Consider the following 258,001-nt stretch of genomic DNA (forward strand, 5'->3'; position numbering starts at 1 on the left):
ATGACTCCCGGGGACAATAAAGGAGCAGATGCTCTGGTTAGATGAGAGCATATCACCTTCAGGGATGTGAACATTGCAAGGTTCTGCTCAGTGGACTTAAAGGAAACCTCTCATTCATTTTTTGTCCGGCAGCAGTCCAGATAACTAAACGAGACTTCTTTTAAGGATGCATTTTGGTTAACAGAAAAAAAGGAAACATTTTTAGTTTGAGACTAATGCACAGCCATCAGGGACTATAAGAATGCAGATTTGGAGAGGACCATCTGGGGCATGGAGATCCATTTTTTGGCTTACCAGGACCCCTACCAGCCCATGGGCATGCTTCTCCAAGCTTGTTTTTGTCATTACAGCCTCACAACAAAAACTGTAAAAGCTTAACTGAAGGGAATGGAGAATCAAGGAGGAATACAAAGAGTGATCAGGAGTTTTAGCAATACTTCAGGCCCTTTGCAAGGGCATAAGCTATTGGTTAAAGCTCTTTGGTACTCCCAGCTGATAGTTGGCATAAGGGCCCACTCCTTGTCCACTGCTTTGCTGGCAGGTCTTTCCACCCTGAACTCTTTTATAAAAATTGGTTTAACAGTGAGTGTTTGAGCAAGTGCAGCAGCCTAGCCCTAGAACATCCTAGCACACCTTGGAGCCCAAAAACTCAAGAGCTGTGTTTCCATTTCCACAACTGTAACTGAGGCAAAGTGATAACAATTAGACACAAAATCATTGTTCTGGTGCTTGAATGGATGGCTGGTGCTGTTACTAAGATAGAAATTTGTTGAAGCTAAGGATTGGTTAAATAAATCAAATATTGTTGGTACAGCATCTCTCTTAGCTGTTCAAAAATGACATTTTTTTTTTCCTTTTATCAAGTGAAACGACTCATTCTTTTGTCTTCCCACGCAGTCAGGCACACACTAAGTCCTCTGGGCTTATCATGCTTCACAATGGAGTGGAGGACATCTACTGTGTCATCCTCCTTAATTTCTGCAGTGTCTGCCCCTTTTCAGCTCAGTAAAAGGTCAGTTTCTGTAGGCAACAACCGTAACAGTGTTTACATCACTTAAATTCCATCTCTTATCTGAAGTTCAGGAGAACAGCAACACAGGTTTACAGAATTTCCTTCCAGAAATCTTAGAGGACTCTGCAAATTAAAAAACCTCAACACTTTCCCCTCCCCCTCAAACCCCACTCCAACCCAGCCATTGGACCCCCCCTAAAAATGTGACCGTTCTGCAGGTGGCAAGGACTTGTCACAAGTGAGAAGTGACTCATGAGTTATACACAGGAGAGCTGGGGCACAGCAAAGAGCAGAAGAACTTGACTGTTGCCTGCCTGTGCTAACAGCTAATCTTAAAAAATGCATGAATGCATAAAACAAAAGTCAGTTTCTGCTTCTGCTGCCCTTTGAATTTCAATTTAAGTCATGTACAAATGACTCTGCATCCTTCCCTCTAGTGTAATTTCAGCTCTAACTTGGCCTAGCCTTTTGGAAAGAGGTTTGACTCAGTCAGAGAAGGAAGATCTATCCACGCTAAAATCTGCTGAAACCATTTTAGAGATTGGTTTAAGTTCAGCTGATGGGGTTGACTTGTAAATCCTCCTTATATGGTTGTGCTTATAATTTATGTGGAATAATCTTAATCTTCATAATTTATATAATTACAGTGTATTAACAGGATTCCTTTAGACACATTCTTCTGCAGAAAAGCATCTAGTATACAGAATCACATCTGGACTGGAGTAGCATCCCCTAACCTGTCACACACTTCTACCAGCTCAAACATAGCCTTGAAAGTGACAATTCCAGCTTGCCTTCATGAGATTCCTGCTTATAGTTTCCCCTCATAGAACACATTTTGAATTCTCCTTGGGCTTTTTTTTTGATTTTGAAAGCCTCCTTGCTGTCTGCTGTCTTGGTCTGTTAGTTCTGGGCTTGAAATAATGAGATTGCATAGAGGAATGAAGGGGATTTCATGGGGTAGAGAAGTGTTTTCAAGACACCAGTTGAATGGAGAACTCTCTGGGACAGGACCATCTTCCTGATTTGTCTGCTGAGTTCCTAGAGGGGTCTGACCTGGGGCAAAATCTTCTAAAAATACAACTGGGTGCATTGCAAGGGAGCTTCACAGGAAAAGACCTCAAGTGTTTGTTTTTCCCTTTTCTTGTTGGAAGGGAAAATGTTATCAAATGGAAATGAACGTTTTATTTGTGAGGAAAGGATTGCTTGGATTTACTTGTTTATTTTGAGAATAGTGACATCACGACCCCTTCTATGTTCATGTGTCATTACTTCTGTGAAAATTCAAATTCTCTTCTAAGCGTTCAGGTTTGCAACATCAAAGGACCATAGAGCAGTCTTCTTTGATGTTAAACTTTTCTGCTGATGCTGTCTGTGGTCAGGTAATACCACATGATTAATGTGAAAAGAATTGACCTTTACTGATTTTCTCATGTTCACTAGAGAGACAAAGATGTAATGCATCAGTGGGATACAAGATACAGTCATCAAGAAATTCCTCAGTATTAGAGAACAGATCTTTCTCTTCCCAAAATCAACTACGATGCGTTTCCTTTGCATTTAATTTCTTCTGTGTGTTTGTGTAATTATTTAATATTAAAGAAAGAGGAGTGTGGTTTGGTCATTTAGTTAGTAAAATCACGCCCTGGGACTACCAGGCCTGGGAAGAACCAGCTCCTCTCACTCAGCTATTGGCCAGCCTAAGCAAGTCGCTTTGCCTCTTTATAAAATAAGGGTAATGGTTCCTCCATTGTGAAGATGTGAGATCTACTGTTGAAAAGTAGTACATGAGAGTTAGGTAATATTATTTCTGGCTCTCCTACAGATGTGCTTAGTGTTCAGTTTTCCCATCTGTAATGTGGGGATGTTAGAACTAATCTACCTCCCAGGGTTGTTTTGCTTAATTCCATAAAGTACTTGAAAACCTCACATGGAAAGAGTTATAGGAGCACAAGGTTTCTTAATAAAGCTCATTCATGAGTAATGTATTTTTGAAGTAAGTGACTTGAACCTTCACCCATAGTTGGAAACCAACATGAGCCAAGTTGTCTTTGTTGTTCAGCAAAGGTTGGTTGATATTTTGTTCCTTACGTATTTAATTCTCATAAGTCTTCACATTTCTGGTTTCTGGCTATGATTGAAAGCAGAAATGCCAAAATACCACAAGAGAAGACTTAGTTGTTGGCTTTTTTTGCTGTTGTTGTTTTGGTTTTATTTATTTATTTATTTATTTCCCTGACCCTCCCAGAAGATGGAAGTTCTGAAACACACAAGAATCTTCCCCTGCATCCCCAGTTCTCAGTTTCCCCCTACAAAGATAGATGTCTGAGTGTGGAGATTTACCCAAGTGCAGCCAGCGCCAGGAATCTTTTGAGATCTGCCCTACTATGCTCAACATGATGTGCAGGCAACTCTTGGGTGCATTGGTGCTGCTCCGCTGAGATAACCACTAGGTGCTTTATCAGTATTTATCTACCATGCCTTGAGCTATACAAGACCACATTCAGCCTCACCACTGTGCAAGTATTGTTGCTGATTATTGCACATAGCATGGTAAGCAGTTTCTGAGATGCCGCTCAAATACAGGGACTGACACAGTCTTTACATCAAAGGGCTGTAAGAGAAAATTAGCCAAAACTCATTTATCTTGATGTCAAAATCCCTGCTAGCTGAGGAGGAAGAGAAGTTGGAGCAACGTAGAAGGCTTTTAGGAATCCTGGCCTTAACACTGCGGGATGCATTACAAACCCGGATTTGTGGGAACTCCGCCGGCAAATAATCCATAGTCGAAGCGTTCTGCGCCTATCTCTGATGCGTGTAAAAGAGGGATGGTGCCAGGAGCACAGTAGCGAACCTGGAGCTGGGGAAGTTTGCAGCAGGGGTTTCCTCGAGCGGGGAGGCAAGGACGGCTTGCTCCTGCCCCCTCCTGGTGCGGCCCTAAAAGGCAAGAGACTGCGAACATGGCACCTTCCGTCCTCGGGGCTTTGCTCCTGGGCGGAATGGCAAACACAGTCCGTTCCCATGGTGCAAAGAGGTGCTGCCATTGCTTTTTTGTTTCTTGTCACTCTGAGTCCAGCTAAGCTCTGTACAGATAAATCGAAGCGGGCTTTCTTCCACTTCTTCATGGGAGTGTGTTGTTCTAGGAAATGTGGTTCTTAGTTCTTTGTAAGTTGGCCTGATGCTTTGCCAGCTGTGAAACAGACTATGCAAATCATTTAAAGAAGAGCTAAAGACATGCAACCCTCTAGGAAATGTAGGGACTCCACTATAGCAGGTAGCTGGGAAACCCAAGTTGAATTTTCATAGTAAATCTTGGCAGTTTGTAATATGTCACTATCATGTCTTTGAAGAAAGGACAGCCCATAGGGACTGCATCACATGGAGAGCTGTGGTCCCTGGAGGGTATTTCAGACAGCTGGGTGGGCAGGCAGCTGCAGTGCACACTGTGTGATGTTTGTCCACAGAAACAGTCCAAGCCTGGTAAGTCAGGGCAACTACTGTGTGTGGATCTGTGATTCCAGACTTGAATCCTTCCACCTTTCAGGTTTATCACAGGTTGATCACCACTGAGCACAAACTAAACTTCAGGTAACACCCTAAGTCTGGACTGTCTGTCTCTCTTGACTCATCATTAAGCTATTCCACTTTTTAAAATGACCATCATTCAATAGAGCAGAAGAGGACCGCACAATAACTCTCTGGCCTTTTGGCTGTTGTATTGGCTTAGAATAAGGCTGAAACTTCATGCCATTGGCACAGCTATAACATCTGTTGTGGTTGTGATGCAAGTTCCCTTGACACCAAAATATTTCTTCAAAAAAAAAAAAACAAACAAATAAAACCCACCAAAATAACTGGCTGTCACCAATTTTGTGTTTCCAAACACGGTAAGAAGAGCTGATGAGGTACTGTTAAATATCTATTGCCATTGTTAAATATCCATTCCCATAAGCATAAGATGCTTTTAGTGCCAAGATTGAGTCTTTTCCATTTTTGAACGGTTTTGTGATATTCTGTCTTCTTCCAGATTTTGTAGTAAGTTTCAACCAGCATTTTCAGAGGCCGTTTGCATTTCAGGAGATGTTGAACTTTGCCTGAACTGGTGGGTGCACTCTTCCTACGCAGCTTTATCTCAGCCTGAGCCGAAGCGGTAGGTGCTCACTAAGGTCTTACTTTTCTTCAACATGTTTGAAAGACACACCTTGCAGCACTATATGGGCAAGCTTGATGATGTAGATTCCTCTCTGTGCAAAATAACTTCTTTTTTTCTTCATGTGTTTTGGCTGATAAATTTCTGTACAGAGGTTTGCAACACAACTATGTTTGGGTACCAGGTTTTCTGACCGGTGGATAGCAAACTTCATGGTCCTGATTGGTGTAGGAAGAGGAGACTGAATACCAAGTAATTCCTGCTAAACAGACAATATCAAAGAGAGGAGAAAAGGAAAGGAAAGCCTTTGCTTTCTTGTAGTTGTGTCCTGCAGTTTCAGGGCAGTCTGGCTGCGCTGCCTTTTCTCCACCTGAGTAACATTTTTTTTTCCCAGGGAAATTTCCAGTGATTAATTCTTTTCATTGAACTCCTCTGGGCTTTTCCTTTGCAGGGTGTGGCAGGATGATTTGATGGTCTGTGACTCTCTGATGCATCTTGAGAATATTTGCACCCAACAGCATGGGGGGAAATGCTGAAATGCACTGAAAACTCTGAACAGAGCCACAAAAATTTGAGGGGATGAATCATTTGTTCACCACTCAAAAAATCAGTTCTGGGTTTGACATTTCAAGAAAAGTTTGTGTAAACTTATGTTTATATGCAACAGACCACAAAGACAAAACAATTTCAAATCAAAGAAACAGTTTAGTTAGCCTGATATAAATATCTTGGTGGTGTTTCTGTTGGTTTCTTTTTTTTTCCATCATTCTTTCCATCAAGAAACACACATGAACTTCACTTCGGGGCAGTGTTTTTCTTCCTTCAAGTTCACCTAGCAAGCTGAAAAATTAGTTATTTGTACAGGCCTGGTTGTGAATCATCCTGACTCTGCTGTGTCTCTGCTGAGAAGGACATGTTAGCCCCTGCCACCTTTGCGTGGTGCTTTTGACTATTCTGCTTTCAAGTTCACCATGATCCAGTTTGGCCTCAGATAGTCTGAAAAACACCATTTCTCAAAAAGCACTTGAAATGCTCCAGGGCAGGTAAGTACTGAGATAGGTATTAGATAACGGGAACCTCAATTTCTGATCTTTCCCAGACTTTAGAAGATCCAAACAAACAAAACAATACAGAAGAATAATAACTAAAAACAAGAGAAATAGAAAAATAGGCAGATCTACCTCACTTTCTGAATACAGGAATTGTGATGCTAAAGTTTTCTGTCATTACATAATGTTATGTTCAAATTATCATTCATTCATGACATTGCGGAGGACATATCCCTCCCCAAGAGTTTTCGCATCACACCCCTGACTTATACAGAAAGTGTAAACCAGCAGTGATAGAAGTAGATGGGGCCTTGAGGAGGATGGCCAGCCCTATTGTTGCCTTAAGCAGAATCTTTTAGGGAAAACTAGCCTGGATGTAAAGTAAAAAGTGTTTTAGTATCTTCAGTATTTAATTAGAGTTACTGAAATGTTATTATCTCATTTCTAGGCAGATTGTTTTCAAGCTTAGTTGTATCATCTTTTTTCCCTAATGAGCTGCATTGCTGTATCACACTGGAGGTCTCTCTCTCATGGACATACAGAGCGTCTGCCCTCAGAGGGGACCGTGCAATATCACATTTTTTTTCCTCTAAGTCACAGACTTTATATTTCATGCTGTTACTCAGTACTTTACGTTTGAATTAAACATAGCTTGTTTTTTTATTTCCTTTTTTCCTTTTGGAATAAAACATATATTCTGGAAAAGTATCTAATTTTGATATGAATACATCAGGAAATGGATAATCAATCATTTCCTTTAGAAGTTTGTTCCAGTGGTTAATCGCCGTCACTGCTTGAAAAATTGTGACCGTTTTGAATTTCTGATTTCAACTTCCAGTCACCGGTTCTCATTATGCCTTTCTCTGCCAGATGTAAGAACCCTTTAGTATCCAGTATGTTCTCGTCTGGAAGTAACTACGCTGTGTAATTAAGACATCACTCATTTTTTTCTTCCCCACAAACTCAGTAGATGGGTCTCTAAATCTCTCAAGGTCAGGTGTCTGTTTGTCAGTTCAGTCTAATGTTCTATGTTGCCTTTTGGATTCTAATAGTGGTTGGTAAAAACTGAGCTCCAGGCTTCTGTGGGGTGTTCTGCTGTGTGGGAGCATGCAAACAATTTCTTCGTTTGTCATTTGTTTGGCTTTGATTCTTGCAGAATTTGGAATTTCATTGTGTTTTATGTGCCCACCATGCTCCCTAAATCTTTTTCTAGAATCACAGCTTTCCAGGGTCCCATTAGGTTCAGTTTTCTTCTCAGCCTTATATATTATCTTTGCACTGGTTGCATTGATGTCGTCTTCAGTTCAAATGGGATCCCTTTAACAAGTGACCCGAGATAGACCCCATATGAGTATTTTCATTTCATCATTATTTACCAGGCTGCTAATATTTGTGTCAGCCACCTGTCTGTCAGTGCTGACTTTATATTCCCTTGCAGAACATCAGTGAAAATGCTGAGCAGCATGGAGTACACTTCAAAGCCCTGCAGAAAGCCACTATAGCATCCTCATTTGATGATGGTCTGATTGACGCAGCTGGGTTTTGAGTTATGTTAAATAGCCATGTCTTAGCCATTTAACATAAGTTTCCTTGATGTTATACGGTGTTTATCTAGTAAGTATGTCAAGCACTAAGTCTAAAGCCTTGAGAAAGTCTGCTACATCTGTGCAGTTAGCTTTTGTGCAGGCAGAACATGAAACCAGTTTTATTTGAGGAGAGCTATTTTCCATAAACCCACATTGACTGGCAGTAATTAAAATCTTGTTCTTTCATGTTTCAGCAGTTCAGTCCTGTCTCAGCTTTTCAGCTGTTTTACCTGGAATTGATGCAAGGTTAACTGCTCTATAGTTCCTCCATAATTGCACTTGATTTCCTCTTCCTCCCTCCCTCCTTCTTTATCTCTCTCCCTCTTGCTTTCCAGGCTACTACGCTGCTTTCAGTCACTTGGGATCCCTCTGATATTAGAATTTATTAAAAATTAACATTAGCAAGCCAGAGTTCTCCTCTGTCAAATATTTAAGGACCCCTGAGTGTGATTTATCCAGTCCTGCTGATTTAAAAATGTTTATCTCTATGAGATGATGTTTAACATCCTGCTTATTTCCTAATGGGTTGGAAAGGACGTGTTCAACTTTAGTCTCATAAATAACATCTCGTTATTACTTCCCAAATACCAAACAAATAGTTACTGAATGACTCTGGCTTTTTTGTATTATTATTATTTGAAATTTTACACTGGCAATATGTCTATCTAACACTACTGAAGAAATCCTGCTCAGAATTGCCATGGGTCAGTGTTTCATAGAACCAATAACTGTTTGAGCTGGAAGGGACCTTTAAAAGTCATCTAGTCCAACCCTTCTGCAATGAAAAAGACAGGTCCCACCTGACCTTGAATGTCTTCAGGGATGGTGCATAGAGCACCTCTCTGGGCAACCTGTGCCAGCACCTCACAACCCTTTCCATAAACCATTCCTTCCTTACATACCTTCCTGTATGAGTTTCTTCTTCATTCTGTACTTCAGAGCATTCCTATCTTTTTGCCATTCATTAAGTCTTCAAACTACTTTTGATTTGCCAATGAAGTAGTTGGGCCTTAGCCAGTCTGTCCTCGATGATGCTGATGGACTGACTCTGTTCTGAAAGAACTTCTGATTTTCATTCATCTTTTCCTCTCTGAATGTTTCCTCCCACTCGCTCTTCTTGTAATTTTCCTCAGCTGGAGGATATTAGCCTTTGGGAAGCACCGGCTACAATTGTCTTCATTTTGTCCACTTTTAATTACAAGCTCTTAGGATGATGTCGCTTTCCAGCTGTATGACTGATATGTTCTTTGTTAATCAGGATGAGCTACAAAATGAGTTAATTCAACTTGGATGCAGTACTTTTTCCTTATGCGAATGAGTAAGCACATCTTGTCATCAGATCGCTTTCTCACTCTCATTTGGGTGAACTGCATTGTACCCAGCAATGATGAGATTAAGCTTTCTTCAGAAACACAGGTGAGACCTGGGAATCTCTGCTTCATGCAGGCCTGAAGTTCAGCTTCTCCAGGGGATAACAGGCATCAGACTTTGCTGTTCATATTAGCCTCATCTCACATTTGGTTTATTACTCTGCCTAAGTTGCTCCATATTCTAATGACTTCCTCAGAACTCACTGCTGCAGATGGTGTATTTATATTAACTTAAAGATTGCATTCCATCTTTCAAATGAGATTAATAAATTTTCAGGCCATTGTGGTTACCCGAGCTGACCTCCTATAAACACAGCCTATAATTCTTCACCTAGATTCCAGCATCTGGTCCCATAACTCATACTTGAAACACAATGTATCTTTTTTAGAAATATCTTTTTTTAAAAAAATACATCTCATAAATGTGTAAGGTCTCTGTCACTTGAAAATATTTCCATATTTAGAATGAAATCTTAATGCCTTGGTGATTGCATGGATATCACAGTACCTATGTCTGTTTCTAACTATGTGTGACAGTGGTACAGCCCTACCTGGTACTGAAGTACCTGTCTTCTTTCAACCTAAAATGCTTTTCTTAGTCTCTTTCAAGTCGACATTGTTCTAGAAATGAACATGAAACTACAGTTACAGATGGTGAATGAAAAATGCATGATAAAAACCAAAATAATCAGATTACCTACAATGACATCCCATGCTGACACATATGCACGCATATGTTGACTTTCCGTACCTTTTATTGCTACGATTTACTTTTCTGTAGTTTCTCTCAAATGAGGATGGAGCAATAGCTGCTGGAATAGGGACCGTGTTGTTATTTGCTGTATGAAGCTTTCAGTACCTCAGATTAGCAACAGAAAGCAAGGACTAGAACCAAGTCTTCAACCTCTTACTAGTACTCCTGGGTTTTACCCTAATTTTTTTATTTAATTTCATTTCTTTTTCTATGGCGAGCTTTTACACTGAAGCCTAATATACTCTTGCAGAATGGCATTCTCCTGGGCCTATTTGAAATTCTTGATCTTTTCTGCATCTGTTTAAATCCTGCATTCATGCACGTACAGTACAAGGTCAACCTTTTTGTTTGTTACTTTTATGGAGTTTAAATAAAGTCCAAATACCTGACCGAGATACCTGTCTGGTGCAGCCTTGTGACGGTTGCAAAATCTTTAGACTCAGAGTGTCACATGATTAACTGTTTCATGAGGAATACAAGAAACCATACCATCATGGACTTTGCCATAGGAAGGGTATGCTTTGGAACTGAGAGCTATCTAAAGTCTTGTTCACCACTAATCGGAATATGGAATGTGGTGAACCATGCTCAAAGGAAAAAAAAAAAAGCAAGCAGAATGTTGCTGACTTGTCCTCCAAACAGAGCCCTGTGGACAAGGGAGGCTGATAGCTCACAAACAAACCACAAAGCTCAGACTTTTCATAGACTTGCTATCTTGAAATTTGTTCTTAACCCACAGCATGGCTAATCAACTTCAGAGATCTATGAGTATACAAGTAGAGATGATCTGCCGCCAGGGATGTCTTTGATTATCTCTATGCAAGTTAACATACTTGAGTCCATTACCGACACTTTCTAAACCAGTATTGAACCAAGGCACTGGTTTGGCATTTAGAGACATTGCACTCTATGAGGTGTTCTTGTTCATCTCAAATATAGACCTGGACTGCTTCTTGTGAAACTTATTGCCCTGCTAAAATCTCAAGAAATTGCCCGTGAAAGGTGTTGTTTTGGAATGTCTACACTTAGCCCTGAAATACTTTCATTTTCTATCTTCCCCCCCTTCTCCCCCCATAGATAAACTCCCTCTAGGCTTTTGAAAGGATTATTTTATATTTCTGCTGCGTTTTATTGGTGTGAATCTTTAGGGAGAGGCTGATGTGTAAAGGAAATTTATTATTAAGAACTAGTTATGCTTTTTCCCAGCAGTGAGCTTGTTACTGCCACATCTTTGTCAAAACTCTATAATTCGTAATTATGTTTGTCTGACCTAAATTCTTTTGTGTAATTGTAGCAAGATACGGTATTTTTCAATTCCAAAGTAGAAATGTCCACGACTGTGGAGTGTTGCTGGGCAGAGCCTTTCACTCACAAAAGGTGATAGCATTTTTGTGGTGGAGGATGCATTATTTATTTATTTTTAATGTTTATAGCACTAGGATCCTATGGGGGCAAAATGCAATGTAGAAATAAGTTAGATATAATGACATGATTTTTCAGAACCTAGGAAACTAATGGTCAATTAAATCCCATTGGAGAGTGCATATTAGCTTCCTGGTTTGTTTTGGACCCATGACTGGAATGTGTATGCACATGCTATTCAGTCTGGAGCATTCATGTGAAAGATCCTTTGGGTAACTTAACAGCTACAAATGGCACTTCCATCTAAAGTTGTTACTGTGCTGCTTTTCTCCACCAGTTCTGTCTTCAGTAATAGATCTGATGATCAGGTTAGAAAATCCTCTCTCTTTATACCTTTCAGAAAGGAAAGAAGAATCAGATTCCTTCTGAGATTCTTCAGAGGTTAGAATGTTTTCCTTTCTACTTAACAAACCATATTTTTCTTTCCCATAAATAACACAAGGAATATCTTCCCTAATGCTTCACCTCAGTTGTTTTCAAAGTTTTGCACCCCACGAAGCTTGGGGGATCTTTACTATTTCCGAGTACATGGACTAGATAATACAACCACAAACCTGGGTTTCTGAGCCTTTCACTCTCTGGCTTATTGACCCAAAAGTTTTTCATCTGTTCCTTTGAGGCTACTGAGAATTCTGATATTTTCTCCATCTGTTTCTTGAAATTTCCCCTGTGAGCACTCGGCATGTTTCCCCGTTCCTTCCAGATGACCCTCTCTTGCTGTTCCCACTGGGTGTCATAAACTCCATGACTACTTCCAAGAAACGTTAAGGTGAGTCGCATTTTATTTATTGTGCTGAGTAATGCCATTAACACATTCCAAATTGATCCATCAAAGAAGTCAGTGTGGAGAGGCTGCTCAGTGGCAGCTTCAGGTCAAATATTTAGGTGGGGCACTGCCGTTCACCTGAGCGCTATGTGAAGCTGTTATTGGAGAATATTGCCTAAAATACCCCTCTGGGCTCTGCTGGAGTTGCTGGCCTATTCCACAAAGTCAACCAGCTGCTCCTTTTAGAGCCCCCCTCTGAAATGTGAACACAGGACAGTGAAATTGCTGTCCTGCCAGATCATTCATCTGGAAGAGACATTATTAATAAGGAGCGATAGACTTCCCGTTGAATTGGGATGAAGGTATGTTTATTTTATCAGCGTTTTATATTCTGAGTGCAGTGCTGAGCCTCTGAGCGCAGCTTGGCTGAGAGTGAATCTTGCTTTAGGGGAAGCTCACAATATTGACACTTCCAACGGCTGCAGTGAATGTTGGCAAAAGAAACCCCTTCGTCTGAGGGAGACCAAAGTAGGCAAAAATAACAGAATCAGAAATCTCTAATGCAGAACAGGAAATTAAGAGGGGTGCTGTCAGGAATTTGTTGGAAATTGCTTTGGGGTCCTCCTGAAGTTGTTTGTGGGAGATAAGGGGCAGTTGTTTGTTTCTTAAGAAAAATCCAAATTATATATGTATATTTTAATTAACTTGTACTGAAACTATTTTTCTATTCATGTGTTTTGCCTCATGCTTCTCTGTAACTGCGCTCTGAGTTCCTCTAGATCCTGTTCTCTCCCAGCTGTGCTTCCTCTTTGGGCTGCATGTACTGTGATGTTTCATGGCCCACAATCTGGGAGAAGGGAGAACAGCCCCTAATGGGAGTCCTAGCTCCATCGGGGCTGGGCATGCTGGAAGCCTGAATCATGGGGGAGAATGGGAAGAACAGGACCACAGAATGACAGTGTCCCTGGTTTCCAGGGCAACACTCTTAAATCAGAGAGGTTTGGTTTTTTCTTATTTCAATCAGAATATTTGTTTTCATTTGAAATATTTTAATACAGGTTTTGTTGTTTTCTGGGTCTTTCTCATAAGAAAAATAGATTTTTAGGTGGGGAAATCAGGTGCTTTTTCTTTTAGTGAACCTGTTTTTTGGTGGTTTTTTTTGTTTGTTTTTTTTTTTTTTTCCTTTTTTAATCAGTCTTCATAACACACCCCTTTGATTTGGAAAAAAAATTACACTGACTATCACCATCTTTTCATTAACCTCTAACCTTGTGCTTGACTTTGCAGAAATACAAACATCACTGATAGAGGCCAGAGGGACTTAAAGAGGTCCTCTTGTACAGAACAGGGTCAGCTACACCTGAGTTTCACCCAGTAAGTATTTGTGTAATATTCTTGGAGACATGTTCCATTTGTGGGGATTCTTCTGTCATTTTAAGTGACCTTATAGTTTCCTTTCCTATCCCTACAGTTACTAAGCATTCTTTTATATCATTCTAATCTTTGCCACAATTTTAAAGTGACTAAATAGAAATTTTGTCTTCACTCTGTACAATGACCTTCCATGTGTTTGCAGGCAGTTTTATCTCCCCATCTTCTTTCAAATCCTGTAATGTCAACTTAACTTTCTTGGTCAGAGGTCTATAAACCATGACCTTCATGCTTATTCTCTTTGGATTATCTCTTTCTTAAGTGCCATGTTCATAGTTTCCATGAGTAGTCTTATCCCAGCATGCATGTGTGACTACAGAAAGGATCCTACTTTTTAAGCAATAGCTGCATCTTGTACTTTGAGCTGAACAGATATCTCACTATATCCCAAACTGTGTGTTTAAACATATTTTACCCTTCATGCCTATATACCAACAATATTTTGACAATGTAATTCGTCAGTAGCGTCCTCCTGTTAAAAGCTATCATCTTTAATCTGAACAAGTGATACAAATCTTAAGTACTCATAACCTTCTTGACTTCTTCATCGAAGATGATCTTACGTAGCCTTCACACCTGCCATTTCTCTGGCATTTTCCTCCACAGTATCCATTTGATGCTCATTAGGTTTTCAAGTTATTTTCCCAGCTTTTTAACTGTGTGTGCAATCTTGTATTCTAAATAAGGTTGTTTATCCCCCATGTGTTTCAGTGAGTATTTTGGTAACAGTACACATGCAGGCGATATATTTGTCCTACACATCTTTGTCCCAGCATTCTGCAGTTCCTTCCCACTCGTGCCTGAAAATTGGAGTACACAGTTTTTTTTCCCCCTTCATCTCATCATTGTTGTTGTATTTTTTTTACCCTCTAGCATTTTTAGAACATAACATATTTTCAAGTAAGTAGTGTTAATTATGTAACAGCAATTTATCTCAGATAAGATCTTTTATTTTTGTTGCAATTTTGCAATTAGAATCCAGAAAATTTCAGGCTTTGAACCCTGCCTTTTATGTCAAGTTGTCTGCCCACAGCTGATGAGTCTAAGTATCTTATTTGCCTCAGAAAAGGAAGTGAAAAAAGTGCCATCTGCAAATTTATTGGGAATTTAAATATCTTGGAAGGATGACTGAAAGAGTAGATCATGGAGAATTTGAAATATTAGAGACCAAGAGTTGCTCTGTAATGGTAACTGCCAAGTATTTCAACTCAACATCTTAAGAAACATTAACAAAGGACATTAAAACTGAAAGCAGGTCTTTTTTTAGGTACATCACGATAAGGCAACTGTCCAGTGTCAGATGAGCAGAGAGCTGTATGGATATATATATATATATATATAGGAAACTATATAAACTTTTTTCTACTCAAGCATCAAAATCTGTTGAGGTTTTTTGAAGGGTCAGCAAGCATGTGGATAAGGGAAAGCCAATTTATATATAGTACTTGGAGATCTTAAAAAGCCTTTGCAATGTTTTTTTGTTTTTTGTTTTTTGGTTTTTTTTTTCCTGAGAGCTGAGCAACAGTGGGAGAAGAGGGAAGGTTAATGCATGAATTAAAATAGTATAGGAGGCATAAAACTTAAGAGGAAATGGCAAGTCTTGCCATGAACCACTACAGTGGGCTGTTCTGGGACTTGTGCTGCTCAAAATGCCAGTGACATACCTGGAAGAAGAGAACTGTGAGGTGATGAATATTGCTGATAAAATGGAAGTGGAATAGTTTTCAAAAAGGACAATGAGAATCACCAGATAAATAGAATGGCTTCTGTACAAAGTGGTTCTTCATATAGTGTGTAATTAATTCACAGAAATCCTTGCTGCAGGATGTTGTGGATGAGTTCAAGGACAGGCTAGGCAAGTTCAAGGAACTGAAATTAATTGAAGCTTATTAACAGAAACAACCTCTAGTTGAGCTTCTGTAAACTAGAAATGACTGGAGTTTACTCTTCCCTCAATGTCTTCATTTTGTCTGTGAATGGCACATGGCACTTTATTAAATGCAACCTCGATCTTACAACCATTTTTACGCTCTGATCTATTTAAAGCACTTGATCCAGGTCTCTAATTGAATAGTAGGAATTCACATCTCCTAATTGTGTTCCTTGCACTCCAGTTCCTTCCTTAAAAGGAACTTTTCCTTGATTACTCTTTTTTGGGTGACATGGAAATAATGAGGACTGTGTGCTCCATTGTTTCAATAGAAGAGCTCAATTTCTAACCTCTGTTCCAATTACTATTGGTGCTTTTGTGTTGGACACATGGGAAAATTTAAGTCTGCACCTCCTATGTCTTCCTACCAACATGGATGTATGGATGTATATTGTTTGGTGATAGTATGGCAGAGGTACAGAGCAAGAATGCTGGGCTTCTCAGTACTGCTACTATATCCATAAGAAGCTCCGCAGCCCTCTGCTTTATACTTTCAGTCTTATGGAAATTACCTCATTACATGTTCCTCTACGTCTCACTATAACCTAGGATGCCTTCGTGAAACAGTTACCACAACTGCAGATCCTGATTTAGGTTTTTGTTCACCTTGGTAGGACACCATAACCATGCTTTGCTTTATGAACTGCCACAGCACTGATGGACTATGGAGGATATTCTTTACTCCTCTGGGTGTATCACTGTCAGAGTAGGCCAGTTTTCTAGCTAGGTCTAACTACTGAGCATATGCAGGAGCCAGAATAGAAGTTGCCTGCCTTTATTTAATCCTCCTCCACTGACAAAGCTAAACTAGTTGATTGTTCCCTGCCCAAGAGGATCTTTCAGACCTTTTAGCATCCTCTGTTCAAACAGCTTCTAACTCTCTGAAAAAAAGGAATTGTAGTCCCCACAAGCCTGCTGGGATGATAGTGGAGAGAATGTACCCCCAGGTGGGTAGATGACTTGCTCAAAGGACACCATATATTCATAAGATATGTATCTTCTAGACATGTTCAGATATGCACTCTCCTAACACCAGGCATTCATAGATCAGTGTTTTGGTGGCACTGTATGTCTAAAAACAAGTGTAACTTTGTCAAATGAACTAATTAAGATTCTATTCTCTGTTGATCTGCAACAGAGCTTCCAAGAGAAGAGAAAGCCCAAAAGGCAATAGGTCCTGCTGGTCATTACTTGCAGGCTGGCAGTGGCAGATCCTGCTCAGCATGACAAGAACGAATAGGTTTTGTTTCAGGATCTGCATTACTCAGGGAGGGGGAGATTTCTCAGGGATACACAGTGTCAAAGGATGTGAATGCACATTCGGCAGGTACTGTAGTGCTATGGAGAAAATGGGTGCCTACCTGGGAAGTGTTCCTCATGCCATCACCTTTAAATCTGTCACCAGATCTGGGCTGAGGGGAGAGAATTTTGACAGAAGGTAGCAGGGTTTCTCTCTGCTTCCTATGGTTTTGCTGTCTTCTGCTGCATGGCACACAGTCCATTGCCCAAGGACTGCATGTCCCAAAGCTAGTGTACTGTATCCACCTATTTTAACTGGCCTAATAACAGTTATCAGCATTACTTATCTCAGATCACCCACACAGTTTCACCCACAAATCTCCATGAGTCACAGCTCCCCACCACCACTGGCAATATTAATTAATGACCTGTTGCGTGGTCAGGTTGCTGAGGCTTTTGATCTTTGATGTTGAAAGTTTCAGAGGGGTGGTGAGAGCTGTTTTGTGATGAGAGACGTCCAGGCCTGTTGGGAGGAGGTGGGAAAGCAGAAGGAGAATATGTATTTCTTTCCTTATTAAATGGTCATAGATGGTGGTAGGGACTGCAGAGACCTGGTCCTGATGACCCAGCTAGACTGCTCCAATTCTGTTTTTCCTCCCTCTTGAAGGACTATGGTTCTTCAACAAAAGGTAAATAACCCTGTTTTCTCTGACCCAGAAATACTTTTACATGAGTCATAATGTTCTAAATGCGCCTGTCGGTGTAAAACTACATGCTGATGTGAAATCCTTCCTCGAGTTTCAAGGTTGTTTCAGAACAAAGTGGATTTTAATTCTTTGCAAATGTTTTACTTTATTGTTCTTAGAAGTGGGGGTGAAGGAATCTATGTGTGATTTTATTAACACAAAGCAAATATATGACTGTTTACTTATGATCTCATAATTGTGCCCTAGCAAGGAAAGAACAGAAAAAGGGAGTGCAGAGATTTAAGCAATTCTGACAAGGGCAAAAAAAGAAATCTAATTCTAGTGAGTCTCTGTCTCCTAAACTTCTCTGTAGTGTCTACTGGTCCATCCACAGTCCCTGTAGAGTTGGATTTTCAGAACCATTGGAGAGATCACAGAGACTCAAGGCCTTTTATAATTTGTTTTCCCGAGTCAGAGAGATTCCCCTCTATTACTGTAAGGTTATTCAGCATAAGGTTATTCTGACTCAGTTAAGCAAACGGAGCTCACCTCGTAATGAACACAAGTGGACAGAAGTAAAACGATAACTAAGGCTTGTTCTTAAAATGTAACGTTCCTTGAAACAAACTCCTTCAGGAGTAGAAGAAGTGTAGGAGAGAAGGGGGCAGAACAAACTGAAAAACTGCTGGGAAAATGAGAATTATACAGGGCCAATAATGAGTTTATCAAAAAGAAGAGCTGGCTAAAAGCTGTAGGAGGACAGTGACAGCTTTGCCAGTTTTTCTTGTTTTTTTAATCACTATTTTGATGTTTCACAAAAGTGATCTGTTCTATAGAAATAATGCTTTGAGATGCTTTGAAGTATATGGTAACCAGAAAAAATACTTGTAATTCTAGAGGAGGAGTTCTTTCTGCCTATAGAGAAACTGTGCTGGTCTCAAGAGAAATCCTGTGTAAGTTTGTTTGATCGGCAGTACAAATTGTCGGTCTGACATGGGCGTTACAGAGCTGGGATATGCTTAGACAGTCATGGTAGTCTGCATATGAACCTTGGGCAACTGTGGAAGAAGGGGAGTAAGGTCAGTGAATGGAACTGCTGTAGCCAGAAAGTATTTAAAATAATTTATTGGAATGGGATTCTGTTGCCTTACACTCACTGTTGTATACAGGGCCTTGAAGACCTCATCCTATTGCAGATCCAAAGTAAAATTTTGAGTACGGGGCTGAAAAGCACAAGGCAGTTTCTGATGCACTAAGGGATCAGGACTGAATGACCAATAGGATCATGATAGACCACAGAAATCTTGGGCAACATTGTAAGATATGTCAGGCTTAGACATCCACATTATGAGACAAAAAGCACTGTAGAAAATATAAGGCCAGGAATAAACGGTGAGGAACTGAAACTATAATATATAGGAGGATAAGAGGAAGTAAGGGAGACAGCTCTGCTGATGTCCAAAGTCCCTGTGATAGTGATGGCTTCCAGGAAGAGATTATAGTCCAAGGTACAGAGAAGGGGAAAAAACAACCCACTGAACCACGAGGTTCCCACTAAATCCAAACCTTGTTGTCAGCTTGAAATTGGGTGTACACATGGATACCCTGACTAAGCGTTAGATTGAGCAGGTAAGGAAATGGATACAGGACATCAGCAGTATGCTTCAGGCATGAAGCAGAGTGGTGAGGAGAGCACAATTCCTATCCTTTGTGCTAATTTTTTACACTGGTAAACACAAAAAAGAAACAACAAAAAAAGGCATTGTTCACAGAGGGCTGTGATTGGGGTTACATCTGAAGGTATTGGGATCTGGGTTTTACTATGAGGAAGCAATCATTACAAATATGCTTTTGAGCTCAGTTAAGGTCAAACAGAAGGGCTGGAAGCAGTGACGGCAACGTGAAGTATTTTTTTGCCTCGTGCTCACTTTAATTGCTGTACATTGGTGCCATCTACTGCCTGGCTTGTGTCTCTCCCTGCATAGGTCTCCAATGCTGACATTGAGCAGAACTGCATCACGAGTTGGAAAAACTACAATTTTCTGTTGATGCCTTGACGTAACAATAACACTCATAATGCTGTATCATGGTGAGAGCATTGATCTAAAGAGAAAAGGCCTGTTGATCAGCAGTGCAACTTAATGGCTTTGAAGGTAGAACAGAAATGAAAAGTGAGTATATCTTTGGCTTGGAGGCTATGAGAAGGAATCAGTTGGACTCCTTAACTATGTCCAAGTGCCATGGCACAATAAGTCCCCTATTCTGGCTGTTCCATAAAACTTTGTATGCAGGGAAGGAGAAGGGTGTTGAAGATGTGAAAGAGCTTCTGGCTGTATACAGGGTTACGTTATCAGGGGTCTGAATAGCGAATAGGCAGCTCATCACAAGTGTCAGATGCTGGCCCATAGAATAACAATAGAAATTGTGTAAGCTCTTTTTAATCTAGCGCAGTTATTTAGATTAAAATGCATGGATGTTGAGATAACCCACAGGATTCCCTGTTAAGAACTTGTATACTACCACCAATTCAGCAGTAGTGGTGTTCTGGAATAGCAGGAGAATCTGACAGAAGTCCAAATATATAGATATATATGATGAGGATAGGGAGAAGTAGAAAGAAAAGTTAAAACTCCTCAGGAGAAGAAGCACCTGACCTATGCAGGTAAAAATTCATTGGGATATAATTTGTGTTTTGAATCTTTAGAAAATCATGAAATTAAAGGACAGTGCATTTAAAAAGCAAAGAGAGATGTCTGCATCGTGTGTTTTTGGTGTAATTCCCTGTTCAAAGAAACAGCCGAGAGGGAGAGGATATGACTGAGGGCCAAATGACTGTCACTTGGGATTGCACTGCAGCATCCAGCTCCTGAGGAATTTGCTTGGACTGCCAATGGTGCTCCCTTGAGTGGGACAGCTGCAGGGATCAGGAGAGCGACCTGCTGGCCATCCTCTGTGCTGCAAGTTTTGCTCAAAATGTTCTTCTCAGTCTGTGGCATTTGTTCTTCTTCAGAGCTGTCAAAATAGACATTTTAAGGTCTTTATTACCACTGCAGTCAAAGATTTCATCACATTCAATAACTGTACTGTCTTTATAAGTGTACTATCCTTATTTTACAGGTAATAGAAGCCAATATCCTGACCAGCCACAAAACCAGTACCCAAAGGACAGGAGTGGTCCAAGAAGCAGCAGCAGCAAATGGCATCTCCCAGTAAGACTGGCATGAAGAGAAAGGAGAACTATACTCAAAGACAGTGTTTGCCCAACTCACACTGCAAAGCAAAGTCTCAGTGATACAACACCACTTTTTTATTTTGCACTTGAGATTGTCTCAAATATTTCCAGTTGAAGGTAAATGCTGCCTTTTGGAACAAGTTGATCATGATTACAAGGTAAATCTCATAATCAGAGACTCATAAATGCTGAGGGATTGCTGGGGTTCAGAAGGATCTATCTCAACTTGTAGGTAACTCAATTTCAAATGAAGATCAATGTTCTTCATAAATATCCTAAAACTTATTCCTGTCAATGGACAAAACTTTTCTAAAGAAGAAAGTATACTTTGGTTCTTGTTATTGAATTTAAGGAAGAACATGAATTTACAAGGGTTTCAGTCTCCTTTAGAGAGAGAAGTTCTTTAGAAATTATGGAAAATAGACTTCCTTGAAGATACATTTCTATACAAAAGGAACTTCAAGTATCTCTGAAAATGTGGGAATAAAGAAAGAGAACATTTTCCCAGAGCTGCAAACCACTGGAGGCTCCCTTCCAGGAGACAAAACTTGATGTTCCCACTGGAAGCTGACCCCACATGTGACTCTCGGCAGGACCAAGCATGGCCACCAACAGATACGCTGTCAGAGCCAAACACAAGCCTGCAAGGGAGCGTGATGCGATGAGCAGCTGCCACTGCTGAAAACTTTCTTTGTAGACCCTGACACCTGGCTTCCTTCACTGCAAAGCCTGACCTCCTCCTCCAGGGCACCACAGGAGACGCATTAGTGTGGCAGGTAGGAAAGCATGAGGACAGAGATCACAATCTGACATGACTGGGAGGAAGGGGAAGGGCTGCCTGGCTATAAGGCACTGATTTGTAAGTTCTTTGTGAGTCCTTTTGTTTTTTACTGCTTTGCTCTTGGCTTTGCATCTCTAGATGCGTAAATTACGGTAGTGGAAGAAGGGAAAAGTGAAGGAAAGCAATGAGAAGTTTTGCACTAAAGCTTTTAATCTGGGTTTATTTATTCAAAAGCCTGAGATAATTTGATGTGGCTTCAAAGCTCCAAACCCCAATTCCTCACTACATCTGAAAAGAATGTGCACATCAGTATTGAGGGCAGCAGCAGAAAGAAGTGAGGTGGAGCAAGTAGTTGTGCATGAATGAGCGCTGGACAGCAGGGATGGAAATGAAGGCTGACAGAGTGGTGGGCTGTTGAACAACCCTTGTATTGTGGATCTCGTAACTGGAGACTCACCTGGGAGGAGGGCAGGGTGAAGGGAAGTTCACGCTGTTATGCACGGTGTGTCTGCATCGTCACAGTGAAATCAAGGTGTTTGTTTTCTGTGCCTTGCCAACTACTGGCTCTGCAAGGAGGGAGGAAAAGACTGAGGCAACTCTTTGAAAACAGAGTTTCTTGCTTCTTCCTCTGAAATATCTGGTCCCAGAGTGGGCGGCAGGCTAGGTCACTCATTTCAGTGAGGACAACAGTTTGTGTTGCTTCTTGGCACACTGCAAGTATCTGTTGTCCAAAAAGTTTAAATGGTTCTTTGCTTTATAATAATTTTTGCATATAATTGACTGAACCGCTTTGTTTAAAACTTGGCTCCTGCGTAGACCTCAGTGAGGAGGAAAAGAAATTGCTTGAGTTTAAATGCTCCCCTGTTTATAATCCAGGCGCTGCAGCATGGAGCCATTGCGTGAGAAACGGGAAGAGAACCTGACTGCAAGCCAGCTCCTCGCAAATGTGAAACAAATGTCAGCCTTTCAATAGCTGAGGAAAAATATAAAGCAAACAGCTACCGAGAAAATCCCCCCTTTATTCTATCTAATTGAAAGATGGAAATATTCCTATAAATGTAGATGGGTGCCTTTCCTATAAATATTTTAGCTAATGGAACTGTAGCAGAAGTCTTCCTGTACTGCATATACAGTTAATCCCACTTATTACGTTAAATAGTACCTCTTTAAAGTCACCACGAGATGGCAGAGTTGGACTTGCAGCAATTACCTTTGCGTTTAAACTTAGGCCTGAAACTTTGTATTGTAGATAAGTCATCCCATAGCAAGCAAACAAGATCCAATCGTTGCATACATCTTTGCATGGCGTGGAATTGCCCATCTGAGTAAAACCAACAGCAGCAAACAGGCCAACCAGCTCTGCCTAGACCAGAATTTAGATACTGAATAGGATCTGGATCCTACCTATGTTCCCTTTTGAATGCCTAGGCCATGGTGGAGAGATTGAGACGTGTAGGACAATTCAGCAGTGATTTGGTAGTACTTCTACTTTTGCAGGTCAGGCAAAGCAAGGATCCAGGCAGCAGAAGCAAGCTGGTTTCAAATCAAGATGGCCCTGTGATAATAGGTACTGTACTCATTAAACCCCTATGAATGTATTTACTGTAAAAAGAAAGCAGCATACTTTTTGGGAAGCGCTGACCCTTAGTGATAGTCTATGCTAAGCAGGTCTCTGCAAAAATAACATCTTCCCACAGCTGCTGTGGTGTCTTCCACCCAGTGGAGTTGCTGTCTTGAGGGCTTTCCTGGCAGTCAGTGTTCCTGGACTTTAGAATGGTTACAGGATGCTAATCACCAACACGATGTACACCAGGTCGCTTTAGCTCCAGGGTCTTCTGGTTTATTATATTTTAAACATTCATGAACACACACATATGTAATGTTATGAGCATATGTGAATGTGTTGTAAATTTCTGCGCAGATACGCTGCCCTCAAGGGTTAAAATGCCAGCCTGAACTTGTGGAGATCCTTGTACGTGCAATTCCCACCACTCCAAAGTAGCTTTTTCAACTCCTAGCAGATTTGAGAACAGTTTTTTTAGCACCTCTAGTGTCTGGCTGAGATGTGATCTCCACTTTTCCACTAGATGGCAGCTCGTCATAGTTTTAATACCCTTTCCGGTCCATTAATGAGCATCATCTCACTGCCAGATTTGCAGTTGAACCTTCACGTACAAACAAAACATTAAAAGCAGAATGAATATGGTGATGCACCGTTCACCAATTTGTTTGCAATTCAGCGAGCTAATTTTCTTATTTATAGCACTTACTTTGCATCAAGCTGGCATTTCACTATGTACACAAGTATGGCACGTGGTTCCTAAGAGCATGAGATGTAGAGCAGTTTGCATCTTCACAGCACTGTACAAGTACTTTGTGACTCTCCAAGGAGTGTATTGGCCAAGTCTAGGACATCCACGTGGCTCTCTGGGATTTCTGAACGTGTGGCATCTCAAAAAGACCAACACTACTGCACAAAATGTTTTCTTTTCTCCTGCTGTACTTTGGTGTAAAGAGAGATCAGAGTCAGTAGTGTGGACTTCTCTCATCCCAGTCACTAAGTTTCCTACAGTGCTCTCCTGCCTAGGCGGTCTGTGCTAAGAAAGTAAATCAGCTGTTTAAAAGTCAAGGTCTCTCCACCTAACACCACAGTGCAACTGATTTCAAATGCCCACATCAAACAGTGATGGGGATTTGAGCTCTGTCAGGCACGTAGCAGCCCCTGGTACCTGAGATTCCACTTCTAGAGGGTGAGCTCCACATAGAAAGACAAATCACCAATTACTCTTCTGGAAGTGTCAGCTTTGCCATGTGCTGTTCCCAAAGCAATGCGGGCCTTTTAACAGCCGAAGTGAGGTGTGATGTATTCACACCTCTCCCTATCTGTTTTCCTAAGTCTGATGCCAGTCTTTCCAACTTTCACTTAGGAAGATCAATGCTTCCTTAATAGGCTTTCAAAGGCGCAGAACGATCTCCCACTTTTCTGTGACCTTGGTGAGGATCTGGGTATCTTGCAGTGCTAATTGGAGGCGGTTACAGCTGGGCTGACCCCTCAGACAGCAGCAGGCAGGCACACAAAGGTTACCCAGCCGCTGGTGTTGTGAATGGTGCCCAGAGCTGGCTGCATCCTGGATTTTGCTTCTCCACACATCTGATGTCAGTGACTCCTGTCGCCGTGGATTAGTACTGGCTGGACACGCTAATCAGGAAAATCCCACTGCCCCATGCTGCCAGGAACTCCCTCACCTCAGTGACAGGCGGATCTTTGCTGCAGGCTGTGGAAGATGTCAGGCTTCCAAAGCAGTTCTTCTGGTTTCTTTATTTGCTCTTTCTCCCCCCAGGATCTCTCTGGTTTGCTAATGTAAAGTATGCTTTTGCAGATTCATCTCTCAGGGAGGGTTTAGCTCTTCAGGGATTCGTACAAGTCCAGCCAATGCAGCCGGGTGGAAATACCTCATTTTCCCCAGACGTAGCCTTTCCTCCAGGCTCACAGCCTGCTTCAAGCCTGTTCCCATTTGTGTCCATCTGTAATTTGCTGCACGAATCTTTCATTGCCAAATATTGTTTTGACTACGCACAAACAGAAGGTCCCTAGAAACTGAACTAATCTAATGGAAATCTGAAGACTTGTGACAATGAAAAGGCCAGTCCTAAGGCAGTGACAGGTTTTCTGAGCATAAAAAGCTTATGACTTAAAGTCCGATCCTTTATAGACTGCTGAAGTGGGAGCTTTATATCATTTCCAGCTCACTAATAGTGTTGCCAACTCTCATGATTTTATCATGAGTCTCATGATATTCTTCTTAAAAGCTCAGTTTCTGGAGTCAAGCAATTACACGAGATTCATTTTCTCTCTCTCTCTTTCTTTTTTTTCCCTTCTTTTTTTCTTTTCTTAGCAGCAAGATCCTAGACCTGCTCCTGCCAAGCAGGGAAAAAGTAAACCATACAGAAACCTTTAAAACGTGACCAGAGTTTGTCCTGAACACTCAAAAAATAAACACCAAAAAAAAAACCCCACACCCAAAAAACCCTAACAGATGCAAACCAAAAAAGGTCCATTGACATTATTGCTCACAGATATATATATATATATATATATATATATATATATATATATATATATAACCTATATATATATATATTGACCTTGTGGGTTTTTCAAAGCCAATCTCATGTCCAACTCATGATTTTTGAATGCTTGGGATTGGCAACGCTATTTCAACAGACCTTATACGTATGTGTAGCACTGAAAGTCTTGTTGTGACTTTTTTTTTAGAAAAGCTATTTAAACTCATTTGGTGTATTCTTTATAGCTCCATCTACCTTGTTGGACTCATGGGGCCGGATCCTTTGCTGGTGCAAATTAGAGCAAGGCTGATGATTTAAACCATCTGGAGATCTAGCCCATGGTGCAGTCATCTGGCTTTACTGGCAAAGGGATACAAAATATAGTCCCAATAACATTTTTTAAAACTCCATAAAATGTGCCTAAAATAGACCTTCGTCTTTCTGAAGCAGATGTGGTATGTGCAGAGAACACAGCATGGAAAGCTTCAGAGGGATCCCCATAGCTCACTCAATCAGACCTGCCTCTTGTGGGTTTTGCTCTCTTTCCATGCACTGCACCACAACTGTGTCTGTGCTGCATGCTGTAAAATAGTCTTCATGTATGTGATTTCCAACCCAGGGAGTTACCTGCTGCTTCCTTTCTTCATAACCTTCACGCAGTGAAACCATGCATCTTAGTGTGCGTAAAAGAGCAGAGATAGCAGCCTACACTTAGCTCCTGTTGTAATGGACTCTCAAAAGTCTCCCAAGTGACAGTGATAGGACAAGAGGTGATGGCCTCAAGTTGTGCTAGGGGAGGTTCAGGTTGGATATTAGGAAAAAATTCTTCCCCAAAAGAGTGTTCGGACACTGGAATGGGTTATCCTGGGAGGTGGTTGAGTCTCTGCCCCTGGAGGTGTTCAAGAACTGTGGATATTCTATGCTGGGAAAGATCATGGAGCAGATCCTCCTGGAAGTTATGCTAAGGCACATGGAAGACAGGGAGGTGATACAGAAGAACCAACATAGCTTCACCAAGGGTAAATCCTGTTTGACCAATCTGGTGGGCTTTTATGGTGATGATCACTGCATCAATGGACAAAAGAGCCACTAGTGTTATTTGTTTAGACTTCAGTCTGGCTTTTGACGCAGTACCCCACAACATCCTTCTCTCCAAATCGGAAAGATATGGGTAATATATAATATAATGGGTAAGCTATTAAATGGACAAAGAACTGGCTGCAGGATTGAAGCCAGAAAGTGGTGATCAAAAGCTCAATGTCTGGATGGAGATTAGTGACAAGTAGCATCCCAGACTCTCTGCAGTCAATACTCTTTAAGACCTTCATCAGTGACACTGACAGTGGGATTGAGTGCACCCTCAGCAAGTTTGCTGATGACACCAAGCTGTGGGGTGCCATCAACATACCAGAGGGATGAGATGCTGTACGGAGGGACCTAGACAGGCTTGAGCAGTAGGACCACAGGAGCCACAGACAGTGCCCACAGTGGCTCAGGAGATGGCTGTCCTCCTTCTGAGTCAGCATTGAGTGATGCCTCAGTGAGATGGGAGAAGATGATGTTTGCTTGGACATCTTTCTGATGGAGCACAAGGTGGGGACTTTGACCACTCTGTATTTGTTTTGGGTTTTCTCTGAACTCATCAGCAACCTGGATTTGAATCTATGTTTTAAGCATTTAGCTCTTCAGATAAGCTGGAGAAAGTGGATGCTTGCCAGAGAATATTCGGAACGAAACACGGAGATTGGGCCGTATATATCACCTGGGAGGGGAAAAGTACTATTGCAACATAAGTAAACATTTGCTAGGTTAAATATATTGATATCAGAATATTGCACATTTTTCAGCTATGTTGTAGGAGGTCTGCTGGGAGAAGCCCCAGGATGGAATAAGCTGCTGGGTTGTACCAGGATGCTATGACTTACCAGCTGTGCTTTGTGGGGGCCCTGCTGCTGCTTGGGGCACAGGGACAGAATAATGGAAGGACTTTAATGGCTATTATTTCTGATATTTAAGATTTATTAGTAAGTCAGGACTAGTAGGCCATATTTAGTGTTTGTCAGCACCTTGAGATAATCTTTGCAGAAGGGAATGTTGCTCTTTGTATTGATTGTAATCTGCAGTCAGTATAGGGGTGTTCATGCCATATATGTCCCAATAATCTCCTTGGGGCTGGGGGAAAACACAGCTTCTCCCAGGAGGGATTCACAGTAAGAGCTGAATGCGTATGACACAGCCTGTGCACAACTCTCTCTCTGCATAGCTATGTAGGAAAAGGAGAGCAACAGCTCCTTAACGAGATGCTCAATGCAGTGCCCAAGTTCTCTGTCATTCTCACCATGCTGCAGTTCGTATGTAGGTTATGTCGTACTGGCTCTGCCAGCTGGAATTGAGGATTGTTCAGTGATACTAGAAGATTAATTAGACTATTAATAGGTCATATGACTACTGAACCAGTTCTATCCTACATTTTATATCAATGCTTTTTTTTTTTTTTTTTTTGTTAAGGCTAATGTTGAGGCAATCAAGGATTAACAAGCTGAATATTAGTAATATCATCGCTCTTCTGCTTCATGTAAGGTTGTTACTACTGTGTGTTTTCTAGATTTGCCCACTCTGAATTTGGAAGTCCTGGCTTGGAATTTCTTTGGTTTCAGTTTGTTTATTGGTAGAAATGGGATTTTTATGCTGCTAGAACTGTGTTTCAGTCTTTCAGTGAAAGTTTATGTGGTTCTTGCTGGTCACCTTCTACTGCCTTCTTTGTTCTGTAAGTACATTAACAGATTCTCTTGGGTTATTAAATAGGTACTGCACTTATGCCGAAGACACACTGTGGTTGTGCTCAGTGTGATTCTAATTTATAGAAGCTGCACATTTATCTTGCATAAAGGTACATAATCTAGCATGTTATCTGCCACTGAGAACTGTATCCCATCTGCTTAGCCCACGAGACATACACAGATCCTCTCCTGTGTGCAAAGGAAACAGTATTTAGGCTCTGCTTTGTAAATGTTTGGGATTTCTCAGGAGGAGTCTCTGCTTACTATCCTTAAAAGCAATACTGAAGAGAAGAGAGAGAGAAATGGTTGAGTTCTGTGGAAAGGTTTGATGCTATGAATTTCAATGGAAATAACTTTTGTCTCTGTGGATGTGTAACTTTATAGCATCCATTCCCCAAGTATGCATAAAACGTATTCTGCCAGTGTACTGTTGCTTGGGTAGTCAATATGCATATTTATTTGTAAAACACATGCACACTTATCTGTCAGATGTTTTACGTGTCACCAAGTTTCAAATGAGTACAATAACTCTGCACTGGGTTGCAGTATGTTGGTAAAAGTATCTGTTCTCTCATTGTAATTAGTTCTAAACCCAAATAGTGACTGTGTTTCCTAACACCAAACCCTATAAAGGAGAGTATAAGGTCTTGCTGTGGTGGTAGTTTTGGTTGTGCTCCCTTCACAAGGAGCACTGAGAAGCACCTTGAGTTCAGTAGAACTCAGGAAGGGGTATCCAAGCATTAATCATTCACTGCAATGCTTCATAAAAGAAAATCTCTGTGAAAACAAGAGCAGGAAACCCAACTATTCTAAGAAGTACTTTAAAGTAGCACTAGTTTCAGCTACCAGGTATTTGCACTATCAATCAAAATATATTTATTTATCAGTTGCATCATATATTAAAGCTCCAGGCTATGCAGAATAAGAGGCAGAAGAGAAATATTGGAGGTATACATATGAAAATACTAAAGCCTACACTTCCTGGAAATAATACATAAATGTCATTTGCTGACAGAAAAACAGATTGGTGTAAAAGGAACTCCAGAAATGACCTGACATCAGAATCACAATTTCCTGTGTCACAGGTTAGTGAGAAATTGCTTCTTTACAGCCTAACAGTTCAAGGAATAATGACCTAACATTGTTCCACTGTGAATTGGGGCCAAGAGATATATTTTTGCAGGTAGCAACAAATAAGAACAAACCTTGCAAAGAAGTAGAGTGCATAAATCCTAAAGCACACTGGAGAATTCACAGGTTTTGACATAAGCAATCTATAAACAATATAACTGATTTGAAATATATTAGGCATGATTGCAAACATTACTTGTCTCTTCAGCAAAAATAGTCTGGACCTCTGTGGGCAGTAGCATATGAGGGATATTATTTAGGGATTCAAGGCCCTTCTGATTTTTATTTTTTTTTTTTGCTCATCATCATCAACATTAGTTAAGATTTACAGAGAAGGATGGGTGTGATGGTTGCCTGAGTTGAGATAACTCACAGACATCTGATTTTCAAAGAATGCAGACTATCTGTCTGAAGAATCGAGTATGGAGTAATAGGAGCTCTGTCCAAAAATCCTACCATGTATACAACTTTACCTTTTGCTCTGCAACCCTTAGAGGAGTCTGGAGAGAGGAGCCCTCAGTACACAAGAGCTCTGAGGTATGGATAATATGGTCACATTCTTGTTTCTAAACTTTTTATTCCTTTACAGCCTCCATGTTTTTGCTGAAACATCTTCTAGAAGATCTGTAATGCCTCTGAAAGACTTAGAAAAAGTAAAAAAGTGACATACAAAAGCATATAAGGTGAGGTATTTTCAAACACTTTATATCCTCTGAAAGTGAAGGTGAAGATACAACTCTGAGCTCTGACAAAACAGTTTTCTTAAGACAGTAATATCTAGTAGCCTGAATTTTGGTCTAAGAATTGGGATTTGTTTTCCAGCTTTATCAGAGACTCTTTATCTGGCCTCGCCTGAGATAAGCGTGAGGCACTCTAATTAAATTTATGGAACTGCAAAGGTTAAGTGGATAAAGATTTTTGGTGATGGGAAGGCCCAAACTAAGTTTTCCCCTTTTTCTATAATCACTGGCCACCATCGATAATGTTTTAATAGCCCTAAAATCACGGCAGCTTAATGAAAATTATCAGTGTATATACACTGATGAAGTATGTACACTACAATATAGGATAATGTATAACTGACAGAATATCCCTAGTTGGAAGGAACCCATAAGGATCACTGAGTTCAAATCCTTTTTCCACACAGGACCAGACTCTTTCCATTTTCTATTGATAAAGATTTCTGTTTTTCTGCAAAATTTAATATGTATTTATGTTTTCTCTTCCATCTCTGAAGTGAATTAATGCAAGTACAGACTTCAACAAGCTTAGCTCTTACGAACTTCTTATGAAGTTTTGCTTTCTGTACCTTGCCTAACTCCAGCTCTTCACAGCTCTTCATGCAATGCTACACACAGGGACCAGTTACAATTTTGTACATCCCACTCCCAGCCCTCATTCCCTCCTAAGGGCACAACACCCCCTGACTAGGCCTGGGGAAGAAACTTGTCTATCACAGTGTGCCACTCCTTGTCTATAGCTGGAAGCTCTGTGAGAGGCATAGACCCAGACCTAAACTTTCCATCTTCAACTTTCTATAGTTTGGTAGCTGGATCATTGAGCTCCTTCTCATAGTAAAAATCTGATTTTGTTTCAGATCTGAACTAGAGAAAGGACTCCTTGCCGTCTGTGAGCAAACCAGGTCTGACTTTTCTTGAAAGCTGCGGGGAACACTCTGCATTTTGAAGAAACGTTTGTCCTTCAGCCAAGACAGGTAGGGGATGGCATCTATGTTTCTCATTTGTGGACAATGCACGTTCAGATGGCTTGCTTTTACCATTTTACAAGCAGTACTTTCCATGTCTGTAGTCACGTGAATCACGTGAGACCTGTTTTAGTAGGACTCTGCAGTTTGGTTAAGATTTAATAAGCTCTTGCACGCTCTCTGTAATGAAAGGCAGGCTTCCAGGCTGGTTTTGTAGCAAATAAAAGTACTGCCTCATTTGCTGATGTAGCATGGAAGTAACCTTTCATAACCACAGAAAAACTTGACAAAAGCTTATGGTATCAGCTCTGTATTCCAGATGCAGCAAAGATTAAACATGGCAAGAACTGACCCTTCCATTGGAAGGAAGAAGAGAGAAAAAAGCTATCAGAAAATTAGCATTAATTACTCTCTTGGATACATTTTGGAGAGGGGGAGAGAGAGAGAGAGAGAGAAAGAAGTATAGGGCTTAATCAAAATGTACAATGCAGGAAAATGGCATCTGCCTCAAGGAACTTCCCACTGTAGCTTTAAACAAGAGACAACACATACACTGAGGCAGATAGGAATCAAAGCTGCATATCATCCTGATGAGTATTGTCTCACTGCACACAGTTACGATTTCCCCCAGGTAAGAGGCTACTTTGAAAAAAAAAAAAAAAAAAAAGAAGGCAATGTATTGTGCCAAAAAAATATTCCCCATTCTCCCAGCAAATTCTGAGCCAGCATTGTACACAAAGTTCTTAATTTATTGAATAGCATTGAAATTAGTTATATTCTAGAGTCATGAAGATGCATTCAGACTCTGTGCAATGTCACTGACCCCAGAGCTGATACAGCTGTTTAAATCAGGGCAGAACTGATCAAGTGCTACTTTCCATTTGGACTTAAACCAGATGCCATAAAGATATGAATTGCATGAAATTTTAGGCCTCTAGCTCTTAGTGATCATCCTATATGTAATTATTGTCTTCTTTCAAAAAAAGATGTGTGTTTAAAGCTGGTTGCTTTTGTCGTTGTTGTTGATGTTGTTTTCTGGTAGCTTCTATCTATGAATATCCTTTGAAATACTCATTTGGGCTTTGTAATTTACTATGAGGATCTATGAAGATTTATAGAAATAAATCTCATAGATATCAGCAGAACAGAGCAGATCACCCCCCATTTGGTTTTTTTGGGCTGTTTTATTTAAATATCTTCTTTAATTAAATATATATATATATATATATATATATATATATATATATAAAATAACCAAACGTTTTAAAAGCCCCATGTGTTCCCCACTTTGAGCTGGTCTTGCTTCCCCCGTGGTTAATCATATTCATTCCACTTACCTAACGGAAGTGGGACAAACCCCAGATTAACAATGGCAGAGCTGGCAGTATGTCAATCTTTTATTATTGAGAGCTTTTTCTCTCTTCTCTTCTCTTCTCTTCTCTTCTCTTCTCTTCTCTTCTCTTCTCTTCTCTTCTCTTCTCTTCTCTTCTCTTCTCTTCTCTTCTCTTCTCTTCTCTTCTCTTCTCTTCTCTTCTCTTCTCTTCTCTTCTCTCTCTTCTCCTCTTCTCTTTTTTTTCTTCTTTTCTTTTTTATTATGATTAAAAACCCATCTCCCTAGTCCAGAACTTTTCTGAATGTTTCCTCTATACCCACACACTCGTGCTACAGCAAGGTATAGTAACTGTGCATTGTCACATATCTTCAAATCCATACCTGGTTTCACCCCCATCAAGCTGTACAAGAGCAGAGAGAAGAGCAGAGGGAAGAGCTGCACTTTGACCCCTTGTTCATATTTTGATTCTTTTATGTATACCAAATGTCAGTCATTCTGTCATCTATTTAATCTCAGACACCTATGGAAGATTAAGAGAGGGCAGTTCAATGAGCAGAGCAGGAGAGAGAAGGACGGATGAGCTACAGTGGTCAGATAATGTAAAAGCCAACTGGAGGTGCTCAAAGAGCCCCAGCCGTCACCCTCCATCATCCTGCTACAAAAAGGAGGAGCTTCCCCCAGGCTTAAAAATCATCTTTTTCTAAAGGATTTTCACGTATGAATTCTAGAAAGAAAAACAGTCCTTGACTATTGAACTGCTCTGAATTAATCCATTATTTCCTTCTTTTGATTTTAAAAAAGTTCTTGACTACAGTCTAGGTGCATATATACTCTAATACTGCAGCAAGAATTTAAGCCATATCTCACATACCGTTATTCTCCAGCAGTTTCTGATTGATCCAAAAACCTCTTATTCTATCCCACCCCCCCGGGTTTGTAGGTCATCCACCCCCAGTGAAGTACCTGGGTGCACAAGTGTGCTTTGTTTGCTGAGATCAAAGGCTTGGTTTGTTCCTACTCCTGGTAACCAAAACCCCTCTCTCTCTCTGTAATGGAGTGCTCTCTTCAGCAGTGAAACCCCTTGCATCACAAAATTCACATGGCGAAAGGTTGTATTTCTGGCTCAGAATAGGATGCATGTGTGCCATGGTGGGAAGAGGGAACTTCCAATGAGATAGTGGGTGCATGCTGGTGCTAGTCTCAGACAAAGATAAAGTCATAATGCTGGTGATTAGTGCAGTTACCTGTTGCCTTGTCTCCCTGGAGTATCTGCATGGAATAAATGGCGTTTTGGGGTGCATGGGGAGCCAGTTGTCACTCTCAAGCGTTAGCCTTTTAATGTCATACAATAACATGGTGTTCAGACGAGATGATGTGGTCTTTTCCAACCTTAATGATTCTATGAGAAAAGAGGTGTACAAGCATTCAGAACGAAGGCACTTAGTTAGCAGCAGGTTTTTAGAATTTAAATTGAGATACCGAGCGTGGGGTCCGGTCAGATTGTATTTTGTACAGAAAGGTTTCCAAGGGGCATAAAGCTCATTCTCTTCTTGCCCAGACCTGGGCTGTGTGTTGGGCAAATCCGCTGGCAAATGTTAACAGTGCCCAAGGGACTGAAAGTGAAGCTGGGGGCTGATGTGGCATGCGGTTGCCATGGAACTGGACATAACCCTGCTGGAGTCAGATACCCCAATGGTCCGGTGAGTTTCAGCTTGCTGTAGGGTACAGCACAGCGACCCTCCCTAGCAGCATCTGGTTGTGTTTTAAACTTTTGATAAATTCCATAGCCAAAGAAATCAAAACAAATCAAGTAACGAGCCCCGTCTGGCCAAGGTCCAAGTTAAAACTGCTGCATTCCTCATTGGTATTAACGTTAATGCATCAGATCAGTGCAAAAGTGAAGATATTTTTGGGATGCAGAGGGGTATGTTTGGGGATATTTTCTTCTCCTTGCAGCTCTGTTCCCAAAAGACAAGGATTAAACAGAGCAGTGTGCTCTGGCCAGGTCAGTCACTGCACTTAGGGAGCAGTCTTTAACGAACACTTCTCCCAGGGAGGACGTTCCAATGGCCCAGGCCCAGGTTACAGCTGTGGAAGATGTTCAGAACACAAAAGCGGAGGAGGAAAAAAGAGCTGGAGAAAGGCACCTCGAGCTCCATCCCGCCCCTGCGTGGATGCGTCCACATGAGGCCAAAGTTTTGTTGTTTGGGGTTCTGCTTGTGTTTTGTTTTTTTTGTGTGTGTTGGTCAGCTTTCCCCGAAGAAGAGGGTTTGGGGGTTTTGCTGTAGATGTCCTCCAGCCGAGCGGAGGTGGGATAATCCCGCACCAAACCGCCACGGTTTGCCCGGGGAAGGGGGCATGGAAAGGGGAGGGGGGGGCAAAGAGAGGAGATCCGGAGAGGTCCGCTGCTCCCACACCGAAAGTGTGCGAAGCTTTTCATTCCCCTTCGTTATTTTTAAAGGGAGGAGGGAGAAAACACAAACCCTGCAGCCAGTCCTCCTTTGAAAGCTCTCCAGCCTCTTCCCCGCAAGCCGCCGAACTTCAGCCTGCGTGTGTGTATATATTTATTTATATACGTGCGAGTGTGCGCGCCGCGTCCCGCGATGGGCTGATGGGCAGCGGGAGCTCCGCGGGCCCACCCCGGCCTCCCCGCACGGCTCCGCGGGGCCGCTCCGCATCGGCAACGCGCTGCGCTCCGCCGCAGCTTTTGGCGAGGAGCAAAGAGAGGGGAGAGGCACAAAAGGGAAGGACGGAGGGAAAGTCCCTCCCACGCCCCCCTCCCCCAAGTTTATGATGGGGGTCCGGAGGAGTAGCTCTGCTCCGCAGCAACCGCTCGCCTGCTGAAAACTTGCTGCTCCGCTTTTTGGGTAAAGTTGATGCTTATTGTGTCTTTTCATTGTGCTTTTTTTTAGGTTTTGTTGTTGGGTTGGTGTGGGGTTTTTGGTTTTGTTGGTTTTTTCTTTTTTCTTTTTTCTTTTTTTTTTTTTTTTCTTTTCTCCTTTTCCGCCTCTCCTCCCGCTTTTGGCGGAGATGCTCCGTGCCGGAGCGGGCCGGGGATGGGGGAGGGGGTGACAATTTGGTGGGGGGCTCCTTTTTGTGTGGGGGGTCGCACCCGTGCATGTTCTTCCCCCCCTTCTCCCCCCGTCTGTGGTGAGCGGAGCGCTGCAGCGCGGTGTGTGTCCGTCTGTCCGCTGTGCCCCCCCCCCGGTGGGGACCGCTCTCTCCTCCGCTCTCTCCGGGACCATTGTTTTTCCCGGGGGCTGCGGGGACCGTCCCCGCACCGGAGAACGCCCGGCCCGGTCCCGGAGCTCCCCATGGCCACCCCTGAGTTCGCCTTTTCGTTATTTTAATTTTATTAACTTAAACCCCCCCGCCCCCCCCCCTTCCTTGTCAACCTCCCGCCCCCCCCCCCCCCCGGGAGGGGCAATCTTTCGACAAGTATATTTGCCGAGGAATTTAAAAAATTCCCTGCTGCAACTTGATCCCTGTGTGATGAGGAGCGGCTCGGAGAGACCCGGACTCCAATCCTATTAAGGACTTAGGGAGTTGAGAGTTTTTTCCCCGGGACTCGGTGGCTTTAAAACAATCGGAGAAGAAGGGAGGGAGATGGGCTCATTTAGATGCCTTTTCTGCCTCAAGTGATTGCCATCATTTCCTGGGCAACCTGACTTGTGGAGGGTAGGGGCTCGGGATGGTTTAGCAGCGATCCTGCCGCTTCTTTTGCGATGGCTAAGGGATTTTATTTTATTTTTCACTCATTGCAGCCGGGCCTGAGAAACTTAATGGGATGGCTCTGCGCTGCGCTCTGCCCGCCCCGGGATGAGTGCGCAGCCCAACCCAGCCCGGGTAGGCCTTTGGTACCCGGTTGTGAGCCAGCCAATGTCCCGGAGTGGCAGAACAGTGGATCTGCCCCCAAACTTGCCCCTTCCTGTAAATACTCCACGTGTTCCATACGGTTCCATCACTGCAAACTTTTACGCCCACTTCTGTGCTCGGATAAATCAGTGTCTCACCCGCGTGTGTTGATTTCGTTGCTTTTATAGATAAAGAGAGTGGTTGTAAAACTTTGTCTGCCCCCCTTGCCGTATCCATTATTATTACTCGTTATTTATTGCAGCTGAGGTGCTCGGGATGCACAAGGCTGTGGAAGTAGATGTGTGACCAGCATGCTCCATAAAGGAGCATTTCAACAGATATCACATTGGCACGCGCTGTGGAGTTGGTGCCAAAAAATAAAAGTAGAGTAAATAAGCCATGAAATTCAAAATACACAGAAGTGGGGTGGAGTGATTTGTTGTAAGATTGATTTGATCTGTTTGTTGTAGCTACCCACCTTTCAAAGAGAAAAATAATAATAAAAATAATAATAAAGTTTTGAGGTCTAAACCTAACTCACCTCACTAAAATAGGAGCCCTAAGTGCAATCTGTGCTGCACATTCACCTGAAGAGGATGATGTGCTGAGTAGCTGCTTGTCGTGCTGGGATGTTTGCATTGCGCGCTGCTCACAGCGTACAGCAGCTGCCGCTGGTGAACTGGTTTGGGTCAGTGTTCGTGAGGGGTGGGGAGGGTGATTTGTGTTTTGGCTGGGACTGCAGGAAATGTTGACACCTGTCAACCTTTGAATTGCAGTAAAAACGCCATGCTGAAGGTTATGGCAAAACCCACAACTTTTAAGAAGTGAATGAGATTCATTGTGGTTTTTCCACTCTAAATGGACTTGACTGAAAAAGTGACTTATCTGTAGAACTAAACGTACCCAATCCACTGAAGATGAACTGATCTCTGTGGGTTTGCGTATGTCCTGGCCTCTGTGTATGTTTGTGGAAGAGCTAATCTGTAAAGTAAGGTGAGGTAAGATTCACTTGAGCTTAAATGTTGTTATTGCTTCAAGTCTGTGGCTTTGAAGTGCCCAGAAATGCAACTGCTGTTCTTCAGAGAAAAACAGAATCTCGAGGACTGTTTCCAACTTCCTTTCAATGTCTTTTTTTTTTTCTTTCAGTGTGTCAAAGGGGATGTATACAGATGGACAAATACTGTTTGTGTTAGGTCATTCATTTAGAGAAAAATTTGAGCCGTAGAGGAATTTGAGCTGGAGGCATATGCCAGTATAAATCTGGCATCATTTCAATGAAGCTACTCCAGTTTATACTTGTGTAAAAGAAAACAGAACTTGACCTCAGATATCCAATACACAGCAGCCTGCATTCCCCAGCGTCACACTGAGTGCTGCAATCCCATTTGGATAAGATCTCTGTTTTTGGCAGCGCAGTGGTATATAGCGATCAGGATTTGGTGTTGTTTTAAAAGCAGTTGGAACTTTTATGGCAAAAGATCATTTTTTACTCTGGCTTTTATGGTTTTAATGCAATTAAAGGCTCACACCATAATGTACCTTACAGTGATGTACTTGCAGAGGAGCCATGGGAGCTCTGGGGCAATAGGACCAGCTGTGCAGGGGAAGGGTTATATGATCACTTTGTTACATGAGTTCAAAATGTTTGGGTTTGTTGGTTTTTTTTAAACTCCTGTTTAGATCAAGTTTGACTTTTTAAGGGTATTTTCCTGTCTTCTGTCCCCATCCTTCTTTGTTTAAGGACATGGTAGAGCATCTGCCCAGATCTCATGAGATTAGGACACCCAGTCAGCTGCCTCCCTTGGGGCTGGTGGCCTACTGTACGGCAGTTGTTTGCCCTGTAGTCTGAAAGGTACACAAATACTTCATGCTTTTGAAGAGCAGAAGTGCTCTGTTCAGAGGGAAGTTTCCAGTGCAGATTAGCGGAGGCAGTGGATTCACTAAGCAATCACCAAAATCTGTATGTATTTGTGCAGCAAACACCTATCTATTGCTTCGCCACAAAGCCTCCACTTAATAATCTGGCCAAGGATTTCAAGGCAGCCAGATTTTTTCAAAGCAGCTACTTAGGGACATTAGATGTGACTATAGCATCAAACTAATTAGTTGCCACTCCATTCCTATGAAGCTTCCAGGGCTTTATAGAAATGCAATATTTGCACTTCTCACTTGCTGCTGAGACATTGAGGTTAAGCAGCCTCTGCTTTTTGTCTGCTCTCATACTGATGGGAAAGATTCCAGCGCATTGTTCGAGTGCTGCGTAACCCCCTTGTATACCTGGGTAAATATTTTAAACAGTTGCGCATTTGGACAACTTACCACAAAGCATGAAGTGGTATTTAGGGTTTGCTGCTGTTTGCTCCAGCGCTGTTCCCAAGGCCTTTTCAAAGAAAAGGGAAACAACAGGAGGTATTCAGGAATTAATGAAAACAACGCTAAATGAAATGATAGCAATGAACAACAAATACTGGTGTGAGCAACTTGGAGAAGGCGTTGTGTTAGAGGCAAGCACTGCACATGTGCATGTGTGTGCTTAAGTATGACTCTGTCAGTGCATGCAGAGTGCATGATGCTTGACCCATGTGTACAGCCAATCCTATACAAGGAATCTTAGATAAATTCACTGATAATTTGGTGCCTGAGTGGTGAGGATCGGATCTTGCGTGGCAGCCTTGAGAGCTGGAGCTCTGTAGCTTTTCCTACTGGGATGACTGCAAACAAATGACTGCACCACTAGGTCCAATTTTCTGCAGGCCAGCTCCAGTTGGAAGCTAATACTTATGAGATAATGCATAGTGTGGGAGAGGCCACTGAACTTTCCTTCATTCATGCCTTAGTACTACTAAAAGCACACTCTGTTCCCTTTAAGTTCTAAAAAAGCCCCAAATTCTCAAATGCTAAAATGTGCCATAGGAAAGCTGTTATCCTGTCATTCAGAAATTCAGAGTATTAAAAGTTATGCTGGATTTCTGAATTTTCTGTGCCACTGAAAAGAGGTCCCTGTGCCTGGAAGTGGGTGCCCAAATTAGAAAACATACTTGGAAATGGGTTCTTTTGGGTCCCCGTTGTGTTCAGGGGAAGCATTTGCAGCACTGTCACTGGGCACGGCTGCCCGAACACACCTGCACGTCCTTCTCCATCCTTTTGCAGTTATTTGAGTTTGGCTGTCACCTCACTGCAATTATAAATATTCCAAGAGAAAACAATACAAATTAGAACTGTAGGTACCAGGATCTTTGTACTGGATGTATTTCTTTTCACTTTCTAAGTGTTCTTTTTCATATGAAAGGAGTTTAGCAGCTTTATCCTTATTCAAGGCTTTTCTTTTTGTATCTGCTGGGGAGAAAACCATTAATTTCGCAGAATGGTGAGAGTAAGCCTTAAGCTGTCTTTGACATTTTAGTTTAACTTGAATAGGTTAATTTTTTTTTATTCTTTTTTTTTTTTTTTTTTTTAAGAAAACAAGTTGGTGGGAAGTGTGTTTTAACTGTGAGCGCCCATTTCGACCATTAGCATGAGAAAAAAAGTTTTAGTGCATTTACTATTGTATTGAATGAAGAGTTCCAACAGTCAGGAAAAAGAAAGTAAAAGGCTGTAAAGAAATGATGGTCTATTCAGATTATTCAGCAGCCCAGAGCTCTGGTCATCTGCCTCTGAAATCTGGGATCGGGATATCACTTTTATCTTCCTGTGCCTTTCTCTCGCCTTTTTCACATGTTCACTTTTGTCAAGGTTTATTGATCACGTTTTCTTCTCCGCAAATCTGTGGAAAATTTAATGAACCAAAAACAACAGAGAAATAAAAGGAACTTTTTATTCACTAGCACTAGATTGAATGTAGTTCTATAGCCGCCACCCTCCCGCCTCCCATGTGCATCATTGTGCTGCTCCTGCGGCGCTTACAGTACGTTACAGTGGGGATGGCCGTGCTATTAATTCTGTTCCGGGGAGAAGTTTGTTTAATGTGTTTGAGATGTTGCAGCAAATCCATCCCCACTGTTTGTCTCTTCTCTGCCCTCCTGGCTTTCAGATTCTTGACTGCGTTGCTCCTACCGCTAAATGCCTCAGAGCGTGTATTCCGCAGAGTTTCCCTCTGCAAGAATGAAATGTATTTGCTGCCTAGCAATTAGACGCAAATTTAAATGATTGCAGATTAGTAGCAGTTATTTACAATCCCGATTGTTTTGGTGCTATGATCCTTGTTCATTACACATCTGCTTTGCCATGGTGCTGCCCCAGAGCGCTTTGTGATGCAAATGCTTTTGTTAACTTACAAATAGTTTCAGTATCTAGATCATCTCAGGTGACATACTTCAGTCTCTTCTGTTTCTCCCCAGATGGACTTAAAAAGATGTAATTAAATGTAGCTTCCAGTATGATTAAGCATTGCTAACATTTTCCTTGGCATGGTTTACTCGAACTCTGCCACTTTCTGATCCTGTCACTGGAAGGTTTTTAAATAAAGACCTTTCTAACATGAATAAGTGTAGGGAAATGAGTTAAAACTGAGCATGTTATTTCTCTCAGTGATTTCTTGGGTGTTTGGACTCCGAAGAACTTCACTACTACTCTAAGTTAAAGTTGCAGGGGAATGATAACCTCAGAGTTCTGCCCAATAGTCATGAACACTCCAATATTAAGTAGTGTCATCAATGCTGATGCTTCTAAGGGATGATCTAAAAGCTGCAGAAGGGCGTCTGTATCAGAGCTTGCAGTTTCGGATGCAGGGATGGCACACCTGTGACTGCATCTGCTTTTTCTATGCACAAAGTGTCAATCCCTCCTGTAGGAATGCGCACCTGCAATCTCAGAGTGCCTCTAAATCCACCAAAAGGACTTTGTGCCCAGCAGGATGCATCCTACTGGGAAAATCTGGGCTCCTGTTTGTAAAAAAGAGCAATAAAAAAGACTTTTATGCACTGTGAAATGTGGGATTTTGCTGTAGATAATTCATTCAGATGAAACTAATGAAATCTCCTTGGAGGAACAGGCCTTCTTTGGGATGTAGTGCTGCAAAGTGGAACCTGGTGTGGGTTCAGTCTTTGGGTAACAGGCACTGTATGGTTACCGTCCCTCACCCATTTCACATAGTGACAAACATCCCCAGTGTGGGGCTGCAGAGCCCCCCATGCTCTGGAAGGGATGATCAGCTGCACAGCTGAATGCCTGCAAGAGCAGTGAAGAAAAACATCCGGTGTTACAAATGCCATTCAGATGCGTAGGAGATGCCGTAATATCACAGCTTGGTGGCTTGTATTCATTACTGGGAACTTTAAATAATGTGCCTTTGGAAATTAAATCCTTTTTTTCCTTTAAACATCTGAAATATTTAATGAGCGTGTTTTTTTGTAGCAAGGGGATCACCTAGAATTTGAGTTCTATGTGAAGCGCATTGATTCACTTATTAAAATTAATCAAAAAAGCCTTGAAAACATCTCACCAAATTTATTTACAGTTTGAGAAGCTGCATCCCTATCTAAACTCAGTCTATTGCTTTTTACTGACCTGTGGTGTCCTCCTATTAGAGCCCCTTGTATCAAAATTTCCATGAAAGCAAGGTCTGTTGGTTGCTCTGGTGTTAAAAGAGCATCAGCTCCCAGCGCTAAGATAGCGCCTTTCAGAGCAGTCCTTAGCAGCGCCTCTTTGTGCAGCGGACAATGCAATAAGTCAGACAGGACTTTCTGAGCCACCTCTGTAAGGAACTGTAAGGGCTACTGAAGTACACTTGTGTTAAGTTGAATTGATTGAAATTTAATGGCTGTTAGTAGCTATGAATGGTAATGATTTCCTAGAGTATCTTCACCATGCTTGACATTAATAACGGGAGAGTGTGTTCGTGTGATGCCAGCGTGTTACTCATTTTTAAAGATGCTTTCTCCCGGCCTTCTTTCACATAATTTAGTTGTTTTGATGCTTCAAGAAAAAAAAAAAAAAAAAAAAAAAGGGGGGGGGAGGGAGGATGGAAAGGAGCCACCTTGGGCTTCAAGGAGCACAGAGGAGCGCCTACATCTTGTCAACATAATTTTGTGCCCATGATTTTTATTTTTTCCAATTCCGACATAAATCAGACCACAATACAGTGAGAGTGATGAATTTGTTTTACACGCCATCATGAATTAATGCTATGCAAATTGAAGCTTTGCAGGTGCCATGATTTACTTAATAATTTCAAGTTGTAATGTTTAAACTCATTCATTATGTTGGAGCAAAAAAAAACACGGCACGTTCATATTTTTGAACGTGAAATGTGAGATTTGTGTGCATTTGCTATGTGTAGTTGCTGTGTAAGCACATTTGATGGCTAAGAAAGAATCAATCAGTGTTTGCATTCGGCGTCTTATGCCTGTAGATGTTACCAAGACATTTCAAAGAGAATAATCAAATATTTGTGTGTAAGGGAGAGGAAGATGCTGGTAAAACATCTTTCAAGGCTTATAGAAAAGAAGGAAACTGCCAAGGTTTGTTTTTTTCTGCCTAATATATATATATATGTAAAATCAGATTGGTATGGTCTTCCTATGCAAAGTGGCCTTTATTTGATCCCGTGGGGCTTGCTGCGAGCTGTTCCCCTATCTGCATTCTGTGCCATACGTTTGGGATGAGCTGGGGAACTGGTGGGAGCTACGGGCATCCGGGGTCAGAGGTGAACGCAAATGGGATCGCAGGGTTTTCAGGCTTTGATATCATTCTTAGTGCGCTTCCCGAAGGCGAAGGACAAGGGGGAGAAAAGTTTGACACATAAATACATCTTGAATCTCTGAAGATAAGAATAGATTTTGACTTTATTTCTCAAAAAATTGAGGTCACTGTGGTCTGATGACAGGCTGAAAAGCTCATCACTCAATTTTTTTCCCATTCCCCCCCCCCACCCCCCTTTTTTTTTTCCAGATGAACAGAGGGAGCTGATTTTTGATACATTGTGTGTGTTAAGTTATTGACAACATATTCAGGTTTGGAAATCTGTGGCCCTGGGGTCAAGGCTCAACATTCAACATCAGGGCCCCCCAGCCCAGGTAGTAAAAATATTATCAGTTCTGCCATAAAAGAATGAAATCTCTGAAATTTCGCAATGAACTGAAAGTGACGCATTTGGAAAAGTGTTTGCTCTACACGACTGGACTGTGAGTTTCCATGACTTCTACAGCTATTAGTGATGCAAGCTGATTCACAGCAAGATTGCCCCCAGCGCCGTTGGCCAGGAGCAGAGTGCTACTTTTGGCTCCCAGTAATCATGAAAAGTTTTCCTTTTGCTGGGTGTGTTCTTGAAGAACTTAGAGGAGAAATAAATCCTGATGTGCCGTTCCAGAAGTTGCCATTAGTTGGGTGTTAAAGGGCCTTCTGGGAAGCAGTGCGCAGTGTATGTACCGTGATCAAGTTAATTATGTTGCTTTGGCAACCATAGCTTTGGTATTTCCTGACTCAAGCTTGCTGATGGAGTCATATTCCAGTACCTGGCATCATCAGCTCTAAAATCTCTTGCAAAATCAGGTCGTATTTGTAAAAAAACAAGCAAACAAACAAACAAAAAGGGCAGAAAAAAAGAGAGATGGGTCTTTTTTTGATAGTGTTAAAGGTCACTGTATTGCAATTAAATGCAGGTTTTCTGTTGAAATAAGACTGCAGGGAATGCTGTAGCAGTGCAGCTGTTTTTCCAGTAGACTCCGAGTGATTGTTTAGAATTCCTTGTGTAGAGAATTTCAGTGTTTTGAGGTTTTGCTCCAACTCACAACAGGTCAGGTCTGGAAATTTAAAATTCCGTTGTAGACTGTAGTAACTGTACTCCTAACTTTGCTCTTCCTTTCTCAGAACTGTAATGGGTTATAGGGCTGAGTGCATTAGGTGTGTTCCTAAACCATGAATAATTGTTTGGCCTTTGTTTTATTGTGTTTGTTTGTTGGGGTCTTTTCCCCACTTAAAGAAAAGAGAATTAAGGGGAAACCATTGCACATATTGTGGTTGCACTGTCTCGGTAAACCTAAGGAACTTCCTTGCTGCAGCACTCTTAGTCTCTGTTCTCTGTTCAAGAAAAAAGTTCTTTCTTCTGCATTTCACTCCCAGGCCTCTGGCAGGGTTTGCTAAAATTTAAACTATGCATTGAGCTTACTCTGAGAACTTTGCTGGTGCTGGAGCTGAGTTCATCTGTCTGGGACAAAGAACACTAGGTGGTGGGCGGTGAATGGCAGGCCTGGATCCGCACCAAGGGGACGGATGGGGATGGAGCGTGCAAGGTGAGAGATCCTTTACTTTCCTCCTTTACTTTCCAGAGGGCATTTCCAGTGGTGCAGGTGGCAGGGGGATCTCTGCCAAAGCATTCACTTCCTTTAATCTCTTCCCAGGGTAGAGATACCCAAAAGCAAGATGCCATCCAACCTGCTGGGAGGGGAGATTGTAGAATCACAGAATGGTTTAGGCTGGAGAGGACCTTAAAGATCATCCGGTTCCAACCTCCCTGCTGTCAGTAGAGTTGCCAGATACTAGATCAGGCTGCTCAAGGCCCCATCCAGCCTGACACTGAGCACTTCCAGGGATGGGCAGGGTCTTTTTGGTGGAGGGACCTTTTGACAGTGAGCTGGAGCCATGCTGGGCTGCCTGTTCGTTCTGGGCAGGTTTCTCTCAGGTCCCCACAGGTAAATCCACACCACACGATGACTTGCTGGGGAGGCACAGCCTCAGATGTGGCTGGAAATATTTAGTGCATTGGGGATGGTCAGGAGCTGATGTGCTCCAGCTGTCAGGCTGAAGGACAGAGATGCAGTAATGTGGGACCCATAGCCTTGGCTGTCTTGGTGTCATTGTCTGCTGTTGCAGATTCAACTATGCAGTCTAGGGGAGACATGCCGACCTCAACCCACTTCATGTTGCTTCATATGGAATTACAGGCAGGTTCATGGGGTTTACCAGGAGTTCTGTGGAGATGTAGTGAACAGGTGGACTGCTCAAGGTGTCCTCTTTTAAGTGACTTTACCATCCTCTGGCTGCTTTCTCCTGGCATGTTGTGCCTCCTGTAAAGAAGGCAGGGCAGATGGGGTTTTTTGCGTGTTATTTTTCCCCTCTTCCTACATGACGTTGTTCAGTGGGATGAGGTCTGTGCTACCCACAAGCCAGGCAGCACGTCTCCCTAGGAGCATGACATCACATGGCCCTGCAGCCTCCCCCACCGGCTGGACCATGAGTATCGTCAGTGCAGTGTTACAAGCCAAGTGCTTAGGTGCTCTTTTTCTGTCCGAGTGCTGTGGATGTCACACCTCAACTCAGTGTCTACTCTGTTTCAACACTTCCTGTGAGCTAATGGAGTTTCAACATCATCCATTTCTCCCTCGCTCTCTGCGGGCTGCAGATTTCTGTACATCCTTTTAGGTCACAGAATCGCAGTGCCCTGTCTTCTTGCCAGCTAATCAAATGACTAATTAGCTCTTATATCGCTGTGGTTATCTTTTGCGCTAGCTTTGGTTCAGCTCTGTGGGGTGAAGATTGCTAAGAGAAAACACCGGAGAATTGTTTGACTGGAAACTTGGAGGTGGATGTGGCCAGGAGCCTCCACCATATGGGTAATCACTTGTGTCCATCCTTATCTGTGTACCTAATTCATTTCTGTATATTAAGGCATTTACTGTCGCAAAAAGGCAGCTTCTTTCATGCCCCCTCTAACATGCTTGGAAGTGGAAACTTGGACAGAGCAAATCTCTGTGTGCATCACAGCACCATTAACCCACTTTATTTCCAACTTTTCTCAGGTGTTGGTGGCATCTGTTTGCGACAGATGCTGTATGATAAAGCCTTCAGATCAACATGCCTTTGGAGATATCAGTGCTCTGTGTTGGTACTTGCAGATTGCCGTATCCAAATACTCTTCTTTAATTGTCTTATTAAGGAGAGAATTAAGCTTTGTGCTTTGACTGTTTTGGTGCCAGTGATCCTTATTGCAGGCTTTGGCACGGCACCGCATCGTGTTTTAAAGAGACAGCATCACTTAATGGTGTGGGAATTGAGTTGGAGGATAAAATCCACTGAGAACAATGGCTGACTGAGTACGGTACGTAAAATCTGATTTTATGTTCTTCCCTCCAGACTATTAGGTGGGGGGTTCAGCTCACATGGCTGTGATGATTTCAGAAATAAAAAGCAGAAATTCTCACTGCTGCCAGACCACAGGCTCCTCAGCGCCAGACTTGCAGACGAATGTCACATGTTGCTGTATGTTTTGAAAGCATACCATGTGTTATTCTTTAGCTGTCTCAGCCCTCCTCCCAGCTATATAATCTTCTCCCCAGTCAACCTCACAGAATCACTTAGAATGAAATGAGCGTTCCTCTCTCCCCCTCCCATGCAGACTCAGGCTCTGTTCCCCCATACCTGTCACCTCGCATGAAGGTCTCTCCCTGCAAACTTGCAGCAGTGATTTTAACTGGACTCAGTGTAACTGCCCCTCATGCTTTATGTCAGACACTTCAGATGCTGATGTTTCAGCTTATGTTGTGTGTTAGGATCAGGAGCTCACCAGTGATTCAACATATGGTTAAAAATGTTGTGTGTGGGGTATAATGTGTTTCAGTTTTACTCAGCTGTGGGTCTAGATAACAAACGCTTGCCATTAGAACTGCTGTTTCCAGAAACAATTTTTTATACTCCTCCTTTTCTACTGTCTTGGATTAATGTTTCCTCCAGCTAATGACAGGACTGGACATGCAAACTAGATTAGAGCATAGTGTGAATAGTACAAGCTGAAAATGCTGGTGTTTCTCATTGTGGTCTGCGAGGTTGCAAGGAGCAAACTAAAAGCCACCAGAAAAATTAACCCAAGACCCTTGGGTCCCTCTTGTCATGAGGGTGGTTCTCACAGAGTTTGCCTCTGAAGGGTCCTCACTGCTTGGTAAAACCAGGGAATACTGGGGCTGTGCCACTTGTGGCAGTGGGACATCCCTCTGCTGCCTGTGGTGCTGGGGCCATGGTGGCAGAAAAGGTGAGACTGCAGCCTGGCACTGTGCTGCTGTGGGTGACAAAGATGAGGGTGCTTGCTGTGGGAGCAGCTCCTGGGGCTGCCAGCTGCAGGAGGGCTGCTCCTGATTTTAGCAGAGACAGGAGGCAGGCAGTGCTTTTACTCAGCAACTCATAAGTTTGGCTTACACTGCCAGGAGCAGGGGTATTCCACTGCTCCTGCATCTAATAGTTCTATGAGCCTCACTGATGTAGGCAGTGCTCCTGCGACCACCCTTGGTGCAGGCTGTGCCAACTGATGTCCCAGCCTGCAGGCAATGCCGTGCACTGGTTAAGTTCCCATTCTTATTCTTTTAAAACCTTAGATTTCAGTCCTTGTTGAAAGGCTGAATCTCAGCCGGTGTCTTGGGTGTCAGGCTTGGAATTCTCTCTTCTGGAGAAAGAAGTGATTTATTAGCTTCCTCTGAAAACTGGATGAGAATAGAAAGTTCATGTTTCATGTTTAGGTGTAATTGCAAATGCAATGTTTGAATGATGAGGTGCACAGTGTTCAGAAGGAAAGCTGACACCATCCCATCCAAGTGCAGGGTTTCCACCTGGCTATGGTTCTGTCGAATCAATCTGATGAGTCCCAATGTAACTGGGACCTCATTTCTCACTGCCTCCTTGGGCTTACTGGTGGCTCTTACTGGGCACAGCAGCTAGGTGTGCTTTAGTGGCAGACATAGTGATGGGACGTGGCAGGGGCTAGCACTGGGCATATCAGCCTAAGGGGCAGCAAGTGCAGTGTCCTGCTCAGCTGAGATGTTTAGCCTGTGTCTGTGGGGAAGAAGATCCTGATCTCCCTTTGGATACTGCAGGAGAGACCCCCAGAGAACAGGGAAGAGAATGGGCTACGGTGGTGTGAGAGAAAGGGCTGTGTAGTACTTGGTTAAAGAGGAGTTGGAGTAGAAAACTGTTGTTTGTCTGGACAGATCGCTTACATCTGGTACAGAAGTTTGATGAGGGGTCAGTGCAGCTACTGTTAGCACTAGTCTGCCCTTAGCATCTCACAGGGTGGGTCTGAGCTCTCTAGAGTTCCTAAGAGCTCTGTCTCATCGTCTGGAGAAACCCCAGGTATATGCAAGTGGGTAGCTTGACTTAGACCCTTGGAAATATAGGTACATGTTGCAGCTTTGACACGCTCATCAATAGAGGATGTTTGCTCTTCTTAACACAGGTTCTTAAGAAAAGGTCTATGAGTAAGAGCTGCTTTGGGAGGTCAGGTGTGGCAGAGAGGGCTTTCTTTCAGCCCCAAGTATATTACTGTTTCCCACCCATGTGGACCACTCTGAGCTATTTATGCTAATGTGCTCAACAAGGAGTTATGTTTTAAAACCATCCAGAGCTTTTGCTAGAGAAAAGAGGCAGGTTACTCTGCAGCTCTGTAAAGACAAGCAATATGTGTAATACAGTGTGCTTTGTTTGCATACCGGTGCTTAGGGGCTGTTGAAAGCAATCACTATAAACTAGAAATCTGTAATGGGTTTGGGACGTGAATTGGTGTGTTGAACCTTACTTTTGTGGTGCTGTCATAGGAGAACAAGAGAAGCTACTTGAAGCGGATCTCATTGATTTATGAAAGAAGTAGTTGGGAGTTTGGTTATTTCCCAGGGGGCTTTACAGAAAGCAGTACTTTCCCTACCCTTCCCTTATCTTAGAGAGCCTTTCCTGGGGTCTGCAAAGCTCATCTTATCTTCCAGGGCACTTGGGGGACATAGATCTGTTACGACTCTGGTTATTAGCAACACCAGAACGGATAATCACAGAAAGCAGAACCATTGCATTGTCATATAGGGAGATCGTAGATCGTTCATAGTCTGTTTTTTGCCTTAAAGTTTTCGATCTTCAGCAGGCCAGACAGTGCCTTAGAGAACAGAAGGCTGGAATGTAGAATCAGCAGCTCTCTGCTCTTCCAGACCTGTGGCGAGTTGCAAAAGCACATTGAGCTCACAGCCAGTCACATCATGCACTGCCTCTTGGCTCCCATATGCTTAGGGGACATGAAGAAGAGTCAGAGAAACAGCCTCAGAGACAGGGAGCTGGGGTAAATTATGCTGGGGGAAAGAAGAGGCATCAGATACCAAACCAGTCTTCATTGGTTCTGCAACCTGTTGGACAACTTGTGTTGTTTTATTAACTTTTTATTACAGCAGAAGTGACTAGAATAAAAATAATCTAGGTGCCAAGGGGATAAACAGTGAATTAAAAGGATTAAGGTCTGAAAGTTTTATTGCTTTTAGAATGATGTTATTAGATTTACTAGCTTAAGTTAAATTTACATGGCTGAATTACTTCTCAACCTAGTAAAGAGTTTTGTAGAGAAAAATACATCTGTTTAGGTGTTTTAGAAGAACTTTATCCAGAGTATGTCACAACTCTTTGGGCTGTTATGGAGGTGTAGAGCAGCCATCCTTTCTGTCATAAGCTAAATGGGTTGCTGACTTGCCATTTGATTCTTCTTCTGGAAGTCAGTGGGATCTGCATGTGGTAGAAGAACTGAAAGCAGCTCTGGTTGTTAAGATAGCAAGAATTCACAGTGCGTTTTCAGTTACATCACCAACTGCAATATTTTGCAAAATTTTAGTGTTCTTAAACTCTTGAGAAGTTTTAAGATATACGTATATATTTTTAACATATAAAAGCCCTTTGTATTCTAAAGACATCTCATGGCAAACTGCTGACTGAAGATGACAGAGGCAGTTCCATTTAAGCTTACCCACGATAAACTTCTCTCCTGACACCTGGCGACATAGTCAAAGCAGTAAATAACCATCATGCTCCTGCCCAGTATAAGGTCTGGGGTTTGCTGTAGTATGTGTGTTGGCTTCCTTTGAACCCACAGTGCTTGTGTGTGGCTCTTTCCCCCACAGCTCCTCACTCAGCACACTTGCATGTTGGACAGAGTCCAGATTTCCTCCCTCCTGGGGATTTCTTTGCTGTTAATTTAAGTGATGGCAAATGCAAACTTCTTGCCAGAGCTTGCTGTGTGTTTTTTGGATGCTTTTTTTAGCTGTTCCCTGAGGGGTCAGCTTTTGTCCTTCCTCACTGTGCCATTCTGCTTTAGGGAGAGAGGCCATGAGCTGGAGCTGATAGGTCCCACCTGGCTTTGATGGTGCCTCTGACATGGCTTCAGAACACAAGCGCCTGTTGCAGTTTTTGGAGACTTTTACTTTGTTGTTGTCTGTACAAAGCTGAGCTTATATGCGTGTGTGTGTGTAATCTTAACGGCAGACCAAATCATTCTTGCCTGTAATAGTGTCTAGTTTGTATCAGATGGTCTGCAGCAGTGACACTTTGTAATTTTAAATGCTGGAAGGAAGTTGAAGTCAGAAAAAAAGCTATTTTGTGCAGCTATTAAAAGGTGGGTTTCTCTTTTAAAGTCCCGTGTGGAAGATGTGGGTCAGAGTGAACACGCTGAGAAGAATCAAGTGCCCATCTGCCAAAGGTTGACACGCTATCGCCTCAAAATGGAGATAGCTTAGACCGTGGTGTCACTCACTGGCCAGCACTTGGTGGCCACAGTCCCCTTGCGGATAGACCAGCAGTAGCCATGAGCATACACCATCTGGGAAGGCGAGGGGGCTGCTTCTCTGTTGTAAGCTATCACCTCCTTCCAAGGGTCTTGCCCTGGTCACTGGAGTAGGATTTGGCGCCTGCCCCAGCGCTGAGCTCTGCTCCCCACCGTTATTCTCCAGAGCCTCCATCCTGCTGCGAGGCCTGTGCTTGCACAGCCGGGAGTCGGTTCAGTTGTGGTTTTACCCCTGTCAGCTATTTTCAGCAGCGCTCCTCTTATTTGTCCAGATGACTTTTCTGGAGGAAATGTGCAGTCGGATGTGTTCACAGGATGGGGAAGAACAGCGGCGGCTTTATGAAGACGCAGGTGTTGGAGGAATGTCATCCATTTGTGCTTCGTTTGCATTGGGTTTCCGCGGGGCCCTGTGTTTTCTGTAACCATCCAAGGTGTTCTTAAAAGCAAAAAATTTGGCTTAGCACGGGAGTATGTAAGCCCAGCCGGTGCGTAGGTGTGAGGGCCCTGGTGTGGTCTTCCATTTCCCAGTGGGTTGAAAGTCTTTGGGAAGGGCACCTTGTAGGCAACTGGAACAGATGGTGAGGAAGGGCATCAGTGTGGCCTCCCAGATGGAGAGAGAGACTTGTGTGAGCAGCGTGGCAGGTAGATTTGGCATTTGGTGAAGCTACTGGATAACTTGTGGAGAGCAGTCAAACAGCAGAGCAGCATTTCAAAATGGGATTAGAGTAAGCAAAATGCCCTAGGCTGTCTGGGGGAACATACAAGAGGAGAGATCTGGGAAGGACCATTACCCAGGATCCCAGGGTCCTCAGGAATCAATAGGTAAGTATAAAAAGGCTGCAAATTTGTTGCTTCTGGTAACTTAAAAAGTGTGTTTGGGTGTTTGTTCTGTAGTGAGTAGGGAGCAGGGCCTCAAAACAGATCGCTGGTAACCATGGTAAGTGTAATGCATTCAGGTCTGCTTCACCCCATTACAACAGAGATTGACAAATTGGAGAGTGTTCAGGGAAATAAATAAATAAATAAAAGTAACGAGAGAGCTTGAGGGATTGACTTATGAGAGAAGACCAAAAGAGCTGAATATGGATAACTTGGCTAAAGGATGACAAATGGGGTGGTTGAGATATAAATCTACAAACATCTGAAGGGTGTAAACACCAAGGCTATGAAGAATTATTTAGAGTGGTACAATGGGGTGTAACTAGAAGTAATGGGATGAAATTTAAGAGAAGGCAAATTTCAGTTGAATAATGGGAGAAGCTTTTTGACAGTGTGATATATTAGGCCATGGCTTGCTCTTCCAGCAGTAGTCCTAGTGCTCACTACTTATGGCATAACCCTGTTCATTAAGAAGCCAGAGATTTTCAGTCTTTATTAAGGACAATTTCAAATTGTGCCTTGTGGGTTTTATTTGTTTGACACAGATGTGTAAGCTGTACACAGAAATCCTTGTGCCATTCCATGTGTGTGCATCTTGATATTGCATCCTGGTATCTCAGTATCAAGTGGCTCTTGACGTTGCAGCAGTGGATGTGAGCCCGAGCAGCTTCTCAATCCACAGCTCAGCCCAGACAGCCCTGTTGGCATGAGAAGCTGGGTCATGTCTGCTCTTTGATAAGGGCCTCCTCTTACCTCTCGCACTTCTCCCCAGCTGAGCATTGTACTATTACCATTTGGGGGTGAGTTCAGTTACGGTCTCTGGAATCACCATCAAAGTTATACTGCACCTGTGTGCAGAAACAAAAAATCTTCCACTTTACTTCAAAGAAATCAAACAAGATCCCATCTATGTACATGGTCTATGGTCTTATAAAAATCTACAGTACTGCACCTTAACGTTTTCTTCAGAAACTCCCATTTCTTCTCCTGCTTTTCTCTTCACTTGAAATGCAAACTAAGGTCAAAAGATCACTTTCCTACTGGCAGAACACGCTGCATTGTCTGTCATTTAAAACGTCCTCCACAGTAACTGAGGAGGGGTTCATTTATCTGCTCGTTATGCCTAAGCATGACTCTCTTGAATGCATCTTGCCTTTTCTTATCTTGAAGGGCTAAATTAGAAAATTAGGTAAACTAGCTGTGTAAATCAAGGTAGAACATCTCAACTAAAATGATAGTTTATCTTCAGCATAGGGAAGATGGCAGAGATTCATGTAATTAGAGAACCAAATGCAGCTGTAGCACTTAACATGTGATAGCAACTCAGCTATTCTTTTGGAGAAAGAGGACAGAAAACTTGAAAGTGTTGGCGTGCTTGGAGCACTAATGAAATGAGCTTGGAAGTCTGTTATAATTGTTCGTAAATGTGTTTTGTATTGCTTGTGCTGTCCCTGAAGAGGTCTGTGTCTGTATACTTCAGGGAAATTTCTGAATTATATCCTTTCTCAGCCTGTGGGAAGAAAGAACCACTAAAGGGTTTCATTCTCCTCTGGATGAGGATATTTTCTTTGCTGAAAAATGCAGTTTTGTTCAACTCAGAACTGGATTAATTTGGTGAACGCTTTTAATAGGGAATTTTGCTGCGGGGGGGAGGAAAATGTCTAAATAATTGTGTCTTTTTGCAGCCCTTCCTGTCACTGAGGGCTGTGGTGAGAGTGCACTTCTGGATAGGAGAGCTTTGCTTTGAGCCACTTTTCATACCCAGATCAAGGGTGGATGTGTGTGCTCAGGGCCTCTTGTCTCAGGAGAGCAGCATAACCACTAAGCTGCCTCAAGTTTGCCACCTTAAACTAAGTGGTTTCCATTCAGCAGAAATAAATCATTCATGTCAGAATGACTCCAGAATTATTTTTAAAAAATTGTTTGGTTTCCCTGCTGCATAGGAGTATCAATAATTCTCCCTACCTTATTGCTGAGGCCACTTTAAAAAAGGAATTTAAATTATACAGCTGGTGGTCGCTAATAGCATTTACAGGAGACACTGGTGTTACTTTCTGGAGTTCGATCCATGACATTTTAGCACCTCCATTTGTAATTGGGGCCCTACCGGTTGGTTTACAGAACAGCCTGTCCAGCAATGCTCCCCTCATGAAGAGGACGGGGCAGTGTGGTCAGGTTTCTTTCCCATTGTTTTGCTTATTCCTCCAGACCTAATTAGCACGGGATGTCATTGCAAAGCAGTGGCATGGAGCAGGCAAAGAGAATCACAGAATCACTGACATTGGAAAAGACTTCTAAAATCATCCAATCCAACCACCCACCTATCATCGATGCTGCCTGCTAAGCCATGTCCCTAAGTACCACATCTCCATGTTTTTTGAAGTCTTCCAGGGACAAAGTATTTGGAGTGATGGAGGAAGGCCTTTGGGAAAGGGCACCTCAGACTCCCAGTGTGAAGGAACTGAGCTGGGCAGTGTGCAGACCTGATACAAGTAAGTGTGAGTTTATCAGGGAAAGAGAGGAAGTTGCCCACTCTTATAATCTGCCATCAGCAGTGCAAAGCCTAAAGCCAGCTTGCGCAGCAAAAGGATTAATTTGCTAATGATGTTGGACCTGTGCAGATGTTTGAACTACTACTGTACTGAATAGTAGTAGTTTGTCTTCTTACATTTCCCCATAGCAACTGCAAAAGAGTTTCAGATGTCTGCAGCCCTTCCTGCTCTCCTTCTACCATGAACCAGATGTTTTGCTGCCTGACTCCAAGGGATGGAGCAGGCCGGAACCCACCTTCTGGCAGGAAATGAGGAGAAGGCCGAGCAGAGGGATCAGCCCAAGTGCAGGGAACACACCTTTCTTTTTCTTCCACCATATGGGAAAACACACAAATGTGTGCACGGAAGCCACACCGTGGAAGCAGATTATTTTGTCTTGAAATACTCACTTTCTTTAGCGGCATTTGAAGGCTGGACAGCTAATTTCACTGGAGGGTTGCATAGTTTCTCTGCTGTCTTTGGGTCATGTGCTTTTATCCTCTCTCTTTCCTTTACTAATTCCTTTCTTTTATCTCCTGCAGTTCCTCATTTTCTGCCCAGCACTGAGTGCCTGTGAGAGTAAATGTTTATAATGATTCTTCTGCTTTGGGTGAAATCTCTTCCAGCTTTCAAAGAAATATCTTTCTTTCAGTCTGCACTGATGTAAACTTTTAACAGGAGGAATTCCCTGGATTCAGGAATGGCTTCAGGAGTCCAAGTGCTCTGTATTCTCTGTAGTGCTGTGTCCATGGGAGTCAGTGTAGAAACTGCCAGCATGTGTTGCCTTCTACCTCTGCTTTTGAGTTTAAGAGTGGGTTTAGGCCTTCTATACAATACAGTAGCAGCAGCAGCATATAGTAACAGTGCTTCTTTTTGTTTATGTCTAAATAAACTGTGTTTCCACAAGATCTGTCAGAGGCTAAGCTTGGGTTTTATGAAGGAGTAAATAAGCTATGAAAGAGTTATTCTGTGCGTTGTGTCAACAGAAGTTTATTTACCTGTTGGAGGAAGAAGTACCCCGACTTACGGCAATTTGTTATTGTTTTCTATTTTGTTGGGTGCTAACATGATTCTCAGTCAATTTTATATTCTGTTTTCCCGCAAAAGAAAATGATATCAGCTTTTTTGTTGTTGTTATTTTCCTTGGCAAAAGTTAATACTTTATTTATTGTTAGCTGCCATAGGCTGTATTTGAAGTAGCTGATCTTTGGAGATGTATAATTCACACGTTTACTTTGCACATCCATTTAAAAATAGTGAGGAGGTTAACGAGCCTTAGGTGATGGAAACTTTTTCCTTGTGTACTCGTTTTAAACAACAAATGCAGATCAGCAGTGACTGAAGGTTATAACTAACGGCTATTTGCCGTTATCTGTACTCATACAGTTTCCATTCATGCCTCTTGTGCTTTAAAAACAATTATGCCTGATGCAAGTATAAAGAAGTTGAATCACAGATGAATGGATGGTCAGGAGGTATCTCAACATCTGGTGACTGTCTGGAAACTAGGAGCCTTGGCTCCCTGTCCCAGGAAAAGGTCCACAGCTACACAATGCATCAAGGCTCTTTTGAGCCTGGTTTCTCAGTGAGTGATGGTCCCCTGCTGTTCCACACGATGTCCTGCAGAACTTAGAGGTGCATGTTTCTTAAGGTCTCGGCCAACTGCCAGCTTAGCAGGATGCAGAACAAATTATACAGGATTTATTGGGATGTCCAGAGAAATCAGCTGTCTTTGCAGTACGTCCACCTTGGATGAATAATGTCTTGTCATTTTTCTCTGACAATACAGGAAACTGGCCATGACTCTGAGCGGTGTCCTCAGCATCTCTTGTGAGGGATGAAAGCAGGGTCAGCACAGCAACTGTGCTTTGTTGGGCTGCACCATGACGTGTGGCCTCAACACCTCTAAGTTACCACCAAGTAACTTGGTGTCTAAGTGAGCTGTAAAGCCATGTCCCGGCAGGGACCAAGTGGTCTCACCAAAGAGGTCATGTGCCAGTTGTGCTGGTTAGTACAGACCCAGCCTGGAGGTGTCTAACAGACTTCATTCATTGCATGGTCACATCTGCAAATGAAAATTGCCTTGGAGATGTAGAAATGAAACTGGAATAATTAGTAACCAACTAGTCCTGAATTGCTCTTCTCAGAAATTCTTCCTATCTTATGGTCTGTGCTTATGGATCCTGATAACTATTGTAAGGGAGTGTGTGTGTGTGTATGTGAATGGGAAAAGGAGAAAGGGGCAGACTGCTAGTATTGATCAAACTGGGTCTTAAACTCTGACTTGTGTTAAGCCAGGATTTCATCATATATATTTAATGTGCACTGGAAAGTAGCACTGGACTCAGGGAGGCCAGGCGTGTGACTGGGATGACTGAGAGCTTCCAGCCAGTCTTAGGATTCAGATGCTGAATTACGCTGATGTCCCTAAACTTCCCTGGTTTTGAATAACGTTTTTCTAGCTGAGGTTTTGCAAATATGGAGCCTGAAGCCAGCTTAAGGAAACTTTATGATGTGAAAATTAAGTTTTCTCTAGTAAGCTGCAGTTTGTCAAAACAACAGCACGCATTCCAGTTGGACTGCAATTTGGCAGGATGCAAAGATTTCATCTCTCCCTTTGAATATCCGAAGAAAATGGAAACCTGGCATCTTAGCACTGTGTGGATTTCTACACAGTCCTTTCAACAGCTGGGATAAGCTACTCTGCTTTATCACACATTTCCCCTGTGTTATGAATCACCACCTTTTCTCCAGGCGGTTTGCATGCGAGGTTCTTCAGTTTTTGGAAGCTTGTACGTTTGGCTAAAGGGACAAAGAAAGGGTTTTAAAAGGACTTGCTTAAGGATAAGATTGATCTCAAACTGGTTGTCTGATGGAAAAGGAATTGTTATATAATTGGAGCTGGTGCTAACTGACATTTCTGCTTTTGGGGAAAGTACTTTGTGAAAATTCACTCCATTTCCCAACAAAGCTCTTAAAAGTGTCTTACAGAAAGGAAATTCCATACGTTTTTCTGCTCTGAAAGGAAAAAAAAACCTGGTTTTAGCTGATGATTCCAAAATGAGAGAGAGCAGCTGTCTGCACAGACACCCGGAGCAGGGGGCTTAAACTTCACCCCCCCAAGCTTCATCTCAGGCTTGGACTCATGGAGCTCCCAGCTTTCTACTCTTGCCAGCATCCTGGGATGGGCATCCGGGCTCCCAGCTGTAAAAGGCAGCCCATGAGGTGGGGCTGCTTGAGAACGTCAGAAGCTGAAGGCTTCGACTGTCTGCCTAGACAGCTGGCAAGAAATTAGGCAGATTTCTGACCCACCCCACCTGTGGTTAGCTGAACTGGTGCATAGCCGCAGACGTTTCCAGTTTGGACAACCTGACATGTCTCACTCAAAGCCTCTCGTGACACGCTCCTGACCATTGTGGTGGCACATTGGTACGTATGTGATGTCATATTAGTATTTATTGCTAATAAGATTTTGTAAATCCGTTGAGATTTGGTGTCTTGCTGAAGCAGAGCAACCAAAACCTTGTGAACATGGGCTTCCCTGTAGGTCACCATTTGGATAGGACCTAAATGAAGATGCCCAAACAATTGTCAGCAGGTAGTCTGTAAACCAGAAATGTCTGAGCTGTTCTCTTTCTGCTTTGTGACCTCAGTAGTTTAGAGGTTTTCTGCTTATAAAATTCACTCGTACGTGAATTTACTCATAGCTGTAAGAACAATTTAGTTACACTCATTAGTGATGAAGCAAAGGTACATAATAAAAAAGAAAGAGTAATACGTCACCTGATGTATTTTGCTCCTGGGCTGGAAGCAAGCAGGACACTTTAGACTACTGGTTGTTTCCAGGTAAAGTGGACGTGCAATTGTGTGTTTTGGAAAACACAGCCATCTAAGTAATAGGAGATCTCAGCCATCTACGCAATCATTAAATCTTGGCTGGAAAGTATGGAGAAGTGCTTTGCTCTGTGTGTATTTGTGTGAGTTATGGCCTGTGTAGATCAGCACAGTGCAAATTTTGCAGTCTTCTACTATCCTGTCATATCGGTACTCACAAGAGCCAAGTTCAGAAGTTCATTGCTTGGAAGGGGGAAAAAAAAAATTAGGAAAGTTTTCTCTGTCTTGTTTGTGCTTTTATGAAGGCTGTCTGGAGCTGAATAACCCCTCGTGAACTTGCATCGTCCACCCCAGCTGCAGCCTTTCAGCTCCAACAAAGACCACTCACTAAATCCAGGAAATAGAGCGGTGTGTGGGTGAGTTACTGACTCCGCATTCACACCCTGCCTGCTGCTCGGGGGGAAAGTCGCTCCTCCCTGACCACGAGCCTGCAAGCAAAACCCTGCACATGTGTGCATGGAAAAACTGTCCTTTGCCATCCACAGAAAACTGCATTTTCCATTGGATTTTTCCAGCGGTGCAGCTCTTTAGAAACCACAATAAAAACTCCAGGCTGCAGGATTGGTATTCCTTGCATACCTCACTGCACAAAAAGGGGAGCCAAATGGTTTTCTGGAAGCAGGATTACAGCCACGAGCAGTGATTTAAGAGAATGAGAATATCGGTTTCCAAGAATGTTTCATTTGGAAAACTTTGAGATTTGCTTGAGACACCACTAGTCTATTTCCTCTGCTTTGATTGCTCTGCCTCTATATATTTAGCCACTGGCTGTTGTTCTTTTACCCTCCAAAAATCTGTTTTGATGCCCTAAACATCATTTTCTTTGTTATGCTAACGCAGGAGATGGAGGGCATGCAGAGAAGAAGATAAAAGCAGTGTTGTTTTATGGATCCTACGCAGTTTACTTCACAGAAACTTTTAAATACTGTGCACAGTGCTCCGTGGTGGAATAAACGCTCTTCAAGGCCATTTACAAAACATGAACAAAAGAACATTAACAAAGATGAGTAAGCATGGATTTCCTTATTTCACAGGTGCAGAAACAAAGCTCTGTAAAGCTTTATTGTCAGTACAGGGTCTGCCAGGCATAAATGGTGAGGCTCAGCCTTCAGAGCCATCATGTCTGTGTGTCGTGGTGACCTCAGTCAGAAGGGGACAGAAATTTAAAGTGACTAAGGAGCATATTGGATATTTACAAGCTTAGGAATCAGCTTGGGCCACTTGTGGGGTGTGGCATGTTTAGGAGATGTGTTAGGTGACGTGAATTTCTGTCACTGGGGGAGAAAACATCTCAGAACTTCAGCTGCCTCCCCAAGAAGCCGTAACATTTTGGATAAGAGAATTTTTAGTTTTAAACTAAAATTTAGATGTTATGTTACTCAAAACCCAGAACTTTCCTCCCCATCATGCTGACAGTTCCCTCCTACTCTTCTAGAGAAGAGGAGGCTCAGGGGAGACCTTATCGATCTCTACAACTCCCTGAAGGGAGGTTGCGATGAGGTGGGAGTTGGTCTCTTCCAGATAACAGCAGTAGGACAAGAGGTGATAGCCTTAAGTTGCAACAAGGAGGTTCAGGTTGGATATTAGGAAACATTTCTTCTCCAAAAGAGTGGTGAGGTATTGGCACAGGCTGCCCAGGGAGGCAGTGGAGTCGCTGTCCCTAGAGATATTCAGGGACTGTGGAGATGTGGCACTGAGGGACGTGGTTAGTGGGCATGGTGGGGATGGGCTGATGATAATGCTAGGTGATCTTAGAGATCTTTCTAACCTTAGTGACTCTGTGATTGTATGAAATGAAGCAGATGGGCGGTTGGACTGAGTGTAAGAAGATACCCAAATACCCAAAAGAACAGCTATTGAGGAGGAGTGCCCAACAGGGCCCCTGCATTCCTTCAGTGCAGCTCTATGTGAAATCTCACTACCTGGTTTGCATTTTTGTTAAAATCAGTAATTAGTGGCATAAAAATAGGTTCAAACAAAAAAACCACACTGATAACCTTTTAGTAGGTGTTAATGGATTAATGCAGAGTGGTTCCAGCTTTGCACTTCTGCTGACTGAGATGTTCTCTGGCTGCTCTGCCCACTGTGTTTGGGGATGCTCTTGGTCAGCACCTGCTCAGGAACTTTTTCAGGATGAGATTTTTGGCTGGATCAGTTCCCTGAACATATTGATACTGTGGTTGCACTAATGTGAATGCAAGTGAAAGAAGGGAAGATGGGAACAGGAGGTGAGATGGGATTGTAGCATCTCAAGTTTAGCGTGGTGTAGCCTCCTTTCTTGTTTGCTGAGACAGGCTGTGTTTGGGATGGATATTGGGGCATGAAGTTGAACATAATCTGTGTGTGTGTACTGCAGAAACATTTGCTGATTGACCTGCAGGCCTCTGGAGGTAATGCTGGATGTCAGCTACTACACAGCCTAAATATCATCATCTCTGGGGCTTTATTTATTTAAATCAGTTGGCCTTGCAGTGGTTTTATTTGCCCTTAATCTTGTTGCTGTACTGTGATACTGCTGCTTATCAGTCACTAGGATTACACTGCAGCTGGAACCACAGTGCGCAGTGAGCGGCTCCAGGAGAGCTGGTCCTCTGGGGCTCCTCAGAGCAGATGTGAGCTCTGCTGTCTGCAAGTGTCAGCCTGTTTTCTCTCTTCAGACTGGAAGTTTCTGTGTCTTCACAACTTTACTTACAGCTGCTTCTTTTCCTCCTTAAGTTTCCTGCAGCATCAGGACACAAACTGCTTTTGGTCTGCGCTACCCACAGCTGGTTGTTTCCTCCCTGCCATTTGTGCTGATGCCCAGGGACATAAGCTGACCGTCCCGGTCCAAGCTGTTTGTGAGCTGCTCCCTTCATGCCTTTAACTGTGGTTCAGTCATCTCCCAACAGGCTTGCCAGTAAGCTGGAATCATCTGTCTTGCAAATGGCCATGTCTTTAATTAGAAAATCTTTAATGTCTGCTAAGTCACACGTGGGTGCCAGAGTTTGCAGCTCTGTGATGAAAGTTTGCCGTTCTGTTGCCTTGCTGGTTTTGGGGTGTAATGTTTTAAACAGTAATTTCTCAAGACTCTGGATAACAGTATCTGTGCAGCCCTGTTAGTAGGTGTTCCACAGGTTAACTCCAGGAAAAAGAAATAAATAAGTAAAAATTAGGAATCTCCTGTTTATTTCTTTTTTCCCACTGAAACAGTAGAAAAAGATTTTCAGTTTGTTTTCTCATCTTTATCCTACACGGCCAGCTGTATGAGCAGATTCTTTTTGTTTGCCCCGTCTGTGTGCAAGTGCTAATGGTTTTCTTTCTGTTTTTGTTTTGTCCTGCAGTCCAGTTCTCTGAGCCCTGCCTGCTCTGCGTCAAGCATTAGATTGTTTCTCTGTTAATCACATGCTCTTCCTGGCAGCAACTTTCACTGCCTGGCTGCTGCCACCAAGTTTTGTGTATATTGTGTACAGGGTAGCACTGAGATGAAAGTGCTCAGCGGGAAATGCTGTGACTGCAGCCAGTTCAGAAACCATGTAGGCTTCTTGGTGCATCTTCCACATCTCTATTTTCCATGTCAGTGTTGTGTTACAGGGGCTTACTTTGCTCCAGAGCTGGAAGGAGACCTATGCAAAGGAAGGACCTTGAGCAAGTTCTCTGCAAAAACCCTTGGGACTTTTTCTGATGTAGTAAGCAGAAGAGCATGACCATGGTTCAATTCATGAAGCTGGGGAGAAGACGGGGTCTTTCCACTGAGATTAGAAGGAGCTGCTGTGGGAGAGAGATGTAGCCTGAGGCCGGATGGACCATGGGTCCCATATTGCCCATGTCATTCTTGTAAGTTGTAGGATCAGGAATGGATCCTGTTTTTTTCCAGAGACTAAAACCCTACCTCTGAGAAAAAGAAATGCAGACAAAGCTCATTGAGTTGTGCAGAGAAGGCTGTTAATGAAATAGAACGGCTTCTTGAGGGGCAACACATTGTGCTTTGTCTGCGAAGGGATCGCTCTTTCACGAGAGACTTTGTGTTCCTTGGATTTATTTATTTATTTTTGCCCATTGAATGAGCAAGGTTGTTTCAAAAGGGCACTGGGGAAAGTCCCCCTCCTATACTCACTCATCAATTCTTACAGCGTTAAGAAAAAATTAATTTAAATTGCCACTTTCTTCAGAAGGAAGTGTAAAGCTTTCATAGTTCTGTTATTTAATTTCCCAACTGGATATGAAATTAAGGAAATTGTAATTGTTTGACCTCTCGCATCAGGGAGTCTAGGTATTTTTCTTCTTTTTCACAGGAGTACATCTGTATGAGGATAACGTCTTCCCCAGAGGCTCAGCTTCTTGTAAAATGCAATCTAATGGATTAAAATATATCTCCTCATGCTGGTACTTTTGCACGCCGTGACCTGCCTTGGGTTTGAGTTTGGGGTGGCTCCCATTGAGCTGTCTGAAGGCTCTCAGCACACTTCCTCCTGGTGAATTGTTCTCCCTCAGTCTGTCCATTGACTAAATCTTCTGGATTTGGCTGGTTGTCTTCCTTACACAGTTCAGTAATTTTTCCTCACTAAGCATTGCTAATGTGTCTTCCATAAGCTTGCAGCTTTTTGAGCTTTGATCCAGGAGCCTTTCCACGTTCAGCAAAAACAACCAAAGAAGTGAGGCTTCTTTTTCCCTCTTTGTGTCCTTTGTTACTGAATAGGGCTGCAAATATTTAATACTATTTAAAGCCAGACAAAAAAGAAAACAAATCCCTCTTTTGGTGATTTCTCCAAAACACCAGTTGATTGTTATTGGCAGGGACATCACACTGGAAAGGACTAGTTGTTCTGCGTGGTTTTGAGGCCAGAATACTGCTGAGATCACCCCTGGTGGCCGGGTGGAGCTCTCTGGGTACCTGCCCAAGAGCTACAGGGTCCCCACACAGCCAGTAGATCTCTCTTGAGGAGAGGAAATGGGTTGATCCCAAAGAACAAAGCTCATCTTCTCCAAGGGGCAAAAAAAAAACCATGCTGAATGACACTGAGGAAGCAGAAGATGTTGATCATGAGATCTCTGTGCCTTGTGTGCTCACAGCAGGGGTTGGAACTAAGTAGTCTTTAAGGTCCCTTTCCAACCCAAGCCATTCTCGGATTCTGTGTGTCTGACCAGCTGCATGTGTGGTTTTTCAGGGGACCTGATGTACTGCTCCAGTGAACAGGTGTGGGGGTGAGGATGCATTTGAGGGCTCTTGAGGATAACTTTATGTCCTGAAGTCAGCACATGGAGAGATTTCCCATGTCACAGGAATGGGAGCTGCAGAAATGTCACTAGGGTGAGGATATTGTGCTCTCAGAATCAAAAACTGAATGAACACCAACCTCACCGATATGTTTAACACTCAGTGATAGCAGTGATGAGTTCACCTCCTTCATCCAGCCCCCACTGCCCAAACGGGCCACACAAGTGGCCTTATGCACACCCATAGCAGCTGGTGAGGCAGCTCTGCTTGCGCAATGGGAAGGAATTGGCAGGAGAGGACTGCTGGAATGGCTTTGGGAGTTCACGGCAGGGAGAGGTGACTTTGGCAATGTCAGGAAAGGAACTGCATCTAGATCTGCTCAGGAGTTGAGAACTGCTGTGTTGCATCTTCAGATATTAGAATCTGTGGCTTATGTAGCATACACACTTTGGTTTCTAATACGTAAAAATCCTCCTATTTCTTTCCCTTTCTCCAATTCCTATTACTCTAAGAGTGAGGAAGTTTCCCACCTCACTGCAAACAAGAAAGCACAGTGCTTACCATGCTGTGGGTCCCCCCCAGCCCTGTGCAGCCAGAGGAGCACTGTGGGGCTGCCCCTTGCTGCTTGGCTGTGTCAGAATGCTGCTGGAACTCTTCTTGCACCGGGCAGGCAGCTGCACAGCAGCAGCAGCACCAGCCAGCTCGCTGACAGCACGGCTCCAGCACCGCAAAGAATCGAGCCCTTTGTATTTAACTACCCAGACCTAACGCACTGACATGGTCGTCATCAGATACAGTTGACACATGTTTAAATAGTGTATCTGGCTGCTTTGAACAAGTGGGAATGTGTTCTTGGACCGGTCCGCTCTCTGCATTTCTACAGAGTTTCCCACTGTCCATTTTCCATAGTTACTTACAGCAATTACGTGGAATCCAGGGCTGTGGCGGCTGCATGCACAGACTCTAAAACCACACCTGTGGCTTTTTTGTGTCGCGTATAATTCATTACTGAGTGATGCTTCCTGCCCTGTCTTCTTTGCTCCTCGATGAATGAGCTGCGCAGCCAAATCAGCTTAGCACTAACTAAAGCAGCGGCTTGCGTTCAGCTGTGGCTCTGCCGTGAGTCGTGCAGGGACGTATTTGTGTTGGTACGGCTGGATGCTCACGGGAGGCTCCAGCTCTTTTGATATCGGATCCTCTCACAGCTTGCCTGTCCTGCCTCAGCTTTCTTTTCCCTTCCAGAGGCATGAATCACTGTGCCTTTGCCGAGCTTCCAGCGTGCAAAGGTATTTGTGCTGAAACCTCACCAGTCTCTCATTAATCTGTAGACGAAAGGAAATGTTTTTGTGACAGCTAAATGAAGACCAAATAATGTGATGTGCTGAAAGGTATGCTCAGCAGTCTGATTTGGGGTCTGAAGTTTATATGCATTTAGCTTTACAGCGTGCTGGAAAACATTTGAAACGAGAATTGCCTCAAGTTCCAGTTAGTTGCAGACAGAAGTATATGGAGAGAAACCTGCTCATCACCATATCCCAACATGCAGAAAGTAGAACAGAGGTTTTTTTGAAAACGGCACTCTGTTATTCAGAGAATTTGGAAACATCAGGCAGTATAAACATGTAGAGTAAGCTGCAGAGGAGTGCTTTATGCAAAGAGACACATGCTTTGTGCGTTGGGTCTGTGCAGTCAGAGTACGTTCCAGTGAAGGAGGCTGTCTCTTTTGGATTCAGTTATGCTGAGGTAGAAAACATCTGATAACTTAAAAAATTGCAGTCTTTTGTAAATTAAAATGGTTTTGTTGTTTTTTTTCTTTAATCCAGATTTAGATTGTTTCGCAGAAGGAAAGGAGTTGCTTATCATCTTGTCTGAAAGTTAGCTGTTTCTCCAGTGCAAGAGTTTTTTTCATATTTTAAAGAAGGGAGTAGTACTCTGAGTTCATGTTTCAGCTTGTTCATTATCAGTTTTAAATTTCGATGCAAGCTCTCTCACATTATTTAATATGTAGTTGAGACTATTGTGGCAAAAAGACACACTGATTTTAGGCCATGGCTTTGGGTCCTTCGGTAATAGTATGATCTTACAGAGCACTGAGACCTCAGCTCCACTTGAACATAATCACAGAATCTTGGAAATTCTGGGTGGAAGCGACCCTTGGGGGTCCCCAGTCCAGCCTCCAGTGGGGACTGTCATCAGCACCACATTGAGTTGGTCATGGCTTGTTTGGTGGGGTCTTGAGGTCCTCCAGTGCCACAGTCTCTTGCTATGGCCTGTTCTAGCAATACAGGATGTGGATAGAGAAAAAGCTTTCCAAATGTCCTGCCTGAAGTTCTCAAGTTGTGACCTGAAGCCCATGCCCTGTGTCTTAGCAATTGCCACTACCAGGAATGATTTGGCTCAGAGCTGCAAGTGCTTTCAGGCAGCAATGGGCAGGTACTAGAGTACATTAGCCACATCTTCACCGGTCCATTAACTACAAGGAAGTCTGCATCTGAACTTTTCATCATGGCTATATCGTGCATATCACTTAGTATCAGTACAAGACTGTGACAATACTGCTATTATAACTACTGTTAATATCATCATCAGTTTATATGTAACGTGAATCTACCATTTCAGCTTGTTATCCCTATTTTTGTCAGCAGAAAAGTATATTTTCATAGAGTGGGCAAAGTCACATACTGGTATGAGAGTGAGTTGGATCCTGTTATGACTTCAGCATCATCAACAAAATGATCAAGTACTATAAATTTACATTATAATTATGATGTCAGTCAGAAACAATATAACTTGATTTTTAGGTTGACAGAGAATACACCCTGGGAATTTGAGGGGAATATATTTGCCTCATTTGGAAGCTGGATAAGTCCTAAAAGAAATGTTTCAAGAATATATATGTAGTTCAGTGATACTACATTCAGCATGTATTTTCCAATTAGCCCAAGTTTTAAGACCAGAACATTTTTTGATTCTGTTTTATATACTTACCACAAGTGAACTCAGCATTCTGAACCATCTTTTTGACAATATAATTTACACCTTGCACACCAATGGCAATACGTTTTTGCTTTGCTTTCTTTTTGTCTGAGATGTGAATTATTCATTCAGGCAAACAAGTTGTAGATAATTTAAATCCTGAGAAATGAATGATGCAGGAAATGTACTTTGGTAAAGACAAAGGTTGGTATCTTTAAGATTGTGGTGAATTGGCTATTGAACTCAAGAAACTCTTTATACTCTGGGCATCAGGGGTGGCTTGAGTACCCAGCTCCTTTTGGCTATGCTCCTTTCTTTAAAGCATCTTGAAATGATGTATAAATCTTCCACATTTGAATGATGGTGTTACTGAAATCATTCTTCTCCTCTGTTGTGGACGTTCTCCAGTGTCATTTGGAATAAAGAACAGCTGCTTCTCACTGTCACCAGGAGGGGATTATTTCTCTTCAAAACACACCTTTGTGCCTCTAGTGTCTGACAGCTCCAGAAGGACTTCGGTTCCACTTTAAGGAGAGCCCCCACTCAGTGCTTTGGGGGTTCTCTAGGGTAACTTCAGGAAGACACTGAAACCAAACAGTGCGGTAACATAGAGAACAGTGCTGTCTGTGATACGCAGTGGGTATGTGCTCACATCTGCGATGTGAAGGAGCATCTCTTCCAACAGCAGCTGGCTTTATTTCTGTTTGTGCTCAAGTCTGGTACCAGCCAGCCACTTTATGAATGAGCAGCACCCGGTGCCTCTGAGCGCCCTGGCTGTGCAGCAGCATTGCTCTGGGAATTGGCTGTCTTACCTTCCTGCCTCTCTCCTCCCCTTCCCCCTCAGTTTTTACTCCACTTTCTCTTGTAGACGGCAATATAGGATCGGACTGCTTTTCATTTCCATCACTTTTCCCTGCTGTGACTGAATCTCTGGCAATTAATTTTTAATTGAGATGCACACTGCTTAAATAGACACAAGACAGCTACAGCTATTGCTAATTAATTTTCTTCCAAAATGACAACATTTAATAATTATATTCCATGTCACTTACATTATTTATACAAGCTTAACTCTGGGAATTTTTTTAAAGGCACGTCAGCTGTGAAAGTGCTTTATGGTGTTAATCTCCTGTAAGGCAATTGTGATTAACTTGAAAAGGGAAAGGATGTTTATGGTGCATTTAGTAAATTAGCATGTAGCTCTGCAAGTTTCAATAGAAAAACGCTGAAACAATTGTATGAATGCATAGAAGTATTTCTGGGTGTAGCATTGGAATCCAGAGAAGCCCTAATGGTAAGAATTTGTGCTCCAGTGTCATCTTTCGTCTGAAGATCCCAGTGTACTCTTAGCCTGTGAACAAACAAGCTCATGCTTTAGGAGATTTCCCTGTTTCTCACTTCACCTTTTGTAGCACAAAGAGATTGCCCGCTGCCCCAGCCTGCAAAATTCCACACCCTCTGCTCCCTTGCTGTAATAGCAGACAATGAAAATGACCTTTTTGTATTTTCATATGAAGAATCCATCAGTGGTTGCTGTCAGAAGGTGTTGGATGAGTGGAACCATTTGTCTGTTGCAGCATGACAGTCCTTACACAGCACTGTGACAATGTGGGGAGTCTGCCTGCAAAGGAACATCTAATTGCTGTATCATGGCACAACTGGGTGCTTGTAGAGCAGCAGAACCGTCAGCTCTGAGCTTCCAGTGTTCACCAAACAGGTGGCAGCTTCTCAGGGCAGCTGTGAGGTGAATTCTCCCAGCCTTTCCCACAGGGTGCGTTACAGAAGCTCCCTGCACAGAACAAAGGAGCTGGATGTTGAGGTGAAGTGCATCAGCCTCAGGGATTTCCAGGATGATCACACAGCTTTGGGAAGGTCTAGATAATTGAAGGGTGATTTTTTTCCCTGCTATCAGGGTCCTGCTCAAGGTGAAACATAACAGTTGGGGGATTTTGTGGGTTAGGGAAATAAACCTGGGAGGGTGGAACAGATTAAGACTGTGATCCCTTGCAGGACCAAAGACCTACAAAAGTCAAAACTAGATGAGAAAAGTGACTGCAAGCACCTGGTTGTGTAAATTTCCTCTGCCAGCATAAGGTAACTGTTTAAAAAGCTCTGTGCCTTTACTGATTGCTATGATGTGTCATTTTGGGGGTAGTGCATGTTTGCATTTATATAGGGATGCTGGGGATTAGTATTAGTAACATGCTGACAAGATCAGAGGAGATCAGGTGTTGTAGACAGGGCCACTGGGCAATTGAGTGTCTTGGAAAAAGTAAGTTTGCCCAAACATGTTAAATAGGGGTATAGTGAAACTCTCTCTTTGGGTATATGGGACTATCATATGCTATTCACCAAATATGTTTAGGTGTCCTCTTGAAGCAAATTGTTTTAGTTCATTTTGTAGTGATTGTATAGCAGAGGTATTTCCAGAATCATTTTATGCAGTGTCAAGATGGACTTGAATGAATGTCTAACTTGTTGTCCATTTGTCTTTGTGTCCAACCTCACAATGGATCATGGAAGCAGAACTGAATTTAAAAAAACCCTTCTTCCTCCTTTATTTTTCCCTCAACTTCGACAATAGCGATACAGATTCAGACATATTTCCTTCAATTTTAGCATCTGTTTGTTTCTTGTGCACTATTGCAGGATGGCCTGGTTTGGTAATGCTTCAAAAAAAGAAACCAAACAAGGTGCAATTTCATAAGCAATGGAAGGTTTTGGGGACCTTTATTTTAAAGCTATTCTCAGCAGATCGTTGCTTATTCTACTTTTCTGCTGTGCAGGTACTGCAGTTAATTATATGCAGATTGCTGTGCTTATCTGTCATACGGTCACAATTCTTGGCAAAGATGCAGTGTTGGTAGCACGGAGGGTTGAAATGCTGGTGTGTGCAGTCCCCTGTCTCCATTGTCCTGGGAACTGAGAGCTGCTCCATTGCACCTGACCAGGCAGGAATCATTTACTTTTGTAACAAACAGGCCTCTTCCTCCGCATGTTTTCCCTGGAGTAATTTGCACATGATGCAGTTTGCTTTGAGGTCTCGCAAACACTGTGATTTGCATCTGGTGCTGGAGTGACTGACGGTTTGTTCCTTTGATTGCTGATTCTCACAGTTCTGAAATATGCCTTTAACTGCCAAGGCTGTGGTGTAGCTGTAGGGGCTGCAACCAGGAAGGCCGTGGGTCTGGAGTAAGCTGATAGGGATGCATGGTATGAGTGGTCCTGTCCAGGTCCCAAACAGAAGACAGGGCAGTAGCCGCGTAACTTTAGGGCTGTCGGTATCACTGAATGGACCACTTCTTAGGAGGGCTTATACATTAATGAATGTTTACTGCTACCAGTCCTCTTCTTTAAAAATCCCACTGGGGTGCAGAGATGAAAAGCCAGCCCTGTGTGTGCTACAGGTCCAGTTTTCTGAAGGCATTTGCCTGGATGTTTTCACACGAATACTCCATTACAGGAGTGCTGAAGAGAGGTATCTTAATGTTTTCTCAGTACTCTGCTAGTGATCTGGGGATGGCCAGCAGTTTTTGTTCTCAAAAGATGTATTTTCTCAGTTACTTTGGTGAACATTTTATAAGCTAGTAATAAATCTGTGTGAATCTGAGATTGCAGTGGAAATACTGGCTCCAAAATAGAAAACGTATTGAGCTGTCTCACTTGTAATGAAAGGCTGGGAAAAGCCCAGGGGGGAAAAGTGGTACAAATGTTGGGTAGCCACGGACAGAGTTTAAAGACAAGAAGTTGTGTGGGCATCTATAACTGGTGACATCTCTCCACTTCTATAAAAATTCGGGCTCAGATGAATGACTGTAGAAACAGGAGATTGTCGGTGTTTCATTTCTTTAGTAGATAAAAACCTAACTTGCTTTTCAGTCAAGTGCTAGGTTATGACAGCAATTAGGATGAATACTTGGAGAGATGTTTCAGTATTTCTGGTGTGTAATTTTGAATGTCAAGGTGCTCTGACACTGTGTGTGATACAGGACAAGTTAGTTATGAAAAAAGAGTTATAAAAAGGATTGTTCTTCTCCCTGGGGAAAAATACAGTGTAAAGAGAGTTAGCTGAAGCACTCTAGTATTTCTGCTAAAATCAGAACGATGTATCCTGAGGGGTACGTTCACTGGTTCATGATTTTCCAGGTAGATCCGATTCTAATCTTGGACACAAGCAGAAGATGGTCAAAGTCAATAGTTTCATTGGTGAAAATAAGTATGAATGAGATTAGAAGTAGATTGATATCTCTGGTCCATGTGACCAAAGTGACTCAAATGGCACATACATCGGCCCTGATTGAAGGAAGTGCATATGCATTCTCTGCAGTCTCCCTGAAGCCAGTGGGATTGAAAGCACAGTGTGGTAAGCTTTGGAGGGCTTTGAAAGAGGAGACAATGGCTGAGGCAAAACAAAAGAGCAAGCCATCAAAGGATGTAAAGCAAAATGACAGGAACAAAGTGACAAGCTAGAAAAATGCTCTTTGCTCCCACATTCTGAATGGCTGTAAAATCAGCTTTGTACTCATTAGAGCCAATGTAAAGGAACTTGCTGTAAATGAAAATGAATGGCTTAGAGGCTGGTGTTTTGAGTTCAGGCATGTAGGTGAGTGCAAGAGGCACAAGGAAATGCCAAACTCTTGAAGCCATTGTGCAGAAGAAAAGAGCAGGAGTCAGAGGTGGCCTAGAGGCAAAAAATTTGCAGTGAGGTTGGAAGAAAGGGAGGACTGTCTCAGGTTTCAGGTTTGAGTAACAAACCAGATGCTCTCCACCTCTGCAGCATTTGGCACTCTTTGCCACCTTTCATCCATGGTTAGAGTGCTGTGCGGAGCTACCAGAGAGCAGGGTGATGTTTGCATGTTGATGGGGGAATCAAGTCCGAACCAGGTCCATCTGTGAGTGAAACGTGATCTAGGAGAGAGAAATCCCAGAGGTGGCTGCAAAGGGAAGAGGAAGATGGAATAAGAGTTACACACAGAATGGGATTTTGATTTCAGTGAGTCAGACTGTGCTTCTGAGGGAAAAAAAAGCAGGAAGAAGACAGATATGGGCAAGAAGAGCAAGACAAATAGCCATGATGGTTTAGAAGATGGTTGAGGAGGAGTGAAGTTATTAGAGGACAAGGGCAGATTAGATGTTAGGAGCTGTAGATGTGAGGTGAAAGACCTGGCTCAGCAAGGTTGAATGCAGAAAAAAAAAGATACAGGCATTGTATGCACTAATATACAATAATGTACAACTACAAGACAAGTAGTTACTACTACTGTTAGAACTAAAAAGCCTAGATATCTAACTTTTGTTTGTTTTATATTCGTCTAAGGGCTCTGCCTTGAAGAATTTAGGCTCATCTTTTATATTATGTCTTAAATTAAATAGTATCAAGCAAAAAAAGTAAACAGTATAGAAGCAACTACAGGATCTTCTCAGGGCAGTCTTTATGATTTCGGTCTCTTGTTTAAGGAAAGGATGAAAAACATCATTTTTACGTGTTGTCAAGTGGCCACAGCAGTCATTGTTCCCCAGAGTTTGGCACAGCATCTGAAATAGGAGTGCGGACATCCAGCAAGAACAAATGCTCTCTCTGCTGCTCAGCCTCTGGCCCGATCACCACAAAACACACTTTTGCTTGACTTGCTTTGACTGTTCGGTTGTGTGCACACAACGTGGTTCCTGAACCATTCCTTTGAGCCATAGCAACCTGCTGACATTTGCTAAAAGTTTACTATTAGCCTGGTTTTTGTTTCAGTGAGCTTTGTGGATGTGAGATGTACTGGCATGTCAGCTCTGCTCACTGTATATGTGAAACAGACACTACAGAGCAGCAGAGCATGAGACTTCCCCACTCTTCCATTCTTCTCTAGGTTGTGGAGACACTGCTGCTTAAGGAGAGTAAGATAGACTTTTCCTTTTATAACAAGAGAATGAACTGAATTATATTTTTTTTTCTTTTTTTTTTTCTTTTTCTTCCTTTTGATGCTGACAGGAACTCGCCAGACCAAGAAACCAAGTCAGTTCTTGTAGGCTACCAAGCAAAGATTGCATGATACTCTGTTGGTGAACAGCTGTCTATCTGTCTCAGTCATCAAAATACTTGTAGCACAATAGACATAACTGCATAGTAAAGGAATGTGAGCTCGGCAACATTGCCACTGGCAGGATATAAACACCTTAAAGTTTATCAGGACTTTGGGAGATGTTTATTACTTTAGTCTTACTGAGTCCTTATCGCAAAAGGAAGAACACAGAAATTGGAAGGTGGGCATTTTGCTTATCAGCAGAGATAGGCATGGTAAGATTGTAAAGGCAGATGTTTTGATCTGTGAAAGTATGACAAATCAAGCATTTATAACACAAATTCATATGTATGTAAGATCAGAGAGGATCGAGGTGCTCATATAGTCTTTCTGTAACACCATCAGAGGACTTTCCTATACTTAAGCCCATGTATGTCTGGTGATAAGTCCTAGACTACGGCAGATCTGGCAAAGTTCTCTGAACAAAGTGTCAGCTCTGCAGTGTTGGAGAGTCCATCACCATCCCAAATCCAGTGCTCTTTGCTGAAGCCAGGAGCCCTATTTCTGATCTGAATTTCTCCTTTTACTTTTAGCTTTCAATTCTTGTATTTGGTATTCAGCAACTGTGATTGGTTTAGCAAAAGGTTCATGGAATGTCTCCTATCTCTGGCCCAAAGAGCATCCATTATCAAATTTCTTTTGGCTGAACATATGTATTGATAACACCGATAAGTCATCCCACAAACACCTGACTTTTAAGCTCACTCTCATTACAGTTGTCGATCACAGTGAAGTCTGCAGTTTTCATCTTCCTTGAAGCCTGAGGGTCGTGTTCAATTAGCAGCCAATTCAGTGTTGGAGAGAGAGACATTATGGTTTTTTCTTGGACATACACATACTGTTTTAGCTGCTGTGATACCAGCAGCCTCCATAAAACTTGTCACTCACTGGTTGCTCACCATAAACTTCAAATCAACTTCAGTTGGTGTTTCTGAAAACACAGTCTTTATTTTAATTATTTTCCCTATGTCTGGCCTTAAATGTGTGGCCTTATATGTGTTTGCTTTAAAACAGATAATTTTTGTATCCAGCCCATCTGGTAGAGATAGAGAAGCCAGGAACTGGTACAAAGTGAGCATCTTTATTTGCTGCAGTCATTTGTCACTGACAAACTTCATCGCTCTGTATTTGTTTCCAGTTGTTGGTATGCAATTCCAACTCTCTGATCACATGAATGTTAACACTAGACTCAGCAATACTAGTCATGACTAATTGGTGTTTTAAATGGACTCTTCCACTCTTTGTTTATTACTTGAGTTCGCAACGTTAGAGTCTACACAATTAGAGAATCTCTTCTCTTTGAGTCCCTTGGTACCTTGATTAATTTTAATCTTGACGTCTTGATTTCTGGCTAAATGAGTGCTCATTTTCACCCTTGTCTTTTGTCATTAGCTTAATACCCTCCTGAATACTGTAACTTGTCTCCTGAAAGACTTATTCCCTTCTGCTGAAATGATAACCAGCCACACTGTACACTCATTTTTTCTGTGCAGAAGATGGACTTATGCTGCTAAAAATTGAGACACTGCATTTCCTATTTAGCTGATATTTTCTGGAATTGCAAAGAACACTTTAACCTGTACTGCAGCCTGCAGAAGTGAATGCTGTTTTCATTTAGAGTATTCAGATCATTTTCCTCCATATTAAATTCCTTTCACTGACTCTTGGTGGTTTCAGAATCTTTCTCCACTGATGCACTCGGTCTCCTTGTGAGCTATGCTGCGTTGCAGTTCATTGGTACATCCAACATAGCTCTTTTCTGTCCTACTAGTTGAATGGTCAATACTTTGACAGTTTTGGAGTCAGCAAATGCCAGTGATTGGCTCCTTGTTACTTTTGAAGTTGGTCCAGATCACCTCCAGAGGTCCCATCCGACCCCAGACAGTCTATGGTCCTGTCAGAAACTCTTCTCCCAGCCCCATCTGGAGCAGTTTTCTCTGTTCTCCAGTTAATGAACTGCCAACCATTTTATGTGGTCTGCATCCTGCCTTCAGCAGGCAACTGTAGTATTATAAAGACAATATGTGTTTCTACCCAGCATGGAATAGCAGCTTTTGTGGTGCATGTGTTCAGTAGAGGAAAACGAGCCAATTGAAGTGTTGCTTTTTTGTTTTTAATTACATTCTTGTTTCCTTCCCAGGCTTCTATCTTCTACATACTTACACGTGTGCCTCTGGAGGAAAGATTCAATAGACCGATGAAGTTAAGTGGAATGTATAAAAATAAACCAAGATTTGTAATGTTGCATGTTCTGCAAAAACCCAGTTGCTATAGGGATTTTTGCAGCAATGCAATCCATCATCTTTCATTTCTCAAAGCGGAGCTTTTACATTCCTTGAGTCAAATGATAGTTTTCTTGCCCAAGCTTTGGAGACTGTTCAGTGTCATGTAGATGGACTAGTTACTAGCTTTACTCATCCCATCTGTACATAAAGGAACCCATTATACTTCACTGCATATGGTTTATATTCAGCGTTTCATTCATGGTAGTTGAAAGTGTCCAAACTTTTGTAGTACAGAAGTGAAAGCCTGAGAAGATTCTCCTTCAGTCATTACCAGCCAGCAGAACGTGCACTTCCACCTTCTCAGAAACTCACCCTAATTTCTCTGATTTCAAGGCATCTCTTTTTCTCCCAGCCAGACCTCCTTCATCAGCCCTCACCTGCTCTGTGGAACCTGCACCAACATCTCTGTTTGGAATCAGACTTGCAGTTCCACTTTAACATGCACAATTTATTTTCTTTATATCTCTTACTCATAGACCTGCTGAAAAGTCAATAGGTTAATTATTACCTGTTTGGAATTATATACTAATTTTGTTGTAAAGAGCTTAACTGCTGGTTTTAACACAATCCATGTTCAGCTGCTACCCCCCCAGGTAAACCTGCCAGGCACCAAAGATGGTTTATCTGACATGTTAGCTATTAACAGTTTCTGCTCTTGTTAGAGCATGAAGTCTTGATCAAGTTCTTCCTGTTTGTTTTGCTTCTTTTTTTCCCCCTCTTTTTGTGTAAAGGTCCTAAAATTAGAACAACACTTGTTTGTTAAGTACACACACACATCTCAAACATTTGTCTTTTTTACCCCCCTTTTTCTGAGGGGAAAATAAAGAAATCAACAAAAAAGAACAGAAAGTTCCGTTACAGGAAACTAAAAACTTTTAGGGTTCACATAAAAAACACAAGACAACCGTTTTGCCAGCACTCTCCCTCCATTACAACAACAACACAAAATCAAGTGAAGATTCATGGGCTAATTCTAATGGTGACGCATCACTTTTGAACAACTTTTGTTTACCTGGTGGCATCCTCCCATATTTTTGCAGCAAGTTAACACAGAGTCTGAATGCAGGAGTGCCTTGCTTATCTTCTTTGACAGTTTTTCAGAGGTTGGAATTTGTGTAATAAAAAATTTCTCATGATAAGACAAGTAGGATTGGCTTAGAAAAGGTACGACTTTGTTTTCCTGTTCCACCACAAAAGATTCTTCCCTCCAGCCCCCACTCCTCCATCCATCTCAGTTCTTCCAAAGAAAGAAACAAAGATAACTTCTGAGAAAGGAAAGTTGTGTACCCCAGCCTGCATGTCTCAGCATGGACCAGTGCCGAATCTGCGTCTGGCTTTGAGCTTTTATGTCTGCTCCTATGTTTTGATGGTGTATTATAGTTGTTTTTAGCCCAGCATCTAAAAGATAATTTCTGTTCAAGGCTCCCAGGCTGGCAGCTTGAAAATCTGCTTGAAGTGGGGAAATGATTCAAGTTTATCTGATACTTTATAAATCGGTCTTATTTGTAAGGAAACAGCAACATTAAAGCGACAGTGTTCATGAAAAACACCAAATCAGCAGATTAAACCCAAAGAAGTGTGAGTTCCTTTATTCCATGCCGTATCCTTTCCAGTAACCACAGCCTGTAAAGTAGATGGCTTTAGTAAGGAAAAAAACATTTATATTTCAATTCTGTGGCCTCACTGTTGGCATCTGGTGCCCATGAGTGTCCTAGGATAACCTGGCCTCTGGCTGTCGTTCCTGAAAAGCACAAGGCTCCTGTAGGTCCTATGCCACCTCTGCCAGCTCTGTGCAGGATTTGTGTTGCAGGGCACTGGGTGCCATAGTGCAGATGGTGATCTTTTCTGACCACTGCTACAAACTGTGCTGACCTTGTCTGGTAGAAGTGGAAGGCCACTGTTGTCAGTGCAAGTAGGGACAGCAGCTGGGGCTTGTTCTTTGGGTGTATTTCAGATTGCTTCCCATCACACACCTGGCACTATGTGAAGTAATGCAACCTCGTATCTTGTTGGAGATAGAGTATACCAGCAGGCTGCATTCCCTGGAGCTCTATGCAGGGTACAGCTCTTTCACCAGACATTTTTATTTCTCCATTTTGCTTCCTTGAAGGTTCTCTGGATATTTTCTGCTTCTCTCCCATCTGTGCTGTGCCTTCCTTCCAAGCTAGATACCATGCCATGGCGTGTGTTTGTCCCCTCAAAAAGAGGCAGCACCTCTTTTTGCAGTCTCTCTCCCTCTTTCCTGTGCCATTATTTTCCATCTTTGCCATCTGATCCAATGTCTGGTGCAGCGAATACAGACACCTACAGCTCAATCAGATGCTCAGAGCCTGGTCCAGCCAAACTTTGAATGTCTCCGAGGACGAGGCATCCACCACTTCCCTGGCAACCTGTTCCTTTAGGAACCCGTTACTCACTCTAGATCCCAGTCATCTGTGCCAACATTTCTCTTGCCCTTCCGCCTCCTTCCTATTGTGCATTTCCAATACCTCACCTACTTTCTTTACCTCAGTAGGCAGAGTTGTGCTCAGTGGGGCCTGGAAGAGCCCCTGATGTTCTGGAATTGGTTGGAAGTGATATTCAGAGGTGATCGCATTACAGAGGAATGCTGCCAAGAGCCAGGCAGTCCCGGCTGCACCCTGACCCCTCACAGCAAGGCAGGAGTGATCCTTCCCCATACTTTTGCTTTGCCGTTGCCATATGGAAAAGACAGATGGTGTTGATCAGGAAGTACATCTAGAAGCATATCTGTTTCATGCCATACGTGTAAGATTTGTTCATTAAACTTAGAACTCTCATTTAAAGCCAATTAACAGAGTGATTTGAAGAGACTTGTTGTTTTTGAAGTTCAAAAGAGATGCTAAGTCTCTGATTTCAGTCTTTGTACATTCCAGAGCCTGTATAACTATTGCAGTGTTGCCAGCTCTCCTGGTTGGGGTTTTAGATTTTTCTTCTTTTTTTTTGTCACTCCCCCAGCACCTTTTTCCCCCCCCACACAATCTTTGGAGTAATGTGATTTTTGCCACAGGCTGGAACCACTTGGTGAAGCCTTGTGAGCTTACCAGCTGTCTGGCCAGTTTTAGCCATCCATTTGGAGGAGAGCTGGCAGAACTTGTTTGTCTTTCTATTCTCTTTGCTGAAAGCTCCTTCTTTTCTTCCGTCTCGTATTGCACCTCCCCTAAGTGGTAGCTGGGGAAGGAGGTAGAAAAAGGGAAGCCCTGAGCTGCACGGTCTGCTCTTAACGCCACTTCTGTCAACATCTTTGCTTCTTTTGTACCCTCCCCACAGCGTCTCCTGGGGGGGTGAGGACCCACCAGAGAAGCCTTCTAAAGCTTGGAAGAATCATAGAATCACAGAATGGCTGGGGGAGGAAAAGACCTCAGAAATCAAACAGTTCCAACCCCCTGCCGCATACAGTGGTGCCAGCCACTAAATGGGGCACCAGCTCAGCTTGCCCAGGGTGCCATCCCACCTGGCCTTGAGCACTTCCAAGGATGGGGCATCCACAATGGGGCAGTAGGGGCTTCCAAGCAGAGAGAGCCACCACTTTGCATGTTCCCCCCCCCCAGCACACAGTGCTAATTTCCAGGTGTTACCAACCCTGGAGGAGCCCAAAACTGATTAGTTCTGAATTAACATTTATTCTGCTTCTACTTGAGACCGCTGCTCTTTGTAGATCCTTCAGCACCAGGCAGCATGTTTGGATAGTCCCAGTGCTGAGTAGAGGCATGTGGGCAGAGTAAATGTTCTTTAGTAATTTGAAGCTGTTGCTGATATAAAAGAAAATAGAGGGGTCAGGTTTTGCTCTGGTATAGAGCTTATGACTTCACTGGGTTAACTGCTGCTACTTCCGTGTAACTGAGAACATAATTTGGCTCAAACCCTGGGAGACTGAAAAGGATCACAGCAGCCACTGTATAAAGGCAGCATTTAAAACGGTTGGCTCGTGCTGAATTTCATAAGCAGATTGTGTATTCAGAAGTCTTTAGCTCTAGAACGAAGAACGAAAGGAAGAGCTGGTGGGACCATCTCCTTGTTTATCCTAACTAAAAAGCTACTAGCAGAAGCTGCCAAATGCTGCGTTGTGTCAGTGTAGGGGTGGTGGGCAGAACCTACAGGTGCTCAAGGACAGGGCTTGGTGGGGTTGTCCCAGCTGCCATGGGTCGTGTTAGGGGAGGAAAAGGGGGTGGGGGAGTCCTGCTGAAAAAGGACTCCCAAAGAAGGAAATGTGTTTTCAAGAAAAGGATGTGCGGGGTGGGGGTATGTGTGATCAGGATCTGTTTATTCCCAAAGCCCATCCCTTTTCAGGCTGATGCTCTCCAAGAGACAGGCATCTTGGGACAGCGCATTCAACTATTGCCCAAGTGCTTAGCAGGAGGGATTGTTTTATTAGGAAAGTTTATGGCTCCTGGTTTTCCCTCAAAGGCAAATGTGACTTTGTTGTTTTTAATTCTGCTGGGATTTCTCCCTTTTAATATACAACACAGCTGTTAAAATAGCTGGGGTTGTCCAGGGCAAATCATATAGCACTTTCCTTGTTCAGATCTCAGATGGCTGCCTTTTTAGTGTCGCTGCAGAATTATATTACAGGGCATATGAATAGTGCCGGTATTAGTGTCAAAATCAATTACCCAGCCCTCCTCCTGCAGAGAATGCTACAAACCTTAAGAACAATCTGAGTAATCCATTTTGGGTTTCTAATTCTGAGTAATGACGGAGGGCAGGGACTTGTGCTTGAATAAGTGCACGGGGTCTTTCTCCGTACAGTCACTCCTAAATGCATGCTCTTTACAGGAAAATGCAGGCTCCCTGTGAAACCTTTTTTCATGCCAAATGTCTCGCTGCTAAGATTAATCTGTCATTGAATTTATAAGTTCTGTGTGGCACAGAGCAGCGAGAAAAGTTTAGCATTGAACAGAAAGCAAACCACACATTGCTTAAAAAATGAATGCTGCACCCCTGGATGGTGTGGATCAAGTGCCTCCAGCCATATATCTTTACGTTCCAGTAATATCCATACAACTATGCCTCCATTATCTCAAAGCACCTTGCAGACAGGGCAGATATGGTATTGGTGCCCCTTTGCTCCCTGGTCCCTGCCTGGGTCTGTGGGTGTTGCTATGAGCAGGATGGTGTCTGGCTGGGAGGATGTGTGCGTCCTCTGGGCTGGGACAGTCAGCTCTGGGATGGATGGCTGCTGGAGGGGAGCAGCTTTTGGTTGCTGCTGTCCAGGGGGAAGGCTCCAAAAGTGGGAGCCTCCAGGCAGCCCTCCCCAGAGTGCCTTGGCAAAACAAAAATCATTACAGGCTTATTATCCTAAATCCTGGAAGATTAGAGATGGTGCCTTTTTTTGTTGTTGTTTTGGGGTTTTTTTTTTGTTTGTTTTGGTGGTTTTTTTGTTTTTTTTTTTGTTTTGTTTTTTTGCTAATCTAGTATTTAGGAAGGATTTACCTGTTTAATACAACCTTTTATTTGAATCACATGATTTTTCTTTTTTTTATTTCCAAATTTGTTTGGCAACAAAGCATACACTACAGAAGCCAGGTTTTTAGATGTGGGCCCAATCTCTTGTCAAATTTGGGTTGGATGAATGACACATCTCAAAAGCTGGATCCCTACTGAGGTGCCTGTGGCAGAGGTTTAGAGATGCCACTTGAGGCACCTCTCTGGAAAAGAAAACAGGGCTCTGATCTGCACACTTCGCCAGAGAGCAGTTTCTGTTTCCAGTTTCCCCCTCCCCTCCCACTGCCCCCCAAGGAAGCCTCCCATGGGGTCAGGGCAGCCCGGGGCTGCAAGGGTGAGCGGCTGGTTTCAAACGGGAGCGCAAAGCCCTGAAAACAGGGACTAAGAAGAAACAGGTGGGGGCTTGTAAGGCAGTCTCTGAGGTTTGTTTGCTTAATGAACAGAAGCCAAGGCTGTCAGGCCTAGGTCAAATGCTCTTCCAGTTTGGGTGTATTTATGTCATACATGATCTGTAACCCAACCTGGTTTCAGGATTAAACGGCTGTGAAGTCCTGGCCCCCAGGAACCCATCCCATGTTTGCCACCAAACCCAACACATGCCGGGACAGGACCTCAGGGCTGCCTCAGTGCTCGCTGGAGCATCACTAAAGCCTGTAATTGCATGGGTGTCATCGTTTCTAATATGAGCCTTGCTGTTTACAGCTGCAAATTGTGACCGCATAGCTGTCACTTAGTGGTGCAGTCAACAGGGGCTGTGCCTTCAGGGCACCTGGGATCACCACCCTGCTGGAGTGGTGGTGCTGGAGGGGTGCCATCAGGAATGGCAGTGCATTCATGGAATGGCCAGTGTGGTAAGGCAGCTGGTAATTAGAGGAGGAAGGAGTTAGGACAGCTGGTCTTGAGTGGAGAAACATGTTGCTTGTGCTTGGATGCCTCCTGTTTTGTGGTGCTTTCACCTGTGCTTAATTTGCCATTTATAATGGGGGTTAAGCTGCAGCTGATTTTCCCCTGGTCAGCAGAGAAGAATTTTGCTGGGAGGGAGAGGAATCAATGGATGTTGGTCCTTACCACCCCTCGTCTTCTCCAGACGTGATGTGGTTTACACCCTGATTACCACTGAAAAGGTGAGGGCATGGGTTCAGCACCAAGATACTGAATAAACACCAATTGGGAAAACAAACAAACCCAACTTTATGTGTGTTTTTATCTGCGTTGCCACTACTGGAAACATTTTAACTAGTTCCTTTATTATTTATTTATTTATTTATTTGGTTGTGATGGTCTTGTAAGGGACAGACAAATTGTTTTTTTCTCATGCTAAGCCCCAGCAGCTCACCTGTCCCTCAGTCATGGAAGGCCTTTTAGACTATGATTTAACCTGAGTTCAAAAGAGGCTAAAATGTGTGTTGGTCCTGGTCCCTTTAGGTCTTCAGCTGCTTCAAGTCACTCATATCCTTGTGGGGCTGAGCCCCTGTTGGCTGTGGCTGGCTGCCTTATTGGCTATGTCCCTGCAGTTAGGAACCCAGGAAATCTTTGTTGCTTGCAGGTTACTTTTGAGCTCTGCTGTTTCCTTTTTGTCTGTTCTATGAGTGACCAGAATCTGGCTTTGTTCTTTGTCCCACAGGGTTGCTGAGCTCGAAGATGAACATCTAAGATGGAAGCTTCTGCTTCAACTGCTGCTGGGAAAAAAGAAGGAAAAGGTGCGGTTCTGGAGGGGGATGGCTTTACAGAGACGGGGAAGAAACCCACTCCTTTAGCAGCTGTAGGAGCAGCAGTGGCACAAGGAGGTACTTTATGTTTTCCACACTTTGAAAGCAGCAGGGGTGTTTTTCATTAGACTGTAAGAATTTAATAAGCACAGTGGCATCTGTCCTCCTGTGAACATGCTGAGTTTATTGGGGTTCTCAGCCATCAGAGGTCATGGGAGGGAGAAGCTGTGTCACCACATGGTATCAGAACGTCACTGCCCCTAACTGCCACTCCTCATGCACTGTCCTGTGTTTGGGTGGTGGGAGGTACCCATCAGAGAGCCCATCACTATGGCTGCTGTGTAACTGGTGCTGCATGGTAGAGGGCTGCAGTGTCAGATGCTTCTCTGTGGAAGGGTTAAAGCAGGGCTGACCCTGTTATTGGGGTTGGGGAGGGTGTTGTGCACTGGCTGTGATCCCTCTAATGAGTTAAACAGGCTGCGTCGTCTTCATTTGTCACTGCTGAGATTTCACAGTTAGGGAGGAATTTGGGTTGTACCTCTACACAAGGGCTTTGAAAATAAAGACCCTTCCATCTGTGCTGTTCCTGTTACATCAGAAAGAGTTCAGGTCTTGGCTCTATTTTTTTAATTTACCTCAGTATTTCTGGCAAGGTTATGGTTTTGTTGGTGTTAGAGTCCATTAGGGAATTCTCACGTATGGTTCCAGACTCGGTTTGGGTGGGTGTGATGCTGACATTCTGGGGACACTGAGGCTTGGAGCAGGCAAGATTGTACCCCATGAAGCCACATTCCTTACTGACACACACGTGCATGGAGCCAGTGGTTCTTCAGGGTAGTTCCAGGGTCCTTCCTGGTGACTTCTGCTGTGGGGAGGGCTGTACTTAGTGGAGACCAGGACAGGGCGTCTCTTTTGTGCAGCACATGAGGAGACAAACTTAGAAGGCGCTGCACCAACTTGAATGTGACAAGGGACATCCCAGCTGTGTAAACTTTGTAGGCAGCTCTTTGGTTGTTGTTTAAAATATACTTTACTGCTAGTTTGATTCTACCCTAAAATGAAGCCTTCCCCACCCCTTCCTTCACCACTCAGTGGTTTCTCAGGAGAGCATCACAATTCCTCTGCAGCCTCCTCTGTTTCTTACAAAGCTCATCTGAAGAATTTGTGTTTTCTGTTGGCAGGTCCTGGCCCAGAATGCTTAAATCTTTGCTTCTCCTTTCTACTCAACACCTTTGTTATCCAGTTTTCATTTTCACTTTAACCTGGGGAGACTTAGTTGCACAGAATGAGGAAGCAGCTGTTCTATATTCTATCAAATCAGTCCACAACTTCGATAAACTTTGATAGCTGAAGTGTTTCTTCAGTGTGTGCTAAAACTCAAAGGCCTGCTCATGTGCTATTGTGAACAAACACCACCTTCCCATCTGGCACATGTACTGGGAGAGCCTCTGCCGAGGATGCAGGCTGTGCCATGGCCACAGGGATGTGATGGAAATCAGAGTCCTCTCAGGTTGGGATTTCTATTGGCCTGCTCAGTACTCCAGAGGCTGGGCTAGTTTTTAGGCATCCAGTTTTATGTGTCACATTAGCAGTGTGCTCTTTGGAAGGAATGATTTACGGGCTCAATATTTCGCCTTTTATTAAGAGGAAGTGAAGAAGTGAGTGGAGGATTGTTTGAAGATGTCAGGAGAAGCATGATGAAAGCATTGTGTAATGAGATGTAAAGAGCGAAATCTATATCACGCTGGGAAGAGAAGTGCTAATAAATGACCTGAAGTGGCCAGCAGTGAAGTAGCCTGGTGATGGGCTCCAGGCGCCAGGCTCTGCAGGTAATACACATGTGTTGGGGCTCGGGGGCTTCTGAACTCTGCCCAGTGATAACACTTGCTCCTGAAAGGGCACAGTGCTGCACTTCTAAGTAGAGAAATTAATCCAAAGTCGCCTTCTAACATCAGTTAACTGCAAGATGTGATGTAGCAGATAATAACAAAAAGGCTGTGTAGCGGTACTTACGTAGTATTCATACTAATATAACATATTTGCTTCACTAAACTAGTGTAATTACTCACAACAAGCTGGGAATATACATATTTATGCTCATATCCTTACAGAAGAAAGCAAACGAAGCATGGAGATTAATTATGTTGTTCAGCTCAAAGAGGGAACAGCATTAGATAGACTTTAAAGGGAGGGCCGTCAAGCTTCCCACCCTGCTTCACGGACATACCATCATGTCTTTATTCCCCTCCAACACCAACTCTTGATTTTATTTATTGTAGAGGTTTTACTCTTTGTACTAGCATGTGAGAAAGTGGCAGCAAAGCTCAGCTCATGCTGCAGATCATCAAGCTGTGCTCTGGAGGCAAAGAGATGTAATTTGCAACACATTTCTCCTTTCTTTACTGAGTCACACAGATGGAGTGCCAACATGGCATGCTTCTCTGATCACAGGGCTTTCTTTTTTCCCTTGCAGAAATGAATTGATTTATAAGGCTTTGTTTACAATTAAGGTAATTGAAGCAATAAGCTGAGCATTAGTTAGATAATTGAAAAATAGCTTTTTAATTATATTATTATTTAGACTATATTTCTGCACTGCAATAATATGTCCAGTCCCCATTAGCAGTTCTCTTGCTTAAAATATTTGTCCTAAATGTTTATAGCCTTGAACAAGTTAAGTTATATCTTTAGGAAAAGATATCAGCACTGTTGATGCTGTCAATGGGGAAGAGTCCCTTCATGCTTACAACCCATGTGTCATAAAGCTACCATTTTAGAGCTCTTCTTTGCATTTTTTATATGTGGTATCTAATTAATCAGATCGTCAGAAACCGGCCTTACAGAAAAGCATAAGGAATTCTGTATGAATTTTCTATTTTCTCATAAATTACGCCAGCTAAGGAGTCAGTGCTTTTCTGTTTCTACATGTGTTTTTGTGATTGAGATGGAAGCTTGTGTAATGACAATGTGTAGAGGTGATAGTCCAATCTGTAAAAGAGCCTCCCGCTTTTGGTGCCTCCAGTTCTGGAAGGGCAACTCAAGATGTGTTATGTTTAGAACACACTTCTGCTGAGTGCATGGTGCTCCAAAGGGGAAAGAGGTTTTGGGGCAGAGCAGCCCCAAGAGAGTGAACAGGTTGGGTCTTCTAGGCCAGTGCCTTGAAGTGTGCTAGTAGTGGCACACGTAAGGAAGCCCAGGTGTGTGATTCCAGGAGAAACTGAAATGAGCCATTCTTTCAAAGGCAGAGATATTTAGGAAGACGATTTTCTCACTTTATAGTAAAAATTAAATACATGTTCTCCTAAATGCTAAGTGTCTGACTTTAACAAGACCCAGAATGCACCTTTCCCTCTCTACCCCACCCTGAACATGACACAAACAGCGAGTTCCCAAATTGATGGTGTTTATGTTTGAAACATTTTTCTGATGTCTGGCTCTGTCAAGACTAATTTTAGCATTTCTAAAGCTGGGTAAAAATACAGCCTCATTACTTTGATGTCAGAGCATAGTTTACTATTAGTATATTCTGGGGTTTATCATTTTAGTCATGTTTAACACGGCTGCAGCAGGCATGCACTATTAAATCTGGTTTATTTTACATTCCTGTCCAAGATTATTTATTTGGAACAATTTCCTCTCTATCAAAAGACACAGCTAATGCTGAGTTTTAATGTGTTATTTACACACAAAATAACCTATTTACAACTCAGTATCTGCCGCGGGGAGAATGAATGGGGCAGTGCTCCCTTCATCCTGTTGTATCTGAGTTTAACAATCTGGATTGCTAATAGAACCATTTATCATGGGGCGGTAATTTATTTTACGTTAGTTGCACAGGTCTCCCTGCCTCTGATCTATGGAAATACTTTGTATATAATGAAGTTCAACAAGTCATTTGGTGTAAACATGGGGAAACCAAGCTCCAGAACCAGTATGACTCTGGCTACGCTTTCTTCCAGGAGGTAACGCCTTTCCTCTGATATTATGGCTTCAGTTGAAACACACTTTATCACCCTGCGTGTGCTGTAAGGGCAAAGCATTGGGCTTTTCTGCACTGGATCAGAGGTTGGGACAGGGTCTGGTCACTTGATTTATGGGCTGGCGGGAATGCTTACTGCTGCAAAAGCAACACACTCAGCCCTTTCATAGGCAGAGAAGGGCAAGGGGCACCTCCCATCACTCTCCAGAGGTCTTCTGTAAGCAAGCCCGAGTGGCGCTGGCAGGGAGACCTTGTGCAGTTCAGCTGGTCTCAGTGCTGGATTATGGGAAGGCCATGTAAATGAGGAGGAGGAAATGCCAGCATCCCAGCAGACCTCACTACACTGAAAAAAATATATAGTTTGTGTGGCCTGAGACTCAGACAAATTAGAAGGAGAACAGCCCCCTATGAAGTCATCTCCTCCATCTACCAGGAGGGGCAGGGATCTCCAAAGTATGTGTTTTGTTATGTTGCTCACATTTTCCAGGAAAGGGGATATAACCAGCATAAGCACCTTTTTAGTTTCTCTGCCCTGTATTGCTTTGCTTTGCGCAACTTAAAAATGCCTGGGTTGGCTACAAGAGGAAAAGGGCAAGTGGTCAAACAGGATGATGAGAAAATACAATAATTTAGACTGTAAAATGTGCCTGACAGCTGCTGCCTCCAGGGTGTATCTACTGCACATAGCCAGTGGCTTCCACCTCAGGTGGGGCTTCAGTGCAGAACTGCCAGAACAGTGATAGCAACCAAGAATTGTATTAAAAGGTGTAATTTCACTGGGTCTGAAAGTGGGCTTCTTTGTCACCAGAAGCCCCTTGTCTCACCAGATTCTCCCTTGTATGACCAGGTCTCTCTTGTGGACTTAATTGTTTCCTTCTGGGAAGCCCAGATACTCACTCTCTTGTGTTGCTGATGCATTGATGCTGTTCCTCAGGTACAGGCTGTAAGGGGCTGTAAATGGCTGCAAACTTTGTGGCACACTGGTCATGTGAAATCTGCTCTTAGGATAGCTTAGAGGGAATCCTTGTGTTGATGGTTGAAATGGAACCCATGCTGTACCATTTTTGTGCGTTTAGGAATGTTGGAGAGCACTCTGGGGGGAGAATGTTGATTTCTTCAGTTATATGTAACAGTGTTTTAGTAGTTAAAATTGCCATAAATCATGCCACAAAACCACAATTTTTCTTCTCCCCTTTCCAAACTTTTAGCATTAACTCACAGTCAACAATACATCTTTGTTAGGCAAGTCTTCATTTAGTCAAGTGATTGGAGGAGTCCTACTACTTGTTCACTTGCTTTTTTTTACCTCATGGGGGGAAATCCCTTCCCCAAAACCCTGCATTGGGTTTCTCCAAGTGGCAACCAGCCTTGTGAGCAGAGGTACAGCCTCACAGTGAGTAGCCGTCCATGTTTACAGACTGTGCAGTTCATATTGCGTTATGGGTTAAAAATGGAAAAAGTTAGTCTTATGGTACTGGTGATCCCAACCACTAAGCGTTTTACCTGAATGATTTTTGTATGTTATGATCATTGTTAATAATAGTAATAATAATAATAATGCCTTCTTCTTTTCTATTACATCATGAGATTCAAAAGCTTATGGTAAGTGCTGATGTATCATCTTTTTCAGTTTAGACTTCAGTGAAAGGCCACTCAGAGGGTACTTAAATATAAGGCTTTTAAGCAACACTAAGCACATACTTTGGGGTTGACTTGTAGTCAAACAAGAAAATCAGTGGTGACAATGGATTATATTTATGGTGATGCTTTCCTAGACTGTCTCTTATGTGCTGCCAGCATTTTGTCACAGCGTGTATTTCTAGCCTCCATGTCAGCTTTTTTACCACCATATCTGGAAATTTGCACTGGTTTGGTCAGTTAACTCTCCCAGCGCCAACCATGGCATATGAACCTGCCACTACCATCAGGGACCAAGAGTGGGAATTCTTTTGCCAGAGGCTGGCTCCCTAAATGTTACGTGTCCTCTTTGGGCTCCCTTAACACTAGGGTGGAGTTAGTCACATTGCCTGATTTAGGGTGGCTGATATCAGGTGGGCAGATCCAAGTCTTCATGGCTTGGCCAAATTTGTGCAGAGTAAAGTTAAAGCAAGGAGCCAAGGTGGGAAATTAATGCTTTAAAGGTCATTATTCACATTCATCGGCCCATAGCCATATGAATGGGCTGAGAGCCCAGCCTGCCAGCTCTGAACTGAAAGCTCACCCCATGGCTTCCCTGTTTGGAGTCAAAGTCAGCCCCAGGTATCAACATAGCTGGGGGAGCAGCTTCCTAGAGTTGCTGCAGCTTCACACCAGCATTGACAGAAGTGTTTGAACAGAAAGACGAGGCAATGTAAAATCCCTGCTAAACAGGCAAGAAAAAACAGTAAATTCTAAAGGCTACAAAGGGCTACGAAAAATAACCCAAGTGGAGGAAAGTTATTAATGCAAAAGTAAATAATTACGTTAAGGGAAGTGACTAGAGAGGCTGGTTGTGTAAATCACTTTAAGGAGAACATGCCTTAGATAAAATCCATTCTTTTATCGCACAGATTAAGTCTTCCTTTTGACGCTAAATAATTGATAGGGTTTGGCAGAGCGTTCCACAGCTGCCTCTGCGGAGCAGTGGGACTACTCCTGAGGTCAGATGAGTGGCAGAGAAAAATGTTCCTAGAATTGCTGTGCATTCAATAACAGCAGTAAGAAGTGGGGTTCATATTCCCCACACTTGCTAAAGAATTCTGTGTGGCCTTGAGAAGACAGCTGCACACCTCAAAGTGAAAGAAGGACTTGGTATTTCTTGCCTCCTCCTTAAACTACGTGATTTCATGTGCTGGTGAGCATGCACCGTGTTTTGCTTTTCTTAATAAGGGAACGTGAACTGTGCTGTCTGGGAGCCCAGATCCTGTGGGTTTTTCTCTTACATTGTTCAGTCTCAGTAGTGCCTGAATAGTTCTTACGTATGAACATCCTGGTATGACAGGGGGATGACATTGCTCCCCTGTTGTGGACAGGGAACCAGAGAGGCAGGGAAGGATTTTCCAAGGCCAGGATGACTGTAGGGTGCTCAGAGGCTTCAGGGACATGTTGAGAGTCAGTCATCTCTCTGATTTTGAAAGTTCATATATGGGTGGTGCATCTGTGCATCGTGGTGACAGAGAGAGCTGAGCCCCTGTGCTTTTGGTCACCTTATCCACAAGCAAGTTCTCTGTGTCTCATTGATGTGCCATTTACTTGGTGCTGAATGACTCAAATTCTTATGTGCATCTGCTGAACTGAGGAGATGTTTCTTTTCCCTCAAGGGAGTTGGACTTAAGTTTTCTACAGATCATACATTGCCTGTGAGAACATCTGCTTTCTGAAGTCAATACTATTCCTTTAGATTGCATAAGGCTATGAAAGTGCTTAGTGGCATTTATAGCATTTTACTGAGTTCAAACTCATTTATGGCAGAAGGCTAATAGTTAGCAAATGTCAACAAATAATATTTTTCCAGAGCCAGTGGTTAAGAAACAGCAAACTTTAAATTCTGAAATTAATCAAGATCCTAGGAACTCTGTACAGGCTGTTTTGGCAGGATGACTGCTTTTTAACAGTGATGGCAGAGAATAAATCACAGAATCATAGAATGGCTTAAGTTGGAAGGGACCTTAAAGGTCATTGAGCTCCAGACCCTGTGGGTTGGTTGCCTCCCCCCAGCTCAGGCTGCCAAACACCCCATTCTACCTGGCCTTGAGCACCTACAGGAGTGGGACAGCCAAAGCTCTCTGGGCAGCCAGGGCCTCACCGCCCTCTGAGTAAGCAGTTTCTTCCTAGCATCTAACCTAAATCTCTTCTCTTTCAGTATAAAGCCATTCCCCCTTGTCCTATCTCTATTAGACTGTGTAAAAGTTGTTCCCCTTCTTTCTTGTAAGCCTCCCTCAAGTACTATCAGGCTGTTGTGAGGTCTCCCCATAGCCTTCTTTTCTCCAAGCTAAATAAGCCCAAGTCAGGATCATAAGTTGAGCTCTATTGTGGAGGAATTGGATTGGTAGTCTTTTCACACAAACTGGACTAGGTTTATGTTAAACTTGAGAGTTTATCTGTGTTTCAAACCAACCTACACTGGGTGTTCTGTGACTCCTGTTGAAATCAGGCAAGTTTTGTTTGAAAGAAATGAGCAACATTTTTTTTTTTTCTCCTTTTTTTACATTTCTTTTCTTCTTCTGGAATCTCAACTGCTTTTAGGAATCCATTCCCCTGAAAATGCTTCCAATTTTAAGTAAAATATAAATAAGAGCAGGAGTAAAGCAAGAACAATATTTATGTTTTCTGTCACTAATATCTGATCTTTAAAACAGAGCAACATTTGTAGGGATTGAACAGTACTGCTTGGGCCAGAAAGCTGTTCTTGCATGGATCAGCTCCTGACTGTGACAGATTTTCAAAAAGAAATAATCACAGCTTGCAACAGATGCATCCCGAAGTAAACAGATAATGTTGATGTTTTAATAACTTCGGTTGTATTGATATAAAAGTTCAGTGCATGAGGGTTCCTGAAAACCATCCAACAGAGGAGATATCTGCCCATAAGCCTTGGCTCTGTGAGTGCTACGTTAGCGTAGTTGTTTAAACCAGTGCAGAGATACTTCTGGATGCAATGAGATGCTCCAACCCTGGAGAGAGTGGAAAGGGCTGGCTCTGAAGTCTTGGGAAACATTTCAGTTTTCCCCAGGTGATGGTTTTTTGGGGTGATGTTTCTCTCATTTGCTCTTGTGTCTGAGCCTTCCCTTTGTTACTGGCTGCCCTCAGTGGGGAGGGCCACCTGCAATGGGGGGAACCACGCAGCTGCCACGTCTGCATGCTTACTGGGGTGATATTGGTGTTCTGTGTGAAGAAGTGAAGTGCTTTCTTAGCTGGGTTGAGGTTAAGCTGAATCTTGTTTATAGCAGTTTGCAGCTAGAGCTGATGATGTTCTTTCTGAGGCATTTATAGCCACACTTCAAAGGAAAAACAGAAACACGAAGGTGAGGACTTCAGGCATTGGCTTGCACGTCTCATTTTAATGAGAGAAATTATTATGTGTTGTGGGAAGCTGACCCGACTCCCAGAGGCTGCTTGTGTGAAGGTACCCAATTTTTTGGTGGCTCCCTATGGTGAAGGCGCAGAGCTGAGCCTGGGGAAAATTAGTTTCAGTTCCTGATCCAGCCCCAAACTTCCTTCATGATTTTGGGAAGGCTGCTTGACTTCCTTCACTCCCCCGTTTACATAATGAACTTGCGTTGTTCTTTGGGCCTCAAGGCCCATCAATCAGCATCTGGTTAGCATGTTTATGGCATCGGTCATACTGAAGCACTTAACAGGTCAGAATGCATGGAAGCTGCCATTCCCCCTCCCCACTGCACGCAGGCAGTTGCTGCTGCCCCAGAGTGCGGCCTTACGGGGTGACCTCGTTCATATTTCTGAAGCGTCAACCTGCTGTTGTCAAAGGGGCTCAATAAAACAGATTTGCAGGGTTAGGGAAGGTGAGGTTAAGTTCTCATAGCGAAGGCATTTTCAGTGTTTGTTGTGGAGAGACTGAGTGTATTCCAAGGAGTTAAGTTACGTTGTGATCTGAAGCAAGAGAATTTTCCAAGCAGTTTAGTCTGGGAAAACACAGTTGGAGAACACAGTGTTATTTATGGTTGTTTAAATCTCTTGTAATGAAACCAAATATTTTATTTTAATTTTTATTATTATTCAGTTTACTGGTGTTTTCTACATATGTAATCTCAATTGTTTTTTGCTGAGGTTCAAGTTCTTGAACAAAGACTTGGATGGACGGGGTTGAATTTACAGAGCTTGCAGAACTTCAAGATTTCACCCTGACCCAACCAGTGGACCAGTGTTTTTTATCAAAGTCCTCTGTAATTTGACTCTTAGGAAAAGGTGTTGTTCTGGAGACCAGCTGATGGCAGAAGGGGAAAATCACTGACTCGGGATGACAGCTTCAGAGAAAAGCTGAGTTTCAGCTTTATTTCCCGTTAGCCTGCTGTGCACGTGCACACTAATACTGTAGTCAGCTGCAGAGAAGCCGTCAATGCTATTGTTTGATCTGGTGCAAATTTTCCCCCCTGGAAAACTCCCAAGGAACCTTTGCGTGCTGTTACAAAGATGGCCTGAAAACATCCGAGGTCCTGTATTTCAAATGGTGGAGCAGTGACTTTTAAAATAGATATGAGCTGGCTGAACGTGTAAAAAACACTTGCACCTCTTTTCCTGAGCTCTGTGTATGCTGTACTTCTGTGAGTGTGCTTAAGGGGTTGGGAGGAAAAAAGAGGAGTTTTGCCCCCCTCTGTGCTCCTTTTAGTTTTCTTTCCACTCAAAACAATGTCTTAGCAGCTGAAATAAGATCCAAGGCTGTCTTTTGGCCATATAGAGTCACTGACACTCGAAACAGGCTGGATTTATATGTGGTTACTAAAAAATATATAGCAAAATGAAAGTCTCAGACACTGAGTTCATGTGCATTGCCCATTGTAAAGATAAGTAACGGCTGTTATAAGATCACTTAAATGGTTACCTTTGGGACATAAAAGGGATCTTTGAAGACAGTAAGTCTTAATACAGAAATGTTTACTCATAAAAAATACATTTGGAAGGGGGGAGGGGAACACATTTCCTATTAATGTAGTTTTTGCCTTTTATGGCAGGTTGTAGCAGGTCTTTAACCTCTGTAGCACTTGAGCAGGGGCAGAAATGAGCTTTCTCTAAGTGTCAGCCCAAAGGGCCTTTCCTCACTGCCAGTATCTGCAATGTCTCTTGTAAAGATGGTTTTAGTTTATTCTTCCTTGCTGTGACCTAAGTGAAAAACTATTCCTTTCCAACTTCAAAATCCTCCGGTAGTTAAGAGGCAGAATAGAAACCTATCCCTGAATTTGATTCACTTAACCTTGTGTTTTGTGAGGTAGAGGTCTGGTGGCCCAGTGCATGCACAGACGCATGGGAATTTGAAAGCTACAGCAGCCAGCAATGGCACGAGAATGGGAAATGAGAGTTTTGGCCCTTGAAGGCTGTGGGTGTGGATACCAGGAAGGAAAGTATCTTATCAGATATGGAGGGTTCAAATCATCCTAGCCCCTGGAGGCATGTGAAGTGGTGGTGGCTTACATCAAGCCAAGTAGTCCATGATATGTGAAGCTGGCCATGCCACGTCTTAATTTTCTGACAAATGTTCTGCAGGTAGTTTTGAATTACTTCTTGTAGACAATTACCTTGCTCCTAGATAAAGCAAAAGGTGGTGTTAGCAGCATTTGATCAGTGCAATGTGAACTTACAGCTAGAGAAGACATGGCTTCTGCTTCAAAACTTTCCAAAACTACTACCAGGTGGGGTAAGCTGCAAGGTCACAGCAATCTCAGAGCAGCAGAGGGAGGTTTAAAATTCCTTATGAAAACTGTGGTGGGTTATGGTCAAAACTCTTTACTTAGGTGAGATGATTTATGCAGCAGCAGGCATAGTCTGGACTAGAGGTGAAGGAGGATGGCTGAGTTGTGCAGAGGGATGGGAAGGCCTTTGACCAGCCTTTGGCCAGAGGTATAAGGAGCAAGATGGTGACAGCAGGGTTCCTGCCAGAAGACACTGTTTTGTAGGATCTTCAAGTGGAGAGCTTGGAAGCAAAGGGAAAAGTCGTGAAAATATTTGTGTGTAAGAGTTACATGCTCATAGAAGCTTAACAGAAATTGGCTCAGTGCAGAGAAACACAAAAAGTAGAGAAGACAGAAGAGTCCAAGCTGGTTGTGAAGGTGAGGTTACCATGCTGAGATGACTGGACTTGTGATCAAACTGTCCTCTAAGCCAGTACAGAAGTACCTCTCCATGTGCCAGTGATGGGGCGGGACTGTCAGTGATCATTGTTACTGTTATTCCTCGTTCCGATACTGTTTCAAACAGTAATCCCTTAGGTAAGTTACAGGGCCTGTTTTTGTAGCTGGTACAGCATATTCTTGTCACTAGTAAGACAGAAAACAGATAAAACAAAAGAGGCAGGATTTCATTCAGGAAATTGGTATGATAATGACAGCAACAAGGTCTTGGCGTATTTCAGAGAAGCATCATCTGGCCTCTTCAGGTAGCAGATACAAGCATGGCTCTGGTTTATTTTCACCCAGTCAAGCATAAGGAGGTTACAGGTTCTCCAGGGAGGCTGGTATTCAATATCTGCTAGATGCCTGGCAGAGAATACAAAATGCAGATCCCAGGCTTAAGCTGCCCTGGGAACGCTGGTGGTTGGTAGCAGCTGCCTGGCCCCATGTCCTCATCTTCCTTAGCTCCATGACAGAGCTGTCTATATTTTCGTGCCTTCCTACCTGGATCACAGAGTGATGACTTGTTCAGATAACCCATTAGCAAACTTCTTGGCTGTATGGAGAGTTTCTGAAAGGTTGGTGGGCAAAAGAAGGAGAAGAGGCAGGGCTGTGACTGGGGAAGTGTTGACATTGGTTGCCCTGGGCTTCCCTTCACTGTCTTCTCAGATCCCACAGCATGGTCCTCTGGTTGGAATAGCAAAAGGGCTTTATGAATCAGAGCAATAAAACTGCCTATGGCCATGATCAAATTATATGGTCCAAATCAGTACAAAAAGAGCGGAGCGAGTTCAGTCCTATGCTAGCATCTTCCTCGGTGCAGAACAGAGCCAAGCAGAGGAAGCAGGGCAGCTCTGGGCCTGCGGCACCAATGGGGAAACAATTTGCTGAGGTGGTTAAAGTATATGTTTCCAAAATCTGTTTGTGTCCGTAAGGGTTTTAGAGGAGGATGTCGTCTGCTTACTCGGTAACTTCTGTGTGGCCTGTGAGTGGTTTCAGATGCTTGGCCAAAACCAAATAATCTCTCCTTTTAGGAAATTCTAAAAGCATGCCCTCGTCCCAAAAAAGAAGGGAGATGTGAAGTGAGGTCCCATGCTCCTGCCCTAGCCCTGCATGCAATCGCCGCTCGCCAGCAAGGGGACAGCAGCCCACACTGGTATAAATAGAGACCAGATACTGTGATTTGAGTTTGGATGAGATCTTCTGCTAGCATATTGCTTTTAACAGGAGAGAAGGCTACTGGGTTATGTCATATATCTCCATAAGTCAGCTGAATGTTGCAAAAATGCCCAAATTAGGGCATGGTACTTACGAGAAGCAAAATAACAGAACTAGTGAACTTTCATAATGAGAAGAACTTGCAGATAGAGATGAAATTTATGGAAGTGTAGGAGATTTTAAACTGAAGGTTTTGGCTTCTTTTCTGGGTAGCCTGGCCACGCTGACAAGTTTATAAATCTCTGTGGTATTTGGCTGATATCCTGGGGCTCTGCACTGCTCTTCTCAAAAATGGTAGCTGCCTTTACTATCAATTAAGGGGCTGCATTACAAAAGAGTGGTGGGAGCAAAGGAAATGAGGGAGAAGCAGCCCAGAGCCAGTGGGACCCCTATGTCTGTGCAGCAGCTGTGCGGGACCAGCCAGAAGGTACACAGGGCTCGTTGACAGGGGCAGCAACTAATTCCCCTGGGAAGCTAAAAGCAGTAGCAGGTTTAGGCACAAACTACTGCAGATGAAGGAAAAGGCACCAAGAAACTTAATAACCTGTTATATTTATGTAGCACATTTCATCCTCAAAGTGTTTTACGAACTTAATGATGTGCAAACTACACGCGCGCGTCTCCTTTCATCTGCCACTGACTGCAGCGGCCTTTGGTGCAAAGCCTGGTGATGGCTGTTTTGCAGCATCACAGCAGTGTCAGGCAGTAAGTGGGAATCACCATGACTGACTGAATTGGGAGCAGGAGGCTTCACACAGGGAAGACTTCACCTTTGGGTCAGACACAAGGATTGGCAAAGGCTGTGTTGGCAAAAGGCATGTGAAGCAATATCCTTGAATGTGTCCAGTATCCATCCACTACCTCTCACAGAGCCATGGAAGTTCTGTATATCCAGGCGTGATAGTTCTCAATGTCATCCTCCATGTAAGAGTTTTTGGTGTGCCATCTAATCCCCCAACTTAATGAGTTCTGCAAGGGATGCACCATGATAGCTAAAGATCATTTACCTGAATTGCTTTTTAATTTCTGGAATGGAAAGCTGCTTGTGCAGCAGGATAATTACATTATAATTTACAGCAATCCAAAATCAATAAATTTAGTTATATTGGGATAGAGAAGGAGGGCGAACACCCCCCCCCCCCCCCTTCCCCTACCATTAAATTACTTCACATTCTGTACTTGATGTTCCAAGAGCTCAACAATAAACCCAGGGGGGATGGGAGGGCCAAGAGGAGAGCCACTGCCTTCCCAAGTCTGGTCAGTAAATCAGCATCATCTGGTCAGTGAAGCAAAGTGTGCGCTTGCAAAAGAGGATGGCAAGTACACTGGATAATGTTCTCAATTTTTTCAGTTTTGGAGAATTAGAGGAGAGAAAACACTTAGCAATTTCCAGGCTCTTACCCCATTATGGAAAAGCCAATGACTGCTACCAGCTGAGAGCTAAGCCTGAGCTTTGTTCCCTGTCTGCACCTAGCAGTGGAGTTGAACGTACATGTGGATAAGCTGCTGTAGGGAGCTGGTGGGTTTTCAAGCTCTGTATGTGTTTGGATGATATTGGATGGTTTTTTCCAAGTTAGAATTTTTGCCCTGCATAAGCTGTTGAATTCACTGCAAGGAGAAATTAATGGCACCCTTGTAATGCACTGCAAGGAGAACAGGCTACCTGCTCTCAGTGTTCCCTCAGCTTTAAAGCCTCTTTCCTCCCTGTGCTGTTGGTGTTGTGTTTTGTTCTCTGGTTGTATAGAATCTCACCCGTGCCTTCACTGAGGTGCAGCCTACTGAATTCATCTCACAGGAAGAGATGTTTGACACTTGTGGGTTTACTCTGCTCAGGCTGACTCGATTTCATTTCTCCTTTGAAACCGCAGAAAAGCTGTCGGTGCTGCACCCAAAAAATGGATGTTATATGAAAGGAAATCACTTTGTCTCTTGTATTTGAGGAGGATTATGATCTGGCATGACCTCATTATTGGTTAGGCGAGGATATTTCTGGAAATACTAATTAAATACTTTTTCCATCCCTTGTGCCCTTGTAGCATGTGTAGACTTTATAACAAGAAAAAGAAGGAAAAAAAAAATCCCTGTCTGCAAGGAATTTTTAAGCCCTTTCTGCAGTGAAATGAAGGAAGTACAGCTACAGAATGGTAGCAAAATTAGAAGCTATTAAACAAAGCTTTCTGAGTTGTGATGAACTAGAGGAAAATAACGATCTAAAAGAACAGAGTAAAACAGAGTTTCTCCAGGCACCTGTGTGTACGCTTGACTTCAGGAATGTGAGGATTTCTTGCAGTTTCACTTCGGATTACTGAAAGCATCCTCCCCCCTCTGCATTTTTTCCATTTAATTCTTAGTTTACGCTCAGGTTAGCATGCCCAAGCATTTCTGCACAGCCCCACAAACCAGGTCTTTGGCAGAATCTAGAGGTGAGCCATGGCACAGGGCTGCAAATCTGTCGCACTGGTGCAGCCACAGAAGGAATTACGTGGCCATGTATCCTAATATACTTATTAATGGGTAACACTGTCATTTCCTATGGCTGTGATCTTCTCCTGGGCTTACTGAAACCTCTTTCAGTCCAAGAATTGTCTCTTCAACTTGTGCAGCTTAGAATCCAGCCCTGACCGTCTGAGCTGTTTCCTATTGAGGTCAGTGGGAATCTTCCAGTTAACTTCAATGGGATCTGAACTTGGCCACTGTCAAAATGTCTTCAAAAATTGCCTTCAGCAAATGAGCTTGTAAATGTTAGCACTAAAATAGCAGTGTGCAGGCCCAAATATGTCTGTATTGAAAACACATGCTGTCAGATAGATAAAAAATGTGTTCTCACAAAGCCTTCAAACATCATCCTGTGGATCTGTAAGGATGGCGATGATGTATTTAGCATTTGGGGTTGCTCTTGTGTGGTACCTCACATGGGGTTGGGTCTAACGAGGCGAACCCCTGGCTTGTTTGGAAGAACAGTCAGTGGTTTTCATTTACTGTTATTGTTCTAAATCCAGGGATACAGTTCTTTTTTCTTCTGTGAATGTAAGATTTTCTCCAAATTGCGATATCCCACTGCTTCGTAACAATATCCAGTGCTGCATCTTATTTAAGGTCTCACTGACATAAAAGGAGACTGCAACCAAGGGAGGGAAATGGCCATTCCTTCATGTGATGGCTTCAGAAATTGCATTTTGACCTGAAAGTGTTCAACCTTATACTGTAAAAGCATGAATGGAAAGGCCTGGGGGAACTGCCCAGATTTTTAAGCTTTTTTCCTCTTCTTTTCCTTCCCAGCAGCTAGAGTAAATGAAAGTTCTGCACAGGGTATGGGCAGCAGTGGGCAGACCATGGCTGGTGGCTCACTGTGCAGTGCTGGAGCAGTTTGTCTGTCATCGGTGTCCTCAAGTGCTGCACTTGAGAGAGATGTTTAAAACAAATGAAGCTGGGGAATAGCTTAAATGCCTGTTGTAAATCATCAAGCCCCAGGAGTAGGTTGATAGCAGATAGCTGAATTCAAGGTGGAAGCAGTCACTCTGGGAGTAGCCCCAAGCTGTGCTGCCTGTGTCCGTCTATGAGCCCATGGCTCCTGGCTTTTGGCAGAGAGGTTGAAAGGATTTTACTGGGGCTCATCCAAGATGACTTGTGGAACCATCTCAGTCTTCCAGGTTCAAGGTGGTAGTATCTGCATACTATTTCCAGCCACGTGGGTGATGCAAAAGCTGTTGCCTTTGTTTCTGTTTCTCTCATCACAATAACTTCTTTGCAGGGGTCAGAATCAAAGCTTTTCCTAGGAAGTCCATTAAAATGATCTGAGCCTGACTGCTTGGAACAAGGAACAGGAAGATCTTTGGCAGGGCAAATCCTCTTGGGGAGCTATTGGAAGCTGGAGCTCAGTGGATAAAACACTGAGACGGGCTGGAGGCTGCCAAGACAAACACTGGGGCTTTTCCAGAACATGTCCTCGCCTCCTGTGGGATACACCAGGGGTCCTGCTGGTCCCTGAGGGCAGTGGCAGAAACACAGATTTGGTGCTTAGTTTGGTTGGTGTAACTCCCTTTTCCTTCTGCAGGCGGTCTGCTGGAAGAAAATCTCCTATCAGTTGGTGCTTGGCATTTATGTTATCACAGAGAGGCCTCTCCAGCCTCCTCTGCATCAACAAACTCATCCAGTACAGCTTATACCAGCAGAAGTGTTCCTTCTGGAGCAAAAACCCTTTCCCCAGACCAACAATAGCCAACACAGGAAACTGTTGTTTTCTCGCTCTCTTTATAAACTTTTTTTCTTAGCCAGTACATCTGTCTCTGCTCAGAACTTTTGGAGCCAGGAGGATGGGAGGGGGTGCGAGGGCAAAGGGATCAGGATCCATCTCCTTTTGAAGGAGCTTCCTTTGGTTGAGGAGTGTATTGAGAAGCTCAGACCTTTCTCCTCTCCAGCTCTGAAGCTGAAACAAGTATATACCTTCAGGTAAATGGGATTGTAGGATAGAGGTGCACATGATTCACTCATCTCTACAGTTGTAAAACACAGTGAGACTAAAACGCAGCTCAGCACAGACCTTGAGTTCAGGCTGATTATGTGAAAAAGTAAGGGGAGCAAATTCAGGGTGAGGTAGGAAAGCAGTCTGGGGTTTCGAAATCTCAGTCCTGCTATTAATTTCTCCAGAAAAAAAAGTGAACTGATAATTCTGCTTTTAATTCGTTAGTATTTAGGCTAAAAATATGCTGGCTCAGAAGGAAAATGATAAGAGTTAAGGGAAGATGTAATAAAATCTCCATCCTCTTCTTTAAAAAAAAACATATGTTTTGCACAAAGCAAAGACAATTTACTGATTAGAAATGAAAGTTGTACTCCCGTGGGGTTGGGGTGGAATTACTGCATACCACTTGCCTTTGAAATTAAGGCCTCCAACCTTCTTAATGTCCAGGTGGGGAATTCCGGTGGCTTTACTCTAATCCAGGCAAATCTGAAATCCAACCCTGTTGGGAGGAAACAATGTGGGAAACAGATTCATCTTGATCTCGGTTTTGTGCCTTGGAAAACGATTAAGACCAACTGTTAAGCAGCTCCCGATAGAGTTCACAAACCTGCCGGCCTCTGTGTGACACAAATTTCTCAGTTCAGGCTTCACCCCTTAAAATAACAGATGGAACTGATCCGGTTAAGTACAAGTTAGGCTTCCCTTATTCCCCAGTTGTTAAAATATGATTTATCTAGTTGTAAATGATTTTTAAACTGATTGCTCTGCTGCAAAAATTATAAATAACATAGTGCTGCTGAGGGCACTTCTTTGAGACTGGTGCCCTGAGGCACCAAGTCCTGTGCAGTGCCACGGTGGTTCTCTACTCCTTTTCCTGTCCCAATCTCCATCAAGATAACTGGTTTGATAATAGCTTTTGAGGAGTTCAAAGTGATTGAGAAAATCAAGAGGTAGGGAAGCGCTGATATTCTGCAAATAAATCAAAGGGGTGGGTGGGGGGCTGAAAAGTTGTTCTTTGTTAAAGCTGATTTGGGCAAATCCATGAGGAGAACTAAGGACTCACATGTCCATCTATGAACATGGTAGGAATCATTTCCTTAGTTGTTCTGTAAGATCTCAGACCTGTTGAATGCTGGAAAGGCATCCCTGACTGCCTTGTGGAAGCTTCTGAAACTGAACAGTAGAGAATTTCGAGGTCTTTTTGTTCTTACTGCGCAGGTTAGTGTAAGGGAGTAGGAAAGGAATGATTAAACAGTCACGCAGTTTTTGTTATTCTGATTTTTATTACTTATGTTAATCGTACATGTTTACAGTCAACAGCCACAGGTAGCAAAACTTGTTGCTGGTTTGATTATCAGGTAATTTTGCAAGTGCTTACTAGGAGGCATTTGAAGTTGGTACCTACTGTAGTATATGATGGCTGGGTTGCAAAAGCTTTCAGAGGAATTCGGAACACGAATACCTCCATTTCTCCCTTGCAAACTGCCCTCTTATTCTTTGCAGTGCGTTTATCTTTTGTGTATGCCTGGCAAAGATGTATCAGCTAGTTTTGTTTAACAACATTCTTCAGCATCCTATTACTTAAGAGGCACAGGTGGCTTTTTCTTCTAGAAACTTTCCCTTTTCTTGTTAGTCAGCATGTCCAATACGTGGTTTTCAAATACACAGCATTGTTGAAATCTTCAGTACTATGTCAGGAACAGAGGAATGGGTTCTGCTTTTTTTTTTTTTCTCCAGGAAATGTTTGTCTGAAGCTCTGTGTCCTTAGTGGCCACCAGTCCTGCTCTGTGCTATGTCTTCAATATGGGATGTGGGAATGTTTCTGCCATTAGTGGGTTGGGTTTGCTTCCCAGAGCTGACATCCTCCACTAGCACAATGCCAGCACTGCCCAGGCAGGGCAGAGGCTGAAGCATCCTCAAGGTGAAGGACCATGCACACAGTCCTGATTCCCCTCGCTCTTGTCTGCAGGGCTCCACAGAGCTGTGTTCCTAACCCTGTAAGCATCAGTGCTCTGCTCCTGTGTGTGCTTTGCTGGTGCCCCTGCTGAGTTCAGTGGTACTTAGACATGGACTCAAAGCTTAATTTGAGAGCAGGATCTGGGCTGAATGAGTTAAGTGAATGGAATAAAGAAATGTGGTGAGGTTGTAACTGATTCTGCACGTCACCTTTGCAATTTCCTAGAGTTGCTGGCAGTTAAGTGTAGGCGTTTCCTCCTTCTTACACGTGGGGAATGCAGTAAATAAATGAAGAGTGTGAAAGCAGGCTCTGTTTGCAGCGTGCCAGACGTCCAGTCAGAGAGTTGAGAAGAAGCTGGAAAGCGCTTGGGAGAAATTCATGTCTGTAGATGACTAGGTTTTTATGTAGCAATATGCATATTAAATTCATGCTTGCAGCGACAGCAGTTGCATATGCAAAAGCAGGCATGCAGCTACATGTGTGCTTCTGGTTGGGGATTCCAGGCCTTAAGAAAGATGTGATTATCATCGTAGATGAGTTATACTGTAACGGCTCTTCATATTGTATAAGGAGCATCTGTGTGCCATATTATGCACATGTGAAACTATTTTTATTATATTCATTTGATTTCCACGGGAGATTGCATAGTAATCACTTGCATTTAATGGCTGTGTAGAAGCGTGTCTTGCAAAGAGTTCACAGTATATCTATGTGACTCTGGTCGGGCAGAATGTACTTAGATGGTGGACACTGAAGTACGTACAGTAAGTACTGTTACAATGAAAATCCATTTTGCTTTCCCCAGAGGAGGTGACTGGTGAGATTTTCATTATAACTGCAATTGTTTGTGAGTCACCAATTCTACTCTGTATATTTCTTAACAAATCTGTTTTGATAAGAGTTAGTCCTCTGCTTCTTGAGGATGAGAGAATGACTGGAAGTGTGTGGCTGTGACTGTTTTGTTTGGCTGTTTGACTGTTTTGAACTGTGATTTCCTCTTAGGCTTCTTTCTGCCTGTGGTGAGACTCCTCACTTTTGATAGGATGTGATCTCCTCATTTTCCCATCTCTTCTGAGGCCTAGGAATTTATGGCTCAGCAGTTCAGCCTTCTCCTTAAGAAGAGAGGTGCGCAAGACCTTGCCTCAGAGCAAGCTCATCCTTCTATGGACATATTCAGGACCTATCTGGACACCTATCTGTGCAACCTATTGCAGGGAACCTGCTTTAGCAGGAGGTTTGGACTCAGTGATGTCTTGAAGGTCCTTCCAACCCTTGTCATTCTGTGATCTTTTAAGGTGGTTTTTTATTGTTTGGTAATTAGACGTTTGTATACATACAGATGCTGAGATCTTTTATGTCTTCTGCTTAATTCTTGTCTGCACTAATTTCTCGTGGCTAAGGGTCTCAGTTCTCAGATTGCTTCCATCACAGCCTGGAATGTTTTAACTTCAATAAAAAACCAACTTGGGGGGAAGGCTGCACGGCTGATCAGTTCTTCATGGTTTTCATTCTTTGCAACACAATAGCAGGACAAAGAAATTACATGCGGAGAGATGGATTCTAAATAATTATGTTGATTCAGTACACGCATGCCAAGCCTTGCCGCAAAGATACTGCTGCTGTGTTTTATGTGGCTTTTATGTAACACCAGAGCCCTCTGAGCACCACATCAGACTTTCAAAGTATTTCAGTGGGTGATCCAGTATGTCACTGGTCCTCTTAGACTCAGGGTGCTCAATGGAAGGGGAGGAGGGCAGGAGAATGCCAAGTTCTGCAAAGAAAATCCATATGCATTAACAGGGAGAGAATTTTTGGTACTGAGCTTCGAGTTATTTTTGGCACTGGTAAAGTAAATGTTCGTCTATGAGTTTTGTTAACAGAGTATTTAAACCATAGGGGTAGTCTAGTGATGATGTGTATGCCTTAGTGGGGCTTTTCCAATTCCTCTTCAGGCTCTGGGTTTAATAAAAGTAATGTTCTCGTCATTTATTTTAGATTACGGTTATCGTATTGCCTGTCTCTGTAGAGATGTTGTAGAAATTAATTAGCTGGTGTTTATAAAGAAGAACATTCACATTCCCTTACTCTGGCTAATTACCTGTATTGATTTAACAAGAGTAGTTCCAGTATGGGAAGGTGGTTTGCTGGAAGAAGAGTTCCCAAGCCTGGCATGAGGTGCCCTGGGGAGCCACAGGTGGCTCCGAGCAGCACAGTGACAAGTACCTGGTACTTCAGTGTGTCACCGTCCCTCTCCAGGCTCTGCAGGGTGCGTTTATTGCAGCTGATGATCATGTTTGCAGTTTGTTAGACAAAATAAAACATGACTTGAGGAGGAAATCCTCAATTTTCAGGGTCTGTGTGCAGGGGAAAGCAGGATATATATTGCAAGCTAATGTATGTATTCATGCATGTGTTTGGGTGCATAGATAATGTCTGTACTTGTCAGATCAGGAGAAATGTATTCCAATATGTATGTTTTTTCCTGATCTAACAGGTACAAACTTCATCTGGTGGTAGAAGCACCAGTTTATAATTGTATTTAATAAGGTGATGGCCTGCAGCCAAACACCCAGAGATCCCAGCACCTCTGGATGTGGCGATGAATCAGATCTCAGTTGGGGCTCTGTGGGGCAGACGCATCCCTTTCAAGTGCTGTGTCCTAGGAAGGAACTGATGCTCTGTGAGATTACATATCCAGCAGCTTGGACTCGATGTACCGACCAGCCAAACTGGGACTTCAGGCTGAAACCAGACCAGGAGATCACAAGCTGAAAGGAAAAATCCAATGACTAAGCAACCACCAGGTAACACAGAAATCCCTGAGCTTAGCTTTAAACCCGTTCAGATAAGGGCAGCAGCAGAACTTGCAGTAGCCCAGGGCCGTGCAAGGCTTGCAAAACCCACTGCAGCTGCATGGAGAATTCCCTGTCCCATGCCTGAGCCACCAGCTCAGCCTGGCTGCTTGCACCAAAGGCAGCTCACCTCCATCATCCTCTGGTTGTCGGGTATGGCTGTGATGAGTGAATCGTGGGAGTTATGGGAACAATTAATGGTGTAAAGAATGGGCACTTTGCTGGGAGGTTGCCAGCTCCTCCACCCGGCTTCAGAAGTCTCCTATCTCATCCCTTCCCTATCAGGAGCCTCTGAACTGCAGGAAAGTTTATCCCAGGGCAGGTACAGAGTGGAGGATACACACTTCTGTGTGCTATGACTCATAGGCAAAGCAGCAGCTTCGGTCTGGCGGAGGTGGAGCTGGGTATATGTTGCATCCCAAGCATAATAAAGGTCTGGAGGCTATAAGTGGGGAAAACCATTCACAGTCCTGACTTGGCAAAGCTCGTTAAAACGAGCTCTTTGCCCCAAGCCACAGAGCCTCCCAAATCTCAGTTGGTTCCCAGAATTGAGACACCAGTGTTCCTACGAGAAATGAACACACACAGTTCGTTTTAATAAGGATCAAACTGGCAGCTGCATTGGGTATTAGTTATTATAACAGACGTGGTAGAGGGAATCTTTAAGCTGTTAAAAGTGACTACAGAGATCTCCTGTCACCCTGCAGTTGTTTTTTTTTTTCCTTCTTTGGCATCTTCCAAACAGTTGTGCAGCCAAAATGCACCGTTTGGGTGGGTAACCATGTGGATGGCTTTTTGGTGGGGCAGTGTTATTCTTGAAGCTTTCCCAGCTTCCTAGATTGCATTAGGGGTTGTGCTTTGCTGCAGCTTTCCAGGATACCTCTGCTATTGTGGTCCTTTCTCTTTACTGTTCAAGTCCTTATGTGTCCTGAGCATTGTGACCTGACATTGTAGTGTGTACTTCTAGTCTGACTCTTCATAGGTCATCATAGAATGGCTTAGGTTGGAAAAGACCTTAAAGACCACTGGGCTCCAACTTCCTGCCATGCACAGGATTGCCAGCCACTAGATCATGCTGCCCAAAGCCCCATCAAGCTCTAATGAATTTGCCTCGTTTATCAGTGATGTGGCATCACCTCAGCATGCCTGGCAAAAGGGTCAGATGCTGTGATGGCTGAGTTCCTCTGCTCACTGCTGTAAAGGCTTCTCACCATGGAATGTGTGTGTGTGTGTGTGTGTGTGTATACGTGTGTTTTTATGGCTACTTCTTCAAGTAGCTTGAAATCTTTGTGGATCCCTGACTTGTTGCAGGGAGCATACACGTGACTTGACTCTAATTATCTTTAGGACTTAATGACTCTGCCTGTTGGAGCAAGATGTAGTAGAAAAGCCTTAGATGAGATAGTATTTCCATGCAACTGAGCATTAGAGCTTTCCAGAAACCACATAAAGCCAGTTTGGGTCATGCTGCTGCTGATGGTGGTGTACAAATGGGCAATGTGAAGCTCAGAGAGGCTGAGGTCATGGCATCAGAGGAAGAACCTGGAAACTCTTGAGTATCAGTTCCTTCACTGGCATGGAAAAGAAGAATCTGAGGCTGTAGGTTGTCCCTATTTGGCTGCTGAACACGGTTGCTCCTTCTGTGTTGCTGCAGCAAAATGTCTTCATCGGAGGTGGTCCCCGACATAGCCGGGGTAAACCACTGAGGATTAAACCACAACAAAATATCCTCGTCACTAAGTCTGCAGATCTGGAGGGGAGAGAAATGAGGGGTAGAAACAATGGATGTTTTTTGCTGGTTGCCAAGATTTATAATGATGATTACGATGATGATGAGTAACTGAAGGAATGTAGCTCACATTGTAAACCACTGATCTCCTGACGCTCATCAGCAGAATTTCAGCTCTCAGATGTTTTTAGCATTGGAGTGTTGTCTCCCCTTGTTCAAGTGCTTTATTTGATACAGCTGCAACCCTAGCCCTGTGTGGCTGCTGCAAGCTGCAGAGTCCATGAGCCCCTTCCCAGACCCCCCTGGAGGAGGAGGCAGCTGATGTCATTTGTATCTTGCTTGCCTTGTATTTACAGCAGGTACTGGTGCAGGTCAGGGCTCTGTGCTCCCTGCTTGCAGCTTTGCACCAGCAGCACCATGCTTGCCGGGCAGAGGCAGGAAGGGAAGGGCATGAATAATGCAGTACAACGTATGTATCAATGTTGTCAAGTGGAGCCTCAGATCAAGTTTAGTGGGTAAAGAAGGGGCTTTGAATTCCCTCTGTACAGCGCATTAAGATTCGCATACTTGATTTCATAAAATAAACGAGTCCAAGAGGCTGAAACCCAGGAAGTCTGCGTACAAAGTGCAACTTTTTTTTTCTTTAATTTTTTTTCTCCTTCTCCTTTTGTCACCAGTGTGGGATGTAAAATAGCTTGGGGGAATGGCCTGAAATAAGAGAACTGGTCAAGAACTCATTTCTCTTTCATTCACCATATATCCCTCCTACACTCTGAGACCACTGCCCTGCTCAATGAAGGGTTCTTCTATACTTCTCCAAACTCCATACAGCTGTTGGCGTTTATTTGATGAGCACTTTCATTTATAATGATTGTAGCAGAAGTAACAGGTCTGGACAGCCAGGCAGGATCGCATTTGAACCTCTCAGTGGCTCTGACCACACTCTGCGCCAGCCTGATGCAGTGGGGCAGCGAGCTGTTGGCCATTTTGGTGCTCCATAAGAACCTTGAGGCTGCGTTTGATGGTGCTGGATGGAGCAATGTGGTGGCCCTGGTGGCACTCAGGCATCACTCCTGTCTGCACCTGCATGGAAAAGCAGAGCCTGGTGAACACGAGCAACCTCAGAGTAAGTCCCCTCCCTGTTTTCTCCCCTGAGTTTTGTATGGTCCTTTCCCTATTGCTCATAGCATGACCTGCATGTCAGTTCCTCATGTTGCCAGATGTGAGGCATAGGGAGGGCCATCATATCCATTGACATGGAAGCACGGGTTTCCGAGGCTGCCCTGGTGAGTTGCAGGAATGAAACAAACTGCTCTGGCTTTGGGAAAACTTGTGATTTTTTATTTTTTTTTTAGGTTTTTTTGTTTTGTATTGTTGTTTGTTTGTTTTTTTAAAAGCATTGATGTAGGATTCAGGATGTATGATGTGTCACAAGCTAATCATGTTTTGAGCAAGTCATCGTAACTGGGATTTTCTAATGCAGTGGTTCAACTCTTACTGGTGGGAAAAAAAAATGACAGTAAAACTCCCAGATAAAAGTACAGGGAGGGAAGAAGTGAACTGTGAGTTGAATTAGCACTGAGTGCTTCAGATACACCTGCACTTTGTGTTCTTGTTTGCTGGCTTGTGCAATGGGAGTGATGTGTGGTGAGTCCCCAACCTTAGACCATTTACAGCTGCAGTGACATCATAACACTATGGATTTGAAGAACTTCTTTCTGCAAAAAGTCGGTAAGTTTTAGCATACAAGAAGTCTGAGTTCATCATTGCCTAAACAGTCTGCGTGTTTTTGCACTGTTGATGCTAGAATTCCCATCTATCGTTTCCTGGTGTTAAACCTTGGTTTGTGTGAGGCAGGGGTTCTTGGGCTCTGAGGCTGGGAATTCAGCCAGAGCTGCATGCTCAGGGAGAGCTGCTCACTTAAGGTAGGATTCAGGTGGTGTCTATTTGCTCATTTCACTTATGGCAGACGTATAAAGCTAGGAAAGCTTGGTAGAAGTCAGGCTGCCTGGCACAGTGTGGTAGTGGTCTGTTGCCACTGGTTTGTACATGTACAAGGGCACCCTGAACACGTGAGAAATTAAAACAGAGTTGTTATTTGGTCTGTATTTGAAGGGCCTGACCCTCCCCATTTTGAAGAACATCCTGTGCCTTGTGGGAAAGCTCGTGCTTCGTAAATTGGGGGTGGGATTGTGTGTGTGGAGGGGGTCCACAGGGAATTTGGTGGGCAGATCGCGCTGCCAGTTCAGCATTTCTGCACACTCAAAAAACACAAATCTTTACAGTCCAAATAATAATAATAATAAATCCCCTTGAGAGACGATCTTAATTCTTAGAGATTTTTGTATTTAAATGTGAAAGGTCGAGGCTGCGGCTCTTTCTTTTCTCCTTCATTTTTTTCTTTTTTTTTTTCTTTTTTTCCTTTTTTTTTTTTTTTTTTTGCCTCAAATGAATAAATATTTTCCAGAAAGCAAACACAGCTTCCCTCTGTGTGTACAGCACACAAGGGAGAGAGAGAGAAAAGAATACTTGACCCCGGGACAACGCGCTGCTCTTTTTTCCGTTGTCTGGTCGTGGTGCAGGAATGTGCAATCTGCAGGCTCAACTGGCAGATGCACAACTTTTGTTTGCAGAGCTGACTTCATTATTCCCGCTGTAGGGGTGGGCTGGCTGGAGATGTTTGGGATACAGGCAGTTCCTGGTCTTCCTGTTGAATCATCCATGTATTTGGCCTGGTCTGAACTAGCAGTAGCATCACTAAGCTCAGATCCAGGCTTTGGGGGAATGACAGAACAGCTGGCACGTTTTAACCGTGGCTTTTTAGCACCAGTCCTCATTATCTCAAGCGTTATCGTGATTTTACTCCACCCCGTTCCCTGGTTGTGTTTTGTCATCTGCTGTGACTACAGCCTCTTTGGACCTGGGTCATCTCCTCACAAACAGTGGGGCAGAGATGGTTTTTACTGGGGCTTTAGATAGCAATATCGCATTACAAATAGCTATGAGCTAATGTTATATATCACCCTAGAGCTAAAAAATCCCAGCTGCCTGCCACTACTTAGCCATATTTTACTTCTGAAGGCTGGTGTGGTGCTGCACCCCCTCGCTGTATCACCCTAACGACTGTCTTCCCTTATTTACCTCCTCGAGCATCTGCCCTGGTCAATGGATTCCCCTGAGGTTAAGGCAAAGGCTCTGGGGATGAAAATGATGTGTCACTATGTAATTAATTCTGTGTTTATGTATGCAAGATTATCTGGGCAGCCCAAACATTTGCATTTTCTTTAGAACTCTTGACTTGATCTTCTCATTTGTATAGTACAAGAAAGTATTTTTTTTTTCCTGATTTTCCAAAATGAAGTTTGTTTGCTTTCTTAATAGAAAACCCCAGTTCCACTATACCCAAATGTGATACTTCTGTTTCGCTTGCAACCACCCGTGGGGCTTGAACCACAGACCTACAGCACTGTAACAGATTCCATCATGTGCAAATTAAAGGGATTAAAACCAAAACTCAGCAGAAAGGGAAGGCAGCAGCTCAGGACTGACTTTAGAAGTGAGGTTGAAGCAGGGACACATTGCACCCCATTCTCTGCTGGGCTGCCTCGCATCCTTCATTGCTGATCAGACTGCCGACCTTCCCATCCATTTCCTGTCCTCCTTCCACATCTCAGAGGGAAACTTTCCCTTCCTAATGCTATCAAGCTGCTTCTCATCCCCCTTCTGCTGTTATTTATCCCTCTAATTCTGTATAACATTCATGGGAAACAGTTCTCATGAAGGGTGGTAGGCAGAATGAAGTTGGTGCTGTATATATGAAATTGTGATCTGTAATCCGTATGTTCTCTGTATGTGTAGCTCAAGATTGTTAAACAGGGATGTTGCTGGATGTAGTTATTAATATCAGGCAGTGCAGTTTGTTTTTGCCATTTCTTTCTGTTAATCCCTCATCTCACTTGGAAATGAGGAAGCATGGTGGCAGTGAGTCGGAGATGCAGGAGATGGAGAGGTGAGGAGGAATGACTGAAGTGTTTGTGACCAGAATACTCCCCAGAGGGAGTTTGATGTCTTCAGATCTCATTAGATTAATTATCTTATCTAACTTTTCTAATATCTGATTTTTGTTAATGCTTAGAAATCTTGCACTTCTGAATTAACATTGGCTCGTCTTGGATCTGAAGCAAGGATCAGCAGCTCATTACTATGGCAGAGCTCAACTTCTTTGTCTCATGACGCTCCTACAACTTGCTGACCTGGGTGGTGGCTCTACCAAGGCCTCTGATCCTGCCTTCTAGTTAGTATAGATTTAAAAAAAAAAAAAAGGCATTAAAATTAAAGTCATATGACTGTAATGAGAAGGTTATTTCTCCTTCCCTCGTGAGTTAAGTTCTGTTGCAATTGCAGCTCACTTTGTCCTGTCCATCTCATAGTCTCATTAGCTGCTGGGCCACAGAGGAATTGAGAGAGAGTTGGGGGTTTTATCTGCATGCCGTTCCAGCGTGGAGGATTCAATGAGACGATGACTTGTCATTTTTTATTAATGAGCTGGAGCCTGATTCATTATAGATGTGTGGAATGAGCTCCGGGTGGCTGCAGGGGGAGGGCTGCCATTGAAGATGCACCTTCCAACGTGAGTTTTCTTCTGCTTGGTCTTACGCAAATTGGCTGAGCGCATTGCCAGTGTGCTACAAGACAGCTGAGGTGGTTCGTAGCTCCTGTATCCCACTGCCCATGCCTGTGTGTTTCAGCTCCTGATGAGCAGTCTCAGAGGAGGAATGAATATTCAGTGATGTTCAGCAATTAGCCAATTAGCCATCGCGAGGAGGTTTCTCAGGGACTATCCCATAGGGCCTGGCTGGCTGAGGAAGAGGTTTCCAAATTTCTTGAGCTATTTCTGTGGGCCAAAGGAACACAAATAAATACCCAAGCTTTAGGAGGTGTCAGTGACAGTAATCTAGCCTTTTGGAAAGTCACAAATTGCAGCTAGAGGCAGAATGGGCATTGCTGAACTTGGCTGCTGTACTGTGTATATTATGTGTTTAAATGTGTAAGCTCTTTGCTCCTTACAGAGACAGGTAACCGTTTAGCATTAATCTCAGTGCAGACTGTCAGAGAAAGACATGCAATTGGAGTAGTCCTTTGTGTTCTTCTTAATCTAAAGGAAAGGTCATTCAGATTGAAGTTATCTGACTGCTCTCTCTGTACAGAAAAGTATAAATTCTGTGTGTTTGGCAGTGGTCTCCCAGCAGGAATGTGTGGTATGTTCCTCTGTGCCATGCTGCTGCACTGACCGGTGCACAGAGTTCTTCTTAACATCAAACCACCAACTGGGAGTGATTAAGAAAATATTCTGGAGAGACTTAAGGAGTCATTAATTTAATATCTGTTGTTGAATAAGGGAAAGCTTTCCTACTTTGCATTTATGCTTGCCCTGAGATAAATTCTGGCTGAAGTTATGTTCTGGTGATGCACAGAGGACAGGACATGCTGTTTTCCACTGTTGTTATTTGTAATCTTGCCGTGTGGCTCAGATGTCTTCAAGGTAGCTATACAATTGTATACTGACAGAAAAAAAAGACATGTTGCTCCTGCCTTTGCTGAAAACTTTTTCCCGGTCCTCAAGTCTTTTCCACATGGTTGGGTGCTGTATAGAAACTTAAATAAGAATGCTGAGTGCTGTTTGGTATTCTCTGCTTGCAGGGGAAACAAAAGATCAAACTGTCCTTGCAGCAAAAGTGCATGCTTGAAAGGGTTAATGCAACAAGCAGACCTAAAGGAATCTTTTCCCCTTCTAAAATATGCAGCCAGTGTGACAGCAGTATTCCCAGAGTCAAGTTATCTTTTACATTAGTGAATGTTGTTCCTAAAGCTTTAGCTGGAGTAATAAATGATTCATGGTAACCACACCTTTGTGCACAGCCGTCCACTTGATGTTCAGTCCGTATGCTACATCAAGAAGCCTTGTGCAGGAGCGCTATGGCTCCAGTTCAGCAGCTTTCCCCCAGTAACTGTGACAGGGTGAAAGGCATTTGAGTAACAAATGGTAAGTCGAAGAGAAAGGTTTCTCTTCTGTCTCTTAAAGTGTAAATTAGCAGTGTGTGTTTGTGCTTTCTGTGCAACCCAAGTTTGATGCACGCTCCTGGGAGTCTGGATGTGGAGAGGAGGCTAAAGAAGAGACGGCTGAGTCTATTCTCTTTGGGATAGAAGAAAATAGGAAGAGATGTTTAAAAGTTGTGCGTGTCAGGCCTTCAAGCTCTTCCCCACCATGCAGCTAATGAGACCTCACAAAATGTGAGGTGAGGCAGACCCTCTAACAGAGGGGATCCAAATCAGATGGCATTCAAGGTAAGGCTGGAGGGCAGGTCTGCCCCAACCCCAGCTATCTGCTAACGCTGCTAAGCACTCGCCTAGGGACTGAGATTAGCCCAGACCTTTCCCATCCCAGTGCGACTGTGGACCCCGGTCCATTCTTCTGGAAGAAGGCAACTGACCCAGGTGGGAGCTGAGCTCCAGATTTAGGAAGGCTGAGGTTCAGTCCCTGCTGCTTCTGTCATCTGGTGGGACCCGTGGCTCCACTGGGTCTTCTACAGTGCAGATGACTGAGAGGATGCTATCTGCTAGAGATCAAGACCCTGTAATTGCTGAAGATAGATTTGTCTGAGCACTCAAATCCATGGAAGATTAAAAAATCTGGAAGAGAATCTGCAGATCAGGACAGCCAAGGTAGATAGAAGGGGTTTGACCTGATTAGAGAGTGAACATTTGTAGCAGGGTATTAGACCCGGACACTGAATGATGATTTAAAATCTTCAGTGTATTTTGAGATCCAGTGAGGAGTGGGAAGGGGAGACTTGGACTAGCCTGAGAAGTTTCTTGGCAGTTTGGAGAGGAATCCAGAACAAAGCAGGACAGCATACAACCAGTTTAAGACAAACACTATCAAAAAGAATTTGATTTATTTCATTCACTTCTCTGCAGAGAGTCAAGCAGGGCACGCTTTTTGGTTTCAATCTAGAGTCAACTTTTGAATAGCCCTATATTACTTTATTTACCCTTTATGAATATTCCCCATGCAAGTGAGAAGCGTTATGCCAGGTGTTCAGCTGACTTTCCCGAAGTCTGTTTTCAGAGCATCACAACTCTGCAGAGCAGCAGGCATAATGTATTGGTGCCCTGCCTCTTACGTATCTCTCTCTAGCAGTTCATGAATAGTAAGCACAGTGGGTTTTACAAGGACAGATATGGAATGGTCTCCATTGCATTTGAGTTGAAAGTGCAGTGTACAATTGACATAGCTCAATCTTTAGGTGTTTGCTGGTTTAAAAGAAAAAATGATTTCCAACAATTGAGGCTTTTTTCTTACCGGACCAATCACAAACTTTTGAAGCATGAAATGAATTTCAGTGATCCTTGCCAATAAACTTCTTTCTCTGATATTGGTTTTTATGAAATGGCTATAATCTTTGCAGGTAATGAATGAAAGCTACACTATGAAGACCCACCTAACATTCTTCTTCTTGATTTATGATGTATTGGTTAAAATAGTAAACTGATAATGATCACAAAATTGTGATAAATCACTTTGGGCTGATGTATCCGAAACAATAGAAAATGTTCTGGAGGAAGAAACTTGGAGCCAGTCGGGAACAGCTGGGTGTTCTGCAGATATGAAAGATACCAGGGAGTCTGTAAAAATACAAATCAAGAGACAGTTTCTCTTTGTTTCTGTCAGGGTTGGGCTGTTCTTCACTTCTGAGTGAAATAAACTTCAGACATTTATGACAAATGAAGGTTCCCACACTCCCAGTGTATCAAATCTAATTAGAAAGTGCTGGTGGAAATCCATTGAAGCCAAAATCAGCTCTGGATGTGATCATTTCATTTAGCAGAGTTCTTCAGAAAACTGGTATTTAGATCTCACTGCAGCCCCCAGAAATCATCCTTGTGGATGAATTCATGCATGTGCGCAGTTTGCTAAAGGTGAAACAAGTCGTGTTGTTGTCTTGTGTTGCCTCAGCTCTTTGATAACTCAACTTCTCTCTGTCCATCTGTTTTCAAACCATCTGTATTTTTAGTTGTAGTCAGGTAATGGTAATACATTCTGACTCAGATCTGCTTTAGACTGTCAGATGCCAAGAGATAACAGAAAAAAGATGGAGCAAAAGACACACCTACCTAAAAGTAGTTGGAAGAGACCACGATGTCTCCTGAAGTCTCATGAGAACTGGAAAGTTTTCTGATCTTTAGTGGAGTTGACCTATCCCCAAATGATCTTCCTAGAAAGGTTTTGGGTTAAATTCTCGCTCTTCTCTTGTCTCATAGTGGTAACTTTCTTTGGACTTGGTGCTAATCATACCAATGAGCCAGTTCTGATTGGTACTAGCTTGCAAAAGGCCTCTTTTGTTCTTGTTAGAGTATCTAACCTCTAAATCTATTTAATACCCTTTCCCTGGTTGTCCATCATTATGACACATGATTTTCCAAAGGATTTACTATTAGTTAGCAGCACAGGGCTTTCTCCCTGGGGTAGCAGCTACTTGCAGTGAAGAAAATGCATGTTCAATGTAGCAATTTGTCTTTTTTTATATATTTATTATAAGAGTAAATGAGTTATTGTGGGGGACTTCAATATTATTGCAAATTAGGTGCTACAAGCCAAGCCGTGCACATTTGTTATGTTTCTAGGCATACACAGCATGCATAGCAGTTCAAAAATCAGCAGTCGTATTATATCTAGGCCTTTTCCTGGGCAGCTGCTACTTTGCAGGTATTTTTGTAGCGTGGCTGTTCCATAACTCTGCTTACTTCAAATGAAGGAAGGGGGGAATCTGTCAGAAAAGTGATTGCTATAAAAAAGGTTTTGATGAGCATGAGGGCATGAATTACAAAATCTCTCAAGATTTAGTTTCCAAAGTAGGCATGGGCTAATGAATATACAGAGAGCATTGCTTGTCGTATATTCCTTCTATAACAGTAATTTATGAGCTGTTGTGTATTTTTTTCACTTGCACCTTTCTGGATATACTTGCAGGCTGAAAACTTATCGAAATTATAAATTGCTCTTTTATTCAGAAAAGTGTGCAGAATCAAGCAAAGCACACAAAACTGAAACCTGCGCGACCTCCGGTTCAACAAGGGACTTAAATGAACTGCTGAAATTTCAGTCGGCAGAATTAATTAAGTGTTTTGGTTTAAGGGAGCACGTGAGTAGCTCACTGGAGCCAGAGTATCTCAGTGCTGGGATTTCTGCCTCAGGTCAGTGTTCCGAGTTTCTGGTTCTGATCAAACCAGGCTCTTGCCAGAACAAGCTCTTATCATATAATTTCATCTCACAAGGATGCAGAAATGGACAGCTGGGCAGGAGTACCCTGCTCAGGTCTGCTGCTTCCCTAGTTGAGTCCTTTTCTGTAGTTCAGCCATCAGCCTAATCCTGGATTTAGAGACTAATCTGGATTAAAGCTCAGTTTCTTTTGATGTTCCTGCAGAACAGGTGGTGTCTGGAGGGAGGGAGGGAGCATCCTGAGTACAAAACATTAAGGAAAAAATATCTGAAAAGTATCCTTGGCTGTGTCAGCTTTTAGAAGAGAAGAATAGTTAAAGTGGAGCCTTTCTGCATCTCTGCTCTTCTTTTCTTTTTTTCTTCCGAGAAGAGAGAGCCCATGTGTCATGTTTCATGTAATACTGCTTATATTCATCATAGGTGACCTGGATCATTTGTACTTGTTTTTTTATGGTCTCTCGACATACATTGTTTTCTCTGGCTTGAAATATAGCACATTAATGAGGAATGTATCTGTTCAGATATATGCAGTCAGCTCATGAAAGATGCTGTGGTAGGAATTCGGCTAGTTTGTCAACAGCTAGCATTTTGGCAGACACAGAGGAAAAAAAATATCCCCAATTCATATGAGAGACCAAGAAAACTGAGTTGGTTTTACATGACCAAGAAGTACTAGGGATACCAAGTTTCACTGCTTGTTTGGCTTCCAGTTACAGTTTGGTCCTTGCATGCTCTAGGAGTGGCCTGGAAAGCTCTTAAAATGTAAGTTTATAGCTACTGACTTACAGCTGCTTTAGTAAGCATTGTGCTAGGATCTATTTGCAATATTGTATTAGATCTAGAGGAGCACTGGGAACAATTTGGGTTCTGTTTCCAGTTAGGGAAACTGGAAAGACCTTTTGAGCAAATTTGGGGAGGAAAAAAACATTAAAAAACATTTATATTTCTCCATCAGAAATAGAAGAGAAAGCATATACTTAGTGAGAACGTGTGAGGCTTAACCAATTGTGGAGTACAGTCATACTGCTGCATGAATGCTACTTTGTAATATACAATCATCCGAAAAGCTGTCTCAGTGTTGTAGAAATAACTTTATTTGCATGTTAGCATGTTCCATGTCAGTGGATTATGGGTACCAATCTGGAGTGGCCTTCTAAGGACAAACAATATGAAAAACTACATCTTGAAATCTGTCTAAACTTGAATGGTTTCAGTCACAAGAGGCAATAAGAAAAAAAAGCGCTACAAGTACTCTTGTTGAGCAGTAACAAGTAGTCCCATTAAACAGCAGCTAGAAATCAGCATGCCTCCAAGACAGCTCAGCAGTGTTTATTCAGAGGCCGATTTGTGGGTGAGATGAGCGGTGGTGTCATTGTACCTTGCACAGAAATACTTATCCCCCAACATGAGCTGCTGTGTTTCCGGAGTCCGGGGGTGCCTCTTGATCCTTGTTTGTATTCGCATTTTGGATATGAGATTGTTTTTCCAATTGCTGTGCTTTTTAAATGACCACTGGTAACGACTCATCCAGAGATTTAGCCTCTTCTTTGGTTTGACTGAATTGGCAGTGTGCACATAGGGCCTTTCTGCTTCACAGGATTTTGTGTGTGTATGTTCTTAGGAGAATCTTTGCTGTTAGGGGTGCTTTTCCCTTGTATACAGACTCTTTATCAGAGCTCAAATGATATACTTTGTAAGAGCTGAGAAACGTAAGAAGTTCTCTTAGCTGCATGAAGTCTTTATTGCCTTTAATCATTTAGTATTGCAAAGAAGCAGTGTTGTCATCTTCTTTACATGCATCACTCCAATATAAATGCATCTTTTATGTTAGCAGATTTGACCAAACCAGTATGTTATTTCAGCTACTTTTCATTAACAACTTGGGGTATTTTAGCTGTGCAGTAGCTTTTCCATTGTGTTTCTATGCTACTTTGCTATTGAATGAAATTTAATACCTTCCTTATAATTAGCAGTGAGGAATGCTACCCTATCATCAGTTCACTGCTATGAGACTTGCTCAAAGATTTCAACAAAGAAAATATTCTTTGCTCTTGAAATGCTTTGCAGTTCCGCCTAGGCTGCTCAAAATAAACATTGTTTTTGAACCAAAGCCCCCCCCCCCCCCCAGCTCCCCTCCTAGCAACCTTCCAAAACAAACAACATATTTTCAGTGGCCATCAGATAGAAATTTGACCCTAATTACGTACTTTGTCTATTCACTGCGTGTAGTAGGGGTCTAGAGAAAGATAGTTTGCAACTGAATGCATTTCAACTTAGCATCAGGTGCGGGCAGAAATACACAGCATGCAGCATGTGTGCTGAATGGCATAATGGGAATTATATGGTCTTGTAAGCTACAATTTGCATATGCGAAATGAGGTGGGATTTTTTTTCCATGGTGATTAGCAATTCTGGGACAAGCCCAGAAGCCCTTACTCAGCTGTAACTCCTGATGCTCAGTCATTGTTCGTATATTCATCCTATAAATGCACTGATGGGCTATTTTAGTAAATGTTGATCATAATTAATAGCAGCAAAGATATCAACTTAGCTATGGTTTTCCTTATATCTTTGTACGCTTGACTGGGGTCCCTTGGTGGATCTGGAGGTTGATAACTGTGGGTGGCACCTGGGAGTTACTCCAGATTGGTGCTGGTGTGGAAGAGAGCTTGTGGAGAGGCGACTCATTCAGCAGAAGAACTTTGTACTCTTCAGCTCTTCTCTGCTTGTCATGGCCATGTTGCACTGGCTTGGTTCTCATACCGCAGCTTCTTTTACTAAGCTGAGTGTGACACATTAAGGTGGCATCGTTCCCGAGGTCAATGCCTCTTCTGAAACCCAAATTAGAGTAATAACAGTACAGTTGTTTTATTTCCCTTCAGCGGTTCCTTTCTGTTTATTTCCTTGTTTTGAATTCAGTTTACTACTTTGGTTTCTCTGATGTATAGGAAAATTTTGTGGTACTTCTGCACAGACATTGGTTCTATGCAGCAACTTAAAACAAAACAAGGGGAAGAGAGAGAGAGGAGGAGATGGTTTCTTAGTTACAGAGCAGCTAGTTTGTTTGTATTGAAAAACATACTAACTCTAAAAGAATGTGCTGTAATTTGTATCGCAGATCTAATTTGCCTGAGTCTTAAGTGCAGCCATGCATTAGAGCGCTGGCAAAAATTAAAACTTTGAGATGTGGGAAGAGATTGACTTTTAACTTTAATTTGTGCAAACATTTTCATCTCCCTCACAGAAGACTTGTGAATTCTCTTCTTCAGGCCCAGGGTGTTTAGAAGTTCAGGCTGAGTTTTCCTAGGGGCCCAAGGTAAGCAGGGGACAAACAGCCCTGAGCTCTGCTCTGTGTGACAGTGACAGGGCCCAAGGAGGGGTAGCTGGCGGTCAGGAAAAGGGTCTGCACCATAGGGCTGTGGACACAGCCCTGAGAGCCAGGGTTCAATGACAATGCTCCCAGACATAGGGTTTGGTTTTTGGGTAGTCCTTTGTGCAGCTTTTAGCTGGACTTTGATGGTCTTTGTGGGTCCTTTACAACTTTGCGTATTCCTTGAACCTGTGATTTTTTTTTATTTTTTATTTTTTAGTCAGAAAGTGAAATGTAAATGAATTACTGATTTGTTGAATACTTCCCAGTCTGAAATTACCATGCCTGGATGAGAACGCTGGTGATCTCATCATCAGAGGCTTTTATGTCAGAGATGTTAAAAAAAAAAAAAAACCAAACTAAACAGAAAAGCTGCTATTTTAGTGCATTTATATTACTGTAGGTTGTCTGGCTTGAAGCAGATATGCTGAATGTTTCAATAGTATGAGGATTTTTGTGCAGTCTATCAGGAAACAGCACAGATAGAGTCTCAAGTTGGACTTTCAGGATGTCTTAAAATGCACTTGATGGATTTTCCCGAGTGTGGTGAGGCTTACACCCTCTTCAACCTGCTCTATATAGGGTACAGGTTTGGAGCGTGGCTTCCCTCTGAAGCACTCTCCCAGACATTTGGATGCTGTGCTCCTCATACTAGTGAATGGCGTGCCATAAACAGGCTATTTTATGTCTTGCACCCACCCATTCATCAATGGCTTCCTGCTTGGGAACTGTGGTATTCAGACACATTAGTGGAAGCAAAGACATGTAAACACATTTACACCCATTAAGTCAAGGCCAGGAAAATGTTGGCCTGTTCCCACCAGGAAAATACGAATTGCTCCTTGCTTGCAAGGTCCAGCTCGTGCTGGGCTGGTTTCTGGAGCAGCCAGGCTGGTGGTGACCGTGTCCCAAGGAAACTGGGTGATATTCTGGTTGACTGAAGTTTGAGCCAAGAGCAAAGCTGTGGTTGTTCTCTTCTTGCTTTTGCTCTGTTGAGTGTTTGAGGGATGATGGTCATGTTGGTCGTATTTTATTTCTGGCAGAGTATTTCCCAAAGTCACCAACAGGTTGCCAGTTTCACTGTTCAAGATGTAAACGATGTTGAAACCCACCCTCGGATCTGTTTTGGCAAAGCCCTGCTATTTCATAATGAGCTTTGATGCTTTTGGCCCAGCTGCCTAGGAACCAGCTCAAATTGTTCTGTGTTCCCAAATTTCTTTTTTCTTTTTCCTTTATTCTTTTTTCTTTTTTTTTCTTTTTTTTTTCTTTTTTTTTTTTTTTTTTTCCTTGGCTTGGGCAGTGCCCCTGCAGCAACATTATGATGTCTAGTTCCAGTGATGTTTACAGTGAATGTGGATGACAGGATGACCCAGCACTGACTATCTTAAACAAAAGTTTTCATAGAATAGCTTGGGTTGAAAAGGACCACAATGATCATGTCTGGTTTCAACCCCCTGCTATGTACAGGGTCACCAGCCAACAGACCAGACTGCCCAGAGCCACATCCAGCCTGGCCTTGAATGCTCCCAGGGTTGGGGCATCTACAACCTTCTTGGGCAACCTGTTCCAGTGCGTCACCACCCCTCTGTGTGAAAAACCTCCTCCTGATATCTAACTTAAACCTCCTCTGTCTCAGTTTAAGAGATTCTCTGTTGTCTTATCACTGTCCACCCTCGTAAACAGCCGTTCCCCTTCCTGTTTATATTCTCTCTTCAAGTACTGGAAGACCGCAATGAGGTCTCGCCAGGGCCTTCTCCAAGCTAAACAATCCCAGTTCCCTCAACCTTTCCTCATAGGAGAGGTGCAAAGCTTCTCATAGGAGAAGTGCAGCTTTGGTGAGATATGTTGCTTTTTTGTCTGTCAGCACATGGTGACAGCTCTCTGGCTGTGTTGTGTCCATCTTGTACTTTATCAGTGGTGATATTTTTGTACCATCACATCTGTGGGTGCCAACAGGTGCCACTTCACATGTGACCGACTACTAGTGTAGTGTAAGTGCTTGCCACTAAAGATTTCCACAGTGCTTAAGAATGAGCTCCAAACGGATGGGGATTTAAAGTGGATTCAGATGTACCTGCTGATTTTGCTTATTCATTTTTCTGCTAATGGTTTTTTTAATCTGTTTGGGTGTTTTCGCCTTAGACTCCTACATGTGTTTTGGAGTGCATCTTTGAAGGCAGTGTTTCAAACGTGGGCTTGGTCCGACTCCACAGAAAAAATGATTTTGATGCTCTCCAATGAGGGATACTATTGCCAGTAACGTGTCGGCCAGCACACATTCTGTTCTTCTTCGTGTACTGAGATTGCTCATGAGCTCCCGACAAATCTCAGTGTGTGTGTGGCAGTGTTTTTTACTTTGTAAGCTAAAAACTCCAGTAGCGGCAGTAGAAGTCAGGCGAAACATAAGCACTTAGATACTTTGGTAACGTTCCCATTATAACAGGTAGGAAAACATCCATTGTATAGAAGAGCTTTTGCAAATCCAAGTGAAAAGCCATGAATGGAAAGCTCATTAGAATATAGTCATTAATTCTTGAGTTAAATTAACAAGGTTAAATATAATTTAGTGAGTTCTTCAACGTAGGTCTGCTCAATCCATTAAAAGGATTTTAAAACAAACACTCTGTAATAACCACATTTATTAAGAGCTACACTGAAAGTGCTTTTGCAGGTCAGCCTGGCTCTGTGATATTTTGGGCTACTCCACACTCCTGGGACCACTTTCAGTGTTTAACATGCAACATATAAATAAGCACTACAGAGCCCTTTTTCTTTCATTCCTTCTCCTTTGTTGTTCCCCCGCATGTAATGGCTTTGAGAAAGAGATCAACATTTTAGGCAGCAGGAATACCTTGTGCAGATGGGAAGAAAACTCTCTCTGACTCGAGCTGACTCCCACTAATTACGTGGCTGGAGGTGGACCTTTAAGGAAACTGCCCCATGGCTTTGTCCTGGGTGATCCCCACCAAATGAGGCCCAGTCAGGCCGAATGCGGAGAGAGTAGTGATTACCGAGATTATTTTCTTTTCAAACATGCTCCTTAGCTCTTCTTTGCTGGGTGTTGGTTTTCAAAAGGGCCATATAATAAACGTGGACCATCTATATATAGCCCAACTTTTGTTCGTTTGCACAGTTCAGAAAGCCTACTGTTTGAGGTTAGCCTTGAGTAAACTTGTACCATTTACTTTGGAGCATTTCAAAGGGAACAAAAACACAAATCATGATGAGGCTAATAAGAAGTTTGGGTGTTTAGTTTAAATGTGTACACAGCAATCATTGTAGAGGAAGTCCTTCTCTTTGGGAGTACATTATTATTAAGCAGCGTTGCTGTTTGCCTGGTTTTGTCTGGTCCACAATTTGCATTCACTTGATGGATTGCCAGGGTCGGAGGTGCACTACTTGGGAAACACTGAAGTGCCGTCTCAGCAAACTCTTAAGAGGAGGGGAACACTAATACAAGCATTTGCCCAAACTCCTTGAGTCTTCTTAGGCTTCCTTAGGCTGTGCTAGATCAATATGACAGTTTGCTAAGAAGCTTTGGACAAGCATTCACAAACTCTCTCTATTGGCTTTCTTGGCATGTTATTCAGGAGGTAGTTGCTAGTGAAACATGTCTTCTACCAGCACAGAAGATTTATACATGCATTTTCTTCTCCTGCTAAGTGATTTATTTACTAGCAATAATGCCTTGCAGAGCTGCTTGGTCCAGTTTGCAGAACTCATTATGTCGACCCTCAACAATCTATAGATGAATGGGATCGCTCGCTCTTTTTTTCCCCCCTTCCTCCCTCTCTATCCCCTTTTTTTAAACGTGGTCACATGGCTCCAATCCTCCTGTTTGTTCGGTGGAATGAGATGATCCCGAGCCGATGAACATTTTCCATGTTATATGCAGAGGTAAGTCCTCTTGTGTCACCCATCTCAGAACGATGACGGGACTTGCTTACTTTAATTGTAATCATTTGCTTCCTGATTGCTGGCTTTGAGTTGTTTGCGGACTGGTGGGCTTCTATGGGAGGCAATTTATACAGCTTATTTCCCACAAGCTACGCGTTCTGCAACATAGAGCTAAAAATGCAGTAGTAGGAAAGTTTATAATAGCGGGAAGTTTTTGCCGTTTTTCTGAGAGGACTGAGGACCCTGTTCGGGTCTTCCCAATTCTCCAAGCCTTTTTTTAGGGAGCTCCCTGGCACGTTTGGCATTGTCCCCTTCCACAAATGCCTGCGCAGATATATGACTCCTTGGACACATGATTTAAAAATGTTCCAGGGAATCTTAAACCGTTTCACGTTTTATTGGCCAAGTTCTAAGCACACCTTGAATAAATTCAGAGTCGGTGGTTGTGGCATATGTACCTTGGCTATGGTGGGTGGATAAAAAATGTCTCATACCCCCGAGGAGAAGCAAAGGAGCGAGCAAGCTCTGTGCAGCAGGAGGAGTGAAAAAGTTGGATTAAATCATGTCTGTCTGCCTGTGGTTGAGCTAGCAGTGAGGCATTTTCAACCAGAGGTCAGGGCTGTGGTCACATTTCTGCTTCGCTTTTTTGCTCGCCATAATTTTCCTTCATACCAGATTCTCTGTGAAACTCCAAAAGGACCGAGACACTCTCTGTGTCTGACCTTTCGGGGCAGGATTTTTCAGACAGCCCTGTTTCAATTGAACTCGCTGCCAGAGCATGCAGGAAGGAAGCGACATGTGTTAGTCATACACCCTGGTGTGTGTTTAGCATCCAGCTTGTGTATAGTCCAGGAATAACCCGGCAGAACTCTGCAACGCTGGACTCACACTCAGATGTTTTGATGTTTGGGCTAGGAGGGGATTTCTCCATACATGAAACAGGCTTTCAGTGCTTGCTGAGGATCAATGCATCTCCACAGGGAGGCTCAAGCAGTGAAAATATTTTTGCAATAGATGCTCAACCTGTGCATGGGGGTCGGGGCTGAGCAAGCACGTATCCAAGCCAGGCTTTTTCCCACACAAGCAGACCTATGGATGCACATGGGCAGCGTTGCCCAGCCCTGGGGATGGCCCCATATGGGGCACGTAGGGCTGAATCAAGCTGATGCAGTGAGCCCGCCCTTGGAGACAGTGCTGAGGGCAGCAGCGCCGGGCTTGACATCTTGAAACAACATTAATTAAAAGTAACTTTTTAATCCTTGAGGGAAGAGAAACCAGAAGTGACAGTCTCCTGGCTACAGCTGCTTGGTTTTAATCCCAGTTTTGACTTTTTGCCTGGGATCGACAAGCCGCAGAGAACAAAAACACATTTTAAAAAGTTTCTTTCAAAGCAGATGAATGTAAATCATGGGGGTGGGGTTTTTGGTTGGTAGTTTGGTGGTTGGGGTTTTTTTTGTTGTTGGGTTTTATTTATTTATTTATTTATTTATTTTAACTGCTCTGCTGGTCTGAAGGAACTGTAATAGCAGACAGCTTTGCTTTAAGCGAGTATCAGTCTGCTTTAAAAGGTTGTCTTTCTGTGCAGCTGGCCCGATACAGAGGATGGTATTATAACGCAGCCCGTCTGTACCTCGTTGCCTGGTGCTTTAGGGAGGTCGGGATGCTGTGTACACCCACCTGTCCTGTGCATCGTGTGAGTGCAATGCTGGGATGCACCCTGTGAAGGTCCTGGATGTGGTGCTTGATGGCAGGAGGGACTGGGATATAAGTGAGATGAGCCATTTGGATCTGTGCGTTGGATATCCTTTGGAATTCACTTTTTGAAACTGGACTGGAAGGCAACTGGGCTACCCAGCGAAGTTGTGGATGTCTCATCCACCTTGAGGTCCTCAAGGCCAGGTTAGAAGGGGCCCTGGGCAGCCTGATCTGGTGGGGGGGCAACCAGCCCATGGGAGGGGATTGGAGCTCAATGATCATTAAGGTCCATTCCAACCCAAACAATTCTCTCATTCTGTGAAAATGATACAAGGGTGATGGGGAGTGCTGTTTCTGATCCCGTTGCAAAATCCCACTGTCTTCTCTCTGGCACCACGTACTTGTAACCACATTCTCTCCCTCGCAAAGACTTGGCCTGTTGGCAGTTGGGAACACTTTAGCAGACCTCCTTTTCTCTGCTACCTGTTAGAACAGCAAGCCCAGGCTTTCCAAAGAGCCCTCTGATCCAAAAATCTGTGTGTGCCGCTCCGCAATTAACATTCCTTCTGAGCGCCTTGTGTTAAGCATCTCTATATGTGTCTTGAAGGAAGCCTCTGAGACATTGTCTTTTATGGAGGAGTTATAAGAGATTTCTTATGGCTGAGTTCACCTATAGAAAATACAGAATTGTAAGTCTATGTAGTTCAAGAAAGAAACTGAATTAGCCAGACCCAGACAAGAATAAGTTAACAGTACTCACTAAGGAGCCTTGAGTGGAATTAGAAAAGAAAAAACACAGCCTGCTGATAAAAACAAAAGCCTAAAAACTGTACTAAACCCTTCCCCCATCCCCATCAGAGCCGGGGGTGGTGAGGATGCCTGATCTACTTGATGCCAGCGGTGCATCTCCTCCTTCCCTTCTTTACTTGACCCCCTTTTAGGGGAATGTTTAGCAAAGTTGTTTATTTTGCATAAACCCAAGTAATAACGCAGCCTCGGGTGACGGGCCCTGAATGAAGATGACAGCAGTTTGATTTAACGATTAGCCACCTGACCTGATAGCACCTCTGGAATCTTAACTGCAGAATAAATTCCCATTCTTCCCGCATGGGCTGCATGTTAATCGCGGGAAGAAAAGCAAAGGGTGGCTGCAATAGGGCCATTGTTCACCGGGGGTGAAAGCTTGAAAAGAAACTGCCCGTCCCTGCCTGCTTTGTGCTGGCTTCACGCTGAGTCTTGGACACTCAAGTTTCTTTTACTGCTTCTGTATAACCCCCAACGAAATACAGCTTTGCAATGGGGCGCATTTGGCTGGGTTCATTCATCAAGGGGCTTGCCTTCGCCCTGAATTATCACCGCGTAGCTTCTAATATTTGTTTCCACTGGAAGTCGGCACTTGCAGCAAAGGGACTGTATTTGAGCGGAGCGAGTCGCCGAGGGAGCTCTGCTTCTTCCAAATGCTCCCTAAAGCGGCTTAGCAGAGTGGTGGGGCTTTGTTTTGAGGGAAAGCAATTTGGGGAAAATCTTGCTGTGCTTTGTGTTTCCTCCCTCCGCTCCTCCCCACCTCCCAGAGTCTTTCAAAGTGCCTGCATTATCGGTGCAAGCATCTCCTTCGCGGGCTAATATTCACTTACAGTTCAGCCTTCCAACTTAGGAGCGCAGGGAGCGATGTGGCAAAGGGGAATTAAAAAATGATTGCAAAGTCAATGGTTTAAAGAGTAATTACAGAGTCATTAAAGGTTATTACAGGGAAATGTTCAGCCGAGCAGCGATTAGCATTCCTGGTGCCTCAAGTTCACGGTGGTTGGAGGGCACGAATGGGATGAGTGCAGAGGTCTCTGCCCCTGGGGCTGGCAGTGGCCCCAGCATGGTCCCATAGGGACGGTGGGATGGAGACCACATCCAGTGGCATGTGTGGGGAGTACTGGTGCTGCCAGCGGTTCAGAGAGCCTTCAGTGCAGCCCTGCCCTCTCCTTGTGTGAAAGCCTTTGGGTGCAGCCAGGATTTTGCTCTCTCAACACAGGTGGTAGAAGGCTGCACGTTGCCATTTGCACCTGCAGGTCATTTCAGAGGTGAAAACTCTCCCTGGGCAGATTTCACTGGCCTTAAAGCTAGCATGTCAGCATTGCCCTTGCACAGCTTCTCCAGTGCACTTGCACAACCATGTCACCTCTGTGCTAGAGTTCTTATCATCTGCAGCACTGCCCTGTGCCACAGCTCAAACTTGCTCAGCTCCAGATGGGAGCTGTGAAAGCCTGTTGTGCTTCTGTGCTGCAGTTACCAGAGTCCTGAAGACCAACAGTATTGCAGTTTCTTGTGTTTTCATTTGACTGTGTGCAGTGAGAGAAAAGCCAGCAGTATCAGTGCAATATCAGTGGCTGGATGTTCTAACGATGAAGGCCAGGTAAGTACTTTAAACAGATAAAGCACGTAGGTAAAATAAAAGCGAATATTAATGACAGTGTTAGCAAGTTATAAATATTTAGGTGCAAAGCAGGTACCGCTCTCATAACTAAGGCAGTTGGCTGCTGATTGTGTGCTGCTGGTTGGATTTTTATTCAGCACTGAAAAGGGCATTAATATGCTGCCAGGAAATATAATTTCCAAGGTAAATTGAAAAAAAAAATTCTTTCTTTGCCAGCAGAGGTTGAATGTAGCAGAATGGGAATGGTTTGCTTGAGCCACAGCCACAGGTGGGGGCGTTCTGGGCAGGTCTTGGGGTTGATGACTGTCCTCAAGAGCCATCTTTCCTGGGTGACACCGGGTGGCAATGCAGGTGAACAGAGGCTTATTCGGAAAAATCAGGGAGGATAAAAATCTGCTTCTTTTTTCTTCTGAAGACTAGACTCACTTAGCGTGCTTACAAGCTGACACCTCAATGTGAAAACACTGCTGTCTTTTCACTGAGCAGCTCCCGAGTGTCTCTACCAGACAGACAGACAGGCACTCAGCCCCGCCAGGCAGGCTGCCCTTCAGCTCACAACCCAGCCCAGGAGGGAGGCAGTGCTGGGAGTGGGTCCGGCAGCTGCTGCTCATTTACGTTTTACAAGAAGGCAAATAGCTTTTGCAGAGCTCTAAGATGTCAGAGCAACGGAGGAAGTGAGGCCACTTTTTGGGCTGCACAGGTTTGCTTAGCTTTGATGCTCCATTTTCCCCTCATGCAGCCTGCAGCAGGGCCAACACACCGGCATGGTCAGGGTACATCCAAATGCAGCTGATTCAATTGATTTAATTACTCTTGTAGGCTGCCTCCAGCTCCTCTTCGTATATCTTGTGACACTCAACATGGGGAGAGGTGAAGGCAAGATCTTGTAGCCTGGGCTCTCGGGGCTAGGCAACAGTAGAGAGGTAGGTAGCTTGCAGGTCTTGTATGGTAAGAGACTGAACTATTAGCCTGTATTATCTTCATCACAGACACAACAGGCTGAACCTCCATCATTTGTTTCTTTAGGCCAGTGAGCTCAGGTCTGCTCACTCTGCATGGAGCCTTATCACAGGAGCTAAGCTCTGCTTTTGGTACCTAAGGCTCCTTGCTTTGAAGTATCTCAAGTAAGGAATGGCCCTCTCCAGGCCTCCTCAATAGTCAGAGGAAAGAAATGGCCACTCAAGCAAGAGAGCCAGGCCACCCAACCTGATCCCCTCCTCTTCTCTCATTTTTTGGCTTCATCATTATGCAGAGGCTGTGCAGAGACCTGCAGGTGGAGGAGGTATGATCTTCTCTTCATGACTTTCTTGAAGAGGAGCTCTTCTTTGTGGCTTTCAGAAGGTCTGAATGATTGGGATTTGCTCAGGTTCTGGTGTATTTCTGCCCCCTAGGATGGGATGATGCTGTTTGCTTGGGGTTTTTTTTGCTTGGTTTATTGTGTGGGGCTTTTTTTTTTTCCTTAATGAATGAGTGCAGGATGCATCTTAGAAACTGGACCCTCAGTTTTATTTTGTTTGGTTTTTGTTTGTTTGCTTTTTTCTCCTCAGTGATCTCCCCTGAAGCTTTGGACTGTGCTGTCTTTTCTGTGGGCTGTGAATTCTACACAGTCCTATAATCACAGCAAGCCAAATATATTGCTTCGTGGTGGGAATCCCTGTTGCATCACTTGCCCTTTCTGTTTGTGTTTTGCTTGCAGGGGACTTGCAGCACCTCATCTGGCTGTATCCCCCAAGGAGCAATATGTTTTCCTTTAGAAATGAGATGTAAACACGGAGGCATGCTCCTTGTGTAGTCAGCCCTGATGACGCTCGCACACTGCCTTGGGCCGTACAGAAGGGCTTTGTGCAGCTCCGCGCCCCGATGGCTGCCTGCTTTTGCTGTGATACTGCCTTGTGTGTATGATGGCTCTTGGGAAGATAGAGGACTCGAGAGAAGCTCTGGGGCCAGGTAAATTCAGACAGATACCTAGGCTTCCACCTCTGCCTGCTCAGTTGCATTACCTGGCATCAGGGCTATGGGGCAGGGGGCAGGCGGGCATGGTGGGAACCTACAGCCTATCTTTGAGTGGGGCCCGAGTGGGTGTTGAGTGTGGGTCTCCATGGGTGAGTGATCATCACACCCAACAATCACCTCGTGCTCTCCCAGCATCTAATTACCAGGACAAAGCCTTCCATGATAATGGATATTACAGAATAGCTTATTCTCCTTGAGGATTTGATCCCAAACCCAATGAAGTCGGTGGAAAGACTCCCATTGATTTCAATAGAGTTTACATCAGGCTGCTAGCGTGTTGGTGGTGGCTTTGCCTTTAACCACAGCCTGCTTTTTCAAAACTTTCTCTGTAAAATGAGAACTCAAAATCTCAAATGATTTACTCAGAGTAAAGAAGTTGCGTCCTTTTCAGAACACCCCTTCCTGTACCAGTTACTGTGATGTTGACTGGAAGGAAAACAGCATCACTGCTGCAAATTACCTACTTTAATAATGACAATTGATAATTGCTTATATTTTTATATTTTCTAAGATGCCGAGCTGGGCAGGGGTTTGTTCTACCATCCTACCATCTCAGTAGCCTGGAAAAATATTTTATTTGCTTCCTCTGTTGAAAGCACGCAGCAGGGCTGACATACACACTGCAGCACTGTTCTCCTCTGCCTCCACTGCTTGTGGCTACAGTCTCATTAGCATCGCTGCGTGTAAAAGATTCCTAAGACCTGTTTTTTTGCACAAGCTGAAGGTTTTCTCATCTGATATTTGCGTGAGGCTCGGGAAGGCATTTTGATGTGAACTGAGAGAAAACTTTTAAAAGTTGTATTTTGTATGCATTGTTAAAAAGAAAAAAATAATGACATAATGCTTTAAAACTTTGGTGGTCTCAGAGGATTCCTGTTAGTGAGGGGGGAAAAAATGGCTTTTGTCCAGCTAACATGGCCACGTTCTTTAGGCAGCAAAAATTTAATGACGGTTCTGTGCTACTTCTTGGTTTGATGCTGGTTAGCAAGATGATGTGAGATGACACCTTGTTGAGGGTGCTGGCTGAAGGTCACAAACAAGGACTGAGCTGTGAAAGTGCAGGGGAAGCACAGCTTTGATATACAGGGAAAGATGCTTAGAGGGATGGTGCATGGCCAGGAGAAGAGCACCTTGGGGTGCCCGAGAGCTATGGTGATGTCTGAGAGGTGAAGTAAAGGGCTCAATTAGGTGCACTGGTGAGTGCTAGTAGCACGCTGCAAGCTGGGATTCCTCTAAGGAAGAAATTGAGGAGGAACCTGGAGGTGAAAAAGGAGCGCATCTCCTGTCATTATGATCAGTGAGGTGCACACGTTTGTGTGTGTGTGTGAGGGTGGGCAGTGCTGGAGGGATGAGCGGCACCGAGCGCTGTGCTCAGCCTGGCGTGCCGAGTCCAAGAAAAACAGTGTGCTTTGCCACCAAGGAAGCAACAACTAAATTTGTCCCCTGCAACAACCCAGATCAGGATCCCTGCAAGGGGAAGCTGGTTCGTCACGGTTCAGAAAATCATTCGAAATGCATGAAATTTGCGTGGAATTTCCTTAATCTGCCTTTACAGGAAAATTCCTTCCCCACTTCCTGAGGGCAGGCCCATATTGTTGAAGGGAGCATTCTTTAACTGAGGGATATCATTTATTATAAAGGATCACGGGTCAGAGTATCTTAACCCAGATCAAGGGCGAGGTCCGTGGAGAACGCCTGGAGCCTTTTGCGGTGGCTCACAATAAAGAAGCAATTACAGCAAGCGGCCCATGTAGGGGCTGCAGGCAGCAAGCACATCTCTGTGGGTTGTGCATCACGTAAGGGGAGCCATTTCTGTAGGTACAAGTTCTTCAAGTGGGTGACTGGTGCTAGCAGGCTAATGATGCCTTTCCAAAGTGAAATCCAAGTTGCTTAACACTCCCTGTGTTTTTCTTAGCAGTTTAACCTCGATATCTTTCCTGGGATTAGAGAGTGATGAAAGGTTGAATTATTTGTCTCTGAACTCCCACCACGAGCGGTCTGACTGCATCTGTTGAAGTTCCCTGTTTCTCAATATTGGTGTGGCATGTGATGCTTTGAGGGTGTTAGGCTCTAAGATTGTATCGCTGTAAACTGCGCTTACTCATGTGAGATGCAATTTGCTGGTATGTAAGAGATGGCATTTCCAGAATAGGCAAGAAGGGAATCCCATCTGATTGCAAACAGTTAAAAACTAAGACTTTTACATAGGCATGCACTTCTGTGGAAGCTTTCTTTTAAGCAGTTCGCAGGCGTTGTTACAGTTTTTTGTAAAACTGACAGCAGCTTTTTTCTCCATTTTGCTGCTGGGCAAACTGAGGCATGGCTTGCAAAGGAAATCTGCCTGTGTTTAATTAAATACACATCTCTGTCTCCAGACCTGGGCTGTAACTGCAGCCCTACAGCATGAGGAGCAGAGTGGGGGAGTGGAGGCTGATGGGGGGAGGCAATGAGGGGGGCTGCTCCCACTGCCAGGCGCTGCTGGGAGGCATTTGAACCTCCCCACGTCATTACGGATTATCATTGTCACAGACAGTGATTGGAAAAGGCTTTTTGCAAGGCTGAACTGTAAGCAATAAAACTTGCATTCTGATACATGTGTAGTGCACTTAGCTAATAAAAATAGCCTTGGTGTCAAAAGGTTTCACTAAATGTGGCTAAAGATATTAGCAGCGCTGCACTTGCCTTTCACATCGTAGACCAAAGTTGAGGTGAGGTGCTAAAAATGAGCTTCTTGTTTCCACTTTTGTTTCCACTGGGAGCCAAAATTGCAAAACTTTACTTAGGAGTCATCCCAAACTTTCCCAGAGCCAGGTCAGCCCTGTGCTCCTCCCCCTGCCCAGCAGCCCAGCAATGATCCTGAACACATGGGATAGGGCTTAGATCATGGTGCAGGCAGCAGAGCAACCCATGTAGCCATGGGAGGAGAGCTGGAGTGTGGGTGATGCACCTGGTGTGGATGGATTTGGACCTGGCCCTGCAGGACCAGGGCTGGGACGACTGCATGGCATCGCTGAGAAGTTCAGACTGCAGAAAGAGTGGGATAGCTGCATGGGATGGAGGCAAGGGTGCCCAGCATTGCTTCTGTGAATTGAGGGCTGTTGTTCAAAAGCTCAAATCTGCCATCCAGCACCATCTGGTGCCGTTAATCCCATGGAAGTGTTTGCAAAGTGCAGCATTACAAGACATAAGTGTTGCAAAACTGGACTTACAGTTAATGAATTGAGCTGTCTGGGATCAGATGCAGGTTGGAAAAAAAAAAAAAAGATAGAAGTGTTGCAAAAATGATGGAACAGGCTGCCCAGTTAGGTTGTGGATGCCCCATCCTTGGAGGTGTTCAAGACCAGGTTGGACAGGGCCCTGGGCAACCTGATCTAGTAAATGTGTATGTTTGGTGGCCCTGCTAGGCAGGGGGGTTGGAACTATGTGATCCTTGAGGTCCCTTCCAACCCGGGTAATTCTGTGATTCTGTGATCTGTGTTGTGTAGTTGAAGGTGAACATTGGTTTGACAACAGGGCAGTTAATGTCCTTTATTTGCCCATTTATTAACAGATTTCTGTTATATGATCACATAGCTATTTGAGTTGAAAGAAACTATGCTAACCAATCTGCCTGAATTTCCCAGCCATATGTCAGCTTGTGGTGTCTGCCAGCAGAGAGCCTGCTCAGGGTGCCTGTGGATTTGGGTTGCGCTGCAGAGGTCCCTACTTGAGCTGTAGTCCCAGCACTTTAATAATGATGATAATAAGCACTTCATGTGCTGATAAAGCTGCATTTGCACAGCTCTTAAGGGATACTGTTGTGGCTTGTGTTGGTAGTAGATGGGAGAGTCAAAGGGAGGTAAGACAAGAACATGCCTTGACAAACAGTGAATACCCAGTAATCCAGAAAATTGTGGCCACAAACTTGTTTGCTGACCAACAGAAAATCTCACAGGAATGGGTGTGAATAATTAAACATAGCAACAGCAATTTGTAGCCATTATAGTTCCATCAATAATTTAGGAAGCTCTCCACAAAACTCTTGTATTCCCCTTCCTTGACACCATGGCCACCCCAGTCCAATTTCTTCTTCTTCTCCCCCATCTCTTCCTAAATGCATGCTGTAGGATAAGTTTTGCTGGCTGATTTCTGTAGAAATGTGGCAGGGTGCTTTGGAACCCTGATGTGGTTACACATGCTGTCATCTTCATCAGCACTATGGGTTAGTCTGGTGCTTCCCTTCTTCCTCAGAAACCCTGGTGAGGTTTCATATTGGTGCATACCTGGTGCATGCAGTTCCCAAGGAACTAAGTCACTCCTTGTGAAATGGGATTTGTGTCCCTCATCCATATTCATCCACCTCCAATTCACCTCCAATTTCCAGAAGGATATGAGGCAAATGTAATGAGAGTGCTACAGGCTCAGAAGACAAGCACTCACGTAGCCTGGATTATGAGCTATCAAGAAGTTGGAGGCAAATGCCAGGTGATAAGAACTACTCTGTAAACAGGAATCATACTGTAATCTCTTGTCTCACGGATCACATCCAGGTGACAGCCCAGGAAGCTTGCTAGCAGCTGCCAACACCACACTGCATCAGGCAGGTTCCACGCACAAGGGGAGCTCTCAGCAGGGCAACAGCAATGAGTCACTGGAAAGCAGAAGACCTGCACGGGATTTTCTCATGGGAAAAGCCTAGATCTGCCATCACCAAGGATGAAAACCTGGATTCCTTTTTGGAAATATCACCCATGATAAAAGCAGGGTGCAAAAAGAGGGCACATATACCTACAGCACTCTGGATTGGTGTATTGCAGGCTGAGCTGTGCAGAATAGGACATAGGGAAGGTAATTTACAGAAATAAGCAGAGCCAAACAAATACCAGAATCAGGAGAGAAACAGGAAGAATTACAGCCGATACTTCAAAGTGAAGTGCCTGTACTAACAGCCTGATAGCAGTCTCTGTTTCAGAGTTAGAAGCACGTTGTCAGTGAAGCAGTGTGTTTTGATCTGCCGGTACCGTGTTTATGAAGAACTCAATCTGCCCAGTCGTGCTTCTGCCCTAGTTCAGGGGCCCAGAAAAAATGGAGCTGCATCTCCACCTGCCCCCATTTCATATTCATCAAATGAGCACACAAGTGTTTGTGCTGTTCCCGTCCTGAAATGGCCCCAAAGCAGTGGGTGAAAGCAAATCCCAGGATCTCTCTTGAGCCTCTCCTACCAGGCTGGATACTTTGCTTGTTGGCCTCTACAGGTATTGCTGCATTGCTGTTGGTTCTAATTTTATGCCAGAATAAGGATAAAAATGAGAGCAAAGTCCAACACAGTGCCATATGAGTTACATGTCATAGAATCACCAAGGTTGGAAAAGACCCCCAAGATCATCAAATCCAACCAAGTAGTGGCTTTACAACTCAAAACTAGTGCTAATATTGCTTCAGCAAGCAGTGACAGCGAATCGGTAAATAAAACCAGAAATGGTGTCTGCATCTGTTTGCCATCGGAGGCTTCCTGTACTGCAGCTCTCCCAGGTGAGCTTGAAGGTATCAGCTCACATCAGTCAGGCTCTGATCAGAGGGGGAAACAGCTCCTTCTGTTCAGTAAAGGCAAGTACTGCACAATCTGCGAACTTCGGCTGTTGAATGTGGTCTTTTAAAGCAGGGAACTTGTTGCCAGTGCTAGATTAGCTTCAAATTAATGAAACCATCTCAATTTACACAAAAAATGGGGTTGCAGAGACCTGTTTGAGAGTCCCTTGTGTCATTAAAAGTAATCCCGCTGCCACAAAGCTCTTTTGATTGGGGCCACGTTTTGAAGTCATTTGTTTTTGTGCATCCTTTAAAATCAGACAGGTTTTGAATAAGAAGAGCATCTCCAAAGTTGCTGCCAATCTACCCAGGAAAATGGTAATCATTTGCTTTTGAATTTTAAAGGGAGCTGTGGTAATTATTGACTCATTAAGGTTAGAAAAGACTGCTAAGATCATCTAGTCCATCCATCAGCCCATCCCCACTATGCCCCCTGACTGTGTCCCTCACTGCCACATCTCCAGTGTTTTTGAACACCTTCATGGATGGTGACCCCACCACCTCCCTGGGCAGCCTGTGCCAGAAATCGGTACACTGTCTCCCAGCAGATGCCTTTTGGGTTATTGTAGCTATGTTTAAGCCAGTGGTAAACTTTAGTCCTCCAGAGTGTAACTCTTAGCCTGAGAGAAAGTGCTTTGCACAGGCTGTGTTGTATAACAAGGTGCGTGTAAATGAAATGGTATGTGCTCTGTGTTTTGGTCTGGCTTGAGTGATCTGCTTCACCTCCCGAAATTGTGGGATGGACTGACTGACTGAATTAACATGGGGAGTGATACAGGATATTTGAACTCCTGTCAGTTTTGGGGTTCTGCTTTTTTTCTTTTTTCCCAGCAGTAAAATGGATTTGTTCTGAAACCTGGAAAAGAAAGAAATAAACTTGGCAGATGTAGCCAGTTTATGATTTATTCTGAATTTGCAGCCTGATCCAAATGCCACTGAAGTCTGCAGAAATCATTTGGGGGATTTCAAAAGGAATCTCATCAGGCTCTTGATTAATATGCCAGGGAGCAGGGGAGTGCATGGTGGGGGCCGAGGGAGCCTTGCAGAGCTCATCCTCTTTCTCTTTAGGGTTTGCATTCTCTCAGTGCACATCCTTTCATGCAAGCCTCTCAGTGTTCCCTGTACCATCTGTATTTGGATTAATAGGTAATAGTAGAGGCACTGGGGAAAGCTGGAGCCAAGTTCCATTTTATTGCCTCAAAGTGATGTGAGGAGGGACTGTGCTGCTGGCACGGGGCTGTGGGAACACACGAGGTTGGGGCCAGGGCTGCTGCCCATCCCAGCACCTCATGCCTCAGCCCTTCAAAAACATGCTGGGCTCTGGTGCCACCCTCCAGATTAAGGGCACTTGAAATCTCAGCATCATGGAACAGTGTAAGCGCGTGATCGAGCAGATTAACCTTGAAACAGCAATAACTGCAGTGGGGTTTATCATGTGGCGTCTTTTAACTTCACACTTCTTTGTATTGTTTTCTAGACTGGAAGATTTCCAGATTTTTCTAGGATGGGAAAGGCCACTGAGGTATATATAAAACTGAAGCAAGCTTTGCATCTTGATTTATTCCTAATCTTATTGCTGTGTGACAGGATCGGTTATCTCTCAAGGGGTGGTATTAATTAAGGTTTACAAAACATTTTGCAATTCTTGGGAAAAAATGCATCACAGAGCTCTGTTATTACTTGAGCTATTTATTACGTGGCAGCCGATACTGCCTGTTAGTGTCTGTGATCGTGTTTCAGTGTAAATGGTGAACTTCCACACTGCTTTGGAAAAGCTGGTCTTCAAAAATCTTATTTTTCTGTCCCCCTCCCCCTTAAAGTGGGAGGGAATTGCAGATGATCTTTCACATGGTTCTTCCAACACCCAGTCATTCATCAGCAGAGACTTAAAGATAATAAACTTTTTGTTTCAGGCAATTACTTAATCTCGACAAACTCCTGTGTTAAGCAGGGCTATTAACTGAGCAGGCCATAAATCAGCGTGCTGCCAGGTGGGTGAGTCTCCTGAACTGCAATCACTCTTCAGGACCTTCCAGAGACCCCTTCCCGTCTTAAGCACCCTCATTACACAAGCAGCATGCTAACAACCCGCATGAGCTGCCCAGAGAATCCACTGCAAGCTGCACCAGGACCATTTTTAACACCAGTTGGAACATCTTCAGACCAAGGCAGGATGATACATGGTGGTTATTAGCCTGCACCCAAACCACAGCTGGGTGAAATAGATAACTTTCTCACCCCTGCTCTTCAGCCCTTGTGCTTGGCTGGGAGCAAAGTGCTGCTGCAAGCATGGAGAAAAGCCACTTTGTGTGCTGCCCTCTCTGTCTTTATGTGCTAGGAGTGCTTTGGGGACTGATGTCAGCGAGAGTGGAACCTCCCGAAATTCCTTTCTGTAGGCCACCAAGATGCTGAACACCTGGGTGTAAATGCAAGCAAAATACCCAGCTTGGTTTTGTCACGTCTCTGGCAGAAAGCAGACTTACTTCTTTGCTTCCATTTCCAGAAAGTACTTTGGTCACAACGCACAGCAGGCTCCATATGGGGTTTTTCCAGACTTGATTTGTTCGATTTTACAAATGGTATAAACAGACCTTTCGTATGGAGGGGAAATTTTTCAAGCTATTGCCTATAGAAACAGTTTGATTTTGGTTTGTTTCAGTGCCTGGAGGAGCATATGCATAAAGAAAGCAAACTTGCTTCTGTGGTTTGGATCGGAGAGACTGGAAATGCCAGCTGAGTTTTGAAGCACAGCCTGCTCCTGGAGGACCAAGGAGGGCTTTGTGGCAGGTTGGATGTCCCTGCAGTGGCAGTGGACAGCCCTGCAGTGGCAGGGATTGTGCTGGTAGGTCTGTGCCCGGAGCAGGCTGCATGCCCGCTCTTGTTGGCACAACACCTGTGCTTGCACAGCATTTAAGCATGTGCCTGGGAGTTCTTCTCTAAGGCTGCTTTCCAGCTCCTGCAAGTTGTGCAGGCTGTGTGTGCCAGCAGCTCCTGGTGCGCTGTCACACAAATCCATCCGTCCTGATGGATGTGGAGATGTACAGTGTGCACATACTGCAATGGGCACAGTCTGGAGCCCATTAGGATGATCTTCTGTGTTGTGTGAGTGGCTGAGCAATAGCACAGGCTGCCCACAGAGGCTGTGGAGTCTCCTTAGTTAGCTTCAGAATGTGGGCCTGGGCAACCTGCTTGTGGTAGCTGGACTTGGTGGCTTCCAAAGGTCTTTTCCAAACTCAGCCTTTCTGTGATTCTGTGATTTGGTTTCAGCCCAACTTTACCATATGCATCTTTTGGCATGCACGGATGCATGGCCATCCCCAGAGGCACTTGAGGTTTGTGCCATGAGCGTGGAGCTCACTCAGCTGACCACCAGCCTTCAGGAAGGGCACACTGTATTTCAGTTGCACGGCCACACAAAAGCAGCCTGCCCAAAGTAATGGTGGCTTGATGTAGGGATGAGTGGCCAGGGGAGGTCAAGACAGCTGTTTTCAGCAGTAGTGGGGCTGGAAGTAGTGACTGGGCTGGAAGTGGTGGCTGGACTGCAACCTATGTGCCTTCTTTGCTCATTCTAGCACCAGCAGTCTCCAGATAAACTGGTTCAGGGAGTTGATCCAGCCAAAAACCCGTGCAATACAATTTCAGGTGGTTAGTTTTCAGCTGGGTGAGCTCCCTGAGCTGGCTGGGTGTGGGGTTGCCATTGCCACTTCCAGGAAGGGGTGCGAGTGCGTGGCTGGGGGTGAGGCAGGCTCCATCTGCATGCTAAAGGCAGTAGTCCCGCTAATAGGGATTCATTTGGGGTGATGCTCATATGTAAGCTTCAGTGTGCGTGAGTGGAAGGTACAGCCAGGGTTCTGCTAGACTTACTGTCAGATTTGAACTGTAATTCAGAGAACATTCTCCTTCCTTTTGCATTTTCCATTTTTGCTCTCTGGTTCTCGCAGAATTGTGATTGACAGCAGTCTGAGGCTTGTTGAACTGCTCCATCCTTATTCATGTTGCCTGTGGAGATTGTGGGCTTGGATGCAACCAAGGTGTGCAACAGCATGTCCTCTGGAGCTACGGCTCCTCCTGGTTACTAATGCCAGATAATGCTTTCTCCATAACACCTCCACCAAATGGCAAATCACAACCTATCCTCATATACGGATGATCAGAAGCAGTTGCACTTCGAGAGCTGAGGAAAGTTTTGCTTGGATGCAAAGTCAAATCCCGGAGCAGTTGAGCTGTATAGAGCAGCACAGCTGCCTCCAATAATCACGTTAAGGGATGTGGTTCCTTCTGTGATATGAGTCTTAATGTGAAGGTGCTGCTGTGAAAGAGTTTGCCATTCACTGGCCTGATCCCAGGGCACTCAGTGGCAGACTCCATTGGTCCATCTTTTTTGGAAATTGCTGCATCAACTGGAGGCCCAGGCAGCCATTAGGATGCTTCCGGCTTCCATGGGGGCAGGATGACAACAACGCGGAGAAAGCTTCTCCCTAAACTCATAGGCACGCTTTCTCCTGTTGATGTGTGTTTTTGAGGGGTCTATGTGTTTGCTTAGATGCTCTTGAGATCCTGATTTTTCCCCTTCAGCGGGCACACAGGCCATCCCCACACAGGCTGGCACAGCTAAGCTACCAGCTGCTTGGCCCCTGCGCCCCGGGTGCCTTCCTGCCTGCTGGGGATTGGTTTTGTTCTTCTCCCTTTCTCTCGCAGCAGCTGCTGGAGAACAAGCCCCAAGGACCCATCTGGCCCTCTGAGCTTCCCAGGCCATGTGCTTTCTCCACAAAGCAATGGTGGTCGTGCTGTAATACAAGAGTTACATTATAAAACTGCAACTTGCTAGCAAAGCAAACTGCCTTTTATTTGCTGGTACTGCCTTCCTCCCTTTAGAATTGCAGCCGCAGCCACTCCACAATGTAGCCTCAGATCGAGTCAGTCTAGAGGGCTGCTTTTTTCTTTCTCTTTTTTCTTTTTTTTTTCTTCTTTTTTTTTTCCTTTCCCTCTGCTTTCTGGAGGAGTTGGCACAGCCTGGTGTTATTAGGACATAAGCCAGCTTGTTCTAGTGGAATTTCCTGTCTGATTTTAATTTCCCCCTCTTTTTTTTTTTCTCCCCCTCAAAGTGAGACAGAAAAGCTTTTTAATTGCACTGCCGTAGGTTGGCCTTTCGGGATATTATTATTCTTATTAAGTACTTCCTGTTGGGATGCGGCACATGAGAAGTACCCAGGATCTCGGTGAAGTCAGGGCTTGCGGCCGCCTTGTTTGTTAATAACCGTCAGATTGGCAGCATCCTCAGGATACATCTTGGCATGTCAGCCGGGCAATTAAGTGATTTTCAAGACTCTCAACATTTGCAGCTCGAGACCTGTGGAATTAATAAGCTGCATTAAGCCTTCTCAGTTTTGTTTTCTGCTGTTCAGTAGCTGCAGCTCCTCATTCATCTAACAGAAAGCCAGCCTCAGTGGGAAACACTCACTCTGGAAATCAGCGTGGAGGTAGGAATGTGCTGTCACACAGCCGACAGTGCGTTTTGTCCCATAGAAGAATCCAAGGTCTGCTCAGCAGAAAAAGTCTTATAAAATTATTTTTATATTCCCAGAAAGCGAGAATTCTCAGCAGTTGGTTTCAGAAGGTTCAACAGGACGAGAGGGAATGGCCTTAAGCTGCACCAGAGGAGGTTCAGGTTGAAAGAAGGAGTGGTGAGGCATTGGCACAAGGCTGCCCAGGGGTGGTGGAGTCACTGTCCCTGGAGATGTTCAAGAACTGTGGAGCTGTGGCACTGAGGGATGTGGGCAGTATCAGTGGTGGGTGGATGGTCGGAGTAGGTGATCTTAGAGGTTTTTTCCAACCTTTATGATTCTGTGCTGGCAGATACCCATAATATTTTATAATCCCTGTTGTGGGATTCCCCATCTTTCACCTTACTCATCCATCCCAGATGGATAAAGAAAATAAGAGTTTGTCCCTGCAGGGCTGCTGCATAGCAGTAACCTAAAGACTCCAGGAATCCTTGTAGAATAATAAATAATACATCGCTTTTATTCACAGATGCCCTTCTGAATGTCTTAAATACTTCCACACAGCTGTCTGCAGGCTTCAGAAAATCTTAATTTTCTCACCAAGAGGCTGAGTGTCCCAGAACTGAACAGGTTGAATTGCACCTGAGGTGTGCTGCTAAGCCCTGCTGGTAGCACCTCACTGAGGTCCCGCTGTCCTCACATCCCTGCCATGCCCTGGCCAAGGGGTGCCCCGAGGGAATGGTGGTGACCCATGCAGGAGACAGCAACTGAGGGATTTCAGGGTTTGATTTCTTAATGACAAGAGTCATCTTTGCTGTAGAAAATGTCAATGAACTCTTACATTTTTAATCTGAATTTTCCATGGAGAGAAAAAGGCCATTTTTAGCCTCGCTGTAATTGTTCCGACTCTTTTGCCCAGGAAAGGACTGACAGGTTTAATGTCCCTAATGGCAGTCTTGCAGTGCAGAGGAGGAAGCTTCAAGAGCCCTTCTGGGAGCTTCAGGAAAGAGGGCAGGCATGGGCCTGAACAAGACTCTTGCTTCCATTCATGCCTCTTGAGTTCTTGATCTGGGAAGAAATGAATGTATGTGGGATTGAGCCACTGGGCTGGCCAACTCTGTGGGCCGCCTGGGATCTCATGAGAGCTCCTGAGAGCAGTTTGTTGTCTTACAGCTTTTATGACAGCTTTTATTACACAGGCAAACCTAGAAATGTGCTTCCTTCTGTGTAAAATAAGCATGGCATCCCCCATGGGCACCCAAAGCCCACATCCTTGGCTTCACACTCTCCATGCCCGTGCCTCAGTTCCTCCAAGTGTAAAGTCATAAGTCACATGGACTCTGTCCTGCTTTGAGGTGTTGGTGATACCATTCTTGATTTGAGGCTTTATTTGTGGTTTTATAGATGAAGAGAGGCAAGTTATTTTTATATCTGACACATGGTCTGATTGTTGGGTAGTCCCATTTGGAGCCTACGAGGCAGTTACCATTACTTGAGCCACTGGTTTTCTTAACAGCGTAAAGTGTTTTTCTCTTTATTGCTCTCCTGAATGGGAAACTTGGCTCCCGTTTGTCCTTCCCTTAATGTTCTTAGCACACCAGACTGAATCTTCTCTATTATTTTACCTGTGAAGTTCCTCTTTTATTGTTACCAAAGCCACTGAGCAGGTAATAATAAATAAAACGGTGTAATAATTAACCAATATTAATTGAAGTATGCCATATGGAAACCAAACCAAATACTAACAAGCCAAACAAAAGAAAAGCATGCACCGTGCAGCCTTGTTTACGGTGCTGTCTGCTGGAGTTATTATACACGTTGATATAATAATACTGAGCTCTTAATTACCACATCATTTTTAAAGCGCTGTATAAACATTAACCAAACCTCTGAGGTAGGGAGGTATTATTATCTCCATTTTAAAGAGGGGAAATTCTGACACAGCGAGGTTAGTTGGTAATTGGGCAAGCTGGAGTGAAGGCTGCAGCCTCCCGGCCGGTCCAGACCACGCTGTGATTTTGGAGGCTGCAGAAGCACTGGGGATGGCTCCGCCTGGAACACAGCACTGCCACCTGAGGAGCACGGCTGTCCCTCGACACAGCTTTGCACTTTGCAGACATGCAGACTGGAGTAGCCGGCAGCTGCGTGGTTATCTCTTCTCGGAGGTAAGCGCACGCTGGGCTCCTTATGCAAAGCAGCAGAATGTGGAGGCTCAGCTCTACGGCAGCACTTGGTGGGGCTGGGAGGCAGCGGCTGCTGCACGGTGGTGGTGGGAATGTCTGTCCCTGCAGAGCAGTCGCTGTTCAGCAGCAGCACATGACTTCATCCGAGGAGAATCCCACAGGCTCACCAGTGTGATCTGCTCCGTCATGTTTCTGTGACCCAATTTTCCCCATTCTTTGTCTCGGACCTTCCCTGACCCCAACCCTATTATCTCTTCCAATAATTCACCCAGGCCATTATTAATGGTGCATTAACTTTGGCTGTGCTTTCAGCAAAGATGTTTTTCTTGCGCTTATTCATTCGCTCAACTCACTTAAACAGCGAGATCTTTATTCTGGGGTTGTCACATAAACACAAAACCATCTCCCTTGCTGACACCTATGGCCCAAGGCACTTTGCTGGATCCAAGCACAACACTGGACAACCCAAGGGGCTCCGGGAGCCACCCACATGCTCAGGGGTGGGTTCCTCTTCCCATCCAGAGCCCACTGAGCCCAGTGCAGTTACAGTGGAAGAAAGATCACAGAATGAAGGCTGTGGAGCAGAGCACACTTTGCAGTTTGCTGTCTCAGAATGAATGTGATGTTTGCCACCGCAGAGTTGTTGGATACCAAGATGCATCTCTTTAAGTTAGGGACTTAAAAAAAGCATCTTCTAGGATATACTCTTCTCAGTTTTTCTGGGTCAGCTGCTTGTGCAAAGCTGCTGATGACACTGTAGTGACAGGATCACGTGAGCTGTTGTCTGGAGTTTTTCTCCCATTAATCCAAATCAATCCAATGCCGCAGGGCTCTGAAGCCTTTTTCAGATCGAGTTGCATTTTCTACGTGCTGTGGTTGAGGTTTGCTCTGGAACCTGCTGTTTGTTTGACTGTGGGCAAGTTGTGTTACTATATCCTGTATCAGCCCTCACTGAGTGAAAAAGGGCTGGGACTCAGTGCGTGTGAGCATTTGATTCTCTTCCTAAGGAGCTTTGTGAATCTTGGCAAGGCAGCTTTTCATCCCTGTATGAAACTTATGCTCCACGCATCATAAATATCATAGGAAATCAAGCCAGGAGCATTCTCAAGAGGTCAACATTGCTTTTTCCCACTTTCTTAGGTGGCTTTGCAGAATTGTTGGAAAAACTATTATTAGTACTGAATTATTCTATCAGCAGTCTTTTATGTTTTTCTTCAACTAATGGCTTTCCCTTCAGGTAAGCCTCCAGGAGCTCTGCATGTACTGGATGGCACAGAAGTGGGGGGGCTTTTGGGTGTCTCCAAACCCTGGTTGTGCTGCAGCGCTCAGTTGCAGGAGGGAGTTGAAGGGGGTCCTTTAAAGTGCATGCATGTTTAGGATTACCCCATCTAAGTCTGTCCCTGAGGCTGGGGACTGCTCTTAGTTTTCAGGAACAAGAGCTTTGCAGATTATTTTTTACCAAGTTGGACTCGATCTTTGTAGATCTCTTCCAACTCAGGATATTCAATGATTCTATGAAAGTGAACCACAAGTGAAATCCAGTTCCGTAGTATGGGGACTGATGTCTTTTCTTCTGCTGCCTGTTTTTTAAGTTGTTACGTGTGGAGGTTGAAATATTTGGAATATAAAAAGTTTGTTTGACCCTTCCAAACTCTTCTTTTTGGGCTTAAAAAGAAGAGCTTCTGTGGGTGCTGTAAGAATATCTCCTTTGCTTGCTGCACAAACCCCTGCATGCCGCATGTGTTTTTCTTGAAGCACAGGTTTATCTGCAGAGATAATCAAAAGCCTACATCATCCTCAAAAAATGCCTGTTTCTGCTGCCTCCCTCCCTGATTCCTGGGATTTTCGGCAAAGGGACATCCCCTTTAAACGTACATTTCTGCTTCATATCTCTCCCCTTTGAAGCCAGAGGGCTGGCTGGCCTTTGAATAGGCGAGGAAGAGAATAGAACAGTGGGAGGTCCGTGTCTTGCTCATAAACCTTGGCCAGAAAATCAGCCCTGACAAGTGGGGACAGGTAGCAGCATCTCCCCCTAATCGAGCGATGCGGCGGAGCAGACGCGTTCCTGCAGGAGCTGGGGGCAGGTGGGGCCTCCCAGCCTCATCGGTGTGCGTTCACCTCAGAGCTGCATGCCATAGTTTAATGAGGAGCCATGTTATTTCTGTGTGAAACACTGTGCTTTTCCATTGGCCCTGCCCTTTGTGTGCTGCTTGGATTTCTTCACAGAATCATTGAATTGCTGAGATTGGAAGGGACCTTAAAAATAACCCAGTTCCAACCCCCCTGCTGCAGGCAGGGTTGCTGACCACTAGGTCAGGCTGCACAGGGCCTTGACCAAACCTGACCTTGAATACCTCTGGTGTTCCAAAGACCACATCCTTGGTTTTCTCTTCCTTTCTCAAGTTCTTTTCTATTGTCCCAGAGCTATAGGACACGGAGTTGGGATGTCACTTTGTGCCTTCCCTTAGTGGTGCACCATACAAAGAAGCTTGGCATGGCTCTGCTTCTTCCTGGGAAAAAGCTTTCTCCTGCTAAAAGCTTCCTCGCGCTGTGTAAAACAATCATCATCAGTACTAATTGGGCAGCTTTGAGGTTAAATCTGCAAAGATTGCTTGAGTTTAGTAAATCCTCTGCCACCACAAGGCAGATAATACTAAACAAAAGATTGCCTTGATTAGATTAAAATTGGCAAATTTATTGCCCTAATCATTATATCACCCTTCTCATGGCTATTCAGGAATACATCAACGTGACTTACTTGAAGTAATTGAATATAATTGTCTCTTTAACTCCTACATGTAAAGCATCCATCTTTGTTAGCAGTGTACGCTGCTGTCCTGCTGCCAGCTCGCCCTCCTCATCAGGAGTGTTGGGAATGAGAAGCAAGGCAGGGGGGGATATTCACGAATTGGAAGCTGATTGCCTATAAAACCATTCATTATTCTTGACCAAGCACCTGGAAGAGGAGAAAAAGGAGCAGCACTGGCGGTGGTTGGTTTTGCTGCTCTCCCAGGGTGAGGAGCAGAAGAGGGACTCAAAGTGGGACAGCACAAAGGGGGGTCACCCAACGCAGAGAGGTGGTGTATGTCCTGTCTTTGGAGACATTCAAGGTCAGGCTGAATAGGGCTCTGAGCACCTGATGGAGCTGCAGGTGTCTCTTTGTTGCAGAGAGGTTGAACTAGATGACCTTTAAGGGCTGCTTCCAACTTAATTTTGCGGTTCTATGATCGTATGAAAACAAGACATAACTTGCCTCGTTCTTAAGAGATTCAGCATTTGGCCCGTTGCTGCTAATGGCTTTGCCATTATTGGTGAGTTAAACTGGCCAAGATAAAAGCTGTGCCATTAAAACACCACCCTGATGCCCAGCAGTGTCAGCCCATCGCCTTGTACCTCCCTGCATTTTGTGGCTACCAAAATGGACCTGCCCCATCCAGGCAGTGTCACCACCCTGTTTTGAGAAGATGCCAAACCTGACCCATAGGCACTCCAGCAGGGCTATGCAGGTAGGCACCAGGAATGCAGGAAAGTCCTTGCTCCTTTGGGTTTGTCTTCATGAGCCCTCTATGGAATGAGTGCTGCAGGAAGCCCAGCTTTGGCTGGGGAAGGTGTTTGTGATGTGTGGTGAGTGGCTGTGCTGAGACAGTTTGTGGCTACGCTAGGAGTAAAAACCCCTGTCCTGGGAGCAGAGCAAGGATGCCCTGGCCCTACAGAGGGTGACCTGGGCATTGAAATCTCCTCGCCCCTCTTCTCCAATCTCACGCACTGCGTCCAGAGGACAGCAGTGTCCCTGAGGAGGGAAGCAGCTCCTGGTCCCTGCCAGCCTGGGCAGTGGTTCGGGCTGAGTGTGGTTTGGTGAGAGCAGGCACTGCTCTGCTTCTGACCTGGAAAAACACTGGCTGCCCTTTAAAGTGAAGTGTCCTCACATAAGGGATCATCCTTGCCTGGGATGAAGAAAGAGTGAATCTCCCTCCTGCCAAAGCAAATCCTAAAGGATGCAAGTTTGTTCTCTGCCTGAGCTGCTTTTGGGGGAGGAGGGGAGGGGTGCAGAGGGGGGAAGCAGCTAACAGTTACCCTACTGTGTCCTGACATCAGGCGAGCTGCAAAAATGCTCCCAGTGTATCGGGGCGTGCACGGTGCCAGCCCTGCGCCGGAGCACGGAGCGTGAGGCTGCTGTGGAGCCTTAAATACTTTCCAGCCTGACTGCCTTAGCCTAACGCCTTTCAGCACTGTTGGCAGGAGGCTTGTTTGTGTGCAGGCTCTCACTTCTCCCACTGCCGCGCCTGTGCTGCGTGTGCTTGGGGACTGAGTGCTGCGATGGGGCCAGGAGCTGCAGAGCTGGGGGCTGACACACAGGGAAGGACGTGCGTGGGGATCTCTCCCAGGGGAAGTGCAAGAGGAGCACAGCTTCGCTGGATGGGGACAGCGTAGCTCCACGGCAGCTGGACTCACAGGGGTGAGAGGCTGAATTTGAAGACTGATAGAAAAAGAGTTGGGCGCTGCTGGAGTTTGCTCAGCCTCAGCGAGAGATTGAGCCCAAGCTTTGGCGCTTGGCTTTCGGATGGTGCTCTGCAGAGAGATGCTGCGTGTCACAGAGGCAAGTCATGGTTCACTACCAGCGGGGGTTGAGCCTCTGTTAATGGCGTTTCTTTGGCTTCAGTAATTTTTACAGGAAAGGCCCAGTGTAGTTGGGGGCGGTGGGAGAAATAACCCGATGAATTTTCCATAGGCTCAACTCGCTCAAGTATTCTCGCCGTTAACTTCTGGGGTCAATAATAAATATTAAAACCTGTAGATTTAATAAGTCAATGTAGGTGTTCTCTGCCTTTTGAGACCACTTTATCTTTCCATCAAAGATGAAACAAGCTTCTCAAATGAATAAAAAATAGGGCCTCAAGTGATTACAAGCGCGAGCAATTTGGGCTCCTCTCTTAGAAGCTGGCAGTAGGCATTTCTGAGCCACTTCTGAATGCCTTCATGGTTTGCATTAGCACTGCTCTCGCTGTTGGTTTTTAGGTAAATGTTTCCAGACCTTCAGCAGAGGTGCTCACTGCCACTCTGGGCACAGGGGACGGCGTGGGTCCGGGTCCCGCCAGGCTCGGTTGAGTCTGATTCGCGCTGCAAGTCTAGTTTTCCTTGGTGCTTCCTATAATCTCCTCGAGTTCAAAGAGCGCTTAGCTGCTTGTCTTTGTCAAAAACCCTGTTGGAGATCTTTTATGTCGAAGATGTAGGATTTCTCCGCATGACTTTGATTATTTATTCATTCCACTTCTCTGGTGTATGATAGCGCTGATATCATGAAGACCCCTTGTCTTGCACTGCTCTCGCTCTGAAATTCATGGAGATTTAGTGCCTTTGAAATTGTTTTAAAAGGAAAGGAAAAGTTTTTGAAGTCCCTTTTTTCTTCTTCTTCTTCTATTCCCCTCCACAGTGCCGCAGCACATTTTTCCGGCCTTCCACGCTCCTTTGCCCATTGACATGCGCCACCAGGAAGGACGATACCATTACGAGCCTCACTCTATCCACGCTATCCACGGGTAAGTCTCGCACCTCCGCTTCTGAGCTTTGCTATGGCCCCATCTGCACACCCTGTATCAAATTCCATTCCTGAAGTGTGGGGCATTCAGTGCCCTTCAGGTTGTACAGTTCTCTTAAACCTTTAGAAGAACTGTGTAGCTTCAGGATAGGAGTCCTGGAGATGGGGCTGGCTTGTGTTTTTGCACCCATGGTGTTTCGCGTGTCATAGCGTGCCCTTCTGACACCATCTTGGTGAAACCCAAGCACTGCTCCCTCCATACTGTTTCAGGAAAGGGTAAAAAACTACCAGGCATGCTGTAAATCAATTTTATTTCACGGGGATTTAGCATGGGCAGGCTGAGTGATGCTGATGTCTACATGTGGTCTAGAGGATCATGGGTTTCAATGGGGACCTCCTCATGAGATCCCACAGATGCTGGCCAGGGGCTGTGCCCAGCCTGGGGAATCACATTGGTCTCCTAGTCTGTGTCTCCTAGTCTCCTAGACATGGCAACCTGATGGTCCTTGGAGAGGGATGAGGACACGTTTATAGAGAGATTTGGGTTCACCTCCTATGAATTTTGAGCAGGCGGAAAAGGAGCCAGCAGGGAAGTGAGTGGGAGGATGTGGTAGCCATGCGGCCAGTGGGTTTTCTCCTCATCCCTGAAACACGCCATCCCCATGGGAGGTGAGGGACAACCTAATGGGTTGGCGGTCTCACGGCTCCCAGAAATACTTCACCCTGTGATGGCAACCTGTGGGTAAGTCCCAGGGCACTCAGCATAGGAGAACCCACAAGGGCTAAAAACAGTTTGTGGGAAGGGAAAGCAACACAGGTCTCGTCACTTAAAAACTCCCATGTGTTCCCTCTGTTGTCCCTAAAGATTAGATGACCTCCAGAGATCCCTTCCGTTCCCTATGATTCTGTGATTCTCTGCTCTGCAGCTTTGCAGGGTTGTTTGCAGAGCCATGCTTTTTCTGGGTGGGTGTGAGTGGGGGAGCAGCATCTGTGAGGCAAGAAAGGAGACAGCAGCAGCCATGAGATCTGTGGAGTCCCACGGCTGCAAGGGCTTTATTCCAATTCCAAAACGCTGCAGGAAAAAGTGATAGGGCATTCCCCTGGATGCTAGCAGGAGACAAGTAGTCTTTTTGGCTGGCAGTCAGATTGACTAGATGCTTAAAGGGGCAGAGAAGCTCCTTCCACACTGTGTGCAAAGGGGAAAAAAACAGAATGGGTCGCTAATGTGAGTAGGAAAAACTGGGGTGGGGGTCTGCGGAGATTAATTAAACGGTTCTGAGCTTGCCTGTACGTACATGCAGAAATTGCAGAAAAGAAGAACACAGATTAATTTAAAAATGTACTAGGAGACAGATAATAAGCTATGGCTAAGACAGCGCACGCTGACTTCTGAAAGGGACATCATGCAAACTGTGGTTAGGAGGGAGGATAGCAGTGGTGATTTTGGTGGAGTCATGGATCAGGATTTTCTCCAAAATGCAATCTAGAACTTAACCAGCTGCCCTGTGAATTATATCCTCTGGCAGGTCAGGTGTTCAGCTCACCTGCACCAATGTTAATACTTTGCTGTCTTTGCAGTACCTGAGTTAGTCAGGGAACCAAGAGTGTCCTGCATTGCATTTGGGAAGGGTTGTTGGTATATTCCTACTGTCCTTATTTCCAATCCTTCACCTTCCCAGCAGCAGCTTTCACAAAAAAAAAGAATTCTAAGTTACTGAAGGGAAAACTTGGTTGTTGGTCTTAGAAGAGGAAATGTAGCTTTCTTGGAAACTTCATATAAGATGAACCTTATTACTTGGACATTGTGTTGGAGGGTGCCGGTATGAATGGTAAAGTGTCAAGGCAGAGCTGCTGACTGCTTTTTGGCCATGTATTTTTGTGCAGTCTTCAGGGACTTTTCTGGAGCTATAGAAGGTAGCAGGCTTGTTGAAAACAACTTAGACTGAAATATCAATTGCAGTTTTTGTGAGCGAGCAAGTGCATACATGTGTCAGTCCTGTCTTGGGCCTTATTCTGCTATCAATTAGAGAGGGCTTTCCTGCAGCTAAAGCAAAGCCTGTGCTTTAGGATCAAGGGAATTCAACTTCAGTTTGGCTTTCTTTCCCAAGTGCATAACCACACTGGGAAAATCCTCACCAGCTGTGGAGTTAGTCTCTTGTCCATTTTTCCTCTTTCAGTTCTATCAGCAAACATTTCAACCTGATCTCCTGCCCTTTCCTTCTTTAGATTTTGTTCTACTTCTTTATTGTCTTCCCCTTCTCTATCCTCCAGTTTCTGTTCCAGATACCACAGAATAGTACTTGCTGTCCTCACTGGAGGATATCCAGTGTGAAACCACTCATTACATGGTAATGGAGCTGGGCTAGGGAGCGCTTAGCAGTTTTGTGCTCCTGCCTGGATAGGCTGTGCTGGATCTGTGAGTACAGACGCACTACTGTAAATTTGTACCCCTTCCTGGTGGTGCAGCAACCCATTCTTCTCTTTAAATTAAATAACATTAAGGAATAATGTATATTTTTACTCTAGGAAATGGTGGTAAATGTTTAGAAGACAATTTGTGTCACTGAGTTTTAGCTTCATGATTAATGTGATCAGTGCTTGACAGAAAGCCCCCAATTCATCAAGCCCATATTCTAGCTGTCTGCTGTCTTGCTGGTACCAGATTTATCTAATTACATGAACATTGCACAGCAAATTAAGTGTAGTCTCATTTGTTGCAAACTATGGGGTCTTATTACTTGCCTGCTGCATTATGTCAAAGGTTTGTTTCTTGATTGCTTGATATGACGTGGCTGCGTTCCCCTCCATCACTGTTTGCTTTTGGCCTAACGAGAATGTATGTTGTTTTATCTGAACTGGAGGGAACTCATCTGCAAGGCTCTCCTGAGCAGGACAAGCTTTGGGACCCTTTTCTTGAGAATATGGATGGGAATATGGAAAACTCAAGCAATAAAAGATCCATGTGCAAAGAAGGGTCTGAAAGATGTTCTGCATTTCTGCTCAATGTTGTTGTTCTGTCTCAGTCAGTTCCTTGTTAAGCACCATGACAAATAGTTTTCAGAGCTTGAGTCTTCCCCACTCGGCATTTAGTGTATCTGTGCAGTTGCTGATCATGTTGATAGTATCCTGAAATGTATTTCCTGGAGGACTTTATCTGGATAAAATAATGTTTCTCCAGTCAATAGGACACTTCGCTTTTCTATGTAATCTCTGTTATTTTTGCTTATTTGGTGATATACCTCTTTTTCATTTTATGAAGTGATCACTTCTTTAGTATTAAGAAAAACTTGTTGGAATTGTGATGCTTTCTTGGTTAGTTTGGAAAAGGGACAAATTTTGTTCTGTTGATCCTTGAGCTCTGCAGTGCAAACCAACAGAAACAGCATTTAAGATATCAGCTTGGATTTTGATGTTGTGCACTCACAATTGTACATAGGATGGAAGGAGAGGCAGGATTGGAGCCCAGCAAGCGCTGCAAAAACATGTAATGAGAAAGGGAGTAAAACCAAGTGTGGGAGGAAATCTCTTCCAGGTCTGCAGAGTTAGAGCAGAATGAATGAAGGAAAGTGTATCGGTCCATGTAAATTGTGTGAGGCACCATTTCTCCAAAACGGCATTTGTTCAATGTTAAGATAACCAAATACAGCACTCTGAAGCTAAGAAATGACAGAAATTAGTTTGCAGGTTATGACCATTTTTGTATATCATTGCCAAAGTGATTTAACGTGCACTGCCATGCTCCGTGAATGGGTAATGGTGGATGCTGGACGCATCTCCTGCATGCAGCTTTTATTGATTTGTCAGAATTTTACTCTGTACTGTTAGCTGTAGGCAGAACATAGATCAGTGTCACCTGAATGGAAGTCTTCAGAGGTTAACAGCTGAACCAAATTCACTTCATGTGTTAAAACAGGTTCTTTTTTAGTGAAAGAGATAGTTTGTGTTTTAGTGAGCTTCCTCATGAAAACCTGCACTGCTGGAGCCCTGTCTGCAAAATCTCTCATCTGCAAACCAAGGGGACTCTTGTTGCCAGCTTTGCAAGATCAAGCCCTCAACTGCAGAGTGAAGCGGCAGGTGAGGATGGCAGGTGAGCTCTGATAGCTCCCTTGCACTCCCCCCTTTTAGGTGTGCTTAGCTACTCTCAACTATTATTTTTTCCCCAAACTACAACAAAAATAACAGAAAGCCTCTTAGCTCAGCTTAAAAGTACCCGCCAATGCAAGAGCCTTCAGGGCTAACCCCAGTAAACAGCGTGCCTAGGCTTGACTCAGCAAGAAGCTTTTTAACAGTAGTTCCTAAACTGTGGTTAAAGCTCATCAGGCATTATGTAGCGCAACAAACAAAAACAGCCTTGTTTTTCTGCTGACATTCTGGTGTTGTTTCAGGTTGTAGCTCTGACATTATTTATTAACAAAATATTCTTCTTGTTCTTTTGTCCACGTTTAGAAATAATTTGAGAAAAGAAAAAAACAATCCGAGCTCATAACCCTGAGACAAATTCTGTGGCTTTTGAGAAGAGTGAATCCTCCCAAAGACCTGACAGAGAATGTTCCATCACCATGATAATGTGGAGTTGCCCTTAATTTCCCTTTGCTAGGGCTTTTATCTGTATTAATTATGGATCTTCCTCCATTTCCCTGAGATCTTAATAAATTACAGATCTTCCCTGATATTCAACCTACCCAGTTTTCCTTTATCTGATCCTATTACCCCTCCTTGTTGAAGTTTGTTTTCCTTTTGCTAAGTTAAAAATTGGAGAACACCTTTTCAGGATTGGCTCCCAGTGTGCCTGAGCAGCTTAGGTAGGTAATTCACAGGCGGGCAAGGTGACTGTTTATCAGAAAGGCAATGGCTCAAGTGTTTACAGATTCTCCAGATTTAACCTTGATCCATGGTTTTCCATTTTGGATATGTTTCAGGCTGATTTTCCTTTGTTTTTGTGAGATTCAGCCAAGAAAGGCCAAGTGGGGTTAAAGGAAAGCATGCTGTTTAGCCATACAAAAAATCATCATCATCATCATCTTGTCATGGTGTTCTGAGAAATACCAGTGTTTCTTGCTTTAGAGTTGGAATTTGCTACTGTCACAGATGTGTCGTTTGCTATTTCTACTAAAAAAAACAAACAACAACAACAAAAAAAAAAACAAAAAAAAACCAAAACCCAGCAACAAAACACAAACCCTCCTCAGTTTTGCAGGATAGAAATCTTTTGAAAAATCTCCCTTCACACGCACTCAGTGGAGAGGTGTTAGAGTTTGGCAGTGAAATTTTCCGAGTGGCACTGACCATGCTCCAGCCCAGCCAATGGGGGCTTTCCCACCAGTGCTCCCTGTTTTCTGCCAAGGCATTCATTTGCACCCCCCCCCCCCCCATCAGCAGAGGGGCACCGGCCCCGTGCGTTACCGGGTGTGTGGTTATCTTTGTAGGATGGTCTCTCATGAGGCTCCAGCTTTGATCCCACCAGGTTGCTTGGGATGGGACCAGGTAACATTCATTCCTGCAGCAAAGACGCCGCCAGGCTGCACCGCAGAACGTACGCACCAATAAAACATGTGTGTTTTCATATTTACTTTGCTACCAGCGGAGAAAATCTTTGGCAGGTCTTGATTGATGGTACTGTGCTGCCTTGGAGATACAGTGAGCTCCCTCCGGAGTCAAAGCAAACAGCTGCTTAGAGAGACCTTCTTATGTGTTTTGCAAATTTTTACGACTTTCACCAAATAGACACATCGCTCATTTGGGAAACAGGTTTGGGGGCTCCCACATCCAATTTACTCTGTCCCCTTCTTTCCCACATGCTTCTTTTATTTACTTAGGAAAATAAGAATGTGTGAGTGCATGCTAGTTTGTAGAGGCTGGTCCCTTCCGCAAGGCTGGTTCAGTCCTCTCCCCGCTCTGTAATTAGCAGGAGTGTGTTGCTTGTAAGTGGCTCTTTGGTAACCTGCAGGAGGCGCTTTGGGGAACTGTCAATACTGCTCTCGCTGTAAAACTACCAGGTCTAATATTTGCTGGTCATTTGATCCAACTCCAGAAGACCACAGATGAAATTGTTGGGCTACTGCTCTTCTTTCTGGGGGTTTGGAGGAACTTTAATTCCATCTGTGCTTTCTCCTTAATTTTTGAGAACTGAGAAGTGAAGGCTAATTGACTGTGGCTCAGTTCTGAAGGGGCTTGTGGCATGTTTTCAGGCATCAGAAAAAAAAGTACATGGTGCTGCCTATCTCTGCAGAATCTGAGAAGGTGCACGTTATAGGACAGCAGGCTGAGGTGAGGTCTTCCAAAAAAGAAGCAAGCATGATCTGAAGTGGTCATCCAGGTCTGAACGCTTCTATTGGTTTTTCAATATGCATGCCATTCTTGGGGGTAAAAATCGGTAAAAATTTCCATCTGTTTTCCATTCTAAGTGATATTTGAACATCTATACTGTCATAAAATTGAGAAGATAGATTCATCCTGTGTATTTGATTGAAAATGTCAGAATACTCTGAAAAAAAATTAGACCTGAAGTCCAGAGGGATTTGAAAGTGCGCAGTTTTGGAGTCGCTGAATCATGCAGTCAGGTACAAGGTCCTGCAGATCAGGTTTATAAACATCTGGATTGGATCTTCAGCTGCTGTATGTTGGCTTCATCACAGTGAAGTGAGGGACTCGGTGAGCTCAGATGGAGTCGTGCTCGTTATCACTCAGAAAAGATCTGGGCCACCAAAATGCTGGGGCTGAGACACCACAATGTAGAAAATGAAACTGCAGCTCTCGTTTAGCCTGATCACTGCCAAAAGTGTGAAAATGGCTAGGAGGTTTTACTGTTAAGAACGAGGGCCTGATCTCTGAGGTCTTTTATGTAAACCTTTGGCATGTGTTCGTTTAATATGATGTCACTCTGTAATCCACCATTGCTTTTAAATGTCATTCTCAGAGCTTCATGTCAGCGAGTCTTAAGTGATAATCCCTTTGCTTACCTCACTTTATAGTAGATTAAAAGTGACTTCATGCTTCCACCTTATCCGCTGCTAAGCTTGTGCTTTAGGAAAAATTTATTTGAACTCTCTTCTCCCACTGCTTTTTAAAGAGTTTCTAAGCAGTGAAGGTCTTTCAGAAGCTATCTCAATGGTATTGCCCACTTTCCTTTGCTTTCAGCATCCTGTGAAAATGGATCAATGTTCAGTGCCAGTCTCCTACCCTGTCAAACTCCAATGTCACAAATTTGTTTCCCAGGTTTTCTCTCAGCTAAATGTGGAGCACCACCTCTGCTGGCTTTTCCTTTTTATTAATCCTAAATAAATCCCCTCTCTAGATGGTGTTTCTCTTCTCATCAGCTTCTTACAGTCATGAGGACAGAAAGCAATGAAGACTTTTTTTTTGCCCCAGGGCTGCTTCTGACCAACACAGAGCTCACCATTTCTGCTCTTGGAGCTCCTGTTGCAAATCCTACAGAGTTCTCCATGTGGTTAAATCTCCCCAGATTGCCCTTCTTTTCTGCCTGAATGTCACCCTCCTGCACCTAACGTACCTCCCATCAAACACCCCCTTACAGATACTTGCTGCATGTTGTCATATCCTTCCTCCCGCAGTAATGAACTGACCAGGCTGCAGCCTGTAGCGTATGCTCAAATATCAGCTTGCTCAGCCTCCTCATTTTCATTGTTCTCTGTGGGGAAAAAAATGGACAAAACCCGTCCATCCCATTGGCTTGCAAAATGAAGGGTGCAGCACATCACTTTTCAGGTGCTATTCATCTGGGTACTCAGATACCAGAGGCTGGGGGAAGCAAACAACACAAGGTGCTGAGAGAGAAAAAAAAGCAAATAGCAGAAATGCTGGCTTGTGATATTGGAAGAAAAAAATGCAGGGTTTGGAAATGTACGTGCAGAACGGAAATTTTAAAATCTCATCCAAAAGTTCCCCCCCACGCAATAAAGTGCAGCGAAGTCAATTTACCCTGGAAGGATGAAGGACTGAGTCAACTCTGCTGGGATTAGAACATGTGGTTCGAGGGATCCTAGGTATTTCGGGGCTGATTCTCGGACCACCCAGATGGCTGGGGGGAAAGGAAGAAAAAATAATAATAACAAAAAAAAAAGAAAAGACCCTATATGGTAAAACAGCAGCTCTGGATACCCTGCCTGCAGCTAACGCTATGTGCTCACATATGCACAAATCAAAGGGCAGAGGTAGGTGCTGTTATCGTAGTGAATCTCAGATCTGCAGAGTGGGAATATGTGCATTTAAGTGGGCTTCCTAGATCTCTGGGTTTGACACTGAACCACGTACGTACGCTTTTCCTCCATGTGCCAGACTGCTTTGAGAACTTGTGATGCTGCACAACTTTCCAACTCAGGATTTTCACGTCTGTTCTTTAATGTTTCACCATTGACATTGCATAGACAACTAACAGAGCTAAAGTGGAGGTCATTACTTGGGTCTGTTTTTAGAAGTGACAGTATGATTTAAGATTTTAAGTCCCACTTTACTAGATGTGGCTAACAATGTTATTTTTAACGTGGGTATTGTGGGTTTCAACATAATGGAGGGCCAGCTTGTCAGTTGCTAGAAATGAGAGGCATTGTGAGTTTTTCAAGCATGCTGTACTCCAGTTAATGTCAAACTTCCCCAGCCTCCATTGAAACTCTGGGCCCCCAGGCCAGCCCTGATGGAGTCATTAAATATCTAGAAATTAAGAAAATGACTGGAATGAATATATGTTAACACGTCTGTTTGGAGTTCAAGGTGCTCTGCCAAGTTACATGGTCCTTGTGTTTCTGTAATGCTGATAGGGGTGTTTTCTAACGTGTCTCCTCTCTATTATAGGCCAGTGCACGTAGCCAAGCTTATGGAAAATCAAGGTTTATGTGGTAGTAGTAGATCAGGCTCCACTTTAAGAGCAAATTTTCTGCATGCTTTGTACTCACTTTATTGGCTTGTATGGTACAGAGCTGTGATATGATTGCAGGTAGTAGCCTGTAGTCAAAGGAGATGTGGCCCTTTTATGATTTTTTTCAAGCTGATGTTGGGGGAGAACACATTGCAGCATGGTGGGAGGCAGAGATGTACCTTCTCCCCCTCACAGCAGAGGGATTTCTTTCTGCTTCAGCCTATTTTATCTCTCCCTAACCCCTTGCTATCATAACAGCACCTGGTTGCACTTGGGCATGACTGAAAAAATATGCTAGGTTTGCATGTGTAACTGAAGTGCAGTTGCGTTGAGCTTTCTATCAGTTTCAGTCTCTCTGAAAAATAAGCCCATTCCTAAATCCTGTAAGGGCCTTTGAAGTATTTTCCTTTTGATCCTGTAAAAGCATCCTGAAGAAGAATTTGTCTCATTCCTCATTTTGCTTCTTCATGAGAGGCTTTCCTAGTTTGCTTCTGGAGCTACTTAGGTGGCTTTTGATTTGCAGACCAGCTACAGGACATGTTACCTGCTGGCTGAGTACTTCATCTAAAAGCCTCTTAAGATCCCACAGGGTAACCACACTTCCGAAATTACCACTGGTAGTGGAAGGACTACCAGATTGTGGTTAGTACATGACCAATAGGAAAGCTTCAGGCTTACAGCTGCGTTAAAGCGATGCTCCTACGTGTGTATTCTTGTTTGTGACTATTTGTCTGAGTTCTGAGATACAACATTTGATTTCATATAGTATCTTTTATGCTAGATCAAGTGCAGCTCAGTATCTTACAAGAGAAAACTGCATTGTGGATGACAAAATAGCAGAATGTAGAAAGATAAGGGAGTGGAAGAATTAAAGCATTCAGTCATCGAATCAGTAAATGAAAGGAAGATGAATCTATTGGGGAATAAGAAAGAAAGAGATATTTGCAGGAGAGATTTGATAAGAAATGATGAGCTGATGAGGGAGAGGAGCATACCAGAAGCAATTCAGGCTACAGAACTGGTTTTAAGGCTGTCTCAGTTCAGGAAAAACTTGACTATATGCTTAATTAGAAATGCATGCTTGAATGTTGACTTTAGAGAAGCTTAGATGCGTGTTCATGTACTGGCCTGGACAGAAGTGTTCTGAAGGCTCCATAAAACAGAAATCTTTACTAAACACTCCTGTGTAGTCATGCTGGAAAAATAGTTAATGTTGGAGATTTTTCATGTGACAATATAGACTTGGCAGCTGGCTTCAGACCTGTTTCAGTAACAGATTATTTGTTGGTATTCTCATGAAGGGTTTCACTTCTGTAATGTTTCTCTAAATAGTTTTGACCAAGTACAAGTTTAGTTTTAATGAAAAGAGACTTCAGCTCCATGGTATACAGCAGGGCCCAGATCGGGGTGGATTCTAATATCTACAGGCCAGAGAGGATATTGAAGTTAGTTCCCAGAGGATGAATTATGCAAAAGTTATTTCTAGCTTTTCCCCCTTTTTCTTAGTTCTCCAGCCCAACTGTTTCTGTGTAAGAAGCAATGCCATGAACAAATGAAAAGCAAGGTGTCTACAGGCTTTTGTCCAGTACAGTTGAATGCTTAAATACAATTATTACCCGTTTGTCTCTTATTCCCTGCACAAATCTCTGAACACAGAGAGCTGATCATGGTTTCACCTTTCATGGTGAAACCAGTATAAACAGCTCCCATATTGCTTTACTCGCTTGCTAAAAAGCAAACTTCCAAATTCCAACTGAATTTCTATCCATCGTTATGAAAGGAATCATGTACCCACACATAACCAAACCAAATATCAGGTTAGGAGAGGAAAGTTCAATCCATCCTTCAGGGCCAGCAGTGGGGAGGCGACCAGAATGTAAGAGGCTAACATGGAACTGAGTCAGCTTAGATATTTTGCAAGCCCTGTCCTTCTAAGAGAGTCCCATGAGACCCCTACTGAGGATGAATACACTGAATGTTGGGACTGTAGTGAATGAGAATGACAGTGGCTTCATGTTCCTCACCAGAGCATCGTCATGTGGCATTGCCTGGTGAGTCAGAGGAAGAGATCTTCTCTCATCAACACCGCTTCCTCTGTGTCCTGGGATTTTCTTTGCATCTATTCAAGGCTTGGCTGGGTCTTGACCTCTCTTGGCATGTAAGCGCTAAACCTGGTATGACTCCAGATTTCCCACAACCGCGTCTGGTTTGAATCCTGTCAGTGCCGAGATGAGCGTTACCACAAGAATAAGAAATGTTCAAATAGTTGTTTGTTTGTTTGCTTTTTAAGAGACAGCTTCTGCCAAATGAGAGGAAGGTGGGAGGTGAGAGCACTGGGAGCTGTAGCTTCTTTCCTTTTGGGTTCAGGATCCTATCAGTTTTCTTTCTCCACGCTTGATATCTGCAGAGCAGGGTTTGCATTTCTGTTGAAGCATGTGATGGGTTTTGATAAGAACGATACTGAACAGAGCAGAGATTTGGCATATGGAGATTGCATTGTTTCAAGTATATCAAACTGGTGCAGTATATTGGCTATGTGACCTGTCCCAGGGTAACTCAGTGAGTGAAGGGACAGACGAGGACAGACAGTTCCTCAAGGTGCCCTTCTCTGATGAGCAGATCGTGCTTCCTCCCATTAAACTTGCACTGGGTTCTGTGGTTTCCTGTCCCTTCATTTGGTTTCTGACTGCATTGCCAAACTGGCCCTTATCCAGATTCTGGTTGCTGTGATTGATTTCATTGCTTTGCCTTTCCTAAACCTGACCCCAGTTCTACTATCTCTGTGTTTATTGGTGGCTTTTGTCCCAGGAAGGGCAATTTTGTGGTTCACACGTTCACCAGCAAAATTACTGCAATCTGTGAACTTCCAGCGCAGTAAAGATTTGTGTGTTCATGTGTTTGTGTCTGTGCAGTTTCGGTGTGCCCTCCTCCATCCGTTACCATCCTCAGTGGGTGAAAACCACACTGATAACCTCTGCATAGGATGCATTGTGGTCTGTGCTCCTCTGAATGCTTTTGAATTTCAAATGAAAGAGCCTCCGGGATTTGGGAGCAAATCTCAGCAGAGTGGAGCTAGAGATTGAAGTGAAACTGGAGACTTTTAGGGGATCTTATTGATGGATTAGGGTAGAAGATAGAGAGGGCATTGCTGGGAGTGTTGGCTCTACTTGCTGTTGCTCTGTCTCTCAAATGCTCGATAGCTGAGCATAGAAAATGAACTGTGCCTCCTGGTACCTTTCTTTTTCTTTTTTTTTCCTTTTTTTTTTTTTTTTCCTTTTATTTTTTGCTAGGAGCTTTTACAGCAGGTGTGAATGGTTGTATTAATCTTCACAGTGTTCATGAGTATGAAGTGTGTACTGAGTACTGAGCAAGAGTATTTTGCCATTAAACTGCGAACGCCTTTAAAACTTGCATGGTGCACTTAAAGTGAATTGTTAATAGTGGAAGTTCAGTTCTGGACGGTTGGATTTCCTTGGTTTCTAATAATGCTATAGATTATTTAAGCCATAAAACTTTTAAAAAACCTGCTTTATTTTTACATGTGATGTCCTTAGCTTACTTTAGCAAATTAAGTAGAAGATGCAACAAAAGCAAAACCCGAAAGATACGAAGTGCTGGTCCATTGTAAACTCACAGGCATCCAGTGCAGTAGACATCTGTGTAGACATCCAGCTCCCATCAGCAGCTGCCTTTTTCTTCAGTGCTCTCAAGAGCTCACACCCCATTGCAAGCAGCACTGGCTGCACAAGATACTTGAAGGTGCTACGAGAAGACTAACGGGATTTTCAAAGGCTGCTACCACATGGAAAGCGTTGCTGCCAGGATTTTGGCATGGCTTTGATTTCCAGGGTAGGTTTGTTTGTCACTGATGTCTAAGTAGGTTAAATGATCCACTGCACCTGAGCAATACTGTTTTCTCATTCCCAGACCACAGCACAATGGCCTTATGTTTGTCTTTTCCAAAACAGGAAATAAATGTTTAAATTAAATTTTGTGCTGAATTATTAAAGCCATTGCAAATGTTTTTGTTAAAATATGATTATGTTTAATAACCCTTCTTTTGCATTTTAAATAGAACCAATAATTTGTGACTCAATTACTCAGCAATAGCTCTTCTTTTAAAAAATCATTTTTACCTTACAGCAATAAAAATATTGTATTTACATAGTTCCAACCTAAGCACATCTCATTTTGCCAACTAAGTCCATCATTTAAAGGGCACACAATGTTAACATCTTTTTGGCTCACCTGAGGCTTTACATCATGCTTTTCCCAGAGAGAACACTTTGGAAATGTGACATCTGAGGCTGGGATGGGCTCGTTTAAGGCTCAGCTGAGTACTGGAGGCATTGAATTTCCTGTCTTTTCACAGCTGAACTTAATGCCCTGCTTCTGACTGACCTGAAGGAAGGTATGAGACATCATAAATTGGTGTGGGGCACCATGCATGTGAAAGTCTTGTGGGAGCAGTGGCTGGGGAAAGTGAGGCTGTGACATGTGAATGGAGGTCTCTGGCACATGGTGGCATGGAAATGAGCACTGCTGTGCTCACATGTCCTCTCCTCTTTGGCTGGTATGTGTCATGTCTACTGGAATCTGATGTAGCCATGGTGGATGCACAAGGGCAGGCTCTTCCTCCTTGAAAAGCTGTGTGCGTGCGTGTATAGCTCTGCAGCTAAAACAGCGATCAGCAATGACTCTTTGAATGTTTTTCTGCATTTGCATTTACAAAAGCTGGATAAGCCTTTAAAAAAAATCTGATAAGTAGCAGGCAATTGAATTAACCACTGTTGACTGTATTGCTGTCTCTTAACAAACTCCATCTGTATGGTCTCCCTTTGTAGACACAATTTTATAACTTAATTTCCCTACCAAAACATCAGTGTTTACTTAGTAAGAAATCTGTTCTTTGTCAGCTTAAAACAGTGATTTCTTTATTACCACTCTGCACAGGGAATGACAGCACAGAGTTGGCACTGGAGCAAGTCTGGTTGAGTCTACAGCGTTGTAATGGAAACAGGGTGAACCGAGGGTCAAGTATAATGGGATTTGTATACAGAAATGTGTCTGCATAAGGAATAGCTGCATGAGATAAGAGAATGAAAGATGAGGCCCTCAGGTCTCCCTTTGCGTGGCAGTGAGCCGCTGGCAGCAGGAGGGAGGTGTTGCATTAGGTGCTTATAGCTGCTGACTTGGGGAGATGTGGTTACCTGGTGCTGGCAGAGTAGAGATGACTCCATTGTGCCTGTTCTGGTACTAGCTGGTGTTGGGGGGTGCTGGACGGATGGGGTGGCAGTTGGTGATTACTCTGTGTATGTCTTCTATGTAATTTTTATTGATATCAGGAAGCACGGGGTCAATGAGGGGTTTTCAAGCTATTACAGTCTGTGGCCTCCCTGAAAATTTTCAGTGGGGCTGTCAAGCATGGTATAGTGAATTCAGCCTGAATGATAAGAGGCTTGCAGGGTTTTTTTGCTGTCTTCCACAGCACCTATAGAAGTTCTTTGTGATTCCCAAAGGTTTTGCAAACCGCAGGTTGAAAAGCACTGGTGTAAGTTTTCAGCAGTAAATAGATGAGGAACATCAGCTCCCTGCTCCTTAACTGAGAAATATGTAAGAATTTCCTTTCCCATTGTCAACTGAAAGAACTGGAGAGCAGCTGTTGAGAGTGGTACAAATGGATTTGGGGGTGGTACGTGGTTGACGATACAAAACACTGCATCCCTTCTTATCAAGGGTTGATCTCAGGGGGCAGCCTGGCTCCTTTGAAGTCTGTATGAGTTGTACAACTCTGCTACCAGCGCTGAGGTTTTACCATAGAATTGGGCTTTGGCTTATCACATTTAATTTCCCTTGTAGTAGAGTCTTCCTCAGTGTTACACTGCAAGCTGGAGATGGCAGAGAAAAGCCAGGTGTTCAACACAGTCAATTGGAATGAGGTCCTGCTTTCTCTGAACTGTGTTCATCTTTTCCCTATGGAAAATAAACTGCTGAGTATTGGCCGGTTTTTAAAAACATCCATGTTTCATTTTGCTTTCTTTTCCTGTAAAAAAAAAATAAAAAAGAGGTTAAAAAGAAGAAATTAAAATGGAAGAGAGGGGTATTGTTAATTCTCTTACCTTGCACAGAAAACATTTCAGAGAGAAAATCTTGTTAGAAATAAAAAGGCTTTTCTCCTTGTAGTCATTTCATCAGTGAAAAACTTTTGCCTAGTTCTTCAGCTCATAATTACTAGCTGTTCCACATCCTCATAGCAAAGGAAAGGATGGTTAGATCAGCCAGCCCGCTGGATCAGATCTTACATTACATCTTGAGCTCTTTGAGTGCCATTAGCATTTCCTTTTAGAAGTGAAGAAATATTGACAGTTTGGTAGGTTATCTCGCATTTTACTGCACGTTAGGGCACTTCAAAGTCTTTATGTAGTGATGGGAACTGTCATGAAGTAGATGTGAAAAGGGCCTTTGGTCCAACTAAACCTGTCAGCAAGAAGATTTAGGGCAGATGGTTATTATTAGAAATCAATGTATTTATTATATATTGTTCGTGAATATTTCCCTTTGGAGGTTTCTGTGAGTGCTGTTGCTGTTTAAAATGTGTCAAATGGCAATGAAATTAATTCCTACAGAAAACCCGTCAGGCTCCAACCCAAAGCCTTGCTATTATAGGAATGTCTGTCTTTTACTTCTTTGTGCTGTGATGCACCACAGACAGATACATGCAGCACAGCAGTGGCGTATCTGGGGTGTGCGTGCGTGAGAGATATTTCTGTGTGGCTATCACAGTCACCTGTACCTACAGAACTCCTCTGACTGCTGTTTCTAAAAAGGCTTTGTAGAGATCTGTGGTGTTTCTGTCCCTGTTCCTTTTTATTCCCCTTTGTTAAACATTTTTCTGGTTACTTCCAGTCGGTTACAGCAGCTTGCTGCTGCCTAGAACCAAGCATGGCATCTTTCTAAAGCATGAAGTCCAGTGGTTTTCCCATGTACTTTGGAAGAGAGAAATAAGACATTTCAGGTGTTTTATAATTAATTGGGTGTAGGCTTTCCTTCCTCAGTGTCTTGCTTAGTTATAGGGTTTAAGGACCTTGGGTTATGGGAAGAGAACATTCCCAATAGAAAAGGAGGGTATTAGCAGCAATATTAATGCTGGAAGACACTGCCTTGGATCAAAGATTCATTTTCCATTCACCCTGTGATTTACAGCACATTCCAACCAAGTGATTTGGCTATGGTCTTCTGGCATAACATTGTTTGCCCTTTCCCTGACATTTTGCATATAAAGAAAAGTTATGAGCTTCTTGGGCATTCAAGGTACCAGGAAATGCAGGAGTCTACCTAATTTGTTAACATGAAATTATAGATGTCTGACATAGACTCCGTTAGTTAACATTGGTTGGAGTAATGCTGCAGCCAGTTGATTGTATTACAGTCATGATGAAGAGGAATGGTCCCTTTTTGCCTTTCTGGGATATGACGGGTATGGAGCCAAGGCAGATTTAAAGTGTAATGAATGAATAAGCATTTTCTGGTTTGCTCTACTCTTCTTCCATGAGCTCCACTGCTGCACTGTTGCTGCTACTGGCGTACCATCTCCATGACAGGTCAATGTCAGCATAACATGGAAGGGGACTTTTCAGAGATACTGTAGGTACAGTCTTTAAAATGTTAAGCTGCTCCATAGCGCATGAATGTCATTTTCTTTTAAGGCAGAAAAACAACACCCAAGAGTAGCATGGCAAGCAGACACTAGACAGGGGTGAAAAATTCAGATTTCCTCCCCACACACATATACTTCCCATTTGTTTTCCCAAGCCCAGTATCTTCACAGCTATGAGAAAAATACTCACTCAGAAGTGCTTAATTCCTCACCATGTGTCCTAAGGGAAATCAATCAGATGCAGATAAACAGCTGTGTAACATCCAACACATCTTTCTAGCATCCATTTCCCACACTCCCCCTGGTTGAACATCCCTTCAGATCTTCCTCATCCTCCTGCTCATCTCTGCCTTCGAGATTTGGTCTGTGCCTCCACCTGGCACCATCTCGCTCCTCACTGCTTCCCACTTCACTAGCCTCCTGCAATCTGCAGTTGCTTCCCAGCCCTCATTCCCTCTTTGCCATGAACTCATGGTGTCTTCACTGCCCAACTTTCTTTTTTGTGGCTTTCAGAAGCAGATTCACATGTCTGGTGGCTTGAACCAGAAATTCACACACGTCTAGCTTTGCATCACTCCTTTGGTCTGTCACTAGATAGCTTTCATTGGCTCTCCCTTGCCAACGACTTCCATGACTTCTATCTGTGCTTTCTTTCATGCCTTTTTCTCCCACCCTCCTTCCCTCTCTTCCCCTCAGCCACCTTCCTTGAAGTTCCCCTTCTTAAAATATTCTTCTTCTCTGAAGGCTTTCATCATTAATCTCTCAGGAAACTATCTTAAAGACTCACCTACCGTGCTTTGATTTATTCATTGTGTTGTGGTTTTTTTGGCTGGTATCTCACAAGAACTGAGGTGGTCATCCTTCTACCTCCACTGCTAAAGGAAAGCTTGTGTGAAAAGGTGGGCTTTCAGAACGTAAATTAAAAGATCATGTAAGTAAGATAATTGGATAAAAAAGGATATTAGGATCTGAAACAGAATGTTTACTCTCTTTGATGTGTTTTGGGAACATATGTTTGCACAGTGGGCTGTGTGGCTGATTAAGTATAAAACAACCCAGGAAAAAATCACCACTGTTAAGCTTAAATCAAAGATCTCTCCTCAAGACACTAATTTGATTTGGGTTTGAAGGTCCCATATCAACTTTGATTTCTTCCTTTGATGTCTGACTTCTTTGTGTGTTGCATAATGGAGGGCAATCTTAGTTATATAAAATACGTGGTTTTTTTTCCATTTTAATAGCAGTGTTGTTGTTCTGTTGTGTTGCAGTTGTGCCTTCAAGTGTCAGCCAAGACTGGACCCTCAGTGTGCTAAATGTTGTGTAAATAGAATAAGAATCCATGTGTAGATAGGACTGTTTCTATTCTGAGGACCAGTTCCTACATAGGGTTACTTCTGCCACCAGCTTTGCTCCTTCCAAGTGACGCTGTGGTCCCCTCTTGCTGTGAGCAACCCATGAGCTCAAGAACATTGCGAAGTTCTGGTGGGTCTTAGATTAAAAATAAATAAGTAATTGTAGTTTTAAACGACAACACTTTTTATTTCATTGATTAAAAATATTAATACAGTCACATCAAGTGGTTTTAAAACCTTTGTTAAATTTGTTCTTGGGTCTAGATATTTTAACCTGTGGTTCAAGTCAGGTGTGACTGAAAACAGAATGGTCTTTCATAAGGAAAAATGAAAGGTGTTTGGCTTTATCTTAAGCTTTAAAGCTTATTAAAAAAAAACAAACCAAAACATCATTCTTATTTGAAACAAATATATAAAACTGACCTCAAGGTATAGAAGTCCTGAATGTGTTTTTCGAAGGAATGGAAAAAAAATTTACTAAGAAACTGTACCCACCATAGTTTACTATGCTGTTTCCATGGTGTGGCTGGAAAACAGTAATCTACCAGTTAGAGGCCCATTCTTGTTCCTCCTCTCAGAGTCAGTGGCAGAGTTTCCTTTGACTTCAGTGGTACAAGATTAGACTTTAAGGCATAATTTTTGAAGGTATTTAGACAACTACCATTGCCAATGGATGTGTAGTGGGATTTTTCATAATGCCTAAATAAATCCTTCTAAAAGCAGGGCCCTAACCACAAATCCACAAATAAGGGCTTTTATATTCAGAGATTTTTTTTTTGTCTGTGAAGACCCACAGCAGCTACCACAGTTATCTGATCTAACATCTGTGACACCAACCATAGAACTCCTTCCCCTTTCATTTCTACACTGGAATAAATTACTCTTTCCTACTATTAAAACTCCAAACACTTGGAATTCATCTTTTAGAAAAACATCTAGTTTTGCCATAAAGTATTGCAGCAGCGCTCTATTTACCGCTTCCCTTCATAAACTGTACTAATGAGAATTTGCCCTCACTGTTTAAATACCTTTTTGTTGTTCTTTTTTTTTTTTTTTAATTATTTTTCTAGTTTTCAGTGCCTCAAAGCCATATTTGAGGGGAAAGAAGAAAACGGGAACTGCTCAAAGCATGCCCCTTACATTTCTGCAGAGAAGCTGTAGAAATTTTTATCCAGCTTCACAGCGAGAGCATTAGTTGCTGAATTGGTAAAGGTAACCTTGATTTTCTGCAATATCCATTTTTGTGAGTATAAAAAAGAAATTAATGTATTAATCTCATTTTAAAGCTGGGAAAATACAGGAAAAATAAAGCAACATCCCAGCTGGGGAGGGCTGGGAGTTAGCAGTGATTTGTCTTGGGTTCCCTTCTTCCTAGTGGGATATGAAGCTGGCATCTTAGACTGACCGCTCCATCTCAGAGCATCAGGCTGCTTTATTGGACTGTTAGAACCCTGCTGTGGTTCTGGGAAAGCTGGGAAGCAGGGAAGATTCCCTCTCACATCGCTGTCAGGCTCTCAGGCAGGTATATAAGGTCAGGACAGCTTCCTCCTGGCACACTGTGATCTGCGCATCCTTTGCTTTGCAAGTGGAAAAGAATGGGAGGGGGACAATCTTTGTGAATGATAAAATACCACATGAATTATATCGTTGTGGCCAAGGTTTGACCTCTGAAAGGTACCTTGTTTTGAGGGACCTCGCAGGGTTTCATCCTGAGGGTACTGCTCAAGTTGTGACTTTCCACCCTTTCTGCTGTAACGGACTTTAAATCAGAGATAAACAGAGGTGAAGTCAAGGGGATAGCGAGAACTGTTTAGGCTGAACCATTTAAATGGGGCACTGTAGGTCTCCTACTGCGTAAAGCTGTGGCATCCTGTACATAGAATGTCTGCCATGAGTGTGGTCCCTTTTTGGGTATTTCTGTGGTTCTTCTACATCTCCTGTGGGCCTGAAGAGGTGTTCTGGGTAAACAGGGCTTGCAAAAATCAGGCCAGGAGATTTTATTTATCTTAAAGAACAAAACCAAGGATTTGGATCTTGTGTTTGAATGTGATCATTGGTTTTAAAAGCATTTCTCTTTTTTTTTTTTTTTTGTCATAGCAAAACTCTACCAGGCAGTGTTACCCCCACAAGAGCAGTTCTGTTCTTAGCTTCCATTCCTGTGTAGCCACTATCCAGTTTCTTTTGCACACCAAAACAATTGCCTGTAAGTGCCCGTATTCCATTAAGCATATGGAAAAGTATTCAGCCCTTTGTTTTCTGCTGAATTAATACATTTGGCATGTAAACATTGATTTAGACTAGTCATGGAATGTCAGTGCTGGTTAACTGTCCTCATTTTTCTCGGTTTTATTTAAATGATGGAGATTATTTCATGTGCAATGTCTTCAACTATTGCATTCATTGCTGGGTGTCCTTTGTGGAGGCTCTTGACCCACAGTGAGATGGTTCAAGGTTTGGGGATGGCTGATACATGGCAGGTAAATGGACAAGAAATGATGCCAATGAGACAACTAGAAAGAAAGGAAACGGGTTCTTGGGGAGTGAGGTGCAGAGGAGCCATGGTTCTGGCCTATTCCCTTTGGACACTACTAAGAGACATATTATTTTGGGATGTGCTCTGGTGAAGTTGTACGTGTACCACAGCAAGATGTGATCACTGCCTGATCTCATCCAGAGCCGAGCCCAAATGAGAGCGTGGTTATCCTGACAGAGAGATGTGGCAAGCAGAGGCTTTACGTGGAGCTGTCAGGAGGAACTTGCCTTTCTCCAACCTGGTCTGGATGCAGGGCCAACCTCCTATTGAAACACTGCCCGGATCTCCAGCTGCATGTGCTTTGGGTGAATTCTTGATCTTTTTCCCAGTGTTACCTTTTTGGCCAGGGTGGAGTTTTCCTGTTCTGAGGGACTCCAGCATTTCTGCCCAATTTAGCACAGAGAAAATGAACAGCAAACCCCTTCATATTGTTATATACATTTTAGATGTGGGCCTCACAGTTTGATCCACAGAGGCTCGGAAGGCTCGTAAACCTGGTAATACATAGTTCCAAGCCTGCATCAAAGAAGTTCACAGCCCTTTTGGGAGAAGCTGTGAGTACTGATGAAAGAGGGAACTTATTGTATATGTAAGAAAACTTCTTTCATGGCTTATGTATTAAGGCAGTCTCTGTGGCCCAGGGAAGATTGGGGCTGCTTTTAATTTACATCCCCCCCTCACTTATATTAAGACTTCGTCAGAATAAAAATTAGTCAGATGTTTTCTTAATGACATCATTTTTTTTTAATTTTTTTTTTTTAATCCTGTTTCATTTTTTCCAGATGAGGCAGTGGAGATTATTAGAAATGAATTGAAACTAAATCTGGAACAGAGACTTTGATTCACTTCTCCCTCCTCCCCGGTAGAAATAAATCGGTCGGCTCCGTGCTCGGCTGCTGTTATTAGTGGCCTTGGCAGAAAGCAGCCCACCGGCTGCAGCCAGGCTCTCCTGACGTCACGGTGAAAGGTGCAGAGCAGCAGCTCACCTCGGCACTTTCGGAGGCTGGCGTCAGTCGCCCTGTAAATTGGGTAACAAAATGCTGTAACAGTGCAGGTGGGGAAGTTATGAGATCTGAAATAGCAATGCCGTCATAAATTTGTCTTTCGGTGCTGTGTGAGAAACCAGGCTGGATCCCACTGAGGATCTGAAATAAGGCTGTAGCGAGGTGGAGGTCAGCCTCTTTTCTCAGATAGCAGAGACAGGACAAGAGGTAATGGCCTTAAGCTGAGTCAGGGGACGTTCAGGTTAAATATTAGGAAAAATTTATTCTCCAAAAGAGCAGTAAAGTATTGGAGCAGGCTGCCCAGGGAGGTGGCAGAGTCACTGTCCCTGGTGTTGTACGAGAACTGTGGAGATGTGGCCCTGCGTGATGTGGTTTGGAGCAGTCACAGATATGGGTTGATGCTTGGACTGGGTGATATTACTGGTCTTTCTGGCCTTAACAATTCTGTGATTCTGTTATTCCTGTGGTGGAGCCCAGGTCCTGGTGTGAGGAGCGCTCAAGCTGGCCATGCATTGCTGCAAGGCCATTGATGAGCTTTGCTTTGATAGAGTTTCACTGCCTTCTATTTATTTCACACCAGCCAGCCATGGTGTGCAGTGCTACAGAAGAGTACTTTGAACTATAAATATTTTAAAAGACATTTAATTTACTACACATCAGCGGAAAGCGTTCAAAAAGCCACAAGGTTTACTAATTTATCAGAAAGACAGAGAAACGCACAGAAGATCAAACAAAGACAAACATGCTCGTAAACTGCTGAATAAGTCTGCAAAGCTCATATTACATTTCTGTGTGGTTTTGTTGATAGCAAGCATTATAAATAAATTAAAATGCACCTGAGCTGTTGATGAGGAGGGTGGGACCTGGGGTGCAGGTGTTGTGCCTGAACTTCTCAGGCCTCAGCACCAGCCCCATGTCCGGGTGGCTCCACTCCCAGCAGCCTGCTAGTGCAGCAAAGCCTAACTCAAAGCAGATTTAGCTCTTTCATTTTGCTTGATGGCAGTTCTGCCTGTTTAGGTGTCTAGCTCAAATTCTCTGTCTCTCAGGTCAACATGTGTAATTTTTCTCCTCTCCTTGCACCCTCTGTGGTTTGTGTAAGAGGATGGAGGATGTGGCGGGAGATGCCTGCGTGCTTTCTATTCCATCCTTGCCCACCCCGTGAAAACCACTCAAGTGCCAAAACATGCCTCTGATGTTTTGTTACCTGCTGACTCCCCAGCATTTACTGACTGCTTTCTCAGGTAACACTTCGCCTGGGGAAGATCTGCGGCATTTAGCAGTGGTGGCCCCCAGAAAGCATGCAATAAACCCTCTCCTGAACTTTTGCCCTCTGAACTGTAGGGCCAGCCTGTCAAGGAGGTTTGTGCAAGCCCTGATTGACGCGAGTGGGAGGGCTGCATGCCCAGGGCAGCCGAGACAGAACCATTCATGTGGCCAAGCTGGAGGCCTTGGATGTTCCTGCATCCTCACCCTCCACATACAGGTGCTGAGCTGGCTCCACACACACAGGAGCTGCTCCAGCCCCAGCACAAGGCACACCATGCAATGTTTAATCCCCTCCTCGGCCTCCTTCCTCGTGAGTCCAACCAGTAGGATTGGAGGAAGGAGAACAGACAGCCACAGGTGATTGCATCTCTTTGTTTCCTCCCCAGGCCTCCTCCATTGAGCGGCAGCCCGGTCATCTCTGACATCTCCCTCATCCGTCTGTCTCCTCATCCTGCTGGTCCTGGCGAATCACCCTTCAGCCCTCCGCACCCCTACGTGACGCCCCACATGGAGCACTACCTCCGCTCTGTCCACGGCAGCCCTACGCTCTCTGTCATCTCCGCTGCCAGAGGGCTCAGCCCTGCCGATGGTAAGAGACCTGCCCCACTGCATCCTGCCCATCCCACCACGGCTGGGGTGCTCATGTCGTGCTGTTTGTACTGCAGCGATTTTGTAGCACTGATGTGCAGCTCGGAGATTTACAGCTGTGAAGGCTCCACAGCTGCTCTCTGAAGTGGGAAAGCTGCCTCCTTTTCTTCTGCATTTTTTTTCTTCTTCTCTTCCTCTCCCTTAACTACACATTTGTTTTGCATCATTGCACTGAGAAAGCAGAGCGTGAGAATAGCTATTACCGCTGGATCGTATTATAAATATTTTGCTTAAAGTATGTTCCTTTCTGCAGAGCTCTCTGCTCTCTTACAAGCTGCCTTACTCTGATGTCTCTACCAGGAGCCTTGCTCCTCTCCAGCAGGGTCATGTTTGACCAGGTGCTGCCTGGGTTATCTCCCCTTGGCTTCATCTCCTGTGATGTTCAGAGCTGCAGGGCGGAGGAGAGGGCTGTGCTTTTTTCCTCCTTGCTGACGAGCTGCTTTGCTGAAGCTCTTAGGAGAAGGCGAGTGTGTGTGGAGGTAGTGGCACCCACCCACCTCAGACGGACCACACCATGGCCAGCGTGGACACCAGGTTCCCTGTGTCTGGGTCCAGGGGACAAGAATGACCAAACAGGGAAAAGGGAAAATGCAAGGCTTTCCTGGGAGAGCCCCAGGACCTCAGAGTTTGTTTTTTAAAGGCTGAGATTGGTCTTCAAATCCTAGCATCCACTAGCTCCTGAGCCATTACAGGGACACACAAAGCACACCAGAGAGCAGCAAGGCCTTGCTTTATTGTCTGACACTAGTAAATGGTCTTCTGTGATTAAAAAACATTGACAAAGATATGGGGAGATAGATGAGAAGCCTCCTTCCCTCTCCCAAAATGAGGTCATGATGTTGGGTGCTTCCTGTCCATGGCCTCACCATGCTGAGTGACTGAGTTCCTTGCTGCGATGAGCTGTGAGTGCGTATGTTCTGCACCATCCTCCCCCATCAAAGCTGGTTTTGTTATTAGCTATGAAAAAGAGGCATTGTATTTTGGATTCCTTTTCTTTTCCATTTTTATTTTTTTTTAAGGCTGCAGTAAATAAGTTAATGGGGCAAGCGGGTGGGGAGGCAGGTTTGAAAAATTACAGCTGGGAGAAAGTGAGCGTAATTGGCTTTGGCAGCCAAAATGGTTTTATGCTGCCAAACACTAAACCTAGCTCTATGCATTAGACCTTGGCTTTAATTTCCTCTCACTGCTATCGGGAACTGGGTTGCATTCGTCTTTCTTCCCTAATAAGCAGGGATGTGGATGCTGACAGGGTTACTGCTGCCGACGGCCAGGCCCTCTCCCCCCCTCCCCAGGGCGACGACTGCGTCCGAACGGGAGGATTATTAAAAGGGGGAACGAGAGATTGTTTATAAATTTGCGGAAATAGAGGAATGCAGAGGCCCCAGCTTAGTTTCTTTTGTCCGCAAAAAACACGCCCAAGCACACGTCACGGCCACGCTGAGCAGGGCCGTGCAGAGAAGGCTGGTGGGGGTGAGGGGGGAACACGGCCGCCTGCCTCGGCGCCAAGGTCTAACATCCTCCGGGAACCTTCTCCCCATGTTCTCCTCTTCACTCTCGGCTTCGGCAGTGGCTCATGAGCATCTGAAGGAGCGAGGCCTCTTTGGGCTGCCCCCACCGCCACCAGGAGCCAACCCAACCGACTACTACCACCAAATGACTCTGATGGCCGGCCACCCCAACCCTTACGGGGACATCTTGATGCAGAGCAGCGGAGCAGCCAGCACAGCCCACCTCCACGAGTACCTCAGTCCCGTTGATGGTGAGTAGCAATGGAATCTGGGGCATTCAGATGGGACTGTCCTCCAGGTGGAGGTTGCTGGACGAGGTTACCCTACCCTGCTGAAACCCATCGGCGTCACATTGACTGTCGGCTTGAAACATCATCTTGTTCCATACATCTATATATAAAATAGACCTAATTTAAAACAGATATGCTGTGGTGCTTTTGGAAGGGCTGCTGCACAGGCAAGAGGCAGCTGATCCAGCAGAAGGGCAATGTTGCCCGGCTGCTTTGGCCATGGGCAACTACTGTGTGCCCCAGGCTGTGCTCCAGCTCCCTCTTCCTGTCCCACTGTTTGGTCTGGCCAGTGTCTGGGCCATGGGCTGGTGATATCCCCTTGTTGCCATGCTCAGTACAACATCCTCTGAGTTTGGGGCCTGTCGGGGTAGCTGTAAAACAGACCCCCCCCCAAGGAGGAAAGGTATGTTAACAGGGAGCTGTGGTGGGGACGATTGTGTTCATATTTTGTGGGAGAAAAAGTTGCTGTACTGGCAGTAGTATAAGTCATTAGAAATCCAGAAATTTCTGTCTCATTGCTACATGAAGAAGAAATAAAATGATGTTAGGGACGGCACTGCTGAGTCACCCTCAGCCTGGCCACTGCCCTGGCGTGATGGTTAATGTTTATGTGGAAGACTGTCTGAAGGCTTTTTTTCATCTGAGATTTTTAGAGCTGCTAGAAATTTCTTTCCCTTTATGCTATGTCTTGTAAGAGCTGGGGTTACACAGTTAGGGAGATTGAGGATTACTTCTGCTGCGGGAAAGAGAAGGCTCGGCTTTCAGCTCCCAGCTTCTCTCTGCTGGGCTGCCTTTGGATTTGCCTGTGGACCATTATAATTTCTGGAGTGGAGTTCTGCATCATTTCATTACCGCTTCAAAGTTTCTGTTGTTGAGCTTTTCAGATGAAAGACTGTGCGGTCTTGCTGCTTCGTAAAGTGACTGGCTTAGAATGATAAAAGCTGCTCTTGGCTGTTCAGTGATAGGGACTTTATGGATATTTCTAACTAAAAAAATCCAGTTTCTTGTCTGTAGCTGCTGCCAGAGTTTTACCTGAATAGTCCTTTTCAGCTGCCATTTCCTAGACTGATTGGGAAATTGCGTACTGGGTTGAATGGGAGAGCACATGTGCCTTGATGCTATCCTGCTTCTAACATCCAAAATGTGTTCAGAGTTTCTCTGCTACGAAGCAGCTTGTCAGTAAAGCTGCTCTCTGTCTTCCATCTGAGGGGTTAATCTCTGTGGTTATAGCAGATGGGTGCAAATCAGCTCTGCCAAGTTCTCTTTGGGCCCTTGAACAAGACTCCTTCCTCCTTGCCTCCTTATTAGTCCATCTCTGACCAGCAGTGCCTTCCTGAAGTGCCAGATAAACAGCCAGTAAGAGAAGCAAACATAATTGTTTTCATGCTAGCACAGGCAGAAACTCAGTACATCAAAAATGCCCATCCTCTGAGTTTGCTGAAAATCCATCTTTTATCCAACGTCATCTGAACTGCTCCCCTGAGCAGAAGACTCTCTTCCTGCCTGGTTTCTCCTGAAAATGGCTCTGGAGTAAATCACGTAACAAAGGTCTTGATTTCATGCAGCCATGCTCGTAACCGTGACTCTTTTAGAAAGCCAGGGCTCGCTGGGCATTATTTTGATCTCTCAATGAAGCTTTGTTAATCAGTAACTGTTAAGGTTTTTCTGGACCTTCACAAGCTATGAACAAGATGAAATTTTTCATACATCATACAGATGCTACATGAGATATGGGAAGGCTGCTTTTTAATAATGTGAGTAGGAGCAGCAGCCCAGTGCCACATTCTGTACGTTCAGCTTCACCCATCAGCCTGGAGAGGCTCCTGCTTTGTTTTATCCTCCCTCACTGCCCCTATGCATGGTGCTGTTGCAGGTACTGAGACCACCTGTGAGCCATTGAAGCACATAAAAGCATGTTGAAAGTCAGAGGAACTTAAAATCATAGAATCATAAAATCATTAAGTTTGGAAAAGGCCTCTAAGATCATCTAGTCCCACTAAGTACCGCAATTTAAGTACTTCTGTTTTCCATCTTAGCATTTCCTAACATCAAATCTGCATCCTGAGACATCGGGGTTCCTTATGTAGGTTGGCATTTTGTTGGTGGGCTTAATGTGCTATCCCCAGTGAACTATTCTGTCTGATGATGGAGTCTCAATGCCAGCATGAAGAGAGAAATGTACATTAGGAAGACAGTTAAATGGATTGCTATGAAGTTCTGGCTGAAGAACTGGAATATCCCTCTCTGTTTAGAAAGCTATTTCAAAAATTCAAATCAGTAGGGACACAAATAAATAGTTGAACAGATAATTTAATAAGGCATCCTCTTATGGTGTTTTTCTGAGACAAGAATACGGGTAGCATGCATAAAACCCCAGTGAGTCACTGTCTTACAGCATCTCTCATTCAGAGAGCTTTTTTTCTTTCCAGAGTCCTAGAATGTAAGAACTTAACAATAATTATTTTGCTAGTTGCTGAAATGCAGGTAGTTCCTGTTAGACCACCTGCAGCACATCTGTGACAATGCTGGCACCTGCAGGAGCAAATGAGAGGATAAGCGTATTAAAATAATAATTAACAGGAAAGGCCTGTTCATTGTCACATCACCTCCAAACATGTGCAGCCCATGATACTGAGTATGATCCTTCTACAGACCCGAGCCCTTGATATTACTCTTATCTCACTTCTTGGAGAATCTCTCATCTCACACCTGTTGCTGTGTGTTTTTACTGCATCAGGTGTGCAAAAAGATCAGAAAAATAATTGGGCATCAGTGTCAGCTGCAGCCTGGTGCTACTAACACTGGGTGTTTACATGGTGACTGAGTGAGGATGCCCCAGAGCTGCATCTCTTAGCAGGTCTTTACTGTGCCACTTCATCAGTAGTTAAACCAATTAAAGTAAACCAAATATAAGTGTTACGCATCAGACTGCTCCAGTCTGCTGGCCAGTGCCAGTGAAAATTAATAACCCCGCAGTTAGCTGTCCTATTTCAGTCTGTCCATCCAAACAGGGACTCTAAATCCAAGAGCAGAGCTTGAATCCAGTCTTAAATCCAGTTGTCAGAAAGCCTGCATTTTCAAATCAAATGTCAAACCCTCTCCAGTGTCACAACATTCCTGGTGGGACACTTCAGAAACTTCCTGGCCGCATCTGCTCACCAGCTCAAAGCAACTTTTTGCTTCCCTTTAGACATGAGTGCCACGTGATGGATTATTCCATGTAATGGGGTGGGTGCATGAAGGCACCCGCGAGGCAGGGAAGTGTGAATGGAGAGCTCTTGTCATTACCTGCAAACCTTCAGGAAGTGCCATTTCCTCTAGCCTGACTTGATGCTTGTACTCTTATAGCTCTGTACATCATAAGATCTGTAAATATTGTACAAAGCAAAGCTGTTTCACCATTGGAAACCCTGAAGAGGAAGGGGACAGTATGATCAGTGAGCAGTGCATTAACTTATCTGGGAGCAAGATCTAGATCTTTGGACTCTTTTGGACTCTTTGGACTCTTGTGGCCAGAGAGGGAAGAAGAGTTTATTTTTAAAGCCATCACTTCTGTTAGCCGCAGTGTTGGAAGTGCATTTGGGTTGTCCTTACTAATTATGGAATGGTAAAAAAGTGTCCTGAATTCATGTGCATGGCAGTCACAAAGGTCTTGACTTGATAAAATCACTTTAACTGGGAAAAGGCTTTGTTCAGCACAGGACAGCCAATGGGCCAGCAGCTGGAACAGTCGCCTGGGATGTGGGCAGATGTTCAAGCAGGACTTTATTCCCCCAGGTCAAACAGTGATTCATCCTCCACTGTCCTCTGTCAGTCACTGTTGTTGGAACCTTTCTACAACAAACAAATTATTTAATAGTCACCAGGGTAAGGAGCTGGGCTGGCAGTGCAGCCGAGCAGTCACTGCAGTTAGCAGTGTGAGAGATGGGTTCAGGACTCCCCTCCCAACAGATTCACACAATGTGACTGTTCCATCCGGAGGTCTGGAGCCTCACAGTGACCTGGGAAAAGTGCCTTGTGTGTGCTGAGGGTCCAGCGCACGGGATGTGCAGGCTGGGCGTGTGTGCTGAGGGTCCAGCGCACGGGATGTGCAGGCTGGGCCTTCTGCATCACAGATGCCATCCCAACCCAGCCAGCTGCCGGCTACTCAGGCAGACAGCCCGCCCTGCGGTTGCTTCCTTAACCACTCTGAGAGATCTTTTTTTTTGTTGTTTTCTTTGTCCCAGCGCAGAATGGAAACTTGCTGAAGTCTCAGAGAAGGTTCAGAGAATGTGAAACGGTTTCCCACCCAGTTCTAGCCAGCAGTCCTGTTTTCCTCCCTAGAAAAATATGTGCAGAAGAGAGAAAAAGTCCCAGAGCATCCCATAAGTGCTCTGTCTGGAGTTCTGCTGCACTCTGGTTTCTAAAGAATTTAATTTACATATGTAAGTTGGGTCGTCTAAACAGTTACCTTGTGGATTGGGAGTAGAAGAATGCAGCCTTGTCTTTCAGCGAGGATTTGAGGGAAGCATTAGTATTCCTTGAACTGCAAAGCTGATCAGGCCCCAGGGAGGGCAGAAAGGAGGGTCCCAGGGCAGCATCTGGTGCCAGAACAAATGTCCAGCATCTGCTTCAGTCTGAGTGAGACGTGTGCTGCCACTGCCCAAGGGGAGAGGAGAATAAGGAACTGGCTGTGCACCAAGCATTAGTTTCTTCTTGCTGCTGCCTGTTGATGAAAAGACCGTCCATGGATTTACTCTCAGGATGGCAGGAGGGGGTATTTCTGAATTCTTCGGGTGGACCAGGGCTAGGAGCAGGTAAGCGGTGGCCATGGGTGTGTTTTAGCAAGGAATTGGTGAGCATTTGCCACCCAGGTACTTTTGTGGGCTCAGCTACTTGGAAGGAAATTTCCCCAGTGTCCTCCTCTGATCAAGAACATGTGCTGCTGTAGTGTCCTTTGGATGGCCCACAGCCATGATGAATGCTCCCCCCGCAGGCTGCCCCTCAGGTGAAAATGTGAGGTGTGCCCTATGACTTGTCACTGGCCCCTTGTGGGTAAATGAAAATTCAGGGAGAAAAACAGTTTCTGACTAATTTGTGGACATGATAATTCAGTACCGAGTGTGGGCTCTGACCCATCGCTTCTTTCTGAGCCTTGGTGAGAAAGACTGGTATTCAGGGGAAAGCAACCAAAGGTAAAAAGGTCTCTGAGATAGAGAGGCAGAGAGAAGTTTGTTGTAAAAGTGGAAATTCGGGCAGATTAATAAACTTTTAAATCATTCCTTATTTTCTTTTCAATTTCTGTGATGACTTCAGGCTTCTGAACAAACCTTCTTTCAGAACAACAGCAGCCAAATTCATATTTTTGCTTGTGGTGGAGGGGGTGCTTTGACCACCCCAGTGCTGTACCCTCCAAGGCACTCTGACTCCATCCCTCTGTGTCTGAAAAATGGATCTCTCCTTCATTTCCTTCTCTGGGCATTCACTGTTGGAAAAGTTGTGTGCAGTTTTTCCTTTGAAGCATCACTGGATCTCGGGCAATACAGGATTATGCTCATGTATCCAAATGACTGTCAGTCAGGTTGCACTGAGCACCTTGTCTATGTGTGCAGCTCTCCTTACATTTGTCTTTGCTGCTGCCTGTTACCACTTAATGTTGGTGTTTCACGTCCTCAGATCAGGGGATTAGGCCAGTTTTATTAAGAATGATCCCAGTGCTATTAATCTGGTTTTGAGTATTAATAGTGAAAAGATTCCTCCTTCTTAGTACAGTCATAAGTGCTTCCTTGTGTGGTTCAGTTCCTTTTACATTTCACAGATGCTTGCCTTCCTGGGTGCTGCTATTGAGAGGAGACAGATTGTTCATCTGTAGCACAATTTTAGGTCACGGCTTTCTCTGAAAACTTGCAAGATCTCAGAGGCTTTTGTGTAAAGCATGAACCCAACCTACTGGGTTTGCTGTCAAATATTCTGTATAGCACATCAGTACTTGCAGGAGCTAAATGAGAGCAGACACTAATGTGATGGATATTACTGGTTTGGTGCAGGAGAAGTCCCAGGCCAGCTTGCCAATCTGACAGCTTTCAGCAGGGCTTTACATGGGGAAAAAATGGCATACCTGTGTGCAGCCAGGAGGGCGCCCACGCTGGTTGCACCAGTGAAAGCAGAGCTTTTGTTGGACGTCAGAACTTCTTCCCTCTGCAAATTGACGGTGACCAATGACTGAACCAGCACTGTGGACATAAATCACTGGAAGGAGCAGCGAGAAATGAGTACAAGGCTTTTCTTTCTATTTAGTAATTTATCAAGGGAAGTGGCACATTAATAAACAGATCTCCCTTGAGGTGTGGGAGTAACAGAGATAAATATGACTGTCAAATCTGGCCTGCTTCCTTCTGTTAGAGAAGGAGAAGACTGTGGGAATGCAAATGCAGAAAGCAATAACTATATCTGGAAAGATGCACATTATTTGTAGGACAGAAACATTGACAACTCAGCCGAGGTGGAGCCCCATTGCATTTGGTAGATGCAACACACGGGAAATAAAACACAAACTCTATCTAAAGGAGTTCATCTGAATATATAGCACTGGGAAATAGGGACGCAGAAAGAAGAAGCAACCTGCTCAAGGAGATGTTGCTGGGGAGGACTGGGGATAGCACCCAAGTCGTCCATGGTCATGGACTATTTAGTGAATGAGAGTGCCTTATTGAGAGGAAGATAAATTAATGAGTTCTCATCAATGATAGTAATGCATGATTGTATTGTGGACAGACCGCCATTTTAACCTCTACAACTTGGACCCAAGTAACCCTTGTGTTACTTGTTCTGGGGCCCAGTCAAAGCCCACATTTCATGGACAAAGTGTGAAATTTGGGTATTCTCCAATCCCAGTCTTTACAAAGGAACTTCCTTTAGTTAATTTTTATTTTGATTACATAGCACATCAGCACAGCAGTGTCTGCTTTTCCTGCTCCTGAGGGAAGCACCACTCACTGTGTCGGAATGGGGCAGGGCAGGGCTGGCCACAAACATTCAGAAAGCTTGAGTCTGGTCCCGTCAGGTCATGGAACAGCCTTAACAGTCAGGAGGTGATGTTATAGGTTACGGTGTGCTCTTTGCATTTTCTGCTTGGTCCTTTAATGAAGTTTTCAAGCTTCTGCCCCATCCCATGAGGCTGCAGACAGGATCTCTTGAAGCTTCTCAGGCGTAGGACAAAAGTCACAAGAGTGCTTGGTTCAACTTAACCTTATGTTTCTGGTGTGACCTCATGCAAATCACTCACTTTGTGCAGAGAGGGACATTATGAGTAGCTGGGGAGCAGTGGCACTAAACCCTTTGAACATCACAGTATCCAGGAGCAGCAAGGATGGAGCCACTTGAGTAAATGAGTGACTCATGTGGGCTCCAGGAGACTGAAGCCTAGCCACTGGTCTCAGGAAAATGTTGACAAGAACTTTTGTGAGCCAATACAAATCAAGGAACACCTTGTTCTTGCTGCCAGTTTGTATTTTACCACCTCATGCATCCCATTCACTCCTCTCATACCAGCACTTGTCTGCTGGGCAGAAAATTTGTGCTCCTGCAAAGTGCTAGCTTTGTATTTGGTGAGATGCAACTGAAATCTGCCCCTTCAACTGTCTAAAGGAAAATAGTTTGCATTGCCTGTCTGGGCAAATTACTGCTTCCTTCACAGCCTTTAATAGGATATAGCCACAGCAAGCCTGAAAGGCTGCTTACCAGGAGATTGCCGTTGGAAAAACCAGGTAGTAATGTAGCACTGTGCTTACTTGGGTGGATGATCGGGATTACCACTGGACCCAGTAGTGTATTTCACCCTTAAAAATATTTTTTAAATAATAGGCAATTCTTGGAAGCTGCTCTCCTTGCTTTGGAGGGACAGGACCATCCAGGCAGGGCTGAGGCTTGGCCACGCATTGGAGCCCATGCCTGGTTATCGGGAGCCTCTGTGATGTTGCCCAGCCCCGGCTCCCATCCATACCAGCTCATGACTTGCAGGTCATTTAGTCTTGGGCAGAGCTTCCTCAGAATGAAGTCACTTGTTCCATTTAGCAATGCCGAAACGTTGGGGGAGGCCAAATTAGTGCAGTAGTAACTCACTGTGTGTTGCAGATCCACAAACGGGACTGGCGGGGTTGGAAATGACTTCATGCCTGAATGATTGACAATTGCTAATAGGGTCCAGGCCCTGGCAGATCCCCTTGGAGGAGGAGAGCTTGAACTTTGCGCCTGAGCTGCCAAATTGGTTTTCTTAAAACTCCTAATTTACTTTTGAGGCTCCCAGAGTCTCTCACCCTGCGTTAATTGGGTGGTCAGCATTGTGCACGCTTTCATTCCTGCTCCCTCTGCGCACCATTGCACGCACCATGTCCAAGGGCTGCCTCGGCTCTGACGTGGTTCCACTGGCCTCTACTCTTCGCTGAGTCAATGGGGTGGCTGTGCTTGTAGGAATCCTATGGGGCCTTTTCCCTTTTAATTTCAAGTTAATTTAGTGCCAGTGAAAAACGATGACTGACAGGCTTCTGTTTACCCTCTGAGCAGGATGCAGCATGCCGGGCTGCCTGCCCCGGGTCACTCAGCACTGAGCAGAATGGAAACCTCAGCTGCTGCCTGCTCTGCTTCTTATACATCCCACAGCAGTCCCAAGCTAGCAGGTCTCAGCTCCTGCTCATTGCCCTTCCTGAGCACCCCTTTGTCCCCAGCATGCTGATAACTGGAACAGCAATGGGCTGAGTTTGCCATTCACATCTCCAAGTGATGGTGAGAGTGCACTGGGGGTCCCCCCCACACCTGCTGAAACCCATCCTCAGCCACCAGGCATCTCCTTCCCCTCACTTGGCCTCAGGAAGGAGCAGCCCGCTGGTTTTGGCTGACAAAGTCTGTGCTTCACTCACCCCTCCTCTCTCTTTCCTACAGTGTCCCGGTTTTCAAGCCCACGGGTGACTCCGAGATTAAGCCGAAAACGAGCCCTGTCTATCTCCCCACTGTCTGATGCCAGCATTGATCTGCAGACGATGATCAGGACCTCCCCAAACTCCCTTGTGGCATATATTAACAACTCCAGAAGCAGCTCAGCAGCAAGTGGCTCCTACGGCCATTTATCTGCCGGGACAATAAGGTAATGCTTTGGGGGCAGAGCTGTCTATCTGAGTTACCACCCTCAAAAGGACAAGTGGTGTCCTCTAACAAGGGAGACTTCTTGTGCCCTTGCAGTACTTGAAGAGAGTTCATAAGCAGGAGGGGGACTGACTTTTCACAGTGTAATAGTGATAGAGTGGAAGGAGTGGCTTTAAACTAGAAGGGAGATTTAGGCTAGATGTGGGGAAGAAAGTCTTTACTCAGAGAGCAGTGAGGTACTGGAGGAGTCTGCCCAGAGAGCTGTGTGTGCCCCATCTCTGGAGGTGCTCAAGGCCAGATGGGGTGGGGCCCTGGGCAGCCTGAGCTGGTGTGGGGCAACCAGCCTACGGCAGGGGGTTGGCAGTGGGCAGACATTAAGGTCCCTTCCAACCCAAACCATTCTATGACTCTACAGAACCCTCTGTTTGAAGAAATCGCCCCCAGAGTATTCTCAAAATTATTGGCCCACATTCTTAAACAAATATTGCCTGGGTGGATTTAAGAGCCTAATTCTAAAAACGTATCTGAAAAAAAAATCTAAGCCCTTGAGTAAAGTTTTGCTCAAATCTTAATTAAAAAGCACTTACGCTAGGCAGCTTACTGTTGTCAATTCCTGCCGTGATTGCTTAACCCAAGTTTCACAATGTTGTTATTCTTTTTATTACTTAACTGTTAAATATGTTAGTTCTAATTAACATTGTTGTTGCAAAGCGAGGGTTTATAAAGATCCCATGCTTTTAAACTTGTAGGGGAACATTGCTATTAGTAACCGTTACGTTAATTTTATCAGTTACTTTATCTGACTGTCATTTAGAACTTGTAGAATGTAGCATACTGCTAGCTTAAAAAAAACAGTGATAGTCATTTTTGGACTTTGTTGTAACACAACAGTGCTGTGCAGCAGCCTGCCATCACACCTCATTTACTGCAGCACACATTTAACTCCTACGGCTCTATAACGCTGCAGTGATTTTTGCCCATTATTCTTCTGGTCAAGTTGTCATTAATAAGTTTGGAAGAGAAATACTAATTGTGTGATCACCAGCAATGAGTGTTTTCTCTAAAAACAAAACTGGAAGTGAAGTCTGTTGGTAATTATGACCCTGTTCCCTGAGCACTCGCACCATGGGCAGTTTTAGTGACATGAGAAAAGGTACCATGAGGGTAAGAACTCAGGGCACCTATGTTTTTAAGATGCCGAATAATCAATTTGGGGCTGAGAGTCTACAGTTTGTGCATCCCTCAAGTGGAGTAAAGGGAGCAAAGGATACTTACTGTAACTCCTGTGTCCCTCCATCTCTATCAGCAGAATCATAGAATTGTTTGAGTTGGAGGGACCTTTAAAGGCCATCTGGTCCAACTCCCTGCAATGAACAGGAACACCTACAGCTCGATCAGAGCGTTCAGAGCCTGGTCCAACCTGACCTTGAATGTCTCCAAGGATAGGGTATCCACCACAGATGCATCCCTTGTTTCCAGAAGCAGATCTTCATTTTTAATGCCTCTACCTGCTGCACCTTGGCTCCAGCCTGTGACCTCTAGCTAGCCCCAGGGAGTTGGTGGGGTTTCTGGTCACTGCTGACCTAGATTGGAGCTGAACCAGTGACCTACATATGAGGGGTGACAAACTTTAGCAATCCCCTGAGCCAGCATGTCCCTCACCTGTGTGCAAAGTAAACTACATGTTTTGGACTAAGCTAAATGGCTTGCAGTTCACCCTGCCTGTGATCTCTGCCAGGTGAGCCAGGTGATGCTGTGGCTTCTCAGCCCAGGCAGCTTAACCCTGAGCTTGCAAGCCTGCAGAATAGAGCTGGAAAAGCTGGGGGATGTGGGGCTGTGAAGCCAGATGTGTTCTGAGCTCCCTGCCAAGGGCTTTGGCTGTTTTTAAACATAAGAAGCAAAGGCATCGTGGTCAGTATGATACATGGGTCAGAAAGCTTGTAGAGGTTCACACGAGACAAAGCTTGTTTTTGCAGCAGAACAGAGTAGCAGGCTTATTGTTGCATTGAAGCACCTATCTATGACACTACAGCCTCGAAGAAGTCCTGGCCAAACTCAGTCAGTCACCAGCCAAAGTGCTAAACGCTGTTTGAAATAATCCTTCATGGTTTCTTTTCCTCCTGCCACTGCAGCCCTGCATTCAGCTTCCCCCACCCCATCAACCCCGTGACGTACCAGCAGATCCTGACCCAGCAGCGAGGTCTGAGCTCGGCTTTTGGGCACACTCCTCCCCTCATCCAGCCGTCTCCTACCTTTCCCCCTCGGCAGCACATGGCCGTCATCTCCGTCAACCCACCTCCGGCACAGATCAGCAGCAACAGTAACTGCATCTCGGACTCCAGTCAGGTAGGGGTGGCTCTCATCTTACAGCACACTTTATTCCTCCTGACAAAGCATTTCTGGATTTGTCACAGTCAAATTCTGCACCCACCTCCCTCCTTGGACACCCACACATACATGCACAGGAGCCAATGGCCTTGATCCAACAAAGCACCGAACATGATACACAGGGCCATCTCAGGCAGCAAATCTCTCTGAGCAGCTGTCACACGCTGCTGAAATCAGTGGGATTTGGCACATGCTGAAGTGTTTTGCCAGATAAGCACATGAATGCTGTGAATCAAGCTTTGTCGGTCTTTCACCCATCCCTCCTTCCTTTTTTCTACTGATGTGGATCATGCAGATAGTTTTAAAGTATGTGACTCCTTCCTTCGCAAGCAGGTAAGTGCATCCTCTGTAGGACCTCTCACCATCTTGCATACTGTTCCCTTTTTTCACTTGTCACTTCCTCAGGTGGTCTGCTGTTGATTTTTAGTTTTGCAGAATCAAAGGCCACATTTTGAGTATTAAGAATGCTGCAGTGTGTATGAAGTCATACACCTCACCTGGTCCATACTGACTGATACCTGTGCACTCACACACACGTGTGTGTGCACATACCCTACACGCATATGTAGTGAATATGCTTAGCACATTTTTAATCATTTTTCTTTCTGCTTTTCATTCCTTTGAAGTTTAAATTGCAATTGGTTTTCTCCCCAGAGACTTAATTCACCTCATTTCACACCCATTTCAAATTGTTGTTTTAGTTGCACTATACTGAACTTTTCAGACTGGTTTATTGTTTTAGGATTTCTCATGGCTGCTGCACTGCAAACTCTGTTTGTTATTGAAGGTTATTTGATTGATTGGTTTTGTTTTCTTCTCACAAACTGGCTACCAAAATCATGTGGCTGGTAGGAGTTATGCCTCTGTGTAATAACTTGCATGACCAATCTTGAGCAATTAGCAAGAGTAGTGTATTTAAAATGTTAATGTTCCAATTTTATGCGCATACAATGGGATTTTTTTCTCTTGAAGTTGTTTTCATTTTTTAAGGGCTTAGCAAAATATACACGCCGCCTTTCATGCACCCAGCATGAAGGAGCCCTCACATGTAACCAGAGCCCCCCACTCCTCTCAGGAATTCATTTTCTCAACAAGTCATTTCATCACACTGAGAAATAAAATCATGGCTTGGGTGGATGTTACATAACATTTTCCTGGGTCTGACAGGGACTGGACCGTTCTGAAAGAGCCAGGCTTGCTGGTGAGCTTACAGAAGCTGATGGTACTCTTTATCTCCCCCTCTTTTCTGCCTCACACAAACTTACACAGACTAGTTTTCACATGAAGCCCATGGCAGCGGTCCAACACACCATTGTCCCCATCCACTCTTGACGTTCAACCTTGATTGATTTTTTTTAGTTAACTTTGAACAACGCTGCAGGCTGCATTGAGTCTCTCATCCCAAACCCTGTACCACATCTTGCCTGGTTTTCCTTCCTAGAGCAAGCAGAGCAGCGAGTCAGCCGTGAGCAGCACCGTCAATCCAGTAATTAACAAGCGCACCAAGGTCAAGACCGAAGTCGAGGGCTTGCCCCCAGTATCCCCAACCACGCAGGTAACCTCCTTGGTGCGAGACGTGTTGGGGCCCAAGGCAGCAAAGCTGCTGGGTCTTCTTGCCTCTGGGAATGATGTTGTTGGCATATTTTGATGCAGTGACTGAGTAAAGCATTCAGTGGGTGCTTAGGACTCAGCGTGCTGCTGCTGTGGTTGGATACAGAAAGAGGAGGGAGGGAATATTTGAAGCTTGATAGCTTTAAAAAATGGCATTGGAGTTTTCTGTGCTGCAAAGCAAGCAGTATTGGTGTTTCAGAGCAAACATAGATTACAGGGGATTCTTGGATGTAGGTAGAAAGCTTGCCAAAAAAAGACTCCTTGATTCAACAAGGAATTGCTCCTAGCAACATCCTTTACATAAGTGTCACATTTGACACCAAGAAGGGTCCAAAGCCCCTTGCTTTCTTTTCAGAACTCTGTGATTGCAAACTGTTTAATGGCTGACAGTATCCATCTGACCATCCTTTATCACAACTGTAAACTATCAGGAGTGCTCTGGGCACTTCATTTTCATGAAATATTAGGCCACGTTATTGTCAAGCGAATGGAAGAGTTGATGACAAATTTCTCCTCCTGCCCTGGTTCAGGAGCGGGTCTCAGCATGATGCATGGGGACAGCAATGTGTGCAGTCATCAGGGGGCTGGTAAAATTGATGAAGATAGCATATCAGGGAAAGATAAACATGCTGTAGTCAGCATGATTAGGGCAAAGAGGCAGCTCTCTGGAGCTTTGAGTTTAGGAGCATATCCACACACTGCTGGAAAAGCACGTGCCCCAAAAAACCAATCTGGCCAACACCCAGGCTAATAGGCAACATGTTTCCTGCAGCAAATGAAAAAAGATTTAAAAGCCATCACCAGCTTTCTAAAGCATCTGTAGCAGAGGAGCTGTAGGACAGAGAGCTACTTCCTTGATGGCTGCCATTGACAGCAGAGTGCTTGTAAAGCGTCAGCCTCTCCCTGCAGCTCTGTCCCAGTGCTTCATCCATTGAGTCCCATGTGAAATAAACACTGCAGGAGGGGAGGGAATTGTTTAAAATGGTGCATGGAGGCTTGATTAGAAGAACAAGGTGAAATTAAGAGGAAGAAAATGTGTCCTGGTTATCTAATGGTTCCTAATGAGAAAATGTGTGGAGTAATACCCCGAGGGAAATGTAGGTTTCACATCGTGCAGTATTTCAGTATTGACTGAGAGATTATTGGAAAGTGCCTTGTGAGAGACAGTCTATTCCTGGCTGGGAGAACAGCTTAGAAGACTGAATGTCACGGGTGCCTCCTTTTAAGCTGGTCTGAGCAACAGCCACCTTTGGAAGTTTGGGGATTCCCATTCTGGAGAAGACTCTGCTGAAAACCTGATTACTGAGGAATAACCATCCCCCAAAAAGCATCCATATGAGTGTTTTGTTTCAGAAATGCTGCATTAGAAAAACCTCATGTGAGTTGTGGTTTGGGTATCTAAAATCCTCGTCCAGACAGGCTTCCCCATGATGGTGTGTGCTATAAAAATGTGATCCAGACAAGATCCATGGAACACAGCGAAGCACCAGGCAGCACAGAACTGAGTTACTGTGCTTTTTTGGTACCACAGTAGCTCCAATGCAGGCTCAGATTAATGTTGAACTAGCTAGAAATGAAACGTGTCAGTCCTCTTAAACAAATTTTGGAGGTTTCTGTTCGGTTTTTTTCAGCAAAAGGTAGAAACATTTTGGAAAAATAATATTTTTAGTAGAAAATCTCACTTTTTCAGAGACAGCTTTTTGTGGAAAGAAACAGCTCAACAAAAGTATTGTTCACAGCTCGACCAAATAGAGCTGCTGGAAAAAGAAACTGCTGTTCAAACTTTCTCAGGCTATTGCTCAGATGTACTTTAATCTCCAGAAATCTTTCTGTGAATTTCTACAGTTTCCTTTCCCAGGAGTCACCTTGCAATATCTATATATTTATATATATGTATTTAGATGAAGAGCTAATTAAAACAAATCTCTTCCTCTCCATATCTAAACCGCTGAACTGAAAAGTCACAGCTGGCATGTATGTCATGAGCTAGTTAATGAAAACTGTTGAACTCTTATACAGCAGATCTTACTTTCCAAGCCATAGAAGGCTGTTAAGTCATTAATCATTGTGGCCTGTTGGTAGGCATTGCAAAGGTGTTGATGGGGAAGGAGGTGGCAGCCAAATAGGTCCATCTGGGCAGGTCACAGACAATTTGAGATGGGTCTAGCTGTGGCTTAATACTTATGGGGCCAACCAGAGCATCAGATCACAGTGAGCAATGTCTGATGGAGTGAGTCACACCACAGATGCTCCTGTGCCCTAGAGATGGGATGATCTGTGCTGGGCAGGGGTAGTAATTGGGAGGAAAGAGAATGAAGGGGGTAAAAACCATCGGGGTTTGTTGGCTGCTGGTTGCCTTGTCTATAGTGCAAGTAGCTGTGACTCATATTGAGTGACCACTGTCCCTCTGACTTGTAGTAATTTGCATTTGCATTCTGTGTTACTCTGTTGTATAGGTATCAATGCTTTAATCCTTGCAGCAGCCATATAAAATACCTTCTGTGATTCATTCAGCTCTGAGGAGTTGGGTAGACAGAGAAGTTCAGAAGAGAGCTCACAGTGTCCTAGGATTAGATTAACTAATTTATGAAGAACCTATACTGGAGCCAGCACCCCTGGATCTCTGTTCTGCAGTCATCACGGGGTCTTGCTCAAGATTCTTATATTTGCCAGTCACAGAAAGTTCGGAAGGCTCAACACTTTTTCCCTGTGGAGAGTCCCGGTGGCATTAATCTTTGGGTAACAGTTAAGCATCATTTTCTGATCTACTGAAAGATAAAATATATGCCTCTCCCCAGCCCATGTCAGGTGAGACTGGTAACTATAAACTTTGGCTGTTTCCTTCGTGCTCGTATTTTCCTCACCTCCACAGATCAGAAGTTGCTCCAGCAAAGGACAAAAACAAATATCAAAAGCTTTTTCCTTTCTCCAGCCTTTCCTGCAGCTGCTCCTGACCTGACTGGAGCCAACACCACTGCAACCATGGCTTTGGGGTGTTTCATGTATTGTCATTAACTCTGATCCATTTCTGCCAAAACTCTGTAACTCGTTATTTCTCTGTAATCAAGGATGCTGTGTTGCTACAATGAGCTCACCTTAGTGATCAGTTGGTACCTGCCCTGTAATCTATGAGTGACAGAGGAATTCAGATGAAAGAAGTTCACCTTATACAATGCACTGTTGTGTCTTGCAGGAGCATCTGACAGACCTGAAAGAAGATCTAGATAAGGATGAATGTAAACAGGAGCCTGAGGTTATTTATGAGACGAACTGTCACTGGGAAGGGTGCACAAAGGAATATGACACTCAAGAGCAGCTCGTCCATGTGAGTAATGGCTGGGAGGAAACTCCAGCGATAAATTTGGGTTTCTGTGCACTTGTCCTCATTTTTTATCACTAGCTGCTGTACAGCCAGAGCCCACTCGGGGAGCTACTAAAGGTGCAAATCAGAGATACGATGTGTAAACACTGCCAAAGCAGGTTGCTGCTCCCTCAGGAGTTTAGCTGCAAGAAGTGTCTCATAGATTATTTGATGTTGTTCTCTCCCCAGCTGCTGAGGCTGCAGTTTTGGTCTCCCTTGTGCACCATCTAGTAAAAGAAGATCCATGCATAGGACCTGATCAGAAAATAGGGAGAAGGACTGAGTCCTTCTCTCAGGCTGTATTCACTGAGCCTCCTCATACACCTACACTAGTTATATGTGGGCCAGTACGATCTATACCATCCTCAGACCTTGGCACAAGCTGTGAGGCCGTGTCACTTAGGGACTGTTGACGTGCCCAGCTCCTTCCTCCCACCTCCCTGCCCATCAGCAAAAAACAGAGCACTTCCAGAGTGTGGGGACATGCTACAGTGTCTCCCTCAGGGCCTGAAATAAAGGAAGTGGGCTGACTTTTTAAAAACTGGGAAATAAGGCTTCAATAATCACAGTGATGTCCCCAAACCAATGTCGAAGCTGCTCTCTGAAGGATCTCCAAACCAAGTCATTCAAACCAAATTTTCAGTTCTAATTAATTCCAAGAACCTTTTGTGTTCTTTGTTTTGTGTGGGAATCCACTGTTTGGTTTTATTTTCGCTGCTGGGGTTGACAAATCCCTCAAACTCCAAGCAAGTCCCTGAGAAATCTGTGTCTGAGCCCCATCCTGCCCTTGGCCCAGCAACCTCCCAGTCCTCATTTGGGCCTGTGGTGTGAGCCCTGCTTGTTGGACACCAGCCAGGGCTTGCTGGGAATTCATCAACCTCAGCAACCATGTTGCAACCCTTTGTTATACATTTTACTGTAGTCAAGTTTAGACACCACCAAGTAAGCGTTAGTCTCCATCCCTCAAGCTCTGCGCACAAATGTAACCTTAGCCCAGAGAGACTCTGCTCCAGGTGATCATCTGGGGCATTTATTCTTCTTCAACCTAAGGCTAAACACCTGCCCAACCTACCAGATGTCACCCATCCAGAACAACAAGTCCTTGAGGACAGACAGATCTGGAAATTGTTTTCAAGGTCCAAACGAGCATTTCTGTTTAATGGGTTGCACATTGTAGGTCTCAGGGTGGTACTTTACTGTAGTTAAACCACAACGGCCATGTCGGATGGGCTGGTCTCACTTTTGCCCAGCAGTATTTGTGCATTTCCCTCTCAAAGGTAAGAAAAACCCTTTAACTCTACCCAGTGCAGGGCAGATCCAGGCAGCTCAGCACAATTTATTTCCAGAGAAAAGCCAAAGAAAAATATTTGACAGAATGTCCAAGATTTTCCTAAATTTGGATGGCTATAAAAACAGATACTTTTGTACTATGATTACTAGCAACGCGGGGTTGTGGATTTGGGATGCCCAAAATACACATGTAAATGAAATACAGATGTCACGGGCCAACTTCTGAGAGGGTGGCATCCCACCATGCATGGAAAAAATCCTGTTTGTGTGCAGAGCAAAGTACTTGGGCATGCAGGGCCTGTTCTGCACACGCAGTGGGCAATGTGCTTATGGGAGCATTGCGTGTCAAAGAGGAGCAGTGGGAATCAGAGTGTATTTTTTCAAGTACAACCGGTCCCAGCCTGGAAGGCTGCACACATCTGAAAGAAGCCCAAGGAAAGCCATAGGCCTGTTAAGGGTTTAGTGGGGGCTGTGGAGCAGCGTAGTTAAGTGTGGTGAGTCGTGTGACTGTTCCTGCATGGAGTGATGGGAAGCAGATGTTGCCCAGACAGTGAGTTCATAAGCCGTAAGGGGGGCTGCAGTCCCCCACCAATAAAAGTGTCTTCCTCTGGCCCAAGGGGAACCCAACAGGGGAGCCCACACGCTTCCTGCTAGCACTGCTTTGCGTAGTCTTGGTTGCAAGTCAGATTCCCATGTAAACCGAGCCAGGAGATTTCTTTGCAGTCCAGTCTGGATGTGGTGCAATAAGTCCATAGGTCTCCCAGGGGGCTAACCAGATCTCTGCCAAAATTTAACACCTGTGCCATGTTAAAAAATCAGAGCTGTAGGCAGCTGTTCTCCAATCCTACCCAAAACCTAACCCAAAGCTGCATGCCACAGCCTCCCTCCATCATCCAGGCATGTGGCAGGTCTTTGTCCCCAGGCCTGGGTCATGGCGTACAGAATGCCAGGCTTGAGTCAGCCGGGGCCATGAAGGCACACTGCTCTGTTTTCCTGACTTTCTGTGTCCTCATGCTGCCCCGCCACCCCTACAAATCTCATCCCAAGCCACAACATGTGTGCCTGGCCTTGGTCAGGGGGTGGAGATGGGGACTGGAAAAAAATCTCAGCACAAAAAAACAAAACCCAAACCCAAAGTGGTTTATTTTAGGATTTCCTGTCAGCGAATGTCTGCTGAAAACACAGGAGCAAGGACAGGCATTATTTTTGGCAGCAGGACCCCATTCAGAGACAAGGCTGCTGCTGGAGCCGTGTTTCCAATGGGCTGGTCTCCATCTCTGTTTATTTTCGTTAGTGTTTCATCTGCCTCTGGATAGTGAAAAGTACCCTCATCTTCCTCTCAGGGAACATGAAGGCTGACATGTTCTGGGGCTGACCTTTCAGCACCCAGAAGGAGGATTTTAGGGACCTAAGAAATGAGCAGTCGTTGGGTCTGCCAGGTTCTACCTAGCACATAGCTTTCAGATGCTGTCATTTCCTGCCAGCCCCACTCTGAGGCAAGTGGAGGTTTTGGGGACAGCACCATGCTGCCTCGTGTCCTCTGCCCCCTCTTTTGGCATCTCTCCACAAAGGGGTCCTGGCTGCACGGTGTGGTGTGGGAGGTTTCAGCAGACAGAAGTGACGCTGTCATAGAATCTTGAGTTGAAAGGGACCCATAAGGATCATTGAGTCCAACTTCTGTCAGCTGTGGTCTACTAACATCATCCTCTCTTAACCCATTAGCACTGGTACTGGGCACCCCCAGGAGACACCAAGAGGGCTCCTCATTCCCTGGCGCTGCATGTACCCATTGCTTTTGCAGCACTTATGGCAAACCTCTGATTTATAGCTGCTTCGGACCAAGCACCCAGCTGGACATGCCAGACCACAGCACTGGTCCCTGTGTCCCTGTGGACTGAGGGGTTATTGGGGTCATCTGTGCACCTGGCATCCAGGTGCAGTGCCCAATGACAAGCACTGGGGAGGGCACAGTTAGTTTTGGGAACACCATCTGTGCTTTGCTGGCATCAGCAGTTCCAAGAGTGACCTGTTTCTCCCTTCTCTCACACCAGCACATCAACAACGATCATATCCATGGGGAGAAGAAGGAGTTTGTCTGCCGCTGGCAGGACTGCACACGGGAGCAGAAGCCCTTCAAAGCTCAGTACATGCTGGTGGTGCACATGCGAAGGCACACTGGAGAGAAGCCCCACAAGTGCACGGTGAGCTGGAGGGGACATGCAGAACTTCTCAGGTTGGCAAGTGGGACACTGGATTTGGGGTCACACAGATGTGTGCAGACAGGGTCATTGTTGCTTGCAGGTTGCACCATGAGGACAGTGCAGCTACACCAGGAGGGCAGTTGAAAGTCTGGTGGGCAAAACTGCATTTTGTGGGGAAACTGGGGGCCTAGGTCAACATCTCCTGCCTCCCCTGTCTTAATTCAGAGGTGATGTAAACCCTGGGGTGCTTATGCCTCAGGAGGAGCTCTGTTCCCAAATCGTCTGCATGCACACAGCATGGCACCTAGCATTAATCAGTGACTGAGAAAGAGTGTAAGGTGCTGTTTTCTATCTCAGTCCTGTGGGTAGAAACTCACCTCTTCCTCAGCCTTGAGAATGGGATGAGATGTCTCTCATCCCACGTGGAGTCTCTCATCAAGCCACTGGCTGATGTGGGGCAGCCAAGTAGGCATGAGAGGGAACACTGGAAAGAAATAAGCCATGAAGTTCAGTGGCTGCGGCCAGCTGGTGGGAGAGGAGAGCTGCTCATCATCTCTTCCCACGTATGCTTCAGCCCTAGGGCCCAGCCATATCTTTTGCTATCCTCTACTCCCACCCTTTTCCTCTTGCCAGTACCTCTTCCACTGCCAGCATTATGCTGTTCCTCTCCCCAGGGTCTCCAGGATGAGCCTCTCTTTCTGCTTGGCAGATGTCTGAGCCCTCCTCCAGTATCTTCCTCCTCTTCTGCTGTATTAGTCACTTCCAGCCCTGCTCCCCCTGCATCTCTCAGTCTCTCCCAGCTCCTGCTTACAAATATTAGGATATGTATTATTTGCTTGCTGCACAACTCTTTTATCAGTCTTCCAGCTCTGTGTTCATTTAATTTAAAGCCTAAGCTCCCCAGGGCATAGGGCTATGTCTTTTGTTTTAATCTTCTAAAGTACCTTGCCCAATTCTCGTGCTTTACCAATCTTACTTTTGGAAGTATCAAGGAGAATTGATCGGTGATGTGCTGCAAAGTGAGAAAGAAGTCCCTTGCAGGTGGAGGGACCAAAAAGGTGAAAAGTAGCAGGGACTTCTTCATTGCTGAAATGGAGCAGGAAAATCCACTGCTGCTCAATCCCACCTCGCTCCAGTCTTGGTTTTCCCTCACTGGAGCAGTGACAGGGCTGTGGGAGTTTGCAGTTTTGAGCCATCCTCTGCCTGCAGGAGAACTGTGGTCTTTCTGCATGTGTTGTGTCATAGCAGCCCTCTCTGAAGTGGAGTGTTGACCATTAACAATTGTCTGGGATAACACGGAAGCTTTGCAGATGGTGCCCTTCTTTGGCAGAGCATTCCTTGCCTGAGTCTGGCAGTGATTTTTCCAAGTGCCATTCATTTCAGACGAGAAGTTTGTGGTGTACATAAAGCTACAGATGAACCCCATTGCAGCTTGGGATCCGGTAAAGAATTGTTTCAACAGATGACAGCCAGAACTCCCACTGACATAATCAAATCCACGCATAAGAGTGGGAACAGCCTCTTTGAACAAACACAGGATGCTTTGCTGAGAAGATCTTATTTGAAAATGGAACCTCAGAGTTTTTCTTCTTCAAATGCATTTTTTTTTGTGTGTCAGTATCCAGCAAAACCATAATGGACACTTGGAGTTGAACTCATGCTGAGTTCCTTTTGTTTTTCAGCGAGTGGAATGATGTGTTTCAGTAACCATAAATGACTCCAGTTGTAAAGGACTGTCTGCCTATGCCAAGGGAAGGAAATGCTATACTGTGCTACTTCACAGTAACAGGGTCTAATGGGCTGAGGAAGGTTGTCTGAGGAAGGTGAACCAGATTCATCCTGTCCAAACATACCCACAGAAGGAATCCCTTGAAGTTGCTCCTTGAAGAGATTTGGGTAACAAAAGATCACAGAGCCCTTACTTCCACCATCCCCATGCCAGACCATAAAGGGATACCTGAGTAACCCTGTCTGTTTTCCAGCACAGTGAAGCTGTACGGGATCATCCTGAGCCCATGTGCTGGGGTCCTAGATAACAAGGAATGGGAGAACCTAGTTAGAGGAGCCCTACCTGCCTAGAGCCAGGACAGTGGCACCTGAACTACTGCACCTAAGTTCACCCTGTGGTTGGTGTGAGAGCTGCATTCAGCCAGAATTTGGAAGGAAGCCCTGGATTTCTTAAAATTCAGCATTTGTAAGTTCTCGCATGCTTCATCCAAGAGCATTTAAGACAGCCTCCTGGATCTGAGTGACTGGTGAGGTCCTTCATGCTCCAGATGGGGCAGGTGCAGGGAGAAACCTCCAAACAGAGCAGAGAGTGGTGGAACTGCATCTCCTGAAGCCTGACAGTATAACTCCCAAGCTGCTCCTTCTTGTTGTGTGGGCAGCTGGTTTCCTTCCAGGAGCAAGGCTTCTGGCCTGTACTCTCATCCAAGAATCCATCTGTCTTCAAGATTGAGAGCCTTGTTTTTTAAACTGGTAATGTCAGACAGCCTGACCACAGCATCTTCCAAGAGTATACCCAGGCTGTAATTTGGGAAACTTCAAAGCTTGCTAGATTTTTACTTGTGTGTTAGAGAACGGTCTGGTCTTTCCAGCTCCAGAGCTAGGGAAGCTGCAAGGCTGGTCAAGCTGTCGAGAAGCCGTCAGTTCTCTGGGTGAGAGGAAAGGAGTATATTAGTTGCAAAGGGATGGCTAAGAGAATGGAGGGCTGTTCAGGCCCGCTGGAAAAAGCAGTTTCTTGTTGAAATGTCAGGTGTGTACCCGACAAGGAGCAGCACCTTAAGTGTGAGTCACCACTGAAACTCTCAGCCTGCCTAGGGAGGGGACTTCTCCCAACAAAGTGGATGTTGTTCCCTAAAACACAAGCCCTTTAAAGGGAAGGGGGAAAAAAAAAAGAGAAAGAATGAGAAACAGATGAGAAGGTTTTAGGCAGGAGGGAAATCAAATTTTTCTGGTTAATTAATCACCCTTCTTGTTTTGTTTTCTTTTTTTCTTTTAGTTTGAGGGTTGCTCCAAGGCTTATTCCCGCCTGGAGAACTTAAAGACACACCTGAGGTCCCACACTGGAGAAAAACCTTACGTCTGTGAACACGAAGGCTGCAATAAAGCCTTTTCCAATGCCTCGGATAGAGCCAAGCACCAGAACAGGACGCATTCCAATGAGGTAAGCCTGGACTCACCGCAACTCAACGGAGAGCTTTTTTGTTTCATTTTGCTGACAATAAACATGCACTTTACACGCTGGACTCGTGTAAAAAGAAACCTACTGTAATGAGAGGTTTTTCTTATTTTTAATGGGATTTATTTTGTTGAAGAGCCAGACCACGTTAGCTTTATATTTATGAAAGCCATGTTTGAAATCATAAACAGATGTTAAAGTATGCAAACTTCTTAATCGGCTTTGGAAATTATAAGTGAGCATTTTCCAAACTTATAATTTTTAATAGCGCGAATAGGGTTGTATGTTTGTGCATGTGGTGTTTCACGTTCGTGTGGCACAGACTTGCAGTAGCATAACAGCTACCCGGGATTCTGACACTCTGGAAATAATACTTCCTCCATCGTTTGATGTACAGTGATAGAGCACAATGCAATGCTTTGTTAACCTTGGCTAATTAAGACCCGCTATTAGTAGTAGGGGAGCAGAGGAAATTGCCTTTATTGTAACGCATGTGATGGTCTGTTGCAATCAACCATAGCCGACGATTGAAATTTATATTACCACTAATTAGCTGACAGGGGGAGAAAAAACAACACTCTGAAGTTCTAATAATGTTTGTAGCCATGAAGAATTCAGTCTGCAGCCTAATTTGCAACTGTTAAATATAGACTATTGGAGAGTGGAACACAAGTGCCATGGATGAGAGCTTTTTAAAGTGATGCAAAGGACTTTTGGGGAGTATTTCTATCTCTGGCATCATAATATCTGCCAGTAATAACCGCAGCTCTGTAGGTTGAAGCTCTTCTGTTGAAGTCAGAATAAGGATTCAGACTCAAGGGCGCCCTTTTGTTCTGTGTGATGCTGAGACCTGGATCCAAGTATTATTTTAATTTGTTTGGATATAAACCCAGATGCTAGGGTTGTCCTTTGCCCGTGAGCTATTTCCTCAGCGAGATGAAGGTTAAAATTAACCTGTATCTGCACTGGGGTTGGTTCGAGGCTGTGCAGACCCTGAGATCAGGAGTGACCATCAGGACAAGCAACCTCTCACCTGCTGAGCAGCCAAGCCTGCATTCTCAATAGCTGGCGTTTGGTTAACAAAACTTGTTTTCTGTTAAAGCTTCTTCTATTGGGAGGTGGATAGGATGACTTACTCTCACTGGTACAGCTTCATGTGTTAGAAATAGCTTGTTTTCCAGCCTTGGAAGCTTCCTATGTCTTCCCCCCAGTGCTGGATGCAGTGTCTCTTTCATTGTTGCTATTTCCCTTCCACAGCACTACACTAAGCTGCTCTTCTTTCTCTCATGTTAAGTACGCCAATCAAGGCACTGAAGTCTCCCACTAGTATAGCTTTGTTTCCTATCTTAGATCAGTTCTCTGTGTGCCTCTTCCATCCATAAGGATTCTCACTTGGATGGACCAAGACTTCTTGTACAACTTTCAGTACTGGATACAGAGTCTCTGACCAGTTTGTGCGCATTGAAGCGCGTGTGAACTAATTTCAGTATGTGGATTATTTTTTGCCTGTAGATCACTTGAACTCTGATCCCTAAAGCTTTTCCTGGATGCCTCCTAGGCATGCCAGAGTCTTCCCTTCTGTTTGTCCAAGAGATGTCCCGTATTCCTACATATGGAATTTTGCCTTTGGCTGTATTATTACATTACATTTCTTCAAATGGGTTCAGCTTCCCAAGTGATCCAGATCAGGAGCTGCACAAGGATGACTCGACTTTTCATGTGAGCAAAGCTTGGTTGCAAGGTCCCTGCTCCTCTATGTTCCCATTTTGCACAAAGGTGAAGCTGTAGGGCAGAAACATCCATCTCCTTTTGGACCCTGACCAATCAATATGTTGATACCCTACACAGCCTGCATCCAACAACACAAATTAAAAGTTCAGATAACAGATAGGAATTCTTCCCTCTTCTACTGCTTCCTGTAGCATCTAACTGTTTAATGTTGCTTTTATAGCACGGGGGTGGTATCTGCTCTTCAGAGTGCGCTTTAGTAGCAGTAATATTTCTATAATGCCTCATAGGAGGAGTTGTGTGAGATTCATAAACAAACTATTTTACATATTGTGCTTTGGTTTACCCAGTGTTAAAATATATTAAATATTTACCTCAGTGTGGCGTTACAAGCATTTAGTTTGTTAAAATGATCTGCCAAGATCAGCCAGGAAACATGCTTTTGAATAAGAAACAGACTTCTGGTGTTTTTCATGTGATTATAGTTGCTTTCTGCAAAGAATACACACTCCTTTGTATTTTTTTTTTTTTTACTTAGGTTTCTGGATAACATTAGAAAACAGATTTTTTTAAAAAAGAATAAGAATGGTCATTCTGGGAAGCCTTCAAACAGCATCTATCAGAGTGGGTTGTTTTTTTTGTGGATCTATTCCAGTGCATAGGCAAAGAAATACTTAGAGTAGCTGTGAGGCTGAAAGTGGAACTTGTGATGAATTCAGAGCTTCCAGCACAGCACCATCAGCTCAAACAACTGTGGTGCAAATGCACTTCGAATTGGAAGCTCAATAAATAAATAAATAAGTTAGAAGAAGAAAAAGAAGAAAAGTATCAGATTGCTGAGTTCTGTTTTCAGAAGCATGGCTTCATCCTTGTTTTCCTGTGGCAATCAATGATTCATGAATTCAGGACTAGAGCGCTATCGTCTGAAAAAAAAACATTGCACGTCTGTGGATTGTTTTGCACAATAACAGATTTCAAGGTGACAGGTGCTGGAGTGGTATGATAGATTGTGTAGGGTTCCAGCTTGGTTTTGCTGGAATTTCATCAGCCAGGTCTCAAGCGTTTTCCCAGTGCACGCCCCACCTTAGCAGAGAGAATGCCTTGTGGCCAGTCCTCTACATCACCAACCGCCCATTCGTAATCAGGAAACATTCCTGTGGCCACCCAAGCAAATACATACACGGGAAAGTAATATTAGGAAAGTATTTCATGAATTCTTAGCTGTCTTTTAATCCATAAAACTGAAAACAAGGAGTTTAGCCAACATCAAATGACTGGCCAGGTCTGTGTGGATCAGCAGCAGCCCGTATATCATATCTGGAGTATCTTGGTCCTGGAAAACCCTGTGGAGCAGATGCCCCATGTGTTGTTGTTGCTGACAGCCATATTCTCTATATTCTCTTTGCCCTTACAATGCACCTGGAATATTTGGGCTTGCTTTAAATATAACACAATATCTGCTTTTATTTACAGAAACCCTATGTCTGTAAAATCCCTGGCTGCACAAAGAGGTACACGGACCCCAGTTCCCTCAGGAAACATGTCAAGACTGTACATGGACCCGATGCCCACGTCACAAAGAAACAGCGCAACGATGTCCACCCAAGGCCACCTCCGCTCAAGGAAAATGGGGACAATGAGGCAAGCGCCAAGCAGAGCAGTAAGGTGTCAGAGGAGAGCCCTGAGGCCAACAGTACCACGAGGAGCATGGAGGATTGCTTACAAGTCAAAACGATAAAAACAGAGAATTCTGTGGTAAGAGCAGTTGCTCTTAGCAGAACTCAAACAGTTCCTAATTTCTGCAGTACAGTGGGGGCGTGAAGCATTGCATGCCATTTACCTCTGCAGGCAGTTGCTCTTCAGCTGCCCACACCCTAGAGTTCAGGTCCAGAGATGAGATTGCAGGTCAGGACACAGTCGAGAACATTTTGTACTTTCCTACCCAGCAGCACACATTTCTGTCCATGGAGTCATGGGGGCTGTGTGATATCTAGCATCATGCTTGGCTTGCCTGTGTTGTGTACTTGGGTAAAATGTGGCAATATCACAGATTTGCAGTACCCTCCTCACCAGTTTAAATTTCGCAAGAGACGTAGGACGCAGATTGATGAATGTGTCTTGAAACGGAAGTCCATCCCTTTTCTCTTCCTCCTTCCCCACCTCCCTCACTGTTTTTCTTTCACTGGGGTTAACAGGGGCCTCTTGAGATCATCTAGTCCAACCCTCTGTCCCAGCTAGAGCTAATTGCTCAGGGGTACACCAGTTCACTGCAGGACCTCCGTCTGCCAGGAAAGATTGTGGTGGGATGACAGGGTTGGGGAAATGATGCCTGCAATAAACAGGTGAGCTGGAATGAACAGTCCTTCTTCTTTGGCTCACAGACTGTGAGCTTGCAGTCAACCATGATCATACTTTACAGCCCCGTGAGTTGCCACAAGCTGAAACAAAGACTGTTTAACAACATTCCAGCCAATACAGCAACTCCGCAGGTAGGCAGTGGCATAGTCAGTGGTGCTAACAGTGATGGGCCCAAGTGTGTTCAGACCTCATCCAGCATAGCACCGCTGGTGAAGGAGGTGGGACTCTGAATGCATAGGAGCACTTCTGCCTTTTGATAGTTCTCTTTAGGTTCATTCCCAAAGTTCCGGTCTCCTGTACCAGTTCAGAGTGTGGCAGAATGTGGGCCAGATGTGGCAGAAATGGCCTTCACCTTTGAAGGAGGGTGTAAATACAGTCCCCAGACTTCTCGCTAGAGCTGGAGGTACTTTGAACTCCAAAATACGTATTTTATTGATTTGAATCCAGGCTTAAAGATTTCTGTTCCAACCAAACAAAATACCCTGAAAGGACAAAGATTTTCTGAATAAGGCTAAGGGGTGCGATTGTTAACAAATTAGTAATGAGCTTCATGTTTTGGTTGCGAAGGATTTGACCATTTTCACATCCAAAATGTCTCTGACTGAAAGAACAGTTTTACCTTAATGATACTCTGCACTGGGTTATAAAAATGGTCCGTGAGAACTGCTGAACAGGATGACCTCTCTCCAGTACTTTTCCTCTGTGTGTTTATCTTTATTATTATGAAAACAAAAGCACAATCACAGCTCCACACCCAGTTTCTTCAGAAGGTGTGGGCTTGTTTTCCCAGCTCTCTGTGCTCCCAGGGCTGCATCCAAGCTGTCTCACTGACAGCAAGACCCATGTGTCTGGTGATCTTCTACACTCTCCTTGTACAGCACCTCACCCATAACAGGCAGCATCTAACCTGGAAGATCATCTCACATTTCCTGCTTAAAATCAGTGTGGTGGGAGGGGTGAGATGTTTCACTATTTCCCTTAATTCTGAGGCCCTTTGTGTTGATCCCGGTTTGGTCTAATCTAAACCCACAGAGACTGGTGGGAGGTCTTTGCAAGGGGCTTTTGTCTGGGCCCACAAACTGAAAAGGGGCATTTAAGAATGATGGAGAGTGAAGTTTTACCTGGCTCTATAATGAAAGGACTAGGGGTAATGACTTTACACTAAAAGTATGCTTATGGAGGGGTGTTGGACTAGATGACTTTTGAGTTTCTTTCCAACCCAAGCTATTCTGTGATACTGTGGCAGGGAAGGCAGCGTATGGGACAAGGAAATATTAGCAATTTGTGTTGTAGTCTGCACTCCCCTCTTCCTCCATATACTAACATGGTCTCTTCTGTCGTTGCTGTCTTTGTCCTAACAACCTGTTCTTTATTCCTGCTTACCATTCCTTACTCTACCTTCCTAAGGACAGTCGGTACTAAGGTGAGCAAAGAAATCCTTTGTATTAAAATTGATGAGTAAAGCACGGTCTCTAGCAAACCTGCTGTCTCCAGCTAACCCTGCAGAGAGGAGGTGGAGGCATGTAGAGCAAAGTAATGGTGGGGAGCAGAGGATATTTGCTCAAACACAGAAAAGAGAGAACATAACAATGTCTCAGGACTCTCACTATCGTGTTGTTCTGAGTATCACAGCTCACCATTAAGTCCCAGGATTGCAGTCTCTGTCATCCTGATTGAAGGGCTATGAGGCCATCAGAGCCAGACAGACCTGCCACTGAGAGCTGCTGTAAAACAGTAAAACATCACCCTGCACTCCCACCTTGGCCTCAAGCAAAGTTTGTTGCCTTTTCAGTGTTCCCACTTTCTGATAGTTGCTGGAGTGTGGGCTTCGAGCAGAGAAGCTAGGTGTCCTGTTGGGTAGCACCAGTGCTACCTCAGAGAAAGTTCAGACCTTTTAGTGTCTACTGCAAATGAACTACTCAATGTGCAATTTCTAATGTAAATAAATTAAGTATTTATGCTGCTTATCTGTCTTATTTGTAAGTGAGAGCTTGCAAAAAGTGAACAAGGTTTTTACCTGGCTGGGAAATTAGTTAGCTAATCTAGTTATATGATAGAAGGGACAGAAATATGTTGTGTTTGAAATACATAGGCTTTGATCCTATGTTAGATAAGCCACTGCTTGCTGCAATATGCCTTGCAACCAGGTAGCATGTGCAGCTTTTCTTCAAAAAGCATCTGCCCTTTAATATTTGGCTGGAACATTGGTTCCTCTCCATCCTCCACTTGAACGCACCACAGTTTCTCCAGCTGCAGGTGATGCCCTGCTCTCCTCCCCAGGGAAGCTGTCCATGCTCTCTGGTAGAGCTGAGATCCTGTGGCAGTGAAATGTAACATGAGGGGACATGTGGGATAGGGCCAAACATGGAGCCCATTGAGGGTACTGAGCTCCTGGTTTCTTTTCACTTGTCCAACTCCTCCTCTGTTCCTTCCCAAGATGTGTCAGTCCAGTCCTGGTGGCCAGTCATCATGCAGCAGTGAGCCGTCACCCCTGGGCAGCACCAACAACAATGACAGTGGAGTAGAAATGAACATGCACAGCGGGGGAAGTCTGGGAGATCTGACGGCGTTGGATGACAACGCTCCTGTTGTGGACTCAACGGTCTCATCTGGTAATTTGACAGTCAGCCTGCAGCTGAGGAAACACATGACAACAATGCAACGACTTGAACAGCTCAAGAAAGAGAAACTCAAGACAGTTAAGGATTCCTGCTCATGGGTGAACCCAGCTCCACAAGGCAGAAACACCAAGCTGCCTCCCATCTCAGGAAATGGTAAGTCATGGGCTTAGGCTTTGTCCTGTAGGAACCTTCCAGAACTTGTCTCAGGTCTCATAACCAAGAGTCTGCCCTGTTGAATTGTTTCTTATGATCTCTGAGTCAGTCCTTGCTGAATAGAAGCATTAGGTAAAATGGAGGGTTTGAGTGGAAGCACAGCTGTCTGGTTATGTGCAAAAGAAACCTAGACTGCAGAGCTGTAAAGGGAGACAGAAGAATCTTATTCCTGGGCTTGTCCAGAACCCAATTGCAGAGTCTTTAGCATCCTGGTGGCAGCCACAAAACTACTTAGATTTGTTCCAGTCGTAACAGTTCTCCAAGTTCTGATGTGCTTCCAAAGAGACTGTTGGAGCACAGCAGCAAACCAGCCAAGCCCTCCATACTTTTTCTTGCCCTGGTGAGCCTTTTGTTACTTCAAGAATAGCAGCCAGTAACAATACTGGCTATTGCCTACAGCTTCATGTACTAGTTTTCCTCTGGCTGGTGATTCCTGATAAAGGTATCTTTATGATACCTTTTGTGCACCTCTTCTTTGCCAAGGGGTCTCAAGGTCCTTGTTGGCACTAAACCTCAGGCTTAGTATATTGAAGCTTCTTGGTTTAATCTGGGAAGAACCCTTGACTTTCAGCTTTTGGTCTGGCAGCCTCCTATTCCTGACTGTTGTGTTTCTGTTCCAGTAAACAGTTGTGGTTGTAGCTGCACATTTGCCCTGTGGCATGGTTCACACCAGTCCTACTCTTTCCCCACTAAGAGAAGCTCATGTGGAGCTTCTTCCTCAGCATCTGGGCTTAGGGGTGCCTTAGTGTGTCATTGTTTTGGAACCAAGGACATTATCAACTGGAATTTCTCAACTGACTAAATCTTTTCCTTCCCCACAATCTTTCTCTTAGGCTCTATTCTAGAAAACAGTGGTGGTTCTTCTGCTACGCTGCCTAATCCGAGAATAATGGAGCTGTCTGTCAATGAGGTTACGATGCTGAACCAAATCAATGAGCGCCGTGATAGTACAACAAGCACCATCAGCTCTGCCTACACCGTGAGCCGCAGATCATCAGGGATTTCCCCATACTTCTCCAGCCGCCGCTCCAGCGAAGCTTCACAGCTCGGGCATCGTCCCAATAACACGAGCTCTGCTGACTCTTATGACCCGATTTCAACAGATGCTTCCCGCCGGTCAAGTGAGGCGAGCCAGTGCAGTGGGATGCCGGGCCTACTGAACCTCACACCAGCTCAGCACTACAGGCTGAAAGCCAAGTATGCTGCTGCCACAGGGGGCCCTCCACCAACGCCTCTTCCGAACATGGAGAGGATGACCTTGAAGAATAGAATTTCACTTATGGATGGACCAGAGCCCACCTTGCCCTCCATTCGCCTCCCACCAGGCCCCAGACGTTGCAGTGATGGCAACAACTACAGCTACACATCCACTGCAGCATTTCCCCATGAAGTTCCGGGCAACTGTGCGAGACGGGCAAGCGACCCTGTGAGGAGACCTGCTGGAGAGCCCCAGGCCCTTCCAAGAGTTCACCGCTTCAACAGCACCAACAGCATGAACCCCTTCCATCCTCCACATCCTGCAGACCGGAGGAATTTCAGCATGCAGAGCTATGGGCGCTCTGACGGAAGTCTTGCCCGGCACACCTACTCACCCCGGCCACTGAGCATCAGTGAAAACATTGCCATGGAAGCCATGTCTGGGGAGGCAGAGGTGCCTGTTGGAGATGATGACATTATGCTGCCAGATGATGTGGTACAGTACATCAAATCTCAGAACAGTGGGACCGTGGCTGAGAGCACTTCCATGGGGTACAGCAATGAGATGCAGAGCTTCCAGGGAGGCGGGAAGCTGCAGCCCCCAGCCTTTCCCAACCAGCGCAGGATGGCGGTGGCCGAGGCGAGCATGAGCCATTTGGGGCCCATGATGGCAGAGTGTTCCATGAGCTTTGATGCGGCCTCAGACATGAATAAAAATAACATGCCTGTCCAGTGGAATGAAGTAAGCTCGGGTACAGTTGATATCATGTCCAATCAATCAAAGCAGCAGTTTTCGCAAGGGAACTTAGCTGTGGTCCAGCAGAAGCAGAACTTTGGTCAGTACCAGAGCTACAACCAGCAGCAGATGCAGCTACCAGAAAACAACATGAATGTAACACAGCAGAGCTTTATGCAAAGAAATGTGGGCATGGATGGCCAAAGGCTAAATTGTATGCAGCTGCGGCAGCAGCCAATGAGTGTAGGCCCAGGGATGAACCCTGATCTGGGCTCACAGGCAGGGTATAACCAAGCTCATCAGATGCTAAGCCCCAGTGCAATCAACAGCAACCCAAATCAGCTTTCTCCTTCTTGCAGCAACATGGCAACAAAGTCTGGGCCCCACCTCCACCCTCAGCAAATGGACATGGCGACCGACCCATCCTTAATGGTCAGCAGCAACAGCGAGCGCACAATGCTGAACCAAGTCATGCACGAACCGAGCCAGCAGAACTACTCATCTCAGCCAACCCACATGAACTTCCCTATGGCTCAGGAGGCTTTCCATCAGCCCATCATGCCCTCCAACCAGCAGAGCTTTGAGCCCCAGCAGAGCATGATGGGTTCAGCGGCGCAGACATATCCACCTGGCATGGTCCAACCTCGTCCCCCTGCTGAGCCCAGCCCAGCCAACAGGTCTCGAGGCCTCCGCACCGTGCAGCAGCTGGGCTACATGAGAACTCCCCACCCTACAAACACCATGAGTCCTGGCCAAGAGGCGGTGGAAGCTGTGCATAAAAGAGCCGGCGACATGTTGCCAGCATCGACCCAACAGTGTGCGGATGGCACGAGGGAAAATAATTTGATGTACTATTATGGTCAGATCCATATGTACGAACAGAACAGCGGCTTTGATAATCACTCGGACTGCAGGGTCAGGCAGCAGCAGTGTGCACTGAGCAGCAAGCCAGCTGCTCTGCCATCCCCAGGCACCAACCAGGTGTCCAGCACGGTGGACTCACAAGGTCTTGAGCCGCCCCAGATAGATTTTGATGCCATCATGGATGATGGGGACCACTCGAGCCTGATGTCAGGAACCCTGAGCCCCAGCATCCTGCAGAACCTCTCCCAGAACTCCTCTCGTCTGACGACTCCACGAAACTCTCTGACTCTGCCCACCATACCCACAGGAATAAGCAATATGGCAATAGGAGACATGAGCTCCATGCTGACCACCCTGGCAGAAGAGAGTAAATTTCTCAACATGATGTCCTAACAGTAAAGCACAAGGCCTGAGTGCTATCCAAGGGGTCTGTGTAAAGCAGGTTTATCAAAGTGCTTTTGAAAAATAACCTGTTCCAATAGAGTAGACTTTTGTTTTGTTTTGTTTTGTTTTGTTTTTGTAAGTATTAAATACCTTAAAGGGATTCAAAGTGGGAAAAAAAAACAAAGTAAGTCTATGTACGGAGCTATGTAAACTACATGCAGGCAGATCAGCACTGCAGAGGTGCACCTCTAGTATTACTTTTGGCTTTATTCCCCAGAGCACTGAACAGAGTATTGCCACCAGGCTAGGAGACTGCATGGTTAAAGACAAAAGCCCCCTACCCCCATCCCTGTAGACAGCGCTCCCCGTCATTTCCCATTAGTTATGTTTGCAAAAAATTCCATTTTCAGCCCACTCCAGGGGAAAAAAAAAAAGCAAAATAACAAAAAAAAAAAAAAAAAAAAAGGATGTGATTTTGATCAGAATTAAAGCCATACTGTGTATGCCACTCCAATGAGAGCGGTGGTTAGTTATGTCTCCAAACAAGCCCTCTGCCAGCAGTATTGTTTTGTACCACAAATACCTTTGTACCTTGCAAAGAGCATGGATTCCAAATGGCTTCTCAGCAAAGTGCCTTACCGTGCTTTCGTGTTTAATAGCCAAGGCCTCTCTTCCTTTAAAAATCAAATATAGCGTATTGCCAGAAGTGTATATGAAATGTACATTTATAAAAACATAGCAGTGTTTCTGAGAAAACATTGGAAAGACGCATTGATGAGACACTTGAAAGGTGAATGTGCTCTTTGATCAGATGTGTTTACAACGTGGTTTATATCAAGTGCCGAGTGGAGCAGAGGCCCAGGAACAGCAATCACTGGGAAATAATCCCCTGTGGCAGGAAGGCTGCAGTGTGCAGGCTGACACACGCACAGCTGTGCCCTCTGAGTGTTGCTGGGACTTCTATAAGGGTCCTGAATACTTCTTTAATGTTGTGTTTCTGAAGCATGCATTACCATATCCCCGTGCAGCTTTGCCACAGCTTTGCTTTCCTTTGGGTTTTCTAAGATAAAGTGCTCACACATTGAAAAGTGATAGCAGTGGAGGGTTTCTGGTTGTTTCAGCCCAGTCTGCACTGTAGGAGCTAGTCTGTTTGGCTGGGGTTCAGCTGGGTGATGCGCTCCATGCAGGGCTCTACCAAGGCCCCATGCGTCAGGCACGTGACAGCACTAACAGGAGGCCAACCATGAGCTAATGCACGCTGCCCTGCAAGGAGGCTTGTTGGCACCCACCCAGTGCTGCGTTAACCTGTCTCCCAGCTTTGGTCAGCATGAAAAGAGCTGCTGTATTCAAAAAGAACACCCTGGCCGACCTACAAACTGCTCTTTGTACCCAGGCTGGTTGAGCTCAGCACTGCACCTGCAGTCTGCAGTGTAGGCAAACATCTGGATAGTCTCAAAACAGGTATTTGGATCAAAATAGTGGCTCTGTCTGGGAGAATATCTTGTAAACATTCTTGGGGAAGAGGTGGGAGGAGCAGGTCTTCCCAAAACCAAATCCTCCACCAGAATATAACTGCTTCTAGTAATGATTAGCTGTTTCCAGGCCAAACTCATCTGGCACCGAAGCCAATCCTGATAGTATTATTTATTTATGTTGTTGCCAGACAGAAAGGTAGAAGTGGTGGGTGCATGTAGGCAGGAGGCCCTGCTTAACTCCTGATTGTGCAGGACAAGGATGATTCTCCCCATTCTGCTCTCACAGCCCCACGTGTTGAAGGGAACAAGTGTGGCATCCTCCCTAGGTTCTCAGAGTTTGATCAAATGCATCTTCAGGGCCTCATTCTCTCCTTCCCATCTCCCCGCCATGGCTCTGTCTCCATACCCTGCATAAGACGGCGACGGCCCTGTAAGGTGCTTTCTGGTTTCCCAGCATCCCTGCTTTCCTTTTGCACAAGCTGATGTGTCAGGCTCACTGCTCCCAGCTGGTGTGAAAACATCAAGTGCTATCTCCAGGAAAACTTTGCGCTGTTTCATACCCCAGCAGCTGGGGTTGGCAGTGGTGGCTGGGACAGCCCTGCTGCCCAACATCCCTGGGCACAGCTGGTGCAGGAAGGTGGTGCTCAGCATACTGCGATCTCATCCAACCTCATCCCAAATGCAAAGGGTGTGCACAGGATGCTCTCACCTCGAGGTCCCACTGATGTCCTGGGTGCATGAGGACAGGAAAGCGAAGCAATGTGTCTGGCTGTTGGTTTGTGTCTCTCGTGAAAGGTATGTGTAAAGGGATTGTTTTATAGTCTGCTGTATATATTCTGCAATTGCTGACCTTGCCCTTGCCTTTGCATTTATGAAAAGAGGGCAGTACGTATTTTAGGATGTTGATTGTTGTCCTGGACACTCGGAGTGCAACTGGGCATCCCATGTGCTACATCCAGTCAGGCCTTGGTGTGTCCTTTGACTGCTAATGTGATTTTTTTCAACAGCTGCATAGGGCAGTGGTGTCTGCTGAGTCCCTCTTCACAGATATCTCATTAACAAAAGATCAAATGCAAAAGCAAAACCAAATGACTTGAGATTTCTCAGACTTTCCAGATGTGGTCTTCCTTCATTTACTGAAATAGTATTATAATAACCATTCCAGCACTGTACATATTATGTATAGAAGACATCATTACTAAAAGTACTGTAGGTGAATTGTTCTGTCAAATTTATATCTTAAGAACATTTTTAGCTGTTTTCTACATCGTAAGAACGGAGGTAACATGCTGAAACTGTATATAAACCTTTTGTACATTAAAAAGTAATTTTTTTTCGTAACTCCTTGTGCCTGTTGTTATTGGTAATAATGGCTGGTATCCGTCTGTCATCACCACATTTGGACTCTGGTGCTGCCTAGGAATGGATGGGAAGAAGCTGGATGGGCCCGGTCTGTACCACTGCATGGATGTGCAATGGTCCTGCCTTGAAGAGCTTCCAGTCAGTGATGCGATGGAGGTGACAGATAGAGGTGGTGAGGCTGGGGACCTGCAGAGAGTACAGCCATGTTGCTCAGCAGAAGTGGTTTGATGGAGGTTGAGGTAGTGCAGTTCAGAGTGAGCTCTGGAAAAATTTAGCAACTGGAAGATTCATGGCAAAACAGCTCATTAGCTATCTTGATTTGTGTCCAAAAGGAGGCCGATCGGTAAAAGTGGTGATGGATATTGACACTGACTAGTTGAAGTCTGGCTTTGGAGAGAGAAGAAATTAATTGTCCTCTATATATATGATGGGAAGTCATACAGTGAGGAACAGATACATCAGTCGTGAACCACTTAGAGCCCGGTCTGGCCCATTGATGAGAAGGTCCCGTTTAACTGCGGCAGGAGTTGGCTCAGCCACTCAAGACACTGATTTGTCAATTTAATTGTATAGAGGTGGGTGGATGTGGACAGGGCTAAAACTTTGGAGGGGGTGAGGGGGCATTTAGCTGGTTGTAGATTTTGAATAAAGTTGGCTCTTTAGTAAAGCAGGTGGCCCGTGAATCAGTTATGGCACTGTGCACAAAGGAACCAGAAGTTTCATGCAGAAGCAACTGAATGTCCTCGTTTTCCTTCAGGCAGAATCCCTGGTAAGTTTGGGGCAAATCCTCACCCCTTCATCTGGGTTGCCTGATAGTAGCAGGAGATTGGCATATCCTACAATGCAATTAATTTTGCCTGTTTTAGATAGTTTGTGTAATGTTAATCATCCTCTAGAAGATACCTCTATTCTCTTCATTGATTTGAGACCCTTCACTGATTACACAGGTATTCCCCCAGTTGGATGAAGTGAATCCTCTGTTTCCTCCTGTGATTCCAATCTAGGCATTCTCAGCCCATGAGGTTGATCCAAGGAACAAGATTAATGTGTTAATGATCCTGTTAGTCTGCTAATCCACTGGATAAATATCACACCCTTTTGTACTGTCCAGAAACTACAGAAATCACATTTCAAAAATGCAGTAATGTTATTAAAGGGAAATTGTTCAGAGCTTTTTTATCGACAAAAGGCTTTGGAGACTTAGATCAGCTCCTACTGCTTTTCTACTTCAAACATTTAAAGTGGGTTTCTAATCTAGATCAAATGCTGCTTCTAGCTGATATTTCACTTTAGAGTTTGATCAGGGCACACCTCTGCCTGTGTAAGAACATCTTTATTACTTAAACTGGGCCAATATTTCCTAGGAGCCCACCCGAGGTCAGGTACCGGTGCACACATTTTTACTGCCTAGCCATTCTGGAATAAACAGAGATGGAAAGGCTCATTGCTTCAACTATAAGAAGGCAATAAACCTTCTGCAACAACTGTTGTTTATTAGCCAGACCTCTGGAGTTTATACTACTGTGAATGCATCACGATATTCAATTAACTCTATTTTTAATCAAGCTATCATCTTCATGAAAATGAACTATCCTAAGAGGACTGATTTTTACCTTCTGATGAGCGTTACATCACCCCATTCCCTAAACCTTGGGGGTACAGGAGGACTAAGATCCCACTCTGGGTAAGACCATCACAGCTCCTTGAAATTGCACTTATACTGAAAGTTTTCCTGGAGGGGAGAAAAAGGCCATAAAAGCTACTGTTGCTGGATCTGATTGCACTTACTGAGTACGGAGTCATTCCAATGGCTCTTTATTGCAGTGGTCTCGGTAGGGATGACATAGGAGCTCTCGTGCTTTACGAGCTGTTGGATCTACTTGGAAGAGCATACGTGTTGTAAATAAATGGAGTGTTTTATATTATTGGAAGGACAATTTATGACCAATCGAGGCCTTTTGCAGACAGCTATTTAACTTGTAAGTAAAATGACCTAACACTTAAGAAATTTAGAAGCTACAAAACAACCTGTGTTGTGGCTAATATACTTATTTCTCCCCCTTGATTTATGCTTCATGTAAAACTTGAAATGGCTATATTTAATATATTTGCTGTAAAAAGAAAATTAAAAAAAAAAAAAAAAAGAGCAAATTGATGCTTTCACACATGCTGAAAGTATCTGCCTCCTGTAGCTTCTTCCAATTGCACTGGCACCCATGATTGATTGCACAGAACCCTTACCCTCCCTGTTTCCATTTTCCCCACGCTGACCTGTCAGGCAAATGGCTATACAGGGGGCACTCTGGTCCACTAGTTGTCAGCTTTGAAAGAGCTACTCCACTCAGCTACATTGCACTTGTTGGAAATGTCTATGTATGAATGCTTACAGAAGAGTAAACAGTGGTCACCACGGCCACCACTTCCATGGGCCTTGTGGACACTTCTGTCTATCAGAAAGGCCTTTTTGCAATCGTTTTCTCTATGATCATTTGAAGCAAGCAGCAGCAGGCACAGCAACTAACACCAAAAGGAGTTCCTGTATCAGGAAACAGGGAATGAAGCAACCTAAATCCTTGGTCTAGTCTTGACTCAGTAAGTACAGCCCAGGTCAATCTTCACAGAGAAAGAATTTGATGACCTCTATGGGTTCCTTCCAACTAGGGAAGTTCTGTGATTTTTAAGGAAGGACTCAAAGCAGAACCTTGGTCTGATGTTCTTAACACCTCAAATAATCTTTCTTATTCACTTTGCCTTTTCTTACCCTCTTCCCTTTCTTCCTTTCTCAATTTTTCTCTCTGTTAACTATACAGAAAGACTCCAGCTTTTAAAGATAACCTCCACAAATACCCATTTCTCTTCCAACGTGCCTCTTCTGTTCCTCTTCAGGAAGAACCCCCCCCCTTAAGGCTCTGCCCTTACAACCATGCTCTCTGCCAGTGTTTGACAGACAGACGTGAAGAACAGTCTGCACAGGGAATCGTGCAGAAGAAGAGCACATATTGCACAGCTGGATGTTGGCTAAAGCACCAGATTTGTGCTACACTGGTTAAAATAGATTGAACAAAATGAGGGCAGCAGGGAAGGAAGACAAAGTCATATCAAAGCAGGGATAGTTTTCTATCTCGGCTGTGACATGACTGCGGAGCACAGCAGGGACTGACTCATGGCAGCTTGGAATGGCGACGCTGCCCCAGGCCTGCAGTCTGTAGGTGGCCTGCTCCACCCTTGGCAAAGCCATCATCCTGCCCTTGGCTGCAACCCTCAGAGCAGAGGCACTCCCAGTCCCAGCATCTCAGCCAAGCTGTAGGAAACAAACGTGCCGCTCATTTCTGACACAGTTATTGTATAACAAGAACCTGATAATCTCCAGGTGAGTTAATTAGCCCCATTTCCCAGCTGGCAACACAGCCCTCCAAGAGGGTACCTGGCATCTGAGCAAAGTGTCTCAGCTGACTGATAAATGATAAGTGATGTGTTACTGGTAAGAGATGTATTAAATTTTCTCTTTTTTTTCCCCCATCTTTATGAGGAAAATGTCCTGATGCAAATCATTTAGCCTCTGTGTCACTCATCAGTAATGATAATAAGTGAAAGTCGATTGCATTCCATGAAATGCACAGAGGATTAAACTTCACTTCAGGCATGCTGAAAATGGGCGATATTGCTGTATCTGGAAGATTTAAGGAGGAATGAAAACATGGGTTTCCATAGAATCATAAAATCATAGAATCATCAAGGTGGGAAAAGACTTGTAAGATCATCCAGTCCAACTGTCAACCCATCACCATCATGCCCACTTACCATGTCCTCCAGTGCTAGAAAGAAAGAAATTCTAGCATTTCAGTCACTAACAGGAAGCAAGTGGGAGTGCTCTGTACAGTGGTTCAGCGGTGGTCTTACACAGTGAAAGCACCAATGAGACCTAAGTATCTGAGAAGGCTTTTTTTGGATGAGAGCTAGCTTTGTGGCCTCTGAACTTCTAAAAACAGTTTGTAAATGCCCAAATTAAAGGTAACTTTTAAAATGTTGATCCTGCTCAAAAAAAAGCTTCCCAAAAACTCCACACACATCAACAGAGCATTAACAATTTTAGCCTAAAAACCTTTCAGATGTAAACCTTGGATTTAAAGCAACATGAGGCTGAGATATGACTTCAAAGTAGTCTTGAAAAAGTGATAATGAAATGATTTTCAGCTAAGATATTATCATTAATGCATGGCAACTGTTGAGCCACAGCCTGAACAACTGATTGATCACCTGTGGGAAGGACCTGGTCAGCCCTGGGAGCACAGGTGGAGGCAATTCAGGTGTGTGAGTGGAAGGGGTGGAGCCTGGCTGTACCTCTCTAAGACCCCATTTAAGGGCTGACTGTGAGTGGGGAAGGATCTCTTCCTGGTGATCCCTCCTTGGTGAAGTTTTTCCTCTACAAACCTGAGCAATCTTCTTCCTTTCCTTTATAGAACCTTTCTATCATGCCAGTCCTTCTGTCATCCCACCTTTGTCATAATGCCTTTCCCACCATATTAATCTGGTAATGCTACATTTTTTCAATAATGCTTATATATCTGCTGTTTACCTAAAAAACGGTAGTAGTTTGTAGGGAGTTAATCTCTGGGTTAATCATGAGTGACTCATTACCAGAATTACCAGAGAGTCACATCTCAAGGGACCACAAGGAGTTGTTTCCTACCCCTGCTTTTCCTTTGAAGTTCTTCCATATGATACACTGGGACCAAGCAGAACTCACAGAATGTGAAGGTGCAAAATGAAGTCAGGGACTGGGGATCTTTTAGATCACCATCATCCTCCCTAATAACAGGGGGGAAAAAAAAAAAACACATTGTTAATGCTGTTTAAAGTTATTCCAGCTAGAACACAAAGCATTGTATTGTGGTACAATTAGATGAGCTAAGATAAAAACATCTTTCCCAGCCCTCATTTCAGTACTGATGTGAGACTTAAGGCATAGTGCTAGTCCACAGATATTTGAGCAGATTCAGCAGGACTTAATAATGGTTCATCTGGTAATGCAAATTGTGAACAAAGAGAGTCTTATCTTTTCTTGGAGTAAGATCCATAGACAGTCCAGAGGTTTTTTTTTTAGATGTTTCAAATGCTTTTACTACTATTGCAAGAAAAAAAGGCGGGCATCTGATGTTTCTTAAGTAAAAAAAAACTGCAGAACAATCAGGAGGATATAACTGTAAACTTGGTCTTGTGGACATGGCTCAGTGCTATTAGGCTGAATTAGAACTGCTCAAATTAGAAAAATCAATTCTCACATGAACCCAACTGTCTCTCATACCAAAGAAGACTGTATTCTAGCATAAATAACACAAGCAGGGCCCATAATAATTCATCTTGCTTGGTATGTAACCACAGGAACACCCTATGACATATGAGGACCTGGGGAAAGTGTTTTGATTGGGTAAGATGGCAAAATATGTGAAATCGGGAAAGAATGTATTTTAAGAGTATTACAAAGGAGGAATGTGAGTACAAGGATGGAGGGTGAGGTCCAGCCACTGAGACTGCCAACAGAACTGGTGCACAGAGGTTCCTATTCCCTGTGCAAGCGCATATGGCTTCCCATCTTCCCCAGAGTGGGTAGAGGCCCATGGCAGGTTGACTGTGTGCTCCTTGTGGTGGTTCTTTGTGGTTTTTGTTTTAATTTTTTTCAAGTCGTTTTGAGCCTACCATTTTTCACAGACACAGAGATCTGGTACTAGCATGCAAAACTAACTGGAAGGTGGAAACTATGGCCAAGGAACAGTTCACTGACCTCAAGAAAGGATTTGAGCTGCTCTTGTCCTCAAGGGACTTTTTGCTGGAGGCAGATGTGCACAGCAGTTTAGCAGATCTGCAAGATGAGACTGTGTTGCACTTTACCTGAGTATGACCAGCTATATAGGAACCAAAATGCTTCTGTAGACAAGTAGTAGAGATGTTGATATGGCATTGTGGGAGAAGGACAAACCACAAGACTGTAGTCTATCCTCACTGGTTGAGATTGCCCCATATTCCTGGTGCTTTGAGGGTGTTCCCTCTGGGCAGAACATGCCGCTTTTTAGACAAAACTTGTTTTAATTGATATTTGCAATTCACAGCTCTAAGGCATGAAGCTGCTCACTGTAGGACTGTGTTGAAAGACATGGAGCTGAGCTGGTCAAAGTGATACAAATGGGTACTCACTTTTTAAAATGGTTCCCCCAATGTCTAGGCCCAAATATATTCTGTTTCAAACAGGAAATGTCTCATAGAGGACCATGCTGCTTCAGTGAGGACTGTGTTAGAAGTTTGAGGTTTTGTGTGTTTGGTGGACAAAATTGCCAACAATGTTGCTTTCCTTCCAGCTGCTGAGGAAAAAGCCTTTGTCTGAGTGGGTCAGCCAGCAATGGGAGATGTCTATGAACACATGATGTTGCTTTGGGCCATACATAACCAGACTGAGATTCCTTCATTGTAGACGTCAGAGCTTTTCATCTTTGCAATCAGAAAATTCAGCTCTACAGCCCCGAACGTGAAATTTCTGTGAGGAACTGCATGAATGCTATTGAGATAATTATTATTGGCTGAAAGTCATGGTGCAAGAGCTCATCACATTAAGCATAAGCAAGAGTAGATCTGAGCTGAGAGATGCAGAAGCAACAAGCTGCAATGCACAGGTGGGATGGCCAGCTAAGAGCACTAAGATGTACAGCACTGCAGATGATGGCAGTGTGTTTGAGATCACGTACAGTGAAGTACAGCTCAGTCTGTGTCAGGAAGCAGTGATGGAGCAGGTAGCGGTGTGTTCCAGTTATGTGAGCCATCTGAAAGACTATATGGAAACACTGGGTGCACACTGACTCCTTGCATAGTGTTCTCTGGCAGCCATGCAAACTCTATTTTGTTTTGCAGAGTACAGGATGAGACCATGTTGGTACCATCAATGCTTCAATCAAGAGGCAAATATCTCATTTAGAAGTTTATTTTAATGAAGGCCTCCAGCTGGAAAGGTTATTTATTAACCTCTTATTTACAAATTGAGCCCTGATTTGAAAATTAAGGCATTGTAATTTAATATTAACCCACATGTCAGAAAATAATGAGACAAACTACAGGGAAAATTGCATTCCATCTTGCAAAAGACCCATTTTATTTATAATGACCAGGATTACAAGTCATGCCAACATTGATGGATCATACTTTAAAAATCTTGATAGCTCATTCATTTCTATAATTATATTTATTACAAATTAAATAAGTTGCGGACACCCTTGATATACAAAGAGACAAAATTAATTTGTGAATCAGTATTAATCTGTCATCAAACTAAATGAACTCTCTTTCTGGCAGCCTACTGAAAGTTATGTACTGTACCAGGTTTTCCATGATCCTTAGGACATGAAAATTGAGGAAGGGCGAGCATGAGCTGTTGAAGAAATGTCTTCACTTGGATGTATGTCATTTCTCAGTATGGCTTTTAAAAATCAAGAGCTGAGATCGCAACAGAAAACATTCTTGGCTACAGAAATCAAAACTGCAGTGGCAGCAGTGCGATGCCGTGTGCAAGGAGAGGCACACTCATGCCTCTCAGTAAAGGGAGAAGCAAAGGCAGCTGCTGGGATGCTCCTGGATGAGATGACAGACCCTAATACTCAACAACTGCTGCTGTGTTTAGCCAAAATCTGTGCCCATCTGCTCTGGGGTTTTGTGCGTGTTGACAAGGAGTCCTGCCAGCTTCAGGAGGACTCAGGCTTTACTCCAAGTTAGTACATTTGGAGTCGGGGAAAAAAATCTTCATGCTGCAGGTTAGAGTGCATCTTCTCCACAGATTAAAGCAAAGTGATGTAGGAAGGTGGTGTGGTTATCTGTTCCCTTGCCAGCAGCATCTCCAGCACCAGCCCAAGTAATGGAATGGCTTAAAAAAAGTGGGATTTTAAAGCCCACTTTGTCCCAAGCCCCTGCCCTGGGCTGGTTGCCACCTATCAGCTCAGGATGCCCAGGGCCACATCCAACCTGGGCTTGAGCACCTCCAGGGTTGGGGCACCCATAGCTTTCTGGGCAGCTGGTGCCAGGGCCTCACTGCCCTCTGAGTAAGTCAGTGATGCTGAGCTGGCTTTTCCTCTCCTGAACACTACACAGCTCAGTGCTCGCAGAGCTCTCAGGGGAGCAGGGAAATAGCCCAGTGTTTACACTTTTGTTTTTAATTCTTCACTGGTCCTTTTTGCTTTCTGACTTCAGAGCCCTCCCCAAGGGAGGTGCACAAGCTCATCATCTCAGAGGCAAATTTCCAACTCCAGAAGGTTGGACCCCATCCAAAATTAGCCAAAACACACTCAACTCCCCCGCCATACTCTGCTGCTCTCTGTGTAATTTAGCAGCTAGGATCAACTAATAAAGTGCAAGATGTAGAAATGTCATTTAGAGTTACCTACCCGTAACTAAATAACTTTGTAATGAAAGAAAGGCCATTTTGAGCTGATGCCTTAAAGACTAACTTCATCTCCATAAAGAAAGAAATATGACTCGAACTGAGGCTGCTTACATGTGGCATCAACATACCCTCTTTGTGTTTCTGCAGGAAAGGCTGACACTGAGCGAGCTGTGTCCTTGCATCATCTTATTTTTGCTTTCATAGTCATGACTCCACCTCAGAATATTCCTGCAGCTTCAGGTCAGCTCACAGGGATCTGTTGTTTCTCTTCTTTCCAGCTCTGTTTCATGGAGGTGTTTCTGTGCTGAAAACTTTGTCTTGGGTTAACAGCAGTTAAAGAGAAAGAATGGTACCTGTTTTAGTCATAAAACAGTAATTAATTCCAGCCATTCATAAAGGAAACCTCAGTAAGCCAGAAGAAATGATTTACACATCTTCATATTACAGTGTTTTTCCATTCACCTTTTTTTTTTTTGGAGTGTTTCCTTCAAAAGACGTTCAACCCATACATTACTATTTAAAGAGTCTAATTCGACCCAGGCAATAATGACCTATAAATATTCATGATTTTGTTTAAACATTAAAATAACATCTGTTTCAAAACATCTGCAATCTGTTTTCAATGCTTCGGTAACATTTAAATTAACTGTAACTAATACAATAAACCACTATTAGGGATAATGATAATGAAGGATCCCCTATTAAGAGACACGAACAACATGGAATTGAATGAAAAACCAAATGGGGTTGTGGGGGAAGGAGAAAAACCCAATAGCCAGATCTCAAAGTTCCTTGGAACTCAGATCTGCCATTATGGGAGAGTTTCCTGTGTGTAGGACTATTGTTTAAGGGTCTCAGCTGTTGCCTCTCAGCTCCACTTGGGTCTTATTCCAATTTCCACTGTGAGAGCAGTGATTTATGGCCCCTACAGTGGGGCTTTGAAGGCAGGGGGAGGCTCGTGCTCTCCAGCTGAAGTATTTCTGAGCTGGAGAGGCCGACACAGCCCATGCAGTTGTGGTTAATGAGCCCAATAACCTCACTGCTCACCAGGCAGCCCCGCTGGTCCATAGTGCCCAGTGGCTGAGCTCATGGTGCCCACCACAGTTAACTTACCCCCAGAAAAGGGCTCTTGTTTCCTGCAATGAGGTTCTCTCTCTCTCTTTTTCTCTCAGTTGCCAGGAGGAATGACATCACATACATCTGCAGATTGCTGCGAGAGGAAGGTGAAGGTCAGGGAGGAAGGCTCACACCTCTGCACTGGTGGGGGGGGTTGGGGAGGGAGGCTGACACCAGGCACCCACCTCTATCAGACAAGTGGCTGGAAAGCAGCACCTGCATGGAAACTCCTGGTGGGTCAGACCACAAATCATAAATCAATTTGTTCAGAAATTAGACTTAGTGTTCTGTAGTTTGCTTGGTTTCTTAAGCCAGCCTCCCCTTTCCCTTCTCCCACTCACCAGCAAAAATCCAGGAGGTGGTTCTCACTCGCCCAGACCAAATGCAAACAGCCAGAACAACCAAAAGTGTGGATTACAGCAGCTGGATTTACTCTTTTCTAATCTATTTTTTCTACTTTTTCCCCATTTTTTCTTTCTTTCTTTTCTTTTTTTTTTTCTTTTTTCTTTTTTTTTAAAAGCAAAGTCTATATTCAAATATGTTTACCAATTGAAACAAAGTTGGGAGCCACTGTATGTCTGTGTGTCCTCAGCTCTGTAGGAGCAGCTCTTCACCAGTGGCACCCAGCTGGAGGATGGGATCCTGGCAGTCTACTACCTTCCCTTCCCAGCAGCCATGGGAGCCCGTGGAAAGCAGAGCATAAATTCAAACCATTTAGAGAGTGATTAAGACTTCCCCTGATTACTGCTCTGCATGGTATTGAATGCTTTGGATGGTGGTGATTTATTGAAGTAATATATAATACGCTGCATTCAGTTAACAGTCCCCATCAAGCACAATCCAGATGAATAAAAAATAAAAAGAGGGAGAGAGTGTGCTGTAAGAGGAAATCACCCTGGATTTAAGAGAAATTGAAATATGCGCATGGTAATCTGTGTCCAAAGCTTTTAGCACTTCAGAAAGTGCCAGATGCTAATACCTCTGGCTAAAGGCAGCGCTGCGTGGATGGCTGATGATCCCAGAGCCTTCCTCCCTCCTTCTCTCCGCCACTGACACCTGGCTCTTCCACCTGGCCTACTTTGAGGCAGATGCTTGGTTTTTTGTTGAAATGTTTTATTCCATGGTGCAGGATCAGGTTCTTCAAGGAAGGGCATGGCCACCTGTAATAGAAATGCTGAGTTATGGCTTGAACCAGTGATTGCGTACCTGGTGGGTAGGCAGGGCCACACTAGGAGAGCTCAGGTGCATGTAATGCACCTGAACAACCAGAAGAGAGGCAGGACTCACCCATTCCCAGACCCAATTTTAGGGTTGGCAGAGGAGGTAAGAGTATCTTGCTACAGATCCCTGCCTACCAGAGGCCTTTTAAAGGTAAGCTTTTTTTTTTTTTTTTTTCCCCTTTGTTTCTACATCCATAGCTGCTGTATTAGGTCTTGTTCTCATTTACTGCAGCCTAGGATTGTGCCCTCCCATTACTATTGCTCTGCTTCCCATCACATTATAACATTACAGCATTACACCAGCTCTCCATCGGTCCCACAGCAGCTGGGCAGGTAATGACACTGGGAACGGCAACCTGAAGAGGAAAAAGCTGGAGCTAGTAAGTATAGAAAGGAAAAAACATCAGTATAAGCACTCAGCCCAGCTCCAACACTTTTAACTCTTCAGCTTTAATAGTGGAAGTAGCTCTTACTTATGTTAGGCGGAGGTTTATTTATTTTCATATACGGCATTTGATATATTATCACGCCGTTAGGATCTGAGTCAATGAGATACCCCCACAGTGGGCTAATTTTAAAGCATCATCTTCAATTAACACTGATCTCAATCACAAGCTTTCCAATATAAGGTAGCTGGGTTAGAAATGATAAGATTATTAATCAAATGTTTCATCTCAAGTTTGCTTTTAAGGATCTGTGCCTCCAAGTTGGTTTTGTATTCCCCTCAAGGCATGAGAATTGGAAATAACTTTTACAAGCCAGCAACAAGGAGAGCAGATACTCTACCACAAGTACCTCTGCTCCACAACTCTGGGCTTTTGTGAAACCTGGACAAGATATCCAGAAATTACAAAAGCTTTTGAACTTCTCCAGCTCACTTAAAAGAGCACAGATGGGGAGCTCATGTCTCCAGTCATTCTTCACCCCTTTAATGCCATGCAGATGTCCCCCATGTTGGCTGAAGGGACACACAATCCTTTGTGCAGTGTTCAGAGCATAGACTGAGTTTGTGGAGATGCAGAGTTTGAGCTCTAACATATCTAAAGTAGAACCATAGCATCATTAAGGTTGGAAAAGACCTCTAGGATCAGCTAGTTCAACCATCTCCCTATCACCCATGTTGCACACTAAACCACATCCCTCAGTGCTGCATCTTCACAGTTCATAAACACCCAGGGACGGTGACTTCACCACCTCCCTGGGCAGCCTGTTCCAATGCATCACTGCTTTAATGGAAAAGCTTTTCCTAATATCCAACCTGAAAAGTACACACAAAGATATAAATGTATATATATCTGAATACATATATACACACATATTATACACATGTGTGTATATATATATATACACACAAACACATATATTCCCTGTAATTGATAGCTTGGCTCCATGTGAGTATATTTTGATAGGAGAAGTCAAATGCTTGTCCCTCAGCTTAGGGCAGGCACGTGCCAGCTGTAGAGGTCTTGCTCCAAGGCCCAGAGGCCCTACTGCTTCTCTGGAAAATGTCTGTCAGGATATTTTAGGCTGGGTTTCATATTTTCCCTTAATCTCACTCTCAGAAATGACGGCACCATTTTAGCTGTAAATTTCCAAATCAAATTCAGCCTGACGCATGGAAAAAACCTGCGCTGACAGTCACAAGCCTGGCAGAGCTGTAGGCTGCAGGGTCTTCCAGGGGGAGGACTGGGACAGTCATTTAGAATCATAGAATGGTTGGGTTGGAAATGACCTTGAAGCACGCTCAGATCCAACCCCCTGCCATGGGCTGGTTGCCACCCACCAGTTCAGGCTGCCCAGGGCCCCATCCTAACCAGCCTTAAGCACCTCCAGGGATGAGGAATCCACAGCTTCTCTGGGGAGCCTGTGCCATCACCCCCTCAGTGAAAACTTCCCCATGGTGGCAGCCCCAACACTGCAGAGGCGCTACATGCACCTCCTGGAAGCCAGAGCAGCTTCAACAGCCCAGAGTCCTCACACCACGAACCTTAGTGCTGCAGGTATAAAACTACCACTACTTTTCAGCACAATAACATAAAAGAATGCATATGCAAGAAACTACCATTTTTGTTGTGCGCTTTTTTTTTTTCCCCTACAGTTTGATTATCCGTCATGATAAGACATTACTTAAAGCAGCGGTGACACTGTCTAATCATTCTTGTGAAATATAGAGTTCTCTCTCCACTTCAGACAGAGCCGACATTAATACACATTTATGCAAAGCAGAGCTGGAGCTGTCAGGGGCTAATCTTTACAAGTATGATAAATGATGTTTATTTTCAGTGATGGAATGAAACACCCGGGCTGACAATAATTGTAATAAAAAGGACAGATCAACTTCTATAAAGTGATTGAATTACCAGTCTATTGCATTAATGCCTGGTCTTGGCTGTCATAAACCTGCTTTAGGTTACCAACAACCGTGTAGTAGGAAACATCCACCTTCAGCCAGATATCCTGCCCTTGACCTGTGGGGGCATGATGGATGCAGGTTTTGGCCAGGCTTACCTCTGCTCACTCACAGGAAATCAGCATTTCCTCTTATCAAGCCAACAGTGAAGCGTCGCACATCTCTTGAGCCTTGCAGAGGAGTTAGAGAGCTACAGCTCAACAGCCACTTGTGCCTCCTTGGTACAGATACAATGCTTGAGCTCCATACCCAGGGACATCACTGCTGAATTTGTTACTCATGGCTGCAACCCGTGTCAGCTATGTCACTCTGTCAGCCTGTAACAGAAAGAATAGAAACTTTTTCAGCCTTCAGAATGGAATAGCTATTATGGGAAGAGTGAAAGGCAGGCAAATAGTTATATAGCACAGTTATATTTATGTGAATCTATAAACACGTTCATGCATCTATTGTCCTGTGGCAAGCTGGTCAGCATGAGTGCTGCACTTCAGCTGGGAATTCTGACATAAAAATAAAAACTGAGTGCAAAAGGGAAAATGGAGTTTGCAACCAATCCCTCACACTTTGGAAAACACTTTGGTTCAGGTCAATTGAAACAACTGTTTTTACATTCTTTTTTACTATTTCTTTTATAGGTTTTCCATTCCATTATGTTTATATTTAGTATATATTTCTTGTTTAGAGTATCCCATGTTTCCTTTTCAGTCCATACTTGCATAGTAGCATTCTGTCTCATGATTCATTTTGTACATTTCATGCAATGACTTACACTGCAGTACACATTAGTGCACAGCGGTGCCAAGGAGAAGCCATTCCAGACTGAGATCTTGCACTGCCCCATCCTGACAGCCGGCTGGTGACTGCTCTGAGTTCCCTGAAATGAGTTATTCCCATTTTTGTCACCCTAAAACTTCACTCTGTCTGAACTGACACGCTCCCATGGGAACACTCAATTTTGGCAGAGCAGCATTTTCTGACAGCAATGGTTCAGCAGGAGATCTTTCAGCCTTTCTCAGCAATGCGTGTACATCTGTACATGAGCACATGTGGTAGCACAGTGCAGGTACCAGGAGCTGATGAGCATGGCAAAGACTGGGCAGCAGGAAGCCTGCTCACAGCCAAGCCATGCTATCACCATTATTGCCAGAAATAATCCCACTCCTCAAGATTGAGGGCTCCTGTGCCATTTTGGGTAGGCAGCTCCCTGCCTGATTCCCTCTCACCTGGACCAAATGTGCCTTCTGGGATGTGCTGGAAGGGCCAGACCTGCTTGTTCAGCAGGGACTGTGCAGTGAATTCAAGGCTGGAGACCCTCCTGCCCAACGGATCATGAAAAAGAGATACAAGTACATCTCTCTCTAAATCCTGTGACAGGCAAGGAGAGCTCCTAACCCCCTCTGTTTCAATCCTCCTTATTTCCTACTTTGAACCCTGAGATTTTCTAAATCATAGAATCATTAAGGTTGGAAAGACCAATAAGATCACACAGTCCAACCACACACCATTCTAGGCCATGCAATTCAGTGCAACTCAGTTCTCAAACAAGACCCCACCACCTCCCTGATAAGTCTGTTTCAACACCTCACCATTCTTTCTGAAAATAATCTTTTCCTAATATCCAACTGGAAAACTTCCTGTAGCAACCTGAGGCTACTACCTCTCTATAACCTTCTGCCCATTAAAAGGGGCTGTGTCCATAGGATTTGCATCACCAAAGAGGACAAGAACATCTAAATTACATCACACCCAAATTTAGCAGCTCCCCTGATGCTCTACACACTCCAATCTGAGCTATTTCCAGAATGAACATTAACCTCACTGACAACTGAAGACTATTTTCCCATTCAGCAGTGATGAAAGATGCAGCACAAAGTGATCACCCAACAGTCCCTGTGCCCATATCATCTAGATGGCAGAGGTGAGAAGAGAGCAAAGATCCAGTGAAGCCTTTCAGAGCTGGGGGAGATCCCTGAAATGGCAGCAGGGTGAGCTGGGGCCATAGCAAGCAGGGATTATGCTGGGACTGCCAGACAGGGAAGGGGTTTCCAATACTGGATAATATAAAAAAAAGCAGCACCATGATAAAAACTGTGCAAATAATTTTTGCACAGGGGGAATGCTGCTTTAATAAGTCCTTTAATAAGTCTCCAGCCAGATAAATCACAGCTTAAGGAGAAATTGCGGTGCTATTTATTAGTCATTTGTGCATGATTTGCTCCCACCATGGGTAGTGGAATTTCTTTATCAGGTATTTAATTTTGTCAGAAATGATTTGCGCACTGCACAGCCATTTGTACTGATGCCACCGCCCTGCAGTGCTTGGGCACCTGTTGCTGCACAAGAACAGCACTGACAGTGACCTCCTAGAGGAGATACCCTGGTGGTTCAAGGAATCAACCTTCACACACAGCTCTCCCATAGTTATTTTACAGTACTGATCCCAAGAAGTATTTTCAGAGAGCATCACTGCAAGGCTTAACAGCTGCCATGGCTGCATGTTCACTGCTGGGCAATTTTGCATCTTCACTAGCAGGACACAAGCAAACAAGGTCTTTCATAGTATAATTAAGATTGGAAATGACCACTAAGATCATCTAGTCCACCAACCCATCAATGGCATGGTAGCCTGAAGCTTTCAAGCTCTCCCAAACCAGCAACAGCAAAGGCTGAGTTTGTGGAATCGTTTAACTTACAAATTAAAAATGATTCCCATCTCTTGCTCTTGTATTAGTCCAAGAAACATTCACTTCTTTACTCAGAGCTCCACTTGCCAGAAGTAGCCACAAACCAAAGTGTTTGGGCTTTGGAAGTAGCTATCTGAGAAGCACTATGAAAGCCCTGATGGAGATTCTGCCACTATGTACAGTCCATTTTTTACCTTATTCAAACACACTGTGAAATTCAGTCCCCAGATGACTGCCTGCACAAGTCCTTGAACTTGCAAGAAACACTGGCAGATGTTCGTTAGTGCATTGGTAACTAGAGAATTGGAGGCACTTGTCGAATCCGTCTGCAATGAATAGAAGTTGGAGAGCTTCTGCTGGGGAATAACGCTTTTGGTTTGGAGCCAAGTAGCCACGTTCAAAGAAGAGCAGGGGGAGTTATGGCCAGCAGTTCAGGTTGTTTGTTCCTTTTATTATTAAATAGAAATGTAACCTGAGGGTATCTACTCCCTACCTAACCATAACAAATAGCAAATATTTGGATGAGATTACCAGATTCAGAGGTTTCAATACAGATTTGACAATTGAAAATGGTAGATGGTGTCCTACAGCTGCCCTGTTTTCCTGGAGCACCATACACACACAGGCATGCACCTCCAGCCCACCACTGTGCCCTGATGAATCCAAGTAACACTCAATGACAGATGCTGTTGACACCATCACTCACCACTTTGCTTCGGCAAGGCCTCACCCATTATCTCCTGTACTCACTGGGAAATCTGCTGGAAGGCTCCAGGTCAGGAGTTTGCTGTGGATCTCCTTGGAGAACTGACACCAAAATCCTTGCCAACAATGCATGAGCATCTTGGAAACTCATGGGCAGCTACGTGATATCCTCCTGCTTCCTGGTGACTTAAGAACATGGGCTTCACAGCCATCTAATGAGAAGAGCAGAGCTGCAGCAGGAGCATCAGCATCATTTGGTGCAATAAAACATCTCCTAACCCCATCTTCCGCCGTGCACTTACCTGGCAAACTCAGGATGTCTTGCTTCCCTGCAAATGCCCCTCCAGAGCCTGAGTCTGCCACCTTTAAAATTCAGCAAGCATCTCCTGTGCTCTCTGTAGCTGCTGATCACACCATCCAGCCCCTCTTAGCAGGAAGCTTCTAATTTGATTCATGTGCTTCGAGGCCAACCTGCGTAACACTGCAAGGAAAACTGTGCAAGAAAGCAGAGGCAAGAACCAGCTTGTTTGTTTGTGAAGCAATTGCTCTGGATGTGCAAAACTCAAGCACTTAAGCACTTCTTGTTAAAGTCATTCAGAAATGCAACACTTGCCCACCAGGAGAACAGCCAATGCTTCTCCCAAGGCAGCTGTCTGGGCCAGAGCTCTCGCTGAATGTGGGAGTGAGCTCAGCTCCTCATCTGTGAGCAGAAAAATAAGCAAAAGTGATCTGCTGGCAACTTTATGTACATGCAGATGCACACACATAGCTTTGATATGTGGGCCTGACTTAATTATAGCTGGCAAATGCGAAGGAGAGATATGCTTGAGAAAGATACCCGACAAAACTGTACTCCACAAAGAACTTGGTTTCCCAGAATCCAGTAAAGAAGATAGGGGCCACGTCTGGATTTTACTTGCTCTCTCATCACTCTATTTCCTGGTCAGAGCTGGGATCTCCCCAAGAGAGGCTTTTCTTGTGGTATTTCTGGCTGGGACTGGACACACCACAAATCTCATGAGAAGGTCTTTCCTTCCAAGATTCACGAGCCTCCAGCACAGATAGTTCAGGGAAGGAACTGATCATGCAGATGCTTTCCAAACTCTCAGCCTTTTGGGGGGTCCAGTAGCACTCACAATGATGTAGAGCCTCATCCTCCTCCCTTCCCACCAACACGGACGCTTGATGTCACAAACTGTCTGGGAAACTCCTTGCTTTTTAAGAAAGAAAAAACGGAAAGAGTTTTTGGCCCCAAAGCCTCAGGCCAACACAGAGCACTCACTCTGGTTGAGACTGTGTAATCCATCTCTGTATTACACTCCTTTGGAGCTCTGCTTCACCCTGGCTCACATCCATCCATGGTTTGCCTCTAGATCCTTTGAAAAGGTACAAAGAAAAGCACTTTGGAGGCTGTGGGACACCCCTAGGACCCCTGTCCTGCCTTAGCTGATCTGTGCCTCAGATCCATACCCATACAAACAGGAGAGGGATTTCCTGGAGGAAACCTCACCCTGAGTGCATTTTGGCACAGGGCACACTGTCTAGAGTCACACCACATGTGGACTGTGGGATCATGTTTTAGCACAAGGTGATGGGGCTTCTGGCACCTTACCTTTTCACACAAGACAGTCACTGTGTAATAAGTATGGAGTCAGCTGAGACCTGAGTACCCTCCAGCTCAGCCTGTGACCACAAAGCCCATTTCCCTCCAGGATCCATGAGAGCCATATTCCTGAGAGGGGACCTTTCTCTCCAGAGAAGCTAACACCATGTGTTCAGGCCTTCTTGAACTGAAAAACAAACAAACAAAAAAAGCAGCTTAATTTCAGGTGTGCTTTCTCCTGGAGCCTATTATGAGATGACTACCAGTACCATAAGCCTCTCTGAAAAAAATAAGACCATAGAATGATTTAGCTTGGAAGGAACCTTAAAGATCATCTAGCTCCAACCTTCATTATCTAGTTTCAGAACCCAAAATGAAGATGTTCCTACTCAAGCGCCAGCCCACATCCTGCATCCCAGCCTGGTGCTGGGACTATAAGCTCTCCAGCCCTGTGTTCAGCTGCACAGCTCCTGCTCATCCAGTTTGCCCAGGGGAATTTGAGAGTCCCAGGTCTTGTGTCATCATGCACAGCTGATCCACATTTGGGCTTTGAATTTTCTTAAGGTCTGGCTCTGAACCCAGAAAGGGGCACAAATGAGCATGAACTAAAGGGAGCACAGGCAGTAAGCTCCAAGTAGTCTTTGGTCTGGTAGGAACCAAGGGCCCTCAGTGTTGACCCATGGTGGCATCTCCTGCTTGGCTCATCCCTGCCAAGCCTGCACTTCAGGGAAGATCTGGGTGATGGCAAAAGACACGTGTAAGATAAGTGTGAAGGATCAGAACACAGGATTGATCAGGGAATACAAATTTCCAGAGTGGAGGTGAGGTAGTAGGCTTCAGATAGACAATAAACTCTGAGAAGAAGGAAAAACACAAATTTCTATGCCATTCTTTGCACAAGAAGTCAAGGGCTTCAAGTGCAGCAATAAAGATATAGGTTAGACAGCAAGAATATCTTGCCAACAAAGACACAGACTGTGAGAAAGCTGCAAAATTCCTCCCATTAGTGATCTCCTCAAACTGGTTAGACCAATACACGTGTCAGGCAGGAGATGGATTGATTTGATCCTGCCTTTGGGCTAAGGGATGGTGGTTTAGGTAGGACCTCACCAGGTCTGTGCCACTTCTCTCCTCTCCCTGGAAGCACTGGAGGTCTCGACGGAAAATGTCACCTGCCTGAGGTAGCAAATCTCTTGCTGTCATCCTCCTCCACTCTCCATTCATGCCGTCTATGTCTTACCTTGGATTAAGGGAGCTGCCAGTGCAGATGAGTTTGACCTGTGGGAGGGGAGAAAGGGGAGATATAGAACATTAACGTCAGTGGAAAACACTAAAGGTGCTGAAGCATGGTGATCAGGCAGCAGAGAAGCGAAACAAAGCTCTACAGCTCCACGATGGGATATACAGAGACACTAAGCTCCCTTGCGATCAGTGTGAACACTTTCCACCCCCATTTCCTATTATTTTTAATAGCAGCAGACCATTCCATACCATATTTCCAAACAACAGCCGTTAAAGTGTCATAAAACACCCACAGGTGACTAAAATGTTGTGCCTTTGCAGCAGAGCCAGTGGCAAGCAGAACCTCCCCACTGCCTTCCCTCTGGCTCCTGCACCAGCACCCGTGGTAGATTGGACTCTACTGGAATCTGGGATAAAACAGCTGGATTTAATTTAATGCAAGCCCCCCTTCCCATGTGCTCAGCTGTAGGAAGCCAGGCGGGTTTTCAGTCAAGCTCTCCTCCACCACCTAGTGGGAAAACAGATTTTTCCCACCTTGGCAAGTATTGAGATGAGCAGGGTCGCTTGTGGGGTGCTGGGACAAGCCTTGTGCAGTCATACAGGGCACATCCTACATCTCCCAGAGAGCAAAGCAACACCAGGTCAGCACGCTGGGCAAAGATGCCTTCTCCAATATGTTGTACTTCTACATAGAGACAGCCGAGCGCATTTTCTGATCCATCACAGACTAAAAGAGCACTTAAGTTTAAACAAAAACAAAACAATCAGCAGTATTTCCCATTTGTGCACAAGCTTTTCCTGTTACCCACCACCCTGGCCACATACGGGGCCCAGCACCTGCACCCCGGCCGTCAGCGTCCAGCCCCACGGAGGCTCTTGGAGGAGCAAAGCTCTGGCCAAGCTCCCACACAGGTAATTGCTGTCTGCTGGCCTCACTCCCCCTGCAGATACAGCCGCCTTCATTTCCTGTCCTAAACTGCAGGGCAGCGTCGCTGCGTGCTGTTAAACAGCTGCCAGGCGCTACCCAGAGGGGCTCACACTTTGGAGGTGGATAGCACAAGAAAGGCAGCAAGAGGGGCACTGAGCCAGGTTACGGCTTGTCTCTCCCTGTGGCACAATTTGGGCACCACCACCTCGCCATGCTCTTTCACACGTGCCCAAAATCTGGATACACACAACCCATCCCCTTCCTCACAGCTCTTTTCTCCATTCCCACTTAAATGGAGGGAGTAAAGGGTTAATGGGGTTTTCTTTCTCCTCGCAAACTGGGACCCCTGTGAGTTTTATGGGGAGGGCTGGTGGGGGCGGAGGGATGGGGCGGGGGAAGAGAATTTGCTTTATGGCTTTGACAGGAACTCCCATCATGGTATAATTATGGAAGTGAGAAGTCTGCATGTAATGAAGACCATATGCCGCGTTAAAACACACACGCACAAATATTAGGCCCCCGTGAGGCAGGCGGGGGGAGCAGGAAGGGGTGGGGGACACAGGCCCAGCCCTCCCCAAAATGCATGGGCTCAGATTTTCCAGCCTGGAGTGTGCAGCAGGACCTGGGCACTGGGACAGCACAGTCTGAGCCTGCTTTGGGGTGAAAAACATCCGGTTTGAATAATGCATTGAATGGAAGAGTGAGCCACTGGTGCCAGAAAAAGGGCTTTCGCCCCTTGGAGGCCAGAGGACCCCAAGGAAGGGGAGCAGGTTGTCCCCCCTGCAGTGCTTTTCCTTTGGTTCCAAGCAGCCCTTGGACTGGAAATGACAACTTCAGTAACTGCCAGGGCCACCCAGTTGGTGCTTGATGCCCCCGTGCCATCCTCCCCATCACCCAGTCTGCTCTTATAACGAGCAGCTTTCCTGGCTACAGCACAGTCATCTCTTCTCAGTGCAGCCCACACGTCTGCTGCTCCACGACTCCAACTCACCATAGGGCCTTGGGGCTGCTTTGGGACCCCTACAGTTCACACACTTTCACGCAGGGCTATCATTGTCCCATCTCACTCGTGGGGGTCACAGTTCTATCCATCTCCTTCCTTGCTGACCATCAGCAGACCCCACTTATTGTCCTCTGGATCACTTTTGCTCACCTGGTGGTACCTCTCCATATAAATTCTTCTTTTTCCTGCATTTATACATGTACCACTGTGTGCCTTCCAAAACAAATAACTACCTTCCACCACCCTGAGCTGCTGCCATGGACTCACTGTGGACAAACAGTTGGGAGGCTGTAGCGAGGTGGGGGTCAGCCTCTTCTCCTGGGCAGCTTCGAGAAGATGAGAGAAAGTGGCTTCAAGTCATGCCAGGGGAGGTTCAGGATGGCTTTTAGGAAACATTTATTCTCCAAAAGAGCAGCAATGTGCTGGAACAGGCTGCCCAAGGAAGCTTTGCAGCCCCTTTTGTGAGACAATGCTGTCACATGGAGGGGAAGTGCAGGTGTGGTGCAAGCAGGGCGCACACAGCAAGGAGCGACCTCGTCCTCTCCTGGTCCTCGGCTGTGATCCACAATTCCCGTCATGCACAGTGTGTCATTTCCCATGAGTACCTGCCTGTTTCTGCCATCTGCCACGATTTATAGAAAATGGGCAGTGATTAATAGCCCAGTCAATGCCGAGTGAAGCCATTTTCTTTCATTTACCTGCTCCCTGACCTCCCCGCACAGTCCCAGACAGGGGCTGGGGAAGTGTATTAATCATGCACTTAAAAAATATTTAAAAGGGGAGATTGGCCGGGAGCTCAGTTGTTTTTATGGAGTCGTTTTCTACAGAGGGTGCAAGCTAATTGCCAGATAAAACAGACGGGCTCTTTGAAATGGAAATGAGCCACTTGGAGGTACTCAGTGCTTGAGCGATGCCCTAACCCCATGCTCCCCATCACCTACCTGAGACCAAGCACAGCAGTGGCAACAGCTCTCAGGCACCAGCTCAAAGTCTTGGGAACACTGAGAAGTCCATCACAGTGAGGTCTGTGCTCCTGAGGTGCTGGCATCAGGGTAGGACAGAGAGCAATGCAATGGAACCCAAAGTAATACAACGCAACCCTAATCCTAGCCCATACCCAATGCAAGGCAATGCAAACAGAATGAAACGCAACCTTAAACCTGACCCTAACCTTCACTCTCACCCTAGCCTTCCTGTATCCCTAACCATGCGTTGCATCCATGCCCAGGTGGCAAACATGAGATCCTACAACTGGATAAGGATATTGAGGGGAAGATCTGACTTCCTGTGACATAGGAGGAAGAAAGTGTTCTAGAGGACATAGTTGCGGGGCTTCCGAGTGTAAATCTGACATTTCCTTTCCCTGCAATACAGCCCTGGCGGCACCATGGACACTGTGTACAGCTACATAACCACCTGGAAAATACCTTTCTGACATGTGCCCCTACCAACAGGCAGGGCTGACAGCAATAAAACGAAAATCCCCCATCAAGCCAAACAAAATTATTGAGTTATTCTCACCCACTGGAGACCAAAGCTTTGTTGACAACTTAATTAACTGTGTTTGTAATGAATTTTTTTGGCCACATGCAACACACTAATTATCAAAGCAAACCTTAATCTCTTTCCAGGCACATCAAAGTAGTAAGAGCAAAAAATATTTACATCAGTCTCAGATAAAATTCTTCGCACTAATTCTAACATAATTAAAATTATGTTAGGGCTAAGGTAATTATGCAAGGTGCTTATACAGCATAACAATGTAATAGGAGCTTGTGCTTTTTTTTCCCCACCTGTATTCAATCAGCAAGCCCTCAAATGTGTTTAATGTCTATTGAGTGCTGTCCAGAAGAGGGCCATGAAGATGATCAAAGGGTTGGAGCACTTCTCCTATGAGTTGTTGAGGGAGCTTGGAGAAGAGAGGGCTTCAGGGAGATCTCACCATGGCCGGCTTTCCAGTACTTGAAGGGAGCTTACAAGCAGGAGAGGAAATGACTTTTTACAGGTAGAGAATAGGACAAGAGAGAATAGCTTTAAACTAAAAGAGTGGAAATTTAGCTTGGATGTTAGGAAAAAATCCTGCACTCAGAGAGTGATGGGGCACTGAAACAGAGAAGCTGTGGATGCCCCATCCCTGAAGGAGTTCAAGGCCAGGTTGGAAGGGGCCCCAAGCAGCCTGATCTAGTAGTTGGCAACCCTGTCCATGGCAGGGGATTTAGAACCAGATGGTCTTTCAGGACCCTTCCAACCTAAGCCATTCTATGACTAAAAGTTTTAAGTCTTCCTGGTAAGGAAGGAATGTTAAACCTTGTTTATGCAAATTTGATGACCAATAGATGGGAAGGACTGTGCCCATTCCAAGGGATGTCCACCCAGGAAAAGGGTATATGATAGGGAGAGAGAAGACAGCAGAAGAGCGCCAAAGGACTAAGCTGAACCCACCTGAACCCAGCACAAATGTCCTCCTCCCTGTGGCTCACAAAGGCTGGGACACAGCCAGGAGTTCTTGTAACAGTTCTGGCCATTGCATCAACCATAAACCACTCTGGACTCAGACCAAAGTTTCATTTTCAGAGCAGACAATATCTGTAATCTCACATTTTCTTGTTTTCTTGTATTAGCAAAGCACAGGTATCAAACTGAAGGCAAGCTAAGAGATGGATGAATGAGCTCTCAGGAGCCAATACCTCTGCTGCTCCATAGATTCAGCAAGAGGGTTTATGAGAAGACAGCCCATTAAGCACAACATCCCTTCAAGACAGATGAGGAGTTCCTCACAGGTATTAAAAACAGCTTTCCCATTGCCAACAAGAGTCTGGTGTTACCTATCATGCAATGACTGGCATTACCCCCAAGGAGAAAGGGCACTGTCACATCCCAGTGTCCTCATACAGTGAGTGAGCTATTACAGACAGCTCCCACATTCCTCGGGTTGCTGAGCAGCTTGAAACTCCTTTTTTAAACCTTCAAAGTTCCTGTGGGATTAGAGCTCGGTTTGACCTCTGACAGTGCTGACTGATGCTTTAGGAGCTGGGAAGATCGTTAGAGCTCTTTGTCCTTGGCCTTTCAGCAGGGGTCAGGACATTTACACTGCTGCCAGCACAGAGGAGGAGGAGAGGTGCTGGTGGTGCTCCCTAGTGGCAGCCTGTACAGGGAGGCAGCGTGCAGATGTTACCTGAACATCTGGAGCAGCAGTGGGACGGCAGAGAGAGAACACAGCTGGGAGGCAGCTGAACATCAGGGGTGCAGGAAAAACAGCCAGAAACAAGCAGGGGGAGGGACAGGCTACTGGCTTGTGCGAGTATCCTTTAGCCAGGTTAGTCTCAATTAAAAGATGTAGCACTTACCATTAGTTGTCCAAAGGGGGTTGTGAGGTTTCTGTTCAATGCACTGATGCTTTGCTTTTGCAGATGGAATGCTGCAGTACCTGAGTCACTCCAGCTCTTTTTTTGGTTTCATCCTGAACAAACCATTCTGAGACCAGCAGATATTATCCTCAATCTGGGAAATGTTGGCAGAAAAGATAGCTTTAAAAAGAATTAAATCAATCCATAGACATTTTTGACATTCCAGCTGATTCAGGGCAAAGATTACATACGGCCACCCAGCAAGACTGGATACCCACAGCCTTATTTCTCAGTATAAAATAACAATCTTACACTATTCACAAATTATCTCTCTTCTCATCCTAAATATCTTTTCTATTTGCTTAAAAACTGTCTAAGGGTTCTTTGGGGTGCCAGGACCATCAACTGCCTCAGAGCCCCAAACTGATGCCAGCATCACCCCAGGTGGGACCCCCTTCAATTTTTCCTGATGTAAAACAGAAATACGGGTATTTCTTCACAAGTATACAAGCCTTTTGTGATGAGCAAGTAAATCTGACCACAGCTCTTGTTCCATGGGAGGAAAACACCCACTGAGAGCACACGGTGTCCTTTTTGGGATGCGCAGAGCACCAGCAGATGGAGCTGCGAGATCAGGAGTGGGGCGGCAGGTCCTGGAGCAGCTCTCGGAAAGAAACGTTTTGTTGAGGCAGGAGCTGGGAAGTCTCGGCTCAGTGTGGCCGTTTGGAGCCCCCTTTCCTTAACCTGTGGCAGCGAGGGAAGTATGTGTATCCAGCACTGGAGGAAAGCCTGGGAGGGCAGAGCCTGAGGGACACTCCGAAGTGGGTATTTTGAACGGCATTCAGCTCCCAGCCCTTTACCTGTATTGTTTTAGGACACACCTGAATCCGTGTTTATAGAACTCCGGTAGTTTCCAAACAAACAGACTCAGGAGCATCCTTCAGTCCTTGTTTCCTCTCTTCCCCAGGCAGTCCCCTGAAATACCATCTGTCCTAAAGCCTCCTGCTAAACCCTACAGGGATAGCTAACATTCTGCTATTTGTAGCCAAAAACACAGCTTACCTAAGGATTTTTTTTTTAATCCTCTGGTCATCTCCCAGGATAAAACCAACCTTTTTCCAGCCACCCTGTTGGACCAGCACCAACCGCAGAGGCAGTGCTTTACGCTGCACTATGAAACTCCCATACAAAGTCAGTGATTATGGCTAATGTCAGTTTTGCAGACATGGAGCACTCTTCAGTGATGTCTGAACATGTGGTGGGAGCTGGAGGAGCCCCCATCAGTTGCAAGGTCAGCCCAGTGCCTCTCTCCTGCACAAGATTTTTATAGAAGAAATAAAGCAATAACTTCAGTGCAACAGGCCTTCAACACAGTCCTCCTCAGCTTAATTTTTAACTGTGCAGGTGACAATGGATAATGCTATTCTCCAGGCCAGATCCATGCTATACAAACTGTCATCTCACTAATGGGCTCTGGATAGTTTAACAAGAGGAATCTTTAGCTTTCAGAGAGCTGACATGACTAACAGCTCCTCTTTGCTTCCACATCTCTGGAGTGCTTCTGCCATGTTGTAAGAGTAGGGCATGAGCTATTTGCTTCACAGGCATCACCACTCATCTCATAACCACCATTCATCTCATGGCAATTTCTGAGGGAGCTGAAGTCTTTGTGGTTTCTTGAATTTTGGGGCGGGGGGGGAAGAAAGAAAAATAAGGTCAAAGCACAACTGCCTCTGAGATCCGTCCTGAGCAGCATTGTCCCCACATCACTCAGTGGCACATGACATTCTAGCCTGCTCAGTGGAGTTCTCATCCCTGGAGATATTTAAGAGAGCTGTGGATGCATCAGTAAGGAACATGGGTTAGTGATGGGACACAGTAGGTCAGGCTGATGATTGGATGGTCATCTTGCAGGTTTTTCCTAACCCAAAGGTTTTTGCTCCAATAAAAGGTTCCTAAAACCTTTTAAGTTCACAAGGCTCAAGCCTGAATAGACAGCAAAACACACCCCATGGCAGCCTCAGATGTAATGCAGAACTTTAAGCCTGGGAACTTTGGTCCCTTTGGTGAATAAATAGGCAAGAATTGGGAGACAGAGGAAAGAGTCCTTTAATATCCTGGTTGCCCATAAAAAAGAAAGAATAGGTTGTACTTTTAATAACTTTACATGTTTTATGACATTATTGTCTGTAAACCTACTTAGTTGCCTTAGTAATCAGAAAACTGACTCCCTTTAATAGAAAACACGGTGTACTCACCACAAGAGCTGAGAAGGAAAATTGGTCTCTTATGCAAATAGTTCAATTATAATCAAACGCAAACACAGAAAAAGGTCAGGTTCCCAAAAGGATGTCTATTTACATTATAAATAAGGAACCGGGAAACAGGAACAATATGACAGTTTTACTGCTTTTGAGTCATGACTGGCTAAGGTAAACGGCAGTTTCACAGGGAGCTGAGCACTCCTGGGAGAGAAGGATGGAGGCAATATGGACATCTGACCATCTATCTGCCCATCCTCCTGTGGCACCTTCCTGCTAGGTCCATGCCACTAGGTCCCCACAGCAGAACAGGGTCTGCTGCCTGGTAGAAATCCAGATCCTTATGGACAGTAAAATAATGAAAAGGAACAGATTTCTCTAACACCTTTTGGTTCCCAATCATAGCCTGTTTAGGACAGCCTGACTTTAAGACACAGGAGCTTTTTTGGAAGATGAAAACTAAAACCACAAAGCATTTTACTATTTATAAGTAATCTGTTACTGGCAAGTAATGGAGCCCTACTATAGCTTTGAATTAATGTATAACTTAAATAATGGCTAGTCTAGTACTGTTACAATGGCTTACATCCGGGAAGGCTTCAGGCAAAAGTAAGACCTGGTGGGGATGGTAGAATAATAGAATATAAAGAGAGCCTAGTGCTAGGAAGAGAGCAAGCCCAGTACAGGGAAATACAAATAAAAGTCAGGAAATATCGATGTAAGAAAGCTTCCTTAAATGTTTGTCTCTTCCTAAGAGGCACTTTGAGTTTTGGGGACTACAGGCTGAGCCCACAATGCACATCCTGACCCCAACCTGCAGAAAGAGGTCAAATCTGGTGATGATCTACAACAAATACTGTCCATCTAAGAAACTTGCAACCAAGTAACATTAAGAGGAAACTAATAGAGCTCACTAACCCAACCAGCCAAGACTGCTACAGCACTGCAAATGCATTAATGACACTGCCATAGCCTGCATCTCACCCACAGGCAAAGGATGGCCCAGACAGAAAGCAGTGCCTGCAATTTTGTGCCTTGAGATTCAATGCTGGCAGCCTAAACCTTGAGCTACACATTCAACAGGGTACAGTTACATCCATATATGGAAAAACTGCCATACAAATGCACATAATCAGCGGCAAAAGGAACCCACATCAGTCTGTGCCTTTAGCTCTTGAATCAAATGCCTTATCCCCAATTAATCAGGATAAGCTGCAGGTTTCCAGCTCATTAAAATCACATCAACTATTGCAAATTTTTCTGAGCACCGCTAAAGCTGAACATAATTTCCACTTCCAAATGAGCACAAGAAGAAATACTGTACTCTCGCCTACAAACAAGCTTCTGGTAGTGCTGTTCTTTTTCACCTACCCTCAATAACTGGGGTGTTTTAGGCTGGAGGGGAAGCTCATCCCAGATCTGTCCCCGCTGCCAAATGCATGTTTAGCTCATAGTCTGGAGTGACTGCAAAGGCAAAAGGGTACAAGCAGCCATATAGCAGCCAGATTCCTCTGCCACACTGTTGAGGATCCTGCTCTGCTCCTGGCACATCACACCAAGCCAGTTCTTAGCCCAGATGCAGACTTCCTGAAGAGGGGGAGAACACACAGCCCAAGAGTGATTTCTATTGGGCTTGTGAGGTGGAGGGAAAAAAAATAAAATAAAATCAACAAATACAGGAAAATCCAAGCCCTGAAAGACTCTGGAACAAAACCTCAGAAGCTGAGTAAAAGTGTCTTTGAGTCTATAGGAAATCAAACAATCAGAGGTGAAGAACCATTCTTCAAACCGAAGCAGGATTGCTTCTGAAGTGAAGGGTTCACCAATGAACTCAAAGCGAAGATTCAGCAAGAACTGTGGAGGCAGCTCTAAGTGACAGCAGTTACCTACCACGTGTTCATACAGACTTCAGCAGAACTGTTATCTTCCTCTTCTGCAGGTTACCTACTGTTGCCATGCAGCATTCAGCAGCTACAATTGCAGATCCCTAGGGGTGACTGCACACCAGCAGGTGAACATGCACATACAGCACATTAAATGCATACATCCTCCAGGCTGGTCTACGTGCATTAGCCATTGATCTAGGCTGGCTGCAGAACAGCGACTGTGAGACACTTGGTGTCAGTGCTGCACAACCATTTTAGAAGCCAGAGCAAAGAAAAGCACAGATGCTTTCCAAAATCCTGCGGGATATTTTCACCATTGCCAACAGCTGGATAGGCTTTTGCATGGTAACATCCCAGATTGCAAAGCAGAAGAAAAGGAAGAACTGGGGCCTGAGCTGAACAGCCAGCATTCCAGCACAATAAGTTAATCCACTGAGAGGCAGATGCAGTTTCTGAGCAGAGCAGAATCCCACCCTATCCATCCCTACAGTGGTTCCTTGGTCCCCTCCGCTTGGTATGGGAAGTCCACAGCCTGTGGTCTACCATCCATCCTGGTGGAGCTGTTGAAGTCAGGATCTACAGGGAAACCCAGAAAGAGGAACCCATTGCATGTGTGTTACAATTATAGGCACTACCAAGCAGCAAAGCTATTGTGCAAGTGCTGCTGTATTCTCATACACTTTACCTCTCTTCAGCACAAAGGTAAGGGCTTGCCGGGATCAATGTAATTGCTGAAATGAACCAAGGACAGAAAACTTCCCTCCAGGCACACAATACCAGCAGAACCGAACTGACCCCTCTCAATTTGGTCTACAATATTCAGAGAAACACGCAACATTTTACCACACCATTTCAACAAATTTGTTTCAGAAGATGTGCAGAGAGAAGGGAGAGACAGTTATTAATGGGCTTAACTCACTCCACAGAGAGGTATAATTAAAGAATGAAGACAAGAGCATAACTTATAATACCACATATTAACACAGGGTCTGTACTGGTGCAAATATTCATGTTTTTTTAATCTCCATACCACAATAGGACCTACAGGCATCAGCCTTCCTGCAATAGGTGCTACAGAAATACGGAAGCAAAGTCTAAATCCTGACCAGTTCTGAGGTAAAATCTATTCAACGGGAAAGATTCTGGAGGGCCAATCACTTCCCATAGAGCACAGTCCTAAATAACCTGTATTCCTTATCTCTAATTCCTAGGGGAGCCATCCACAGTCAGAGCATAAAGATCCACCCTGGACACACAGCATCTCTTGGAGACTTGGTCCACTGTACAAAGTGCTTCTACTCTCTGCTTTGAGGAAAATGCAGAGTGTGCCTCAGGCTCCACTTGTTCTAACCTGCAAAGCGATTTAGTTATAGTTTAACTCCTGCTTGAAAATGAGGTCAAGAGGTGAAGCATGCAAGCTAAGGAGAAGTCCTCTACAAGGCATGTGGTTATTGGGTGCACTGCATAAAACCAGCTACTCCATCTCCATGTATAACCCCATGAGTCATCATGCACAGAAGGCGTTTGGAAACCATTGAGGACAACTGCTGTCCCTAGAAATACCAGATAAAGTGGGTAAAGATGCGAAGACTTTTCTACTCATTGGGTGCTTTTCCCACAAGTTATGACACTGAGCAGCCCAATTTTTTCCACAGAAGAGGATGAACTGGCAACTCAAAGCATGCAAGAATCTGAATGCCTTCAGCTCCCAGATATTATATGTTCTCTACCATGGCTTCTAGGCCTCTAAATAATCTTTCTAGGTATTTAAGACACAATTTTACAGACAGTGACAGCCCTCTCCATGTTCATGCAAGAAAAAACCCTGTCATGTAGGTCCCAGCATGTTTTTGGCACCCTAAAATGTACATGAGTAATTGGAAAAATGGGGGCTTAAGCAAAGAGCCTCCTGCTCATAGGATCCTCATCTCATTAAAAGGAAGAGACCACGAGCCACATTTCCCAAAGCAGAGGACTTATCAAAGAAACACGAAGCACCTGATACATGGCAAGCTACCTGGGGAAAAGTAGGGCAAACAGATTCAGTGGTCCTTCCAAAGGACACCTTCCATCAAAGGACACATGCTGCCCACCCTCAGCTATAGCTAATGATGGGACATCAGAATTCCTGAAGCTGAGAACTTCAAGGTTTCATTCTTTATCTAACCTCATATTCCCATCGCCATGGTATCACTGCTCAGTCTCAAACTTTTTTTAAGTAAACATTTCCACAGAGCAGCAGTGGTATGTGTTAATGCTTTCCATTTGGCTTTTGTATTTTTCAGTGCTGCATGTGATTTCCCATCCAGCAAGGCTGAATAGGCTTTGGTGCAAAGGCAAGGGTAAGTTCTTCAGAGGATATGACCGTGTATAGTATGTTTTTCTCTCTCCTTTTCCTCGCAGCAATGGTTATACCCTTCCTCTCCCTCAACCCACTTCATAAATCAGTCTCTGTAGTTAGATCTTATTCTGCACCCCTTATTCCTCCATATTACCTGCTAACACTATGGCACAAGAAAAATGCACGTCCCCAGACAAAACTCTCTGCCTGACCCAACCTGCCCAGGGATCCTTCTCAGATTCTCTTTTCCGAAGTGGCTTCCTATAAATCATAGAATCATTGAGGTTGGAAAGACTAATAAGATCATCTAGCCCGACCAAATGTAGGTATCTCAGAAAGCTTAGAAGCTTTCGTGTGGCATTCATCCACATCATTGCAGAATTAGCCCACAGTTCTTTCTGCTTTCTGGGATAAGTGGAAAATAATGGGGATTTGACATTTATATATGGATGGCTTACAAGATACTTCTGCATCTCTGAAGAGCTATTGAGCTCAGGAAGCAATTGTCAATGTAAATTACGTCTATCTGGAAGATTTCTCCATCCACCCTTCTCTGAACATCTGGGCAGATCTTCAGCTGGTGTAAATCAGCGTAGCTACACTCAGTTATTCCAGCTGAGTATCTGGCACATACGTCTTACAGCTCTTCTAATATTAAAAACACATTCTCTTCTTATGTGAGCTCAAGTATTCATATAATAATCCTCAGACAATTCTACTTTTTGGTGCAGATTGGTCTCCTATGCAGAGATGGGTGTAAATTAAGTGGCTGCAGCATAGAATCTATGGATCTATTTAGCCTTTGCTCAGTCCTTGGTTTCTGTCCCCCTCCTGATTATAGTTTGCATTGCCGTTTTTATGATGTGATGCATCCATGAAAAAAGTCCATCAGACAGAACTGACGGAGGACCTGAAGCTATTTACAGATGAAGTTCAAACTATTTAGTGGGGTTAATATGCTGTTAACTCTAATGGGACTATTTGAGAAACACAGGTGCCATTCTAGAGTTGAAGAGCAGAATCTCTGCATCCCACCTCCATTACCATCAATAACAGGTCTATGTTCATTTACAGGACAGGATATGTATCTACATATGCAAGTGTGTAAATCTGAAATTATTCCCAGAATCCATCTTTAGTCTTAGTTTGCATGAAAATCAGTGTAAAGCCGTTTCACCTGAATGAGCTTCTCTAAGGTGAAAATCCAAGTTCTGATGGACTCATGCCCCCAAAGAAAAGCAAGGAAATTTGAGGAAGACTTCTTCCCTAGCTGTGAACTTCTGTATCAGATATTTCTCCTGACTTTCACTGCTTTCTACAATATTTGTTGGCCATCCCTTGAGTACTAGGGCAGACATGCTTGTTGGCTTCTGAATCTCAACTGCAGTTCACCACTGATTTTCACAGTGATTGCTGAAACAGCTTCATGTTAACTGCTACATAAATCTTCCACTTCCTCCAAACATAGACAGTTTGGAATCCTCTGTTGTGTGAGTATAGAGTTCTTTCTTCCCATCAGTCACACTAGAAAAGTTATTAAAAATGGAGTTTTTAATGAACCCCAGAAAGTCATACATTTCCTGTACACGTCTGGCTAGCAGAAGAGACTTCTTTTCAAAACTGCCATATGCAAAGCTTGAATCATCTGCCAAGGGAGCAATACCTGAACTCAGAGCAGCAGAAGTCAACTAAAAGAAGAACCTGTGAATATTTCCTTTACTAACCAACCTCCAGCTGTTTCAGACAAATGAGAAGGAATGAGATTTCTGCACATCTTTAAAGCCCACAGGATTCCTCTGTCAGCATCAGAAAGAATCCTATTGCAAAAACCCTCTCCATCTTGAATTGTCTGCCTACAGAATGAGCTGGCGAAGAAACACGGCTTTCTTGGTCTGTCACAACATCTGGAAGTCATATTGACACATCCAAGCAAACGAGAGCCAGAGACCAGCGAGTTATGAAGAGAATGAACACATCTTCCCAGTCCTCTCCCAGACATAGCATTGTCATACAGAGATAAATGCAGACCAATGGAGAAATGCAGGTGCAGTAAAAGGATGACATAGAAATGTGTGCCAATGCCATCTTCCTCAAGTTAAACACTCTTTCCTTAATTTATGTTCAGAAGGACAGCTGAAAGTTCATACTTCTTAATGTGTAAGTTCCCCTGCAGCAAGCCAGGGGAGATATAGAGAAATGCAATTATGGACAACTAGCGGGGCAATACCTTCTAAACTTTATTTTTAGCTTAGCAGCTAGTCTAGTCTACTCTATGAAGAGGCTTCACTACCCCGATAGCAATGTTCATACTGAAGTTGCTGGTGATAGCATTGTGCCTTGCAGTAAAGCATTGTCTGGACATAGTTTTTCTTCCATAATGGCTACTGACTATCAGAGTTTCCATGTTTTCCATACCGCCAATCATCATCATTTTACAAAGAGATGCTCCAACATGAACTTCTAGCCACCATCATGAACCATTTGTTACGAACAGCTCTCACTTGGTGCCATTAGTATCTCATCTTTTGTGTCACCAAAGAAGCATTCCTGGGCTTGACCTGTATTTTGAGGCTTCAAATCTAGTCACAGCCACCAAGCTTGGGCCTCTGACATGCTCTGAAATATCCTATAAATTCTAGCCCACCATCTGACATGTAGTTTGATGAACAGATGGCATTGATGAAACATCTCTTGAAGGCATCAAGTACTCGTCAATAGAAATCCCATGCCTCAGAGCCATCCAACAAAGTGAAATATACTATTGCTTTGTTGACTTTTAATTGGCATAAAGTCGAATGCCATATAATTCCAAACCCTGTGTGATAACCACTAAAAAGGCACGATGTGTTTGCTACTGCTGTTTTGCAACTTTTAACTAAATATGCCATTTGACACTGCCTTGTCACCTAGTAGTGTCTGAGTGACATCTCTGGAGGTGGGTGGCTGCTCCGGGCAAGCACAGTTGGCTGGTGAAGGCAGGAGATGCTGCTCTGGTCACTTGTGTCACACCTCCACTGGCATGATGGAGGTGGTGAAGATCTCAAAGGCACAAACCCCACAGAACAGGCCACAAAGAAGAGTTTTGCCTAGGAACAAGACTGGGCACCTCTACCCTGGCACTGCAGTTCTGAGTAAATATGGGAACACTGAAACAAATAAACCCATGGCTTTGTCCTTGATAATTAAATATATGTATATATTTATTTTAAAAAAAAATTTAAAATCCTACACTATAGCTGTATTATTCAAAACATTGTTTTCCAGCTAAGCATAACTCATGGTTCAAGTTAGAGGACTGAAGGGAAATAACACGCAAGTTTAGGATTAGAGAACACATTCTGTCCTGAAATGTTATTTCTGAAATATAAATGGGAGCAGCATTTGGATTATGTTGCAGCCGTCCCTTCTGTGGTCTATCCTCAGAAAAAGCACATTAATTTAATTGATTTACAGCGCTAAGTTATTTCTCCATACAGCTATAGTCACAGAATAGGAAAGTATCTAATTTCTGAAGGTCTCACAGACAGCTGATTGTGCAGTACTCACGCAGTTCTTTCTGCCCATTAGTATTTGGGGTGATCCTACATTTGGCCAAGACTGCAATGATCTAGTAGGGAATAATATAAATCCTTCCTATTTGGAAGAAGCAAGGAGTTACTGTAAGGGTAGATCCAGGCCCCAGAACACAATTCAAAACTGCAAAGTGAAAAACTTTTCAAGGCATCACTCAGTGGCAACTGCCCACATGTAGTTAGTGCACAGGACTTCGCTCCAGAGCCCACCTCAAAGGAATGAAGGCCAGAACTTCAACCCATACCTTAAAGATCAGAGATCAAAGAGCAACCGCTGCATAAAACACAGTAAATTCCTTCTAGCAGATGAGGGACAGGCTGGTCTTTACTTGACACAAACAGTTGTGGAGCTTTGTTGCAAACTACAACCACACAGGTATTTCATTTGCTTTTACCCTTGGCTGTTATCTTCTCCCTGGAGCTGGCTCAGGCAGAACCAGGTCAGTTGGTTCCAGTCAAACCTCCAGGGAGGGGAGGAAAGAGGGATCACTTATTTGCACTGCTAAGCAAAGCCAATCTTTCTATCACCATCTGCCCTGCTCTTTTGCTAGATGGGTTAAAGAAAATAGGAGCAGAGCTAAGAAGAACAAAAATACATACCTCACCTAGCCTCCCTGCACCATATAGCCATTGTAACTAAAGGTTAAAAATGAACTCAAGCCAATGAGATGGAAATAGAGAATAAACATGCAGAAGCATCTGAGATTTACTACTCAGATATGACTGTTTTCCATGGGATTTGACTAAGAATTCCAGGTGGAGGAACGGAAGGCAAATCTCACTCTATCCTTTGAATGGAATGGAGATTTTCAGGTCTTTTTCTGGCTGAGTAAATGCAGGCATGTGCAGCTTTCTGTGGATACTAGCAGATGTAAGTAATACATTCAGCAGTCAAAGATCTGGAGTAATCTTGCTGCTTTCAGAGGTTCTGATTTTTAAGAAATGCCTTTAAAAACAGAAGCCTGCAAAGAACATTGGGGTGAAAGTCACAAACTTCCCCTCTTCCCCTTTGTTCCAACTACACAGCTTCAAGCAAATTTCAGCTCTTCAGCCCAAACACACAGCTCTCAATGGTCGTAAAAGTGTATAGCTTTCAGAATTTGCCAAATCTATTTTTACGCAAGAACAATAAGCCTTTTCCAGTCTGGGAATATCACTATATCCTTACTGGCATGTCACAGACAGGACATCCTCAATTAAACCTTATAATGAACTGTGCTTCACATTCCACTCCTGACATTCAAGTGGGTATCTCTGCTGTGCTGTGCTGTGCTAAGACACATGGATGTCACAAAAAAGCCCTGCCCAGCACAGCCAACCCCAAACCCACACACCTTCAGAGAGGAAAGGTATTGCATGGACTCCACCAGCCACAGCCACCACAAGCTCTCATGGTTTCTAAGGTCCCTTTGTGAAGTGTAAAAAAGTACCTTTTTTTCCACCCTCTTTATGACCCCATAAGGAACAACCCATAACATTTCCTGCAAGGACCTGTGGGCACAAATTTGGTTTTAAGTGCAGTTCCCAGTGCATGCGCTAACATTGCCTGTGTAGATAGACTCCCATCTAGGAAGCCCTGATCCCTTGTTTCTGCCTGCTAACCAATGATTTCAAAATAACGACCCCACATTTAATTCTGGCAGCAGGCACAACACAAATATCAGATCAGAGACCCCCTCTCACCCTAAGCATCCCATACAACTTAAAAAAAATAAAATAAAATAAATGAGAGAATAGGGTCTGTCCTTTGCCAGTCATTGCTCTATCTCCAGCTGGGGGAATCATTCACTTCTGGCCTTCACTAAATTGTGTGTTCAAACACTGATATCTCATGAGGAATATTGGCTTGGTGACACTGCTCATCATCCCCTTATTCCAACAGTTCTGCTTTCAGAGCAATACTTCTGTTTTCCCCCATGCCATTCTGCACCCTCATAGCAGCAGAAGAGGGCTTCTGCAGAGGATGAGGACACAGGTATTGGTGTGGGACAGCATCTCCATTCTTGGGTCAAGGATGGGTGCTCAGATTATCTCAGTTCCCACGTCTTCTTGTTTTGCACCTCTGCAAATAACCCAGGTTGTTCTGTTACACTGAGAAGAATAAGGGAACTCATTCCCAGCATTGAAACCTAGGGTAGGAAAGCCATACTGCAGTTATTCCAAGAGAAAGTGCTGCATCTTAAGCTCACTGTAATTTCCCTGAAGCACAAAGACCCAAATCCTCAGCTGGTGTGAACCAGTGAGGTCCAGTTACATCATCCATCTATCTAACCAAATTCAGTAGATTCCCTGGGACTGCATCGTGCTTGGCAATAACCTCCTGTTCTATATGTGCTCTCAGCTAGCACAACCCACGTCTGAAAGAGGAGATTTCCAGCCAGAGCATTGTTTGAAGGTTGGGGTTTGGAGGTGGCTCAGCAAGTGAAGCATCCCGTATGACTTCAGATCACAGCAGTGGTCAGAAGCAGAGCCGCACATGCTGGCTGCGCCTGAGGAAATCCAGAGCAAGCAAGCCAGACCTTGCTGAGGTCAGCAAAGTGGGGCTGCAGCTCGGTCTATAACAGTGCACTTACTACGTGGCCATCTGGGTACTTCACGAAGGACAGAGAGAGAGGGGAGAGCTGGTCTGTCTCCGCTTGAGCCATGAGAAATCTATTCTTATTGCTCTACTCAAATTCAAACCCTTAATATGGCCGTTCCCACCTGTTTTCAGGACTACACTTCAGCTACACTGAAGATTCACAATGTGATCCTGAAACCGTGCAAGATTAGTATTTCCTCCTATTTGAGAACCTAAAAAGCATTGTGAAATTTATTCCAAATTTTTCAGATCTGTTCAGCCAAACCCACGGGCTGAGGTCAGGTAAGTTGTGGTCTGGGAGCAACTGAGATTCAGCGCTTTTAGAAGTCATCCGGACACAGGACTCAAATGCATTCTAAGTTATGCTCAGGTCTGTGTGCTCAGGGAAACCCCTGTGTTGTTCTGTAGTGTATTTAACCTGCAGTTAGGAACTTTTGTACTCCTTCATCAGCTGTGCCCAGTAATAATCTTCCAGCACTGCTTACTTTGCGATGCAATAGCTGGGGTTTCTGACTTACTGAGGAGATTTTTCTCTATGTCAATGTCCCTAATATAGAATATCAGCATCATGCGCACCATTTAACAGATGGGAAAACTGAGAAAGGGAACTCATGTCCATCCAGGTTTGGAAGAGCAGGTTTAAGCAGCACAGGCCCCTCCTTGTTTGCCTATGCTGCCTGCAGAAAGCCCAGGTGGCCTACCTTAAGGCACATTAGCTGCTGCGTGAGCCTGGGCAGAAGGGAACATGCATGCCCTGGAGGGTACCTCAGGAATGGATAAGCAGCTGGATGTGCAGCAAATAGGGTTGGCCTCAAGGCACAGATTGCAAAGCAGATAGTCCATAGACATTTGATGGGCCAGTCCTCAGAACCAAGAGATGGACTGCAGTCTCCTGGCCCTATTCTGTCCGTGTCCTTCTGTCTTCCAGCTCACAGGCAACTAAGGTATGCCCCCAGCTAATCTAGTGCTTGTGTTTTTAAGATGCTGATACTCATCCTGAGGATAATGGTTCTTTATTAGCTACGAGGTGGGTTGGAGTACCTACCGCCTGCAATAGCAATGTACACAACTATCAGTTGAATGACATACAGAAAGCAAAATAAGGCATGGATGCACAGAGGATAAATAATCCTTGCAGAAAATCTCAATTGCTATAAAAACAACCCCTCATAATAACTGTATTGTATAACAGCAGGATTTAAAGGAAAAAGTAGGATTTACCATGTTACAATGCATTTCAAAAGTCAGGAAAAGAATGTTCCTTTATTTCTTGCTTTCTAATGGTGTTGTACCTAACACTGTGGTAAACGCTAACATCACATGATGGCAAAAACTGGGTTATATTACAGGATAAAGTACTCCACATGCTTCACATTGTTTTAGTCTACAGAATGCAAAGATTAGAAGATATGAAGAGAAGAGCTCTGGTCTGTGCATGGTATGTTCCAGTAGCCAGATAGAAAATGCTAAGTCCTAATTCAAAAAGATTCATTGACATCAAGCTTCTTCAAGTAGCATCCAGTGCCAAGTTCCAATTAAATCTGTAGGTTTCCTACACAAGGTAGGGATGAAGATGGAGAAAATCTAAGACAACTGTCATTTGCTTGCTGAGCTGTACTGCAGAATGGATCTACTCATGGATAATGAAGGTGGTATTCATACCTGTCATGAACAGGTGGGGATGAGTAGAACTGTATGCCTCTGTGCCCACAAGGATCATCCCCTGTTGGGCTTCATTACATTTACTGGTTTTGAAGCTGCTAAAGATGGTCACCGCCTGAACATAAGCCACTTCAGAAAGACTGCATATTAAGTGCCAGCTAACAGGAGCAAGGACATCTGTAAAATATATAGACTGATGTTTAAACAACAGAATTTTTTGTCTAAGTGTTCTGAAAGGAATTCCACTTGTGGAGAAGAGAGTCAAATAACATACTCATTTCAGCTCCAAGCAATGCTCTTTACGTAAGTCCCTGCTGGATACACTACAAGGAATTGCTCATAATGACTATGGGTTTGTTCTGGAGATTTTGAAGGCACAAAAGAAATGAGACTTTACCAGACTTCAATCCTACCTGTGTTAGTTAACAGACAATAGATTCTAGTGCTGCTAAGATACTAACACTACTGAAGAACAGACATTTAACACGAGCTGCCAGTACTATTTCCTCGATATAAAGTGCTAGAAATGCGTTCATAACACAGATGTCAAATGTGCTACAGGGCTTGAAAGTTCATCTGGTGTCAACAACTCTCATTCCTTGGATAGGATCTCTCCTTGGATGAATCATCCTGGACATAGAGTTCTAATTATCCACCCCAAATCAGATAATGTTCTTCACCTGGCCACAACCACATACTAGCTCTTTCCCACACGAAACTCAAATTAAAAGTGATGATCCACTACTGTATCTGGTATAAGTCCAAGTGTAGAGGCTACTCTGAATCAATTCAGTATTCAAGATAATTAAAGAAAAAAATTACTGTTGATTTAGAAGGACAGTTATCACAAAAATATGCCCTTAATTAGGACAAAAACAGTTGAGTTTACTGCAATAAATTAGCCCTCTTGCTCTTTCACATCTGTTTCACCAACATTTCCTTTAGTATCTCATCCACAAAGATTTCAGCTTTTTAATATGATTTTGGGTGAGTTTTAGAAGGTTAGGCTAAAAATCCAAAATCTGGAAAGCTTGAGCAAACTGTGTGACCTTCTCAAGTCTGCAACATTTTGCACTAAGCACTTAGTCATTAACGCTTCCAGCCAAAAGCAGAAGAGCACCAACCAAAAACTAAGGTGAAGGAGAACTCACAAACACTGATTACAGCTGACAGCCACCACCATTATGTGACAATCACAGTAAGACTTGCACTCTTACAGGCACAAGAGTGGCTGCTACCAAAGAGTTTCTCCAACTGTTATTTTGCCCCAGCTTTCTTTTCCAACTCCTCCTTTTTTGGAAATAGCTTACAACTTTCTTCAAGGACTCCTTAGAGAAATGAAGTTTTCTAGGCTAAGATTCAACCCAAAAGGTTTTAATTTTAGCCAAATTGATTTGACCATTTTTGAGTGGTGAAGGAATGGAAGAAAATACTTTTCCCATATGTTCAAGCTAGCAGAGAACGTTTGCAGAGAAGAAAGAATCCTTGAGGAGACAGAGGGGGGAGAGGGACTAAATATCTCTAACGGATAAAAATATTCCCAGACACAACATCACCATGAGCTAAGCCCCAACCTTACGTCAAAGAGTACAGCAGAAATGGCATTTGCATTTACACCAGAGGAGTATCTGGCCCATAGGAATTGAGAAGAAAGCTTCCTATTAAAATTTTGGATGGACATGTCAGAATCCAAACAGCATCTCCAATGTTAACTCCCTTCTTATTTTCTTTCAAGACCAAGAGACATAACCCAGTGCATGGAGAAGACAGTCTGCTGCAAGCTCTACCTGGGCAGAGTCATCTCAGCAAGACACCCCTGTTCAGGCCTCCAGTGAAATTCAGGACCCCTCCAACAACTTGGACTAATTAACCATAAGGGTTTGCAGATGGTTGTGCACACCTGCATACTCCTTCTAGAAGCTCAGCTGTTCAACCCTTATTGGTCAGACTAAGCCTTTACACCTGTAAAGGCTGCATTACCTCTTAACTATATTGGAAAAAAAAAACCAAAATCCAGGAAGGAAATTACTTGGTAGCAAACAATATTCAAAACTAGAATTGCTCAAATCTCAGCAATCCCAGTACCCGAGAAAGATAGGCCCACAACTGAAAGCTTCCCACCCTGACCATGGAAGCTCATAGAATTGTGCTGAACGATAATCTGCTCCCAGGCAGAGTTCATATGGCTTAAGGCATCACACAACAAAGGAGATATGCAGATCTTTAAGAGCTCAGCTGCACAGTTTGAAGCCCAAAAACTCAAAACCAATATATTAGGATATCTTAACTTACTCTTCATGGAGCCTCCAAGGTTTTCCAGATTCTTGATTTCATCCACCAGGTTCAAAATGCTCCAATTTCTTCAGCTTCCAGGAGGTTTTCATTATTACATTACATTGGAGCTGTGGATAAAAGAGCCCCAGAGTCATGAGCAGCACATTCATTTTTATTTAATACTATTATTATTAAATACCCCTATCATAAGTACATGCAGAAGATCTCATGGAGACTACGATGCAATACAAGTCTATGTTGTCTGCTTTAGTCAGCTTACAGTATATAGAGATGAACATCACATAAAGGATGAACTAGGCAAGGATATAAGCAGAGCTACGTCATTTGATAAGTTTACAGTGCAAAAGCTATAGATATGCTTGCTATTCATTATGAATGAATTCCTTCAATACCTCCATTTGGCTGCTTCTAATCTGCTGGTTCTTCATTGCATTATTTATTGTGTATATAGACCTCAGAAGGAAAACAACTCTTCATATTCCACTTCTTACACTGTCCTGTGACTATCTGCAGTGGAGTCCTAGTTGATACAGGCTCCTTCTAAGTGCTTGAGCATGCCCAGAGAACAGCAAGAATGATTGGTAAGCATTTGATAGGACACGTGTGTGGAGGGAAGACAACAAGAGTGATTGGTAAGTATTTCATAGGACACAGGTGAGCTGGGGGGAGGGGGGCAAATGTACCACGGAGGGAAAGAAACAAGCAAGTTGTAAAGGACTGAAAAGCAAGCCTGAGACCTTCAGACTTGGTGCAGATACACAGAGAGGAGCAGAAATAGGAAAGAAATGCAAATATCCATAACACCAACACCATAAATCAGCAGATCTTTCTAGTGGTGAACCAGCTTCCATACCTTTAGTAGGAGCAGTATATGGGAAGCTAGATGAGAAAAGAAGATAGCAGAAGGCTGACAAGGAAGAGGAAGGTGAGAAATCACAAAAAGAAGGAATTCTCCTTGGGGAAAAAGCTGTGAAATTTTGTCGGACATTATATGAGAGCCTGTAGGATTAGTATATCTTTAAAAAATAAAGCCTTTGCTCTTATTTTATCTGTAATGAGAAAATAATGTTGACAGTTCACAAAGAAATAAAAAGAAATCCTCTTGCCTGAGTGATGTGACCTATGCAATCAAGAGGCTTGTTTGCCATCTTGCTTTTTACACAGTAACATTTATCATCTCAGCTCCACTGGATATGCACATCTTACCCCCTTCTGTCAAACTCTTGTTGGTTTACAACACAGGTAGGTTCTTAAAAGACAGACCTGTCCTGGTTTCCAGCCCTGCAACCAGAGCAGCAAACTGTCATTCTAAGGTAAGTTTTCTGCATTGCAATTGCTGTCAAATCCCAGTGATCAAAGACATGAGTCACACTCTGCAAAAAAAATAAAAAAATAAAAAAAAAAAGCATGTTTAGGTTAAATATAATGGTGTTTAAAACAACGTTTGGTAATTAACATTGATCAGAGCTCCACCCAGCAGGTGTGTGCACAGGATTAGTTCTGCACAGCACTGGAGAAAAGAGGTACTGCAATGTGCACAGATGGCAGCAATTGCAGCCTCTGTCAGCCATCCCTCCAGATCCAGCCACTGGCTGGGACAGTGGTACTGGCCATATGAAAATCCTAGCTACCGTGAGGCTTTGTGGATTTACCCCTAAAAAGGAAGGAGAAATGGAACCTGCAAATGGGTTCACTCAGCCTGCCCTCCATTCCCCCTACCATCACATATTAAATATTGTGTTGACCGTAGAGCTTCTGAGAACAATCCTAATACAAAACAGATGTGAAGAAAATCTTTTCTGGTTCAGGTTTCAAGACTTCACCAGAAGGGAGCAGGAGAGACTTGCAGAAGAGCTCCATTTAACATATGCACTGTGGACAGTGCTGTCCTGCACGGAGCCTGCTCACAGTCAGGCTCCCAAGAGTTACAACTGCAAGAATAAGAAATCTCATCCACAAGACCTGGGAAATTGTACCTTTGCGTGTGTCACAGGATGTATTATACTGATGATAGTATTGATGTATTATACTGATCATGACAGAAGAGTTCAATCCTATGAAAAAGGAAGAAAAATTAAGTCCAGTTTCACATACTTCTATAAAAATGTAATTATATCTATGCTAACTACTAGGACAGATCAGGACCAACCTCACCTTTCCTACTGGCATGGTTATATTGCTCCTCATGTCCACAGACTAAGAAATCAAGTCTTAATTTATCACTGTGAAAAGAACAGTAAGAAGGAATCTAGTTTTAATCACACCTAGATAGGAAAAACATTTCAGGACTTATTCAACAAAGAAAACAAAGCACAAAACTGTCAGTGCTGTACATGTGGCCTTGAGAAGAGATGACGGGCAGAAAGGTATGTGAATTCACATCTGGACAAAACTGAGGGTCAAAGGCTTTGGGAAGGCTTAGGACTAGGCCCCTGTCCCAGAATTTTCATATTGCCTATGCTTACAACTAGTGGATATAGTAGCTGAGAAACATTGGACACCTATCCTGATGCATTCGGTTGTACATGGTCTACCTGCACCTGAAAACAGCCTGACATAATGGATGTGAAGGGCATGTTGAGCCTATCTTCCTCCTGCGTGAAGATTTAGATTTACAAGCTATCCTGAATGGCATGACTCAAGGACATTTGCAGGACATTTGCTCATTTGCAAGCTGATTAGAGTTAAGCAGAAGAAATGCATGCAAGTTCCTTCTCAAGTCCAAGAACAACTGTTCTTGCTGGGTCTAGCAGTGATGGCCTTGGACATTTACTGCCTGCCTTTCACTCCCTGCCTCAGTATTGGTGCTGCCAGAATTCATCTGGCAGACGTTGCCTTCAGAGGGGAGCAGCTGGCACTTTCAGGCACACACTGCTGTCCATCTGCCAGAGCTTGCTGTGAGCACTAACTTGGATTAAATAGTTTGAGCGTTGGCTCTGAGTCCTCCCAGCTAATTTTGCTCTGTGTGAAGGAGGGAAGAATCACACCTGCTGCTAAGAAGGTGGAAAACAACAAGGACTCTACAGACAGTGGTAGGCGGGTGGTACCCAGACTGATGTTCATCCTCAGTCACGAGAGCTGACTTTGCCCCACAGTGGCTGAGGAATGCCCAGAAGGTCCAGGTTCTGTGTGGCAATGGAGCTCCCCAGCAAAGCTGCAGGAGAACACAGACATTGCCCAAAACTTATCCAAATATCTAGAAGAACATGGATTGGTGGGCTGAGGAACTGACACTGTTTGTCCCCTAAACAAAAAGCAGAATCAAAACTCATGAAGCTTTCCCAGCAGCTGGTTTATATACACAAAACATTGGGTGTTCATGTTTACAAGGCACAGAGCTCTTTTCTGTTCTTTTCTATGAGGAAAGAACAAATCATTTAGGTACTTGCTATCTAAAATAACATTGCTCTTGTCCTTTTGCCTCAGCCATCCAAGAATGAGGCTGTGTGTGACTGGAGAAGGGAAATGCTTAGAAATCCTTCTCTTTCGACTGCGGCTGTTCCTTGCTGACATTTAGCCCAGACAATGTGAGCACCACCCTCAGCTACACCCAGCTGGGCTCACTAACTTCACATGATGCAGCATAGCTATAACCAACAGCACAAACAGCCCAAATATTTCCGTGCAGAGCATGACACTGTTTGCTAGACTTAATTATTCTTTGCTCAGTATGGTTTGGGTGCTATGTAAGTTGTTTTAACCTTGCTGCACCGATTCTGCTCCTAGAGGTAACAGGACTGGATATAAGAAAGAAGTGTTTTACAGTAACAGTAGCAAGGCACTGGCACAGCTTGCCTCAAAAAGTGGTGGATGCCTGGAGACATTCAAGGTCAGGCTGGATGCCTGATAGATAACACCTGATAGAGCTGTAGATATCCCTGATCATTGCAGGGGGTTGGACCAGATGGCCTTTAAATATCCATTCCAACTCAGGCAATTCTATGTCAGGACTGAAGAGCCAGGGACCTGGATTCCCCTCCTGGCCTTGCCCTGAGGACAGCTGTCACCTCTGCTCCTACCTTCTCCTTGGGGAGGAGACCTTCACACTGGTAAGCAGGGCTCTGCAGGTTGGAGATCAAAGTGTAAGCTGAAAAGCTGGCAGCTGTTGCAGTTGCTTTCACATGCAACTTTCATAATACCCACTGCAAAGGTCACTGAGGGGTGTTTATGGGGACATGTGAGGTCTGATGGAAGGAGCAAGGATTTGAATTGCTGCTCTGCTGATGAATCCAAACCTCAACCATTGCAGTGTGACAGATCTTGTCTCTGAAATTAATCAAGGTGGCTGAAATACTGAACCAAACATAGAGTCATTAAGTTTGGAAAAGATCTCTAGTATCACCCAGTCCAACCATCAACCTATCTCCACCTTGCCTACTTGCCATGTCCCTTGGTGCCACATCTCCACAGTTCTTGAACACCTCCAGGGATGGTGACTCCACCAGTCAATAGAGCCAGAGCTCTATCAGAGGAACAGCCCGTTGCACTTGTTTGGTCACTGAATCCATGTTTTCTGTTCTGGGCAGACCTCGGCTTTGTGGATACAAGAAGATACGTGCTGCAAACAGAAGGCAAGGATCAGTCTGCAGTGCATGCCTGAGCACCAGATCTCTGCGTGCATCCCAACTGCCCCATCCACACCTCCCCTCCCATAATACAGAAATGAGTTTTTAAAACATCAGCAGCCAGAATGTCCCAGTTAATGATTAAGTGGTGACAGTTGCACAACTTCCCCAGGAACGTCTGTTCTGATGGCTGCGGTACATTGGTGGGCAGAAATGGTGAAAACAGGCAGATGGTGAAGAGAGAATGGGACTGGGTGTCACAGTGGCCACAGCAAAACTTGCAGGACAGGCCAGTCCTTGCATGGCAAGGGAGCAGTCACCACTAGCGTGGCTCAGCTCCCGGCTTTGGAAGAATGCTGGAGTCCCATTGGCTTGGTGAGCTCCATGCAGCTGGGTCACTTGCAGGCACAGATCAGTGCAAAGCCGATGCCTCAACATCCTTCTATATGTGTATAAAAACACGCAGTGAGCTCCTAAAAAGGCCAAGTCTTCAGGGCTAACTTACAAGTGCCAGACAAAAATCCATCAAGACTGATGAGTCCTTTTTTTTTTTTTTTTTTTTTTTTATGGTGTTCGGCACGTCCGACATTTTAGTGGGCTTTAAAAAGCACGGCAGGAACTGGGACCATTAAACATCTAAGATGAATACAGTCACACAGAAATTCAGGCGCCCAGCTGTTCATTTGCCTGGGCATGTCCCCTGCTTGCAAGTATGGTAAGCTTTAAAGTGAAATTCCAGGACAGATCAGCCTAATGCACAGCACCCAGATCCCACAGATCATTAGAAGAGACTCTAACGCAATACCTTCTGAGCAGCCCACGCGAGCACCAGCAGGGCAGCTTCCTGCAGCAGCTGTTGGAGGCAAAATCTGTTCTGAGTATGATCCACTGGCACCCTTTTAAGCCTTCACATCAATTAGTCTCACAGCAACACTTTTTCAGCTCTCCAGACATCCAGAAAAGGGCTTCAGACATCAGAGAAGCAACATTTTGGAAAACCCCATACTTGCAGATGCACCCGTTTTGCACGCACTGCTTGCATTCCTAACCCAGGAAAGAGCCACTTCTAATAGCAGCACTGATGTCCATGCTGCCACTTGCCCCTCATTGGGGGCAGAGTCGCTCTGACATCACAAGGGATGATAGGAGTTGGTGTCCACCACGAGATAGTAGCACGCTCCATGTATCCTAATGATAGCCTCAAGCACTTCCATTTCCTCTTCATCTCCAGAATACCTGAGAACTACCAAAACTAGGATTTTGTTTCCATTCTTGGGAGTTCAGGGTTTACAGTGCATTAAAACAATGCAGTCTGACTCATCCAAGTGTTTAAAGAGTTCTTTTCACATCTGTGTTTCTTTCCCATGTTTTGAGTACCAAGCAAAAGGGTTTTCCCTGTCATTTTTTCCTACCAGCGCATTTGTGGATTTTCTTTTTTTCTTCCCTTTTTCTTTATTTTTAACCAAAAGGAGGAACACTTAGTATGTTTGCTAAGAGGCAATGTACAAAAGCTCTGCGTATCTGCAGCATTAATGCCCAAAGATTTCATTTTTGGGAAATATTCAGCCTAATATATGCAGCGGGCTGATGTCTCATAGAAAGCTCAGGAGGCAGATCTCCATCACACACCCCATCCTCACTGCAAGGCACACACCTCTCCAAAAGAGGGGAGAAAAAAGCAGAACACACCCATGCAGATCTCTCCCCGGAAAGGACCCAGGGACCACCCTCTGACAGAACAAGAAAGAATGGTCCACAATGAGCAAAGTGAAGCATAGCACAATATAACATAATACAATCTAATTACTAGAATTGCAGAGATTAACATCCCCACGTTTAGAAGAAGTGCCCTTTTTAATCTTCGAGAGCCATCGCTCAGCCCTTTAACAAGCACTTAACTTTATGGTAGTGCCACTATGTCTGTGCTACTGCATGTGCTTTAGTCTCTCATACAAGAGATTACGTTTTGGTTACATTTTAACTGAAGTAAGAATACCAGTCATGCAGCTGTTTCATATTCAATAGAGTCTCATTTGTGCAGTGTAATCAAAGTGCCCCCCGAGAGCTCACACATGTCTTAAAGATGTCTTTGGTGAGTTCTGTAGAAGTGGACCACTGGTAACAAAGCAGCTAATGAGACCATTTCAGAGGTCCATAACTGCATTAGATCACAGAATGCCAAGAACAATCATTTGTAGGTGATGGATAAATACATTTGGGATGACTGTTGGTTCTACCCTCAGAAATCTCTGTGAATTCCTGAAGTATCTCATCAAGCCTGTATTTCTGACTATTCTGGAAGAGATTCCACATCTAAACTTCATATAAGGAATATATAACTTCATATACTCTAAGGAGTACATAAAAGCATACTTCCAAACGGAATTAGGTTCAGCCACACAGTGTACAATCCCAAATGCGTTCCATTTTTTTCACGAGTGTGGCATAGGAACCAAATCAAGGCAAGTAGCAGATGGTCTGACTATATTATAAGGAAGGTTTCTCTGAAAGAACCTGCAGGAACATGCGTTATTCCAGAAACTCTGCAGAAACTCCAGCTTTTGGCCAGGTGTATCATCCCTAAGTGTAAAAACTGCTCCATGCATGCATCATATTGATTCCAGAGCTGCTATCCATGGCTTCTCTGGACAATCTGTAGTCTCTTTAGCCACAACATGCGAAATTCTGTTCATGGATGCTTTAGAAGCTTAAAACTGGGACTGAGGAAATCTGTTCCAAAGAGGAAGTCCATGTTCTGATAGTGATTTCATATTGCTGAATACACTGATTTTCAAATGTAGGTGCTCTGAAATCTTTCAAGAACAAGTGCCAGCCTTTTGCACACTGCATAAAGTCACTGAAAGAACCCCAGGATTCTTTCTCAGTGAAAGGATCCCAGCAGTAAACCTCAGATGCCATATCTACATCAGAATAATTTCCAACTTGCCCCTGAAAGATCAAAAACTGATGCAACACCAATCAAACATTCAAAACATTAAAATGCAAAATCTCTATAGATAATCTTTTTGCTCTTGTCAAAGTGAATTAATATTATTAGTTATTAATATTATGCAGAGATCTGTGTAAATGAAAGTAATGTATGTGTGTATCTGCTTGATGTTCATTATGCAGAGTTAGAATGTCTCCAGCCAAGCTGGTTTGAATGTATTCCCTTCCCATCTCACCACCTTTTCTAAAGAGCATTCTTTGGTTTCAAAACTGCAATATGTTTTATGGATAACTAGCTCCAACCGGTTCCAACTGGTAGAAAATTATGTTCTTTCTATCAGCAATCAGTCTCTTGCAAGGAAAGCTAAAGGGAAATGATCCTTGAAACATCACTGTGAGTGGCTATGGAAATCCTTTTAATTGCACACAACTGCCAGCAGTGACAATAAGTAGATATGACTTGCCACTGACATCGACTGCCATCAGTTTCAGCTGCTATACTTTCACACATATGAACTGCATCTCAGAAAGCCTGTATACGAAAGTATGAGCGATAGTAAACATGTCCTCAGTTAACCTCAGCCACAAACACCTCCCACAGAGCTGGAAGCAGAGGCGGGCACTCATCGAAGTGGGATGGGCTGGAGAAATCATACTAGTGCTACCCGGACCAAAGGAGAATACCATTTGGCTGCATGCTTACAAGAACACTAATTAAA

The 258,001-nt window shown here is 44.2% G+C and overlaps 1 protein-coding gene and 3 long non-coding RNA genes across 14 annotated transcripts; 2 read left to right on the forward strand and 2 right to left on the reverse strand.

Annotated features, from left to right (window-relative positions):
• Positions 1–8,350: 8,350 nt before the first annotated feature.
• On the forward strand, positions 8,351–21,224 carry LOC146760076 (uncharacterized). The gene is made up of 3 exons (XR_014948296.1): positions 8,351–12,112; positions 13,397–13,483; positions 20,513–21,224. It is a non-coding gene; the product is annotated as an uncharacterized LOC146760076 (long non-coding RNA).
• A 60-nt stretch (positions 21,225–21,284) lies between these two features.
• Positions 21,285–208,472, forward strand: GLI2 (GLI family zinc finger 2). Of its 10 annotated transcripts, XM_085553241.1 has the most exons (17): positions 21,285–21,403; positions 22,906–22,975; positions 29,977–30,070; positions 30,985–31,101; positions 81,704–81,779; positions 147,172–147,277; positions 170,347–170,549; positions 172,176–172,367; positions 181,323–181,524; positions 183,656–183,869; positions 185,353–185,466; positions 188,716–188,847; positions 192,225–192,374; positions 195,376–195,540; positions 198,757–199,038; positions 202,079–202,415; positions 203,309–208,472. In XM_085553241.1, exons 5-17 carry the CDS (start codon positions 81,734–81,736, stop codon positions 205,663–205,665), a joined length of 4,500 nt encoding a protein of 1,499 aa, XP_085409367.1. In that variant the 5' UTR covers positions 21,285–21,403; positions 22,906–22,975; positions 29,977–30,070; positions 30,985–31,101; positions 81,704–81,733; the 3' UTR covers positions 205,666–208,472. The 10 variants fall into 10 exon arrangements, with proteins under 10 accessions (XP_085409367.1, XP_015724300.2, XP_015724298.2 ...); XM_015868814.3 differs by lacking the exons at positions 21,285–21,403; positions 22,906–22,975; positions 29,977–30,070 and having other exon boundaries at positions 30,987–31,101; positions 81,704–81,866; XM_015868812.3 differs by lacking the exons at positions 21,285–21,403; positions 22,906–22,975; positions 29,977–30,070; positions 30,985–31,101 and adding an exon at positions 34,774–35,292 and having other exon boundaries at positions 81,704–81,866.
• Positions 208,473–216,414: 7,942 nt separating this feature from the next.
• Positions 216,415–222,704, reverse strand: LOC107316861 (uncharacterized). Of its 2 annotated transcripts, XR_014948297.1 has the most exons (5): positions 221,757–222,704; positions 219,008–219,188; positions 218,214–218,258; positions 218,026–218,122; positions 216,415–217,265 (listed from the first exon to the last, which is right to left on the reverse strand). It is a non-coding gene; the product is annotated as an uncharacterized LOC107316861 (long non-coding RNA). The 2 variants fall into 2 exon arrangements; XR_014948298.1 differs by lacking the exon at positions 218,214–218,258 and having other exon boundaries at positions 221,757–222,680.
• Positions 222,705–224,835: 2,131 nt separating this feature from the next.
• On the reverse strand, positions 224,836–234,215 carry LOC146760077 (uncharacterized). The gene is made up of 4 exons (XR_014948299.1): positions 233,171–234,215; positions 227,761–227,928; positions 225,350–226,837; positions 224,836–225,277 (listed from the first exon to the last, which is right to left on the reverse strand). It is a non-coding gene; the product is annotated as an uncharacterized LOC146760077 (long non-coding RNA).
• Positions 234,216–258,001: the final 23,786 nt, after the last annotated feature.

This window comes from Coturnix japonica, chromosome 7, assembly GCF_054131305.1.
Source record: "Coturnix japonica strain WE chromosome 7, WE-NBRP24, whole genome shotgun sequence".
Taxonomy (NCBI): domain Eukaryota; kingdom Metazoa; phylum Chordata; class Aves; order Galliformes; family Phasianidae; genus Coturnix; species Coturnix japonica.

What these genes read in the sequence shown, in the direction of transcription:
- GLI2 (XM_015868814.3), top strand. Translation starts at nt 81,734, where the DNA reads ATGGAAGCTTCTGCTTCAACTGCTGCTGGGAAAAAAGAAGGAAAAGGT. An exon ending in AGCAGCAGTGGCACAAGGAG is followed by an intron (nt 81,867 to 147,171) that starts GTACTTTATGTT and finishes TCCCCTCCACAG; the next exon opens with TGCCGCAGCACATTTTTCCG. An exon ending in TCTATCCACGCTATCCACGG is followed by an intron (nt 147,278 to 170,346) that starts GTAAGTCTCGCA and finishes TTTCCTCCCCAG; the next exon opens with GCCTCCTCCATTGAGCGGCA.